The following is a 251696-nucleotide window of genomic DNA, read 5'->3' as shown; positions in this document are numbered from 1 at the left end:
TCTAAATTCCGAGTTATTGGTATGCGGGCTTTGTGCGTTGATTGCCTAGAAAACCAATGATTTTAAAACAGTTTGGGAGTCGGTTAATTGAAGCCATTCAGCAACAGTTCATCTTATCTCCTATGCATGTAGAATTTCAGTACATTTTAACAGCGTTTCCAGCACAACAGCAGTGCTAAGCTCACAAGAAAACATTTCAGACTGAAGAAGTGAGCAATTTGGCTGCTGTCACAGGAGAAATTATTTTGTTTAAATCTATTTTTTCTAGTTCACCTAAGTGAGGAGGCTGAAAACTCAAGATAGATTAACACACTGAGCTGAAGGAGCGTCATCAGTTAGCGCTTCAGGCAGTCGACATGCTTCTCGTGGGTTAAAGCAAAAAATATAACGATCTGGGTAGTCAAAACTCTTCACTGGGGCATGAATCAGCCACTCCATGGATACTGCGAGTCATGGAATGAAACACTGCAGCAATGTTGGGCTGTGTTGGAATTTCTTGCACTGGAGGTAAGTCAAAACAAAAAGAGTGGATATATATATATATATATATATATATATATATATATATATATATATATATATATATATATATATATATATATATATATATATATATATATATATATATATAATAATAATATTCTAAAGTAATCTTCAAAGATTGAAGTTTTGTATGTCTTCTTTTTAAAAATTGAGAACGTCAATTAGGACTGTAAACTAATCGTTCAAGTAATCTGTCAATTAGTCCACTGAATAATGAAGTAGAAGAATAAAAAACCTGATAAAGTAAAATATTAGTAAATGCTGACATAACAGCAGTATTAATATTGGATATCAATGTCAAAGACAATTTTCATATTTGTGTAGCTTAGAAAATTAATCTTACTTTTTAAGTTAGCCTGGACAAAAAATATAAAAAATCCGATATTCAATTTAATAATAGCAGCAGCCTTACAAAGACACTTCTAAAAAGGTGTGTATACTACAGGTTTTACGTTTATGTACTTGTCTTCTATTTAGCAGATTAACTCTGACCTTATCCTGCCATCTATACCTTTAATGTCCATGATAGCAGCACTTTCGTCACACAAATAAGAACTAATGACAGCTCCGTCACCCATTTATTGTCACTGGAAAGGTAAAAAATTTATTTTCTATTTCCTTTATGAAGCTACACTTACCATAAGCATACAGCAGCGTTCAGTTTATCCATTTCGCCTGTATGAATGCACCCGCCATGCACTTCGCTGCCGTTTGCTCTGAACCAGCCAACAGACAGCAGCTCCAGAAGAAAGGCTGCCATATTGCATCGCATGCATCATCACTGATGATTTCAGTGATCGTCAATCATTGAAATCAGCCCTGGATCCGTACCAAAATTGAAAATTGGACATGTTAGGCTGGTAGAACTTAGTATTAGTCAACAACTCTTTGATGGAAGTGAGAGCATTGCGTGACATTAATAATCGTCGGACTGGAACATGATGCGCTAAACAATAAAACAAAATTTAAGGAAGCTTAGAGGCAGACAATTTGCCTCGAGGAATTTTAATAATAGAGGGACTTGAATCATTTGAGGAATCATAACAACCCTAAGCAGTGTGAGTTTCTGGGTTAATTTCCAATGTTTGATGAAATTTTGGAAGTATTGATGCCTAAAACCAGCTGTTTAAGGTGTTGTTTATTTTTTGTTTTTGATTTGTTCTAACATTTTAGAGTGACATTCATAAATAAGGTGCTGCAATCAGTTTACTAAAATTTTTATTTCCAATGTTATCAAAATATAAGAAAAAAAAAGTGTTATTGTTTGGCTATAAGAAAAAAATAAAGTAAACTATTCCAACTGTGAGTCATAAAATAACTGAATTAACTTCTTTATGTGTCATACCCAGGAAGTTATAGACTTTTCAATTAAGCCCATATTTCTGTATTCAGATTTTTTTTATTATTAGTATTGGTCTGATGTATACTTACCGTAAATAGGTTTTTTGTTTTGTTTTCCTGTAAGCAGAAAACATTCATAATTAGCAATGAAGCAGGTTAATCTTCCACAAAAAGTACAGTGTGATGATGAATAAGAATAGGAAAATAAGGTTTTCTAATTTGAGGTTTATGCTATTGAAAACTATAAGAACCTGTTGACTTTGAATGTGCTCCACTTGATTAATTCTTTTCACCGACAGAAAAATCATAACAAACAGGACATGATTACCATGTTTGCGATGTGTTTTACTGATGCATGAGGGAATAAACTTCTCCACAAGCTTATTTTATCATGTAGAATGTGCATCTCAATGTACTTAAGAGGGCAAAATTTTGCTCCTTTGAATCCAGTAAATCCATTGAAATAAAAATTTGTTTGAAATGTTTATTTTAGATGAGGAGAATAATAACTGCAGATGAATCCAGGCAGGGTCTTGTCTCCAGGTGAACAAATGGTAAGGTGTCCTGCCAGACTGAATTATTTAACTTCCATATCACATGTAATAATTGCACCAGTGCACAGTGCATGTTGCGATTTTTCTCTCCACTATGAAAATGATTTTGTCAGTTTCTATTATGATGGGTATCGTCACATTCTACTGAATAGGTTCCACGTGCCTGTGCCACTTAGCCCTCTGTCATGCAGCGCCTACTCTGGTATACTGCTCTCGAATTTAACCAATTGACCTTCATGGTTGCCTTACTCATAAAGTCAGTAAAAGGTAACATAATGTAGTTTGCACTCTGTGGAGATCTCACACACTATTATATATATATATATATATATATTATATATATAATATATATATATGAATAAGAATAGGAAATATATATATATATATATATATATATATATATATATATTTTTTTTTTTTTTTTTTTTTTTAAAGAATCAGATGATATAATGCAAAATGTGTTTTGTCTACATAGATTGTTGACAAATTCAATGGACAGTCTAAATTACAAATAACCTATGGACTACAAATGCAATATTTGTAGTCCATAACTTGAAATTTGTAGTCCTGACTTGAAATTTGTAGTCCTGACTTGAAATTTAAAATTTCAAGTCAGGCAAAGTCAGAGGAGTTATTCATCATGTCCTGGTCTCTTAGCAACATCCACAATGACTATAAATGAGCTGATTGGCCCACAAAATATGGGCATGGACAGGCAGTACAGACGAACAGTACTAATGCTTGCAACAATTTACTAAAACTTAAATGTGACCGAAGAAATATTTCTTTCCTGTTTTCCTCTTTCATTTTGAAAGTTAAATGAAAACAAAAAGTCAACATCTTTCTTTGGTCTTTTCTATCTTCCTTTTGTATATTTCTTTCTTTCTTTCCTTTCTTTCTCTCTTTCTTTCTTCCTTTCTTTCTTTCTTTCTTTCTTTCTTTCTTTCTTTCTTTCTTTCTTTCTTTCTTTATTTATTTATTTATTTATTTCCTTCCTTCCTTCAATTTCTTTAAATACAAAAATATAAAGGAGGCTCCCTCAAATCTGTGTTCAATGTATTCAGTCAGTGTTCAAATATTATATAATGTTTGAACACGCTCACCATCACCAGCCATTCAAGTTTACCAGGTTTGCCTCCCCGGCCACCGCATCCAAATCACTACCAGGTGGTGATCGGTTCAGAGTGTCGAAGTCAAGGTACTCAGGTGAGGGTTTGTGAGTATCCTCACTCTCACCTGATGTCTGTGTTCCCGGGTAACTCCAGAATAGAATAGAGTCCAGACCCCATCCAAGAGTTGGGTGCCAGAGAACCACCCTGTGCACAAAGATGAGTCCAGCTATTCCTAATTGGCTGCATTATGATCCCTTTTTCATCTAAAAAAAGTGATTCAGGTTTGTGTTTACTTATTTACTTGTCAAAATACATAAAGGACTTGTGCTCGAAGTAAGCATTTGTTTTGTTCTGGAGAACAGAGTTGTTTTCCCTGAGAGCAAATTCAGTCAGCTTTTCCCATAATTTTTAAAATCTGAGCTGCTGTTAAAATGCCCTTGTGTTCCCTTGTCTTCTATGTTGTTTTCTATATAAATCGATGTCTTGCATGATAAACTAGACTTGATCAACAAAGCAGCGGTGTGCTTGTTTGTCTGAATATTTCTTTTCCTCTGAAAAGGAAAATGTATTCATACAGCTGGCTTATAATAATTTGTTCTGGCTCATGTTTGATTAATACCACTTTTTTTTCTAGGTAGGTCTCATGTTTATGCGACACCATTATTTATGTAACGCCTTTCTGTATTTGTAACTAGCTCCAATTTTCACCCTGATGAAGCTTTTTGTTTTGTGCTGATTGACAAATCACATTTTTGGAGCAAATAGCAAAAACAATGCTTCCTTCACAGTTCACTGTTTTGCACAATTTTTGCACAATTATGTGAAAAATATTGATATTAATGTTGATTTAATCAGTTTTGGATAAAATGCTATGACTGTTTATTGCCAAAATTATGGTTTTTGGTTAAATCGTACTAAATTTGCAATAAAATTCCTCAAAATGTATTTCTTTACACAAAGCTTTGAACTATGTGTACACCCCTTTTATGTGATGACCTGCATTTACAATTGAAGGCCTGCAGGTGTAGGTATTAAATACAGGGGGGGGGAAATATGGAAACTATGCCAAATTTGTTGCCCTAACATAAATTGAAACCCAAGAAAGGGGTCAGGACTCCAGTAAAACTAAACAGATATCTGCAACCGGGTTCTGCAAAGTGTTTGTGTAACTACTCCGCTTTAGTAGCAGCCCGTGATTTCAAGAGTGCTCTCTTCATCACCCTCTTTCCATCAGGCTATTCATGGTAAATGCAGCGTTTGAACATTTTCAGAAACTGCATTTCATAGAAAATCATTAAAAAATACACATTCTCCTCCTCGCTCTCGTTTCTCCGTCTCATTCTCAATCTTGCTCTCTTTTCTCTTTTTTACTCACTCTCTCTTCTGCTCCTCTCTTTTTGTAGTGCAGTATGACATAGTCCATTATCTGCTCTTAGTACTAATTGGTGTATTAACGCTGTGCTGTGGATGACACAGTGAGACATAGGAAGAGAGAGCATGTTTGAGAGATCGAAAAAGAGTGAGAAAGGCAGACAGAGCATGAATATGGATGAGCCACAGGCAGGGCGGGAGAGCGGCTCTCAGGGAGGAAGGCAAAGAGTGAGAGAGAATGGAAGGCCAAGGTAAATCTTTTCAGCTACACAAGTGGTTTAGAGCAGCATGGCAAAATGACGAGTGAAGGGGGGAAAAAAAGGATCCATCCTGTAATGGCTTGTTTTATTTATTTTTTTTTAGCTGGCCTTTTCTGTATCCCTTTCTATTCTGCTCTCACAGTCACCACTTTCAACCCAATTATCCACTCTGCCTGGCGCCACTGGCAGCATATGGAAATGTAAATTACGGCAGAGATTTTTTTTTTTTGTAAGATGTGGAAGGTAAGCAGCTCTTGAGGATTGGAAGAGTAGGAGGAAGAAATAGATATGACAAACATGTGGAACTGAGGGGATGTTTTTAATCCCAGTTGCTTGTCATTATTGCTAGTCCATCAGTTACACAAATCCACCCACAATAGGAAATTTAGTAGTCAGAGGTTGATTTTTTTAATATATATATAAAACAAAATATTCAACAGTGAGGTGTTTTATTGGAAAAAAAATCATGATTTGTGCAAAGGTCTAAAATGAAATTATTATGTCTGCTTAGCATAATTTACCTACTAAGTATAGTTCAATGCAAAGTTACAAGCTTGAAGATGCAATAGGTCATATTTAGTTGTGAGGCAATTTTGCTTTCTTTTGAACCATTGAAAAAATAGCAGATGGCATCAACAGTTCAAAGGATCATTTTTGGCTTTTCTGGTCTAAGTCTGCTCTAGAGTTACATTTTTAAGAATTTTTAAAAACTTAATCAAAAGATTTTCGCACATTTTGAAGGACATCTCAGAAGAAAATATTTGTGTATCAACGATTACTTTAAAGTGACTGTGAGTTAAATAAAGATTGAACTCAGTGCAAGATGTGTGATTATGAATCAACTATAATAGTTGACTCAATCACATTTTTTGTTGTCACTAACAAACGCAATCGTGCTGTTAATCATTGTCAAAATAAAATCTCGTTTTAATAAGCATAGCGCATAAAATAAACACTTGCATTTTGTGTGTGTCTATTACCCTATTAATGAACCGAAATTGATGACTGGCCAAGATATTTTTAGTCAAAGAAAATATCTTGAACGATATGAACGTTTACACTACAGTCACCAGAAAATAAGTGTTTTTCTGGTCAGTGCACTGCACAGACATAACATTAATATGTCGTACGTGAAAAGTTTCATTCTCAGGATCACACATGATTAGTGCCATGCTTGGATGTTTAACTTCATTATATCTTTATACCGCAGCAGTTGCATCACAGAGGTACGTATCCTCTATGCTTAAGGGGCTTTTCCAGTCCATGGCCAGGATGTATGCCCTCTGGCTGTTGAATAACAGCAGAATCTTGGGATATAGAGATCAAAGTTGCTCATCTGCTCATACACATATGACAGTGAGACACATACAGGCTGATTAGTCAGATAAGCAGCTTCTCAGGGGTGTAGGCAAAATAGAGACGAGTGTTTTGTTCATTATCATTAAGATCTGCCTTTTCCTCTGTTCACCTCTCCACTTTCCACATGCTCATATTCCACCCCTGCAGTGCTGATGAATCCAACTTCTCAAATCTGCTATTTGCTCAATTATTTTCAATTATCCCACCATTGTTGCCACTGTCAGTCCCTTTGGCTTAATTTTAAACAGAAATCACTTGTTGATTGACAGAACAGGCCAATTAGAGCCAAGAGAAAGCTTTAACCTCTATGGTAATTACTGGTGATTCCTGTCATGGAGACATTTTATATGCCCTTTCCACATAGGTGAAGAATTCATCCTGATGCATCTCTTTTCAATGTATAGCAATACTTCCTATCACAAAAAGACTGCAGGTTTAAAATGGAGTCATTGTCAGATTGATATGAATGACACAACAGTATCCTTTATGACTGTTGAAAAAACTCAATCGTCTCTGATAACTTAAAAGACATTGATACTGAGGTATTATTTTCCCTTGAGTTAAAGGCTCTTATCTGTGTGACTTCACCCCATTAATTTAATGTACTGCAGCTAAGTTTCAAGGCATTAGAAAAATGTGTTGCCAATGGGCTTGAGAGTCAATGATGAACTGCTATTGGGAATGACAAGGAGATTCTCAAATTTAATAAACGTGTTCTTTTTGCAGCTTTGGTGCCTCGGTTTGTTCAACCTTTTTGTAGTAGCACAATCCAAGGTAGTTAGGAGAATCAAGATATTTGATTTGTACATTTTTTGTTGTATGCAAAATTTCCTTTTTGAACTCGCAAGGTAATTTTCTTATCAAATACATAGTTCAAGTGTTGTTTTGACTCATTATATTTATACATTTTTGAGGAAGCCTTGAATCTCCCTTGGCATCCATTTGGGGTGTTTTACAAAGTTTTACAAAGTGTCTCACAATTGATTGCTGCTCCTGCAATGTGCGGTCTAGTTTTTCGAAGCTCCACCTTGGAGATTCAGTGCCCAGCTGAGCTTCCATCCCACAGAGCATCCCTCCCTCATGCATCCCCAACTCCATTAGCTTAGTGGCAGCAGCAGTTAGCAAACACCTGGTGGAACTTCATGTCTGCTGATCTTACGATAAGAACAGTTGCAAACAGCATCACTGTGCATGGGCAGTTTGGGCATGGAAAAGCATTGATGTGATGACATCATGAATGAGGAATGTTAGAAAGGGTATGAGGTTTTAAAGAGACATGAGCCAATTTCAAGGTGCTAGATAAGGCTATGATGTGAAGTAGAATTTCTTTTAAGTTGTTGTTGATATATACAGCATTTTCATAAGAGGTGAAGGTAATTACTTGATTGTGTTACAAAATGGCACTATGTGTCTGGAAAATATAGCTGTTGCATCCTTGTACATCACAGTTGGGATTTTGTTCTGAAGCTTGCAATCTTTCCTTTTCATTCTTTTTCAGTGATCATCATGGGAACAACCCATCAATTTCTTTTTTTTATCAGACCTTAAGACATGTTTCCAAAATTTAAGGTTTTTATCACTGAGTGCATTTGCAAACTGTCACCTGACTTATTGTGTTGCTCTTAGAGTAATGTCTTCATTCTTTGTTTAATGGCCTTTCTGTCAATGTTGTTACAGGACTTGTTTCACTGTAGATAATGAGACAGTGTTACCAGTTTCCACCAGTATCTCACAGATTTAACACCTTCTTTTCTGGGACTCTTTCTGTAGAGCAGTTTGATGACTGGGCATTCTCATGTTGTTCTTTTTTTTTCTCATGTCATTGTTTGAGCTGATGAAACATCTAGAAATTGTCTTCAAAAATGAGTCAGACTTGTGGAGGTCCGTACTTATCCTCTTTGTATCATGGCTGAACTATATGATTATTCCTTTTTGTCACACAAAAAAGTAGTTTGTTAAAATGTCCCTTAAAATTGCTCTCTATTTGCACTTCCACTCAGCTTAACATGATGACATGATAATTGGAGCCTTTTCAAGACACAGTGCATGCAAAGCTCCGAATTTAAATTTGTGTCTATGTCTGGTACGAAGATATACACATAAACACATTTTTATTAAATATACAGTGGGCATGCAGTAACTTGTACATCATGATTGGTTTGAGTGTATTTCAAAAGCCACTCTGTATTTTATCAATATATCAGTATGATTCTATTAAGTTTAACATTCTATATTAAAATTGAAATTCACCAAAAAAAAAAAGGAACTTGCAGGGTTTAGGGGCCACAGCTCCTTGCTAACATCCACTAATACTTGAGACCTCTAATAATGCTTATACCTGTTTGATTAGTTCTGACTCCACATTTACCTTAAAATGCAAAATGCATGAATACACACAGTATAAAGTGTCTTAGCATAACCTCCAAAGATAATATAAACTGTCTTTCTTATTTCGTTTCTTTGCAGCAAAGCCAATAAGCACCAAGAAAAAAAAATGGAATTCCTGGGTTGATTGCAAAAACAAACCAACAGCTTGTTATGTAACATCGTTCCTATATATTTTTAGCTTCACATGCAGAATTTTCTTATGAATATTTTTAATTATTAAAAAAAATATTTACATTAAACAGAAAAATCTGTGAAAATTGAACCACAAGTAGATGCAGGTTCACTGTACTGTTGTAGAGTTAGACTTTTTCGGTGCAAAACGTTATGGGCAGTTATGTTTTTTAGGTCACAACAAAAACCGTTTGTGCCAGTAAAAACAATGCCACAACGTGTTCTTTTGTACTTCTAAGTTCCAGGAATTATATTAGTTCTTTTTGTTTCTATTTTGTTTTGCAACTGACACCTTAACAGATTGTCACTAAATCCTCTCCTGTGAGACACCATTCATATTGCACAGAGCAACTTGCATTCCTGTTTTTGACAAGGGGGGCTGTCTATGCAAGTGGTGGTTACACAAGACTCCCCTAACAACATTACAGGCCTAATGAGTTTTAATTGGGAGAAGATCTTAACTTGAAGACCTAATTGCATCTGATTAAAGACAATATTAGTTTTAGTGCTTCCAAATTGTTTGGGGAGGGTGGTGAAAGGGGGTTTTGGTGGTATCAATGGCGTCCTTGTGGAAATATTGTGAATGTCCCTAAAAACATGTTAAGGAGATGAAGCAGACAAAGCCAGCAAAACAAATGAAGCAATAAGTGTTAAGTAGCTGCTGTAGAATGGGTTTGAAAGAAGGTGATAAAATGAGCCGAACCGACGATTTATAATTCATTGAAAGCAACACTGCTTTTGATATGTAATTGCACTGATGAAACATTGGGCAAAGAAATTCTCTCAACATAACATAAAAACAGAAAAAGTATTTAAAGTGTTTATGTAAGCTTTAGCATTTTATGCAAATTATTTTTGCTTTTTAAATGTATTACCTAACTTAGCTTTCCTCCAAATCTAACTGGCCTGGTTTTCAAAATATGATCACTTCTCCAGTGAATTACATCAAGCGGGATTTCTTCCACTGCACAAGGTTGGCCTCTTTATTGTACATCACAGAAGATAGATAATCAAAATACCAGTGGAGGCATTCAAAAAGTGTTTTATGTATTTCCTATGAAGATTTTTGAATATACGTAAATAAAGACACAAATAATATGTGTCATTAATGACAATCCTTTTAAGTTGTTTTACAATGTTTTGAGAAGTGCCTTCTCATTTTTTGACAGGATATGATCCTCTGCTAAATGTAATCAGTTTTAAATCTAAATCTGTCAGGGACGTGAAGAGTTTTTGCCTCAATTGTGTATGCATATATTTGCTCAAAATACATACTGATCCAAATAAAAATAGACAAGAACACATTCACCGATTACTCCCTCTACAGCATGCCCTGGATCAGTGGTGATTTAAAGCCTGACACAAGAGAGTCTACTAAATTATGCGTGTATGAGGCTTCATTTCCTGCTCTTCTTAAGCACTTTCTTAATTGTCGTTCTCACCTGAGCAATTGTATAATTTCCTTTATTTTTCTCCTCCTCTGCCCAGAATATGAGTCTATAATGAGCTGTGGGTGTCCCACAAAGCTAAGCCTGGCGCCTTGAAATAGGTTTCACTAATTTACCAATTAGTCATAAGATACAATTAGTGAACAAGTTTTCTAGGTCCATGAGTGCCCCCCGCCACTGGCCTCCCCACTTTGATTGTTCTATATCTGCAGTGATCATCACTCCATTACTCGGCTCATGCTCTCGTCCTGCTTTGTTTAGCTTTGCTACAAAAGCGAGGTCCCACCTGCACTTTGGATATTACTCCAGCCCTATGCACCTCGGAGGGAATTGGTGTGGGAGTGGGAGTGTGTGAATGTGTCTACGTCCGCAGCTCCGGGTTTCTGTTTAAGTGCAGCTGGGACCGGTTTCACTGACCAAGAGGATGCAAGTTAAGAAGTGGAGGGTGTAAGGAAGGGGGTTGGGGCGTCTGGAGACCAGAAAACTTATGAGAACTGAGACAAGTTACTGAAAGTTTGCTGGAGGTGCAAATCTAATTTATGAGTGGAAAGTAGTGTGCTGTTTCTCTCTGTTCGCCCGACTATTAAAACTAAACCCGAGGACAAAAGGAAACATAAAACAACAACAAATATCAACTTTGAAATGCTTGCTGGTTATTATGCTGTCCGCAGGGCTCTGGGCATACAGCAATCAATATGTGGGGGGTCATAAGTCAGTGTCTTTTTCTGCACAATGATACCTGATTATTTAATTAATGTCTACCACCTAACTGATTTGTAATTAGTTTTCTTTTTTTTTATTATTACATTATTACGGCATTTTTGCATGTACATCTGTTGGTGGGTGTATAGAAAGTAAAATAAAATTACTGTTTGCTCAAGGGAAAACAAACTCATCACATAAACTATAACACAGCAACTAAGAAATTAATTAAAATGTCACCTGATTAACAAAAACAAACAGCTGAAGATATAGCCTCAAATTGAAAATAACAAAAATATTGGTGACTTTGATTTGTATTTAACAGACACTAAAGTGGAATTAAAGCAGTTTCATTCAGTAAGAAACAAATTAAATGTGTGTAAGAATAAAGACACGACCAATTGGGCTTACAGGGATTTGCACAAGTTTCAACTAAGAAAAGATTTTTCTTTAGCACCTGCTCAGTTACCACAACATTAGACAGGAGTTTTTGTGATGATTGTTATTGGCGTGGAGGGACACTTAAAGTGTGATCACACTTTGCATGTTTGAAGTACTTTATTGAAACTGGAATAGTTTCTGTGAACGAAAATATTAAAATTTCCCTTCCCAAAAATGCATCTCTCTAATGTAATTGAGGGAAGGCAGAGCAGGAATATTTTATTAGCTTTCATGGGCACTTTATAATTAGAAGTTGCATAAATTGTAAACTAACAAATTGATGCTTTTCAGAAGACATTTGTTTTAGAAGTACCATCATTTCTGTACACGCACTGTGCATGATTTGAATGAACTTACCCTTGATGAAAGGACAAATGAAATGCTAACATGATAAATACAAAAATTAGTTTTCAATCAATTTACAATCTATAAAACTATCCAAATCAGCCTAGCCATATGTAAAAAAGTTATTTTCCCAAAATAATTCAGACACACTTGAGAGTTTTAGAGCATGAAAAGCCTATTTAAGGTCATACCCCAGACTCTCTATCAGGTTTTATTTCGGACTTTAATTAGGCTGCCTGGCCATTTTTTAAAAAAATTTTTTTAAAATTTTTTGATGATGATAAACAAGCATGTTCTCTTTACTAAGGTGACCTTTTGTGATATTACAATTTGTTTAATGAACTTAAATATTTCAGTGTAGCAAAGATGCGGAAAAATTCTGCGAGTTGACTAACTCGAGTGCTGCATTATTTCTTCATCAACATTTTTTGTGATAATTTCTGCTTCATAAAAACAGTAATGTGTTGCGTCCATCCAGCAGATCGCTGGAGACTTGTAAAATCAATGCAAAGATTTCTAGCGGGAAGACCCTACCCATTACTACCCAAGTTGTTTTTCCCCCTTTAAATTATGATGTTTGGTTCTTCCTGTAAAAACTCTTTGAGACTCTTGTAGTGATAAGTTAAATGGGAAATATCCATGCTTAAATTGAGAATACTTAACTTCATCTCTAAGTTGGTTTAAGCATCACTAACTTTATTATTTCATTAATTAATTAATTTATTGTTGTATGTGGTTGAAAATGCAACACTTACAATTTGAGTATGAATAACTCAAACTTTAAGTTTGAGTTTAATTTGTTAAACTCTCCTGCCAATTCCACTCTTGATCAACACATTTAATGTAATTCTATATGAAGCTTTCAGACACAAGAAAGTCCCAGAGCTGTCGACTTCAATTTGAACTTATCCAAGCATTTTTTACAATTTACTTAGACACAAGAAGACGGGTGGGTGATATTTGTATGGCTAGAAGAGAGTTTATAATACTCTATGCAATATCAACATGACTGTTTGGATGCGTTGTGTCGAGCACTTTTATGCACAGGAAAAAACCCAGGAGACTGAAGTTTCTCCAAGTACAGAAAAGTTCAATTGTTATTAGAAATCATAAATGTCTATGTAACAGTATATAATTAAAGCATATGATTTGGTCAATTAAGCATCAGATCGATCTGAATTTAGAAAAAGATGGAGTTATATCTCTGTTGCCTATAAAATATGCATATGCATTTATTTACTTGTCATTTGGAAAAGTGTCGTTCATTATTCTTTGCTTCAGATTTTCTCTCTCTCCTGCATTGGACCTTCCTCTCTCACTCACTTCCTCTCAGAGGTTCATTCCCCTCATGCTAATGGACAACCTCCCCCTGCTATACTCCCCCCATGTCTATCTAATCAAAAATCAATTAAAAACACCTCGCCGCCAAGTCTCCAGAGCCAAGCCTTAGTCGAGGGTGGAATAGAAACGATTCCCGAACCTCTTTCTCTCCCTCTCACAATCTCTCGTCTCTCTTACTCGCTTCCTCTCCCTCCCTCCTTCACCTATGGTCTCCCGATTTCTCCCCCTAAGCTCCGCCCTCCTGTCTACTGGAAGTTGGCAACATGATTTACGAGAACGGAGAACTTAATTTATATATTTTTTTCCTCTTGCATCCTCTCATTTATTTATTAGATTTTTCTCCCAGCCGCCTCTTCCTGTCTCTGGTGTGGAGGGGAGGAGGAGGATGGGAGAGAGGGCGGGAGGGAGGGAGAGGATAGGATTAGATGGAGAGTGGTCTCGAGGCAGACCAGTAGACTGGCAGGCCTGCAGACATGGAACAGATCTGTCCCACACTTAATGGCATTAGTGCCGTCCCTGAAAGGGGGAGGGGAGGCCAGCAGGGAGACAGGCTAACATATTAAAACTGCTTCTATACCAGACGCTTGTCTACTCCACTCAAACTCCAACTTCAACTCCGACTCTTTTTCATTCTGCGTACGTTTATACTTGTGTGTCCAGCTTTGTGTAATAGAATAGCACTTTACTGAAATTTGCTACTCGGGGTTAATTCTTTCTGAGGCACTTTACTACAGTTTATATAAATTTTCCACCGAAAGAATATCTAAACTCTAAACTCACCTGGTTAATACACAAAACAAAACAAAAGGTTCCCTTTGTGTAAAGTGCAAATAGGCTTCAGCACAAAAGCTAACACGGGCCTCAGTAAAAGCTACATCTCTGTCAATTCTTGCTGTGTGGATAAAACTCCTTCCTCTGTACTATCCCCTTAACTCATTTACACTTACCCTTTTCCCACCAGGATTTAACACATTCTTCCAATCTGTGAGACTTTAGTGTGATCAGTAAAGGATTGCTGACTGTCAGCACATCTTCAAAAGCAGAATTCAAACAATAAGATGCACTTAGAGCCTAAAATTACCCTCTCTGTCCTACTCGGGTACGACTCCCAAAAGACACACAGCTTTAGTTTCCAGGAGGAATGGGGAATTTCATACAGGTGCTGGACAAGAGTGTAAAGTAAAAGGTGACAAATTATAAAAGGTGGAAAATAGCAGTCAGCAACAAAAATAAGAGAAAATTGTGCGTCAAGATGAAGAAGAGAGCACTTTTCTTAAACATGCACATATCAATTGTTAGAGTCTGTGGTTGGGTAGGGAAGAGGAAGTTACGAGAGAATGTGAGCGGACACTGACAGACAGGTGGAGCCAACATGCTGTGTGTTTTGATGGATGGGGCACTGAGTCAGTGAATATACATGGACCCCTCCCTCCACCTCTTTCAGCTGCTTCAGCAAGGCCCAGAGTAGATGAATTTCAGGGCAATTTCCCCATCGCTTTTATGAAAGGTTAAGTCACAACAATATTGTTGTGGATCATGGAAATATCAAGAACGCTTCCCTCTGTAGAGCAAGTTTGAGTTATCCATCTCCTCCCCTCAGTTGGTTGAGGAGAAGGAAATGTGGGGACAAAAAGAGATTGGCAGACACTTGGAGCCTGGGGAGTGTTTTTCTCTTTATCTCTTTGTCACAAAGGCCACCCAAGGTACTGCAGATGTGTCTGGGAACAGCTTCAGAAAGAGCTATTGATCCTGCTGAGTACTCCAACTGTATCTAGCTGAGCTTCGCCCACATCCTTGCACCCTGAGGAAAATTATACAGGAACAGGCCATGCTAAAGGTCACCCTATGAAGGAGATTAGGGTCTACAACTGGTTATGCATACCTATTTGGTTTCTTAACAAGCTTGCAACATTATTATTTAATCAGGTGGTTAGTGTTCATATTGCTATGCAGACATGGAAGAGGAATAACAATGAACAAAACTGTATTGTATTAATGTTTATTTTAATAGTCCAAATAAATATGTGAGAATGTTGACTAGGTTACCAACAGAGTTTATAAATTGTCACTATGAAAGAAAATGTATCAACTCATTTTATTTCATACACCAAAATAAAATATATAAAATATTTTATGTCTGTATATTGACCATAATATAATATTTTACTTTACATACCAATATAAAGCATTTTTCAACCTAAGGGGATAATTAATTTTCTTAGATATATATTTTTTCAGGCTTCTAGTGTTTCGAAACCAAGTGAATCTATCACGCATTGCTCAAATTTATGTTTACTGCATAAAAAATATAAACCATGTTCAGTATATCCTTCCAGATTTTTTTACTGGCACTTGGAGAGAAAATATATTTATTTTACCTGGCTGACAACTAAGGATGTTTTCTTTATCACTCCATAAAATTACTTTAAAATGTATTGAGAAAATTGTCTGTAATCTTATTTGTCTTTCATGCTTCTGAGCCGCTACTTTTAACACCAGATCCCAAAATGGTTTATTGGATGCACGGTTATGAGCAGCTGTATGTGTTTAGCCTGCAGTTAATTCTGGATGGGAGTGAATGTCCATTAAATATAATCTAGTTTTTCAGTGCAGCGCTCAAACCGCAACTTCAGAGAATTGGCCACCGATGAAGACATCATCCATCATCCCATGTTCGCTCTGCCAGAACACTTGGAGATAAATACAGAGGCTTTCTAAGTTATACCTGTCTTAGTGAAACGACACAATCATAAACTCTCATAGAAGTTAGCATATGGAGGCTTATAATTCACATCTATTTCTGCAAATCAGAAGTATAAAAAATCATTTCACAGCTTTTCATCAACCACTGCTCTCTATGTCAGCAGAGGCTTTTATCCCGCATGATTATTTCACATCTTGACAGCTACCGCGACATGTCTTTTTGTGTGCAAGCATCACCACCCCACCTCACCTCTTCAAAGATGAAAAGAAACCCAAAATGATACACTCAGAAATTTGAGTTCTTGGTTTGATGAAGCAGTGCTTTTAGAGTTGATCTGAGTAGTCCACTAGAACACTTATCTCAGCATCAACAGTGGTGGGGGAAAAAAAAGAAACTGCCTTAATTGGATTGCTGAAGCTCTAAAAGGTTTTTTGCACATGGGCTCCTCTGCAGGCCACTGGGCTCCGGGGCCAGACTGGGCACTGAGGCTTGACTGCCAGGCGGACTGGCTGGACCGACTGATAAAGTCCAGAGACTCACTGGTGTCTTTGTTAGCTGCCATGAGTCTACGGGTAAGATGATACTAAGAGGCTTTGAATACCTGATTGAATCAGTAAATACAACACACAGACAGAAGCAGGAGCTCACAGACACTCCCACACCTTTCTTTTATTATATACAAAGGAGATACAGTATGCAGATTATGTGTTGTGTACACACCAACATGTGTACTCTGATTTGTTTTTTCTTCTTTCTTTTTTTTTTCTTCTTGACGTAGTGTACGCCTACACATAAGTCCAGGTGTTCACAAAGAGGATTCATTTATCAGTAGTTCACTGTGCCCTGAAGCAAGCAAGAGCTGCAGCAGACATTGATCAAACTGACTTCAAACATGAAGAAGTTCAAAATCACACTTTTCGAATCCCCTTACCGCCAGCAGCCTTCCACTCCTGACATCATATGAGGCACACATGCTCTCAAGCACATTCTTAACCAACTGTATGTTCACCAGAGAGGATGCAAACAGAGATGTAGAGATTGTCATGTGGGTATGCTGCAACATAAGTCTTATGTTTTTTAGCTTACACATCCAAAAAGGCACCCATTTTACACACACTCCTCTGCTAGGAAAATGACAGTTGCATCACAGTGGTAACACACAAGTATAGAAATAGGTAGTATTCTAACTGTCACGCTTGAAAACAGTTTACTTGTTTCTGTATTAATATTTCAACTGTTTGCCTGCAAGGGTCCAACCTTCTTTATTATTGAGATAATTTCAATAATCGCTCAAATAACACAAAGCTATATTTTTCATCCAAATACTCATGGTTTAGAAAACATAAAATTCAGGAAAATGCAACATATTTTTGTACAACCACTCCAGAATTATTAGCCTTTGTTCCAACTGTTTTGCATATTCAGCCTCCCTTCGAGCCCACATAGATGTTAATGCACTCCCACACAAACAGATCGGTGTGAACAGGGCAAACATATTTCCAACTTCCTCTCTCCATCTCTTTTGCTCTCTCACTTCCCCCTCTCTCAAATATAGACACATATACACAGTATCTCAGCAGTATTTCACTGTTGTCTTTCCCCAAAACTTGCTCACATCATATAGATTTCGGGACACATATGTCCACAGACAGAAAAAGTGCAGAAAATCAGTTTTTCTGTTGCTCACAGCCACTTCTCAGTGTGCTGGATCAGCTGAAATAGGATCCATCCCTTAGATCCCTCTGTACTTTTTGGACATACCGATGTAGTCTGATCTCCTGTCAGTGAGACGGCCCACTGGGACCAAGTCAGGGGCTTATAGCTCAGCCTCCAGAGACCATCTCAGCCAGATGCTCAAAGAGTTGGAAAGCAAGAAAACAACAGCCACCACAGACAGGCAGGGGTGTGATCACATGGAAGATGCTGCACTGTATATATCGGCTGCTTTAGGCGGCTTAAAATTACATCTCCACACTGCTCACATCTGGAAAGTCACTGGTGTTTTGACGTGAGGCCGATCTAGTGGAGTTGAGTGCCTTGGGACGACGGTGCCTGCTCGATAACCCGCAGGTTCAATAGACACAAATGTATTTAGTTCCCTGTGGCAAATGTGTCAAAGCAGAAGGCTGTAAATAGATTATGTATAAACACATCTTGGGTACATCGATGGCATGTTATTATAGGTGACATAGTCTATGTGCAGTTTTCAAGACTTTCTATGTGGGTTTTGTTTTATTTGATATGTTTATTTGTTTTGATTATTTTATTGTTTGTGTAATGGTTCTTATTTCTGGGGTTTTTTTGGGGGGAGGGTTGTGTTGCTTTAAATTTACCATTATATTTTCATCTCATCTGTCATCTTTCTGGTCATCTTATCAAATTGTAACTCTCATCTCTCTGGAGTTTTTATATTTCCACAGATATCCTACCTTTGTAGTGTTTTGGTTTTGCTTCATCAGATTTTCATCTGCCTACCTACTTGCACTCCACACAGAAAACATGGATACAAGAAAAAAAAAACCACAACTTTGATCATATCAACAGCTCCTACTCTCTAACTGCTACCAAACACAGCATCTTCTGCAAACAGTGAGCTCTCACACCCTGAATCTGTAATAGAAACCCTTTAAATAGAACTTTATTTTAAGAATCAAGGTGGACCAGAAAACTCACAGCACATTACAGAGTTTAGATGGATGTGTTTAATATGTCCACTGTAATACCTTCGTAAATGAAATAAGAACTTAGTCTAAAAAAAAAAGAAAGTCAAAAACATTCACAATTGCAAAAACATTTCCATTGCTGTTTTCAGTTCAATTCAGGTCAGTTGAGACCATTGAATTTTAAGCTGCACAAAACTTTGCTTCCAATTTTGACATACCAAAGCTGCAAAAACTTCATCTTTATTTAATGACTCAAGGTTTCCGAGAGCAAAGCAACAGAAAACTACTTAAATATATTATCTCTTGTTTTCCCTATTTTGGAGAGAAAAGGATCTAGGAAGCAAGAAGTTTTGGTTATTTTTTTTAAAGGTTCTGAAACAGTCTTATCAATTTGAAATGTAGTAAATAAATAAAAAATAGAGTTTGGTATTTTAGTTATTGTATACATATTGCACAAATATGATTTCTGCCTACAAGTGGCAGAAAATCTCTGTTGTGCCATTTTCGGTACACCAGAAATGTTAAAAATAAGAATGGAATTGTATTTTAGTATTTTTTTTATTAATCTAAATGACTAAGTAGAAATATTTAAAGTCTATTTGTACACAAAAAGAGAGCAAACTGATATAGCAGAATATAAGTACCTCAGAGCGAATATATTGCACATATTTCCTCCATGGATTTTGTGTTTTTTGGGGGGTTTTTTGTCCCAGGAGAGAGCTGCTCTCCTCTCAAGGGGCTTCATTTCCCTCCTTTTTTCTTCCGACTTTATTACTCCTTACATGAGAATGTGTAAATATGGAATTATTGTGAAATTGATTGTTGCTCTCTTCTGTCCAGTGTGGCCTTCCTCTCATTAATCTCTTCTGCCTGCAGAAGTAGCTTAAAAATCCATCTGGGGCCATCGCTGCAGACAATTGTCTGAAAGACCCATTCCATCCAAATTGAATTAGGATCAATGTGGAGCATACACAAGCAAGAGCATCATTAGATCAAGAGATGTAAGCAAAGAGAGGGATGGTGAAGGAGAAGGAAACAAACTGCAGCTGATTGCTCTCCTCGTTTTCAAAGGAAATCAGCCCGAGTCCTTTTTAAAATCTTTGTTAAGTATTTATTGCCACATGTGCATGTTGCTGCTTTCTACAAAGCAGGATATACAGACTCACATCAAATCGTTTTCAGCTTCTTCTTTTTTTTAACCCTCTGCTAAACCCTGCCATAAGCTTTCACAGTCTAGATGTAAGCACCACTTTCTCCTTGCAGAGAGGAGGAAAATGGTGGAACAAACTTAGAGGGAGAAGGAGGAGGAAGTGACTGTGAGTTGCATGCAAAGGCACAGCTGGTGTGACTGGGCTGCCTGAGTGAAATCAAGATGGGTGACAGAGACTGAAAGAAAGATGAAAGGAGGAAGGAAAGGTACATTATGATGAAGCTGAAAGCAGGTCAGTGACAAATGAAAGTACAAGGTGACTGGTGAGCCTGTCAGAGTGATAAAAGGTAGAGATATATATATGTGTAAGGAAAACATGCTACCGAGCTTAATAAGAAGTCAGTCGAAGATTGGCTGATGCTGATGACAGCTGGCGGACAGGAGAGAGAGAGGAAACGCTTTGGAGAGAGCAAAGCTGAAAACAACGAGGACAGGGTAGGCGGCGATTTAAGTAATTTTGAACCTGATGCAGTTTGTAGGCAGAGGAGAGTCGTGTGAGGGGGTTGAGACAGGCAGCGAGGAGATACGGTGTGAAAAAAAGAGATACAAGAGAGCAAGATATGAGAGAGGGCAAGATAGAGATAGATAGGACGGCCTGGAGTGAGACAGTTATCGGCCATGATCGATCAGGCCTGCTGATGCCAAATGGGGGGTGTAATGACGGGTAATGATATGAGCCTGCAGAGGGAGCACAGTATGTGCCTCCATGTGTGTGTGTGTGTGTATATGTGTGCTCAATCCATGACCGCACAGATTCTCACACTTTCATTAATAGATCCACTTCATTGCACCTCAAAGAGATGGTTTAATATAAGCCCCCACAACAATCCAGACATGCTGTACATGCATGGCGCAACTTCACGCTGACACACTTCAAGTTTTCTCTTTATTTGTCGTTATGATCTCCCCTTTTTTGAGTCACATGATGTGTTCATGCTCTCTCTAGCTGTGTGTTCCTTGCCACTTTTAGTGTGTGTCGCCACACCCCCGAATCATCATCTGTCACTTTCTTCTCTCTCCATCATTACTTTTTCATTTCTTTCTCACTCACCATGAATCTATGTGAATTTGTTCATCTATTTTTCAAATCAACACAAACTGCTGCTGAGTGGCATTTCAACCGATTATAGACATAGATTGCCAGGCTTCACAAATATGTACATACAGGACATACAATGGCATATTAATCAGTACACCGTTGGCAGACCTCCTGATTCAGAAACGGTTTCCCCAGCAACATCAACTGATGAATAATAATGTATTCTGTTGCGACTGGAGATCATTACCATTATTCATTTCTGTTTTAACATCAAAATAAGACAATTTCACTCGCTCCCTTTCAAAGTAGGACCAGAATCTTCTCAAGGCAAATTTAGCGGGGATGTCACTGTGATTAAAACTTGGAACATTTTCACTTGAAAAGAAGTCTCTGATGGGCAATTTGCAGAAATTCACTAACCCAATATTCATATAAATACATGGCCATTGGCTTCGTACACTGAAGCCTGTTGTCACTGCTGTAGAGACCAAATCCAATCCAATAGACATTTAGAACAAGATCACAACTTTCAGTGCTGAAAAAGAACAAAAGACATGTTAAACTGTACAGATGGTTCTTAGCAACCAATTGAAAAAACTGCTGAACAATAAATGTACTACACTTAGGAGGTCAGCATTTCTGTAGCTGTACAAGTGTATACCTTATGTTGCATCATTTGCACATTTTGAATTCATGTGTACATTAATCTTATTTCATTTCAAAAGCAGTTTTCTTCATTAAGTAAGAGGTCATGATTGCAGAGGGGACCTTCATGTCCATCACATTTGTTATGGGGTTTTGTCTACTGTTGTAAATTTTTACTCATTTCAATAATATAAAAAACAAAAGACTTTGAAAGTCTATTGTGCTTATTTGTGCATTAAGAATAATGGATGAGGTATGAAATAGACATCTTAAAGACTTTTATATTCCTTGTATTTGGAAGCATCATCCAGGTGTGTATAACAAAACTTTACTAAATACTTAAATTAGTATTTTTTTAGAAATTTATTGTTTTATACATTGCTCATATGAAGAAAACAAAAACTTATTCAGCAATACCAAAGGTCATATTATTCCACTTTTTCTGAGGTCACACCATGCATTTATTTTTGATTAATAACACCTTTTTTAAAAATGTTCTGACAAACCTTTTTGACCCATCTAACACAAAATAAAAAAGTTAAACAGTATTTTTGAAAGCTTGAAAATGAGATGCCAAGTCCCAGGGAGATTTTTTTGCATGAATAATGAAGAAATACATTCAAATATTCCTGACTTTGGTGTGCAAAAGCTGTATGTATTTACATAGGAAAATATGACCAAAAAACAATTTTATCCAATTGCAGGTTAGTAGGTTGTTTTAATAAAAAATGCACAAAGAAGTCATGGTGAGGTCAAAACAGAAACCTATCCAAAAAATTACCCTGCTTTTATTTTTATTTGCTTATCACACCTCTCCAGTGTTGCTTATTACCTTATTCAGTAAATATAGTCCCATCATTTCGGCTATACTTTGTAACTTCGTTGTCCCAGCTTGTGGTTTTATGTGTTTTCACAAAGTCACATTTCATTCTTGTCACACTCATTCTGTCTTTTTCAAGTTAATGTCTCTGGAAATCCTGCCTTGCAGCCTTGGATTTTGTTTTCAAATAAAATTATTTTACTTTGTATACTTTCCTCCTGAGGCTTGCCTGTATGTTTGTCCTTTTCTTCAAACTACATGGAGGATAACGCTCTGTCTTTGTTCTTTTTGAAATTATAGTAATTGGACAAATAACTTAATACGCGTATTGTTTCACCTTCCTTCCTTTGTCAAAAGACTTTCAAGTGACAGAGACACCAACACCCATATTTGCCAGCCTCCCACAAAAAAATTATTAAACTGTGATTTTTGAGCATTATTAAGAAAAGAAGTCAAATGTGCTATTGCAGAGTGAATGTGTTATCTAAAAGAGAAAGGATGTAATTATAAATATGTGCATGCCGTTAGTAGAGCTGTTAGCACTGTACATTTTCTATTGTGTTTGATTTTTATGTTACTTTTAACAATTTTAGATCAACAAGCTAATTTTAATATCAGGAAAAGATAACCTGAATAGATGCAAAAAGCTGTTTCAAATAGTGCTTTTATCCACAAACGGAAGAAAACTATGCAAATCAATTTGATACATGTTTTGTTTTTTTTATTTGATTTTCCACATAATAATGAGCAACATGCATAGACATTCAAGTCACACTTGAGACAGTACTTTGGAGAATAAGCTTAAACTAATACATGACAAGTCAAGAACCAAGAATAAAACAAAGCACATAGACAGAACCCACCAATTATTTCCAAAAGTACCTGGATAGAAAGTAGATAACTAAAAAATAAACAAACAGAGGTAACAGAAAGTAATAAACTATAAATTAGACAAAAAACAACTAAAATGGGGCACCTAAATGGCTTAATATAGTCTGTGCTACTAAAATTGTTATAAGACTTAATAAAGGGTATATGTCAATATAACTGATACAATATGTCAATACAACAAAATACGTGTTTGAAATAAAACTTCTTTGATAATCTGAAACAACTGAAATACATTTTTAAAAAGCACAAACAAAAGAAACCTGTCAGATGACAAAAATGTTTTATGGTGGTGTAGATCTACATAATTTGCAAACAAAATAATTGAAAGACAAAAAAGGCAAGTAAAAAGCAGCTCCAAATTTATGTAAAGTAAACAGTTACATAAAATATCAAAATGTGCCAACATGCAGAAATTGATCTGTCTTTCATCAATAGATAGATAGATAGATAGATAGATAGATAGATAGATAGATAGATAGATAGATAGATAGATAGATAGATAGATAGATAGATAGATAGATAGATAGATAGATAGATAGATAGATAGATAGATAGATAGATAGAGATAGATAGATAGATAGATAGATAGATAGATAGATAGATAGATAGATAGATAGATAGATAGATAGATAGATAGATAGATAGATAGATAGATAGATAGATAGATAGATAGATAGATAGATAGATAGATAGATAGATAGATAGATAGATAGATAGATAGATAGATAGATAGATAGATAGATAGATAGATAGATAGATAGATAGATAGATAGATAGATAGATAGATAGATAGATAGATAGATAGATAGATAGATAGATAGATAGATAGATAGATAGATAGATAGATAGATAGATAGATAGATAGATAGATAGATAGATAGATAGATAGATAGATAGATAGATAGAAAGAAAGAAAACAAAAGTTCTGCTAAATCTATATTTAAATCAACTATTTTTCACATTAGGAACAACTGAAGCCAAGTCAGAGCTCATTTATCAAATTACGTCCTAAAAACTGTTATTTTTTGTGTCATATTTTTCCTTTCGTGCCATCCATCAATTTGAACCACAGAAAAATAAATAATTTTTTTGTATTATGTAACGAAATTTTCTATATGCTTTTTTGCAGCTGATATTTCAAATGATGATGACTTTTTGATGAAAGCCTGCTGAAGAGTACAGGGATCAGACACAGAGTGTCGGCCCATTATGTTTCCTTTAACTCCACCTCAAAACTTCCCAAACTGTGACTAAAAAAAAAACCTTCATGTGGACGAGCTGGCAGCGTGTGAGGATGTGGAAAATAAATGAGAGGGAAAGTATTCTTAATGAGAAATGCTATTTTTACTGCTTTGATGTCCCCATCCACATAAGCACACAGCTCAGACAAAAACAAATTAGAGATGTTCACTGCATCCAAAAGACATTAAAAACATATTAGCACAACAACCATTTGAGACTGTGTCAATACACACACATACACACGGTGTGTGTGTGTGTATGTGTCTGCATTTCAAATTCAGGAAACGTATTGGCAGTGTGTTTCTCAGCACTTGTCCGCACTTACTAGTATTACGCTTTCTCCGTGAGCAGTCGCCTCTTATAGTTAATAGAAGACGAAATATCAACATAATGATATCAAAATGTTCGCATGACTAAATAACTCAGAGGCATCACACTGTGATTCATTTCCCCACTGGAAAGTGTATAAAACTATGTTTACATGGTGATTACCGCACCCAGAAGGATCTGAATGCACTTTTCACAACTTTTGAAAGTTATTGAGATCATCTCGCTACCTGTTTTTCTGGTAATATATTCCTTCAACATGCAATAACAGATGAGAGGGAGAGAAATGCCATCGTTCGATGATTGAAAGCAAAAAAGAAAATGTGAAAACTGACAGAAAGCAAAAGGCTTCAAGAGTCATCCAATTACGGGAAACTTACATAAACTGTAGTATCATAATGATTTCACCTCGATGCAATCCCTTTACTCCCATTTGCTTGTCGCTATACTTGAGCAGAGATGAAAAATTTACCAAACTTTGCTTGTTAAAAAGACTTGAATAAATAAGCAACCTACCAGTCTGTCTTCAAATGTGTATAACTTTGTCGCAACGAATACTTGAAGTTTGTTTTTAGTAGCAGGGGTCATGAAAAAAAAACTTAATGATTCACTCCTACACATATTCTTCTACATCTGATTAAGATGAAACTTCATCTCTCTTTAAGTTCTTTGACAACTAACGACAACATCTCCAAGTATGCCATTTTGTGGAATGAAAATATATATTTTTTCCACACAGGAAGTCTCTTCCATAATCATTTTCTCCCCTGCAGGATCAACCTTTTTGTTCCTAATTTGTTATACTACATTTTATGTTAATTATCTGTGAATTAAAACTTCTTGATGCATTATTTTATTAATCACTGTTTCCATCACTTCTTTAAAGTAACCAGATGTTTTCATGTGAATATTTGAGTTGTGGCTGTTTATAAAAGTTGAGTGTGCAAGCACTAGTTTCTGTGTAAATAGCCGATGATTCCTGCTTAAAAAGATAAAACAACAAAACCATTACTCTTTCTGTTGCTATGCAGCACTACAGCTGTGAGGAAATGTTTCATTTACACACTGCTTTATGGGCTCTTTGTGTGCTCAACACTCCATGAGTGTTTTATTAAACAATCAAAAGGCTATGATATTGACTGTTGATCATTTCACTGAAGTTCTATGTAGATATTATCACAAATTGTCTTTGCAGTATAATGTTGATATTTGGTGGTCTTTATATGTTTAAAAACCTTTATGCTTTTTAAATTTTGTAGTAATGGTCTCATTGGGAAAATCAGTCCACACACTTACCTCCTTAGTTTACATTGTTTTGCAGACAAACCTGCTTTTTAGTTACATAATTCACTAATTTCTTTACTAAACCTAACAGTGATGTTGTGAATGAGTACAGTGTGGTTTTACGGTGAGTATGGTGTGGTTTTAAAAATGTATTTTGTTCTGCGTCAGACTGGGAGGGAAGTGATGAAATGAACCCAATGTTTGCAATGTCCTTGCTACATTGTCATTGTTTCCATACATTGTTTCCATGAATCACTTCACAATATCCTCTTTGAAAACTACAGACAGTTGTGTGTGTTAACTATCAAAACTGCATGGTTGCCCAGGCATCTGTTTTCAGTCATTTTTACATGTAAAAAATGCGAGGGTAAATGGTGATTTTGGGAATGTGGCCGGCAGCAGCTTATTTGCGAAAGGAATTCAAAATAGGCGGAAATGAGCAGGTGAGATCTCATTATCTGTGAACAATGCTATCAAAACATTTAATGATTCATAAACCTTTCCTAACTTGTTCAAAGAGGCATAATAGTTCCCCTTCAACTCATTCTTGATAAAGATGAACTGGTAAAATCAGGTGCTTTTTTTTAGCTGAGAGAGATGATGTACCAGTGAACCATCATATAACCAACCAGTGTTGTTATTTTCTGTAAATAATACAAGAAGTTTATTTAAATTAATGTTTTATTTTGCTTAAGTGAGTGATAATTGATGCATAACCCACAGCAAAGACGAGAGAGTGGGAGAACAGATGTAGATGAGTGCAGGAAATCTACATCATTAAGATAATGGTGACACAAAGAACTTATTCTACATTTTATGGAAGAAAACAGGAGGTGAAAGAAATTGCTAAGTATTGGTCAAAATGAGGAAACAAAAAAGGCTGTGATTACTGACCACTGACTCTAGACCACACAAGTCAATACGTGTAAGTGGATTTTAGCGTTTCTGTGAGAGGTGAAATGCTGCAGCATGCCCACATTGTAGCCACACAAAGACACACACACACACACACACATGCACGCCCACGTATACACACAGAACAAAACAAACAAACTCAGAATTGGTTTAATTCCACCGGCTGAGTTTGAATGTGAGAATAGAAAGTGACATAATACTCACACAGTGCTACAGTTTCACACCTGCCTGCAGCTTCATTGGGTAGGTGGGGGCAGCAAGGTTGCAGGCTGCAATATTAAACCATCAATCACCCCCTAAATTAGGCATTTTACATCACACAAGCACTTACAGCTCTCTCTCTCTCCCTTCTCCCACAGGTGGGGCCTAAGCCAAGGGAAAAGAGATTACATCACAGAAGCTATGATGCTGCTGCAGGACCCATGAATACATTACACCACCACATATATGCACAGCAGGGGTAGCAACAAAATTACAACTCCTAAAGAATATTATCAAATCAAGACTTTAAACTCTCACTCTGAACTATATGCTGTAATCTTAGACACAACTTCTTTTCACTGCAAGGGAGTTTACTGATCACAGAAAATAATGTGCATGCGATGCGTTTTAGCAATTACTCGCAGTATCTAATCTCTCACCGCAATTCTTCCCAACATTAAGACACAAGCAGGAAAAAAAGTGAATTTCAATCAACTATAGTGGATGAGGCAGGATCTTGTCCACCCTGTTTTTAATGTTTTCATTATGGAAAACATCTGGAGTAACAATGAGGCGGGAAGCTATTAACAAGCATGAAGAACAAGCGGTGAGAGCAATGGAAGATAGAGTGGGGGGGGTAAGATGAGGTTAAAGCAGAAGTAAAGGAGGAGGGAGTCCATGGGAGGGGGCACAAAAAAAAACAGAGGGTGAGGGTAAATGAAGCATGGAGTTGCATTTATTCCAATTAACCACTGCTGAGGTCTCGGGTGTGAAGGTAGAAAGTGTCCACCCCCATTAACAGTGTTTGCTGACATGCCTGCTGATTACAAGCTGGGGAGAGAAAGTAATTGCATAGCTCTGCTCTCTTTGCAAACATGAAAAAGAAAAACATAGAGTCAAGCAGAGCAATAGAAAGCCATGATATTTTATGTATAACCACACCATATCTTATTCCTTCTTTCCATCTTTCTTTTGCATTGCACTGCCTGCACTGTCTCTTTCCGCCAGCACCTGCAAGTAGAAGGTAGAAATCATATGACCCATTGCAAGCCAGTTTCTTCTCTGCCTTGTTTGTCTTGCCTTGGTTTTTGGTAGAACTGGTAATAATGGTGATTATGCTGGCTCAATCTCTGTTTCACAGCACAGCAGGCATTGGCAACATGATGTGCGCTCCTGTTTGGACACAATCTCCAAAGCTGTTGAAAATCACAGTTTAAGGGCCTGCAAATGGAGAAAGCGTGGAAAAAGGTGGTGCATTTTTGAATAGACACAATAAAAACAACAGGCAGAGAGGCAATGAAAAGCCTCTGGATATTGTTCCGATGTAGTTTTCAGTCAACAGTCGCTCTGCAAATATTTCACCAAGAATGTATGTGTTACGTTGTTTCAGTGGGATTTGCAAGAATCTTGTCTCATGGCATTGCTGAGATAAGCTGTCCGTGGGCGAGCTTACTGCTGAACTTCTGACCCTGTAATACAAAACGATATAACCTATGCAACTCAGGACCGCTCTTGATACAAGGAAATAGAAAAGTAGACAATAAAGAACCCAGAGCAAATATGTGAGTTCCTTACGAAGCCAGGAAAAGCTGGGTGCCATATCTCACCCAAACCAGAAAGGCAACAGAAAAGGGTGCATTTTGTAAGGACAAAAGACCCTGAGGGGGCGAGACTAATAATAAATAACAAATCCAGGCAGAGAAAATGAAGCCTGGAAATGCAGTTACCTCTTTTGGGATTTCATAGACATTTTATCATTGTAGACATTTGTCATTAAACACTTTTACATTCTGTTGTTTTACATAGCAAATGAGTTGGGTCAAACAAGCAGAATGCACCTAAATTCTTGTTCTGGAAAAGCAGCTGTTGGAATTTGAGATAGAGGCACAGAGTCTTTATGGCTCTAGTAGTTAGTAAAGGAAACAGGCACTTCAGTCTTCAAACAAGAGCATTAGCAGTAGCAGAGGATCTAGTAGAGTTGCCCGTGCTTATTTATTCTCCTCTTCCTCTCCACCTTCTTCTGTAGGTCTGACCTTTCTCAGCCTTTCTCCATCTCTGTCAATGCCAAGCCCACACTCTAACCTATTTGAAGAGAGACACCTAGTGGTTCAGAACACGCCCGACTGTCTTTGAGCCCGAACAACATTTTCTATCCTAACTTTACTTCCTCCTATTGTCATTACAGTTTCTTCTATGTTGAGGAAACATTAATCAAAAAAAAAAAATGGCAAACTACAGGAGGGAAGCAGTTACGACAAAAACCTGAAAACAATAATAGATCAAGTGCCAGCTTTTGTAGCTGATCATTTTTGGTATATGGTAAACAGATGATTCAAATTACTATCAAGAGATGATGAAAAGCGCACTTTAGGCACACAGGGTAATTATAAATCAATTAAAGTAAGACTTCAGAAAATTATTTTGGAGATGCCTTGTAATGGCAGGGCTCAAAACTACTGGTTTTCAGATGATCCTTCAAATGCAGCTAAAAACAATAGTGTAGTTTGGGTTTTTATGTGCAAAGCAATTTCAGGTTTTTAATCACCATCCCTCAACAGAAGAAAATCACATGGATACACCTGTAATACCATTGATTTTATTGGATTATTAATAACACTGTTAAAATGTTAAAATGGGTTGCTAATTTCTTGTTTGGGGTTGCTGTTTCCATAAAAGTCGTCTGGATGTCATTCATCTTCAAATTGTACCTTTAAGATTGTTTGTCTCGACCTAAATGCGTGACATTAAATCAGTTGACATGACAATAACGTCAAAAATCAGCTGAAACGCAACGCTTTATAAAAGATGATCTGTCGTGGCTGCTCAGTGGACTTTTCTGATAAAGCCAGACAAGGTGGTATTACAATTGCAAACCCCAATCGAATGCCTGCAGTCAATCTATCACCGTGTTATCTCAGAGGAAGGGATATATTAACTGGGGCCCCGACAGCTATGGGCATGCCTGGATGTATAGGGCGGATAGCAGAGCTGGCTGTCATCCCTGTGGGCTGATTAATGAGGAGCTCGGCCTAGTGTTTAATGTGTTTAATATGGGCCTCTGACGAGGCCGTCACACTGACGGAACCCACCAGTCACGACTGATGAAGTCACATGCAGCTCTAAAATGGGAAACATTTGCAGCTAAAACTAAATATTTTTATATATACTCCACAAAAATACAGGAAAGTTTTTTGTCTAAACTTCAATCAGATTAATACGATTTTTGTTCTTTGCTGCATGCCAGAATAATCAGCGAGATACTTTTTAAAAATTATTTGTATTCCTTTCTTCATATTCAGAAGTTTTGCTACACTAAGTCATCTGTGCGATGCTCTAAGTTAATTAACAACGTTAGAGTTGAAAGGAGGAACCCTTGTGGCTGCTCACGAAGGAAGAAGCAATTTAGCCAAAACCAGCACAATAAGCAAGATTGCTTACAAATGTACCTGTAGGAATAAAGATTTGAATTTGTGGAGAGACATCCCATGGTTTGATGACTCAAAAATTCAAGTGTTTTGTTCTATTGATCAAATTTAATTTTAGATAAAAGAGGAGTACTGTTTAGACACCATCCCTTATGGCTGATGATATCATAATGTGAGATATTTTGCTGTAGGTATTTGTGGAAAGAATGTTATTTCAATGTATTGAAGCAACATCTTGTAGCGTCTAGACCCTGAACTTCCCCTATTGGCTCATCACAAGTTCAGCTGGAACTTGGACAGGAAGTGTAGGTCCAAACAGGAGACAGATGTTGGACTGTTCTGAGGAGACATAATTATTTGTGACAACACATCTCTAATGCAGTCATATACTGAAGATTACCTAATGTGACATGTCTTATTGCCTGACGGTGTCTAAAGATAATTAGAGCCACATGCAGAGTGATAACAAAAACAGGATAGGAGACATAAATATCTTGTCTGAGATGCTTATAAAAATGGCCTGCGCTCATATTTTACAAGAGATTTTTCTATTTTTGACTCTGAGATCCGTCCACACTGGTAAATGGGCCTTGTTGAAATAAAATCCTCCAGCAGTCATTTGCTTTCCTCAGCAGTTTCAATGTGACAAAAACCCCACACAATAATCTCAAGACATAAAAAAGGAAGTTAAAGATTGGCACAATTTGGACAATGATACTAAGCATACTGTTAAATTAGTTACAAAGTGGCTCGCAGACAACAATATAATCAGTGTTTTGGAGTGGCCGTCACAAAGCCCTGGTCTTAGTCCCATAAAGAATTTGTGGGCAGAATTGGAAAGGTGTGTAAATGTGTGTGTGAGCGAACGTGGCCCAAAAACCAGACTCAGTTCAGTGGCAGAAATAGACTTGCGGAAAAGGGATAGCAAGAGGATGAGAATTTTATTTTATTTTTTTTATCAGCATCCATTTAGTAATAGAGGGAAATATTCTGTTTCTCCTACCTGGTAAATAAAGACTATTTGGCATTATCATGCAAATCTAGCCTTCTCTCAGTTACAAGTTTCATGTTTTGCATTTAAAAGTTTAAGTTAAAGGCAATAACTTTACATTTTTATTTTGGGTAGATTTGATTTTCCTCAATTTGAATTCAGAGAGTAACAAAGAGACAGTAATTTGTTATCCTCAAATGTCCTCATCTTTTCTCCCCAGGCACACATAGCCTTTGTGTCCTCTCATTTAAATTCATCATGTTTTGGTTGCAGATGTGCTCTAGGCGCAGCTGAACTGCTGTAGTGCTCATGCTAAACAGTAGGTGGCGCTGGAGAAAATAATCTGAACGTGTTCAATAACTGGCAGCAGAAAAAGAGTCTGAGAAGGAAGCGAAATCTTAACTCATCTATATCTACAAAGATTAGCTTCATAAGTGTAACTTTTTAACCATTTAAAGTGAATAATTAGAGATAATTATTCACTTTATCTACATCCAACATTTGCAGTACTTTATTTACAATACTTCCAGTGCATATAAGAAAAATATTTTCTTATGTAAATTCACAAGAAGCAAACGCTCAGGTTTTAGAGTGATTGCTCAGATTCTGAACAGTGGCAGACATTTGGATGAGGCAAAACAATCAGTTCTTCGGATATTTGTTTTCTATATTCTCGAAGTGAAAATTCTCACTTCTTTCTGGGTGGAAAGATCGGAAAGCTCTTTTGCTCCGTGAAATGAAACTGCTAATATTACACTGAGCAATCAGACTTTTTTCTTGCTCTTTCCCCTCCCACTTTATGATTTGTCTATTACTTTTAACTGACCTTGCCTTTTTTTCTTCTTTTTTCAGCCTACTCCCACCTGCTAATTTCCACTTCTTCCTGCCGTTCCCCTTCCCTCACTATCTGTTGCCTTCCCACTTCTCTGCACATCTCCATCTCTTTTTTCATCTATCACCTCCTCTGCAATGTTCTCATTTAATCATCCCCTCAAGAAATACATTCACTTGTGAGCTACCAAGCTTCTATTAGATCACATATTCTGTTGTTACAACTGCTATCATAGCCAATTCAATGCTGTCAGGGAGTCCAGCAGCTGCCGAGTACACAATGGTTCCCTTTAGAAGTGCACACAAAGAGAACAGAACCGAGTGTGTTTACAACTCCATCAAAACGATCTGGTGGGTTGCATTCTGGTGTCAACTCTCTTACTTTTAATAGCCTGTCTTTCTGTGAGACGCTATGTTGAATTGAAAAGTAAAAAAAAAAAAAAAAATTGCTAAGGTCAAATTGATACTAAGAATATCTATGTATATTTATGTATAGTAACATACATAAATAAAACAAAGTAACATGTTAATTTTAATTAATTACATTTTAGCGTCATAAATTGAGCTTTCTTTTTTTGCATACAGAAGTTCCAAGCAGAGTCTGAAAACAACAATGATGGATGAGGCCAAAACACACTGGATCTTCAACAACCTTATGGTTGAATGACCTAAGTAACTGAATAGAGACAATAAATATGTTTGTCGTTAAGCTCATGTGTCTATTTATTCAGTAATTTAGCAGCAAAAGAGAGTTTCGATTTGAAAATGTTGCTTACTTTGTCGATATGTGGTTTTCTGTTAAACTTTGATTGGCTGCCATTAAATGCAGACACTGCAATGAACTCAATTTTATATACATTTAGACAGACAGACAGACAGACAGACAGACAGACAGACAGACAGACAGACAGACAGACAGACAGAGACAGATAGATAGATAGATAGAGACAGACAGATAGATAGATAGACAGAGATAGATAGATAGATAGATAGATAGATAGATAGATAGATAGATAGATAGATAGATAGATAGATAGATAGATAGATAGATAGATAGATAGATAGATAGATAGATAGATAGATAGATAGATAGATAGATAGATAGATAGATAGATATAGATAGATAGATAGATAGATAGATAGATAGATAGATAGATAGATAGATAGATAGATAGATGATAGATAGATAGATAGATAGATAGATAGATAGATAGATAGATAGATAGATAGATAGATATTTTATCTGCAGAACTAAAAGCTCAGCTCATTCAGTTCTCTCACATGCATGAGGTGAACTCAAAAAATGTTCTAGTCCATATCGGCTGGCTGCTCTCCCACAGGAGCGGGTCTGACTTTAGTTGAAGCTGGTTCAAATCTTCAAATCAAGTCGGCTCTATGAAGGTGGAGCGGTTTGAAGATGAACAGGGGTGGGAGCACATCCAGTCCTATGAAGGACATAATGAGATATCAGTTCTCTGAGAGGCTTGTTGTACCTTCAGGCCAGCTGCACGGTCCAGTTTAAGCATACAATGAAAAAAATCCTATTGGTCCCAACCTTGTGCTGGTTTTTGGTTTTGTTTTTATTCATTTTTTTAAATATATGTATTCATGTTTGGAACACTTTGTTTGCAAGAAGAAAGAAAGGCAAATCTTAACTGCTACTCCCAGTAGTTTTCCCTTCTCAAGCCATCCAAATCTCAGCTGTGCATTTATTCACACACTTTACACATAAACAACACACAAGCAGTTGAAATTGCAAGAAGGGCACACAGTCAATGTTACCACAAGAGCAAAATGACATTTATAATGAAATAAAAATCTGAGATACTTTTTGCATGAATGTGTGACATTTTCATAGCACAATAAACACAAGCCATGATATGCTTTCCCCAGATGACAAGGGGAAAAAATGCGTGAGTCAAATGCAACAACAAATTTGGATTTTTGAAAAGGTAGTTATTGTAGCATATTACATGTGACTAAAGTAAACAAACCAGTGGTTGCGCAAAGAATGTTTTTACCTCTCGGCTCCCAAATGATGTATCACAACAATAATCACTGTCAGGCCCAGAATGGAGGTGTTTCTTTCAGAGGGAAGGATGAAGGCAGAACTCTGGTAATTATGCAGCTATAATGGAGTCGGTGCCCGGTGAAAGCCTAATGAGCTTACTGAAGTCTACCATTGAGAATTGATTCTTGGGAAACGGGAAGAAAGGCAAAAGAAAAAAACTTGCTTGCTTGCAAGAGAAAGCAAGTTGAGGTGAGCTTGTCTTTATTGTTTTACACTTAATTGACAATAAAGAAAGCTGTGTTAAAAGTCTGCACCAGTAATTAAACATGAATGCCACGGAAATCTTCTTACATGGAAAACTGTGATCTAAACCTCTCACTGTACTGTTGCCTTCTGGATGAATTAGTCTGATAACATATACTGTAAACAAATACTGTGTGTTGGTGCAGTGTTGTACCTGAATGTGTAGAATACTATAATTTTGTTGCTCTAACATATCAGCAGCCTCAGAGCTCCTGGAGAAGATAATGAAAATCAGAGCGATGTAAATGAATCTGACCTCTTTTGCAGGCTTTGCAGACTCAGAACAGGCTTTGTGTTGTCTTGTGTGTGAACATACAGTATGTGGGTGTTCTGCAGGTACACACTTACGTCCGGGTTCATGTAAGGGTGTTTTCAAGCGTGAAGTGCTGTGAAAAAATATTTGCCACCTTACAGATTTCTTCCGGTTTTTATTTGTTTTATATCAGCAGAATTTTGATATCACACAAAGACACTCAGAGTAAGCAATTTTCAAATAAATTATTTCCATTTATCACTGGAAAAAGTTCTCCTTAACAAATCACATGAAAAGGTCAGTGCCCCCTAAACCTAAGTAAGTAATTACAGTACCTGGCAACAAGTCTTTAATATCGCTGTAGAGAAAGTTTGACCCTGCTCTTCTTTGCAGAATTGTTTTATCTTAGCAACATTGTTGGATTTGCAAGGATGAATTGCTTGTTTAAGGTCATGCAAATGGCACCTCAATTGGACGTGTTATTTTTGGTCAGCCACGGTTTTGGTTGTGGATGGCATAAATGAGGTCATTAAAGAACAATGTTGTCTCTCCTTGTGCTTTATGGCTCTGACTGTGGTTTATTGGATTATCAGTCAGAAATGGTAATGAAACCATTTCCACACTGATTGATGCAACAAATTACTATAGTTTCTCATCTTTTCTTGTATTTGTCCAAATTTGAGCATTGTGTATTTCCTTTTTAAAGTGTTTTGCCTACTTGGTAACGCATAGGTCTGGATGCTCTTGATTAAAGAAAAATGATGATATTTTTATAGGGCCAGGTTGGTTATAATGTCTTTTTTTATATTTGTAAATCATTAAAATGCTGGATTTTGTATGTAAGTCACTTTTCTCTATGATAGCTTGCTTTAAGATTTACAGTAGTTAAATATGATAAAAAAACTGAGAAATCTTTAAGAGCGCAAATAGGTTTCAAGTCAATGTACACATTTTTAATTACAGCGTTTCGCTTTTAGATTAAACAGTCATGCCGCTTTAGCATATGATTTGTTTTTCTGAGCTATGTTTAAAAATAATTGTTCGTTCAGTTCCAGTTACTTACAGGGCAGTTGATCAAATCTGGTACTGCAGCAGTGAAAGAAACCCATCCTCCCACTACACAAAATCCATTTTTGCATAAATGATCACGACGTGGCCTTGTTTGCCATTTCACCTTCCAACAAAAATCAGGGAGTCCATCAGAATAGTGAACAGGCTTCCTTTTAAAGCAACTGCAGTACAAAGCTTTCAGACTCAATTTTCATACATACTTCACTCACTAAGTGCTCTCTCAGCTTTTTACAGTTTTGCTTGTATTTTTTCTCTCTCTTGCTTGTCCAGTCTCATCTTGCTTCCTTGAATAATGTTTATCCAATTTACTCACAATTAGTGAAGCAAAAATGGAAATATTTATTTTAATTGAGACAACTAAGCAATGAAGGGACTGATTCTCCATGGCAGTGACCATATGGACTCTAGTAACACTATTTTGCCAAGTAGGCTGGTAACAGATGCCACAGAGGAGTTTATTTACCCTGGAAAAAAATGACTCAAAGAAAACTTGGTGGATTCTTGCACGAAATTTGTTGGTTAATCACTGACCATATTTCATTTTTGAAATCTAAAGTTAAACTCGAGATTACATTTCAACTCTCATTTATGCTCTCATGATCTTTCATGAAATTGGGGCAGCAAGGAAGAAATGTTTTTTGATCAGGAATGACTCAACAATAACTTCTTTTGATGGTTTAAAAGCATTATTTGCTATATCCACAACATACAGGTTTCTGTTACAGGTATTTAATGAGATACATATTTTGACTGTAGAATGATGAGGAATGAAGACAAGCACAGAAACAACTTTTAAAATTTGCTTTAATACTTTAACTACAATAATTGAAACGCTCTGTTCTGAAGCTCATGCAGCAAATAACACAGCACCATTTTTATTTGCCTGCTTAGCTGTGAGTGTGGTTATGTATTCCATATTTACAGACCACTTCTGTTGTGTTTCCACTCTAATTACCTCCCTTATTCATCTTACTTGTTATTATATTATGTATCTTTAATATTCGCTTTTGCTGCAGATCACTGTGAATTAAAGGAGTGGGAGCACTTTGGGGAGTGAAGTGGGTTAAATGTGTAGGAGAAATGGGTTTTCTAATGTTGCAGTTGTCAATAGATGGTATAGTTCACTTGGAATTAACTGTTTAAATCAGGCTTCCACTGCCTGAAAGGGAAAATACTTAACTAAATGCTGTATTTTCCCTCAGTTTATTTGCTAGTTAGTCTTTTCTCTAATGGTTGATGATGTAAATGCAAATTAAGGAAGAAAATGGAGACAATCAGCTCTTGCATGAGCACTTCCACCACTAAGCTAAGGTGACATCACTGTGGAAGCACCTCAGGAACAATAAAGTGGAGTGTTATTTCGCTTTAAAAAGTGTGCAAACACTTGAGGATTGAGGCCATCAGAAAGCATGCAGAGCCAAGTTTGCACGCTGAAGTGTGTAGCCACAGAAGCGTGTTGCTATAGAAGCAAGGGCAGATTTTACAAAGGGACATTACACACCTACACACTAAAGAACTGTTCACTTAATGTGCTCCTGAGGGACCTGCTCACCGCTGCACCGTCAATTCACCTCTTCTTTTTACCCCACTTTCAATCTCCATTCTTTCCTTTCTATTCCATTTTGTGCTTTTTTTAGGGAGCAGGTGCAAATTTGGGGTTCTAAAATTGCTTTTTTTAAGTTGCTGGGTAAATTGGATAGGTTGTTTTTCTTTTGTTGTATCTTTCCCACCTACATTTACGCATCCCCATTCAGACATGTGTAATGTAACACTTCCTGAGGACAAAAGGAGTCGGAGCACAGCTTTCACGATTCTTCCACCAAATCCGTTTGAGCCGCACAACAGCAGAATGACAGCGTGACCCAACCCATGTTTAATCACAGTGTTTCAAATTTAGATTAGAGTTATTTAATAGTCCGCTTACAAAACACACACCGTTGAGGCACTCTACGTGTGGGTGTGCCAGGGCTAAAAACTAATAATGGCACAAATAATTAAAAGCAGTGACACAATGAATATTAATCAGAAATGACACAGAATGGAGTAGCTCTTGCTGCTTTTTCTAGAAAGTAAAAAGCTACCAATCAGCTAAAAAGCTTTTTGAAAATGCAATTAAATATTGGCCATGACTTAATTAGGTAGCCTGTAGTTATCCGAGGATTTCATTAAGGATTTCATTGAATCTTTCCTGCCTTGAATTAGACCGTGGCCATGTGAAAATAGAAAGTTTAACCTACAGCTTAACCTTCGAGTTGCAGCACTGATCATGTGCCATTTTCATTTTTGTGTGTTTTTTTTTACATCCATGAGGTTACTACAGTCGAACCTTTGGCAGCGCAAAGTGTAGAAATGACCAGTAATCAGGAAAAGGAGGATGAATGCTGTGAAGTCAAACAGGCCAAGGAATTTAAAAACATGATCTAGAGCTGCTGTTTATAAAGTGAAACTAATCTTATACATAAATCAAATTGATTTGAAATATTGTCCAATAAACTGACTTAAAACCTTAAAAACATTATTATCAAACAAGTTCCTCTTACAGCACCAATTCACAAAAAAACACTATCAGGTCACTATTTAAAATGAACAAATCCAGTTTAGCTACAAAATTTCATTGTTTGTCCTGTAACCAAGATGAATGCAGCATTTTCTGTCTCAGTTGTTGTGTCTTTTGCCTGCAGGTGGTGGGTCCAGTGGTGTTGGTTCTGTCACATTGTGCTAGGGCAACTGCGGCTGCAATGTAGCTTACCAGCATCAGCGTGCATGAACGGGTGAATGACTAAATGTAGTGTGAAGCGCATTGAGGTCCACTGGACATGATGAAGTGCAGTAAAACCACAGGCCATTGAGACAGATTCAAATTCATTTCTGTATACTTCTGTTTAAGCCTACTTCTTAATCCTAGATCTTGGAGGGAAAAAAAAGAATCATGCAAGACTGGACGGAAATAAATCTTGTGACATTGCAGAAGTTTATCAAATAATACCACGGGGAAAGCATGTCCAAATCAAAGATAGAATGAAATATTGGATAGTGTGACTTTAATCTTATAATCCAGTCAAATTCAGTTTGCGATATTACAAAAAAGTTATCTATGGAAGAGCATAGATGGATGACCTCCATTGATTCAATGACTTTGAGTGGATGTAATGTGTCAGAAGGAGGGTTGATGACATCAAGCATTTCCATCTATAGAGCAATGAAGACATTCAGCCAAATCAAAGGCTTTTGGCTACAGAGGATATTTAACACTTTACACTTTTGGTAATAGAATTACTGCAACTGAAATTAACTGTGTGACTTAGCTCTATTTTCTTTCAGATACACAGCTCAAAGTAATTTTATCCATTTTGACTTTGGAAGAAATCCATAATGTGAGTTACATTGTTTGCACAGAGCTTAATTAAAAATAGAGTAGAACAGAAATAACTTTTATTGCCCCTCAGTGAGGAAATGCCAGTGAGCCAGCAGCAAAGCGAAAAGGAAGTTAAAGAATACACACGTAGTATTAAAGTATATACAAAGTTTTTATACAAGTATAAAAACAAAATATAAAAATAAAAGAGTGTACAGTAAGGTCAAATTTACAGCATAAGAAGGGAAAACAAATTATGTGCAGGAATCTAAAAATTGCATACTCAGATTAAAAGAAATGGGTAACTAAGGAAATTTAAAATATGTACAAAATATTTCTGCATAAAAACATCAACAGGCTATTTACAAAATATAGAAAAGCTTAGTGAAGTCTGATTTATCATCATTCAACATTTTAATGCTATTAAATCTTTGGTTTTTTGAAACGTTAACAAACATCTAATATTAATGATTGCCCTCTGCAGCTCCACTTCATCATGTTTGCCCCTCACATAGCAATTATAGTCTAGTAAGCAGGGCAAATTAACTGACAGAGTTTGCATTTCTTAATACTAATTACTTTAGTAAGTCAGATGTTAATTATTCTTATAACACCCATATGATTAGTTTTATTTCATCACAAAATGTGTTAATGTGATAATCAAATTCAGCTTGTCAACAAGGTGCAAGAACTCCTCTCACATGCCGGTAGTTAAAGATCGGCACAATTGGAAAGCCAAAATATACAAAATAAAAATACAGTTCTGATTCAATCAAATTAAATTTGACTGAAGCCACAGCAATGATTCTCCTGTGCAGCTCCTGGAGATAAAAAGAAGTCAGACAGATCCAGATAGAATTTCAGCAGAGACGGAGGTCAGTCATGTTAACTGGATCCTGGAACAGGAGAACAGATTTATACCCCACAGGCAAGCTGCAAGACCACCAGCTGCGACAACACTCGAGAAGAACAGCAAACACCATGGCAAAACAAAGCAAAAAAGAAAAAAGAAGAAGATGGCATAGCCCATGACTGCAGGCACTTCCAGAGTTAAGTCAGACAAATATGCAGTGGCAACACAACACAGAAAATGAGCAATTATACAGAAACTTTTAGATAAGCTTCTGTGAAATTATACTATATTTCATAAAATTCACTTCAAATCAGGTTTACAGAAATTATTGTATCAAATAAGTAGAAAAAGCTTTATTAAGCTTTAACCTTTAACCTTTAAATGGCTTCAGTATGAACATAATCTTACAGCTGCCATATATTTACATAATTACATAAAGGTTTCATATACATTGACCCTACATTACAATTATAGGTGTAATTTTCCCACCACACAGTACAGTTGCTCTTCTTTGTGTCATAACGCCTGCAAGTCTGTCGTGTCAAAGAAGGTAACTCCGAAACATTCATGTTAAAAATATATTTTCTATTAGTGATGAAGACATTTATGTGAGGAAGGAAACATATTTGATCTTTTAATCAGTAAAGATTCAGATTTTGAAATGACCAGCATTTTTCTGCTTTTTCTTCAAGAGAAAAAGCAACAATAGCATCAAATTGTTCATTTTTCATCTACTTCTGGAGGCAAATATAGCAATTCATAGCACATCTAACTGTGCAGTTATTTTGTAATAATTTCTCATCTGACCATAAAATAGGTTTTTCTTATTTACCAAGTAAAATTTTAAGATTAATTTACTTTATTAAATAACATTGCAGTTCGGTCCAATCTAACAAATACCCAAAGAAAGAATCTTCTGCATCCACAGGTCAAAACTTCTGACATAAGCTGAGCAGCAAATCATGAACAATAAAGAGAATGCAAATCTTTCTATTGACATTGTAAAAGAAAGTACACCTTCTGTTAACACTGCGGTTTAAAAATAAAGTGTGATCTAATTTTCATTTGATTTTAATTCCCTTTTAATTCCCTTGATTATAGATTTCATAATGCTGTCATTTAGTACACAGAAATTATGTCAAATTTGATGTTTTTGAAAATGTTTTCTTTTTGTTTTGTTTTTTATAATTTCTAAAAACTTGGCTGCAAAACTCACTTCTTCAGGCATCTGAGAGATTGGCAAACTTTTAATAGATTTCAGGCTTTAATCAGATCAGCAAATAATGCATTTGCACCATTTTCTGGTGTCCAAATAATTACATTTTAAATTTAACTGTCCAAAGAAGATGATTCGGGGAGAGCTTCTAGTTTTCTTGGCCCATGTCATCGCTTCAGTTGTGCAGCATTTACATTAAGTCTTTTCATTCTGACTCTCCTGCACCTTCAGTCTATTATAAAAAACTCTTCTGATCATAACTCTCTTCTGCTTTACTGTCCTGCGTTTAGGTTCTGTAACTTCCCCCACAACCTGGACCATAACATCCTCACTCTAAATGATTAGATGGTAGGATCAATGTGGGGGGGATGAAGTCAACCATTGGGTAAATAAAGAAGCAGTTTTATTTTGTTCAGTCTTTCATAAAAAGGTCAACATTTGAGGAGTTATGAGTACTGAGTAATATTAGATTATGTGGAACTGAATTAAATATTTAACATCATTTCAAACTGTGAGTAAAGCCAGCTTTAGTCATGGAGGGGGGAGAGATAAGAGGGATGCCACCTTAGGCTTGAGGGCTGAAGCATTGCCCCAGCTGAAATCCGGCCAAATTAAGCGGGAGATGGTGGAATAAGGATGGCTCTGAGGGGCCCTGGTACTATGCTCTGGTTCATTTCTCTAATTAATGTTATGCAGATGCCTTCACATTTCATCCAGAGAGCAGGGCAGGACATCGGGGATACAAGAGTAAAGAGCCACTGTAATTACTGAGTTTCAGAGTGAGAATAAAATATGAAAGGCATTGATCATCTGTGCTAATATGCTGAAGGAAAAAAGACACAAATACGCCAGTTTTCATTTATTTATCTTGAATTTATTAATATATCTTGTTTACTCGTGGCATCTTGTTTTCTGCAGTTGCCATATTTTAGTTATTTTTCCCAAACCAATTCTAAAAATCGGTTTACCAATGAATTTCCATGAACATAAAACTATCAGATATAAAGCATTGAGGATCCTGCTGTGTCACTGTGGCAGCGTATTCATTTTTTTCCTACGAAGCCACAGGAGTGTAAAAGTAGTTGCTTTTCCAGGGTCTAAGGTTCCTGTTAATCCCCTGCCTGTGTGGTTATGGAGGTAAAACACATTTCCGAGCTCATGCTCTGTAGCAAACTGCACTGGAGTGTAGCTTAAGCTACGAGCAACAAGGAAGGGAAGATTCAGCCATGTTTTTCCTTGGGAGCGTTTTTTTTTTCAGTGTCGTGCTGTTGGACGCGTGTATTTTGGGGATTAGTGGCTTAATCGACCTTGTAATGGGGAGATCAGGGTGGCATGCAGGCATGGAGAGAAGAGCGCACATACACACACACGCGTACATGCTGTTACACACTTAAACTGTATTCTCTTGTGCACAGTGTCATATTCAGGCAAACACACTTAAGCTTAAAAATCTTTGCATCCTTGCTTTATCAAAAACACGCAACCATAATGGCATGAGATACTTTATTTCATAGAACACTGCACCACTTGAAACCAAGTACAAGATTTTCCTTTTGAAGGAAATATATACCATACACACCCAAACTCACACACACATATTGACACTAATGACCTCATACTTCTTCCCAATAGCCACAAAATGTACACTTGCACCACATGGTACACCACGGCACATTGGATGCCTTATCACGGCTTCCACCCACTGCTCCCACTGTTAATATGCTGTGGCTGTGCGGGTACATTGTACTGCAGACCGAGGGCTCTCCGGGGGGTCTGTGTATTGTCTCGGTGAACAATGAGCACTCTGGCTAATGCTTCTGTGGACTCCAGAGGTCAGCCCTGTGAGTCATTCTTTCCGTCTCTGTATTTCCTACACTGTATGTCCATCTCTTTCTGTCTTTCCTGTTTCCCCCAGAGGGATTGCTTGCCCTCTCTCTGACTAGTGTGCTGGTTGGCGTTGAGGGTCTGGAAGGCCAGAGGTATGGGAGTAATCTGTGTGTTATCTCATATCAGCGGCAGCCGTGGAATCCAGTGCACCACAGCTGATAAGATGAACAAACAGTCGGGATCATTAGAGCGAAGGCATTGTGTAATCATCACTTTAATCTCTCTCTAATCTCGACATCTCCAACTAGCCGGGGCCTCCAAAGTACACGGGGATGAGGTGCTGTCCAACATCTAGGCCTCCGTCCCAAATAGTCAGTACACACACACGCACACACAAAACACAAAATACTTTGGTATACACAAGTGAACCTACACTGAGAGGAAACACAATCAAGCACCACAGCTAACGCACATGCGAATACACACATCAGCACACACACAAGTCAACAATTCCATTTTTTTTTTTTTTTGTTTCTGAACTAATAACGGGCTATGCGCACATGGCCAACCCAGAGGAAAAAATCAATACTCTCTCAGACAAAATCAAGATTTCTTTCATCCTCCTATTTTTTTCCTCTGTTGCCTTCTCCCATCTCTCTGTTTCCTTTCTCCCCCCCCCAACTCTCCACTTTCACAATCGACATCAGTGGCTTCTTGATCTCAGTGGAAGTCCTTGGAGCACCAGAACACTAGTGATACTCATCCTTCGAGGTTGATCGATTAAAATAATAAGATATTTTCCCAAGATGCTCATCTTGGCTCCGTGACCCACACATTTTCATTTCTTAGTTCATCTGTGTATAACAAAGGCAACCCTCGAAAAAGCAGGTCAAGAGTTTCTTCTTCCAGTACTTGAGAGGACTTCCTGGATCAGTACCAGATCTTTTATTGCCCAAGGATAAAGAATACCGCAGCAAGTGATGAGCTAGGAATGATTATCACGGAAGGTGGTAAAATACTCAGAATGCAGTGTTCAACAAATGCATTGACTGGACAGGCAAAGGGAGCAGGAGAGAGGTTTAATGAGAGAAGAAAAAAGGAAAGAGGGCAAAAAGAAAGAAGCCGGAGACAAACAGCACAGCCTGCCATCCATCCATGCTGGCATGTTCTCATCTTTAAAGGTACAAACAAATTAAATTTCTCTGTTTCAGCGATCTTGCAGATGGACATTAAAGGAAATATAACCAAGCCATTCCTAATTTCCTTTGACTGAAGAACGCTGGAGATAATTTGCGTTTTCTGCTGGCTGCTGCTGACTGCACTCTGGCAAAGGACGAGTTGGGATCCACTAAGGCTGGGAAGCAAGGAAGATAGGCAGATATAATCCCGCATGTTATTTTTCTGTTTTCCTCTAAAGCCTTGGCACAATCAGAATGCCTCAGTTATGCCAATAAAGCCTACTGGAAATTAATTTAACAGACAGAAGTAGCCAGTAACACTTAGGGAGGAGAGAGTGTCAGGGAGGTGTCAGAACAGGGAGAAGGAAGCTCATTACAGCACAGATTTTTATAATATATAGATCCCTCATTTTGTTTCTGCAGTTTGTTTTATTTATTTGAAGTTAGAGGCTTAATGAGATCCCAGTGGTACTTCAATAGCTAACCATGAGAAAAGGAGAGGGAGGACTCAGGGAAGCAAATGAAAAGGGGAAAAGAAAGGCTCTGAATTATAACATTAGCTCAGGTGTAACAAATTAAAAAGAAGACACAGAAAAGAGCAAAATAAAAATACACAATTTACTGACAGGTACATTGCTGCTCTTCAGCAACGTTCAGCACCAGTTTGGTGCTTGTGCTAATAGATGTACATCAGATTTTGGGAAAGGACCGGCAGATGCTCAGCCAGGATGTTGTATGCTCCAATGAAATGGAGCCCAATGCAGATTGCATACCTCAACTCTGGCTGAAAGAGATTGGCCACAGCGATACGGCAGCCTGCCAGCTCTTTGGGCCGAGGAAAAGAATGAAAAACAGATGCCCCATAAAATGCCCTGGCAGGAGGGCTTTGTATTGATGTACTTGTTGTATTTTCGTTCTCTAAACAATGCTGTATTACTTAGTTAAACATGCTGCATGGATGAATGAGCATAAGCTTTGGTTAAAGAGATTGAGAGAGAGTATGAGCGTATTTGGTTTGGTTGGATCTAATCTCTGCATCTAAGTGAGCCAAAGTCACAAGCAAAACAAGCTGCTGCTCAGGGTTCCTAGGCCAGCAGTGGGCACTCAAGGATGCATCATTTCTCACGTAGAACATGTTTCTCAATTCAGGTTCTTATTTACATAGAAAGAAGTTCTCTAACAACAAAAGATATCAAAAAGAAATCCCACCATAATCCAAGAAATCCAAGAACTGATTAGAAAAAAAAAATCATTAGACTCTTGGTCTTAGTCTCGTTGTTGTTTCATTTCTTTTTGAGACAATAATTGCAGATGGACTCAGTATAGCCATCCTGCTGTTGGCTGAGTAAATCTTTCAAAATTAAAATATACATCTTAACTTCTTACTCTTTTTTCTTGAAAAGGATGTGTATGTCCATTTTAAATTCTGCTGCTGGCTGGTCACACAACTGATACATCATCTTTGCATCTTTTGTCCTTCTTCATCACCTGGACAATTAGGCGTAATTGATAGATCTATGAGTTTTGCTAACAAATAGAAAATCCTGAAAGGTCAAAACCCAGCCATCACCATTTCAAGCTCAGTTTAATTACGTGGAAGGAAAATTATGCACACCAGCAAGACCATCTCTAAATAGATCAATAAACAAATTCATAGATTAAAGTTTTGGAGTGGTCCAGTTACATGTTTGACCTAAATTTGACCAAAATTCAGGGGCATGACCTCTAATAACCTCTTTGCATGTAAAAGTTATTGTCATTAAGGTTTTGCTTAAAACTGCCAGTTGTATTTATTTGATTCGATTTGTCTAATATTATCATTGCTTTATTAATCTGAAACATAAAAGTGTGATAAAAAAAAAACAGAAATCAAGCTCCAGGTAAAACCTCATAAAAACAATCTGCTCGCTTTGTTCCTTATTGTTGCCTGTAAACCAGAGCCATTCTAATCTTAAATTAATGTGTTTTGTTTATGTTACATCCAATATTAATGCTTAAACCTCCAGTAGATTATGCTGCACTCTGTTCACACAGCATATTTTTCATTCTGTTAGGCATCAACGCCACTCATAGATGTTTTCATAAATATCAAGTTCTAACTTTTCTATAGGCTTTTTCCTCGATTCCTCCTACCCAACTCAGTTAACAAGTCACAACTTTTATTTCTTTTTTCTTTTGGCAGGGCAGGTAGGGGCAGGAGGGGTAATGAAAAAGGTAAGTGTGACGAATTGAGGGAAAGGTTGAGGAGGCAAGCTGTGCGTCGATGAAGAGAACAGAGGAGATGAGGGCACAGCAGAGGGGGGACACTGTGTAAAAAAATGCAGAGTTGAAGGGTTGGGAAGAGCAGAATCAGCACTTATGCAAACACTCTGAGGAACGTGTCACACACACTAATATACACACAAACGCTTGTACACAGCCATCCAAGGAGTTTCACTGTAATGCTGTTATGAATACCTTCCATATCGGGATGTCATACTGGGCAGAGCTGGCTCTTGGAACAGCGACTCCCTGTTGCGCTGTGAGGCTATTACATGGTCTACCGGAGCTTGACTAATAACATGGACCGGATCAGCCACTTCCCACTTCCTCTTCAGATCATCACGTATCACAGGAGTCGGGGCATTTTACCACCCACTCATGCCAGAGACCTTTCTCAACCCTAATCCCACAGATAGAAACACACACATCCACATAAAAGGCCTGGTTATTTTGGTGAAGACCTCTTAACCTTCTCCTGTGACGCAGTCCGTCAAGTATGAATCAACTGTTGCCACTGGTCAGCTGGCGATCTTCCACTGTAAGGGTTTTTCTGTGCTTTGTTTTGCTGTTTGTTTTTGTTAATCTATTTGAATAGCTGCAGAGGGCTTTCCAAAAGCACCTCCCGCTGAATTTACTGTCTTGGTGGCTGAGCACACATCTGTCTCTTACTCAAACAGAATTTACACCCAAATTCATGGTCCAGATCGTCTGTGCCTAAACACCTTCATACCCCAATTCCTAAGTCTTTGTTTAGTAAATGTGCAGGCGTGCATGTTTGTGTGACGCAGGGTGTGAGATGTTTGCTGCTGTCAGAGAGAAATGTGTTTGCCACTGAATGGGTGATTTATTTCGCTGTTTGTGTTTTTGACTTTGCTGTGGATTGGAACGGTTCTATTGACTGATCTAAGTGATTAAGAATGATGACACACAACAATAATTTTTAACCCTAAGGTATTTTTGAGTCTCACTAGTTTACCATTCACTCACACTAGAAAATTTGTTCTATTAGGTAATATTTGTAACAGAGTTACCCTTGTGGTATTTTAAACATCGCTATATCAATGTGTAAAATATTGTAATCACAATTAAAATCCTTGAATGCAATGATACGTAAGTTGCTACAGTTTTATGGACACCAAAGTGATGGAGAAGAAGTGATCATTGAGGAGAAAAAGGTTGCAATTAAATTTTTTCCTCATTATAAGTCTAAAGTTGCTGCCTCAATCAAGACCATTTTAAATGATTGGTATCAGGCACTTCATGGATATCAAATGATGGTTGTAATTTTGGCCCAGCAAGAACATTATGGACAGTCAAGTCCAAAGGACTTATGGTTATATGAAACCCTACAATAAGTGTGTCAAAATACAAGCTGTATTTTGACTTGTTGGAAAAAAATCTATTGTTTTTTTTCCAACAAGATCATAGTGACTTGGCATCTTTCTGCTGCAGGACACCCCTTGTTTAAACAAACATGAAACACAAGAAATTTTTGATAAGACACATTTTCAAAAAGTTCATTTCAGTGCCAGACAATGAAAATAGCCTCAGGTAAATTGAAAATAAATTCACTGTATATATGGAAAGAGAGCCTAAAAAAAAAACTGTAATGGCATACTATTCAAGATGTGACAAGCATCAAGCTGCATGGCGTTACTGCAAGTGGTGGAGCTCTTACTGAGTAATGCATTTCATTGGGGCAGAGTATTTTACATGAAACACACTTGTCGGCATTATGTCTGTCACTCTGCCTGCCTGCCTGTCTGTCTTCCTGCTTGTCTGCCTGCCTGCCTGTCTGCCTGCCTGCTTGTCTGCCTGCCTGCCTGTCTGCCTGCCTGCTTGTCTGCCTGCCTGACTGTCTGTCTGTCTGTCTGTCTTTTTTCCCATCTCACATGGCAAGACGTCTCTGCATTTTCACCAGGCCCCTCCCTTACCTCAACTTCCATTTTTTTCCCTCCATCAATTCGGTGACACCCAGCAGTGGGCCGTGACATTACAGAAAAACAGAGGGAGGGAGAGGGCAGGAAAAAGAAAGCTGGACGGAAGGAAGGAAATATAGTGAAGAACATTGCAGAAAAAGAGAAATAGAGATTTTAAAGGCAAGAGAGAAAATTTCAAAGCCAGGGTTAGGAGGGCAGGCTCTTAGGAAAAGAAATTGAGAAGGAACAAGCGGTGGAGCCATTGAAATGTAAGTGAGGGACTTGTGAATGATTTCCTCAATGTCATGAGGCAACATGGTGGCTGCTGCAGCCTCGGGTGAAGGAGCGGTGAAGCAAACATGATGGCCTACAAATCTGATGAGGGGAACTGGTCCCCTTGAAAGAAAGAGTTCAATAATTCAAAGAAGGTGGAAAAGGAGAAAGTACATGAGAAGAAGGTGACAGAAGCAGAGCTGCTTGCAGACAGGTATTTAGAACATTTAAGTTCATGAGTTTGGGAGGGTGATTGTTGCTTGTTGTTGGAGAAATTGTGATATTATTAATCAAATATTTGTTATTCTCATGTATCTTTATATCTTTCTTTTATTCTTTTGTTGGTTAATATCATTATAGAATTAAGAATGTTTCTATATTGTTGATTTACTCTGATTCCTTTCTCAGAAGGCCTCACTGACGGAAAGCAGAGACAGTGTTTTTCTCAGCAAGAAGCTCTGCTTCGTTGAGTTGCGGGACGGCAATAAAACTGTTAATGTGAAGATTCACAACGTATTCTGTTAAACTTTGTGCCTGAAACGAGATTATTTAGTGCAGGTGTCTTAGTTAGTGAATGACATTTAGCGCTGTAGCTATGTGATGAGTTGTTTTCCCCTCCCCTTCAGAGCGGAAAACACAGCGTCCTTGTGATTAGGGATCCTGAAAACAATAAAAAGAGAGGAGCAGGCAAATGTGTTTTCAGAGCGGTAGGAGATTGTAACTGAAAGCACATCTCTGTCTGTTCTCCTCACGAGTAAGAAAGAATCTAACTCTCTTGTCTTTCCTGTGTTTGTTTAATAGGTGTTAAACCTGACATATTTTTGGTCCCTTGAGTCGGATGTCAACATGCCTGACACTTGTCTATTCTCCTCAGAATCCCACGTGTGAGTTTTCATGTCAATGTCAAATGTCTGTCTATACCATGATGGTGTGCCAGCAACTGAGGTTCAGAGGTAGAAATTTTGGAACAATTACCGTCCAGTGAAATCCACCAGGCTTTGTTGCCAGGTACACTTTCTGTCCAGAACATCATTTTGGAACAATTCATTCAGACTGGCAGCGACGCTGCAAGGCCACAATCAAAGCTGCCGCCAGCCTGCAGTGCAGACACAAGCAAAGGAATTATGCCCTTAAAATGACCATGTGGGGGCCATTCAAAGTCCCAACATTCAAAGCACATCTCTATTCTGTACACAAAACACTGGATAATTTTACTCAACTGGCACAGACTTCAAAATTAAAGTGAAGAAAATGTGCTCCAGGTTGAACATAGTGTACTTCTGTTTGGCCTGTAAGAGGTAATAAACCTAGAACTTGCACAGCATGTAATGAGAGTGACACAGTAAGAGAAGGGAATGAAAGAACATTAATTCAGAGGTTTTGCTCTTAGCTAAATTAATGTTGAGTAGGACGACAATTAAAAAGAGGTCACAGTGAGTGGGCTGTGACAAGAGGACATCATTTACTATCTTTCTATATGGTGTATCTTTAAAATTATTTCTAGGGGCCAACTTCTATTCTCACTGCATTGAAAAGTTTTAGAAATCAGGAATTGTTTCTAAGTTGGATGATAATGGCAAGCTAATTAGAAGCTGGCTTCAATTAAGTATTAAGAAACCAGATAATCTCCAGCCATTTCTCCAGCCGCTAATTTGAGAGCAGACATTCATTTATGTGAAAAATGGTATTAATTTTCCCACATACACAAATGCTCATCTCAGGGCCAGGGTAATGATGCTTTTCAGCTTGATAGTTTCTCTTTTTTTCCTGACATTGAAGCTGGTTATGATGGGGCTGCAGTGCATCCTGCTGGTTGAGCAAAAGCACAACAAGACTGACATCTTAAGGTAAAAAACATTTGCTTCATGGATAAATGAATCATCCATTTGTAATTCATAATTGTATACAGACAAATGCTCAGAGTTTCCACACAGAAGTTGGAAATGCAGAAAGCATAAGCTTAGAAACAAATCTTCAAGTCTCAATGCATGTGGAAAATGTGGAAAATGCTAACTCAGACAGTTTGCAAATAAATCCAACTGAGGTCTGGGATTTAGGAGTGCATGCGGTATCTGCTTGCTAAATTTTAAACTCTGCAGAAATATAGAAATTTTATAAGATATTTTGAAATAATATGAAGGAATATATATATATATAATATATATATATATATATATATATATATATATATATATATATATATATATATATATATATATATATATATATATATATATATATATATATATATATATATATATATATATATATATATATATATATATATATATTATATATATATATATATATATATATATATATATATATTATATATATATATATATATATATATATATATATATATATATATACTTTTTTGTACTGAATGAAAAAAGGAGTTCAAAAACTAGGTCATGCATAATGGGAGAGATTCCTGTTTTCTCATAGACTTTTAGCCTACTTTTACTTAGTTTCTGACTCAACTGTATTTGAAGCTTACTTCAGTTTTCTTTGCGTAAGCAGAAATATTTAGCCTGAGTGCTTATGTCGATCTTAACACTTTTGCATTTATGACTCCTAAATGTCCTGTGGGTGCAGCTCTTCCTATGATGTCTGTGGGGGGTAGAGGATAGTAAGGTAAACACAAGTGAAGACAGCTTGTGCAGTAATCCTGATGTTTTTGCATTATTGCATACAATATCACCTACAAACAGAAGCTTTCTTGATTTTATTCTCTTCACAGACCAAAATTGCATGTCAATTGGACGTAATAATTTGCTTTAATTTTAATATTTTTCTTCTTTATTGCTTTTATTTTTGTCTGCTCAAAATAAATTAATAAAATACAAAAATAAATAAATAAGCAAAACACTGATAGATAAAGTTGCTAATATTGTGTCAGGTTTTGTGAACTAACTCAACGATTATAGGAATGTAATGTAATAAAAAAGTCTTGAGTAAAACAGATTTTTCTGCTTTTAAACGTATGTTATGATGTTTAATTTTTATATTGAAGCAGAACACAAATCAAAAATAGCTTATTACATGACTAAAATCTGAAAAATGCAAAAAAAAAGATGGTACAACCTGTATTTTATTGTTCCAGTATTACCACATTAATGTGTTATGACAACACATGTGTTAAATATTTCTTTTTGTTTTTACTGCTTTTAAAATTCTTAAAACCTGGACGGTCTCTATAAATGACTTTCAAAACATCTTTACGATAGACATCCACAAAATGAGAAAGATTCCTGTGAAACATTTTTCAATAAATAAAATGTTTCTTTTTGCTTTAGTTTGAATGTGAATGTTGTAAATTATTAGTAAATAATTTATCTGAAACATCACCGTTTTTTTTTTTCTAACATTATATCTATAATTATGTTTTACCTATCAGTGGGTTGCATTCAAAGCCGATACTAAGGCATCTTGCAGTGTAAGTATTTTGCTGCTAACATGAAACATATATGATCACCAAACCCTCTGGGTTTGGCAGTGTACATAAACAAGCAAAAGGCCACTTGAAGGCTTATATCAGCATCTTTAGAAGTTTCCTTGAAACTTACCGAAGTTGCAGAGTAAGTGGTTCTGCTTTAAATTTCTAAACCAATAACATGAGGTAAATTCTTGTTCTATATTGCATCTGATCCAATTCAACAGACAGACAGACAAATGGGCGGACGGACGGACGGACGGACGGACGGACGGACGGACGGACGGATGGATGGATGGATAGATAGATAGATAGATAGATAGATAGATAGATAGATAGATAGATAGATAGATAGATAGATAGATAGATAGATAGATAGATAGATAGATAGATAGATAGATAGATAGATAGATAGATAGATAGATAGATAGATAGATAGATAGATAGATAGATAGATAGATAGATAGATAGATAGATGTAATACTGTTATTGTCCACTAGGTCATGCAATTTTCCATGATAAAACTTTCTGCAAACACAATTTGTATTTCATTTCAACCCAAGTAAAATCTTCACTTTATTTTACACTATAAATCCTCCACATAAAATCGCTCTTTAAATAACGACTGCAAACCCAAGTTGATTGATCCAGTGGAGAAAACCCAAATTTACAAGTTATCATCCAGAACATGTGAAAAAATATGCTGATTTCAACATACTTTAACTAAAAGTGATTTAAGTTTTGTCAAGTATATTTGTATATATCTTGTAACTGATGTAATCAACTTTCTCAAACTCATTAAATGTTTTCTTTCAACCAAAGCTTAAAAAAAACAGAGGAATTGTGGTCAGCTAGCTGAAACTTCCTTCCGTTTCATTGAATTTTGCTTAAAAAAATTGCTCAAAATATGCAATAAAAGACATTAATCATACAGATGTAACAAAGATTACATCTGTATGATGTATAAATGTCATTAGGCAACAAAAAAATATTTTTCCACTGTGGTCTCAGCAGAAGATCTGATCTTGAAAGTTAGAAGAACTATAAGCCACATGAGTGCACTTCCTGTGTAGTCATGACAGCTATTTTCTGACAGCTATATAAAGGAAAGGTCTTGGTACACACACAGCATGATGAATGTCTAAAGTAGTAAGCTGTAAAGGAGATTTTTGGTGCCTTATCTTTTTACATGTTTCAAAAGAAATGCACATTTAATTGTGATTAATCAGTGCTAGATATTTTTTAACTTATTAACAGTACTATTTTTTTTCTTATGTCACTTCTTTTGTGTTGTTATATTATCTTTTAAGAGATGTCAGTTTCATTTCAAGCTCAAAAGCAACTTCTGTTTGGATATAAATGATATTAACTCTAACTCTATGGAGCTATGAATATTTTCAGGCCTAACTGTATGAGGGCTTTACTTTTTATTCATCTCTCTCCTCACAAATCCAAAAAGCATCAGCACACATGGTCACTGAGCTCTTACAGCTTTGTCAGCAATATCCCTCTGTTGCTTGTGAACTAAAAACCCAGTAGTTTTGTTAACCACAAGCCAACTCCTGTACAGGGAATGATTCACATATGGTGTGAATAGCCAGAACTTTCCGACAACATAATAGTTTCTATTGAAACACATTTCCAGAGGTCCTTTCAAATGTATGAGTTAATAATATTGCTGAAAAATTATTCCAACTGAATTTGCTTATTTAAGAGTCTTTTTTTTTTCTATGCAGTCATAATAATCCCCAGCTCTGCGGATGTACACTGAACGGCCTCGTGGCAGGAAACAGAGTTGCAATAACTGAGTTTATTCATCTATGAGCAAACCAATACACAACAGTCAGACCAAAAGATGTCTTGACCTTTTTGTTTTGGATGTGACAGGAAGTTGTTGAGACAGAATGGCTGCATGGATGTCCCCCCGTATTGTTTGAGATTTCTGAGAGAATCTGTAAAATGAAAATAGCCAGGGGCAACGCACGTCTGTGCACACTATCTGGTTTGATCTAGACGAAAGCTGTGAGATAACAGGAAGAGTCATGGGGCCTGTTATGATCCGCTTACAAGTCACTTTTTTGAGAAGTGAACTGTAGCGAGGCAATAAACCTAGCTAAAAGTGCAAAGAGTATCTAATTATTTATGTTTAGGGTCTCGCTTTGCAGAAAGTTTAATATATGATCCTGGAAGAGTATAAAATATTCAGAAAATCTTTAACAACTAAACTGAAAACAATTCTCAGAATTTAAAAGTAGGCAGAAAAAAAAGTTCAAGGCAAAAAGAAAAAAAAGCCTTACAAAATATTGACTAATTAATATTTTTAGTCTTCCTTCCCACCTAAAACAACTAAGTAAACTTAATTAACTAATTAGTTTTCCAAATATAAAATATGTAGGCCTTGCACAGTATCTGAAAGGATTAAGGAAGATGTAATGAATCCCAAAAATAATCATACTTTGGGATAGCAAAAGGCAGTAAAAGAGGAAGTAGACTGAAATGTGTTGAGATCTCATGAGTGAGGTGAGTAACATGGTGGAATGTGTTGTGAAAAACCATCATGTATTCTAAACCCGATAGACCAAAAACGTGCAAGCGCACGAGCAGCAAATCAGCCAACACAAAGCAATCAGTTACTAAACAAACTTAGTGCAGCTCAGACAAACAAGCCAAGAAGCCAAGAAACCCAAATCAAAAGCTTAAAAAGATTCAGATTGGTCACCATAAGGTCATATCTTCAGAGAAAACCACCTAGCATGGGAAAACCTGCACAGCCTGCAGAACTATGGTGAAATTAGAACGGCTTTTCAAGTCTAATAAAGCCAATCACACACTTAGTATACCATCTTAATATATCTTTTTCAAAGAGCAAACAAAGGCAAATGAAAATGCAGAAATGCAGAGATGGGACATATTTTTCAAAAGTTTTTAAAGTTTTTTTTTTCATTCAACCAAGGAGTTTATTCCTGACTGCAAAAGTGTTTTTTTATATGAACCATAATGCACAGTTAACAGTTTCTGCAGGAAAGTCTGAGGTAAGAGATTTATTCTTCTTTATTTTGGGATTTCTTTCTCACCTCTGACTGCCATCAGAGAACAGGATACAGAAATCAGTACCAGTTTAGCTTCGTTCACATTGTCCAGTGAGTCTTTATGTTCCTGTGAGAAACTCTCCTGGGTAAACTAGAGTTCCTTTTTTTGTTTTGCTGAGTGAAAAGAAACATTTTTTTAAAGCGGTTACTGCTGTCCTCTGTGACAAAGTATGATATATTGTTCTACTCAGAGCCACTTTTATTAAACAGCTACATTTCATTTGATTTTAATTTCTGAATGTGCATGAAATAGTTTGTCCTCTGACCAATGGCTGACAACTACTTATCGTACCACCTTTATAATACAGTTCCTTTATATATATTAAAATGAAATAAAACATTGAGCACATTCACTGTTACCCATATTCATTTAATGTTTGCTGTTTAAGCTCTGCTTACTCATGAAATGTGTTTATTTTGCGCTGTCCTTGTGTAAGTGGGTTTTAGCGTTCTCTCTGTTGGTGTGTTCACCACACATCCCCATGGGCCCTCTATCTGTCATCTCCATTTTTCTAAAGTCACAAAGCACAAACTCCACCTCATTGTTTTTAAAGTGTGAAATATTGTTGCAAGCACCCTTATATCAGTGAGCTTTGCGGAGTGAGTTCACCCAGAGGGTAACCATTTATTTTGGGTTTGTGCAACTACACTTGAAGATTCATGAAACCATCCGCCTGTAGAAGTGGTGGCAGCTTGTGATGCTAGCAAAGTCAACTCTCTTTTGCATGGATTCAATATTTTACAATGCTTCAGGAACTACCTCTGTGAACTTTATATTTTGCTCTCACAGCCTTCAAGAGTAGAACTAAACCAACAACACTGGCTTTTATTTATTTGTTTATAAGAATGCCTTGGGCAAGTCACCTTCATTTTGCTTAATTTCGTTTTTCCAGCCAGATGTCAAAACAATATTCACTCATCACACCTAAACTAAAGAGAGTGACTGTTGAACCCCTTTTGAAATCTTACTTTTATGTTCTGTTCTTGTATAATCTTTGTTTCATTTGAAGTTAATTTCTGTAATATTTTAACTGCAGTGCAAGATAGAAAGGAATTTAAATAAATGTTAAAGAAATCGAATCAATTCTATATCATTTAACTACGTTGTTACTTTTAACACACAAAACTGGTATCTGTCTACGAATGGCAACAAATTAGAAAGACAATCATCAAACAGTTAGAACTACAAAGACGAAACCAGAAACTGAATCAATGTAACTTGTATTGATAATTCTGTAACATAGTAGGATGAGGCATGTAAAACTGTGTAGCAGTCTAACTATTAGGCTTCTTGTAACTTAGTATGATGTACAAAATATTTGATGGGTTATTTGTTAAAAGGCGTACGATTTTATTTTTGTCCTCCACAGCCATGCTCTTTAAATAACTCTAGCAGTTCTGCACTTTAATCATTTGCATAAATATTTATGTTTCGGGACTTTTCGTGGCTTACAGTAACTACCAGTAACTATCTGGCTTACAGTGTTGTCACTTCATTGACTTTTGATCTAAAACTTTAGCACCTGTTCACACGTTTAACAAGTGTGATGTACCGGAATTTTACATGCCCTGACATTGCCCCTGATAGATAAAGTTGTGACAAAATTAACTAGATGGTGAACAGATAGTGGAAATTTCCACACTGTGCTGCACAAAAAGGGGGCGTGTGAGGGTGTGTAGTGAGAGGGAGTTTGATCACGAAGAAGGTGATTAAATATTTTTGACTGGAAAAGGAAGATAGCTCTATGTAATCTTTCAAATATTGATGATCTTTTCAGGACACTCAGCATGTTGAGTCACAGAGGACGACGCTGCAGGTAAGCTACATCACTTCAACAGAGAATGAAGCCGCTTTAGACAAAAATCTCAATGAAATAGGACTTACATCGACTCTCAAGGATTCTTTATGAAACTTTAAATTGCTTGATCATTCTCTAATGACCAAAGTAGCTCTTAAATGTAGTATAGAAACAGTTTGTAAATTAAGAAAAAAAAAATCTTTTCACATATTTGTAGAAACTGTTACTATATCTTGACAGTATGATTTTTAAAAAATCCAAAACTGCCCAAATAGTTGGGATGTTAATTTTACTATATTTTCGATGCGAGATTAAATGCAGTTATTGTGTGTAGCTTAGTGGTGCAAATCACACTTTTTTATGACTGGTGTCCTAAAGGAGTGTTTTACACATTTTTCAAGAGCAGTATTTGTGCCATTCAGTCACAGCCAAAAAGAAAGAAGTAACAAATAGTTCTTATACCCACTTTTATTATTATTTCAACAGTACCACGAAATAGAGAGATAAAACTTTAAGTCTATGTCACAATCTCTTGTGGCTCAAGTTCACTTGCAAGACCAAAAGAAAAAGACTTTAAAAAAGAAATTAATTTTTAAAAATTTCAGTAACTTTAAAGTATTTATTTGTCTATGTATTCACTTTTTTCTGTTCACAGGTTCAAAATTAATTCCTATTTGTTCAACAAGGTTGTGACAAACAAAAGAGAAAATATTCTCAGGTTGTTTTAACTACGTAAATGCTGATCAGAAAAAGCCTCTTCACCATGACAGCCAAGAGGAATATCCTGTTGTTGGGTAAGATCAGCTCCTGATTTAAAACCAGTAAGATACAGAACATCATCCCAGTTCTAGAGTCTGTACACTGGCTTCCAGTAGCTCAGAGAATACATTTTAAAAAACTCGATAGTTCATAAATCACTTAGCGGTTCAGCACCGCAAAACATTAATGATTTGCTGTTGTATCAACCTTCCACACTACTGATGTCTTCTGGTTCTGGTCTGCTCTGCATCACCAGAACCAGAACCAAACATGGAGAAGCAGCATTCAGCTTCAAAGCACCAGAAATCTGGGACAAGCTTACAGAAAATAATATGAAACACAGAATTCCTTTAAATCTAGACTAGAAATCCATCCTGTAGAGTTACCTTTCAGCCATAATAAAAGAAACATTGACCAACATGCTTCACTTTCCTCAGTTGTTGACTGAGAAAAGTGAAATTTGTGTTTTTATGATACAAGACACTTTGAGATGTCTTGTTGCAAAATTTGTGAGACAAATTAACTTGATAACTATTATGATTGCTAGCTATCAATCATAATTCTCAAAACTCTCTTTGACTCCAATAATTACATTTAGTGTAATAATTATAAATACCTGCTGTCATTTGATGATTGTTGTAATCAGTGGTAGTACATTAGATGGTCAAAGTGTGATAGGCTCCAGTAATGACTGACACTTTATGCTTGTTTTTCAGCTTTGATCCTTTCTTGTCACTGAACAAACACAAGCGTCCTGCCTCCGGGGTTCAGTACCTTGTGTTGTGTTGGTATGTAAAAAACGTAACTTTCTTCAAAGACACATATATGCAACACATGTGCAGGTCCCTATTTAAAATTACTTTGTTCTTTACCATGCCTCATCATTTTGAGATTTTTTCTTTGTTTATTAAAATTATTGTTGTTTTTATCATTCTTGTTCTTTCTTCACATCAGTATCAATTTCAGTATTAAGAAAAACATGCTGTAATAACCTTTCACATTTCTCTTTCCTCAACAAAGATGACAATGAATGTGACATCCCTGAATTCTGTGGAGACAATGCAAACTGTTTCAACACAAATGGCAGCTACTACTGCCAGTGCAAGGAGGGTTACAGGTCAAAATCTGTGAATTTTATTGCTATAGACACCAACTGTAAAGGTAAAAAGTCTTGAACTAGAAATGACAACAATGAGATTTCCATTCTGTTTTTATTCTTATAATTGTTATATTCTTATTTGTTTCAAAAAAGATATCAATGAATGTTGGGAAAGCAAAGATATCTGTGGACCTAATGCCTCTTGTCAAAACACACCTTCCAACTACACCTGCAGATGTAAAAGTGGATTTGTCTCGTCTACTGGAGTGAAAATATTTCATGGCCGTAACAACGTGACATGCAGAGGTAACACAGTGACTTCCTGCACAGTTGTGTTAGTTTGCTTTTCTTTGCACTTCACATGATTCCTCCAATCAATTACATATTTCTCTCAAGTATTTTCACATTATGTCTCTCTGCTCATACAGACACAGATGAATGTAAGGTTGAAAAGGTTTGTGGTCTGAATGCGTCATGTATAAATACACAAGGAAGTTATAACTGCGTCTGCAACGCTGGCTACGCACTGAAATCTGGAAACTCTAGCTTTTCTGGGCAGGGGCAGCAATGCAAAGATGATGAATATGGAATAATGTGACAAGATTTGCACATTTAATTTTTTTTTTATATATTTTAGCTGAATCAACTATTCAAATTATTTTTTTCATGTTGATTTGTTTCCATTTCAGACATATGTAAGATTGATGAGACAATTTGTGGAAATGGGTCCTGCCTCCATGACTCCAGTGGCCATTATTGTGCATGCTCTGCAGGGTTTACTAACTACGGCAACAAAACGGGTCGTTGTACTGGTAAGAATAGATTTGAGTTTTTTTAAAAGACCAATACAAACAGGTTTAGGGTTTATACTAAAACAAACTCTTTCAAAATAATTTTCTGACAGTAAACTATTGTTTTATTGTCTTAGTGCTTCACTGTGATGTTTTCAAGGATGTGAACAATCTTATGGAGGTAAAATCATACCATGAATAATTCAAGCTTCCTCAAAGTCTGTTATCAATAACTGTTTGAACATATATTTTTTTCTCTTCTTTTAGAAATTTTTTATTGTTCAAGATAATATAAAGCAACTGAGTGAAAGTTGTCTGAAGCTCTCAGGAAGTGAACATTCAAAGGAGCTCAATGAAGAAGTCTTACTAACGGTACAAATGTTTTTAGAAGCAGCCTTTTAGAGGAAACCCATCATGTCAGATGGTGTACAGCTATCTATACAGCTTTATGTTTAACCTTTAAAACATGTTTATTTTTTTTCAATCTCTCCTCCTTTGACTCTAGACTCTGCTCTCTATGACAGACCAGCTACTTTTTGCTGGATCTCTCAATGACAACATGAAAGTCTCCGCATTTTTTGACATGGTGGAACAAGCTCTAGGGTTCATTGGACCTTTGATTAAAACACCAGGAACTAAAATATCCACCAATCAAACAGGTGAGCCAGCAATTAATATGACTGCTTTCTAAATTAAATAAAAACTCCCTCTCTTTTCCTTTTTTTACATTAGTCTTTGTTGAAGTCTATATTTCAACCAGCTGGCAGTTTTAACTTTAGTGCAAGTAATTTGTGTTCAATACGAATTTTCCACTAGAACTGGAGCTGCTGGTACATACTGGGTCGGCTATACCTCAAGGAATAAAGACTCTGTCGACTAAACAGGCTAAAGTGGATATCAAGATGGAAGAAGCTGCAGGAGACCCTTCATCTTATCCGGGTAACAACATGTCTATAAATAACACATTTAAAACACATTCATTTCAAACATTAAACCTGTGTTATCTGTCATTGAAGGATTCACAACAGTTTCGTTGCTGAGCTATTCAAACCTGGAGGAATCTGCAGAAGGTTTCTTTAGTGGGGTGAAAAATAATGAGAGCCAGAAATTTAAGATAAACTCCAAAGTGGTGACTGTCAGTGTTAGCAATGCAGACACAAAACACCTGAATGAACCAGTCAACATAACTTTACATCACCTTGATCAGGTAAGAGAAAGCCTCATTGTGTTTATTTTCTACATCATTCACCTTTTAAGATAATTGTTATGCATTTGTCACTCAATCTATCAAGTTTAATGTTGTATTGCACATTTCAGCAATAAAGCAGTTCAAAGTGCTGTGCATCACAAAAACACAAAAATACAAAGTTATAGAACACACTACACAGTCAACAATCAGTAAACATTTAATTTTGTCAAGTGCCAAAATTACACACAAAACTGTTGGTTAGTGTTTCATTTATTATGGTTCAAAAACAGCTCTTTAAACAGCTGGGTTTTAAGTCTAGATTTAAGGGAAATCAGTGTTTCTGGAAGTTTGCTGAATGCTGCTTTCTCTATTTTCCAGTCAAATCAAACCTCCCACACCTGTGTGTTCTGGGATTCCTCTAAGGATGGAGGTGCCTGGTCCGATCGCGGCTGCAGCGTGAAGGAGTCCAACCCAAAATACACTGTGTGTTCCTGTAACCACTTTGGCAGTTTTTCTGTGCTCATGGCTCTCTATGACATAGAGGTTCTGCTTTCTTAACTACATAGTGATTCAAAATATGAAGTTTCTTATTTTTAACTTGAGTCTTTAAATGCTTAAATAATTCTGTCTCCATATAGAGTCATTTTGAGTTGCAGCTGATCTCCAGGATAGGCCTATCCCTTTCATTAATTTGCCTGTTCTTCTGCATCCTGACCTTCTCAATGATCCGGTCTATCAAAAGCACCAGAACAACCATCCACCTGCACCTCTGCATCAGCCTCTTTATTGCAACTCTTGTCTTTCTTGCAGGCATCTCTCAGACACAGAACAAGGTTAATGCTCTAACAGCTTGTTGTCTTGATAAAAAGTGTTTTGAAAATGTTTGCCTGTTCTGTTAGAACATATTACCCCTGCAATCAGCTCCTTCCTATATCTTGAACTTGTCTTGAAGTCATGCTTCATTTCAACTCCCATTAGGTTGGATGTGCAGTAGTTGCAGGGATGCTGCACTTCTTCTACCTGGCTGCATTCTGCTGGATGTGTCTGGAGGGAATCCAGCTCTTCAGGATGGTGGTCCTGGTCTTCAACACCAACTTTAAAACCAGCTACATGATGGCAGGGGGCTACGGAGTTCCTGCTGCAATTGTTACTATTTCTGCATTGATCAATGCTAATGGATATGGTGATAAAAAAATGTAAGTTTCTGGTATTATGTTTAATGACATTTACCCATGTACAGTAAATCATTTTTCTGTAGCTCAGAAAATGTGCAGTTTGCTGAATAAACTCTTGGGTGTGTTCTAGATGCTGGTTGAACCAGGATTACATTTGGAGTTTCATTGGTCCCATCTTTGTCTTTATTACTGTAAGAATTTACTTTAAAAAGTATTTACGTCAGTATTATTCTGGAAAAAAACCAACAAATTTTTGTTTAAAACTCTGTTGTCTTCCAGGTAAGCATGTTCCTTTTTCTTGTCACTGTGTTGACATTGGCTCAGAAGTTTTCAAGTTTAAAGCCAGACCTGGACAGCTTGAAAAAAATAAAGTAAGTTTCAATTGACCCAACAACTTTTAAAAAGATGGGTTTTTTTAGGACCAATAAACATTACCTCTTTTTCTTCTCCAAGTATGTAACTTAGTGCTTGTACACAGTGCATCATTTGCTTTTTGCAGAGCTTTTGCTGTTACCGCAGTGGCACAGCTGTGTATACTCCGCACCATGTGGATAATCAACAGTTTCCAGCTGAAAAGAGACGGTGCCTCCATGTACTATCTGTTCACCATTTTCAGTCTTCAGGGTGTTTTGCTCTTTATTATGCATTGTCTGTTTTCAAAACAGGTTGGTAATGTGCCACTCTCACAAATATTCTCTGATATTTCTTCAACTAATTTGGATTTTCATTTCAGGTGAGGGACGAGTATAGAGGCTTTTTTTCTCGATGTTCAGCTTGGAAAAGGAATCAAACCCATGTAGGCAGTAATTTTAAATTCACTGTAATTCTTCTTTGCTCATTATTAGAGAAAGGTTAAGCAGTAATTGTATTGTGGCTTTGAACAGCACTGTTTTTATGTGAACTAAAAAGAAAGTGTGTATACACGTAATTTTGGAACAGAATCTGAGAATCACTGAAAAGTCACATTCATATATTCAGGGTTTTAAGTCACTGAGTAATAATAAGAGCTGTTAAGTGAAAAAAAGGATCTTTTTACTAACATTGTGGGGTAGGGTTTATTATTAATTTTGACTCTTGTTTTTCATTCCCAGGCATCCAGACAAAGCCTGGACACAGGAGAGCCTAACATTAGGACAACTACCCATAATCTGTAACTAAAATTCAGAAGACTGATAGTTCTATCAATTAACATTGGTTTTGTTCTTTATCATACAGTAAACAGGCAGATATATTTTGGCATACTGACAATAAGTCTAATTTTTGGGGCGTGCTGTAGTGGTGCAGGGGGTTAGCATGCCCCACGTTTGGAGGCCTCGACGCGGCTGTCGCGGGTTTCGACTTCTGATCCTGGCGATCTTTGCCGCATGTCTTCCTTGCTCTCCTTCTTGTCTGCCTACTGTCAAAAAATACGAGCCACTAGTGCCGCAAAAACTCTTCAAAGAAAAAAATTATATAAAAAAAAGAAAGTCGAATTTCTTCATAGTCATTTTCAATTGTCTCAGTCATTCTCTTTGGCAACGCCTTATTTGCCTACGTCTGGTCGTTCAACTCAAACATGACCTATGTTATAACGCCTTTTCTCAAAAAAAGAGGAAACGTGGAAAGGGTGGAAAAAACAGAAGTTTGAGGCCCAAAGCGCTATCTACATCAGATATGAAAGTATCTGACAGAATTAGAAAGACATGTCTTTAAAAAAAGCCCGATATGTATGCACCATCCTTTAGCTGATCAGTCGACAAATTGTGTTATATTTGGTATTTGTTTAATGATTCCGTTCATAAAAGAGAACAAGTTGCACCGTTATTATTAGCTGTTAATACCAAACAACCTAAAGATATAATTTTAGGTTGTTTAAGAAGTTGGTTACCCAGTTCTCCATATTCTATTTCAAGAGTGTTTCATCCATCAGATTCAGGTTTTCAGTGGCTGGTCATACAGACTTAAAATGGTACTGAGCAGAAACGGAGTGAAGAAGAAACCCAACCAAATTAGATATTTTTGAATACTTTTGTTTAGCGCAATACATTAGCCATTACAATTTGTGTTTTAAGGAGTTATGTATGCTATATGTTCTTTTGTTCTTTTTTGTTACAAAAATCTGTATTAATGTATCAGTTACATTTTTTCTGAGATTTTGATATTCTGTTTATGGTTCATGTTTTGCTTTGCTTATGTCACTGCCGCTTGTATATATTAACAAACTTAATAAAAATGATTTTAAATTGTGTCAACGGTGTCAGTATAATTTTTCTTAAGCAGCGACAAAAAGACCTGAATAGTGTGTAAGGGAAGTATCAGTACTGGGCCTTATCTGAGATGGGTGTCAAGGCAGCACAACAAACAAAACAAGATAAAGTTCACAAGTATTAATGGAGTCTGACTGTCTCTTGAAAATCTTCATACTGTTTCACTGCGACCACATTCAATCAATATTCATCACAGAGTGTTTCTTATTCTCTTCAGTTTGTATGGGTTCAACTGAATGGGTTCTTTTCGCAATACAACATATATATCACACCAGCTGTCTTCTCTTTTCAAACTTTATCAAATCAACATTTTCACTTCAGCTAATCCACAAGATCAGTTTGCAAAGATCGCTCAGGCTTTTAAAAAAAACCTTATTAACCACAGTGAGGTATGAAAACATGCAGCTGACATGCAACATCTTGTGATTAGATGAGTGATTGGCATGTTATACATTTTTTTTCTGTAAGAAATGGAGAATTGACTAAAAGTGCATCTTTTGCTTTTTGTTTTTTGTGTGAGTGTGTGTAGCTTATTTGCACCAGCATTGTCTGAATCAGAAGCAATCTTAGGCTGAAGCCATATATGTGTCATCATCATAGTCAGGAGGCCATGTGCCTTTGGGAGGGTGAGTCAGACAGCGCGACTCCACAGAACAATGAACTGTGTGAAAGTCTCAATCTTTTTTAACCCTGTGTGTCCCCCAATCAGAGTCCAACACGGCAGCCAGCGATGAGAGTTGGTTAAAAGAGAGAGAAATTATCGGTGAAAACGCTTTTAGGTGATGTCTTTATGCCGTGCATTCAAATGTTAGTACGCTGTCATAACTACATCCTGTTTCTGCCTCCACACCCTAACACGTACATCAGTTCCTGAAAAGTTGTACAAACCTCAGAGTTGGTGGCATGATGCGAAGAGAGAGAGAGAAAGAGATTGAGTGAGAAAGAAAGAGATCCTGTTTTAAAGTTTTACTCGTTCCCTGGCAGCTCACCACAAGAGAGAGATCAGTCTGAGAGTAGGAGAGAAAGCAGAGGCAAGATCAAGCGGGGAAGCCAAGAAAAGATGCAGTTTTATACAAAGAGGCATTGATAATCTGACAGAAGTGGGAGTGACATGGAAAGTAGCCACTTTGCTTTTTTCATCGACAGTAACTTATGCAGTTAGAGCTATTTTTTTCAATTTCAAGTTTATAAGGCTTGAAAATTATTTAAGTTGGAGCAAAGAAGAGAGCATCAGACGACCTGAATGTGGAAATATTCTCCAGCTATTGTGACTTTTTAAACACTCATCTGGACATTGCTTTTCTCTTCACCATGAGAGCCACGTGGACTGTTTTGATACTGGGTGAGTCACATGTGGCACTAATTTGGACATGAATGGATTATCTGTTTCAAGGGTGTAAAAAATATTATATTCTATTATCATTTGCCAAAAGAAACACTACAGATAGACCAGTGCTCTAACTTTTGTGATTACTTACTTAATTAAACATGAATTTATTAATCATGTAATAAGGATCTAATCTTCAAATAAGCTTGATTATACTTATTTTATATTTATTCAGCTCTCACTGGAAAATGTCAACTATAAATTTAAATTGGTAACTTTACTTTAGATGTAGCACAATTACGTAACAGTTTTAGTCTCAAAAAGACATTTCAGAACAATCCTTAAGTTGTTCATTTGACTAAAAGTGAATTAAACACTATGACCTCATCTGCCAGAACCCATATTATTTCTTACCACAGTAACCACAACTGCCAGTGAGCTGACATCAGTGGAAGAACTCTATTTTTATGCCAGTAGCAACAGGAAGCAACACTGACATATTCTAATTTTCAAAAACCCCAAAATGTTTTTATTAGAACCAGGATTATTGAACAGTCATCTAAGATTTAATCTTCTCTGGAAAAATCCCAACATTTTATGTTGTAGAGCGCAGTGTTGTCATTTGCTCTATGCAAATCTGAAAGCCAAATTGTATGTAGTACAGTTCCTTAATTACAAACTGTAATTTCTTTTAACATTTGTATTTTATTATTAACCAGGCAGTTATTTTTATTAACTATCCACTTAGATTGGAAACACTATTGAGAGAAATCTCCTTCAGAAAATATGTTCTGAACAATGAACTAATAACGCAACCAGACATCATCATAAATAATAAACTGATTTAAAATATATTTAACATTTAATTTTAAGGATTATCACTGGCAAAGCCTGTGAACTGACCAGGATAAACATTCTCCCTTCCTGTTTTAAATACTCTGTATCAAACCCACATAGTCATTCAGGAAACTACAAAGAACTGACAATGCAGTCAGAACATTGTAGACTGCATTATTATTCACAAGGTAAAGTACAGTTTTCAAACTGCAGTGCTCCAGATAGTTGTGTGAAAATTATCCTGAGATATCTTATAGAATGAGGCAAGAACCAGTGAGAAAATCAAACCAAAAGATTTTGTTTTTTCAGCGTGTCCTTCTCAAAATTCATCATATCTCTAGCTCTAATGTTTTGACTTACTGAATCATGAAACCTTTCTAAAACACCCTGTATCTTTAAATAATTGTCGTTATCAGTAGTAATAGGTGAAATAGTCAAAGTGTGATAGGCTCCAGTAATGACTGACACTTTATTCTTGTTTTTCAGCTTTGATCCTTCCTCTTGTCATTGTCCAAACACAAACATCCTGCCCTTTGGGGTTCAGTACGGTTGACCAAAGTTGTGTTGGTATGTAAAAAATGTAACTTTCTTCAAAGACACATATATGCAACACATGTGCAGGTCCCTATTTAAAATTACTTTGTTCTTTACCATGCCTCATCATTTTGGGATTTTTTTCTTTGTTTACTAAAATTATTGTTGTTTTTATCATTCTTGTTCTTTCTTCACATCAGTATCAATTTCAGTATTATGTCAAACATCAGTTCATGCTGTAATAACTTTTCACATTTCTCTTTCATCAACAAAGATGACAACGAATGTGGCATCCCTGAATTCTGTGGAGAAAATGCAAACTGTTTCAACACAAATGGCAGCTACTACTGCCAGTGCAAGGAGGGTTACAGGTCAAAATCTGTGAATTTTACTGTTATGGACTCCAATTGTAAAGGTAAATAGTCTTGAACTAGAAATGACAACAATGAGATTTCCATTCTGTTTTTATTCTTATAATTGTTATATTCTTATTTGTTTCAAAAAAGATATCAATGAATGTTGGGAAAGCAAAGATATCTGTGGACCTAATGCCTCTTGTCAAAACACACCTTCCAACTACACCTGCAGATGTAAAAATGGATTTGTCTCGTCTACTGGAGTGAAAATATTTCATGGCCGTGACAACGTGACATGCAGAGGTAACACAGTGACTTCCTGCACAGTTGTGTTAGTTTGCTTTTCTTTGCACTTCACATGATTCCTCCAATCAATTACATATTTCTCCCAAGTATTTTCACATTTCTTCCCTCTGCTCATATAGACACAGATGAATGTAAGGATGAAAAGGTTTGTGGTCTGAATGCATCATGTATAAATACACAAGGAAGTTATCACTGTGTCTGCAACGCTGGCTACGCACTGAAATCTGGAAACTCTAGCTTTTCTGGGCAGGGGCAGCAATGCGAAGGTGATGAATATGGAATAATGTGACAAGATTTGCACATTTAAATTCTTTTAATATATCTTAACATGTATCAGCTGAACCAACTTTTCAAATTATTTTTTTTCATCCTTGATTTGTTTCCATTTCAGACATATGTAAGATTGATGAGACAATTTGTGGACATGGGTCCTGCCTCCATGACTCCAGTGGCCATTACTGTGCATGCTCTGCAGGGTTTACTAACTACGGCAACAAAACGGGTCGTTGTACTGGTAAGAATAGATTTGAGTTTTTTTAAAGACCAATACAAACAGGTTTAGGGTTTATACTAAAACAAACTCTTTCAAAATAATTTTCAGACAGTAAACTATTGTTTTATTGTCTTAGTGCTTCACTGTGATGTTTTCAAGGATGTGAACAATTCAAGAATGGAGGTGAAATCACATCATAAATCTTTTTTTTTTTATGTGATTTTCCTCTTATGTCTGTTATCAATTACCTTTCGAAAGTGATTTTTTTTTTTTTTGCATTTTTTTAGGAATTTGACACGGTTCGAGATGATATGAAGCAACTGAGTGAAAATTGTCTGAAGCTCTCAGGAAGTGAACATTCAAAGGAGCTCAATGGAGAATTCTTACTAACGGTACAAATGTTTTTTAGAAGCAGCCTTTTAGAGGAAACCCATCATTTCAGATGGTGTACAGCTATCTATACAGCTTTATGTTTAACCTTTAAAACATGTTTATTTTTTCAATCTCTCTCCTCCCTTGACTCTAGACCCTGCTCTCTATTATCGACAAGCTACTGACTGCTGGATCTTTTAAAGACAACAAGAAAGTCTCCACATTTCTAGACATAGTGGAACAAGCTCTAGGGTTCATTGGACCTTTGATTAAAACACCAAGAACTAAAAAATCCACCCGTCACACAGGTTAGTCAGCAATTAATATGACTGCTTTCCAAACTAAATAAAAATATAACCACCCCTTCCCTTTTGTTTTATGCTACATCAATCTGCCTCTCTAAAGTGCATATTTCACACAATTCTTAGTTTTATTATATGCTGCAATTAATTCAGTACCAATTTTCCACCAGAACTGGAGCTGCTGTTACATATTGGGTCGGCTATACCTCAAGGAATAAAGACTCTGTCGACTAAACAGGCTAAAGTGGATATCAAGATGGAAGAAGCTGCAGGAGACCCTTCATCTTATCCGGGTAACAACATGTCTATAAATAACACATTTGAAAACACATTCATTTCAAATATTAGACCTGTGTTGTCTGTCATTGAAGGATTTACAACGGCTTCGTTGCTGAGCTATTCAAACCTGGAGGAATCTGCAGAAGGTTTCTTTAGTGGGGTGAAAAATAATGAGAGCCAGAAATTTAAGATAAACTCCAAAGTGGTGACTGTCAGTGTTAGCAATGCAGACACAAATCACCTGAACGAACCAGTCAACATAACTTTACATCACCTTGATCAGGTAAGAGAAGGCCTACTTGTTTCTTTCTTACATGACATTCACTTTTTTATGATAAATGTGAAAATAATGTGTTTTTCTGTTTCACAGTCAAATCAAACCTCCCACACCTGTGTGTTCTGGGATTCCTCTAAGGATGGAGGTGCCTGGTCCGATCGCGGCTGCAGCGTAGCGGAGTCCAACCCAAAATACACTGTGTGTTCCTGTAACCACCTGAGCAGTTTTGCTGTGCTCATGGCTCTCTATGACATAGAGGTTCTGCTTTCTTAACTACATAGTGATTCAAAATATGAAGTTTCTTATTTTTAACTTGAGTCTTTAAATGCTTAAATAATTCTGTCTCCATATAGAGTCATTTTGAGTTGCAGCTGATCTCCAGGAGGCCTATCCCTTTCATTAATTTGCCTGTTCTTCTGCATCCTGACCTTCTCAATGATCCGGTCTATCAAAAGCACCAGAACAACCATCCACCTGCACCTCTGCATCAGCCTCTTTATTGCAACTCTTGTCTTTCTCGCAGGCATCTCTCAGACACAGAACAAGGTTAATGCTCTAACAGCTTGTTGTCTTGATAAAAGTGTTTTGAAAATGTTTGCCTGTTCTGTTAGAACATATTACCCTGCAATCAGCTCCTTCCTATATCTTGAACTTGTCTTGAAGTCATGCTTCATTTCAACTCCCATTAGGTTGGATGTGCAGTAGTTGCAGGGATGCTGCACTTCTTCTACCTGGCTGCATTCTGCTGGATGTGTCTGGAGGGAATCCAGCTCTTCAGGATGGTGGTCCTGGTCTTCAACACCAACTTTAAAACCAGCTACATGATGGCAGGGGGCTACGGAGTTCCTGCTGCAATTGTTACTATTTCTGCATTGGTCAATCGAGACGGATACGGGACTAAGAAATAGTGAGCTTTTAATATTTCATCAACTAATATGAATCTCATATTTATTTTTGTCTCATTTTGTAAACATTTTCAAATTCAGAAAATGTTAACCTGTTTTCAGTCTGTTCAATAAAATGTCTACTTACCTTCCAGTTGCTGGCTAAACTTGAACTTGATTTGGAGTTTCTATGGCCCTGTCTGTGTCATTATTACTGTAAGTTTTTACCAAAAATTTATTAACAGTTCACTTTAAAAATGACATCGGAACCAACTCTATTTCCACTTTTTTTTCTCTCATCATCCAGGTAAATGTTTTGTTCTTCCTTGTCACTGTGTGGAAGTTGGCACAGAAGTTTTCAAGTTTAAACCCTGACCTGGACAGCTTGCATAAAATCAAGTAAGTTATCACTGTTGCACATGTCCACCTGAAACTATCAAAAAGCTGAAAACTACTATGACGCATGAAAGACACATTTTCTTCTGAACAAGAACCTGTTTAACTTCCTTACTCGTAAAATTGAAAAAAGTGAGTGCAACATTCTCTTTGTCGAAAAAAAATTTAAGTTCCTCATTTTTACCTATGTGCAATTGTTGCCTCCTGCAGGGCATTCACCGTTACTGCAGTGGCTCAGCTCTGTATACTCGGCATCATGTGGATCTTTGGGTGTTTCCAGTTTGAGAAGAACACAATAGCAATGTCCTATCTGTTCACCATTTTTGGCAGCCTTCAAGGTGTCATGCTCTTTGTCATGCACTGTCTATTTTCCAAACAGGTGAGTCATGCCCTTTGCTAAAGTAAACAAACATCACGCTTCAAGTTTTCTACCGCATCAGGGATCAAAGCTCAATCTGTTTTCTGATTTTAGGTGAGGGATGAGTATGAAAACATTCTTTCTCAACTACGTGCTCCTCGGAAGAGAACATACTCTGAGTTCAACTTCTCAAGCAAAGCTACTGTAAGCGGAGATTTAAAATTTTATTCAATAGACGGAATGTAGTTACTGCTCATGAATGCACTGAGACTGAAGTTGAACAATGTCTTTTAAATTTGTTCAACACACAGTTAAAACAAATACAAATATTTACATACAGTGTATTAAAATTTTTTTTTTACTCTTTATTCTCACTTCTTTAAATTAAATCAAATACAGAATTTATAATTATAATTTTCTGTTGCTTTAAGCCCAGAATTGTTCATTTTGGTTTAAAATAAGATGTGAAATGAAGCTTAGTGTTTGTTGTTGTTGTTTCTGAGACAGCAAAGCTTTCCTTGTAAATGTATTATGTTACACTTGTTTGCATTTTCATCTTCAGGCATCCAGAAGTACTCAGGACACAGGAGAGTCTCACAATTAACTGAGCGATATCTCTGGGAGAATTCAGAATGTCCATTTTTAAAAATTAGCTCTCTGAGACATTTTGTTTTCTGCCTCCTGAAGCTCTTCTGCGCTGATTTAGCCTAACAATTCAATGTTATGCTGACAATGTGCCTTTCTCATTTGGAAACGGTGCAGATTTGTCCAAAGTACAGCCCCATTTATTCCTAATCAGGTATTGGTTCTCAAAATAATTTCCTGCTTCTTAACAGTGACGAGACAGATTTAATGAGCGATATCATTGGACATTTATCAGACATGTTCCTCGGTAGGTTTTTAAAGCTAAATTTAAAAAAAATCACTTGTTCACTTTTTCATTTGGTCACATGTAATTTCATTTTATACTTATTGTTTTTGCTGCTTTTCTTGGTATTGTATTGTTTTTTTTAACTCTTTGTGATTGTTCAGCACTTTGAATGACTTTATAAATAAAGTTATTATTATTGCTATTAATAGCTTTGAATTAAAGTCCAGTTAAAATATGGATATTAAAGCTTTGAGCAAAGCTTGTTTTGTCCATAATATGCTTTAATTTCATGACAATACTTTTTTAACAGTATTTTTGTAACTTGATAAATTATGTATTTTATTTAGGAAATGTACATATAAAAACAGTATTTTTATATGAAAGATTATGTTCTTTTGCTCAAAATTACACGTTTGTAGAATTTAATCAGGCACGTCTACTGATGTAATTTGTTTCATTCAGGTACTTAATTCAATCAGCAAGAACAATCCAAAATATACTTATGTTGCAAGCTCTTCTTTTAAATTGTTGAGCTCAAGAAAAACAAAGGAAATCCAAAACACAAACACAGATTTATTATTTGAATTTTTGCCTGTATGTAAGTCACTGGGAAATTTAGCCTGTATTAGTGTATAGCTCCAAGGCTGCTGCTTGTATTGCACCTGGATACATCAAAAAGAGTTGTTTATTCAGTGAGTTCATATGCTATTTGTCTTGAAACTGATCTCAGATAAGTTCAATTATTATGGTCCTCTGAAATGGTAGCACCGCTGTAACACATGGTTTTAGCGCACATCACATATTTTAAACTGATGCTGTTTATTTCTTGTTTACATTGCTTTCTTTGTGAGAATTCTTAAAACATGTATTTTAAATGTCATTATTTGCAAAAATAAATGTAATCATATATATATATAACAATGCTGATGATTTCGCAGGCATTTCTTGATGTGGGTTGAAAAGTATACAGGAAATGGGAGACTTTCTCTTATTCCTTCCTGTTTGTGAAAGATCAGAGACATGATGGTTCCTAGAAAAACACAAAGGTTTAGACAAACGAGCAATTAAATCACACAGAATTACTGCATTGTATTAAAGGTCAGAGCTGAATCTGGTTTCTATTGATCTTATTATTTTACAAAGACAATGATCGGGCTGCATTGTATCATTGTATTATATGAAGTTTTATTGATGACATGTATACTACATACTTTCAGGAATGAAAAAAAAATCTTATTGTAACAGAGCAAAAGAATGTAAGCAATATCTGCTTCTTACTACGAGTGTTGAACCATTTAGCAAGCAGTTAATCAATCAGAAAATAACTGAGAGCGAGTTGAGATCCACTCTGCTCCACAAGATCATCAGAAGAGATCGATAGATGGAAGGAATGCTTTTAGCAGATAAGGAGGATGGAAAATGCAGATCTAGAAGGATGTGATAAACAGCTCTCTCCAGAGAGAGAGAGAGAGTAGGAACAGGCAAAAGAGAAGCTGTTGGAGAGAAAAGGGAGGAGACAAGAGAAAATGAGAGGGAAGTAGTGATAACTCACTTAGCAAACAAGGCAACGTTGTTGATAAGAGACATATTCATCTGTCTCCACCATAAACAACCCAGCATTCATCCGTTGCTATCTCTGGGTAAGTTTTGTTCATATTTTATTCCTTTTCTTACTTGTAAATAACATATTTATAAATAACATTCCTGTTTTCATAGATAGCAGTAAAGACAGTTATGAAGCAAAAGTACAAGGAAATAACAGGTTTCTGCATGTCTCTAAAGGTAACGCAGGGAAAGCTGCCCCACCACTATGAATATATGACACCAGAAACTGGGCAGAAATTCAAAATTCTTGGTTAAGTTGATGTGTAAACATTTCAGATTTTAAAAGATTCCCATATGCTATAACAGAGCATTCTGTATTTTTGCTTCAAAACTGTATCTATAATAACTTATGGATTATTTAGTACTGCATTAAAAATTATAACATTGATTTAGGAAAGATGTATTTAATATCCACTGTTTATGTAAGCAATTTCTAAAGAATATTTTTATATCAGTGAGCAAATTGTGTCTATAACTGTCCTTGACTTCCATTTCATTTAAAGCTTAGTTACATACTAAAATGCCTTTATTTAGGCAACAGTTGACAAATGTGAAATTATAAAAAAAATCATAATAGTCAGCCAATGGGATGTTTTTAAGTAATTTAAGGCAAACTAGAATCCTTGAGGAACAAAATCCTTAGTTATATTACTGTTAACATCTAGGTGAGGTTTTTTTTTATTATTTTTATAACAATTCCAATTACTTTTGTATTTTTCTGTAGATCACACTGACGATGACGACACCAAGTGTACCAATACATGTATCTTTTCCTAATGTGTCCGCTACCAACACCACTTCCACTTCTATCCCTAAAACTTATGGTTTGGGGATGTCTTTATTCACCATGCTATTTGGTGCCATCTCTAACCTCACTGCTCTGGGAATACTGGTTCGGTCCCGTGCCCAATTCAGCCGGCAATCAAAAAAATCATTTCTGCTACTAACAGTGGCTTTACTTGTGGCTGACCTGTTGGGTCATGTGATTTTGGGTGCATTCGCACTGCATGTGCATTTGAACCAGGGGGTCTTACAGACTGGAGAGCCCTTCTGTAATGTCTTTGGAGCAAGTATGGTGTTTTTCGGTTTGTGTTCTTTGTTTTTTGGTTTTGCAATGGCGGTGGAACGCTGTGTGGCAATCACGCAGCCATTTTTTCATGTTTCTGTGGTTACAGCTGCTCATGCAAAGTCGGTGGTGCTATTTTTGTCAAGTTTTGCACTAGTGCTGGCTCTGTCACCTTTTTTCTCAGCAGGAAGATACATTCTCCAATCTCCCAAAACATGGTGCTTCTTGCCAATTCATGGGTCTGCTGACACAACCCTAGTTTTGGTTTTCTCTTCTCTGGGTCTCTTTGCTCTGTTTTTTTCCCTGTTCTGCAATATTGTCAGTGGACTGGCACTGCTGCATGCAAGAATAAAATCAAGAAATGGAAATACGACACCTTCAGGTAGCAGTGGTCGTCGTGCATCAACAGTATCGTCCACCTCCTTGTTTTGCACTCTGGATGTGGAAATGATGGTGCAACTCGCAGCAGTCACTGTGGTGTCTTGTGTCTGCTGGGGCCCCTTTCTGGTGTGTATATCTCTTTCTTTTACTCCTGAGATATTTGCAGTAAAGAGTTACACACATTTCAGTTGTTAGGACAGAGTCAAGTAGAAAATTGCTTAAATCTTTCTGTCTTTATGTTTCTTCTGTCTTATAGATCCACATTTTCATGAAGCAGTTTAAGATGCATACTGAACCAGATCTGTTTGTTTTAATTGGCTTGCGCATGGCTGCCTGGAATCAGATTTTAGACCCCTGGGTTTATATCTTACTTCGAAGGAAAATGCTGACAAGACTTTGCTGTGATCGCTACTATCAAGGCCTACCAACATCCAGCAACTCCCTGTTAGAGAGTCGCCGAAATACAATTAATCTTCAATGACCCTCATCCCCTGACCTCTTTCATTTTGGCCTGGCATCTTAAGTCATTTGCTTTGCTTTTCACCCTGATTCAGATTTTCGTTTGTTTTTTTTTTTTCTTTCTTTTCTGCAAGTTAATATATCAACGTTATTGTTATTTTTCAGCATAGCTTAACACTTCATAGTTTGCATGCCAAGGGCCTGCGCAGCGTGGAGTGAATAAGTGATGAGAGACAACCCAAGCGACATTTCACAACATTTTAGTTAGTAGTCTGGACCGGTGTTCTCATGATTTGTCCTACATTCAGTCGCAGCCTCCTGCAAATCTGGTGGTCGGGGCAGATTTTGTCCAATCAGAATAGAGAAATGTTTGACAGGCTCCGGGTTTAGACAATCGGTGAGCTGCTGACAAAAATCACACCCCCTAGTGGGCGGTGCTTAAATGGCAGCAGCTCTCTCCAATATGGAGTACAGAAAATAGCCTGATTCACTCCACATCTTATACTTTTCTCTTGGGTCTTTATTATCTCAGGGTTTATTATTATTATTATTATTTATAGCTTATTCGCAGATGCCAGCCCGCTATAATCTCTTACCCTTTATTTTGAGCTGTAGCCTGAACTTAGCAAACTCCTCAGTAATTGACAGCTGCCGCGCTAACAACGATAAAGCGCTACAAACACTTCAAAAGTCCCGATTTCCACCGCAACACAGCGTTGTGAACTGTCGCTCTTAACGGCGGCAGGACAAAGTCTGAAAGCTTCCGTCAGAGCAACAAAGTGAGCCGAGTTACTGGGTGAAAGGTGACGTCGCGGCAGAATATTTGACTCATAGGTAAGTGGTGGACAAATTTGAAGTTGTTTCCATTGAGTGTTTTTTGTGTCTGGCGTGGCTCCATGTGTCTGTTGCCACTTAAGTACAACTTGGATACTTCTGTTGTTGTCACTATTGTGTTAATCCAAAACAAGCCATAACGTTTAGTTAGCTATTTTTGTTTAATAATGAGTAAAACAAGGTTTTCTGGGTGTATTTATCTGTACCAGCCTGCGCTGCAGTACTTCAGCCCTTTAAGAGGAAGCCATCAGTTTAAGCCACGTATTGTGTAAATCCCATCTTTCTTTGTTTCTTTTTTTTTTCTTTCTCTCCGTGACAAGAATGCACAATGCAGCGAGTGTGTCAGCCTCTCTGGGTTCTTTGGGACTGCTGCGTCTGGTTGGGGTGTCCTGGTCCTGGAGTCTGGCAGCAGGCCTAGGAGTGTATCTGGGCACCAAAAGCTGGAAATACTTCTACATTGCAGCACGTACTGCAAAGAGAGACATCAAGTAAGTCAGGTGCATCCAAATTAATTTGTGATGTTTCTGGAAGTGCACTCAAATATTCCCTCTTCTTCTTCTCTCATTTGAATCAGTGGCCTCTACGTGCTGCTGAGGGTGAAGCTGGCGTTGTGGCACCACATGCGCAGTGGAAGCAATATTCTTTCCATCTTTGCTCAGACCGTGAAACAACACCCAAATAAACCGGCACTGATCTATGAAGCCACAGGGGAAACATGGACCTTCACCCAGCTGGATGAGATCTCTAACGCTGTAGCTCATTGGGCAAGAGGTCAAGGATGGGTTTCTGGGGATGTGGTGGCCCTCTTCTTGGAAAGCAGGCCATTACATGTGGCGTTGTGGCTTGGCTTGGCAAAAATTGGGGTAGAAGCTGCTCTTATTAACTTCAGCCTCCGCTGTGATCCTCTTCTGCACTGCATTGGGGTATCAGGGTCACGGGCCATAGTGTTCGGAGCCGAGCTGGCTGATGGTAAGTATGATTAATCTCACCATCTGTATAATCTGTATTACTCTGAAGAATTTCATTAATCTTGGAATAGCACATTTCTTGAAGTAGGTGTGAAAATAACAGTTTTCAAGAGTACTATGCCTAAATAATTCATTTTCTTTCAAATAGCTATAAAACAAAAGCTTAAATGTTATCAGTGTCATTTTAAAGAGCAAGTTAAAAACTTGTTAAAAGCTGGGACTCCCAAAACACACCAAAATGGATGAACTATTTTTCAAAAGTATTCTTTGATATTATTGCCTTTTGTGTTTTTCATATGTTAAAACAAAATTTAGGTAAATTATCTGTCATTTTCGCAGGTCAATAAAACAATTATATTTCTATTTATGAAAAAAAAGAGATATTAATAATGACAACGGTTGATTTTAAAATTCATTAAGACAAACTATGCTTGTTGCCTGTTGGACAGTGTGTGCAGAGGCATTATATGAAGAGAGAAAAGTTTTAAACCTAAACTTAAAGGACATAATTTTTTTCTTGTATTCAAATGTATACACATAAACAGCTGTGCACAGGTTATATCAATAAGTTGCTGGTATTTTTACTTGTTTACTTCCTGGTGTTTTACAATATTCAAGGTCAATACATACTCTGCACGAACAGAGAAATTAGTTATTTTGTTAAAATTCGGCAAGAACAAAGTTTTTGTCAGTAATAACATTGTTTACTTCACAACTTGTGTAATGGACTCCCTCAAAGTCTTCATGAGTCTCTTCCAGAGCCACTTTATGTTTCTCTGACTCGACACAAGAAAACAGTTTTGCCCAAAATGTAAACAGGCTGAAAGAATGACCAAATTGGGGTTTGGGGAGCAAAATTATGTAATTTCATTCTTACAACTCTGGGAGAGACAACACCTTTCTCTACACTTAGAGAAAATGAATTGTCTTTTATGTGAATGGTGTTTAAATATCAACATTTGAAAGTGAAGATTAGTTGTTAATGTTTATTTTAATTGGTTCTTTCAGCTTGTATAAAAGAGATTCTGTTGTAGAAACTGGACTGTTAACTTGAGCTAAATTGTAATAATTATTGTTCAGTACAGAAAATATAAATATTTATATGTATTGTCCCTTTTTTGCAGCTCCAGTTGCAATAATCATCATAATCAGCCTAAGGGTGATATTGGCTACAGGTTGAAATTATGTAGTAAATCAGATAAAAAATCATTGAAATAAAACCAGAGTTTACCCATTTAATTACTTACCAGTAAGATTGTAGTTTAATGCTGTGATTAAGACCTATTTTGGGGTTTGATTAAAGATAGAATTTTTGTAGACCATTAAAGCATATGCTCATGGATGAAATTAGTAATTTTTGGAATGCATGTAAAAAAAATACTCCCTTTCATATAATGCAAACATTGTTCTTAACCCTCAACAATGAGTCATGAGTACATTGTTTATAATAAATGCATATCAAATAATGTTTATGTATATTTCACATAATCATATCAAGTTCTCAAAACTGCAGCCAAAGGGTAAATGAAAAGCTATAGGTGGGAGGATGTCAAGTGATCATTTAAATGTGTATTTTCCAAATTGTATCAAAAGGAGAACACACAGGCTCAATGACAGTTGGTACATATACACTGGGTGGTTACAGATTTAATTTTATACAGTTTTAAAACCTGTCAGGTGATTCTTTTGTATACAGTTAGAATGTACAAGTATGAAGATGACTTGTCTGAACCTGCCGTGCGTGTTAACATTGCCTTGAGAATTCCATTTATGCATTCTTAAGTTAGATTGCATGCCTTTTGTTTGCTCTGCAAAATTTCTATCTTTGTTTTAATTTAGCTGTAGAAAAACAACCATTGAAATCAGTTTTGGAGCAGTTTCAGACTTGAACTAAAAATTAACCCTACAGTTCCTAGCTTGACCTACCTGGATTTCACACATTATTTGTATAATTTATGATGGGTTTCTATGGTAATGTGTTTATTATATTATTATTCCAACTTATGTAAGCCTGAAAAAAAAAAACATAAAATCACCAAAAGCGTTTGTAAGAATTTTTTTATTTTTTATTTTCCAGAATATATTAATCTTGTAACTGAACAGTCCTGACAACATGGCAGTGTTTGTTTGTTTGATTTACTTGGTCATATCTTATAATGCGTAATCCTCTCGAGGGTCTTCGTCTGATTCAATGTCAATAGATTCAGATGTCTTTTGCACTGGTACCACACACTTTCCCCATCCTCAGGCTCAGGTTGAACATAGATCCCATGATGCCATACGGTTCATCTGCACAGCATCTCTAGAGTCAGTGCTACCCAGACCTGCAGCCTTGATCTTTTGCAGCTTGTTTGTCGCCTGAAGTGTAGAAACAAGTTTGAGGTGGAGAGAGCGGCTGTGGGATGGAGAGAGCGGCTGTGGGATGGAGTCCTTTGAAATGAGGAGGGTGTATGGTGTCTAGAAACTGAAAAGTATGAAGTTCTGAGCATATAAACAGACAGATGTCTCTGCGGGTGGAGGTGAGAGATCAGGGATTGGTGGGTGACTGACCAGACTTGTTAAAGAACTGGTTCTGGTCGTTCACCTACCCTATGTCTCATACGGCCTGGGGCTTTGGTTTGTGGCCAATGTCATCATTTTTTCATTCCAAGAGGCACAGCTGTGAGTTGCCTTAAATGTGGGCCTGTTTTCCCGTATCCTGCAGAGGGAAGAGGTTCAATTACACTGAAGCTTGCAATAACATGTTTCTTCCTGGTTAGCACTAGTTTTGCTTCCCTGTTCAGAGTTATACATTAATGAATGTGTTATTATTGTGTCAACAGTTGGACAATATATATTATCTAAAACTGAACAAGCTGATGAACTATAAAATGTCAAACACCTCTCATATATTTGTTATATGGAAACTATTTCCAAAAAGGTTCGGCAGCCATCTTGGACTCTTAAATAAAACGTGCACAGGGCATCTGTAATTCTTGAATCCTCCACTAGAGTTCAGAAGACAAGTACAATATATCATTCAAAAGAGCAGGGTTTTTTTTTCAAGGAGTGAATTAACTTTGTTACAGAGATCTCTGAAATGTGTATCAAATATGATTCATATAGCATTAGATTTCCTGCATGTTCTCATACAGTTGAGATGTCTTCTGTTGATTCTGTTGCCTTCTCGCATCTTTTCCTTTATGATCAGCCATGTTGGAGATCAATTCATCCATCAGCCAGTCCATGGTGCGCTTTTGTACAGGGGACCTCAGCGCAGAACATCTGTCAGCTCTGAAAGCTCAACCTCTGGACCCAGTTTTAGCCACTGCACCAAGACACCCTCCTTCTCCTTGTGTTCCCCCAAAAGGCATGAATGGTTAGTAGAGATCAACCCAAGTCATTTCTGTTTTAATGGCCAACATTACCAATTTCTCTAGAGTAAAAATTTTTCTCAGTAAACTTTCTTGGTGAAAGAATCAAAATACTCTTTGGTTAATCAATTAGATCTTTTCCAGTGGGGTCATGTTGGTAACACTGTTGTATGGACATGTGAAAACATTGGCATTGTGCAAAATCTCTTGCCAGCTTTAACCAGCATCTTTTGCTTTTGATCTCGGGTCAATGCCCTCATTTTACACCAGAATACATTAATCTCTGGGATACAAAAGCTGTGTGCTTCCTGAACTATATAACTACTGCACATGTCTGTACAAACTTTACAAAGTACAAACTTTCTGTTTGTACTTTTTTATGATAAAATCATTTTATCATTTCATCTAAAATGATAAAACAAAAGTACAAACACTTTTTGTTTTGACACCAACAGGCATCTGGAGTTTGTATACCTAGATGGAGACCCCTAATACTCTTTTAGAATGCTTTTAGAATGTGTTTCCCCCTGGTTTTAACTGTAGATGCATCTGCACGTATATTATGTCTGATTACATAAGCATAGAATGTCTGCAGGTTTCTTCTTTCAGCCATGTGAACTCCTCCTGTATGACTGAAGCGTCTATGTGGAAAAAAAAACCTGAAGTTAAATGTTGAGTCCACTTTTAAATAAAAACATGCAATTGAAGAATTTTTTTCAATGTAATACAATAGCTTTTTTTCTGAAAATAAAATTAAAAAAAGATAATAAAAAAAAAAACATACAACACTATACATTAGGAGGTGAGAGGTTGTCCTAAGCAGCCTTTTAACCATATATAGAAAGGACTTTCTGCACTGCATGCAGATCGAGAGTAAAATAAGATGTGTAGATCTCCTTTGGGTCATGCCTTATTTGTTTGAGCTCTGAAAATGTAACTGCTAATGGACCAATTATATTTTTACCTGATCAAATCTATTTTGTTCACTTGTTTTTTGCTGGCTTGTTCTTTCTTATTTTAGGTCTGAGTTTCCAGCATTTATTAAAAGTCAATGAAACAACTTAATTATCATACTTCTGCCTGTTGACATTTCAACATTGTTTCAGTTCAGGTTTTGTGTATGCAGTTTTCAACTGTTTTTGTAAACAAAAAGTGGATACTGTATCTAATTTTCACTCTCTTCTTTGATATTAAATTTAAAAGCGTAAAAAATCTCTTAGAATACCAGCATGCAAGTGTATTTTGTTGTCTTTTTTAGTCTTTACTATGGATTAAATTGGATAGAAAAGCAAGAGGAGACCAAAAGAAAAAAAACAAATGCAAAGAAATAATGTTCACTAACTTGGACATTGATAAGCTCATGTTTGAAAAATCTTTCTTTTGTGTTTGCTTTACAGTCAAATGCCTATATGTAATTTCCCTCAGATGTTAAAGAAATTATATTGTCGTTTAAAATAGAAATAAATGTCATAAATTGGTTTGTAACTTTGAAATAATATCTTACAATGTCGCATTATTTTCTCCAGACCGCCTGTTTTATATTTACACCTCTGGAACCACAGGACTTCCCAAAGCTGCCATTGTGGTCCACAGTCGGTATGTTTTAATGACCTAAGAGTTTGTGTTTTTTTTGTGTGTGTTTTTTTTACTGTTCCTGTACTGTGAATGAGAACATCTGAAAATCCATTTTGTCTGTATTTATTTTTCTATCACAGCTACTACAGAATAGCTGCCTTTAGTTACTTTGCCTTTCGCATGCGTCCTGATGATGTCATCTATGACTGCCTGCCCCTGTATCACTCTGCAGGTAAGTGCTGCTTACCTTCTGTATTCAATTAATCCACATTCAGATCAATTGTTGAATTTTGTTGCTTAAAGACTTTCTGTCGGTGTCAGGTAACATCATCGGTGTTGGTCAGTGTCTTATCCATGGTCTCACTGTGGTAGTGAAAAGGAAATTCTCAGCCAGTCGCTTCTGGGAAGATTGCATTAAGTACAACTGCACTGTAAGAGCTACGGTTTGATCAATATTCAAACGTACAACATTTTAATGGGCAATTAACTTAAGTAAGAGAACTTTCTATGATTTCGCTTCACAGGTGGTACAGTATATTGGGGAAATCTGCCGGTACCTCCTGTCACAGCCAGTACGGCCATCGGAGAAGGGCCACAGAGTTCGCTTGGCAGTGGGGAATGGACTGCGCCCCAGTGTGTGGGAAGCCTTCAAAGAGCGATTTGGGGTGAATCAGATCGGGGAGTTTTATGGAGCAACTGAGTGCAACTGCAGCATTGCCAACATGGATGGCAAGGTTGGCACTCACTATGTTGTCTCTTTCCACATAAAATTTGAATTGGATATGGGTTGGATACTTTAGCTGAGTATGTTCTGCCAGGTGGGAGCCTGTGGATTTAACAGTCGCATTCTGCCCAACGTGTACCCCATCCAACTGGTGAAGGTTAATGAGGAAACCATGGAGCTTATTCGGGACAGCCGTGGTCTCTGTGTCCCTTGCAGCCCTGGTAATAAAATGCTTTAATGTTATCACAAGTGTGTCTAATACAGTTTGAGTCTTTTGTTCTGTACTGACTGTACACAATTAAAAATCCTCCATGCTTTACAGGGGAACCGGGGCTTCTGGTAGGTCGTATAAACCAGGAGGACCCATTACGGCGCTTTGACGGCTATGCCAACCAGGATGCTACAAAGAAGAAGATTGTTCAAAATGTCTTCAGGAAAAATGATTCTGCATATTTATCTGGTTAGCACTTTATGTCGTCTAAAAACAAAACTTCTTGTTTTTGTCAGTACACAGTGTGATGTGACCAGTTAAGCTCGTCACGACTGTTTTATGTCGTGATTTTAGTTGCAGCTAATTAGCTTTTCACTTACTCCAGGAGACGTACTGATGATGGATGAACTGGGTTACATGTATTTCCGTGACCGGAGTGGGGACACCTTCCGCTGGCGAGGAGAAAATGTTTCCACCACTGAGGTGGAGGGCATACTCAGCAATGTTCTGGATCAAACCGATGTGGCTGTGTACGGCGTAGCAGTGCCAGGTGAACTGAAGTATTCTTTCGTATTGCAACCGCTTCCTGGTCTTTCCCCATTAGTCTTATTGCTGTCAGTTTTGTGTTAGGTGTGGAAGGTAAAGCAGGCATGGCTGCCATCGCAGATGCTACAGGGAAGTTTGACTGCGATAGTTTCTTGCAGAAGATTCAACGATCACTTCCTACTTATGCCCGCCCAGTGTTCTTGCGAGTCTCCCCACAGGTAGACACCACAGGTAAAGTAACCCAGCATTTTCTCTCCGTAAAAAAAAAAATTATATCACTGATAATTCCTTGTTAATGAAATATTATATATCCAAACATGCATTTATAGGTACATTTAAAATCCAAAAGACCAGACTCCAGAAGGAGGGATTTGACCCAAGGCTGACAACTGACCAGATCTACTTTTTGAACGGTCGAGCTGCCCGTTATGTTCCAGTGGACGAGGAGCTTTACAACTCCATAGTGGGGGGAAGAATGTCTCTATGACGTGTGTGGCCATAGCAGTGCTGTCCAAGTTCCTCAGTCAGATAGGTTAATCAGGTCCCAGTGGGAAATGCATTGAGGAATGCATGCAGCAATGTCTGGATCATTCAGTTTTGGTGCAACACAGTTTTGGCTGTTCATTTTTCTGGAAACTGAGTTAAGAGAACTATTTACATCGAGTACTGTTACACATGAGTTTAAACACTGTATAAGTAACACACTATGAAATAATGTGGGGGTATTTGTTCTTTAACAGATCCTTTTTGATCACAAAATGAACATTTCAAATCGCCTTTGAAGAGCGTCGTACATAGAATAGATTTCTTTCTCAGCTAATTTGAAGGGCGATACATTACATTAATGGTGTTAGAATATAACTTGTAGTATTAAGTGAAACTTTGTTATTGGGTATTTGCCCATCTAGGAAATGCTAAATGCTGCTAGGTTTACTGTGTAGGTTTACCTATGTTACTCAGGCTTGTTTTAATGAGGTTGAAAACCTGATTTTAACAGGCATTATGAATGCCTACAAGTTCAAAACCATACTAATCTTAATATAACCATAACACTATCATGATTTTTTTTAAATGCAATGAATTATTCAACCTGCTTGTCAGATGTATACCTCTGAACAAAACTGTTGAACCACCGAACAACACAGACCTTTTATTATAGAATGTGCCTTTTATTAAACTTTAGATCTATTTCACATTTTATGCTTTTAACGAAAAGGATTTTAAATAAACTGTCAGCAGAGAAGCTAAGCCTCACATTTTGACTGTTTTATGTAACAAATCTGGGTAACATTACATAAGTGCTGAGGTTTGTGAGGTGCAACTCAAAATTCTTTGTTTTGCTGTAATGCTAATAAACTATTTCAAAGTGTTTGCTTCATTCAATTTAATCTATTAAGAATTTATTTTATAACCATATTTGAAAAAAGAAAAGAGAATCTTTACATTTCTTTCAGCTCTGTTAACGCTCTGTTGACAAAGTTATCCTTTCCGGTAGAATTTTCAGTGGATGCTCTTTACAAGCGGTACAAAAATAAGGAAAGGCTTTTGGTGTGATGATATTTGTGAAAGTGTAGAGGGGTTGTCTCTCCTTTGGGTCATAAAATGTCACCTTTCCTCTGTCCATGTCCAAAACCATTCTTATCACGTCTGGCTTCTTAGACATGTTGAGTGGCTCCCAGGGCGCGGTGCAGGCTTTGTGCTCTCCGTTCCGATATCTTATAGTCCAGAATCCCTCTGCAGGTGTCAGCACGTGTTTGCCCTTCCTATTGATCGACTCGCTGGCTATTCCTAAAACCCAGTAGGTGTTGTCGTTCACCTCCACGTCCCAGCTGTGGCGTCCAGTGAAGTAGCCCTCAGCAGCAAGCATCTCTGCACTAATATCGAAGCGTTCTGGGTTGTCTGGAAGCTTGAAGATCTGACTTGAATTCTGCACAACTGTGAGATCCTCAGAGAGGATGAAACAGTTTGCTGCGGTATTGGGATCCAGAATCACTGGAGCTTGAATGAAAAAGTAGAGTTACTGATGTAATGCCTGAAAGCCTGTTGAATTTCATGCAAAAATCTGCATTGAACTTACTATATTTGACAATTTTTTTCATTTTCTCCCACACTTTATATTTTAGAGAGCCCAAGTGCTTCGCCACATCAATTAGGGCTCCAGACAACATGTGTGGACCAGGAGACTTTTTCCAGGTTCTGAAAAGAGATTGCAAAAGTAAACATTTGGGAGTTATTATTGTGAAGTTATTTTTAAAAATGCATACTTTTAAAAACTTACCTTTTGATTGTCTCCTTGTAATTCTGTGAAAAAAATACGATATATATTTAAGTTTCTGATCGACATGCACAAGAATGCACATTCATGTCTGACCTTCAGAAATGGGATATCTTGACTTTTCATTTCCTGTTCTGCTGTTCTGATAATGTTTGAGAGCGATGCAACTTCATTGCTCATCTCCTCAATCTTTTCATTGATCATGAGATTCTTCTGATCCTCCTCAGCCTTTAAATCCAAAAGTCTAGCGGCCTCCTGCTCCTTAAGAAACTTGTGAAGAGCCTCGAATTCCTCTTTGATCTGTGCTTCAGTGTGTTTCGCTTGGTTCTGCAAGGGGACATGCTCAAATGGTTATTTCGAACATCTTCTGAAAGCATCCCTGAAGCTGACCATACCTTCACGTGTTCAGCCATTTCCTCGCATGCTACTGTCGCATTCTTGTACAGCTGTAGCTTCTCTTTCAAGGGCAGAAGTGCGCTCTTCAGCTCCTCCTGAAATGTCAGTGACAGGGCATCAACTCTTTTACAAGGTCAGTCTGGCAGGTGGCCAAGCTGTCAACACAGTGTGCAGCTTTCAGCTGCCACATACCTTTCCCTAGCACCATTCCATCTAAATGGAAAGCTTAACAATACAGTAGCATCAAAGACAAAGAACTGTGGAAGATCCATTGAACGGTTCTCGTCAGCAAAACTTAGGTCACACAGTCTAAAGATGTTTTATTTTTTGGATTAGAAAAAAAAACATATTTAGTGAGTTGGACGTTTAGTTGCCTTCAGGGAAAAAGGCAAGGACAGGATATGAATGAATGTAGTGTCACTTAAACCTGGTGGGAGTCAAGTTTCAGATCCTTCTGGACCTGAATAGCAACAGGATACCAAATATATAATTCTATTATTAGAATAGCAATATACTTTATTATACTTTTCTAAAAGAAAAGTTGGAAAATGAATTATGTGCAACACATTGTCCCAGCAATCTAGTCTTCACTAAATAAAATTAAAACTAAGATATTTCAACGTGTGTATTCATTGATACCTTGTGCTTAACACCTGTGTCTTTTCCTATGATATGCCTTGGCTCCATTTAATATTCAAATACTAAGAAAAATTTTCTCATTTATCTTAGCTGCAATAACTGGCATAAAACTGGTTAATAGGTTATACTTAGACACAACATGTTATGTGAAGGATGTGCTGCTGTCTGCTCTTGTGAAGCAATGCTTTGACCAGCCTTGTGACATTAATATGCCTACCTTACAGTCATGGGCGCCTTCTGCAATGGGATAGAGTCTGTGCCCCCTGTGTGCAGCTGCTTTGCCACAAAGACCACAGATTGGTTCCAGATCCTCCAAGCAGAAGAGTGTGAGGTTTTCCCCGTGCTCTTTACAAGTTTTTGGGTCATTCCTACTTCTGTCGTCTTTGAAGGACTCACAGGCCCTCTCTAGCACAGTGTTTACCACAATTTGATCCATTGAAGAGCGACGCCAGCACAGAGGGCAGCAGTGCGAGTCCTTACGGTCTTGTGTGTCCCAGCTGTCTTGCAGACAGGCCTTACAAAATCTGTGTCTGCAGGTGAGGACCACCGGCTTACGCAGAATATGTCCACAAATTGGACAGGAAAGGTCATCTTCAGAACGAGCATGTCTGGTGGCCATTCTTTCCCCCAGCACTTTGTAACGCAGGCTCCAGTGCCCCTCCCACATCAAGCTACCTCATCTTAACCTCAGAAATAACTGTTAATACTTCAGATCTCAAATACATGTCCAGTGAAATGCTACACGGAGCACTGCCCTTTCTCAAATAAACACCTCCCTAAAGTAAAAACACTTCTCTTTACGTTTAAATAATTGTACTAACTGATAACTGCAAATCTTATGAAGTGGAGCACCACAGAAATAAATATATATATATGGTGCTGGAATATTTGCACACACTGTAGTTCTTGAATTGGACTCATGCTACGTTGACCCTTTGGTTATTTAGAAGGTTGTTAAGTGAACCAGTGTTGTAATGAAAGAAGCAAAACAATCAAATCCAGAGTATGGAGGAGGATATAAATAGCAAAGAGAAGCTGTATCTGGAAGATTTTATTCCTGGCCATTTCAATTTGGGATATTCTTACTTAGTTGTGGATGGGGTATTGATTTAAACTGTCAAAAGTTTAATCTGTGAAAAACTTTATTAATTAAAAGGTAAAAGACACAGCAACATAGTCATCCTAAAATTTAATTTGTTAATCTCAAAAGCATTTAACAGGAACCTGACCTTCTGTGCCTTGTAACCCAGTATTTGGTTGGCCAAATTAGCTTACTGGAATGCTGCACAAAAATAGGTTGTGCCGATGGTGTGAACGCCCAGGGAACACTCTCCTGCCATAAGAAAACACTGTTAAGATGTTTTCTTATTCATGGGTTAAACATGATGGTTTAACCCAAACAATTCAGTCTGAGATGCCTGACGTGGGGCAAATTGAAAAAAAGTGTGTTTTAAAGACCTGATTTTAAATTAATACATTTGGGAATCCAACAAATTACAAAGGTAAGGACTGAGACAATTCAATTATGTGTAAATCTAAACGTAACACTTTATAGAAAAAAAATATTCACCTACCTTGTGGTTGTTGAAGGCCTCCCTTATAGGAAACACTGTATGGTTCATATGCTGGCCAGATCTGCTGCAAACACAGCAGACCGGCTCCAAATCAGCAACACAGAATAGTAGCATCCTCTCTCCGTGTGTCTTGCATGATTTATGTGGAAGTCCAAGACTATCTTTAAAGCAGAGGGGACATTCTTTTACACAAAGCTGTGTCCAAAACTGTTCCAAACAAAAATGACAAAAACTACCACCACAGCCAATGCAGCTCAGAACCACAGGAGCCAGGAAGGTTTCTCCACACACCGCACAGCAAGACTCATCCACAACCTGACAAGCCGTGTCAGCCTCCATCTGTGAAGGTTGCTGCAGCAGTCATGGATCTCTAATAAAGCAGGAAGATCTATTTTCTTTTTAGCTTGTACTTCAGTGTTCAATTTAGTCTTGCTCCAGAGAAGAGGGGGAGAGTGAGTCAACCACTCTGGTTTCACTATAAATTACCATTGACATGTACGGAAATATTTTAGTAGCAAATCTACCATCGGCTCAGAACAAGTTGGAAAAATGACAGAGACATCAAATTAATCATTTTGCAGTTTTAAATGAGCTAAAAACTATTTTTATGACTACACAGTGCATATTATGGGTTAACTCGGTCCATAGTGAAAGTTAGAGGTCACCAGGTCACTTAGCCAGGGATCATAGTATCCATACTTCTCCCTCGATTGGCTTTGACATGTGATCTGTGATCAATAGCTAAAATTGAAAAGTGCCACTTTTTCCATCTATAAACAATCAGTATGTTTTTTACATGTTCATATTTTGTATTTTAAATAAAACTCAAAAGTTCAGCGACACAACTTGTGTAATAAATGGGGATAATCTTTTAAACATTTTATTTTTTGTTGGACTTGAAGTAACTATATCAGGGACCCTGCAGCACGTTTGCTCTTGTGTATTGAAGGTCTGTCACATTTAATTGTGAGTAATCATTGTAAGAATAAAGCCAAGTTTTCTATATTTTGTGTAGCGTTTTTATTTATTTTTTTCCAAATGAGATTAGATCTGAATAATTTTGCAACCAGGTTATTTACGTATTAAAACATATAGTTGACAGACAATGTGTCATCATACCTGTGAACTGCATGTACTAATGTGCAATAATCAAATAGTTGGCGAGAAAGGCAGACGCAATTCTTTATGCTGCAACGTCAGTTCTAGAGCATGATGGTTATTTTTATCTAAAATATAATTTTAAAATATATTTTATTTTGAAATAAAATATATTTTAGATAAAAAATAACCTAAATAAAAAATATCGTAAAGCAGTTTTACCTCTAAAATCTGGGTGACATTTTTAGCTTAATGTGCAATTGTCTCCTGACAGTGATATGATAAAAGGGGAGAAAAATTACATGTATTATTTTACTATAGGGAACTTTGCTTTAGTTCTCAAAGATGTCTACCACTAGAGAACTGAAACATACACCACTGAAAACTATACGTAAATCACATGGTCCACTTTATTTTCAAACAGAATGACTGCAGTGAAACATCACAAAAGAAATGGAAGATCATTACATACAAAATAGTTGTTCAATAAAAGTAAAAGTTCTGCAATGTAAAAACTCCTAATGTGTAACAACACACATATAGTATGTCTGTTCCGAGTCATGTACCGAGTTAAACCTCACCTGATCTGAGCCAATGACCAACATGTGATATTCCTGTTTCTGGCAGACATGATTAAGGCAACTTGAACACATGCTTCTGCACAATAGGATAAAAACACGACTAACATGCAGATTTAATCACAAGCTTTTTGTTATATGTTGTTATATGCAGGAGGTTTAGTTTGGACTTTGCATGGTGGAATGCATACGTTTCCAGTTTTTCTAATGTTACACATAAAGATAAGGAATGCCAAAATACACAGCTGATCTGACAGTGCATATCCAGTGCTTCTTCAACAAATAATTTTATACACATTTTGGCTTTAATAATTATTATTTCTTTCAGTATATTATTTCTGTATTACATATACTCTGTCTTCAATAATCATAAGTTTCACACATCACATTAGCTTCCTGTCATGGTGATCGGATGCACGTGCAGAGCGCTGGTGTCGGACCTCCAGGTGTTTGCTCTGCACTCGGTCAAAATGCTGCAGCAGCTCGTTGTAATCCACCTGAGTGTGAGAGGAGCGCTTGCAGGCCGCTTGTTTTTTAGAGTCCATGTACTTGGATTCGTCCACAGTTCTCATAAGCTCTGGATTGGGCACACACTTCAGCCGATGCGAGAGCAGCTGGAAAGCCTGACTCTGAGGCAGCAGCATCAGCAGACCATACAACGCCTTAATCAGGTATGGGTTGTTCTCCACATCCAGGAGCTGCAGACGCAGGTAGGTAAAAATGGGGCTTTCTATGAGCTGCACCAGCTTGTCAACCTCCATTAGGAAGTCCACAGTCACTTCCAGATTGCCAAACTTCTGGATGAGATCATACGCATGCTTGTAGTTCTGTGTGAGGAAACAAAGGGACACAGTGGCCACCGGGTTGTGGCACCAGGACCGATACAGGCAGCAGAACAAAGCACAGCTTTCCTGAGTGTGCAGATCTTTTAGCTGGTTGCGTAGCTGGAAGAGCTCAGCAGAGGTGAGAAGGATGGTGTTGAGGGTCTGAACCATGGTAGAGGCGAATTTAAGGTCCTCCTCCTTCAGCAAGATGTCAGCCATCGAGTGGAAGATGTTCTCTGCATGAAGCAATAGGCAAAGCTGCCTGATGATGAAAGCTCCTCTGTTCTCCAGGAGTTTCCTGTCCAGACTGAAACGCTTCAGTAAATTGATCATGAACTTATAAAAGTAAGAGTTCATACTAGGAGTAGAGGGGGAGGAGTCCACAGCTTTGGAGGCCGTGCTGGACTGCTGTCCTGTTTTGGGCCCGTCTGGCACCTTGAGCACCAGTTTGTTGTCAGCCATATCGCAAGAGGAGGCCAGGTCAGTTTGGCCAGCAGGAGAGGATGCTATCTCAGCCAACACCTCCAGATCCTTCAGGATGACTTCATCAGAGTCATCAGACAACGTTTTAAGCAGAATGGGGAAAAGGTTGTCTGTGTGGCGAAACATTTTGCGTGGTGTTTTGATGTACAGGTGATAAAGCCATTTGAGGACAGCTATGCGGGTCATCATGCCAGTGGAGGAGTCATGGAGGTGGCGGTTCAACACCTGAACAATCCCGTCGAGGTCCAGAGTTACGTGAGGCTTGTCAGAACTTGCTGGAGTAAAGAAGCTGATGTTGCTCAAACCGACGGATTCTTGGGATGCATTCAACATGTCATTGCCGTCTCCTTCCATTTTGGGTTGGCCTTCTCCAGCAGAAGACGATCCCGTGCTTCCGTTTCTTTCTTCCTCCGTGTCCTCATCATCTTCAGGAGTCACCAGTTTCATCAGACTGTTATTACAGGCACTGGCCGCTTCTTTGGTGTTTTTCTTTCTGTCATCATAGGAAAGGCATGGGAGCACTGCAGTGAGAATCCCAGAAGAATAAGGGAGCACCACTCTGCCTGCGAGCTGGATGAACTCCCTCATCCAGGTCATAGCTGTCAGCTGGATCAGATCATTCGTGAGTTTGGTTTCATCTGCAACCTGGCAGTGAATGACAAGAATGTTGGCCATCTCAGCAAATTTCACACTTGAGGGGGTCTTCTTAATCTCCTTCAGAAACTCCCCAAGCACCACCTCACACGTCCTGCGGATCTCCTTGCTGTTGTCACCCAGGATCTGAAAGAGTCCGTCCAGGATCTCGGGGAGATAGTCTAACAGGTGGATGTCTGGCACTGACTCCAGCACATGAATCCAAGAAATGATAAACTGCCTGGCATACTGATTATTCGAGTAGATCCTCTCCCTCAGCAGGGGGACGAATGACACCAGGTCAAAAGTGTTGCTCTCTGTTACTATGTCTTTCAGTAATCTGTCCAGGAGCTCAGATCCACTTTTCACATTCGGGTCTGGATCTGCTGCGAGCTTGCTGAGACCATCAAAAAGCAGATTGAAGTGAGGCAGCACTGCCCCTCTGGCCACCTTCACTATGTTATACAGAGCCTCGCAGGCGTAATAGCGCAAGCGGCTGTCTGAGTCATTGAAACACGTGAGTACTGGCTCAATGAGCTCCTTCAGATACAGACCTGAGTCCTTCCCCAGGGCGATGGAGCAAGCCGCCAGTCCGATCAGACCCCCCTTGCGGCTGTGCGGGTGTTGAGAGAGCGCAAACTCCGATGCCAGGATCTGGATCACATGTCTGATTTGAGTTGAGTTGTTCTGGGCCACGAACTCTCGCACCAGCTTCTCTATTTCCAGAGCCGCGACTTTCCTCTTCTCATACAGCTTATCATTGAGAGCCCTCACAATGTTGGGCGTCAGGGGCGAAAAGTCTTTCTCCGTGTTCATGCTGGCGGCTGCTCTCCCGAATCCCCGTCTGCGTAAGTAGGCGAGAAAGCGGCTCGCATTTAGATTAAACTATATCAGAAAACAAACAATTCTACCCTGAGAGGTTTCATTCGTATCAAGGAAGCGCTCTAACACAAAGCAGCTGACCAGTTACATCCGCCGGAAATGCGTCACTGTTGCAGCTTTTATTTGGGTCCCGCTTCGTGCGCAGCGGCAACTCTGATTAGCGCCATTGGCGACACACGCCGCAAATAGTTGTTTTGTTTTAATGTTGCATGTTTTCCAGTTGGCACGTGAATATTAGTTTTATTTTATTTTTTTAAATATTGCTAGAAAGCCTTTGTACTTCTGACGTCTGCCATGGCGAGCCGCGTCTCCATTCACTCCCAGCTCTCCTCCATCATGGAGACGATGGCGAAGTCTGCGTTCAGCCAGGTCTGCAAGCTGGTGGACCAGGACTCAGCCGAGCTGCGGTCGGAGCTGTCCCGGCTTCTGTGTGCCAACTCAGCCCTGACAGAGAAAGTGAACAGTCTGGAGTGTGAGCTGACAAGTGTGGTCAGAGACACGCCCAAGAGAAGTAGAAGTTATTGCAGCGTAGGTGTGCAAACTGTCTGCAGCAGAGACGAGAAGCATCATGATGGTATTGGGAGTATCGCAAACTAAAGTAGCAGGTCATTGTGAGCGAACGCATTGATTTATCCAGCTTGTCCTTCGTTTCTTTTCTGTTTCTCAGTGACCTGCCCTCCCACGATAGAGGGGATCTTTGGAAAAGACTGGTGTATAAATCTGTGGAAGGACAGAGATCCATTCAGTCCCCAGAGATGCACAGACTCACCTGGGCCTCCTGATGATGAGGTGAGGAGGGATCGCTCCAGGGCATCCTGCCTATTATTATGGACACAGAAATGATTACAAATCAGCGTAATAACAGTTTCCCATGATCATCAAGGCACATTGTCCTGCGTGTTTAAAGTTTCTTTGCTTCAGCCAATATGATTTTAATGGAAGGCTGATTAAAAGGCATTATGTCATGTTTTATTTAAATATACAATAAGCGTAAAATATCACAAGATGTTTGTTTTGCTTATTTTAGAGATTTTTTTTCAAACTTTGTCAATAATTCATGTCCCTCAATTTACATTAACCTGTGAATGGTTATAATGTCATAAAATGTTCAACAAGTAGTCCTGTATGAATCCTGTACTATTTCAAAGATTAAAATAGATCTTGGTTATTAAATTGAAATAGTCCATCCATTCAGCCAAAGGGTATCATTTGTTACTGCAAATTATTTTAACCAATAAAAAGTGAAAGGGTACATTGTGCATGAAAACAAAAATTAATTTTGCTTATATTAATGTTTAACACAATCTCTTTTTGTAAAGTATGGTGAACTGATCAGTTTTTACTTCATCAACATGTTTTGCTGTAATTTCACTTTTTCAACTGCCTGCCGTGGTGGAATGTTGTGAATTTACCAAAATCAAATGTTTTTTAAAAAATTATGTTCTGTACTTTGCTAAGTTAATGTTTGGCTCTTGATCAAATAAATAATTAGATTCTAATAACTGAAGTTAAAAAACTTTTTCCATTTCAAATTACAGCTTGTAATCCAGAGTTTTTGAAAATGTGTTCTTTTGAATTTGAGATTAAAATAAGTCTTTGCCTTTAACAGCCTGCAGCAGTTCAATCGGACCAAGTCACACTTGCCAAGCTCAAAACAGAGGAGTTGATGCCAAATGCTGCCACTAACTCAGATGAGGAAGCAATTTCCAATGAAGGTAAGAAATGTGAAGAATCGAGAGTGGAATGGGCAAATATAGCAATGTTTTTCCTGCTTTCTGAGTTTAAACAGCTGCTTTTGTACATCAGAACATGAAGAAAGCATGGCTGAGGAATCGGATAAGAAGTCAGTGGATTACTCTGTCGATGGCAGTACTTGCGGCTTTCCACTTGATCAGGATGGACAGCAGGATTCGTTATTAGAAAGTATCGAAGAACCACTTGTGCAGTTTATCAGTATCAATGGCACAACGGAAGAGGACTTTAGCACCCATATCATACCAATTGAAGTGGAGGACGAGGAGGAGGAGGATGATGATGTCCAGTTTGTCCAAGCAAGTCACAATGAAGCAGAATCGAGCCCTGCAGTCGGGCCCAGTCACAACGAACAGCAGGCATTACCAACAAACAGCACTGACAACTGTATCACTAATATTAAGGACTTCCCTAATAACTTGAACGTGGTCAGTGTGAAAATGACCAGAGCTCCAAAAAGCAACACGTTCACATGTCATGTATGTAGCAGGACGTTCTTTCACAAGGGCACACTGACACACCACATGAAGTCACATAAGACAAACTTCTGCAGCATCTGCAAGCAGCATTTCCCTCAAAAGAAGCTGAACTCCCACAGATGTGTGCCTCCTGTTTCACACCAGAGAATCAGCAAGTCGTGCGAGTTATGCGGCAAGGTCTTTGCCAACCAATCAGCTCTGAGGATTCACTATGTTGTCCATACAGGTGAGAAACCCTACAGGTGCAGCCTGTGCGGCAAAAGGTTTACTCAAAAAGGCAATTTAAAATGTCATCTACGCATCCATACTGGTGACAGACCTTTCCTGTGTGTTAAGTGTGGAAAGACCTTCACGCAGAAGGTGAACCTCAATCATCATCTAATGGCACACTTAAATCGTGAGGTTGTTGGAGGAGGGTCAGTGAGTCAGAAACAACCCAAACCTAGCAACATATAGCAGCAGAAACTAGGGGTGCAGCGATAAATTGATCGGACGATAAATTTGCTCCGATTTCCTCCATTTTGGGAAATTGGTGATCAGCTGTTACTTCCATGTGAAGCCAATCTTATCTACTCATCTTATCTACCTCGGCAAGGGTCCAAAAATCAACCAATGTCTTCTTTTGCTCTGTGTTGATAGACTGGTCCAATTACAGCCTGTGTCTGAACACTTATAATTAACAGTAGTCACCCCACTGTTGCCAAATCTGTGACTTATATTCAGTAATTTAAGACAAAAAAATTCAGATTGGCATGTCAGGCTTTTTAAATATCAGTAATCGGCGATTTGAAAATTGCAATCCATGCATCCTTAACAGAAACATGTCACTAACTGGATATAATGTATTGTTTATTAGCTACATTTATGAAATTCATCATGCCACTGTTTACACTAGTGTAAATGTTGTTAATGTCTTGATGGTAACGTTTTATTTGTCTTTAGTATTGTGGAAGGTGTGTTGAAAACAAATGCTTTTGTACTTTAGTTGACATTTTTCATGTTTTTTTTCTCTATTAAAACAAAATCATAAGTACAAATATGTTCATTTGTTTTATTTCATAAAACTCAATTTCAGTTATATGCTAGTAAAATCGATGCTGCTAGAACCTTCTCTAAACAGACTCAGCTCAGGCAAGCTTTACATTCAAAAAAAGCAATTTCTATTAGGCATAGGAATGAAATAAGACTACATGAAATCAGATTTACAGAATCTTGACAATTTCTCTTCAATTCGAAATCTCAGTAGAACCATAAAATAACTATTCAAACAGTAACAATATTATCAATTACACCGTGTAATTGATAGGGTGTGGAGCTTCTTCAAATATATGCCCAAGAGATCATTTAATTTTAGTTATATTTCAGAAAAAATGTCTTCAGTTTCATTTTAATGCCAAAGAATTCAATATGGTGTTGAACAAATAAAGAACTGGTCAAAGGAACAATCTTGGTTCAGGTTTTTGTTCCAAGGAGGTAGTTTTAGAGGTTGGCCAGGAACATTTTCCCAAAGTCAATAATTTGGTATTTCTTGGGACAGTCCTTCTGTGGCCTCATATATTGGGAACAAACACATGCAACAATGAAATGAAGTTAAAATGTTTTTCATTTCTTGCTGGCTAATCAAACTCAGACCCGTGAGAATAAATATTCTATTATAAAGGACCAATAAGCTCCACTATTGGTTAGCCACTGCTACGTTAGTCTCTCCACTCTAGCTAAAAAATATGACTAACAGTAGCACAGGTCATAATAGATAATACAATCCAGCTCTCTTTGCTCCACATCAGTATTTTTCCTCCATGTTGGATGTTAGTAAAGAAATACTGCCGCATGTTGAGTCACTCTGAGCAGTGCTGAGAGGACCTGTGTCAAATACCTCTGGTTTGACCATCCAGTTGAAACACTGATGGTGATTTAAACCATATTTATACGCGTAGCATTTGCCACATCCCACGCAGCTATAAGGCTTTTCACCCGTGTGCGTTCGAAGATGTATGTTTAAAGAGCTTTTCTGGGAGAAACTTTTGCCACAGTCTGGACAGCTGTAAGGCTTTTCACCAGAGTGCACTCGCTGGTGCAGCTTCAGGTACGTTTTCTGAGCAAATCGTTTTCCGCACACAGAGCAGCTGAAAGGCTTTTCGCCCGAGTGCCGCCTAATGTGCACTTTTAAGCTGCTTAAATAGTTAAAGATTTTTCCGCAGAATAAACAGTCAAACCGCTTTGGTGCCTTAACAAGTTTGGGTTGAAAGGGGAGTTCTTTGGTTGTGTTTGTTTGGAGACAGTTTGTGTAATCTGAGGAATCCACTGAGGCTGGAGGAGGATTTGTGTTTTGCACAAGGCTGCCCATTGCTGCATCCTCTATTAATCTGTCCGCGATGGTCGGCTGTGCCCGCTGTAGCATTTGTCCGTCCGACATCATGGGGAAATTATTCAATTCCCCTGTCTGAAGCTGCAGTTCATCGACGGATCTGTGAAGCATGCCGTCATCTTCAAACATCCCAACAACTGTGAAATGAAAATGCATCCAGTTAAATCATAGGCAGTTAGCAATCTGTGTTGTTTTATTTCACTCCACTCTTACTTTTCCTGTTGTCAGCACGACTCATCTGCTGACCAATAGGGTGATCGTCATACGTCTCTTCTTTGACAAAAATAAGATCAGGTTCTCTCCCCATCATGTCAGCTGCCTACCAACAGCATAAAGGAAACGGCTAAAAATACATCCCTCATTATTCAGACCATCATATGACTGAATTGCAAAAATAAGACACACAGCTGACCTCTGCTCCTATGTTTGTCATAGCAGCCTCCATTGGCAGTCTTCTCTGAGGGTGAAGCTTGTCTTCTCTCCACAGATCCATGCACCAATCCTTCCCAAATACTCCTTCAATGGCTGGAGAAGGCTGGTGCTGATCTAGAAAGGAAAAATATAGAGCTTATACTGAGATATGATGCAGACGGTTATCTTTCTATAAATGCAGTTCAACAAAAATAGGCAGAGAGCAAACAGTAACTCCAAGTAACAATAATATTAACCAGAATACAAGCCGATAGGGTGCATTGTGCAGCATAAAAAAAGGGGGGGAAAACCCCACAGAGTGTCAGACTTGATTCAAGCGTCTGACCTGAAAGTTGCCTGACGCTGGTGTTGACATGTGCTGGGTAGGTCTGTCCCTCTCTGGCTGCTCTCAGTTGGACCTCCAGAGAGTAGCACCTCTTCTTCAGCGCCTCGTTCTCCGTCTTATGCAGAGATATCTCAGTGTGAAGGACGGAGGAGCACTCGTCAGCCAGGCTGCTGATCTCAGCCAAAGCCGCCTTTGTTAGCCTGTCCAGGATGACGGCCAGCTGTGTCCGAAAACTCCTGTTAGCGCCGTCGCACATCATCTCGCCAAAGTCGCTGAGTATTTCTAATTTCGGCAAGATTAACCCCCACGAAGCAGCGTCGCTCCTATAATCAAATATGTGATACAGCTGTAGCGCAAAGGATTATGGGAAATCTATAGGCGAAAGCACCACAACGTATACTGTATGTAAAGGCAACAGCGTGTTCCTGCCTCAGCTCGATTCATGAGGCTTTTTGTTGGACATATATGGATAGAAAATGTCACAGGACGGAGAAGAAAAGTATGATAAAACATGTCTCAAAACATTAATGAATAAAAAAATACTTTGATGCATAATTATTGCATAACAAAGATATTTGTTCTGTAAAGGCCAAGCTTGCAAAATCAGCACGTTACATTATTTTGTCGTTATCTTTCAAATATAGTTGGAACTTCTCCTGTTTCACATCTTCACACGTTTTTTTATATTACTTATTCACCCACGCACAATAAAAGCGATGCAAAGCTTCTTTATCGATAAAATTTAAATATATATAAACGGAGTTGAGCTACTGCAAAATATTTTTAAATGAAGAGAGGCGAATAATATAATATGTATGATATTTACGTTACTGGATCTTTACTCAGACTTAAAACTAGACATTATTTGAAATTGTTGCCATCTAGTGGTGATTATATGTAATAGCCACATAAATTATTTTCAGATCCAACCAACCATGTTTTCGGGATACAAAAAAAAGGCAATGAATGATCAATGAAACACCTTTAGTGTAACATATTAAGTTCAACCGAAAAGCAAACGAAAAGCTTGAAATGCTGTGTGTATTAAATCGAGGTTACCTATGGCTTTCCTTTTTTAAATCTCAATAAGTAAAACTTCTTGTTTATGTTCTTATTTATTGAGATGCCTCTGTACAGACTGTACAATGACCCACAGAGATGATAGGACTACTAATAAATTCACACCTTTTAATGCTTGATCTAATTAATCTATTATAGCACACTAAAACAATATAGAGTATGATCAATATTAAGTAAACAAAATCCTCTAACCCTTCAAACCTTTAATGTGTTTTTTTAGCCAAACACATTTTAATGATCTGTTGATAACCATTAATGCTACTTAATGGCATTAATGGTTATCAAGAATTAATACATTTGTAAGTTCTCAGGAGGAATTGGCTTTACCAGACGATTAAAAAAAATTTTGCTTGTTGAAACATCAGTTTTGATATTTTACACAGAAAACCTTTCAGTGATGTGTTCAAAATATGCACTGCTTGACACATTCATATCTTAAGCAAAGTAAACTTTATTTTTCAGTAGCTGTTTAAAATCAGAATGAAGAAATAAATGTTAGCCATTGTCAGTTTATGTGGTTCCCTGTATAATTGTTCCACTGAATGACTCGCCTCCATAGGCGTTTAGGCCAGGATCTAGATGCAGAGTCAGATGTTTCTTCAGATTACACTTCTTTGTGAAACCCTTGCCACAGCTGACACAAACAAAAGGTTTTTCACCTGTGTGTGTGCGCTGATGCATATCAAGGGTGCACTTCTGAATAAAACCCTTTTCACAAATAGTGCATCGATAGGGCTTTTCCCCAGTGTGTGTGCGCTGATGTGTGTACAGGTGGCCTTTCTGGGCATATCGCTTTCCGCACAGCGTGCACCTGAATGGCTTCTCGCCTGTGTGACTTCGCTGGTGAATTTCAAGCTGGCTGAAGCATCTGAAACCCTTGCCACACTGCATGCAGCCAAACCTCTTTGTCGATGAGTTCCTAAAACCATGGAGCTTCACATTCCTGGATGCACTGATGTTTTGTGAGGCAACATTTTGAACCACTTGTTTCCCTTCCTGCAGTGTAGCGTGAGCCGGTGTTAGTTGTGGATTCCACTGCATATCCTGTCTGCTGGAGTCAGCATGAGGCTGCTGGCTGCTTGAACTCATAAAGCTATTGATGAACATAGGTTGCTGGTGTCCTCCACTTGGTTTAGGATGCTGCATCACATTTGGAGCCTTTTGGGTATCCAGAGCTCCATCCTTTCCTGTTAACAGCAGATGAAAATGGAAAAACTCCCTAAAACCAACATAATGTAGCAAAAGCCAAACAAAAACAATCTAAAAACTCACTTGCTTCATTTGTTCTGTCTTGTTCAGTGTTCTTGTTTTCCACATCTGATGGCTCTTCTTTTATCACTATCAGCTCAGACAAGTCATTTGGTGGGTTTGCAACCTAAATTGCACAATTGTAAAAAAAATAATTGAATTTGATTCTATTTTAAAATTGTACACAGTTCTGCTAAAATACCAGGTTTTTATGAGAAAAAAACAAACAAACAGACCCTCATAACTCATTTGAAAACTTTTTCCACATATGTTGTGATGTTTATCCTGTGCAGCTTAACTGAAAACCAAACAAACCAGCGATAGTTTTGGACTTTGGCTCGGCCATTACCCTTGATTATGACGCAACCTCCACCACATTTCACTGTGGATATACACAGTGAAATTGGGTGAAACGGTCTGTCCAAAACAAACTATCCTGAAAGGTTTTGGTAAAATATCACCAAGTTTGGATAAGCCATTTAGAAGAAATGTCCAGTCTTCATAATGGCCCCATGCTCTCTCTCTCTCTCTCTCTCTCTCTCTCTCTCTCTCTCTCTCTCTCTCTCTCTATATATATATATATATATATATATATATATATATATATATATATATATATATATATATATATATAATTTTATTTTTTATTTTTTTTTTCCATTTATAAGAGACTGCCTTCCCTTTCTTAAGGTGTAGCGTACATATAATGCCACGGAAATAATAACTTTGTACCATGAGATTCTTTTGATCATTAGTCTTTTCTCTTTTTTTGCAAACTGTGGCTTTAGCTAAAGCGGTGGTATCCAAAGTCAACCCTCAAAGTCCAGTATCCATGATTTATGTTTTATGTTCGGAACTCGGAAATTCTGACTGGGAAGTCGGGGAAAAAAATCAACTGGAACATCCTGTGAAGTCAGATTTCCCTCTAGTCACGACTCATAAGTGGTGCTTGCTTTTGGGAAGTAAAAGCTGAAAGTGATGTTCTGCAAACTACATCTAAATTTTATATATTTAGTACCTAATACATTTATTTTTTCAGCTGAAAATGTGCCGGACATTTGTCAGAGTATATGTGGGAAACATTTTGAAATGATCGCTTAAATTCAAACAGGTTTAAAACAGACTGCATTTGATTCAGTTTGGATACTTACTTCAGGTGAAGTATGCTCGTCACTTTGGTGCAAACTGTCCATCTCTGTTGAGGTTCCTATGTTTTCCCACGTGGTTCCACTACTGTGCAGTGCACTTAAATACAAAACATTAGCGGTCAAAGGAAACAGTCGAGATCAAGAGCTTTGGGTAGAATTAAACACTATACATACTTTGAATTGTCTGAAGCCAAAAAGCCTTTATTTTCTGGAGACCCCCTCATCTCTGAGCATGCTGCTGCTGCTGCTGCTGCGTCCTGCCTGCGCTCCTGAGCCATGAACAGCAACTTCTCCATCAGCTGCAGCTTCTCTGTGAGAGAAGCGATTTCATTTCGCCCCCTTGTTATTTCTATTTTCAACATCTTGGACTCGATCTCCACCAGTTTGCTTATTTCCATCACAGCTGTTTTGGACAGCGCATCCATGATGGAGACGAGCTGCGTCTGGAAGGAGAAGGCTGTGGACATGTTTCTCGTTGGTCTCCCGCGACACGCAAAATTCACGCAGGCGAGTTGCCACAGTCAGGATTCCGTCGTGATGACTACAACAACATGTAGTTACACTGTCTGGTGCGAGAAGAACAGTACAGGCATGCATAAGGGTGAAACTCGAGTTGTTCGAATGGAAACTTTGGTTCCATCTACCGGTGAGGCGGAAGCATAGCAATTATACAAAAGTACTGTAATATTGACTTGAAATAATGGCATATGTTGCTTAGTTTACCAAAACGTTGGTTAATATTGGTGAATATTAACTAGGCGTCAACTTTGCATTCTGATTGGAGCATTTTGGACGCTGCTTTCTGGAGAACTGCAGCGACCAGAAAGCAGTGCGGTGTTGCAAGACGTGTGATTGGCTGATGAAACGTCAGTTCAGGAAGTAGTGCATGGAATTAAACTTACTCATTTGCCGACTGAAAATTCACATGACCATTTGCTGTTTCGAATTTTCTCTGCAAGGTAGTAAAAGTAATTTGTTTCATTGTTTAAAAATAATTACATTTTAGGCTTGTAGTTGTTTCTACGTACTAAGAGACGCGCTTGTACTAATATGCTGACTATTGGTTCTCCTGTACTTGAAGTAGGCTGCAAGTAAATTCCCACGCAGCCTGACATGTCTAGTAAACCACATTCAATACAAGTTTTTATTATAAAAATATTTGTTGAAGTTTACAAAAGCCTTGCTTCGTGCATTTTTCACACGGTTGCAAAACTACTTTGCAGCTGACTTCCTTTTATTTTGCAACCTTTCTCTCTTCTTGCAGTGCTGTGATGGCTGGAAGAAGAGTTGTGGTCTTTCCTTCCTCAGCAGAGCTCGGTCCAGTCTTGGCTCATTTGGTGATCTCTCGGGCCGAGAAGGCCATAGCCTCTCATGGCAGGTTCACCCTGGGTCTCTCAGGAGGAAGCCTTGTGTCCATGCTCAGCAAAGAGCTGCTGGCTCTGCCCCAGCCAGACTGCAGCAAGTGGGTGATTGGCTTCTGTGATGAGCGCCTGGTTTCTTTCGATGATCCGGAAAGCACATTTGGGCTTTACAAGGTAAAATTTCCTGTTACTGAGTTAATATATATGGCTCATAATGCATTGTGCACCAAATGGCATTTAAATTAAATGCCAGACTTCTCTTCTGTTTTAGAGTCAGTTGTTTCCCAAGATCAACGTCCCTGAAAGTGGAATCTTAACCATAGACTCCTCTTTGCCAGTGGCAGAGTGTGCAGAGGATTATGCCTGTAAACTGAAACAGGTCCAAATTAATCCCAAGCTTTTATGTTTTGCTACTTGGTTGGTTCTTTGAATTTAATTGAATTCTTAAATTCGAAATAACAGGTGTTCCCAGGTGAAGAGTTTCCTGTGTTTGACCTGTTGCTGCTGGGAATGGGACCAGACGGACACACATGTTCTCTTTTTCCAGGTCATCCCCTTCTGGAGGTAACTGACATTTATAACTCCAGTCTGTTCAGTGTTCAATCCAGAACCACTTCTGTGAACAAATCTCAAATTAAGTCTCCCTTTTTTATTTGGCTTTCAAGAAGTCGGACTGCCTCAGATTTTTCCATAAGAGTTTAACGTTGCCTACATTTGTATTTATATTTTCCTGAATAATTCTCTGTCACGTCCGATGCAGAAGAAATGAAATAGATTTTTCAAGAATAGTAGTGTGAATAAAAAATGATGCTTCTCTCATGTCCTGTCTTGGTGTCATGAAAGACCTTTGAGACCTTTGAGCTGAACTTTAATTAGTGATGTTTACACTATACTTTATGTATGGCTTAAATATACGTTCAAAGTGTTTGTCAGTCATCGGCATCTTCTGCACAGATGTGCTGTTGATGCTAAATGTAGAACTTGTCCCATACATTTCCCCCACAGAGAATAATTAAATGTTGTGCCACCAGCAGCTAAAGTCTGCTGTTCCCATCTTCCAGCTGATGTCAGGGTTAGAGCTGAATTGGAGCAATTACACTTTTCAACTCAGCCGACTCTCTCATAAAAGCCATCCCCAACCCTCTCAGAATTCAACTACTAATTAGTGCAGATCATCCATCATGCTGTGTGCATCAAGCTGAGAGATGATAGTTCCCACTCTGGCAAAAAGTAAAATGCTTTACATGAAATTTCTTATTCAGTAAGACCGGAAGCAATGCATCAATAACTGGATAACCCCCACTGACTCTAATGTATTTTGCTTGCGTAATATGAAGTGTAAAAAGCTTTGTCTGTGTCCCACACGCAGGAAACAGAGAAAATTGTGGCTCCGATCAGTGATTCTCCCAAACCGCCTCCACAACGCGTCACTATGACTTTCCCAGTGGTGAACGCAGCACGCTGTGTGACCTTTGTCTCAACAGGTGGAAGCAAAGCCGCTGTTTTGAAGGTGATGGTTAGACAAATATGATTTATACATAACCTTTCATTTTTTTATATGATATATAATGTCTCTACTTATTATCAGATGCAATGAAGATTTCACATGTGTGTAAATTTTGTGCTCGGAAAGCATGTCTGGATGTAAATCCTTCAATTTTCACAGTCACAATAAACATACTATTTGTAGAAAAATTAATTAAATTAACCAAAACCTTTTGGGGGGTTTTATATGCAAGTGACTAAAAACAATGTAGTAATAAAAACATCAACCATTTTGACACACTAACCAAAACAGAAGAACTTAATCTGCTTATTTGTGCAATTTTGCTCGATTGCAACTCAGAACTCATCTTTTTTTTTTTTTTTTTTTTTTTTTTTTTTTTTTTGCAGGAGGTTTTGGAGAATGGAAAAGCTTCGCCTTATCCAGCCGCTCGTGTTGCACCAATCAGCGGTGAACTGTTTTGGCTCATTGATGACCCTGCAGCTGCCACCTTGACTATCCAGGTTGAAAGGCCAGGTGCGGGAGCCAAGCTTTAAAACTCTCAGTCTGATGATGAATCAGCACATCAACAGGAAATACAAAATGGGACATTCCTGCATTAGTAAAATTGTACTTAAGAATACAATAACATACCTTAACACTTTCTGGATAATTACATTTGTGTTTTGCTGCTGTATGAATGTAATGTGTTTTGGAACATTTGTTGGATGTCTTAAGAACAAAGTAATTACTGTACTGTTATTCTTTCAATGCATTACCACTTTTTAATGTTAAGGCTGGTAAGTTATAAAAATACCCGAGTGTGATTAAAGTCTCAGTGTACCTGTAGAAATGTTTCCTTGGTGTAATTTATTTTTATTTTTGAGATTACATTTTCCTCTTTCTTTGAATACGACTGGGGGAAAAAAACACATTTTCATTCTGTTTTCCTTTAAAGGAGTGAATTGAGTTTATCTTTTGGTTTGACCGCCTGGAAATGCTTTTAACGTTTCTGAAATACGAAATGAAGAACACGTTTGATTTAAGAAAAAAAAAATCACATTTTGTGTCTGGTTGAGGTTTCCCCTTTAAGACGAGACTACACCCCTCCCCTTTAAGGCTCAACTTCGCACTACAACATCAGGGCACTCTGCACAGATTGCTTGTTTTGTGATGGGTGCGAAATGCAAAGCTACTATTCATTTTAATTTAAAACGAGTGCAATAGGATAATAACATAAAACACAGATAGTTGCCGCAATGCACGGGCTCGCCGTCCTCCCCGCCGTGCTGCTCCTGCTGCTCCTCCGCTGCTGCTCGCCTGTCCGGGGATACTTCGCGGAGGAGCGCTGGAGCCCCGAGTCTCCGCTTCTGGCTCCCCGGGTTCTCCTCGCCCTCATCTGCAGAAACTCCGAACACTCTTTGCCGTACTTTCTGGGAACTATAGAGCGACTCAAGTATCCGAAGGACCGCATGGCTCTATGGTAAGTTCCTGTCGGTAAGACTATACTGGAATAAGGACAAATGCCTGCGCATTTGGGAACGTCTCTTTTTAAATAAGACAATATAATGTTAAGGGGGAATAAAAGCGTTAGAAGTGATTTTGGACGCATGGCCAAATTATGTCACGCAATAGATTAAACGCTCAGTTTGGCGTTGAAAACGCATAATCAGTTGAGTAAACAAGGACGCAGTCGATCAAGTTTTATGTCCAAAACTTTGTTCTGTAAACGTGGAGGGGAGGGGACTTGGCCACGAGGGGAGCTGTGAGATTCAGTATTCAAAATAACATTTAATTTCAGCCAAACACTTTCATATGTCTCCATGTCTGAAACCAAACCTGATGGAGAAAATTATTAGCCTTGTAATTAATTAAAAATATAAAACTGTGCGATCAGCGAGCGCATAGTTTCATTGCAATATTGAAACAGTTTTATTGGACAGTCTGATTTTGAGCTAAATTAGCAAGTGCAAAAATAAATATTTAGCTGTGTCAAATCATTTTGTGACCTTACCCAATGGTGAAATTACTATGTGACATTAAATGGGATTTTAGGGCCATTTTAAAGCATCTGTTAATCTACACCACCTCAGTTATTTGGGGCAAGCCTTATTCCAAAGCAAATGTAGATTGTGCAAACTCATATTTAGGGTAATTTAGACATCTGTGGAAATAAGGGAGGGGTTTCTCACATAAAAAGTAAGCAAATGACATGCTCCAACAGCCCACCCAGGCTTAGATGCTCATCTTTTTCTTCATCATCTCTTTGCAGCATAACCTCAGGACTCAAGTGGTGCGCTCCTTACTCACAGTCTACATGTATTCACCTTTTTTTTGTTGTTGTTGTTGAGAAAAGCTTGGCAGATGTTTAAATCTGCTGTAAATAGGTTTTGAAATTTTAGTTTTACAGGCTCCTCAAGTCACAAACCGTTTGAGATGCTGTAAGCACTTCTTGTTCTTTGTACTTGGCCCTCACAGCTGTTTGTAATGGTGCCAAAAACCTCCGAATCATAACCCACAACACTGTCATTTAAATCCTGGGTGCATACAATTAGTTCTGCAGAGTGACAACAGTAAAAATAGACCAGATATAAGAGGTGCAACTTGTGTGATTATGTTTTTAGAGTAGGAGGGTTTATAGATAATTAGTATAAATTTTTTTTCTCAAGTAGTTTAATCTGTTTATGAGTAAGAAAAAGTTCAGATTTAAGTATGAGTAAAGGGTGAATGGCCCAAATAAATTTGGGAAGATGACTCAAGTTTCTCAGAAAAGAAATCTCTCCGGAACATCCATTATGACTTTCATCCAAAGAAATATCAAAAAAAGAAATCAAACTGTCAGATGGAATGTGTGTTGAGAGCAAAGACTGTTGTTTCACTTGACCAAAAATTTGGTTGTTACGTTATTTATCTTTTTTTGACAGTATATATACAGATGTATCCAGCAGAGTTACAGTAGATATATTTAATTACCGTAACTATGTTCATTCACCGAAATGGCATTAGATGTTCATTTTTTTTAATTTGTTCACTAATATGCATTTGTAGACTTAAATTGTGATACATTGACATCTGAAGGCAATGGTTTGCTTTGCATTTTATTTATTCAAATTCAGGTCAAACTTTTTCAGATTTTTGTTAGTAAAAACGTGTGATATTTTCCTTATTGCTTTTAGTCTGCTAAATGAAATTCCAATAAAATACCTTCATGTTTGTAGTTGTAAAAAAAAACACATGCAGTGTTTGTGTTTCCATGCACAGCAAAAGCACTGCATGATAATTTGATTATATGTGTTGTAAGTGCTGAAACAATATCTGTGGTATGTTTTCATTCATTCGCAGAGTTGTGTCAAATTTCCCCGCTAACACAGGCTCATTTTCCTCACAGTTCAAATCTTTTCCTTCTATTTTAAGGTTTAACAGACAAAAGGTTTCACTTCTTGATTGTGTCTTTTGTAGCCTTTGTGTGGTTTTTTTTTTGGACCGACTGCTAACCTAAAAAAATGTCATCTCAGCTCACAGTTTTTGTTGTGTGATGTTGGGATTATTAACACTCGATTCAGTTCCCACAGCTGCATACAATGACTTTACAAAAAGTGAACAGAGGACTATTGTTATTTGAGTCGGGGTTTGTCCTTTCAACCCAGTCTGATTAAACCCAATCCGGCAACAGTTCTGCACTAAATCATTGTGAGCCTGTTTTTGGTCAAACCTACTAATTTTATATGTTTTATTTCAATTTGTTGCACTTTTACAGGGTAGCAACTGATCACAATGAGGACAACACCACAGTAATTCTGCGTGACTGGCTTTTAAAGGTGGAGAACGTTTACCATTATGTGGAGTGGAGGCCAAAAGAAGAACCCAGGTTTGTTGCATTGAGCTTCCAATGAATTTAGGTGCTGCTAAATGAAATCACAGAATCAATAAATGAGCAAATTCCAATGAAGAACTCTTAAGATGTATTTCTCAGTCGTTACGAGGATGAAGATGGTCCAAAACATTGGACAGATCTCCGCTATGAGCATGTTATGAAACTTCGGCAAGGAGCGCTGGAGTCGGCTCGTGAAATGTGGGCCGATTACTTGATGGTAGGTCAATACACTGTTCTATCAATACAAATGCACAACACTAGGTGTTTCCATTTCTTAGCACTGAGCCAGTTGTTGAACTATTTTTATCCTGTAGTTGATGCCAATGGATAAGTGTAAAATCAAGGCCCAATCAAATGCACTGTTATAATTTACAAAGAGCACAGGGTGTCCATTTCGCACTGCTCCTGGTCCAATGCTTTGAACTGTAAGCACAATACTGTGCGGATTTCTATTTGCTTTCTCCTGTTGCACTAGTGTATAATCTTGAGGTTTCGTAGATCTACAATTGCAATAGTTTTGTCTACTTTGAATTGCTTCTCCACGTTCTCTCTTGAGAGACGGAGAAAAAAAAGTGAAATTGAGGGTTTTGTTTTAACTAGACAGTTACAGCTAATTAGTAGAGTCCCATTCTTGTTTCACATTCGCTTTTTTAAGACACTGCTCTGCACATATATTCACCAGACGTAAAAAGTTTATATGAGCCTTAATAGTCACGACAAAACTAAGTGCACCTTTGCTGTTTGCATAGAATTTGAGGAGGAATAGAGAAGGAATAGAGTAGTTAAACGAATCCGCCCTAACCCTATTACCAGCAGGTGTGACCAACTGTATAAAAGTGGGAGTGTTTGTAGTTTGCTCTGTTGAAAGAGATTGTCATCCTTGGCACTGGATTGTGGAAGGGTGATGGTTTCACATCGGTTTGCAACCACAAGACCTGGGTTACTGTGGCTATAAATTTACCAAATTACTCATGAGTCAAATCTGTGCCGATTTGGTAGTCAGCTTAAACTTAGCTTCAAATAAGGATCTCAAACCAATCTGCACATCTACAAAGGAATGACTGAAAACACCCCAGTAAAGTCCAGACCTCAGTCTGTTTGAAATGCCAAAGAACAACCTCAAGAGAAAATAAATACTTACAATTCTTAGTGACTTGAGGTAATTCTGTGGTAGAGTTGCAAATTGTTCCTCTGTAGTGAAAAAAGAAACCGATAAGCTCACGATGAACATTTCTCCCATCATTTCTACTTTCTTCTGTGCAGTTGGTGGACTGTGATAACCTTCTCACTGATCGAGACGTACTCTGGAAGTTAATGAAAGAAAATAAAACAATAATAGCTCCAATGCTTGAATCCCGTGGTGCCTATTCAAACTTCTGGTGTGGAATGACTTCTCAGGTAGTGTCATAATAATTTGGTTTACCTGATCTGATTTATGTAACAAACCTGCTAACAAACCTCCCCTCATTAGGGTTACTACAGACGGACACCTGCCTACCTCCCTATCAGGAAGCAAGTCCGCAAAGGTTGTTTTGCTGTTCCGATGGTTCACTCCACATTCCTTGTAGACCTCAGGAAACAGGCCAGCAGGCAGCTAGCCTTTCACCCACCACATCCAGAATACAGTTGGGCATTTGATGACATCATTGTGTTTGCATTCTCTGCTCAGATGGCAGGTATTTGACGTGTAGCCGCTAGCTTCGAAACATAATCATGATATTTATTTGATTGTTGTACTCAGTTTAATGAATTTTTTTCTGCTTTTTCCAGATGTTCAAATGTTTGTATGCAACAGGGAAACTTATGGTTATATTCCTGTACCCCTGCGCTCCCACAATACCTTGCAAGACGAAGCGGATAGCTTCTTACACTCGCTTTTGGAGGTTAATGGTAAGTTTTCTGCATTTTGACTGTAACCAACCACTTCCTTGTTGCTGGCTTCAGCTCTTTGACTACAGCATGAAACCTTACACAGCATATCATTTTTACCATTTCTGCATCTGTCTTCTATATTACATTCCAGTGCGGAATCCTCCCCTGATGCCTTCCAAGTACATCCGTGTCCCTAGAAAAAAGCCTGACAAAATGGGCTTTGATGAAGTGAGTGAAGTGATGTGAAGATGGAAATTGCAAAAATGGACTTCTGCTCATTTGTGTTCTCTAAGACTCCCTGCTGCTGATAGAGGTTTCATTTGATTATTTTATGTGCATTTTAGGTGTTCATGATAAACTTGCCGCGACGGACTGACCGCAGGGAACGCATGCTAAGGGCACTGCATGAGCAGAAGATCGCTTGCAAGATCATTGCAGCAGTAGATGGAAAGTAAGTAATAAAACAGTCTGTAGCTGTTACAAATGAATATTTTGTTCTTTGGGCCAACTGTAACTGATCATGGGCTCTACATCCAAAATGGATCTGCTTTAGGAGAAAATTATAAACCTAATACAGAAGTTATTTTTGTATAAGGAAATGGAACTGAGAAACAGGCCCAACTTAGCATCTGGATCTCTCTCAATTTTATGTTCTTAGCTCTAATGGTGTTAACAAAATCAGAAAGTTTCTGTCAGAGAATAGTGTTTGTATCTACTAGTGGAAGTTTAAGTAGAACAAGTTTGAAATGTTTGGAGGCAGGTAAGTGTTAATTGATGGCTGCACTGTTGCATAACATGCTGTAAATTTACATTAGGATGAAGCACTGATACACCTCCACATTGGATGTGTGGCTGGATTAAATGATTGTGAATGAAAGGAAGACACCGATTTGGAGTTCAAACTTATTTTACAAACAAAATATCTACTGCAGCTTTTCCCAAATGTCTCAGCTTTTTATTTGGTACAAATTATTCTTAAAGCATGCCATTTTTATCTTGGTGAACTTCTTCTCTTCTTTAGAATGGCTTACATGTGCTATAAAAATAAACTCCCCATGCCTTCATTTCAGAGCGATGAATGTCAGTGAAATTCATGCCCTGGGTATCCATATGCTCCCTGGATACCAGGACCCTTACCATGGTCGACCACTGACAAAGGGAGAACTAGGCTGCTTTCTTTCCCACTACAACATCTGGAAGGAGGTGAACTTCAAAATCAGAACATTTAAACTGTTTTAAAATTGATAAATACTGACATGTCATTATTTGTCTGTAGATTGTAGATCGCCGTCTGAAAACTTCCCTCGTGATTGAAGACGACCTGCGTTTTGAGGTCTTCTTCAAACGTCGCTTGATGAACTTGATGAGTGAGGTTGAGGATGAAGGTCTGGACTGGGACCTTATGTAAGTTTGTTCATCTTAATATCAGTAGTTTGTTCATCATTATATCAGTAGTTTTTCTCACCAAACCTTTTGGTTTCTTCCTTTCTTGCAGATATATTGGTCGGAAAAGAATGCAAGTGGATCACAAGGAGAAAGCAGTGCCAAATATTCATAACTTAGTAGAAGCAGATTATTCATATTGGACTCTAGGTTATATGATTTCCCTGCAGGGTGCTGAGAAGCTTTTGGAAGCAGAACCACTAAAAAGGATTTTACCCGTCGATGAATTTCTTCCTATTATGTACAACAAACACCCTGTGTAAGTTTTAACCCCTGCAAGCAAAAGTGCACACAGTTACAGAAACCTCTTGGCAAACTTCTTATTTTCCTCTCTTTGCTTTCTCCTTCACAGCTCTGATTATATGGAGCAGTTTGAAAACAGGGACCTGAAGGCCTTTTCTGCAGAGCCGCTCCTGGTGTTTCCGACTCACTATACGGGCGACCCCGGTTACATCAGCGACACGGAGACCTCCACTGTGTGGGACAATGATAAGGTCCGTACAGACTGGGACAGAGAAGCCCGCTCCGGAAAAACACAAGAACAGGCCGAGATCAGCCGCGAGGCCCAAAACACAGACGTGCTCCACTCCCCTTTGGACAGTACAGCTCGAGACGAGCTTTAAAAGAAATTGAGAGAGAGTGAGTGAGCTTAAAATTGAAAGATTCCGTTACTAAGACATCTGAAAATTTTTATACTTTTTTAACCAAAATGTTTTTGATTTACTTTCACAGCAGGGATGTGATATTGAAGTTTAAAGAATTGGATTTTTCAGACGTGACAATTTCAAAAGGGATCATGGCTGACTTTTATTTTGTATTCTTTTGTTTTATTAAAATTGGGCACTAGACTTGTCATTATCAATGGCATTTGCAGTACTCGCTTTCTGTCTGTCATACAGAAATCAACAGATGCATATAAAATTAGATTGTTACATTTCAGCCATTTTAGGTCAACTAATTTTATGTTACACAGCAAAATGTTTATTTTCCAAACATCTGAACAGTTGCAGATGAATAAACAAAACTCAGGACTTGTGAACATGTTTGGTTGCAAATTAAAAAAAGAAAAAAATAGTTATTTTGTAATTTTCTTTTTTTTAGTAAACCATTTCATCTGAGGCGTTTGGAAATATGTTCCACATGCTATAAAAATGATTCACCCTTTTACTGTGGAAAGATATGTGTGTGGTTTATTGTATGAAGATGAAATTAAAGGTTTCATTTTTAAAAGTACATTTTGGGAATTTTATTTTGACAATAATATGCAATTGTACATAATGTTAGCAGAGTCATTCTGTATGTGTCCCATGTGGGCTTAGATTTTAAGTTAGTCAACATTTAAATGTATTTTTATACAAGATGCAACAACTGCTTTACCTCTTAAGTGTGACCTCATTAGCTGTTCTTGAGTTCACTCTGCACAACTTAATTTTCCACCAGATACAACAGACATAAATAAAGTGCTAGATGACATTTCACCACATTATGTTATTTGCTTAATTTAAAAACTGGCCTTTCGTAAGTCAGCAATCCTAAATAAGACAACACAAACTTAACACAGTGGCACCTTCTCACTATATTTGGTGTCATAATGTGGGTGGGTCCTACTGTGACACAGAGTTACACTTCCTCTTCCCCTCATGGTGAAAACATTAGCCAACCTCCACTCTAGCAGAGGAAGATCTTTTGAGAGATTTAATGGTCGCAAGGTCAGAGCTGTAGCTGGTCATTTTCTGCTACTGTACTCCGCATACAAGGTCTGGATCATTTTTTCAGCCGTTGCAGCGGCTCTTTTTGTTTTTTAAGTGATATATTGTTGAATCAATGCAGGTGCAAAGATGTGTGAGTGTATCTAGGGTCTAGCTGGTACGTGGAAAGTGAGGAGAAATGGAAGAAGGAGTGTTAAACAAGGATTCTTCTCAAACTGCAGGTGAGAATTCAACCTTTGGGGGGATGTTTGTGTAAGTGATCGCTTACTTTTTTATGTTACTTTTTTTTTAAGGTTCTTATTAAATCCATTATCTTTTTATCCATTTGTTTAAGATTTATAGTGCATTCATCACTGTAGTGAATTACCTTACACTTGCAAATTTGGTTTTGTTTGCTGACAATGCAGTGGCGCCATAATGGGAAAGACTGCGTGTGGGTGCATGCACATGTTGCATGCACAGTGAGCCTAAATGTGTCTGCTCGGGTGTTAGTGGTGCTTTGAGGCATCCTGCGTGTCATTGAAGGGTTTGTAAACTTCCTGAACGCTTCCTTCGTTTTTGACACATTCTAGTTTTGTCTTTTTTTTTTTTCAGCTGAACTTTGACTTATAATAGAACAGGATCTATTTATAATCATTTTAGAATCCAAAATGATTTATACTGATGGACCAGTTTGCCTATCTGCACAAATATAAAAAATTCAGATCAGAAATCTTGCCATAATATGCTCCAAATGTATTGATGCCAACATTGTATAAGCCTTTTTTTTTTTTTTTTAATCTTGCGCATAATCAACAAACAAACTCAGTCAGGTTTTGACAGTTAGATTTTTGAACTTTGCAGAATGACACTACTGGTGTGAAAAACAGGGACTCATTGCATTATGGGACGTGACACAAATTGTGAGCAGGATGTGGTTGACCAAGATGGAGGCGCCTCAGAGGGAGGGAAATTTCTTTCACTTATTTGCTGCATTTGTTGTAATTTGTTGGGGTAAAACCTAGAAGATGAGACAGCAGTTGAATAGCATATGCACAAAGGTTTGAGCGTTTGTTTGCAAAAGGCACAGATTTTATATGCACAATGTATTTAGCTCACATTTGATCAAAGGATCTTTTGCTCTGAAATGTCCAGGAAATGCTGTCAGACGGTCTAAAAGAGGATCTTGGTTTGATCCTTTTTTTAATTCAGTAAATATTCTTGTGCTGTTTGTCCTCATGTAGGATTCCTTGTGTTTGTCAACCATTCTTCCTACTTTTATAGATAAATAAAAGAAGGTTATTTGGGCTAAACACTGCAAGATGTATGATTTTTGTAATCTAATTTGATCTAACTTCTGCATTCATTATGACATGCAAACATGTCTTCAGAAAAATGTTATTTGATTTTCTGTGACATAAAAAGGAAGACTGTTTCAACACATCTTAGGTTGTTTTTTATTTCCTATTTCAGAGTTGAGGAAGGTGCCTCATAAGTCTGAAACCAAGCGATACAGTGAGATCTTCAGGGATTTTGATAATCTTGATCTCTCCTTAATCTCCTCGTAAGTAATAGATATTTTACTGTTGAACCGGCTATTTTGTGGTTAATAGGAAAAGATCTAATAGAAATAAACTGAATATAACAGGACAGTGGCCAATTTTAAAGAGCACAGTTTGACACCTGTGCTCTTTCAAATGTCACTAAATTTCCTTTGACCGATAAAGATGCTAACACTATCTATTTCTAATATTCTAAATTAGAATTAGAAATATTAAATAACAAGAATACTTACAAAGTAGAGTAAGGTATTCAGTTTTACTTGTATTTTGAAATAAAAACAGCTCATATTCCTTGACAAACCCTGCAGTTTTGAGGTATTTGTATTTAATTCTTTTGAATTACATTTTCTGCTGTGTTCAGAGAAGATCTGCTAATAGACAGCGACGTCTCCTTCATTTCTGAATCCATCTCTGGAGAAGGTGCAGAGATCACAGAGCAAAATGATGAACATGTAAGATTTTTTATCCCCTACAACTAATGAAAACCGTGAATCTCTATCATATGATGTTACGGTTCAGTTCTTGATCTGTTAATAAATTTGCTGATTTTGTTAACTTGATAACATTAATATATTTTATAATCGATGTAACACAGTGCCATCGGTGCTGGCTGTAGATGTACTTTGACAGAGTAAGCTTCTCCTTCTTCTGTGGTGTAAGTTTGTTTTTTACTTTTACTTTACAGATTGGTGCCGAGGCAGGTGAAGGCGATGGATGTGTAAGAGGTATGATGTCTTCCCAAAAGAGGGCTAGTGAACAAAAAAATTTACCCTGTTCTGTGTGTCAGCTTCAGGTTTGGCTTTCATAAACCGTGATGAGCAGGTTTCCTGTACAACATGTATCAGAACATGGTTACAGGGTGAAAGGTCGCCAGCTTAATCACCGCTTCACCTTAACATACACCATCATGTCACTGATTTCTGTCATCCTGTCAATCTCTTGAGGAGAAACTTCAGCTGCTGCTAGCAACACATATTCTATTTTAGTGTTGGTTACATCCTTACTCCTAGCTGTAAGTTACAGTTAACCTGTTGTAACGAGATTAGGATAAAGCGAGAGGATTTAAGCAGGGCACAGATGCTCCAAATTTATTACACACGAGAAGGCGGGTTAGACTATATAAGGGCAAGTTGTCAGTTATGTGGCTTGAGTGAAAGAAATACTAACTAAGTAAATAGAGACCGTCCCTTTCAATGGATGCTTCCATAATTAATCTAATGAAAAGATTTTATCACACCAGAAACAAGACTATTCAAATTAGAAGACGGTTTGTAGATGACGTAAGTAATTTGCAGTTGCATCCAAAAGTATTTCTAGCTCTGACAGATTCAGATTTACCGACATGTTTCTTCTGTCTGGATGTAGTTTTAACATGTTGGATAGGACCAATAAAGTCATGAATCTAAGAGAATCTGTGACAGGAAGTAAAGATCAGGGTGATAGCAAAGAGGCCTTCCAAATATAAGGACTTGGAGCTAAAAAAAAAACTAAATAAATCTTCAATATATCCATGGAAAAATGTCAAAAAGCTGATCAGCAGGGTTTGATTGCTGTAATACCAGAAAACAAATCCACTGATTATTGGAAAAAGTATTTGCTTTTTTGCCATTAAAATGCAAACAAAAACAAATTAATGTTTTTCAGCTACATTTAAATGTAAGTCTGCCTTGGGTATGAGTAACTCTGGGCTGAACTGCCCAGAGACAAAAAAGAAAAAAGTTGAACTTAATCTTGTTACTTCAACAGCTCCTCCCCCACCCTGTCTTATCCCACAAGCTCAATCAACACTCCAGGAGGTAAATCTTACTCAGTGCGACTGTAAGGTCTTTCACTCAGAAATCTGGACTAACCAGGATAATCCTCGATCTAAGCGCCAGAGGCTGTAGTCATTTAGCAGCACAGAATTACACATGGACTGACTTCTTAAAAGGAGCATTTTCTATTTGCAAAAAACATTTCAATATTGTCAATTTTATCACATCACCTGGCTAAAATTTTTTCATCACTTTGGATTACTTTGGACTCTGCTGGAGAACAGGACAGGAAAAAAAATCCCCTAGGTGGATTTTTTTTTTTTTTCGCATGCTACAATTGGATTTGGTGTCCACGTCAAAACACAGGATAATGAAATCTACATGTCTGAGTGAGGAACCCCTGAGATAAGTTACGGCACTTCATCTGAGGACTTTGGATAACAGCAATTCTGTAATGGGATAAATTGTTGGAGGAATTGCAGGTTTTAAGTTAGAAAGTCAAAACGCTTGATTTTCATTGTGCTGAGTTTGAATGCTGAGAAAAGGGAGAGACTGGACGCTTTTGGTGGAGAGCTTTTTGGAGAGCATGTGATTGTCACACATACATCACCCAGTCAGAGACGAAATGAGTCAGAGAGGAAGAAGTCACAGAGGTTGGCAAACAAACAGCATGTCAGCCAGACCACAGTAGAGTTGAGACATGATAGTGTCGCTTAGTGCCTACCAGCTCTGTCATCCTGTTCTGCTCTCACCCAGCGGCTCAGAGCTCAAAAGCTGACCATCAGTGAACAGGTATAAGGGGGAGGGTCCCTGCAGAGAGAGGAACAGAGGAGAGGAGGGAAGTTATTTAGCTAGAGCTGTTCGCTTGTGGTTGATGTAAGCCCTCCCCTATGACATACATCCCTATTTTCTTTACCAGCTACCTAAACGATACAGGAACTGTGTTGGCATGTGTGCTGAAAATACCTGAAGCGACAACTTATCTTGAGGAACAGGAATGACTTTCCAGATGCAATCGATTTTTCCTGTACTTGGTTTGTGTTGCTTTTTAAAGCTTTGTGTGGTTTTCCATTAGTTTTGTCTTGTCTGATTTGGAGTGGAGTCTTTGGGCTGACAGAGTAGGCTAGGTTGATGCTTCTCTGCGGTTGGTGGTAGATTAGATCCTCCAGGACGGAGAAGTTTTGGGTGTAACCCAGCGGACCCAGTATTATCTCTGGATTCATCCCCAAGTGTACAAGCCTTACAGTGATGCTGATGTACTCCCTCACAGCCCAGGAAGCAGACTTGGCCCTCTTTCGCAGTGAGGATGGAGTGGAGACGGCACTGCAGTATGCCAAGATGTGGTGCCGCTATGCCAAGGACCTTCTTGCCTGGATGGAGAAGAGAATCAGCTTGGGTAAGTTCATAAAAAACCTATAACAAGGAAGCAGCAGAATAACATGCAAATAATTTCACTATCCTGTGGTGTATTTAAATCTAACAGGTAAGAAAAGTCTGAAATGCAACAGTTGTTTACAAAATGCAAATTGAAACACCAAACAGGAAGTAGCTTGGGAAAATGACAGTTGCTTTTGGGGGTTTAGGTTTAGTGAATTTGACTTGTTTGGTGAATTTCTGTGTTTCACAAGCAAAGCACAACTTTGATCGCTACGTAATACGTACATTGTGGCACATGCAGTATTTCAGCAGGAAAAAAGATACTATTTTGCAACAATGTACCTCCTCAGCCTTCCTGATCATTTGCCGTCTCCCTCGTGAACAACGTACACAGAGAAAGGATTAAAGATTAGCAAGTAAGAGGAGGGTATGAAAGAAGAGGGGGCTCATTCAGAGCACACAGACACTGATTACCCTCAGACCAGCCTGAACAGGTGCAGTGTCCAGAAAGGGATATAAAGATTACAAGTCTAGAGGAAGTGATCAAAAAACATGGTTGCCCACAAAAGCTGTCTGAAGTAGTGCAACTGCATGTAATGCTGGGTGGAGCTCAAAGAAAACAACTGCTTACACAGTATGTAGTAACACTCTGAGATATGTTTCCCAACAATAATAGTATTTTAAAATAAGGACTTAGTTACAAATAAAACTAATAAGGACCAAAAAAATGAACAAATTGCTAGTTATTACATGACAATGATGTCTTGTACATGATTTTGTAATATGTATAAGTTGTGGGTTTCATTTTGAGTCATTAGTTGGCCACTGACATTTTATGTAACAAGATCTTAGTAATTTCCTAAAGTTTCTGTTCCCTCAGTGTGCAGCAATGGCTTGCATGTCAGACTAATAGATGAACAGATTATGCAGTCTTCACAGCACTTTATATAAGTATATTGTTTGTGGAGTTTTATTCAGTTCTTCAACCGAATGTTCTCAAATAAATTAGTTCAAAAGTGCAAAGCTTGGATGGGAGCATCTCACCATGTGCATGGGTGTTGGAGTTCTTCAGAAACTGATCAGAGGCTGAGAACAGGGTGATCAAATCTTAGCTACTGTAATCTTGAGCACAGGTGCGCCACAAAACTGTATTTTCACTCCTTACCTTAACTCTAAATTCACACTTCACCCCTCACTCATTCGTACCACAAACACCTTTATAAAGTTTGTTCATTGTGCTGCCATTTTGGGACCGATTCATGATAACAAAAAGACAGCTTAGAGGGAACGGATAAAGAACAGTTCTGGTACAGCAGCATTCCCATAACGACTTGGACCTGAACACTGAAATAATTCAGATAAGATCAGAACATACTGAGAACCTTCATTTCTTTGCAGGGTATTATTAGCTAATTGTAAATATTGTATTTCATAGTTCATTGCTTTATAAAAGAATCTGTTTTATTTTCCTACATTATATTTATTTAGTCAATATCACCTGGCCATTTTTGTTGACAGAGCAAGAATTTGCAAAAAATGTGATGAAGGCAGCAGAAGGAGCAAAGGACAGCGTGACACAACAGGTACGTATGGCTTTGCTAACTAATAAAACCAAGGTTCTTTTTATGACCATAATGTTCTAGAATTTAATAATGTTCCTCAAATTTAAGCTTGTATCATTTGACCTTTTTGCAATAGCCTATCACCTGCAGTAAAAACCATATTAACGCTCTTTTTGCTTGTTTGTTTTCACTGTGCAGGAAATGATGCCACTACAGTATATCTACAAAATGACTTTGGAACAGGATATAAAGAATAGTTTGACCTCCAGAAGGACTTCAGAACTCGTGCAAAACCGGTGTTACCAGGTAGAGTAAACTGTAACAAAAAGTGTGAGTTTCAATGAACCATCTTTAGATTTTAGAAAGCATTTGATGTGAACTTTGTTTTTGTCATAAAGGCTTTGTCTGATAAGAGAACTGAGATCGATAAGTGGCGGAGAGAATTTAAAGATCAGTGGGCAAGGGCGCAAAGGAAGATGGTGAGTAAAATGCGCTGTATATTCATAGCTGTGGTTGCGTTTTGCTTATGTCGCACACATTTTGTCAAACTCAAAACATTGTTACTAAAGAGGTGTCTAGATATGACCTGGTTGGCACACTACATTTGTGCACAATAAAGTGATAATTATATTTGTGGAGTCTCTATATTTTTCTATTCAGTAGATGTTCAATAATCCCCATATTCTGAGTGCACATCAATATGTCCCAGGCAGATTATAATCTGCCTGATTATAAATCTGGCAGAAGATTGTAATTCAATTTGTGTTGTGCATTGCTTCCCAGGGCAGTAGCTAAAATGTAAATCTGTTTTTCTTCTACTGATTCTGCTGTGCATCTCTGTTTCTTGTTTTCAGAGTGATACAGTCACGGCTCTCAAAAAGGCCAAGCATCAATACTTCCAACGCTGTGATGATCTGGAAAAGGCAAAAGCGGTCACAGCGAAAGCGGTGGATGACACAGTTGGAGTAAAAACACTTGACAAAAGAAGGAAGTCCAAGGATGAAGCACAGTCAAAAGTGTGTTAACCTCAAGTTATTAACACAAATTTAATACACTTCTCAGAAAAAAAACATTTGTTTTGTTTATTTAAGGTTTGATAGATATTTTAATAATTACTCTGGCTTTAAGCTCAATGTAGGTAGTTTCAAATGTCTTTTTTGTATAAATGTTTGCTTCAGTTTTCCATGAAGTTCTTATATTTTTGAGGGAACAGAAAGGCTGTAATTTATTATGTTAAACCTACACAGTAACGTTTGTGAAAACACAATTGTAGCTTTAGCACAGCGTTTTGCTCTTAGAAAAAGCTTTGAGGTTAATTCTGTGATCCTTCTAGGTATTAGAGGCAGAACTTCTCTACAGACAGTGCGTGAATGACGCCAAGTTAACCCAAGATGAATTAGTGAAGTCCAAAGAAAGAATCATTACTCACATTCGCAAGCTCATCTGTCAGGGAGACAATTTGCTCAAGGAGGTTGGTGAAAAGGAAAAAAAAGTGTTTTTCTCCTTTCAGTTTGTGTCTAAATGATCTGTAAATAAAGTATTGCAGGTCTTACTGTTAATCTTGCCTCAATGTTCTCTTCTAAGAAGTATTACTATAGTGGTGATTATGGTACACAGGATACCTGCTTGAACCTCACAGCATCTCCTTGCTTCAGGTCACAGTCAATATGTTCTACTACCAGCGGCAGCAAACAGAGTCCGTGCCTCTTGGGTATCAAAACCTTGAGTTGACTTGCAGGACTGTGGAGCCTGGCGAACCCTATCTGCTTTACATCCTCAGCAGGCGTCGGCCTGAGCAATCTGTCCAAACCTTCAGCTTTCAAGACTACACTCCTCAGGGTAAAAGGTAGAGACTGAAAGTTTTTGTTTTTTTTGTGTTTTGTTGGAACTGCAGCAGAAAGACAATGTTTTACATGTATTTGTGCTCCTTTTTCTACTTTGCTCATCATCAAATTATTTTTTTGTTTTCATTTAAAAGCAACAGAAGAAAACCCAGCAACATTCTCAGCCCTCTGCAGGACTCAATACCCTCAATTGAGGATAGTCCTCATAAACGATCCATTGATGGCAGTAAGGGTTCAAAAAATATGTCATGACCATTTTTTGAAACTCTTCTTCTTAACTTATATTTTGATGCATTTTAGGGAGAACGGGGCACAGTGACAGCGAGAGTATTGGAGGCAGTTCGGAATCCCTCTCAAGCCCTGGTAAAAACAGGCCCGCTTTTGTTCTTGTCAATAAAAGTTTGCATGAAAACATGAACTTTGCTTTTTTTGTTTCCTTTTGTTGAAGCTCATAGAAGACTGCCCAAAACAGTATCTACTTTGACAGTCTCATCGGATGACCTGGAAGTGTCAGACATGGTGTCAGAATCAGGTCTGTTTCCTCACTGCACACGGTCAGATCATTTGCGTCAGCGTTGATGTTAAACTTCACAAAAGGTGTCTACTTTTTATGTCCACAGACATTCCTGATGGCCAGTCTGTGAAAACACGATTGTTTTCTCGAGCTGCACTAACGCATCGGCTCAAAAAAATGAAGAGCAAGATGGCTAAATGCAAACAGTGTGATAACTACATTGTTGTCAGTGGGATTGAATGTGAGGAGGTATGAAGTCATGTCTGAAAGATACAGACTAACATGGGTAAAAGAGGAAAGTGCTGTGAAAATGAAAATAATAATACTTGTTCTTCTCCTCCTACATGTTAGTGTGGGCTGGCTTTCCACAGAAAGTGTATGGAATTCTGTCAGCTAGAGTGTGAGCAGAAGAAGGGTACCGTATTTGGAGTGGACCTCTCTGTGATTTTACAAGACCGGTCGGATGAGGTGCCATTTGTTGTTCGATGCTGCACAAATGAGATTGAAAGTCGTGCTCTTTCTGTTCAGGTATTCATTTACCATCTTCAAAAAGGTTGACCTATGTAGCTTCTTGAATCTGAACTTTTGTCTAATAACTGCTGTCCGCCGTTGTTTCTGAGGGGGTGTATCGTGTGAGTGGATCCAAACCTCGCATTCAGAAGCTCTGCCAGACGTTTGAGACACAAAAGGACCAGGTTGACCTCTCTGATCACTCACCCCATGACATCACATCTATCCTTAAGCACTTCTTCAAGGAGGTACTTCTAGAAGTTCTAATAAAGCTTAATAAAAATATGTCTAATTTTTTGTTTGGTTTAAAAACAGAGTTTAGTTGTCTAAAAGAGCATTAATAGTCAGGATCAACTTGTTCACTCTTCTAAATAAATCATGGCATTACAATACTTTCTAGCTGCCTGAGCCTCTGTTAACCTTTGACCTGTACAATGAATTCATCGGGGTGGGAAAGACCATTCAGCACATGAGTGAAAAGGAAACCTCATCAGAGCCCAATGAGATATTGGACATTATTCACAAACTACAAAAGCTACTGAAAAAGCTTCCTCCACATTACTACTCAACTTTGCAGTACCTTATTTCTCATCTGCAAAGGTAAGCATGATACAGAAAGAAAGACTTTTAGGTTAACTTACCTAACTTCTGTTCCTTTGCCTTTCTGTGCAGCTGTTCTTACATTTGTCATTGTTTTTGCCTCCCCAGAGTTTCAGAGAACTATGACAACAAGATGTCACCTAGCAATCTCGGTATTGTGTTTGGACCGACATTATTGCGCCCTCTGGTGTCTACGGACATGTCAATGATTGCCCTTCTGGAGACGAGCTACCAGTCGATGCTTGTGGAGTTCCTCATTGCACATCACGACAGGATTTTTGGAATGGAGCAGAGCATGAACACACCCCCTCCGCCAGCACCCACAGCACCTCTCCCAGAAACCCCACCCAGAGCTTCCTGTCCCCTGGATGGAGTCGATGCAGACTTGGAACTTGACACTTCCTCCAAAGAGCGTCCACAGTCCCTTGAGGTAAGTACCTTGGTCTTAAAAGGATAAGTCACGTGTCCCTGGCATATACTTTGCACTTCTTTTACTTAGCCTTAGCACATTAACCTTTTGCTAATTTCTTTAGATTAGAAAGAAAGCTGCTCAGCTGCTGTATTTCTGCTTAAAGCTCTGCTTTGCGTGTTTTGTCAACCTTTAGTTCTTAAATGTTTCTAACTACTTAAAAATAACCACTGTGAATCCCACTTTAAACATTTAGAATGGTTCATGAAAGCAACACAAAAACTAATAGAAGATGGAGAATAATAACATTTAGAATAAGAGCTCAAAATGACTGTACCCAACGTAGCGATCGCCCCACTATCCCATCTATCCCAGACTGAGTAGAATTAGAAGCGACCAGTAAACGCTCCCAGAAATCCACGTCAACCTGTATCATTCCAACAGAGCCGAGTTATCAAGAGAGACTCGAGCGAGGGTTATATATCTGACAAGTCTTCATCCAATGAGGCAGTGGACCAGCTCGGCCCTGAAGCCAGTGAGAGAACAGGTAGGCAGATGTGGGGTTTAAGCAAATGCTCCTGAACAAACCAATAGAAACGATATACATTTTGTTGATACTGGCATTTCCTGTTGCCTATAGATGGCATGTTTTCATCAGGTTAGTCTCAAAATGCATATATCAAATCAACAAGTTGCTACTGATGGTAAAGTAAGAGTAGGTTTCTCGCCACTTGATGCTGTGGTTATAGATTGCCACAAGTTCTGTTGTTATTTCTTGTTTCAGCTCATTTCCTCTAGTTATTTTTAGGTCTAAGACTTCCCTTTGATGATAAGTGGTAAACTAAAACAGATCTACATTTACATTTCTTAATCATTTATATTAATCCACTAGTTTAATATATAATCACATTTAATCACGTAAATTACCAATGATTAGCATTAGAAATCATTTGTGAATCTTAATTTCACTTTTAAAAATAACAGCAAAATAAGGGAACTTGTCTTTTTTGCTGCACAGGAAGCTCTCACTACTCTTTGCTACTTGCTTTTCTGTTGCTTTGCTTCTTTGTGCGGTTTAATCAACAAGCCCCTTTTATATTTCAACTGCCTATGTGCATATGGCTGCATAGGCTGTAGATCTCAAATCAATAACAAATATGTTTTTTTTTTGTTTGTTTGTTTTTCAGTTTCAAATTGAGAAATAAGATAAATGTGATTCTTTCTACAATATAGTTCAGACATGGTTTTCTTAATTTGACAAACAAACATGTAAGATAAATAACCAGTAACCTCTGCTAGGACTGATGTAATTTTGCAAATTACACATTTATGTTCTTTCTTCACCCTAGTCCTGGCTATGAAAGCAACATCAAGCAATCCTCAAGGAAAATCTTCCTCAGATTCAGGCACACAGCCTCATTATCGTTTTACTAGACAGCCTGTGAAGCATCACCGGTTTCAAAACCTAGGAACTCGATTCTCTAACCCAGACTGTGCAACGAAACAGCCAGCGACTCCCAAAAGGGCAAATTATCGTAGTGCAAACAACAGCCGCAGCTCCTCTCCAGACCCTGGATTGCAGAGATTTCTGTACAACTTCGAGGGCCACTGTGATGTCATTCAGCAACCCCACCAGGTCACCACAACTGCAGAGGCTACAGTCAATGTTCCACTGAGTCCCCGAGAGGTTGTGCAGTACATGCTGGGAGTGGATTCGACGGTAACATCACCAGGAGCTGCATTATCATCCAGCACAACAGAGAGGTCCACTCAAGAAGTGGCAAGATGGAGTCAAGCTGATCACAATGTAAATTTGAACAATGAGGGACAAAACCGCATTCACCATCCGTGTCCGAGGACCAGTTCTGCTGAGCACAACCTGACCTCGCCAGCCCAGAAGATCCTGTCTAGTCTGAAGCTGAGACGCAGCCACTCAGAGAAGGAGGAGCAGCTCTTTGTTTGAGGGAAGGTGACATTTTTAAACATAACAATTTGCATACACTGAAGAACTGCAATTATTTTACACTGTGTGTAAAAATAATAAAAATAATACAAAATAAAAACAGTGACTAAAACAGTAAAAACTGACTACGTTCATGTAGTTTTATTTTTTAAATCATCTTCTACTTTATTTTATTCACTTTTAATTCCCCTTGTTAGCATGTTTGAATTGTTAAAAAAAACAAAAGCTAAGCTTTTAGAAAACTTGATGATTTCAAACTCACCTGAAATAAATCAGTGGTGATGCTTACTCTGAGACAGTATATTCTTCTTTTAACTGTCAACCTTTCAACAAAAAAAATGCAACAACTAGATAGTACAGGAACATGTTTTTATTGTTGTTTTGTTTTTTTCATTTTATGTATTCAGTATTTGAATGTAACATGCAGGTGCTTTCAATTAGAAAAAAATACAAATCAGCACAAAAGCATCATGTTCTGTGAAGATTGTAAATGTTTGGTTTTTATTTGTTTTTTATTCAGTTTTTTTTAGTCTCCAGTGTAATAATGTCCGTAACTAAACATATCCTCTGTCAATAGTGTCATATTTGTATTAATTATTATTTTTATCCCTGTTTTGGTTTACGATCAATGCACCTTTCTTCTTTAGACACAAGAGGGCGATAGCTCGGTGTAGGACAAAACCATGTTAAAAAAAATAACAGTAAGAGCAATAAAATATTTTACTAATTTCATTCCTTGGTTTCATTTTTTTTTTTTTTTTTTACATTTTTTATGATATTTTTAAAACACCAAACATATAAATGTTCATCCACTGATCCCAGACAGCTTATAGAAATTGCAAAGTAAAGCCATGTATTTTTATTATTTTTTTTCTAATATTTAGGCCAGTTATCAATACTTATTCCCCTTTACTGCTGTTGTGGTTTAACCCAGAATCAAGACGACTCAGAAGCCACAACAGATTTACTTGTCATGGCAAGAGGATATCAATATACAGTTATTGCTCAACTGTGCCCTTATAAGTATTGATCTAACCCTAAACACATATTCAAAAGATCCTCCCCGACCAAGTTATCAATAGGCTCGTATCGTTGCTCATCTTCTCTCACCATCTTCCGCACCTTCTCCCTCCCACCGTCTCTGTCCATCTCCTCCCTCCGCTCCCTTTTCACTCCACAACCCAGAGCGACGCGTCTGTCGGAGAAATCAGGAGACACAATAGACCGTATTTTGTGGGGCATCATGATGTTGGAATTTTTTTCCGTGAGCAAACAGTGAAGCGGCTCATGTGGACGATCCGTGCAGGCGCCTCCGCTCAAATCACACACGCGCTGGAAGTTTCGCTGGATTTAAATGTTGCCAACCGAGATTTCAGGAGGAGTGTGTTTCACCTCAAGGTAAAGAGTCCGAGATCCAGGAACAGGTTGTCGGACAGAGCAGCGTGGTGAGATGCAAAAGTTGCACTTGAGTCAATCTTTCTTTTTTTTTTAAAGCAAAGCGCTCTGGGTGGGAGGCTTTTCCATTGTCAATGGGCAGGATAAAATTATCATTACGCTGATTTTTTAAAATTTATTTATTTATTTATTTATTTATTTATTTTGTGTATACTGAGAATGGATGAAGTGCGAAAATGTATACTTTATTTCTTCTATCAGCTGTTTCTCATGTATTTCAAATCCTGGATTTTGTCCACATTTATGTTATGCGGTCAATCTACTGACCTACTTTTTATGATTGAGGGGAAAAAATCTAATGAATCTGTTGCATAGCTCAAATAAAATTATTATTATTATTATTATTTATTTCACTACTCAAACAATGCTTAACTTGACGATAATGTTATGTGACAGTTTCACTTAAATTGCTAAATGGGCAGAATGAAACCTACGTTTTATGGACTGGTTGGAAATAAAATAATTTTAAAAAACAGGATTTCATGCTTTCACAACCTATTGAATGGCAATCAATTCAACATTTTTATTGAAGTCACACAGTAAAAAAAAAAAAAATCCCCAATCAGATACATTTGCATACTTTCTTAGCATAGTGTGGTTATTTTGTGAAAGGACGGCCCAAATATTTATTTCCTATGTTTTAAAAGTAAATGTCTTATACCCGTTACTGGAGTTTGGATTATCATAAGAATGAATTTCAGACGGCCTGGTATTCCAGACAAAACCTAATATTTAAGTTAATCTTTTTTTTTAGTATTTGAAAAATTTGCTGAACTATTTTAAGTCATTTATGTTGTTCTGAATATGCTTTCTAAACAAATTAGATTGAAAAACAAAAATCAAAGTTGCATTTTTTTATATGCCTATCCTATATAAGCATGTCGAGACTCAATTTTGCTCAGAATGGTTGTTTGTTTTTGTTTTTTTTTACCAAAATATGTCTGGCACGAATTACAATTTTAAAAACAATAAATTTCCGATTTTTGTTGCCATTAAAAGCCTCTTTGTTGTTCAAACTGAATTTACGTTCAGTGTTTAAAGCAATACGCATGTTTTCAGTAACATTTAAAAAAGAAAAGAAGGTGAAAGAGAAATAAAAATCATGTTGTTTTTTTTTTGCATGTTCTTTTTTGTTGGTGGTTTTTCGTTTTTTCAATAAAACCTAAACACTGCAGCCTTCAAAATAAAATGAACATTTTAAAAGTGGTTCATACAGTGTAGGCGTGTCAGGGCTGAATCTGAGGCTCATGCTGAACTACTGAGATGTTGAATCGAAAGCTGACATCTGATGTTCAAGTTTGATTTGTTGACTTTTGCGAATATACATTTTTATTATTTGTGTAATTAAATTTCCATGTATTTAAAGCCTAGAACCCAGTCCAGTGTAATAGTTTTTGAAAATTCTATTTAATATTTATTTTCTATACATCAGTGACGCATGAAAGAAAAAAAAACATGGACGGATGGTTAATTTTCCATCTTCGGTATCGTGTAATTTTGTGTCTTTAGCGATCACACTGAGGGAACGAGAGAAGGAATGAAAACTGAAGAGAACCAGCAGTCCTGTTTGCAGCAGCCTCCGTCCTCTACGCCTTTTGGTGAGTTATGTGTTGCAATACTCAGATGAACGGGGTTTCAAGAGCAGCAGCTTTTTAAAATAAAAAAATAAAAATATCCACAATGAAACATTTTTTGAAAGCTTGACACATGAACATTTCTAAATATATGAAAAAGTGAGCTAAAATCACCCCGGGGGTTCACTAAATATATAAACTTTAACATTTAATTTGAAATTACATGCTGGTTTTGAGATTTGAAAAAAAAAAAGTCGCAAGCGCAGTGTGAACCACGTCATTTTAATGAAGCGAGAAGTTAAAAATTTGAATCACTTTCAACACCTTTTTGCTTTTGGAACATCAAAAGGGATATTCCCTTTTTTGTCTTATCGGGAGAAATAACAGTTGGCTTGCGCCAGATGATGGGATTAAGACTTTTTATTGATATATCAGCACCAGTTCTGGCCTTTTCGCTGTAACTGTGGCAGTGATATGCTCCCCATCAGGTCCAGATTTCAGAGGAGGAGGAGGAGAAGTGTGCGCGGGCTGCGAGTCTCCCATCGCCGACCGCTTCCTGTTGCGCGTGAACGAGCGGTCCTGGCACGAGACCTGCGTCAAGTGCGCCGTCTGTCTGAGCGCACTCACCGGGACCTGTTACTGCAGGGACCGTCTGCTGTACTGCAAGCATGACTATGAAAAGTAAGACGCATTTATCAGCAAATTAAGAAACAGATCTGTTTCCTGACTAAGTGTTCTTTTTTTTTAAATTAAATACTGTTTTCTGTTTTCTTTGGAAACGGTCCCCTTGCGAAATGTACACTCAGATTTTATTTATTTATTTATTTATTTATTTATTTATTTATTTATTTATTTAGAATTGACTTCAGGTGTGTTTTGATTTACACGTCGCCTACCGATTTCTCGTGTGATCTCTGACGTTGAGGGTCAAACCCCGGTGCAAAAGAGACAACGTGCTCACGTTCTGGTGAGCATTAAGGTGGGATTTGAGGTTAAGTAGAAGGGAGGCTTCATAGAGGCTGTGCATAATCAGTGGAAGTCGGTGCAAAGGGAGCAGGGATAGTTGCACTAGCTGTGCAGAGAAAGAAGACACAACAACATACAAATGTCACGTTATCCTGCGCTGTTGGTTTGGTTAATTGTTGCCTCGGTTTTGCTGTGTCCGAAAAATGCTTCTAGTATGTTTTGAAGCCGTAATAAGGAAAAATTACCTTTTGTTTACCGTTTTCAAAGCAAAATATATGATTATAAGAAAAAGGTCTGAACTTCCGCACTCCCACCATCTTTAGAAAATCCTGTAATTAAGCTGTAAGTCAATTATTCTAAAACAAGTGCACCAAAGGCACAGGTCAAAACTACACATGCAATACTGGAATCATTCAAGCTGTTGGGAAATTTTACCCTTCACTTAAATTAAAACAGAAACTGATAACTATCAGAGTGTATATGTGGGATATACATAGGGATTTAAATGCATGTAATAATTAGATGCATTCAAACCTTTACCCAGTTTAAAGATCATAGCCTTTTGTGAAGAATTTTTTTTTTCAATTCAAGCAGAATCAATGCTGTTCATATCTGAACCTTGCGAATGCAACAATTTGCCTATCCAAATCAAATTTCTGCTCAATGTATCAAATAAAAATTTCCTAAATATACGCAACCTTATTTCCATCGACAACCTTTTTGAATGAAGGACAATATTATAGCAAAGTGTGAGATAGTTTAAAAAACAGCAGCCAATGAAATGGACGATATATGGCTGTTTGATGTTTCAGTGTTAGCAGTACTTTCATGGTCATTTCCTTTTGTTTTTTTGCTCCATGCTAGTCAGTGTGTGTCTGCAGAGGAAGCTCCTGCTTGGACAGCTTAAAGAAAAGCCTGGAGCTTGTTATCATTGTTTTGAAATGTGTTAGACGGCATCCAGCAGCATAGACTCTCCCACTGTACCTGGCATCTGAAGGAGAGAGGGTGAGAAAGAAGAAGATCAAAGCCCCATTGTGTGACGTTCATCTGTAAAAATGAGTGGGAAAGTACAGGCAAAACAACATATGAGTCATGATTATCAGTGATGGAATGAAAAAGGCAATTTGATTTCCTTGCGTAATGAATATAATTGCAGATTCATATCAACAGTAAGTGCTTAATTCGTCACAGCGTTGTTGTAGTTGTCCATGCATATGCTGTGTTGCCTTGTTGTGTGAGGTGGTGCCAGACTTGGCACACAGTAATGTCTGTGACCTTCAGCAGATCAGCAACAATGTCTCCTTGTTTTCCCTGCAGACTGTCCATCAGCGCCTTACGCTACACACTCCCCCATCTAAAGCAGATGTGTGTATTCCAAAAGAGAAGGTTGTCCAGGAATTTGGATCATGCATAAGAACTTTAGAGGAATTCACACAATTATTAGCACATTACTCTTTTCCCCTTTCGGCTTTTTACATGAGACTCGGTTCCAGTAGTGCTCCATCTGCTGCAGGAAAGATCATTTACTCAATGTTGATACAAAGTTATAAATGCATGTTTGGAATTACATAAGTAATATTCAGATTGTTTATCTTAATTTAACATTCATATTAAATCAGCATCTTGGAAATTTTACAAGATTTTTATGCTCATATCTGTCTTGATTACATCATTGAGCACAAAGACATGCAAAAGCTCCGGCTCCTTTGCAGTATACTGTCCACCATGAAGGACATCCTCACATACTCTTTTCCTCATAATCCATGAGGAAGACATTATTTTCTTCAGAACTCAACTAAATGTAAAACTTCCTTGTGGAAGGATGAAAGTAGTAGACCGGATTTAGAATTACTGGGTTGGGATGAAGAAGTAAGCATGTGAGGAAACAACAATTCACATTAGAAAACCAATCTTACATTGAAATATGAGCCCATCTCCCACACAATGCATCTCAGCGTAACTGCCTGAAGGCGAAACCTAATTCAGCATTTGCATATTTAATATTTTTGAAGGACTCCCTCTCTAATTATTCTAAGATAGTTGCTTTAAAGCTCCAAATGTGAATCTAAGGCTTCAGCACAACAGTAGAAATATTTAGATGAAATTAATAATCAGGTTTAACAAATCAAGCACAGCACTGAAGTGTGAAAATTGTTTCTATTCCATATTGTATTCAAGGTTTTGTTTATTTTATTTTCAGAGGAAAATAAACATACACGTTTTTCTATTTATTTTTGTGGTAGACAGAATAAAAATACTTTCAAATTGATTGCATTGTTAATATTTGGTTTGGAAAACTATAGTAAATAACGTCAATAGATCAAATTAAGGCCAGATGATTGGAAACAATGTACTTTGACCTTAAGATGTAGCGATTTTGTCATATTAAGACTGCTGTCCGGCAATGCAGAACCAGGAAAACTCTTCCATAAAACCATAAAAGCAGCTTCAGCCAAGTGGGAAACAGGTGCAGATACTAACTAATGCCATGCAATGTGGGTTGGAAGGCACAGAGAAGTTTAAATGTTTAATATTGTCTGTTATTTAAAACATATGTAATTATATACTCCACATAACTATACTATGAACAATCTAAACAGAGTTCTGCTGAGTGTGTTTTTTGTGAACTCCTGAGTCTGAATCCAGGGATAGAAAATATATTTCATCTTCCTTCTATACCTCCACCTTATCAGCCATCCCTCTCCCTGTCTCTAGATCCATTACCTCATTCATCACTGTCTCCTTTGTAATAATATTTCTGTATACCAAACCTCATTTCCTTCTTGTTGAGATTGATAGCAGTGATGACACCAAACAGTTTATCTCCCCATTTATCCCTTGTTTTCTCTTAATCGCCCCACCACCCGCACCACACTCGCTGCCTTGTGTCTCAGGAGGCGAAAGGGAAGAAATTGTAGTGAGACTGATTGGGTTCTGTGCTAATTATTGAAATCTCCGGCTGTCCGGATGACAGATCTGACTGTGTGTTGCTGTGAAATACTAACGCAAAATTATGTAATATGTCAAACAGATCACAGTTTTATTTCTGTTGGCCTCCACAATAATTATTAAACAAAAATCTGATGCTTTTAAATTATTTTTAAATGTGGTTAGACACAAACATTGAACTTAAAACACTTTTATTTGTTATTTCCTGCAGCCCATAATTATAATTCATTTTAAAAAATTTAAAAAATTAAGCAGTTTTAATGTTGGAATTAAAAAACAAATATGTTTAAATACATACATCATCCAATTATTCAAAACTAAATCTCTTATTTATCAATTAACTAAAAGATAGTGAGACAAATAGAACTGATTTATAAGCAAGAAACAAAAAAAAAAAGTTAATGTTTTTATTCAATGTGATTGAATGGGTAAATAATGCTTTTGATATATCAGAATTGCAATGTTTCCAGATGTGGATAAATGTATTATTATCGCTAATAAAGACGGTTAAAGATGCCTGAAAAAAGTTGGGATGGGTCGTTAAAAAAACTATTGTAAAAAAACCATTTTTTTGCAACAAAAAAAAACTTGGTAACTTCAGCAATTCCTTAAAATAAATGTTAAATTATATGACTTGTACTTTCCTTAAGCTGACCAGTTTAAAATATCTTTCTCTTTCCTTGGGCTGCAAATATGGCATGATATATGGAGACATCCAATTCTGTCAGCCAATGGTCATACAGCTGGACAAAGATGCATATTTATCTTTCCATGCACTGTGATTCACTGGGAAGTAAAACCACGAAAAACAGTACAGATATCTTAAGGGTCACCAAGACTCCATAACAAGTTTTAGACATTAGCTGCATGACAAGAACTTTTTGAAAGGCATGTCAGGAAAGGACCCTTCTCTCTCATCAACATAAACAATAAACATGTATTGGAACTGTGAGCTCTGGTTAGATAAAACCCCAATTGAGATTTTCAGCATTTGGTCTGACACAAATGGTAAATTTCTATGTATAGTGAAGCACCTATGATACTGTGGATCTGTTTCTTCAAAGACACTGAAAACCTTGTTAATCTTACATGGCTTTTCCCTGCCAATAAGCCAAAAACGGGTTATTTGGCCAACACATATCCCCTCATAAACACAAAAAAGTTAAAAAAATAAACCCTCGTTCATCATCATCTCAGTTCCCAGATGTAAATCCAAAGAAAACATGTAGATTAAGTAAAATAGAAGAAATCATAAGAGAAGAACCATGGTTTTATTCAATCTAGGAACTGTGTGTAATAAAGAATGATTAAAGATTCCTTTCTCTAAATTTTGCAGACTTGTGAAATGAAGGGGAAGACAAAGTTCTGTCTTGTCGGCAAAGGGGGTTAATGCAAAGTTTCAACAGCAGAGTTGGCATACTTGTGCCACTTAAATTTAGCTGAAGGTAAATATTTCTCCCTGATCAAATAAATGTGCTAAAATTAAAAGGTGGTGTTTTCTAAACTTTATAGTAAGAGAAAGTTACTGCAAAAGTAAAAAGAAAAAAAGTGCTTTGCGCAGACTTTTACCTTATATTTTTTTCAAAAAATCTGTTCACATTTACATAAACTCATGTCAAGGGATCAAAATATTACCTGGATAGACATTCTGCAGTTTTCAAGCATCACAAAGCTTTTTCCTGAGCAAAATTAGCAGTTCAACAGACGATGGTTGGATGTTTGCCAGAAGAAAACAAAATGGGGATGAGCGAGTTTGATGTCTTTTTGGATGATGTGCTTTTGACTAATATCAGTTCTGATAAAATGAATAAAATAACATATCACAAAACTTCAAGTGATCGCGAACAGGTTCAAAATGGGACAAACAGAGAAAAGAGAAAATATCTGAGAGAGAAAGGACATACTGATGGGCTGATTTTTATCTGGTATATTGTGTGTTTGTGTGTGTGTCTGTGGGAGGGGTGGTGAGTTTGGTATTGCCACTGTTTTTGCATAATGTGAGATGAGACCCCATCATCTTTCCTCCCCCACAACAATTTTATAACAGACAGCTAATAAATGTTTCATGGCAGAACAAGCTGCTCGCTTCAGCTTTATTAAATCTGAGATAATAAAAGCAGAGAGGGAGAAGGAAAAAAGAGTGAGAATAGGGGGTTGCATCAGAGAGAGGGAGAGATAGAGAGATTGGCATAGACTTTTCTCTAACCAGTCTGCTGTATCTTCTGTTTCTGAGGTAACGGACCCCACTGTCCCCCACCAGCCCCTCCCTGCTGCTTCCCGCTCCGCCAGAGTCAGACAGGAAATGAGAAACGGGCAGACAGGATATTGCGTTCTGGTGGCCTGGGGATTAACTGTTTTATCTAAACTAACACACACCCTATCACTCACGCTCACAAACACACATCTACATCCTGACACATAGCATTCATTCTTGATCAAAGACACACAAACCTACATCGAAACACATTTCACACAAACCATGCATGTCATAGAGGCTTTTGGCTACTTTTTTAATATTTTGAAAATCAGTTCTGCTCTCTAATACACTTGCAGTTTTACGATTGTAAATTATTTTTAATGAGACTATATAACTATATGTGAGGTTTTGGTTTTACTCATTAACAAACTACTGACATTAAAGGTTGACGTGTTGAGCAAATGACAGCATCTGTCACTGTTTTACTGTGTTTTACCTTTGCACTCATTCACCTTATCTGCGTTTACACTGTTTACACCACGCTTATCTCTGTATTTAAGTTCATGCTTGAGTGCATGAAGTGGTTATCTATCTATCTATCTATCTGTCTATCTATCTATCTATATATGGATAGATATATAGCTATATATAGAATATATATTAATATATGTGTGTGTTTGTGCGTGTGTGTAGGTGTATGTGTGCATAGAGGGTGAGATAGCAGATATATCCACATATTTATTGACATAGAGATATATAGATATATCGCTATACCCATACGCACACACTCATGTACACACACACACACACACCCACGCACACACACACAAAACCGTATGTGTGAGAGTGGTGGCTGGGTAGCAAGTATCGTGGGGAATGCTGGGAGATTTTAATAACACAGAAGCAGCGCAGGGAGATTTAATAAAAGGAGATGATGTGATTACTGAACCCTGGCTCTGAGCCATTTTGCTCCACAGAGCAATATCCGCCAAAAGTGTGCACGCATATGTGCACACACACACATACACACATGCACACACACATGCGCACACACCTAAGGAATCAAAACAAAATGCAACTTAAAAGTAAGATTGATGCATATGATTTGTTATTTTTTTCTGTATCTCCCCAATCCTTTTGTTATACCTTAATTTTCAGGGAGCGCCAGTTATGTGTCACATGTTGCTGTCAATAAGTTTGCAGGAATCAAAATGTAGCACATCAAGACCTAAGTGTATCATATTCTGGGAGTAAATAACAGCCCAGGTGTTTGAAATGAATGACAACCTCTCTTTTCAAGGCATTTAAGTACCACTGCACCGAAACCAAGAATAATTTAAATACAGTGTAACCAATACTTGTATAAATATTAATCATGACAACACAGGGATGAGCTTAACTGTAACAGCTCTGAGACGCATACATATTTATGAAATGAGTGTATTTCAGTCCAGACAGTGTTAAACTTGTCAGAGCTCACAGGCTAAACAATGCCACATGACACAGCTTAAGGGAGATGGCAAAGATTCTGGTTGTATGCCTTGGATCTAGAGAAATACAAAGAGGAAACACGTGATAATATCAGAACTCTACAAATGCAGCACTTCTCTGTCTTTCAGAATTTGATCTTTTAATCTTTGAGCTCTAACCTTCTAACCCTCAATTGTCTCAAAAATCCATTGCATTGCACATGAAATTCTCTTTTTTGAATCTCGAACAAAACAAAGTCTTGACTGACATACACTTGTATTCCTTTCTGTATGCATTGACATGCAGTAAAGTACAAGCTGACGTGTTTTCCCACAAAATAGCTTACAGTTTAATAGGCATTATTAATCATTACTTCAAATTCTCAAATAGATCAATTATAAATGCTGAGAAAATTGTAACATGTTTCCATAAATATGGTGAAGCTAAATTTAGGCTGCCTCAAGTGCATGGTTGCCCTCTCTCGTGTTTATTGTGATTTTGGTAAGCTGCCCCCCAAACATGACCATGTGCGAATGATACTTCTATTAGAGGGATTAGACTGATCTACTTACAGACCCCCCTCTGCGGCAGTTACCCCAAGTTGCCTTCATGTGCCATGTTGAGTAAATTCCTATCGTGCTGTGTACACATTGATTAGGGAGTGTGGGAGTTAACCACACACATCATCCGTCTTATGTCAAGCAGCCCTGACAATTCTGTTCTGTTGAGCATTGTCCGCAGTGAAAGAAACTATTTAAGATACTGAAGTCCCTATTCAGATGGAGAATGAGCCGGCGCAAAAACCACACTGATGGGTTATTCTTTGCAGAATATGCTTGGATACCACTGACCACCACAGCATGTTTGCCAATTTACAGATGAATTGTCTGTCTGGAGTGCATTGCATCGTTTAATTCGAAAGTAGTTTTGAAAACAGCAAAACATAAGACACACAATTAGGCTATTGGGTTGACAACAGGTTGCCTACTTTTGTTTTTGGTATCAAGTTTGAGACACTGTCATTTGGGGAATTTGAGGAGAGCGTTTGGCAGATGGATTGAGAAAGATTAGCTGCAGCAGCTGCGTTTGGGACAGAATCACAGATTAGAAGCTCTAATGTGCAGACCTGGCTCTGTCTTTGCACTCCAGATTTGGGCAACAACACCTTACTCTCACTCATTCTGGGAAGGTCATTACTCAGCCTTCATCTCCTCCTCACTTCATTCCCTCCCTTTTCATTCTCTCTCCCTTCCCAACAAGTTCTGTGTTTTGTTATGATGCTATTTCGGTATCCACGAGTCTTGACTGATTCTAGAGCTCTTCTACTCCTGAGTTCCTCATTCTTCAGAAGTGATACTGATGCTCTTGTGCATTAAAACTATAACCTTGCTGAAGTTATTTTAAACCAACAGCATGATACTAGGTGTTACATTTGAGTAAGTAAATAAGTAAATAAGTAAGGCAGCTATTGCATGACCTAATGTCGGTTTGCATGCATGCATGTGTATGTGTGGGCTAGTGTGGCCTGTGTTTGTGTGTGTGTGTTTTGTGTGCATAAGTGAGAGGAGAGAGATTAACCCCATGCTATCACCAATCCCTGGTTATGAGTTTACAGCGTCTGTCTGGCCATCTCACTGTTTAAACAACAATCTAATTAATCCTGTCTTTATTAGTTTCAGTGAACTGGGGAGGCAGGCTTGGAGGGCATGAGGGAAAACTGGGAATGCTGGCAGAAAAGGCTGAAGGAGGGGGAGGAAACCAAGTGCAAGAACAGGGATTTGGGAGGAATTTGAAGTCAGAGACTTGGGCCCTGTGAATGTAAATAGGCACTGGAAGTAATTGTGAAGCATGAGAGCAATTGAAAGGTTATAACACCACAGAGGGGGAGAAATAGAGGAAAAAAAGAAAAATAGGAAAATAAATGAATCCAACAAAGAGTATTTTAGGCCTAATTTGCAGAGTAGCCTATATATTTTTTAAGATTATGGTTTGTAAAAGGTTACATGGAATGTAACAAGTTCTCAATATTTAAGGCTTGTGCTGGAAAATGCAGTAGATCATCAACTAACTACTGCCACCTACTGTCATTAGGGAAAAACCAAAACACAAAACTGTTGGAAACAATTGTTACTCATCTTAACAGATGTTCACCTTGTTGCTCAGTGAATTGAGTAATGCCTGTACAGTCTTTAATTAAGACTGTACTGGCACTCAGCTACATGTTAATTGCAGTCAAGGGTAAATGTATTAAGAGATCCTTGTTTGTATCTTCAAATTTAATTGCCTTAACTGCCTTTCTGCTTTCAGCATAAACCAATCTGAACACATAAGGGCATGTTTCTCTGCTTCTTTCTACTTTCAGGCTCTTTATAAGGAAGTGCAGCGCTTGCCTGCAGGTCATTGGACGCTCTGAGCTGATAATGCGTGTGCTGGGCCAGGTATACCACCTGGGCTGCTTCAGCTGCTGCGAGTGTGAACGCCGACTGCAGAGAGGTGATGAGTTTGTGTTGAAAGAAGGCCAGCTGCTCTGCCGTATGGACTATGAAAAGGAGAGGGAAATGCTTGCTGCTATTAGTCCTGCTCCAACTGAATCAGGTGCAGTGTTTGATGGAATACAGCTTAACTTGTGCCACATCTAATAGAAGTCACAAAAGAACGCATTTCTTTGGAAAATTCTGATAACTCTCCTTTGTAAACACATAGGATAATCACATTTGATCAAATAACCAAGTAATCTGATGGGGAAAATAAGATTTCAAGCTTGTGTCGGGTCACTAATACAAGTAATTGTGAAGAGATTGTCCAAATAGTGATACACCACAAAACTCCCTTGCTGAAAGTTATTGCACCGGGGTTTAAGTTTGAGCTTTGTCTACACTTTGTCTTATTCAGTGAAAAGTGAGGATGAAGATGGTGGGGGAGGATCTGGCAGTGGGAAAGGTGGTGATGAGGGCAAAGAGCACAAGCGTTCAAAACGACCACGCACCATCTTGACCACACAGCAGCGGCGAGCTTTCAAGGCCTCTTTTGAAGTATCGGCCAAGCCATGCCGAAAGGTGGGTGAATCAGCCACTCATCAGTGAAAAAGCATGCCAAAAAGACCTCGACTTTCCCGTCAGAGTTCATTGTTTTTTCCTTGGTTGTCTGATAAAGCAATAAAAAACTCTAACCTGTAGGTGAGGGAAACGCTAGCTGCAGAGACTGGCCTGACAGTGCGAGTTGTACAGGTGTGGTTTCAAAACCAGAGAGCAAAGGTCAGACTATCTCTTTCCTGAAGATATGTTCAATCACTTTATATGTTAACACCCTTATTAAATTCTTACGGTATCTTATTTTGCACCCTAGATGAAAAAGATAGCTCGCAGACAGCAGCAACAGCAGCAGCAGCAGCAGGAACAAGAACAACTGGGAGGGACCAGGAGAGGGCCGAGCAGAGGTGGCCGTCAAAGCAATGATGACAGTGAGGGTATGAGAAAGATTTAGAAAAAGGCAGACAAAAAAATTAAGTATTTAAAATGAACCTCTACTTTTCCAGATGGTTCTAGTACTCATGGAATGGATAGCATGCTAGGATATCCGTCTTTGCCACGTCAGCAACTGCTTTCTCTGGACCCCAACATTTACGGTGGAGAGCCATTTCGACATGGTCTGACGCCTCCTCAACTAAACAGTGAGCAGATCCACTCCTATGGTAAGACGCAGCGATAAAGCCTCAAGTTTGATTTACATTTTGATTCTTCAGTCACTTCTGACATGCTTCCTTTTTAGTGTAACTGAAAAAGAGAAATGTTGACCACTTCTATTTGGATTCCCTTTCTTTTCGCTGCAGACTCAGAGACAGTCTTCCATGACTTGGACAGCGATGGAAGCCTCAGCCACCTGGGTGACTGTCTCTTGGCAACAGGAGAGGCCGGTCTCCTGGCAGGACGAGTAGGAAACCCCATCGACCGTCTGTACTCCATGCAGAACTTGTACTTCACCTCCTGACCCTTAAAAACTCTCATCTTTACCCCACCGGTTCCACCTTTCACCCCTGAGAAGCAACCTGCCTATGGAACTATCTTTAATTAAACTGGCTACAGCCAATCATACTCCTGAGCTTTTAATGCTGGAAAACATCTTCACAAGCCAGACGGTCATAACATCACTCTGCTGATTAGCATAATGTCCTCTTGTGCTTTCCTGAATAAGAATCATATGCTGGATCTAGGCACTGTAAATTTCCATGATAATAGCCTTCTATTTTTTTTTCCATCATATTTATGCCATACTCAGTGAGAATATTTCACTTCGCTTTCAAACAGAAAAACAATAACCACACATTGATCATTCCATATAAATAATTTTAATGAATCAAGTCAAGTTAAATGTATGTAGGAGTTGTGGTAGTTTTAAACATTTGGGGTTCTAAATACTATTAGTACATTGGTGAACTTTCTTTGTTCTGTCTGGATTGATTTTATCGGTGTGTGTGGTTGGCTGCAACGTATACAAGAGTATATGTATGGGAATACAGTTTTGCTCTCAGGTTAGTGTGTATGTTTGTGAGACCTGAGAGTCATCTCAGGAAATTGTGCTGGACAGAATGACATCTTGAAATCCCATAATATTTCTAATTTTATGCTTTTTGACAAATGACAGCTAAAAAAAAAAAGTGGACCAAAAATAAATTACTTTTGCATTTAGAAAATAGATGACCTTCCAGTGTCATTTGAAAAGCCTTAAGTGGAAACAGGGTTGTATAAATGCTCATTACTTTAGTTTACGCTTTTATATCATCAGTAAAATTTTAGTGTAGTAAATTACAACCAAAAGGTCTACAATGCCCAAATCTTAGGTCTTTAAGTCCACAATGATGAATTCCAATTGTATATGTGAATACAACTATGTCACACATAATTGTTGCAATCAGTTTCTGTAATAATTTCCTTTGTCAAAAATATCCTAATAGATACTGTTGGGTAGACATTTTGTACCTTCTGTGATAATCAGCAAATATTTAAACTATAGCATGATATTTGTGTGCCACAAAGTAGATCTATAGAAATAGAATCCAATTTTATTTTGGATAGCAGGTGCTGCTGAAAGGATCGGCGCAGACTCATCCTGTGGATTCCTGTAGCACAAAAAAGAATGAAGGTGATACCCATCTCATTTAAATGTCAGTGGTCTGACAAAGCCTGGGGTACTCTTAAGAAATTGTTTGATTCTAATAATACATGGCGTTTTTACTGTGATATTAATGTGAATGTAACTTATTTGTGTGGTACTAGATGACATTTTATCTATTTCGTTCGGTGACAGCAAGGTGATGTGCTTTGAATTTAATGTTCATGTATCTTTCAACACAATCTGCGGTTTTACCTTTAAAGTAAAACTGCCTTATTTGTCCTTAATACAATAAATAATGAAAGACTTACCAATTGCTCATGTGGCATGAACTAATAATTCACCTAAAAATAAAGCAATCTATTTCTCCTCCATGACTCACACCAAAACCTTTAATAATTGAACCAGAAAATGTCTGTTCTGCTGAATGGTCACAAGGTTCATAACTCAACTTCCTCCCTCTGTCTGTCTCAGTAGTCCTGCTGATTAGAGGTGAATAACCTCCTCTTTTTTACCCTATCTTCCCAAACTCCCTATTGCTCAGTGACCGAATAGTCAGGTTTGTGTGGGAGCAATGCATTCCAGTTTAATATTTGACTATGACCTGGAAAAGGCATCGGCAGCAAAGGCATAAATAATCACCATAAAACAACACAGGATTATGACACCAAATGAACAATGAAAATCTAATATTAATTAAGTAAAACTGCGATATACAAGACATTGCAAACCTGACTTATTTATTCAAACGCAAGTATAAGTGATATTCAAATGGCGTAAAGTACAGTGCTAGAGTATTCCTATTTTTTTTTACATTTGAAATCAGTCACAATAGGTCACAGTTAAGACGAACAGATATTAAACACTCAGCATATATATATATATATATATATATATATATATATATATATATATATATATATATATATATATAACTATATATAACTTCAAATAAACACAGTTGACACATTCACATCCAGCTTGTGTAGACGTTTGGTCTGATGATAGAAGTTGCTGAATCCTATGATGTGTCAGAACTTGAATCTGAACCTAGGAATAAAAGAGCAGAGATTGGAATAATTGTTAAAAATGTGGAATTTGATTCCATTTTCCAACACTGTAATTGTACATGGTTAACCCCCTTAGTACTACGCAGTTGGGGTTATAACCTTAAACAGTCAAACCAAAGTAATACTGAATAATGACCTAAATTTGGAGTTGACTTGCATTTTCAAAATTTTAAATCATAAAAATATAAATTCATGTGACATACAGTATATGTAGAGACATTTCTCATCATTAGAGGGTTAATGGAGTTTTGTCAAAGAAACATTTTACAGCACAGTTTGCACAAATATGTCTAAAACATTTCATAATCCAGTGTTTATGTGTGACCTTTGCGACCTAAAAATGCAATTTCGTAAAGTCTTACCCACGCTGCTGAGGTCAACGGAGTCTGCACAGCCTAGAAAGCGGGTCACGTGTGGTGAACAAGAGGTAGGTGAGGTCAGGTTTTCTTTGAGACATTGCTCAAATTTCTCAAATTCTGTGGAGCAGTCTTCCCTGATCTTCTGGATCACTGGACTGTGAACATTAAGTGGTCAGGCACAAGGGAAAATGCACAGGTATATAGGACAGATCCATTGACTTACTGTGATGATGTACATTGTGAAACCTTGAGTTTTAGGTCATGGCACTTGTGTTGCCAAGACGTTGGATTTGAGGCAACGCAGGACCCATATGTCTCCAGTTCTTTATAACAGTACTTTGCTGATATTTCCATAGCTGCTTGCCTGGAAGGAAATACAAACAGTGGCAAGTGGCTGGTCAATCTTATCTATCAATTTGACAACGTGCTAAAGCAGCAGAACTCTAAACGGAGCATTGTGGTGTAAATATATAATGTATTACTGATATAATCTGTTATTTCAATTCTTACATGTTGGTGTTTGAAGCTGTGTCGAGTCGACTACAGAAGCGTTATAATCAAGGTTAAATAATCACCACTTCAGCGTGTGGAAACGAAGTCTTTGCGATTAAGAGCTACAGCACGCATACCCGCATTTGATTGGAAGGAAAAGCCACATCCTGATGATGTTCTTCAATTTTGTTGGGGCAGATCTGTGTCTGTCATGCATGTAGGCAACGCCCAGAGAGTGACGTTTTTATTTAAAGGGGCAGTAATTTCATGGCACGAAGAACTACTTTGTAATTTTGAATTTAAATTGTTTTGACTTCACTCTAGATGTCATGTAACAGAGAAGATGCATGCTTATTTTAGCTTGTGAAGCGCCACCCGATTAATACCGCTGGAAATCAGGGAGCAACCCATATACGTTTTAAATTTGTGTTTTAATTATATCAGAAAGCACAGTTTAATACGTTTCTTTTAATTTCTTAACGTACTATAATTTACGATTCTCCAACTTCTTTGATTTATTTCCTTTTTACGTTTTCCTGTGTTTATTAATTTTATTAACTCCATCTTATATTGAAATATATTTGCAGAAAACAACCTGAAATATTACTAATTTGGAAAACTCAGTAGTGTAAAGGCGTTTTGAGAAAGAAAAATAAAAAGCTAGTTGGAGGTAAACTGACGCTCTTTAAATATGACGTGTCTTTGCGTATTTGCGTATGCGGAAGAAGCAGTCGGGAAACAGTCAACTCAAAAGACGGGCTCTCAAAGCTGGATAACACACCGCTTCCTGGGTAGAATCGTATTTTTAACGGCTCTAGCGAGACGGCGTGGTGGTGAATGGTAGAGGGGGCCCAAGGAGGGATTCGGATACAATGAACGACGCCAAGAAAGACGAGAGAATGGCTGCAGACGGAATCCGAGGACCGAGCGAGCTACAAATGGCCCCCTCTGTTAACCACAACCAGAATGACAGCGGCGCCGGTGATGAGCTCGTAAGATCGGTGACGCTGTACAGACGGAGGCCCCGACTGCTACACGGCACAGTCCTCCCGTTTCTGGCTGTCCTTTACCCTGGCTGGGTGTACGTGTGGTTAGGAGTGTACGGTGCCTCAGAGTATCCAGAGGCAGGCCTCCTTGCGTTAGCCGCTATCGGGATCGCGCACGTCCTCACAGCGCTCTCTGGATACTGGTCCGTGCACGTGCATTGTTGGCTCACTTGTTCCAAGGTAAATACAAGTTTTGACAAATTATATGCACTTTTACAGCGGATAGTACAAAAAAATAAAATAAAAATTATCTTAGAACATGTCAAGTAGCACCTGTATTTAAAATGGTTGTATTTAAAATTTTCTAATTTATAATGTGTTATAAATTTTTATTGACTTTATGTATATATTAGCTATAAATAGTACTTAACCAAAACCTTCTCCTTTAGAGTGTTGTCTTTTAGATATCCACAGAGTTTATACTGATTAGTAAACATTTGCTTGGTGATAACCAATGAAAATGAAAGAAACAGTTCAGTTCATTGAAAACTTAAATTTGTTATGAATCAAATAGTCAGAAAGTAATAGATCTTTTAAACTACCTAACATTGAACAATTCCAGATCTCATCAAAACTTGCTGTAAGGCTTGTTGATTTGAAAAGCTCATCATCCTCTTTATTTCTCTGTTTAGGGAAAGTTTAGCTTTTTTTCTCTGTGTATCAGCGGGTTGTGATCTGTATATCCTTAGGGTGCTCCAAAAATAAAAGTGCTGTCCCAACAGCATGTGAATATATCATCTGTTTTATTTCTTTAAATAAATACAGGAGCCAGATCCCAAGCTGGCTACACTCGCAAAGGTCATTCCAACCCCGAACAATGGTTCTGCTGAGCTTGTCACACTCCAGAGGGATGAGGTTTGTTCACATATTTAAAGACTGATTTCCCTATGTTGTCATATTTGGAATTATGTTAAGTTTTACTTCCCTAAAATGCTCAAAGATAGTGTGACAAGGTTTGTGAAAGCCACACATGTCATTACTTGTTATCAAAGATCTACGTGCTTAGATATGTGGCTTTATTTATCTGGAAATTTAGATATTGGCTTTGAATTTGATCTATTACTTGAATATATTTTCATTTTTTTATTTGACACTACAATATATTTTTTAAACATATGTTCTCTGTTTGGATCAACAGGATGAGAATGGGGAAAAGATCTTATCTTTTGAGTTTCAAAAGATCCGTTACATTTTTGACTACAAAGAGAAGAAATGTTTCCTTCCAGTTGCATTCCCCATTAACCACCCAATGGGCCACTTCCAGTCATGGCGTGGATACCAGGAAGAAACTGAGCTCAAGGTTGCAGAAAAGCGATATGGCACCAATCGTGCAGAGATGGTTGTGCCAGACTTCCTGGAGCTGTTTAAGGAGAGAGCAACAGCTCCTTTTTTTGTCTTCCAGGTACATGTGTATCTTTTTCTTGTAATTGGTCTGGGTTCATTAGTCAGGAAGAGAACATGTAAATACTTTGCATCAGTTTGATGTTATCTGTCCTGTGTTCATCAGGTTTTCTGTGTGGGGCTGTGGTGTCTGGATGAATACTGGTATTACAGCGTTTTTACTCTGTTCATGTTGGTTGCATTTGAGGCATCCCTAGTCCAACAGCAAATGAGGAATATGTCAGAAATACGTCGCATGGGAAATAAGCCCTATATGATCCAGGTAAGCTTGATCAAGTTTGAAATGCATTCTGTTGCTAATTTAGTCATAAAAACTTTATAGTGATATGATCAAGTTCACTTCTGCAATCAACAGAGTTTGACAAAGAATAAAAAGTCGCACATGTATGCAAATTGAATTGGAAAATAAAATTAACATTAGGCCATTTAATAGTGCTTAGGGACTTTTCCATTGGCTTCATGAAGAGAGATGAGGCCTTTTAAAACATATTTTACCCAAACTTTAGAGCTCAGTCTGTTTTCCATAAATAATGTGATATACCTAGCATATCAAAATAAGTGTATGTACGTCTTTGATAGGTGTATCGCAACAGGAAATGGAGACCTATTTCTAGTGATGAACTAGTTCCTGGAGACATTGTCTCCATAGGTGAGTGTGCAATCCTAAATGTTATGACTCCTTACTGCAAACCCTACATTCATTTTCTGTGTTGAAATGTGTGTTTTCTATTCTATAGGACGCTCACCCCAGGACAACCTGGTACCCTGTGATGTGCTGCTACTCAGAGGACGTTGCATTGTGGATGAAGCCATGCTGACTGGAGAGTCGGTTCCACAGATGAAGGTTAGTAAATAATATAGTCATGTGGCAAACTATTTGCTTCAATACAAATGTTTACTGTTTTTGCTGTGTCTAAATATTTCAGAGCAACAAACAATGTCATAATTAGACAGACAAATTCAGTAAAAAAATATAAGATGGTGTTTGCAAATGTTAGCTGCCTTTTAAATCATAAATTAAATTTATAAGCCCCACATTTAGAAAGTTGAGTTCAGTTTCACTTGTACACTAGTTTAATAGTGTGATTGCTTCCATACCACACTATTTCTCAAATGGAAAATTCTGATACAATGGGGTGAAGGCAACAAATTATGCTAAGGAATTTCAAGAATAGATGATAAATTTATTTCTAAGGTTTTGGAACTCGAGCAAACCACAATGAAATACATTTTTTTTCTGAAATAGTGAACACAATGAACTTTTTTTTAATCTACCAAGATAACGCTTAAAGGTGTCTCAATGCATATCCTGGAGGTCACAAAGGACGTCACTTGTCTCTGTTGAAGTCAGTTTTCATAAACCCCCACCCACTTCCAACAAAAACAAGCCTGTCTGGCTCATGTGTATGCTTGGGAATATTCGTGGCTGCTCCAACCCCACGGCACCCAGAGAAGTCTTACCTGTTCCACCAGTAACATTTGGGAGTAGACTAGTAAAAATTTAGACTCAAATCTAATTGAGATGCTTCTGCATGCCCTAAGACCTACATTGCCTGAAAACCAATGTAGCTGAATTAAAACTGAATTGTTTTCATTAGCTGAATTGGAAAATGGGCAAAACATTGTTTCACATCAATGTAAAAGATCATCTCTAGTTATTGCAAATGCTTAAGGGCAGTTGTTGCCTCCAAGAGTGACACCACCAGATATTAGATTTAGAAGGCAATTACTTTTCCTGTTGAATCTGGTTGGACCGGACAGCCAGTTTGACTGAAATAGATCATATTTTGAAAACTAAATTATGGATTTACTCAGATTATTTTTGTCTGATATTATTTGTTTGAACATCTGAAGATCTTAGTTGTGACAAGAAAAGACAAACCAGAAATCTGCAAGTGGTGGAAATACTTTTTCATTGTGTTTTAATTTCAATAAGATTGCGTAATTCAAGCCTTGTTTTACTGTTGTGTGCAGGAGCCAGTAGAAGACTTGGATCCAGGGCGAATTTTGGACCTTCAGACAGACTCTCGCCTGCATATCATTTCTGGTGGAACCAAAGTGGTTCAGCATACTCCTCCTTTAAAGACCAGTGCTGGACTCAAGCGTAAGTGCTAGTTCGCCTGTCTTTTATTTGTCAACAGGAATATCTACTAGCATTGAACAATATAATTATTTGTACTATTTTTCATTGTTTGCAGCTGTAGACAATGGCTGTGTGGCCTATGTACTGAGAACAGGATTCTATACGTCTCAGGTAAGGAATTGGGATAACTGTTAAAAAAAGGATTTTTTTTTTTTTTTTTACTCTGTTATTAAAACTTTTATTGTCCATTACTAAACAGTGTGTGTGGTGACATTGTTCTACAGGGTAAACTGCTAAGGACCATTCTCTTTGGTGTAAAGAGAGTGACGGCAAACAATCTGGAGACTTTTATCTTTATTCTCTTCCTCCTTGTGTTTGCCATTGCTGCTGCTGCATATGTGTGGGTTGAAGGTGAGGTGACAACAATTAGCTCATTAAAATGTATTACAAATTGTTTGAAAGCCAATAAAACTTGCATCCAAGTTTGTACTTATAGTATATACTTATGAACGGTGAAGTTGATTCTGAAGCATGTCTTTTTTAAATTATTATTTGTATCCCTTCCTAGGAACAAAGGATCTCACACGAAATCGCTACAAGTTGTTTTTGGAGTGCACACTTATTCTCACTTCAGTGGTCCCACCGGAACTTCCGATAGAGCTTTCTTTAGCAGTTAACACATCACTCATTGCCTTGGCTAAACTTTGTAAGTTTGTTTCTTTTTCTGCTGGGATCGTAGAATATCTACTGCAGCAAATTCACTCAGGGGTACCGAATATGACGCTTGTTACTTTTTCTGCTTTAGATGTTTTCTGCACAGAACCCTTCAGGATACCATTTGCGGGGAAAGTAGAGATTTGCTGTTTTGACAAAACAGGAACTCTGACCAGTGACAGCTTGGTGGTTCGAGGGGTAGCAGGCCTCAGGTAAACCCTGTCAACCAATTTTCTGTTTGGCAGCTTAAAATTGAGAAGCAACCACATGTTATACTTGTAATTTACAATTATCAGATTGTAATTTAGACTACAATCTAAATTGTAATTTAATTACAATTTAATTTGTAATCTAAATTGTAATCTAATTACAATTTAGATTGTAATTATTTCAGATTATTTGCCATTTATTGTATCAATCCTATTTTCACTGACAGAGAGGGAAAAGAGGTAATGCCTGTCTCTGAGATCCCAGTTGAGACACACAGGGTTGTGGCTACTTGTCACTCATTGGTCACTCTGGATGATGGGCAACTAGTGGGAGATCCATTAGAGAAGGCCATGCTAACTGCTGCCGACTGGACGCTTACCAAAGGTACCTTCTGTATCTATAATGGAATCATGAGTGTGCTAGGACTGTATGGTTAATATTATTGGACTAGTACATTTTAAATAGTAGAATGGTTACTTACATTGTTTTTTTTTCTGTTTAAACCAGATGAAAAAGTGTTCCCACGAGGCATCAAAACACAAGGTCTGAAAATCCACCAGCGTTTCCATTTTGCCAGCGCTCTGAAAAGGATGTCTGTCTTGGCCTCGTACGAGAAACTTGGATCCACCGAACTTTGCTATATTTCAACTGTCAAGGGTGCCCCAGAGACACTTAGAGAAATGGTAAATTATAGCTCCATATTTTTCATAGACTCTTCACTTTATTATCTAAAATAAGTGTCTGACATACTGCTGTCTGTAGTTTACAGTTTGCCCAGGAAATTATGACGAAGTCCACAGAGAAATGTCCCGGGAAGGGGCACGAGTTCTGGCCTTGGGTTACAAAGAAATTGGACACCTCAGTCATCAACAGGTTTGTTTAACTTTTTTCTTTTAACCAAAACCTTCGGAAGCTTATTGATTTTTCTATAGTGTCTATAAACAGACCTGATAGAAACTAACTAAAATCTTTTTGGGTTATGCAGTGCCGTGAGATCAGTCGTGATGTGTTGGAGTGTGATCTACAATTTGCTGGTTTCATGGTTGTTTCCTGTCCACTCAAGAATGACAGCAAGGCAGTGATAAAAGAGATCCAAGAAGCATCTCACCATGTAAAAAAACAAAACAGTGGTGAAAATTTTCAGTTCATACTCAAGTAAGAACTTGAGTATAATGGCTGACTCTTCATCTCTTCTTTCAGGTGGTCATGATCACAGGAGACAACCCCCTAACTGCATGCCATGTTGCAAAAGAACTCCACTTTATCCAGAAAGATCACACACTTATTTTGCAGCCGAGCCTCAATCAGGGTACACATTAGTTTCATCACTTAATTATGTGAGTGTTTTGACATCTGGCTTGAATAACGAGAAGTTTTATGTATAAATGCTGCTTTTGCAGGTCAGTGGCACTGGGAATCCATTGATGGCACTGTATCTGTTGCACTGCCCCCTCCTTCAGTTTCTTCGTTTGTGCAACAATTTGACTTGTGTGTAACAGGAGAAGGGCTGGCCCGGTTGGGCTGTGATCCCCACCTTCTCCACACACTGTTACCACATATACGAGTATTTGCTCGAGTCAGTCCAAAACAAAAGGTAGGTCCTGAAGCAGAGGTCTTTAAGTTATAGTTTGTGCACTCTCTTCCTACTTCAACAAAAGTGTTTGCAACAAAAGTTTGATTTTATGTGTTTTAGGAATTTGTAATCACCAGTCTAAAGGGACTTGGTTATGTGACCTTGATGTGCGGTGATGGCACAAATGATGTCGGAGCACTTAAACATGCTCAGATAGGTAAGTTATTTTTATACAACTCATAGTACTGAAACAAGTTTGCCAAGAATCACCTCCAGTTGTGAACAATGAACATGTTGTTTTCTCACAGGGGTGGCCCTTTTAGCCAATGCTCCAGAGCGCATGCCTGAGAAAAAGAAGCGGGGTAGAGATAAGGAGTCGGCAACATCAGACTTCAGGCCTGTACCACCTGCCAGTACTGGTGTCAAGCTGAGCTCCAGAGCAGCCAGACAGCGGGCTATGGCCCAGAGAGAGGAGCAGCTTGCAGCACAAAAGGTGTTCTACTCTTAACATTTAACAAAAATTTTTACATCTTCTTTTGGAAACATAATGTAATCATAGAGGCAATTAATTAATTACAATGGGTATTTTGCTCTAATTTGTCACAATCTCTCTAGTTGCAACTATCCAACAAATATAAAAAATCTCTTTGTTTTATGTTTAAATTAGAGCCTTTAGAGAAGTACTGAGATGTCTTAGATTGCAAGAACAGGGAGCAAGGCCTAGTTTTTGGTTAAAGATAAAACTAAATAAGACTTAGAATATATTTAAGATTTATTATTAAAGAGGTCAGAATAGAAGGGATTAGAAATATCCTTTAATGTCCCACAGTGAGGAAATTCAGGTGTAAAAGCAACAAATTTGTAAATGTAAGTTTGCATTGAGATAAAAAAAAAGAATTATTTTCTGTTCTGTCTCATCATTCAACGTCATCATATCCATTTGACATCGGTTACTCAACAAAATATACTTTGAGTATTTTTTCAATACTCAAAAAAAAGCTTACTTTTGTTAACCATATTTTGTGCCTACCATAACATGAAGAAACATACACTACTCTAACCATCAGGTTTTCTCTGTAATAGGAAAAAATCAACCAGGTTCTACGAGAACTTGAAGAGGATCAGGTACAAGTCGTCAAGCTGGGTGACGCTTCCATTGCTGCCCCCTTCACGTCAAAACTCTCCTCCATTCAGTGCAGTGAGTCACATGTTTCAATGCTTATTTCTGTAATTAAAACTGATTATTAACTCTCAGACTCAATTTGTTTTTGTTTTTTCTTTATTCCACCAGTTTGCCATGTAATAAAACAAGGTCGCTGCACTCTGGTTACAACACTGCAGATGTTCAAGATTCTAGCTCTCAATGCACTTGTGCTGGCCTACAGCCAGTCTGTCCTCTACCTCGAAGGAGTCAAATTCAGTGATTTCCAGGCAACTCTGCAAGGCTTGCTTTTGGCTGGGTGCTTTCTCTTTATATCTAGGTCAAAGGTTAGAATTTGACTTATTTATTGTAAAGTTAACATGTTTTTGGTGCTTACCCTAAAGGTAAATTTTGAAATTCCACCATAGTTTTGTTTTATTTAAAAAAACAGACAAATTAGGATTTCTTTTCTCCTCTATTCACAGCCTCTGAAAACGTTGTCTCGAGAGCGGCCTTTACCAAACATCTTCAATCTGTACACAGTGTTGACTGTGCTGCTGCAGTTTGCAGTTCACTTTTGTAGTCTTGTGTATCTTTATAAAGAGGCACAAACCAGAAGTCCACCAAGGTAAGCAAAAGTACAACGAGGTAAGACCAAAGACCTCTTGAAAACCATGCATCACAGTAATAGCATGGGAAATGTGTGCTTTTAACTAAATGGGCATTTCTTTGTTCAAATAAAACATAAATAATTGCTCACCAGTATTAGTTATTTTAAATTATTTAACAACTTTTTGTCTATGATGTTTTTGGATTGATAATTTCTTAGAATGTATCTTTTGAAGATGGGACATCCAAACTGCTGATGAGCAAACACTTGTTTTATTTCACATAAAATGTATACAATGTTTTCTGTCTTTCCTATCAGTGATACTTTGTGTATACTTTATCATTTTTATGTTTCTTTTTTTTGCAGAGAGGAGCAGTTTGTAGATCTGTATAAAGAATTCGAACCCAGCCTAATTAACAGCACTGTGTACATAATGTCAATGGCCATGCAGATGGCCACCTTTGCCATAAACTACAAGGTATCTTTTCACATTTGTGACCATGTATTGGTTATTTAAAACCATATCTAAATAACCGGTATTTATTTACATAATGGATTCCTCTTTGTGTCTTACAGGGTCACCCATTCATGGAGTCTCTCAGTGAAAATCGACCACTACTGTGGAGTATCGTACTTTCAGGGTTAGCAATTGTCGGGCTTCTTACTGGCTCCTCTCCAGAATTCAATGAACAGTTTGCTCTTGTAGAAATTCCAACTGAGGTGAGTTAACATTATTTTACCATTTCTTGTTTTCATAGCCTTGTAATTACACAAACCCTTATGAGATTGTGTAACATGCTTTGTATGCTTTCTTGCAGTTCAAATTAGTAATTGCCCAGGTTCTGGTGGTGGACTTTGTTGTTGCTCTGCTCGTGGACCGTGTCCTGCAGTTCTTCTTGGGCAAAGGAACTCTCAGGCTGCCTTCTTGATCTCAGTGCCAACAGCAAATGCTGCCCTTATAACCAAACTGTAAAGGGACAGAAGACTTTGAAAGAGGAAGAAAAGTACAGCTGTTGTTCCAAACACAAGACAGCTGAAATGGTCATGGCATGTAGGACTGTTCACTCTGTGTATCCCTTTTTTGTCCCTCCTGAACTCTGTACATTTGTTTTTCTTTTCCCATTTGCTCAGTCTCCATTCTAATGGTTTTTATAACAGTCCATTTTTCTACATCTTTCCTTTGTTTTTCACTCCCCACTCTTATGAAAGGCCATGAAGACAGCAGTATTGAGTGGAGTTTCAGATTGTGCTAACCAGAGTGAAAACTACAGGCACAAAAAAGGGCATTCTCCAAGAGAATTGCAATAGTGTTTTGGATTTTTTTTCCTCCCTTGTTTTTGTAAAAAGTGAAAAAGAAATTTAACAGACTTATAAAGATTTAAAATTATGACATATTCATTTTGTCTTTTTTTGTGTATTTTTATTGTATTGAGAGAATGCAAGTAGCAATCATTAATTTTTGCTGGTAAGTTTGGCATTACTAAGATATGAGAATACAATATAAACCAACATGGAAACAAGATTGTTTATCAAAGTGTGTGTCATGGGATGCATCATGCTGACCAAAAACGAAAGTACTGTTTTGTTAAAATCTCCAATACTAAAATTTTTTTATTTTTTTAAAATGCAATAAAATTTTGTTTTGATGACATAACTATCACAGCTAAAAGATATGCAAGTTGTTAAGTTTAACTTATTCTGATTAAGATGGAAATAACTCAAATGTCCAATTTAAACTGGAAATTTAAATTGGACATTTTTGAACATACGCAATTATTAGATCAAGTAAAGGCACCTTGCAACTTCAGAGATGAATGCAGAATATAACTTTTACTTTTTCAAGTTTATAAACTGGCTAATAAGTTTTAAAAAAAATCTATTTTCTAACTTGAAGCAGAGTAATTTCAAGCAGATTCCAAGAAATTTCTAAGTGCTCCACCAACAAAAACTAATGATAATGAAAGAAATGGAGAATGGTAAAAATCTCTCAAAGAGTAGAATAGTCTGAAGAAACTAAGCTGGACGTTTTGGACAAAACAGAAAAATAAAACGGCAGTAAATCATGGTGTGGACAGAATCGTGCTTTTGGGATTACTTTTCTTCACATGGATCTGGTGTTTTTATGAGAGATGAAATTATCAACAGTTTCAAATGTCAGTTTTTATTCAAAACCTTTATCTGCTGTAAAGATAAAGATGGATTTTATGTTTTAGCATCACTTTGAATTCACACAAGCCAATCAAAAAAATTACTTCAGACGAAAAACAAAACTTTTTTGTCCAGAATAAAATTACCTTTGGTAGGTAAAGGGTGGAGATGCAGAGTGACAAGTCCTTGCTACCAAAGAAGGCTGAATGCTGAAACTTTATTCCAAATTCAACTCACTGATATTAGTTTTGTCAAAAATTTTTGTATTTTTAAAAAATACATGTCATGACTTAAGCGCAAAAAGTTTTTAAGTGTTTTGTCATGGTTTTACTGTTTAAGAAGAGGTACAAAACAAAAGCATTTGAACATTTTAACTTTGGAGAGCCTCTGTAAACTTGTCTTTCTTTATTTCTCTATTTTTGCAAGTCCTTTAAATATTGTTCAGAGAACACAGTGCCAAAACTTTATCCAAAGGGATCACAATAAATATCACCTTTGCTAAAATGCCTCTATTCAACTTTTCATATAAGCATTTCTAAATGTATCTATGTATTTTGTATAAATGTAGAAATTAATCTAAGGTGCAACAAATTTAGTTTTAAGCCTTGACCCTTGCATTGTTTGACTACATTTCCCATGAGCCTTAGAGCCGTGAAAGGGTGGGTTTGATCTTTGGGCGCGCGCTATAAGGACACCTATTTGAAATTAAAATGGCGGAAAAGAAGGCTGAAGTTGAGCACGGGTATGTTTTGTTTTAAGCTCGTAATACAACTGATTTAAATCAAACAAATCAATTACCTTGCTACTGTAAATACTTTTAAACGAACTGTATTGTTGTCATGTTTTGGTGGCGTTTTGTTCTGATCTGAGGTAAACATTAAAGCGACTTTTTCGTCTGTTTCCCACTTTAGTGTTGAGGCAGACAAACCCTCAGTAGAGGTGAGAAATAAAACCCTTTCTGTAGTTTATAGAAGATGATTTGCTGAATGGAGAGTTAGTGGCTTTGTTGTTTATGCCAAGGTCCAGTCTGCGATCCAGACTTCTAAAAGATGCTCCTCTCCAGTCCCGGAGTCGGAACCTCCTCTCAAGTGTCACCGGACCGACTCGACACTTTCTACCACACAGACGACAGATCCTGGAGCCGAACAGTCAGAGATGACGAAACAAGAAATGGAGACACTCACAATAAATCCCTGTGAACAGAATAAATCCTGGAGGAGAAACACCATAACCCGACGCTCCCTCCCTGCCCTTCCCAACCCATATGAGAGTGAGACCACAATAAAACATTAATGTTTCCTTTTGTTCAAGACAAATAATAATCTAAATGAATCTGTTCTAGGTTTGTGCAGAAGCATAAGTCCATCCTTACCACAACAAGAGAGACTTGAAAAACTGCTGGAGGCTTCAATGGAGGTATGTTAAGTGAAGCTATAGAAACCAAATGCATTGGACCATTATAATAAGTTTCTCCTGAACTCGAAGAAGGTCCAAAATAGCTCATTTGTTTTTCTTTGTCTGTTTCAACACTTAAAAGAATAAATGCAGATGTTATGAAATATAGTCAATATCAGTTTTATGTTCATATTTTGCTAAATGGATATTGTTTGCTCAAGATTAGAAGAATGACTAGATATTTACTTAATACGAGCCACAAAATTACACAACAAAACGTGAGTAAACAAAAAAAAAATTTCTTGTAAATAAACATTTCAAAATCGATTTTGTGTCCCTCTCAGTATACCGTCTGTAAGCTGTTAGAATATTTTTTGTTTATTCACACATATTTGCTTTGCAGATGGCACTAGAAAGAACTCAAAATTCACTTGAGTCATTTCCAAAAGCTTCACTGGACTCCTTCAAAAAACAAGGTTGGTAGTTTTTTTTTTTTTTTTTTGGGAGCTCAGTATTTTAAATTATTGAAACAAAAATTTTATGTTCTCTGTTCTTTGCGTTTTGTGTAGTTGAAAACATCAAGATGGAGTGGAGCTGCTTAACCAAAAATACAAGCAATGAACCAGATAAACTATCTTCAAGTCAACCAAAGTATGCATACATTTTAAAATTTCACTGCACTTTTGGTTTTAATCATGATGACTGTCTTCTTTACATTTGTCTTTTATTGCTTTGAAGTTGCAGTCAGCCTGCTGTGCAAAGAGCCATGGAAAATGTCCAGAAAGCAATCAGCAGGCATGTTGTTCTGTCTACTCTCATGTCCGATGCTTATTTTAGAATAATTATAAATATAAAATGGCCTCATATATGATCTTTTCATTTTGTTTTTTCTTAGGCTCAAGGCTGAAAGTGAGTCTTGGGAGGCACTTTTGAACAAACACAAGAAAAAAGCAGAGGAACTGGAAAAGTAAACATTTGTATTTGTATTGTCATTAAGCATTCACATGACAGTGTTATCCACGACTTTCTTTGAATTTGTACCAATCACGTTATTGATTTTCCACTGCAGGAAGGTGAAGATGGGACAGGAGACGGGCATACCTCTAAACTCTACATTAATAGTCCAGTCCTCGCAGAACTCTGTCATACAGAGTAAACCCAACTACCACAATGTCCTCTGTAGGCAGCGACCCATGATGCATACTATGGCCATGATTGTATGTTGGACTTTTTTTTTTTTTTGTCCTCAAAACAATTTAAAAAGTTATTGTATTTTCAAGCTTTATGTTCTAAGCTCTAACATGAATGTCAAGATAAGAGTGGGCTTGCAGTAGTGTATTTGAAATGTTGCTTCCTTGGGCAGAATGACTATGACATGCACACCCACACCACACACTTCAGTATATTGGGTGGAGGGTGAAGAGAAATAGCCATAAGAACTGAGATTTTTCACAGGCATACTTGGAAATGAATGGAACACAAATACATTTACAAATACAAGCCTTTTCAATGTTCATGAAACCACTATAATGTCAGAATTTAACTGTTTCTATGTGCAGTGCTTAGAATTATTGCTAACTTTTGTTGACGGACAAAGAAAAGAGCAGACTCAACATTTCTCCATTCAACATATTTCAGCTTTTTAACATGCATGTATGTAACTGAATACAGATTGATTATCAAGTAAGTTTCAAGATTAGTATTCTGTATTGTCTATTTTGGAACAGTTTTGTTCCGGTATATTTTTGTTTGTGTTATCTCACAGATATTATTTACAATAGATATTTCCTTCCATAACAAGCATAGGGATGAGAAGGTTGCAACTCAATCACTGGGAAACGCAGACAGAGGACACACAGCAACTTAGACCGACCAGTTTTCAGATAGAAAACAAAGCTTTACAATTTTTCAAAGCAATGTTAATGCAACGTTGTCATCATTTTATTTTGTAACATAGATTATTTTTTCTTGCCTGTAGATGGAGACTCAGTGTAAAATGATACAGCAGCTACATACCATCAAGGAGCAGTCACAGCTGTTAGTCAAAAAGACCAGTGTCCAATTAGGTAACGACTTTTCTTGAACAATACATCTTCTTTTTGTGATATTTTGACATTTTCTGTGATGGTCTAGTGAAAGAAACTTTCACACTAATTATTTTTATTTCTATGCTGTCTCCAGCTGAGGAGGCCGGATTCCAGGAGCTTTCATCGAACCTTCTTAAGAATCTGATGTCGGCACCTTTGCAAAAGGCAACTACATAAACAATATGTCCCAAATAGATGATGCTTCTGTAGAGCTGAATCCAACGACTGTTAAAAATGTACATATATTCTTGTGCTTTTATATCATTTTCCAAATTTGTTGATTTTCCTGTCCTGTTTTATTAAACAAAGAGAAAATAACATTTTATGTTATGCTCCAACATAGCTACTTTAATGGCAGTGGCAAATTATACATGGATTTGACCAGCAGGTGGCAGTGGTGAGCTATTTACAAAATCGTATTGAAGGTGGTGAATTGCCTGAGTAGATTATTCTTTTGGCCTTAATTAAGTGCATTTTCATATGTAAATCCTGAAAACTGTTTAGACCCATTAGCAAATGTTTCCACCATCCAGCAAAGTATGGTCCCTGTTTTTGGTGTTATCAAATTAAACTACAATAATAATAAATAAAACAGCCACCTCGTCTTAAAAGTGATTACCAAAGTATGTTGATAACTATGGCAATTAATGTTGCGGCAATAAAGAATTCATAGTTTTGACAGTAGGATATATTTTATATATTTGATGCTATAGTTAACTTGAATAATAATAAAACCCCCAAAAAATCAAAGGTAAATTCCTGAAAGCACCAATGTGATGACAATGTTAGTTCAAAAAGCAATGACGTAGCATAAATTGTGAAACATTTTTGATTATATTCTTGTTAAACTATTCAAGTAAAAATGAAAAGGAAAACTTTTCTTCTTACTTTACACACATTCTTGCAAACCCTAGAGGCTCACCCCCTGTCACACTTGCTCCTGTTTGGTGCTGCATCTATTGCACTTCATCAGTGTCCCCTGACCATACAGAAGGAGGCCCCTCCCCCACAGTGACTCACCCCCATCCCTTGCTTGGCTTGGTCACTGATGCAGAACGAAGCCTTGACATTGTACCAGTCAGGCAAAGCTTCATTTGCTATCTCTCAAATCTCTTGGACCAATTCATTAATTAACACGTATGCTTTAATTTGTGCCTCTCTTGATTGCAGCAATAAAAGCCCTTATTTTTTTCCCCCACACAACACAAGTCTATAACTTTGCACTGGAGTTACGATCCCCAGTGTGGTTTCTGGAGGATTTTCTTGTGGCTTTATTCAGAGGAGTGATTGCAGAGCATATGGAAGCAAGGAGGAAAATGTAGGGCTTTGACCATGAGAGTTGCTAGTAAGGGAAGATGGTGCACAGCAGGATAGATCGATTCTTATTTAGATGAAAATGAGGCTTGATGCTTGTGGGGTGAGAGGAGGGCAGCGTTAGCATCCAAATGAGTAAAGGTTTCACAGAAATTGTTCTTAAGTGAATCACCAACAATAATTTAAAAAAAACTTGACAAAGTCAGTGACAATGGTTTTGCTTTCAAAGAAAAACAATCTTGACAGTGACAAAAAGCAAATACTTAAATATCAGACTTGGTAAAAATTACATTATAAAGTTACTTTAGATTTTTAAAGGTTCACATGTAAAATGCATGCAATTGGGAAAACTACAAGATAGTTTACATGTTAAGCTTCTCGTTTAACTTGATTTTGACTTCTTAAAAGCCCATGCATAGAGCAAGAACTGTTTACTGGATTTGCTGTTTTTGTTGTCTCTAACTTTAGATTGATTAGTTACAGATTGTAGTAGATGGATAGCAGGAGAGTCAGCATAAATAGTCAGTTTGGTCATACTCCCTCATGCACACCCATCATCTCCTCTCAGTCTAACAGAGCTGGCTGCTGCTCTCCTCCACATCCATTCAGTCTGCCATTCGTCTCGGAAAGCTGTCTCTGTGATCTGAGTGATAAACAACATCAGAATTGCCCAGTTTGCAAAAAGCAAGGACACTTGTTTTCAATCTGCTGTCAACGTTTTTCATACTGAAAACTGATGGGATGTTTCATTCATCAGGGGTATGGGACAGTATCCTGAACTGTTTTGCTCTGGGACTGAGCACTTCTGGAAATTGGCACAGTTTGCACACGCATATGCACGTCAGTGACTTTGCATAACTTATAATGTTAGTTGCATAGTTAGCAAGTCTATACAGGTACAGCAGGATTTTCCTGCTATTTTTACACGTAGTCGCCAAGGTTTTGGTTAGTCAAAAGCTGAGGTTTTGTTTGGACTATAAAAGTTAATGTAACATTCTTTACAAAATATGAATTCATCTGTGTAAAACCAAGCTACCATTTTATTTGGGCAGCATTCAAATCACAGTTTTTGGTTTACTAGTAGATTTTGCAGCGTAGTATAATCGTAAATTAGATCTAATATTTGCATATGCGGTGGGAAATGTTTCGAGATATATTTTTTTTCTATCTACAGATGCTCTCGATTTTATAGTTTATCATTTACCCACCCACAAAATCGCGCTCTGTGGTGCTGTGAGTTTTAATGGTCAAAGCGACGTACACCATTCCGCCGAAGAACATCCCACACACTCATCAACAACAATGGCAAACCCTAGTCTGTTTTGGTAACACTTTTTTTTATAGGAGCAACAAGGTTGGAAACTGTGTGTTCACACCTGATATAACTCCTAAATTACCGCGCTGTTTTTAAAGACGCGTATGCTCGTTTGTGGCTACGTTTTCGTTCTACATTTTTCCTGAAAATGTGCGAGGCGCTCACACAGGCTGTGCATGTGTGTCCCTGCTGCCTTTCTGCTGGGCTACTGCTGCTAACCTAGCTGCTTCTTTTTTACACGGTGGTTAGCCTCCGTTAGCCTGGCCGCGTTTATCAACTAGTAGAAGAAACAAAAGATACAGACGAATGTAAAGCCTGTTCGTGCTGTTTGATTTGCAAAAACAGCCCCGAACTAATCACCTATTGTCGCTGTCGGGTAAGGGAATAAGTGTTGTATGATTTATCGTGGAAAACACTTTGCTGGCTAGCTAATAGGCTAGCTATTTGATTGTGTTCGTCGACTGAGGAAAACGGCGAGTTTTCTTTGAAAGTATGGATGATCAGACTAGGATGCTGACGGGTCTCACCGGACTCGGTGGACTATCACAGCCCGATGTCGGTGATCCGGACTCGGTCCGGAAACAACAGTCCCTCGGTCAGCCGCAACAAGACATTGGAGATATTCTACAGCAAATAATGGCCATCACCGACGAAAGCCTGGACGAAGCACAGGCCAGGTAAGACTTGTGAAGAGCCATTTTCCACTCATGATAGCTAAGCTAAAGTCAGTTTTTTTTTCTTGCGTGATTTGAAATTAAGATAGTTTGTTATTGAGGGATTAATGTAACGTTACACTGCGACGTTAATTTGCACCAAAGTATGAAAGTGAATGTACATTTTGTGCCTGCAAATACTGAACATATTCGGAGTCCACTGGAGAGTGTGGGTATTTGTAAAACAAGAGAAATAAAATACAATCTTGTTGCTGCAAATTACATCTCCTTGAATATGTAAACATACTGGCTTGGTAATAGTAGACGATCATCTGTACTAATTGGTTTGCCATTAAAATATTAAATCGGGGGGGAATAAAAAGTCTGTGATTAGTATTACATTTTGGAGGGTGCTGGGAAAAGAAAATGCATCCAAAACTAAAATTTGTTACTTTTTATTTAGTGTTAATTTACCTATGTATGAAGAAAATACAAATTTTAAAGTTTTTAAAACTTTTCATCAAATCTAAACTATTGTGAAGTAGCAGCTTTGTAAACATTATGAAAAATTAGTATATCAAAAGGACCTTAATAAAATTAAAATCGGTTATATTATTGAAATAATTTTTTCACAGCTTGTTTAGCTGAAAATTGCTTTTTATGTACAGTCCAAAATAGTAGGAAGGGTTAGGGTTAGGAATCAAACTGTAAAGTGGGGGGAAATCCCACATAAAGTTAAGATCACCCAGTCCTGCATGTCTGTGGTGGTTGTGATGTGTCAGCTCTTTATTAATGTAATGTTTGCATTAGAAGTATTTTACCTACACTTATTGACAGCATGTACCTCACTGAGTGACTGACTCACACTCATTTGCCATGTGGCTCAAAGAGCATAAGGTCAGTTTCAAATGAAGCGTCAGTATTTCAACAATAGACAACCGTCCACTGCAAGACTGTGGCCACAGTGTGATGTGTCATTAGCTAGTGATTTTCCACCCAACATTTGACCACCTGGTTCTCTTAATTAATTCACTCCTTTCACTCCCTCCCTCGCTGGTGTTCATCCTTTTCATTGTGTGCTGGGTGCAATCAATTCTCCTATAATGTGTACGCGAGTGCAGCTGTCCGCAAATCGAGTTTCTATTAATGAGATGGTGGTGAGGGGGAGGAATGATGCTATACTGGCAGCCTATGAATGTTGAGATATTACATTTTCTTGACTACTACTTTGGAGAGTTCATCACACCTCATGGCACAATTAATTTTGCGTTAAAATAGTTCTTGCTGATGTTTCAGTTTCATCTGTTGTATTTCAAGTTTGTGCTGACAATAGGCAACGGCGGAACTGTTGTGAACTTATTTAGCTAAATTATTCATATTTATAAGTACAAAAAAATCAGTTGCACTGTAGAACATACTACGTTGGCACTTATTTATGAACTATTGTAGAAGTTACTGTACACACACACCTCCACCGTACTATATATGTTCTCTATCATCATACCTGGAAAAATAAATGACAGAAGTGCCTTTGTGACAATGTGCCTTTTTACTGACTTTTTACTAATTTACTTGTTTTTTTGAGAAAATTCCAAAACATGAGCAACTTCAACACCAAACGGTGAATGTTGTTACAGATGAAGGTCCTAATAAAGACTAAATGACTTGCATTTTATTGTCTTTTTTTTCACTGTATGCCAATATGTCAATCATTTCCTAGGTCAGGATGATCTACATTTTAATGTGTAAAGTCGTTCTTACAGTTGCATGACATCCCTGTCATGTAACGTGGCAGTATAGGGTAGGGAGTGGTCAGGTTAGCACAAGAAGTTGGTGTTGCAGAGTACCCTTCCTGCGCACCATCCACCCTCATCCTCTCACCGTGTCACCATATGCTCAGATCCTGGCCAGAGGAATCGCCAGCGCATTGGGGTGGATCAGACGACCCCACAGAGGGAGGGAGAGCAGGGGGGGGCATGGCAGGGGGTGGCCTGCCACTCAACTTCCAGCACAGGTCAGTACTGGACCGCATGCACACCTTCTTCTCCCCCCCTCCTGCTCATACCCTCCATGGTGAAGACAGCCCTCCCCCATCTCAAATTGAGCAGTGACAGATTTTGTGGAGGAACTTGACATTTAGTTCTAGACACATAATTTAATTTTTATAATAAAAATAATTTTTTCCCCCTCAAAACTCTGGCAGAGAGGCATTCCTTTGGACTGGGTCTTGTAGGTGCCACTTCCCTCTTTTAAAACTGCAGAGGATGTTTACAACAGAAATGGGAGTTGTGGTTAGACCAGGTGTAGCTAGTTCATATTCATCACTGGCTGTTATATGTTGGCTCTCTGTGCTTCATGCTGTTTCAACAAGAAATTGTTTATTTTTTTAAATGTTTCTTTTTTGCATGTCTTTTTTTTCGTAACAGGCATGAAACGTATACTTATGTTTTTCCTAACCGCATATCAATGTTGTCACCTAAAAAATATTTGTGTTTCCTGCTTAAAAGCAGCAAGACTAAACAATACAAAAACAGACAATAGGTAGGTTTTCATTCAAAGGGACCAAATCCCAAAGGACTTGGCTGCAGACCTCGCTGCTCAAGCACCTTTCTGTCACCTCACTTTTCAGGCCCCTCACTTGCTCTCCTTCCTCAGAACTGTAAACCAATCCAAATATAGAACATATATATCTGATTAAGTAAACTTAAGTGACAGTTGTATCGCAGAGGGCTTCAATTTTTTGTCATATTATGTAAAATAAATTCATATTGTCTCACATGCAGATATTGACTTAGTTGTGTGTTTTACATAATTGGAAGTACATTAGGGGATTTGTCTTTGAAAGGTAGACTGAAATTTTAAACTCTTCATTCTAAATTCATCATCAGTTAAAATGAAATAAGTCATTTACAGACATCCTTAAAAAAATTATTGTGGTAGACTTGTATTGTCTTGACTATATGTAATGGTTAGCTTTTCCAGAGATTACAGCTGTTTTGAACATTTTATCTCATGGCAATAGATATAGATAACGTTAGGCTCATATCTATTGCCATAGACTATTTCCTGATATTTTTATTTTTTTTGGAGGAATAGTCTTCTACCTTGAACTTGGATGACCACATGTAAGACATTTGAAAGTTTACATCTATAGTAGAAAGCTGTAATCCATACAGCAGATGCAGTACTCTTGTGTCTAAATTTGAGTGTTAGACTCAGAGGGAAGGAGTATAGCAGGGCTGGACAATAAATCAATTACAGCAATATATATTGTTATGTAGACATGGTCAATAGTTCAGTCTCGCGCGGCATTCTGGGGAATGTAGGCAGAGCAAAGGGTTTAACTTCTCAATCTCTCTTGGCGAGCTAAACTAGATTGGTGGAATCACTCATTGGTAAGCTCACACTAACCTGCTGAGTAACTTGTGCAGCAGCAGACCATAACGTCTTAAAAAATAAAAAAATGACTGAGTGAAAGGAAAAAATGAATACAATAGCTTGCGAGGAAATTTTTCATAAAACATTAATGATTACATTATTAGTTTGGCAGTGTTATGGATTTTTGATTTATAATTTGTGTTAATTAATGGTTAATAAGAGCTGTATGCAGTTTATAAGCTCACCTGATACATTAGCCATGTTGCAAAAGCTAACTAGTGGCTCCATATTAAGTAATGCTTCTTTATTTCATACAAGTGTTCCCAATATTTTTGGAGTCGAAAAGACATGTTATGAAGCAATATCTAATTAATTGTTCTTAGATTTTTCTCAGAGCTCAAACATGTTATCTAATGGTTATGGTAGATGGTTATTTTCACAACTGAATTTGAAATATTGTGACAACCTATTTCACCAGAGGATGGGATTTGAGGCTCTTCTGCTTATGGTTGTAATTAGAGCTGCACATTATCAGAAAGATGCATATTTGCAATAGTGCTGCTGAAAATTGCGACAATATTGATTATGATTAATCTGTGTTTTCTTGTTCTTTTTTTTTTTCTTTAGTATTTTCTTTACTGTGAGCTTCAGCATATATTCACATTTTCTTTACTGTGAATATATATATTCAGTGAATATTTTATATATATTCACTGAATATATATAAACATATATTCGGTGCATAAGGGCAGTTAGAGTTCCTTCTAGTGGCCAACTATATTATTGATATGCAGAGTGGGAATGGATGTCACTTAAATTTAAGACTGCACAACATATTGCGGATATATCCGCACTGCAATATCAGCCTGTGCAATATTCATACTGCAAAAGACTGTTTGGAGTGGAAAAAATATTTATTCTAAGTGTATGAGTTTTCATTTTTTATGCTATTGTAATATTTATCCACTTGGACAATTTCACAGCAGCAGATATTCTGGTTTGACACAAACAATACTGCTCAAAATGCTAAAGTTTACAGAGTGAAAGAAAAGAGAAAAACTCTCATCATAAGTTAGCAACTGGTATTGTCATCACAATATTTACCAATATCGTCATTGCAAATCCTGCTTGAAATATAGTGTCTTGTCAAATATTTTCAGTCCTTGCTTGCGAATGAGATGTTGCATTCTATTGGGATTCCATTCTTTGTGGAACTAAAATAGAAATCGCTGTCCTCAATAAATCAAAAAACAAACCGAAAAGCTATTTTAGTCTTTTTTTTTTCTTTATTTTTTTCTGTTACAAATAATTTTATAATAAAGTTGTATTTTATTCATTTGGCGTTCAACAAAAGTGTAACGTGTTACAATTTAGGATATTCTACATTTACACACGAATTGACTATAAATATGCATATGAATGCACCCTTCAAAGCCTGGGGTATGTAAGTGTTAAAAGTTTATTCAGTGATGAATACTGTTTGAGTAGTATTCAAATATGGTACTGTGAAAGGCGAAAGTGTTTTGCAAGCATTATTTCCATACAAATGGCTTTTGAAATCAATTGTCGGCGCTTCAAAAATATTTCAATGTGGTGATTTTCCTTGCCGACTTGAAGATTTATGAGTTCATAAAAGTTATTTATTAAAATGACTATAAAATTACAACATTTAAAATATGATTAATCAGTTTCGGTTGTAAAATCAGACTGATGTGAGTGCAGTTCATAACCATACTGCTCAATAAGTAGCTTTTTAACTGTTAACCTTCATATGTTTCCAACAGTCTCCTTCACAGCTTCAATAACTTCAACTTTTTTTTCCCGTTTTATCAATAATTGTATCAATTATAAGAATTATAAGCCATGGTTTTATTCCATTGATAACGTCAGAGCTGCCTGGTATTGTTAAGTATGAGCTTTTTATTCACTGCTGTCTCACCTGCGGAGCAGCAGAATGGATCTGAACTACCTGCCTCAGCAATTTTATATGCAACCCCAGTCGAAGTCGGAACACATGGGTATTTTATTTTTTGTCATGGATAACTTTGCTTTTCTGAAGTGATTATGAGTTAATGGATTGACATAACTGCATTTGTATGAATTTAAAGGGTACCTTTTCTACTTGAAGCAAGAGTTTATTTTTGCTGTATGTATTCTAGTTTGAATATGATGTAAATGAAGGGGCTATATACATAACCCATGTCGTGCATTGCTAAGGTTTTATTAAATTTGATTATAGTGCTGCGTCATCATTTATCTTAGACACTTAGGCATGTAATTTTGGGGTACTTTGAGGTCTATTGAATTAGAAATGTACAAGACAGAATACTGCTTTTGCGCCTGTCTCAGTGTTATTTATACACCATAATGAACATTTTACCTCAAGACAAATAAATATTGAGTGCTCTGCACACTGCTTGTACTGAGCAAAGACTGAAATCAAACCTGCCACAGCATTAAATTATGTTGTTAAATGGAATTTGTTAACCGGATAAGCTGAGGTGATCTCGTTTCTGTAAACTGTAGAGCTTTTATACAGTTTGTTTGGTGATAAAGGTAATTTCTGATCATATTAAAATTGCATCCTAATCCAAATGGGCTCCGTCAACTCCCCATCTAGTTTCATGGATTGAGTACGTCTTCAGCAGGTAGAAATTAGATTACTGCGTATTAACCCTGAAATCAGGTTCTCAGTAATGATGACCTTGAGGTTTGGCATCATTACCTGTTCTTCAGTGCAAAGCGTACTAATGACAATGTTACTCTTGCTAGTTTGGATTGATGCTCCAAGGATGTGTCGATGCTTATAAAGGCATAAAAGAGTTCTGTGCGCATAATGCAGACAGCTGCTCTACTACTTTTTATGAAATAGAAACTTGAAATGACTTGAAATGGAGTTCTGTTTACCCTAATCCCACCTCTCTCCTTCTTTGTTTTATTCCCTCTTCTGTCTTGCAGGAAGCATGCCCTGAACTGTCACAGAATGAAACCAGCACTCTTCAGCGTTCTTTGTGAGATCAAAGAAAAGACAGGTGAGTCTCTACTTCACTCAGCATCTTCCAGTGGGCTCTAGTTGTGTGCACTGAGTAGTGAGATAAAAAGTGCTTTTTGCCCCAGGTCCTTCAGAGGCTTTGTCTTTTTATGCATTTCCTCTCTTAGGACTATGTTGACTAAAGATCATATTTAATCTTTGTGGATGTGTTAATGCTGCATCATTACTATTATGCACCAGGTTAAAATCACAGATTTATGAAACTTCTTTCTTTCCTGGAAACAATCCAAACTTTTCAGCTGAAACTAATCACATGCTGGATTCCAGTTTCCACAAAAATGAAACTTGGAGTTGGGAATGACGTCACACCCAAGTTAACTCTGGTTAACGTAGCCGTAGAAGTTGGGATTCGATTATGGCAGCACCCAAACACCCATTGCTCATTGAACCTCTTTTGAACATCGTCTAAGCTTTACTTTCCACATTTTGTTCAATGTAGAATTGAACTTTGATTTTTAGTCTTATTCTTACAAGTGCATCTTGTAAAATAAACATGTTGCCTCAACAGTTCACCAGTGCCATATCGGATCTCAGTGTCAGCTTTTTAAAAGTTCTTTGACGTTTGGGTAGAAGGGCATTTCTGTTGATTTTTTTTTTTTCCAACTCTGTAGAACATTTGAGTTCTGACGACAAATGGAGTGCAGAATTAGTCAGTATCTTTTTAAATACGAGTAAGATGCCAAAACTTAACATCTCAGACTCCACTAGCTAATACTTCAGTTTAGATTTACATTTTAACCTGGAACAGAAAGGTGCAGAATAGTTTTACCTTTTTGATAGTTGGTAGATATTGGCTTACATATCGTAATGGTGATATTGCTAAAAATTATAACTCTGGCAATAAATGCACATTTTTGCCACTCCTTTGCATCTATTCAACTCTCTTTCAGCTGTAGTTTATTTAACATTGCATCTATCTACTGCATTCAACAGGCTGGGTCTATATTTGGCATGCAAAGCATTGGAATATAATGACCAACAAATACTCCACTCCCAATAGCTTTTTGCAATATTCATGTTGCACAGTCGGTGTGAAAACAGTTTTATGTGATATAACATGTATGCCTGTCGGCAGTTTCACTTTATGAAGAGAGTGGACACGATCCAGATCTATAAACTGTTGTCTTAACATCAGGTGGACAAGACATACGCTTGCATTGTTAACATATTCTTACGGTTGAGAAATGCATATCTCGACTTCTGTTAAACCCTGTACATTGGGAAATCTAGCCAATTATAAGCAATGCAGTAGCGCCTCTGTTGGCAATTCAAGTGGGGGAATTCAAGTCGGCTTTTGGTATAGATTGTTTTGGTGCGGCTGGATATGAATGGCAGATTGATGGTTATGGTTGTGTAAATGGGTTGGGTTTGCAAAACCCTCCAGCTCCTCTATGCTCTTGTGCTGTATGCTTTCTTCTCTCACTGTCCTTGGATAACTGTAAGTCTCTCTTGTTCAAACACAATTTGAAAACACTGCACTGCTGTCTGTTGTGGCCCTCTGTCAATAATGTATTATTGCTCTCTGGTGATTGGAGGGAAGTAAAGGCTAGGCCTGAGAGATTGGGGCTGGGTACACTGTTTCCCAGGCAACCAGTGGTCTTATTTACCCTAATGCCATTCACTTTGATTTTCACATTTGGTCTCCCAGCAAACTAGACAGTAGAACCTGTGAGTACTTGTACTGTGAGCACAAGAGAATAGCTCACTAAGAATACAGTTGGGTAAATACTGGAGCCGAACTTAAAGTATTCCAGTCACGAAACGCAAAGACTTTGGCTTTGCTTGTACTCTGTTGGCCATCTGCCAACAGAGTAACTAACTGCACTGTGTACCTGCTTTGGTATTTCACGGCCACATAGACCCCTCTCCCCCTCTCTTTAGGCCCCATTGTCTATTTGAGGAATGTAAAATGACTTTTCACTGGATCCTTCAGAAACCCCAATCAATAATCCTTTTGGTAGCCATTAGGTATTTTTTATTTTTGCCCCCCTCTCCCTGACTAATAAACAAAAGATGTGTTGGCACAACCATGTACACAATATGTCTGGAGCACACTGATGCATACGCACCAAACAGGGATAAAAGCAAACTCTGTCTTGGTTCTACTCCTACTGCTTCGGTCTTGTCCTCTCCCCCTCCCTCTCGCTGCCTCGCTCCCATTCTTGAAAGAGAAGAGTTACTCTGAACTCGGGGCTTTGATATGGTAATGTAATGGTTGGGGTTGGAGGAGGGGAGGTGGGGCATGGGGGAGGGGAGGTGAATTCCTATGAGTACTGCAGTTGGTTAGATTGTTTTCATTGTAAAGGAAATGTTCTGCGCAAATGTCAGTACCCACCCTCCCCCTCTGCCACCACCCCAAAACACCCCCATTTTACAACAGTTCCAGTGCTGTTCTAAGCTCCCACATGAAACATGACCTCTGTCTGTGTGAACTATAACTTTTGTGAACGCTTTATTGAAGATGCACTACAAGGAGGACATGAAATTACTTGAAGGGACTCTGCGAATGATCAAAGAAGAGTCTGTGGTTTTGCTTCAACTCGGTTCTTTTACTCTCTTGTTCCCATGGGTATTTGTTGTAAAAAATAGCTCATGGTGCAGTGGGACAACTAATACCAGCTCCTCAGATAAGCCCCTGCAGTTCATTAGTTGTCCTTTAGTTTTGGGCATGTGTTTCCTTACTTTTATTTCCTTTGATGCTAACATGCCAATAGTGAGTCTGTCACTCACTCTCCTCTTCCACGTTTATCAAGTCCATCTTTCCAAGCTTGAATATTTACAGCTGTTTATTTTTGGAAATGTTTTAAATGGTTGCAAAAATAGTATTGCAATAGTTATTATTTCTTTGCTTTTTTTACCCTTTTAAGGTGTTCAGTATTATTTCAGGCCTATTCCCTACCCCGTCACAAGGACAAGTTCACAATCATCAACTTTGTACATCTAGAGGAGAGTCTGACAAACGTCTCTATCAATCTACTAGTTGTATGGATGTAGTGGAAAGCTATCTTGTCTAAAACTGAAAAGATCAGAAAGATCAGCTTTATTTTGCATTAGTATCTTAGTTTAATCTACTGATTTTGGACATGTGTGTATAAATCTGAATGTCAGCGCTCCTCAGAAATACAAAATTGCCTGCAACAAATAAGAATCTCATGAACATGTGACATCAACTATTTTGTTGGACTTTGGTTGCTGTTTGCCCCACACACAATAAGGCCTCTTTATTCTATGTAGGGTCTTGAGAAGAAGACATAAATTCATACAGTCATTACATTTTTAGTTTATTAAAACAACTGAAGTTATTTCGGACAAAACTGTATTTAATTTTGTTTTCATATATTTTATTACAACAGGAAAAGTATCACACATTCTTTCTGCTAAACTAAATGCGCTTAAATATAGGGTTTGAAAAGCTGATATGAAAAAAGTAAATTTTCTTGTTTATTTCTTTCATTGGTAAAAGTATTTTTTTATGCCTGGTTAATTTCTTCCAAGAAATAAGCATGTTGGTTGAATAAGAACATTTTAACATCCAGAACTGCCAAAAAAAAAAATTATTTTATGGTTTATGTGTGCATACTTCTTTTCTCTGCCAAAATGTGGAATATGGCGGCATTGTTTCTATGGCTATTGTACATGATGCTTGGATGACTGTTGAAAATTCATCATTAGATGAAGTAAATAGTTTGAGATGCTGAGTGAAATAACTAGTCCTTAAACTAAAAGTTCATTCAGAGAAATGTTTGTTCAGACAAAAATGATTAACTTTGATTTTTTTTTTAAATTATCATTTAGTATCCATCCATCCACAGTCATCTTGGCCTTTTGTTATGCATGTTTCCACTGTGGGGTCAAAAGCTGGAGCTATTATGTGGATCACATCCGGTGCCAATAAGAGTCCTTCTCTTCGAGACTGTTGCTGCAGATCTTGGCCACTGCAGAAAGTAAAATGCTTTTAAAACGGAAAAATCAGACCAATTCAGTATTAATATCAGATTGTGTCATAGCAGGCATAGTTTAAAAGCTAAGAACTGTCACTCCAAACTTTGTGGAAATGTCTGTGTTGATCCAGACTCTTGAGTGTGTGTATGTCAGAGAGAGGAAAGGAGTTCCAGTCGGAAAAAAAAAATATGTACCAATAAAACTGCAAAAATTGGCTCACAGAGAGTTACTCCAGACCTTCTGGAGATATGTAACTGCATCATGTTGTAACTTGATATTTCTGATGCAGTCTTATGTGTTTGCTTTTTTAGAAATGGGATGAAATAGAACTCTGGTCAAAATTACAAACTGTGATTTTGAAAACACAATTTATAATCATATCATTGTGATTAAAATCTGAAACTGAATTACGGTCTCTTCTCGTTCAAAGAAATTTAATAATTAAAGGCTTTGAGTTGTGTCCCAGAGGAACAATAACAACATGCAGGCATGCAGCTCTGGCAGTGTTTCTCTTCCATTTAAACTTAAAATTTATTCATAATCCACAATCCTTAGCAGTTGTGATTGTGTTATTTTGTATCATGGAAGGAAAATGCAGTAAAATATTGTAAAATTACTGGATTAAATTCTTAAAATCCCTGCTCTGACCTTGGAAACGCACCTAAAACCCTAAAGTACAATAGGCATTTAGTCTGTGGGCAGTTGAAGATCAAGCCAGACAGCTTCCTGCTGTGAGGTGACTGGTTTAAAGAGCACTGGGAAGCCTGCTGAACTGGTTAATGCTAAGGAATTTGGTGAGCCAGTTGTAGTTTGAGATTTATGCTGTTTTGTTCTTTGTTTTAAACCTGACTCTTTTTAATTTTAGTTATGGCACTTTTTTAAAAAAAAAAATCCCAGTGTATTAGCGCATTGTTTTCCATTTTGTGTACATTATCAATGGACTACATTTTCAGGACAGTAATGAACTCCATCATATTAATTGTGTTGCTGTAACAAAAATCTAATTACCGGTGCTAAGAGGACCCGATATTTGTCAAAAATGTCTTTGTGAGCCCCATAAGCACTCCCTCTCCCTTCGTTTTTCTTTTTAATTGCAGTAAACTCGAACAACAAACATACTGAAACATATTTGAAATGTTACTGGTGTTTCAACAGAGACAGTTTATTAATTTTGGGAATCTGAATTTTTCAAAAATGTATAGAAATGTTCCATTAAATTGCTGAAATTAAATGAACTGTCATGTTACATTGAGGTGAAGTAGCATCAGTCAACCTTCACTAAATAGTGTGACCTTTTCTTTTACAATAATTTTTTTCTACCTCAAGGGAAATGTCGGACATCATGCCAAATTTAGAACATTTTTATTAACATCTTTTGAATGCGAGTCAAAAACCAAACTAGTGATACTCTATTCGGGAAACTTTGTTTTCTTTTCCACAAAAACATCACATGCACCAGTGTAGTTGGATATTTTTGTTCTACATATTCTGGCTGAGATCACTTGATGAAGTCATGTGAATCACTTGCCTCATTAAAACGGCCTAATCATTATTAGTTTTCAAGCAGCCTAACTTGGAATAGAGCCATAAAATTTTATGAGTTGTTAAGAACCTGAGGGAAGTATTTCATTATGTTTTATGTGGAAAAATGTTAAATCTATTTTAAGCTAAAAATGTTTATAGGATGAAAATAGCTGCCCAAAGAACAACCATATTAACTATCTCTAGGGTTTTTAAGTTAAATGTGCTTTCTATTGTTGCTCAATTAACACTTCTCTCTTAAATACATCCTTGGGATTAGTGTGACGCTTCTTTTGTTTTTTTTCTTTTATTATTTAAAAATCCAATGAATTTGTGTGTATAGTGACATCCAGCCATTCATTTTTCCCCTACTGCTTTCAAGAAGAGGATGAAAAAAGACAATGTGTTAAAGGGGGTGCAGGAGTGATACAGAGATTGATGAGGCAGTAAGAGCAAGAGTAATTACTTGGTGTCCATTCCCCAAGCCAGATTGGCAGACGGCTAATATCACACAGACCCCTGGCCCTGACAGACACCCCCACACGCACAGACACACAACCCGACTCAAACTGGGGATCAAGAGCACCCCAGACCTAAAGGCGTGTGGGCCAGTTGATTTTCCCATGTGGCATTATTCCTGAAGGAACCAGACTTTTCTGTATCAGGATGTTTTGCCAACAATATTCATTGGGTTGTCTGTTAATGCTGCATTTGTACGAATCGAGATTTCTAAATGAACCACCGTATCGGGACGCAATCATTTCAGGACTTTTTGTTGTGGGATCGCATTTAGATGCTGGAGAGCAGTTTTCAGCGTATTTGTTTCACATTGTTTATCCTATTGTTTTATGGTGAAAAATGAGATGCATTAATAAAAAGAAAAAGACAAACGTGTAAAATAAAATTACAGGCTGGAGCGTTTTTGGTCTAACTGGGATATTCAGCTGAAAACATCACAGATTGGCACATGTTCAGTGTGCCAATCTATAACTTTTTCCCTTTCTGATATGTCTGTGCTATTCAAACTACTTCTGTGTGCTGTTCTTAAAGGAAGTCAGCATATCACTAATTAAAGATATGTAAATTAAGTCTCAGCTGGATTGTGCTAGTTTGGTGGTAGTGGGATGGGAGCGACTCTGAGCCCAGCTCCTAATCCTGACTAATTAAGGATTAATTACAATTGATGGGTGTCTTCCACCCCTTAGCTGTTGTGCACATAGCTGTCCCAGACAATATGTTTGTCTATTTCACACCATGTCATTAATGTTAGGAAGAAATAGAAACATCAGGCTGGCAGAGGGAGGGGTGTAAACACAAATACTAAGACGCTGTACATAGTAATGCAGTAAATCAGCATAGCTGTATGGTTGGTTGGTGCTGTTTGTGCAGATTCATGTTAAGTCACTTTTAAGTCTTGGTTACAGATGCTTTTTGGGGAGCTGCGTCACTTTGTTTTCAATCTTTTGATGCTTTAAGCAGATCTGTGCATGCTGTGTGTTTGTTACATAAATCCAGAGGTCATGCTAGTCAAAACCCCAGGATTTTTGCCCAGTGATTCATGCTGATAGCAAATTTGTTTTATTCAGAACTGAGGTGGTACATTTGAACCGGGCAGACTAACCATGTCGCCCCAGTTCTCTCTGGCACCATCTGACTGTGTCATAATGCTTGTTCACTTGTTATAAATGGGCACCTCTCCTCTGATCTATGGCTTAATTGCCACTAAATTTGCATAACAGTGCAAATTAACGACCTCTCAAATGAGCATTCATTTTTCACAAAGTCTTTAGGAGCTCCTTAAGAGTCTGTGCTAATGAGCACAGGAGGCAGCTGGCCTGATGAGAGTTGACTGGGGGAAGATCCTTGCAGTGCTGTAACAAGCCTCCTGCTTAGGTGCTCTTCATCATCCTCCTCATCCTCCTGTGACATTTTCAATTCTTTCTTCTTGTCTTTGCTTTTCTCTCTGTCTTGAAATGTACTTCGCTGATAACGTCATGTTAGTAGTCCACAACAGCACTCAAAATTTACTTTTTTGTTTCAGTACTGCTTTTGATGACAATAATTATTTTTTACATGATATTAGTCATTATTTTATCTTCAAACATAACCTGATAGATAATGAATTTCTATTATTAAGTAACAAAATCCTTAACATTTTAGTTGTACAGACATCTGGAGTTAAGTTGGTATGACTAACTACAATTTTCTAGTGTTGAGGAAATTGGAACCATTTGAATCTGTGATCTTCCTTACATTTACCTGAAGTTTTATATTGTGTTTAATTGAAGCTAACACAGTGCTGTTCTTGATGATGTCCTTTGAACATAATTACTAGTGTTTACTGCTTGTGAAATTGATTATTTTTTATTTTTAAATGTCTAGTTTTTATTATGAATTACAAAGAAGAATACTAAGTGTTTTTAAGGGGAAGAAAATGTAGCTGTAGTCAGGAAGATGTAATAATTCCTAAAAAAAAATGCAACTGGAATGTTTGTTGGCTTATTTCAGTATATTTAAAAGAATTGGTAAAATATTTTCTCTTTGTATATTTGTTGGTGTTGTTATAATTTATGCCTAAGTGCCCCCTGCCCATTTTGGTTAATTAATGGCTGACTAATGATGTGCTGGATTGAAGTGTTGTGTTTGCCTAAGGTGTGACTTCGCCCATTTACACTTTAGTCAGACCACACTGTGTTTACTCTCAATCTGTATCTCTATCGCTCTTTCTCTCTCATCATGTGTTTGTTTGTGTGTGTGTGTGTGTTTGTGTGTGTGTCTCAGAGTGGGGGGCTGTGTGCAACAGGACTCTGGTGAACTACCCAAACAGATGCTGATTAGTGTGAGCTGCTTAAAGTAGGAATGAGCATATGGATTGGGCTCATGAAGTTGACAGTACTTTACAAAAATACTGCCTTTCAGGAAAAAAGGGTACATCCTAGTGCTGTTGAAGTTTAGCCCGAAATTTACTTTGGAATAATTTTTACCTACTAACTTTTTTTCATCTCTAATTATGTTTTCATGTGTTTGCTTACATGTAATTTTTATTTCCTGTATATGGTGAAATTGATCTAAGATTTACCAAACTTCTAATCTAAGAGAATTGAGTAGGAGATTAAAGTGTCTGAACAAACAACAAGATGACTGAAAGTTTGCCTCTTTAAGAAAAACAAAATGAGCCAACTTGGAGCTGCTTCTGGCTATGCATAAATCTCAAGTGGAAATGGAAATATTCCACACAGCTGTGAGCTTTCAGAGATGAAGCCTAACATGCAAGCCAAGAGGAGTTGCTAGATGGCATTAATGCTATTACTACACATAAAATTTGAGCTTAAAGTTGCATATTGTTCCTTTCAAAACAATAAAAGTGGGTGAATCTAGCCTAGCGATCCTATTCTTTGCTTCAATCGTAAGATTTTGAAGCCTTGTAGTTGTCTGATCGCACAAACCATACGCCATCATTATGTCACTCCTCCAGGCTATGACTGCCCTTGATGAGTCAGGGGTGGGTAGACTTCAACCCCCTCTTTGCATCAATTCTTTCATAAAACACATGGAAAGAAATGGTACCTTAATCAGCATTAAAGTATTTTTTTATGAAAAGGGTTGTTGCCTTAGACCACTAGTTGGAGGTTACATGCACTCTTTCTGTATATTATTTAATCATGACTCTGTAGTTCTTACATTTTATTTTATTTTCTGTAGTCCATTTTTTGTGGCGATGCATTCATTGATGCAATAATAAGTGTTTATGTTATGCTTGAGTACTTTTTGGAAACAAAAAATTTAAAGTCTGAAACGAGTTAGAAAAGTTGAGGATGTATTTTTGTGAAACGCTGTACTTATTCCAAAAGTTAAATGTACTTGTATATGGAAATTTAAGACTTGTATCTGGAGTTTTGTTAGATAAATCTGTGCTGCATATTATTTTTCAAAGCGAAAGCATTTCTATTTTAAGTTGTCCTCATATCTGGATTGTTTGTAACGTCTGGGACAACCTGAGGTATTCACAATGTTTTCTTTCTCCCTGGCTCTTCTGCTCTCTGGCGCATCTGTACTCCAGATTCAGTGTAGTTCTGTTGCCCCTCTTTCTCAGTCCCTTTCTTCCTTGCACACATATCTTCTTCTGTGACTCCTTTTTTCAATTCTCCTTGGTTCTCCTTCTACCCTCTCTCTCTTTCTCTCTCCTTACCTTTCCCCCCCTCTCTCTTTTTTTTTCCTTCTCTCTCGATCCCTTGCTCTCTCCCAGTGAAAGGCTGAGAATACCCAAGGGAGCTGATGCAATTAAAATGCTAATCCTGTCTGTCTACAGAGAGAGGGAAAGGGGGGGCTGACAGCATGAGGGATTGCGGCTCACATGGAGAACTCGACTGAAATGGAGAACAGGGGGTGGGGATGGGGGGGCACAGGAGGAGAGTGTGTGTGTGTGTGTGTGCATGTGTCGTAAGGGTGCGTTGAAAGGGAGAGGGGGGAGGGGCGGTGTGTTGGGGGAGACAGAGTGAAAAAGGGGATGCTAGCGAGGGAAAAGACAGACAAGGATAAAGCTTGTGCTCTGAGCTGAGCAATGATATACTGACGGCGTTTAAGCTTTATCTATGCCTATGTAAGGAAAGCATTGCAGTTAATGTACAGCACTACACTGTTGGCTGAGTTGTTCACCTTTACCTGCACCACTTTTTATTTTGTCTTTTGTATCTGCACAGCACAATGTTTCTACTTTGGCTGTGCAGAAATGAGAATGATTATGTATGCAGAGAGAGCCCAGCTGGATACCCTGAATATTTCATAGTATGTGTTGCTCGCTTAGTCTTCCAATGCCACACCGCCCAGCTAGGCTTGTAACATATGCATAATGGTGATTTCTAAAAGCTATAAACATTGGCTGTGAGCCTGTCTTATTGTCTTTAAAAATATTAGTGTTTAGCAGTTGCAGCTCTTTTTTTGAGTTTTTTAGGATTCCTAATGGAGACCTAGATAATTTACGTGGGGAAAAAAAGTAACTGGCCATAATTAAACGACTGCACCAAAGTATGCAGTTATGATATTTTCAGCTTTCAGAAACTGATAATTTAGCTTTTTGCTGTGTTTTATTGTAGTTTTTTTTCTCCATATGTGATACAGTCCTTTCTTTAACATTATCTTTAACTCATCTCAACAGCTGCTGTAATATCAGTAGGCCACTAGATTGTGCATGGGTGCAATTCTGGGTAATCACAGCTTAATTGGAGTAATTAGGGAATGTTGGGGCATTAGGCTACAGCTGGGGGCCATAATGAGTCACAGTAAAAAAAGAGAGGGGGGGTGGTTAGGTGAGATGCTCCAAAAGTAGCAGTTGTAGCAGTTGCCCTCTTGTCTGTAGGTCATCGTATGTCTCACTGGCAGCAAAAGTAAGAAATAATACTTCTTGAATTAAAAACCCACAAATCTTCACCACCTTAATCATTTTCCTTGAAGCTTCAGTCAGAAAACTCTCAAAAAAAAGTTTTGGTAAACAAGTTAATTTGATAATTGGCGGCGCATTTTTAAGAAGCTGTTGGCTATCTGACTAAAAAGTGCAGAGATCGTTTGTGTTTTCAGAAGGGGGGAAGAAAGTGAAAAGGAGGGAAAGAGATGGGCGAATCAGGGTCATTAGTTCAGGCAACTGGGTCTGCTGCATTCCTAAGCCCTGAGATGGGGGAGCAACACAGCAGGAATGTGCCTTTGGTGGAGAAGAAGCATAACGGAAAGGAGAGAAAAAGGCAAGCAGAAACAATAAGAAAAGTTAGCAAAGAAGCAAAGGTAGATTTGATAATGTGGTGGAAAAACTTAGCAAAGAAAATGAAAATTGTCTTCAGATTTCTTTTTCACACCAGTGAGTAGCCCTTGATTGCTTCAAACATAAAATCACAATTTTATTGTAAATAATATTTTTTTTAAAATTAACTAAGTGAAAAGAGAATCACATAAATTTGGAACAAAAAACTTATTTGACGTAAAAGTGAAGCTTGAACAAGTTCTAAAAAATGTTGCACTTTGACAAAAATCATTTAATTAGCTAACACCATGCAGTCATTGCAGGGATTATTTATGCCCGTCATTTAAAACTAACTGCTATGACTTTCATAATATGCATCTGAATCTGTTGTCCCCTTAAAATAAGCTACACCTGTGAATAGAGGTTGGACCAAATTTACATTGTGATGCAAATTTATTCATCTGAACTTAAACATTATCCATTAGTAATTATAATTGTTCAGTATTTCTTATTGTTTCTGTATGAGTCTTGCATACAAATAACTTACTTTAATGAGATTTAAACATACAATGAAGAATTTTTCTACAAGTCTTTAACTCTCCTTACTAAAGTGAAGACACTGAATTGTTCAAGAAGCTTCCATGCTTACTTTCTGAAGTTGAATGATTGAAACGCAATGAGGGCAAGAAGAAATTTAGTTAAGTGTTAAAAGCTGCAGGCCCTGAGAAAAGATTATTGTCTGAAGTTAAAACTTTGGTAACAGAGTGGTGTCTGTAAGGGCGAGTGTGTATGTGTCTGGAAATGTAAGTGTGAACGAGAGAGAGATGAGAGCAAGGCTGTAGGCTGACAGAGGTCCTGGTATAATACAGTGGTGGAGAGCAGCGACTGATAACTATACTTATGGCCACTGGGGCTCATAGTGACAGCACATGCACTTCTATTACTGGTCTCATGCCTCATGCCCTTATCTCTGGCAGGCTGCCATCGAGAGACCACACTGCCCTCTGCTGTTTGTTTAGAGCAACTCCATGCTTAACATTAACGATCATTCCTAAGTTTTTACAGAGCAGCTCCTCATTTTTTACACATCTGGTTGTTTGTTCATAATGACTCTTAGTTGTAGTTGCTGGGCCTAGTTGTCTGATTTTTATTTATTTATTTATTTATTTTTTCATGTGTTTTCTTTTCTCTCTAGTTCTGAGTATACGAGGTGTACAGGAAGAAGACCCCCCAGACCCCCAAATCATGCGGTTGGACAACATGTTGCTTGCAGAGGGCGTGTCGGGACCAGAGAAAGGCGGGGGATCGGCTGCAGCCGCTGCAGCCGCAGCCGCAGCAGGGGGCTCACCCACCGACAGCAGCATTGAACACTCTGACTACAGAGCCAAACTTGCCCAGATCCGTCAGATATATCATTCTGAGCTGGAGAAATATGAACAGGTTTGTTCTGAGCAGACTGAGACCTTTGAACTTGACCAAAGCCTCCCTTGAGTTCATTTTATTTGGCTTTACAAAAGTAATGTATGAATAGATAAACGGATATAAAATGAGAACTGAAACAATTAATCAATACCCCTTTATTTATTTTAGCACTTAGATAGTTATTGCAGTCTAAAATGGCTGAAACTATTGTTAGAGAGGCTCTAATCAATCAATCAGTCCGACATTAGACTTGGCCAGTGTTTTTTGATCAATAACTGGCAGATCACATTGCTGAAAAATATCAGATTTTGTGTACTTTGAAGTAAAAAAAAAATTTTATATAAAGTTGAGGGATTAGTGTTATTGAGGTTATTTTTTAGCTACAATAGGAGATGCTGTTTTATCCCTATTAATACTTTTTCATCTGAAGTTAATATGATCAGTGCAGGACTCGTCCCAATCTGTACCTTTCAGTAACACATGTACTTCATCCCATCTTTTAACAATAGCACTTAACTCCTTTCTGTCTTTTTTTTCCCAGGCCTGCAGTGAATTCACCAACCATGTAATGAACCTGCTGAGGGAGCAGTCTCGCACACGGCCCATCTCTCCCAAGGAGATTGAACGCATGGTGGCCATAATCCACCGTAAATTTAGCTCCATCCAGATGCAGCTCAAACAGAGCACCTGCGAGGCAGTCATGATTTTGCGCTCACGCTTCCTTGATGCCAGGTCTGTCTTCGTGTTTTGTTTGTATCACACAACACCAGTGTTGTACTTCGAATGCCCAACCTGTTGTTCATGATCTCTTTTGTGTCAGGCGTAAGAGGCGCAACTTCAACAAGCAAGCTACAGAAGTACTGAACGAGTATTTCTACTCCCACTTGTCTAACCCCTACCCCAGCGAGGAAGCAAAGGAGGAACTGGCCAAAAAGTGTGGGATCACTGTGTCTCAGGTGAATAGCTTATTCAGCTGATATCCAAAATAGTTGCAGGTTAAGCGAATTGAAGGTCACCATCTGTTAAATCCCGACAGCTTTGAAATATTACATTTTCTGGTAAAAAGACATTTTATTTACGAGCAAACAGGTTTGTTGCCATTTTTAGCTAAAACTAGGGATGCACCACACAAAATACAGACTTTATGGATTTTTAAAAGACCTGGAGTGCACACTTAACAACTGTGTATACTGAGGGTTAGGAGGCTACAGGATTTGTCAAACCAAATTAACCCAATCTAGTTTAGAACGGCTCCCCTCACATACAGAGTCTCATCTTTACCTCTTATTCATTAAACAATTTTCTTCCCACAATTTTCATTGACTGTCCCCAATTAGAGGTAGAATCATGGCTGCCTATTTGCAGCTAAACAAATGTTTATTCACTGCTTTATAATATGAAATCCATGTGTTCTTCAGGTCTCTAATTGGTTTGGCAACAAGAGAATACGCTACAAGAAGAACATCGGTAAGTTCCAGGAAGAAGCTAATCTGTACGCGGTTAAAACGGCGGTGGATGCTGCGAATGTGTCAGCGCAAGCCAGTCAGGCTAACTCTCCAGCAACACCCAACTCAGGTATTGCCACAATCCCACCTCATTTCATAGTTCTGCTTAAATAGTGTGTCCAAAGTGTAAAACATATGATCAAATCTCACCTGTTTTCAAGTCGAGTAATCTTCCTGTTCCTGGTTTTTATTGGTGAAGAGTTTTTGTTTCTGAGCTTTTGCTGCTTTTTTTGGTTTCTGGGCTACACCCAGACCTTTTTCTGGCATTTTTTGTTTTTAAAAGCCTTCGTATTATAAAACATTTGGGGAATTTCTTTTGCATTATCTCACAGTAAGTATTGATGTATTTACTAGTCAAGTCATGCAGCATCTTGAATCCTGAAAGTCTTTCTGTAACAACGCTAAGGTTTTTTTTTTAAAGACTTTGACATGTATTTTATCTCATTTGTGAAATATCTGAAGTTGTATATCTTGTCATGAATTGTCCTTCGAGATCTATCCAGGGATTTTGGTGACTTACTGTTTTGATTTTTGATATTTCACAGACATCTTGTTCTGTTTTAATGTTTCTATCACCAACACTCAAAGGAGGAACATGAAAGTTTCCGTCAAAGACTAAAATGGTTATTACGGTCAGGCATGCAGTTAGTTTGCACTATGAGCCACAGTTGTTTCCTACGAGACCTTCTTGTTGTTGAAATTGAACTAGTAAAATCTACATGCAGCGCAAGTATAAATGACAGTAATTGTATGACTAATTTGGCCAAATGTAACACAAATACTTGAAACGGTTAAAAATTTAGTTTTGTGCATGTGATCATTTGCAAACTGTAACTTGCCTTTTTGTGTTGCTTCTGGAGTAATGACCTCTTCCTCTCATTGACCTTTCAGATGATGGAAGTCTCATTTTAGTATTGTTAAGGGCAATCACTTAACTTGCTTCAGCCAGCACCATCGCAAGTTCTTTTTTTTTTTCTTGCGTTCATACACACATATTACAAAAACACTTTTCTTCCAGTATAAAGACAGCGTTGTTTAAAGTCACTTTAATGTTAATTAATTCAAACTTCTGAACTACTAATGTAAAGAAAGTAAAGAAAATAAATAAAAAAAAAATAAATTTTTGTAACATATAAATAGTCCTAACTGACCTAAAACAGAAAACATTTAGTTAGATTTAAAATTTTCAGTACAATGTGTTAAATGATCTGGTTTTCAACGTCATATGAAGGTATAGAGGAGGTCAACCTAACTAAATACATTAAAAAAAACATGCACACATGCTTTCTTAAGGGTCAAACAGCTTTTCTCATGCAGGTGATACCTACCTTGGCCAACGTTCCCTCAATGGTGAGGGTCTCAACTTTACCCCCTCTCTACAGCTGCAGGTATGCAAAGAGGACAGCTGCAGAGTTGATGGAGTTGATCCCCCTGGTGTAAACCATCCGCAGAGCATCCCTGTATATTTTCCCTTAGACTGACTCCTTCTGACCCCTCGTCGGATCCTGTCCTGACTGAACCTTTGATATTACCACTAGATTCCCACACAGTGCAAACTGACCATTCTTTCTTTAGAGAATTGGGATATTGGAAGTGCTGGATTTTCTATCTTGCGTACATATGTCAAAACCCATTAAAGGCTGTATCAGAGCTCTTAATCAAGGCTGTTCAACTCAAAGCATGCAGCTGAAACAAACCCATGTATAAAAGATGGCATTCAAACCAATAATCTCTTTGATTAATGGTCAGTTTCTTTGCCTCTTGGCAATCCTGTTCCTCCTACAGCATCACAGCTTCCTGTCGATGCCAGTTCTTGTTTTTCCATGCATATCCAAACATTCTGTATTACTCCTTTATCCGTGTAGTTTTAATTGTGTTCAGTGGTTATTTGTTGAAAGTGGTGTTTTGCCGTTGGTTAAAAATCCACAGATTTCTGTTGTAATGCTTTATACAGGGCTTGTAAGTCCAAAACTTATCTTTTGGTTTCACTTTCTCTTACTGGTATGACTAATTTCTTAGGTAATGTTTAAGCTTGAACTGGGTGGAACGGCAACAGCAAGGCACTTGAAGTGTAACCTGAGAAATTTAGAAAAAACCTTCCAGCTGGCTGGAGCCAAGAGATGCCCAACACTAGGAGAGTGGCCAAGTGTTGGGGATGAAAAGGGCTGAACGGGTCTGTAGTCAGAACAAAAGACGCACTTTTACCAACTTATTAACTTTGATGCTACATTTATACTTAAGGACTGCTCTGTCCTGAAGTATGCCGGTAGTCAAAGCAGAGGAGACTCGCTCGGATTCCACTCCGTAACTACATTGCAAATAAATCACTCATTTGTAAAGCTGTCGCCGTTGACCACACTTGCTATTCAACTCCTGGCTGTGTGTCCTGGTGAGATGCTCGCCCCATTTTAAACCCAAATGGGGCGAGTGATGAAAAGTTGTACTATTTTAAACAAATAAAAGAATTCAACTGTTTGACAAAAGGGGCCATCACAAATGACAAAAATTGATGCAATGTCATGGTCAACTTAAACCACCCTGTTCCATATTGGGACCTTTCAATCTACAAATGTTCCAGAACATTTGTAGATTGTAGATTGAACGTGACCTAAAAGGGGCTTGAGTAATTATGTAGAAGTTTGTGGATACCAGCTGTACTTCGTTGACCTGTTCGACAAATTTTCTGTTTTGTCTTTAAAAATGTTAATATTTACATGTTTTTTCACAGGTGGATACCCTGCACCGTGCTACACACCTGACGGGCGGCTATGAGGAGTTGTCAAGCAGTGGCCTCTTCACCCCTCATCGCCTGGATGTAAGTAGCTTCAAGTCTGTGCTGTTATAGTTTCCGTAGCCGAGTTAGCAATCACTGCTGTATTTTCATGTCATCAGAAATTAAAGGATGGAAAAATTACATCCGTCCAGTTGGACAATGAAGCTTAACATATGAAAGAAATGCATATTTTAAAATATGGCACCAACTTTCAAGATATTATATAGACTGATTACATTTCATTACTGTTTTAAATATTATGATTTCCAGAAATTAAGTCATTAGCAACTTGCAGTCAACTTGTCTTAAGATGTGGCCAACATTTCAAGGTATTACAGTAGATATGGTTGTCTTAAATTTGTCCATTCGTTGCATCATCCTGCAACATTTTCTGTTTTCTTTGTAGCTCTAGTGGAAGAATTTAATCATACAAAATGATCCTGGGTAGCAAAAAAAAAAGAAGCATTAATCTGGTTACTTTTCACAGTTTATTTGGGTCATAAGTTTAAATCATGGCTTTAAATGTAAACTTCCTGACGCTTGCAGAAATATTTCAATTGCATGTGAATTGTGCTCAGTTGTTTGACCAGGATTTTCCTCAGCAAGGACATCGGTAGCATATTTTAACCAATTAAGGTAAGAAATTGGTCATCAGTCTTCATCTCTGTGCCGCTTCCCTCCTTGTCTGACTGCAGGCTAACAGCTGGCAGGACACCACCAACCCACCCTCGGTTACGTCCCCTCCTGGTCCTCCTGGCAGCGTCCACTCTGACACTTCCAACTGATCTGGTGGCTTTACCTGCCTTCTCTTTATTCCCACTGTGGTCTGCTGTTAAAATCATCTTGTATTCCGATTTTTTTTCTTTTTTTTTCCATTTCTCCCCTGTGAACAGGCCACATGAAGTTGTATACACATTTCATTCACACTTGCTGTTCTGGACCACAGGACAGCTGTACAGTAGCTGGGAGGAAATGCTCCTTTCACCTTCATTCCAGTTCTCCGCTCTTTAAAAGTTAAAAAGGGGAATGGAGCTCAGAGACATAAAGAAAAACATCCTTATTGTCAAGGACTTTGGGGAAAAAAAAAAACAAAAACACATCCAGCTGTGTAGATGATCATGATGTCTGTACATTATGTGTATATGCACGTTAACTTTACACAGTACTCCCACGGCTTGTTCATGTGCTGTTTGACCTTTACACTCAACTCTTTGCTTTGGGAAACTGTGTGTAATTGCCCGTATCTGCTGAAGCCTTGGCATCTGACAGCCAAACTGTGGTTACAGACCACCAGGGAGCTCTGCTCACCTTGCTTGTACCAAAGTGCTGCCCCAGTGTTCCTCTGAGATTACCCTCTGCCTACTCAACACAAGACACTGTTGCATCAATGTATCCTTCTGTTAGGATTTTAAGGTGAGCAACTGTCCCCAAAACGTACGGCTCACAACTTGTCAGCTGTTCTCATTATGAGCCGACATAAACGATGTGTCAAGCACAGATTTTAGCATCCTTGCTATGGGTTTCTACCTTTCTAGAAAGGTGAGGGGGATCACTGCTCTGAACCAGGCAGGACAAGAGATGGTAGGGCTGGTGTGAAGAGAATAGGAGAACATCTTTGGTTGAGCATATGTAACCAATAGCTCTTTCCACTGCTAACCCATAGAGGGTGTTAGTAGATGGCTTGTAGACTTTACTTCTTTCTTTCTGTCCACTAGTTTATTTGATTGTAGACTATTATCTAATGCTGTTTCACCAAGAATGCACCAGCCACCACCAAAAATTAGCTCAATACGACATCTTTATGACAAACGGAAGGGTGGAAAGATCGCAAGGCATCGATGTATTACTGGAACAAATGTGACATGAACTTAGAAATGTGACTGTCTTCCATGCATGTAGGACTTCTAGGTGTTATACTGTTTTTCATTTCCGTTTTTAGCTTAATTTGTATTAACGAGAAAAAAAAAATTAATACATAAAGGTAAAACTATTACAGTCAGACCAAAACCAAAAAAAAGTGCATCACATGTTGATGTGTCTGTGTGGACGTGTAAAAGGTTCCTGGGATATATCTTAGTCAAAACTGGCTGGTGCTCCTTCGAACTTTGTAAGCATTATGTAGACTGGGTGCTTCCACCAGCTGACGACACGCAAAGTGGGGTTCAAATTAGATTTCTTCCCCATCTTGAAACTTAAGCTTGTGAGCCTGAGGCAACATGTTAACAACCTGATGTTGTACCAAAACCAAATATACAAAGTTCAGCAATGTAATAATGCTACTTTTTTTAAACATTGGTGCACAGTCGCCTTTTACATTTGAGGAGAGGAGGGAATTCTGTTTGTACCTGTGTCTCTTTGTGGTGTTGTCATGCCTCAAGTTGGTTTCTTTTTGTTTGTTTTTGTTTTAAATGGGGCTTCATAAATGATGGGTGAAGTGAACACTCATCACTCCTGTGATTTGATTGAGCATAAAATAAATGCTCTGCCTTTTCTTTATTCTTTAATACCATCTCGTAAAAAAAACCCATCTTTTTATGTTCCATGGCCGATTGGGCAAGGGCTTCTCTCTCTCCTCTGTTACCAAAAAAAAAGAGGCAGCACTGGGTGTAGTAAAACTCTTAATTTGTGTGTAGGACAAAACCTGCCACATTTTGCCGATTTCCATTCGTTAAAGCTGTTTTATACGTTAAAGATTACGTGAATAACAAAGCGTTTTGATAGTAAGGTAAAGCCTTATTAAGATTTGTCATGAAAGAGTTTGTTTGAACCATGTCACAAAAACAGAAGCTGAGCTTGAAAGCCGGTCACATGTTATCTTTCACATTTCATTTCCTGTTGTCTCACGCAGCAGCTTGTTATTGCTGCGTCTCGAGTAATGGCGTCGTCACACCAAATTATCATGCCGCCCCTTTTTTTTTTCTACTTGTTGTAATGGATGTCACTGTACAGTTTGTGTAATGTTTCAGTACATTTTCTTTTTCTTTTATAAAACTTTGTTTGGTTGAGATATCTACTGTTTCACAGGATTCACGCTAACTCTTTATTGGCTTTGAATATTATTTAGATCTTTTGTTACATAACCAAGTTGCAGTGTAGGATGAACAAATGTAATGCGGTGCTGTGGAACTATTTATTTTTTTTATTTTCCTATAACCATTTTGTCCCCCTTTTTAATTTTCCACATTGGGTTTGCTTTTACTTCTTGAACGCTTCAACGACAAGTTTCCCTCGTTTGTTGCCTCGGTGATTTGCCACTATTGCCATTCACCTCAATTTATTACAGCAGAAACATCAATGCCTAAATACTTGATGTCAATATATACACTTTGTGAGCTCATGCATTTTGCAGCAGCGTTGTAAACTCAATAAAAATAATCTTATTGTAAACTAACAAGTATTTTGATCATTCGACTGGTTTAGTTCCACAGCACCAAATGTCTTTGTAAACCTTCATTTGTTTGTTTTTATTAGTATATTTGTATCTCCCTCTTTCCCTTGTATTTACCCCTCTCTCTACCTCTGTCTTTCCATTTCTCTTGTATATAACCCCACTGTTTTCAGACTTGTGAGTCTGTATGAACTCCTTTTATACCTCAACTTTAGAATTGATCTAGAAAGAGTAAAACAAAACGGAAGAATATGACAAAATTGTAGTGTTCTTATTAGAAAATTAATAAAAAAAAACAATTTAGTGTGATTATTTTTTTTCGGTATTTCATTTTAGGAGTGTTTCATTTTATAAGTTGTCACAAATGCTCTTGTGATAGTCAAATGTAATAAAAGGAGAGATTGCACCATCTGTTGATTTTTAGGTGAATTTGTTAGCTGCACAAAGATGAAAAACTTTTCGAATGCGAACTGTAAGGATTTTTTCTTTTTTTCCCTTTAATTGGTTCAAAATTTTAAACGTCAACACAAGATTTACAAATCTATACACTGAGGTTACAATATGTCTGATTTTATCATTGTCACAGAGTCTGTCCACTTATCTTTACTGTTTATGTCTGAATTCTTCCACAAGACTGGATCTTCTAACTTGTAGCTAAGCGTTTTCTGTAGACAAGAACAAAAGTTTTTGTTTTAGAATTTCAGAAAAAGTCACACAATTACTTAAAAAAAAAAAAGATGAATCATTAGACAAGACATTGGCTTGACAAGATAACTGCTGACAAGTACAAACAAGCAAATTATTCAGAAATCTGCTCTAAGAAGTGAAACTGGAATGACATGCAGATGAGATGATAGGATGTCAGAGAAAAAAACAAAAAACTGAAGAGCTGCCACCAAAGTGAAACCTATAACCTGAGGTGCTTTGAGTGTGTATTGACTCTAGAGATCACTTTTTTGATGAGTTACCTCTTTCAATGGAGAGTCCATTTCTGTTGACAGAGTCTCCTTCGGCTGACAGCCCCCATGTCGACAAAAACAGCAAAGGATCCACTTGAACGTTTTCCGCATCTCGGCGTCACGTAAGGAGTAAATGATCGGATTGACCAGAGAGTTGCACTCTGCTATCACCAAGCAGTATTTCTCATATTTGTTGGCGTTGCCCTCTGTACCCTGCAGCCCGTCCAAGAGGAGAACGATGAGGCCAGGTGTCCAGCAGATCACAAAGGCACCTGCAGAGATGTGGATTGTTTATAGGGACAGAGATGAGTAAACGACACATGCACATTTTTTCACTGGTGCGGGACGATGCCTGCCAAGCTATGGCACAACTGTAAGGTCACATTTCTCCGTGGTTGCATAATAATCATGCAGAACATAATCACAGACAGGAAATGAGTCACCCAAGTAGTAGAAAGATAGATCATAAGATGGAAAAATTCTAATAAAGTTAGAACTTAAACCACCTAAAAAACTAAGATGAGGGAAGACGGAGAAAAGACAAAACTGCTTCGCAGACAAATGCAAGATAAGTAATCTTGACAAGCCTATACTTTGTGAAACATTTGTTTGCTCTGAGTCAGTTGTTTACATTCCTGAAAAATCTGTATTTGCCCTTACCCAGAACCATAGAAATGGTTTTCATCAGGTTGATGACGGTCTGCTGTCGTGCCTCTGAGGCGTGCTGAGAAGTGTGGCGACTCTGCCGTTTCACGTGAAAGAATATGTGAGAGTACATGCCCACCATAATGAAAAAGGTGAGCAGGTTGAGAAGTGCCCAGAAAATCAAGAAGCGGCAGCTGTAGAAGGGAGCGACAGTGGAGCAGTCCGCAAGGTCGCACTCGCAGTTCCAAAACAGCGATGGCACCAGACCCATGATGATGGCTACGGCCCAGATGGAGATGATGAGCAGCACCACGCGCCTCTTGGTCATGGTGCTGTGCAGCTGCATGGTGATGATGGTCTGGTGGCGTTCCACAGCCACAGCCAGGAGGTTGGCGACAGAGGCCGTCAGGCTGATGTCAATCAAAGCCCCACGGATGTACCACTGCTTCTTACTGAGCGCTGCTGTCCAGGGTCCCGTGTTGAATATCAGGTTGGTGTAGGCCAAACCTGCAAACAAGTCTGCTGCTGCCATGTTTCCCAGCAGGTAGTAAATGGGGAAGTGGAAGCGACGGTTCATGAGGATTGCTGCCATCACCAACAGGTTGGCCAACACCACTATTAAAGATAAAGGCAAGCCTAGTCCTAGGACCAGGTAGTCCCGTGTAGTCCAGTTCCCTCCGATCGTTTTATTCACATTTTGGTAAAAGAAGGTGACGCTTTGGTTGCTGTAGCAGCCGTTCGACGTATCATTGTCACTGGCCATAACTGCAAAGAAAAAGAAAAAGGGCAGAAAATGTTAAAGGGAGAACAACATGCAACTACTAAAACCACATCTTTAAATTTACAAACATTTAGACATTGGAACTCAAAAATGATTTAATCTTTACCAGTTACTATAATTTTACCCTGAGTATTGTGAACCGCAGAGCAGGTTCTGCATTTCATTGAGGAAACAAAAAAAAGAAAATGGAGAAGCAGCTAGTAAGAAAGGTTCACGCTTCAATAGGACTTAGAAAAAGACATGTCAATCCATAACAAGCGTTGGTGTTCATTAATCTGAAAAGGATTAAACAATTTCCAAATAATATTAACTCAAATCTTCAGGTTATTTACAACTGGAAAATATTTGAGTGCTGACCTTTTCTAATTTCGCCCAGCATTAGAAAAAAACAAAACAAAGAAAAAAGCATGAGTTGAGTCTCTGCAGGGATTACATGGTATGTTAAATCCAATTAGAAAGAAACCAAACCTGTATGGCCTGTTTGAAAGAACATACAAACAGAAAATTTTGCAAAGTTGTATTTCAAAAAAACCCACAAAACTTCTGAAGCAATGTCATTTGGAGAAGCAAATGTATTTGGCAACAACCAAAAACTACATCACCACAAACACCTCGGAAAAAAAAAAACTCACAGAAACTGTCAAGCATTTCAGTGGAGGTATAAAAATTCAACCAAGTATTCTAAGAACTCAATGAGTAAAAACTAAAGAAGAGTAGTGGACCAACATTTCTGGACAAAAGCAACTACCTTACAGGATGTCCTTATCATTTAAACTCAATGTTTCATTCTGGTTTTACTTTTAAAAAACTAAATAAATAGTCACTGTGTTAAAACATTTTCTAATTTGGTAAAAACAACAACAAAAAAGTCTAGAACGTCACCTGCAGCTTTTAAAGCTAAATTTGATGTACATATAAGACTTACTTGCAGCAGGCATTTTCCAAAATATGTAGCAGCTGGTTTCCAAAGTTGGAGTTTAGAAATGTACATTTATTTGTTTTCTGGAGATTAAGCTAGAATAATAATAGTAATAAAAAAGGAATGTTCATAGAGTGCAAACAAAGAAAGATTCTTCCCATATTGTAGTGTCAATATGGGACACTACAATTGTGTGTCCCGTAATAATATTGGATGACATGATTGCACATCATCCCGCCATCATCCCTGATTACTGCATATCAGAAATGACAGATAACTGAAAACTATGTGAGACATTGCACTTTGCACCAAAGAGGAAATCCACTTTACATGGTTGTTTCAAAAACACAGTGACCCCATGCACAAAAGAGACAGGCATATTGATCCAAGGCCAACAATGCTACTGATATAGGGTGACTTCTCCAATACTTTAAAAAGAAATTGCAGAGTGACGTCAAAAAACGCTAAGCATTGTGGAAATCAGTCCTGGGCTAGAATACCTGTCTCAGACCCCAGAAGTTGGTCATCTGTGCAACACAGATCTGAAAAAGTTCTCAGAATCAAAAGTTTATGTAGGTAAAGTTTGAGTATGTAAAGAAAAATCTAGTCTTCAATCTAATATTCAACATCTGCAGTGATAACACATTCAGAATATTGTCTTTGTGTTTTGCTCTGCGATAGAACATTATTCCCAATGTATTGTATGTATTGACATCAACTGTGAGATTTAGAGATTCACTTCTTTCAAACGCACCGCTGTTATTTAGAACACAGCTGTTTTCTCAATCCCTCCAAAAATATACATGTGGTTCCCAGGTAAAAGGCCACTAAATAAATGAACAAATTCCACCAAAAGGCCAAAATTCACTCACCAATCAGTTTTAATGTTATCTATGTTGAAGCAGATCATTTTTATATAATATCAAGTCCTATTTTGCTCCTCCTTTATTTGTTGATTTTGTTGATATTTGCACTAATTTGACCTTATCTTTAATAAAAGATGGCTGCTGCTCCGTTTCTCTAAGCAATAAAAGATGTGTGTGGTGCTGATTTGGCTCAATATCTAATCTACCAGATAAAGAAATGACTTGAGTTCTTGTGTGAGTCACCTGCATTCCGAGCTCAGTTACAGTTAAAAACGAGGCACAAGCGACGGTCAGAGTTCAAAAATCATGTCAACATTGGCCAAAAACTGCCTTGTTTTTCAACAATTAAGTGCTTACGTCTCACTTACAATATTTACCAATAAGTATTTTTTTTTAATTATTATTATTATTCTTTCCCCAACTTTGTGAAATGGTTTCATACACTTTCTCAAATTATCCAAAGAACACAAACCTACCTTTCACTTTAGACTCTCCTCCTTCCGGACATTTCCTTTATGAATCAGGCGACTAGACTCTACGTGAAAACAAGGAGAAAGTCTTATTTTGTCGGCACTGACAGTACATGTGCCCGAGCTGCGCGTCTCTGAATCATTCTCACTCGAAACAGCTGAACCTGAACCACAGGTAAACGACGTTGCCTTCAAGTACCGCTAAAAAAAAACCGGACAAACGATATTTCCTGCCTCACATAGAGCTTCCGAACACATTGTTCACACAGTCTTGAGACTTCTATTCAGTGTTTGAATAAGTTTCCAAATTACTTTAATGGCAAAAAAATAGTAATAATAATAATAATATCAATAAATTAATAAATAAATGACACCAAAGAGGATGAAGTTTTACCGCTGTCGTTTTCACAACGGGCAGTAAACATTGGCAATTATAAAAAGTCGTAAACCACGTCCTTCCTGTAAATATTAGTCTTATTTTACCTTTGCGGTATCTTTGCGACGGAAGCAAGTAACCACACAAGCAGCTACAGAATGAATATACTGTTTTTAAGTAGTTTCTGTGATAAGAATATGTCGCATTTTGATTTCAGCTTGTGTTACAGCGTTTTAAATTCAAATAGACACTCAAAAGCAAGTCAGCAACCGAGTCACTTCAGATAAATGCTTGGGTAAAACAAAGGTTATTCAAAAACTGGAAACACAGACCCTGGTCGTTGGTGGTGTAGTGTATCAATGTGACCACAAGAGGGCAACGTAGTGGCAGTTCAGTGTAAAGTCAGAGTCAACCTCGCTGCAGACTCACTTCTGGTAACTACTTGTAAAATAAGACAACCAATAAAATCCTAATCTTGCTACTTTAATTTTTATGTTTAGCTTTCAAAATAACGTTATTCTTTATGTGCATAAAAGTAAAATACGAGTTATTGTGTCTAATGCTAATTTATTTTGTATGACAATCGAAAATTAACACTTAAAATTGTTTGCAAGCAACCATCGCTAAATCAGTAAGTGAGAAATATGGGCAAAATACTTTTGGTGTAGTTTCCGATAATGGCCACTAGATGTCAGCATTTGAAAGTCATTTTCAAACGTAAAGCGTATGGGAATTACTATACAGTACTATTTCCGGTACGTACCGTCAAAATAAAATAAGCTCACGAAACTTATTTGGTTATTAACTTGCTGAAAACGCCGCCATTATGGTCGTTAATAAAATAGCCTTGCCTGCAGAAGAAACTGGATGTTTAGTAAATTATGCTTTACTCAGACTTTATAAAATAAGCCATTCTTTACATAACTGTATATTTGTAAAACAAATGCAATAAATAAATAAATCAGAAAAAAGAGGTACAAGTTGCAGAGATATGATCAGTTTTCAGATCATTGTTTTTAAATGACAATGATCTGAAAACTGAGTGTCTGCTTATGAGATAAATATGAGAAACTAATACAAAGTAGTGAAAGACTCAAACGAAGAGGAAATGAGGTGCAGTTGACTTTTTTGTGACAAAATTATAAAAAATGTGGATTAATACATTGCGGAATAATTGTTAAGCACAGCATAATCCTGCAACGTTTCACCAAAAAGATGATTTTTTTTCAATGACAAAATATGATGTATTGCGTATTAATTTGACAAAATGCTGCTTTTTGGCTTAAACTTATTTGTAGAAAGAGCCAACTTACAATTGACCAGCTCTACAGCTGAGAAGCAACATCTCTCTTCACCTACAAATCAAGAGTGAGTCGCAACATTAAAACAGACACTTTCTCCGTTTTATTTTCTATAAAACAGATGAGTTTATTCAATGATCATTACATACGTATTCAGAGACCTCAAGAGACCACTCACATACCAAAACAAAACTGAGGAAAATGTTATAATAACCCCCCAAAACAGAACAAATGCAACACAAAAATAAGATACCTGAATAAAGCAAATTCTGGGCTGAGCTGCATTTCAGCACATTCTCTGTAGAACTCATGGCACATTATGTCCAACAGTTATCATGGAAAACAAAAGGATAAAATGGAATGAAAGTATTTTTCTTAACACTTTTGAAACAGGTCTAATAATAACATTATATATTCATACATGGTGGCCTTGAAATAAAAATTTAAAAAAAGAAGTGAATTAAGCACTAAACCTTTTCAGCTCATCTTTTTAGTCTTCATCAACAGAACGTTTATCTACATATCTGGGAACATGCCTCTCTGCATCACACAGTGGGGGAAAAAAAAAAAAAAAACCTCACACATTCACGCAGTCGCCCAAATTTACACAATCAAACTTACAGACCAGACTGAAAAAGCTAATGTGGAAACGCTGAAACACATCGAGCTAAAATCTGCCGAGAGAACAAAATGAGAAAGTAGTTGTCAGATGTTTACACTTAAAAGATGCCCAGCTAAAACTAAATTTTAAAACCAGAATATTGACAACGGGTAAAATATAAAATGCTGTCTTTACCTTTTTTTTTCTCTCTTTTTTTTTTTAAAACACAAACTCTCCAAAAAAATCTCCCTCCCGTTTTAAATATTAAACCTCCCACTCCTGATGTGCCACTTTCTAAGTCCCCTCAAAGTGTAATATAAGCCAACAAAAATTGCAATACAATACAGGCACTGGAGAAAAGAAAATACACTTTAAGAGACAAATAGAGAGGACAACATATGTTCAGGTTTTAGCCCAGCTCCAAAATGTCTCCAGGAACAGAATTAGAACTTACATCCACTATTATCAAACAAGAACAAAGATAGAAATCCAAACCATTTTCAACTCTTTTTTTTCTTGTTTTGACATTTCTGGTTGATGTTTTTTTTTTTCTTTTTTTAAACGCTGTTAAGAGTGCCTGTTGTGAATTGGAAGATGATTGAAAGCGGGAGCTTTGTCTGGTCCCATTAACTGTGTTTTACTAACTTGTTTTAACTGTTAGCTACAAAAGATGAAGTCGTTTCTTCTTCCTTAATTGAATCTTTCTAATGTTAAGCACTGATTTTAGTCACAACAGAATCCTCAAAGGCAACACAAGAGGCTTATCCAATCCAGTAGTGACTGTTGTGAACAGCCGAACATTAATATCTGATAGTGAAACAAATATAACGACACTTGCAGTGAAACCCAACTAAAGCTCAGAAACAACTGGCTCTTTAACTCTTCTGGTAGCTAGTTTTTGAAATTTTTAAATGACAAATACAAGATGAAAACTGATCTTTTCTTTGATAAATACTCACTGGAGCTATGATAATGCATATATTCAGTTTTTTGCCCGCTATCTATCTATAATGCTTAAGAGAAGTTATTTAGCATAAAAGATATTGAGTTGTTTGGCATAGGTGGTGGAGTGTGTTGGTGCAAGGAGAACTGAGGTGGAAAAGCAGACAGATCCAAAATAAACAGTTTTTGAAGTATAAGAAAATATTTTTTTACAGTAGATCCTAGATGATGAAAAAAAAAAAAGTCTGCACAGCTTCTGGTTTTTGTCTGTAAGTGATATTGGTTTGTCCATGTGTGCAGGCCATACAACATACTTATCTATTTAGGAAAGAGATGTAAGGCAAACTGTACCTTCTCTGCTGAGAAATATACATGATTTACAGTATGGAAGTTGCTCCCACCCTTCCCCACCAAATATAAAAAAAAAAAAAAAAAAAAAAAGAAAAAAAAACAGTTCACTAATGACAAAATGAACAACAAAAAAGACACATTTCTTCACGATTTTAGACATCTGGCAGTTTCAAAATACTTCTGCGCAGTCTGTCAGTAATTCAGAGCATTTTCATCATCTCCAGGATCGGGATGTCTTTACTCCTGCAGTATTGTTGTGCCAACACACAGTGAGAGAATCAAGTCTGACAAAGGCAACTGTGCCAAAAAACACAAAGGGGGTCCTTTTTTTTCTCTGCAACTAGAGATCAGGCAAGCAATGCTGGATTCCAAGAAAATGACATCCAAAACAATAAGAGTCCCCTCCATGTGTGCAGCCAATTGGGCCAAAGTGAGCCGTAACCACTTGTCCAGCCAGCGTTTGTTTTCAGTCTCGACAGGGCTGGCTGTGTATGCATAAAGTCTGTGGAGCGGTCTGCGCTGCATTGTTGCCATGATTTCATTCAAGAGGATGCTTGCGGCATTCATTCGCTTTTTTACTTCTTCTTCTTTTGCAGTTCATTCTGCTGTCCTCTTTTTCTCAAAACAAGTTCTCCTCAAAGATAGCCATTAAGTCACTTTGAAAATTCATATCAATAGTTGCTGCCATCTGTAGAAAGGAAAGAAGATTTCAAATCATTTCAAATCAGCATTATTTTTTTTTTTCTTTCGCATGGGATGTAGAGAGTAAACAAGCGTTGGCTTACCACCTCCCTCCTCCGCCTCTCCTGTTCCCTTCGGCGCGCGAGTTCCCTCTGTTGATCGAGCGAGTTCTGTGTGGAGGGCTGAGGCGGAGTAGCGGGTTGAGGAGACTGCTGGATGGCAGCCGGCTGGGATTCCTGCTGCACCTGCACCTGCTGCGGTTGCGGTTGTTGCTGAGAAGGGGCTTGGATGTGCTGCGGCTCGAGGCGGCCTCGAGACTCCTCATGCACTCTTCTGGGAGGAGGCTCGATGACGTCCTCTTCATCCCGCCCTCTGTAAGGCGTTCAAACAAGGAATTTGCAATCAACAGATGCATAAAAGATGAAGAACTGGTGCCCTTAAACGCACATCTTGTGTGAAGTTTCATGTCTTGTGGGGGGAAAAAAAACTGATCCACATCTTTTAAAAGAAGTTTTTTTTAAGCTTTTTAAATAATAATAATAATAATAAATATTGAAGCACAAATATTAGTGTTGCTGCATCAAAGCAGAATGTCTACAATAATACCACAGCATCAGAATAAACATTTATTTTCCTCTAGAAGTCTGGATCATTTGTGTCATTTTAGATCATAAGATAAAGATAAATTCAATCTCACAAAAAAATTTCCTTCACATGAACATTTTTAATAAGCTGTCAGTAGATTTTTTATTGTTTTAAGTAATAAAGTATCATAAATCTCCTCTAAAACATTTCAACAGCAACTTTTGTGTGCAATAACAATCTTGCTGATCGTAAATAAGAAATGTTCAGTTTTAGGGTGTTTGCACACCTGATGGTCCTGTTGTCTCCAGGACCAAAATTGCAACATTTGTTACGTCTTCGATTGGTACAGTTCACCTCCACAATGCCACGTGTCAAACAAACTAAACCCTTTGAAAAATGTGTTCACCTCCTCGCCTGTGGTGGCGTTGTACCAGGAACCACTGAAGGAAACTACATGAAAACCTCTGATTTCCTTCTTCACAGAGTGAAATGGCGTCACATGAAATGCTAGCGGTTATAGGATTTCTCTTTTGTTTTTCTGTAAAAGTCCATGAGCCATTTCTCTAGACATGCATATTTGTTTTGGTTCCATTTTCCCAGAATGCTCTGTGCTATAGTCTCCTTAAAGCTTTTGGAACGGTCTTTGGTTCACATATGCATTTGAACCGCGCCAGAGTCCACTTTAACCTAGTCGACATTTGGTGTTTATGTGAACCTGAGTTTGCTTTATTTTAGTCTGTATCAGAGTTTGATTGCACATTCACACTTCCCCAAATGAATCAAACTTTTTAGGCATTAAAACGGACTTTACAGGGTTGGTGTGTATTTCTACGAGAGCTGCTGCTAAGAAGAAAATCAAAGTTATGTCACTTCAATATATAAGGAGGCACTACTTATAGCAATATTTCAAAATTGAAGAGTTTGTTCTCTTATTAAAGTTGCTGGTCTTTATGGGCTCAATCTGTTTTGCTATTTTATAAACTTTTTGAGCGTAATTTACAGATTAGTATCCACATCCACCCAGCAGGTGATTGCAGCTATCTGCCTTGCGTGTGTTTTTGTTTTACCGTTGTTTGTCCTGCTCTTTACGTAGCCGGTCTTTCTCCGCCTCTGCCTGGGCCTTCAGGGCCTTCTCCCTCTCCTCTTTCTCCCGGGCCGCACGGCGGAACTGCTCGAAGCTGTCACTCGATGACTTCACAGCAGATTGTGTTGTAGACGTTGACTTTTGTGCCAGGCTTGCCCATGAGCCCATGTTTTTGAATTTCACATCCTGAGAACGTAAACATGGAAATTTATTAGCAGTGCTGCTCAAGACAAATATTCAGATTTACAAGTCCAGAAATGGATCCTCTTACCCACCTGTACCTTTTTGGGAGCTACAGGGGTCTTGGGCTCCTGCTTGAATTTCTCCTTTTCCTGCAGGGTGGGAGGTGGCCCGCTGGGCTCAGAGGAACGAATGACGGGCCGTGAACTATCCACAGATTTTAAATCTGCCCAAAACATTCAGACAAGCTTTGTCAGCATCTCAGGCCGTGCATTATTTCAAGTATTTTTCATACAGAGTAAAATAAAAAGTGTGGAGTTCTCACTTTGTTGACTCTGGCCGGTCTGACTGGGCTTGATTTCTGGATGTTTGTGATGCTCTGCTCTCATCGCAGAGTTAAACTGCTCTCCTCTCATCACTGGTGACGGAGGAAGTTTTTCTTCTTTAACCACAACTTGGCTTCCAGAGGCCCTCTGCTGCATGACCAAAGAATGCTTCAAGGTCAGTGCTCCTGGCGTTTGCACCCATTTATAGAAAGATTTTGTCTGGTCTCTGTAAACGTCTTACCTTTTTGGGTTGCATGTTGTGAGGTGGGGATGGGTGAGAGACGGGAGGAAACTGGGGGATTTGTGGGGAATGCATCATGAGAGGAGATGGATTATCTCTTATGTGGCCTGTCAAGGAAGCAACAGATGAGATAACCAAGCAGTTTTGGCATTTAGAAACAGCTAATAATGGTTTTTTTGCATCGTTTTCTCACACCTACCAGTATTGTATGGGTCAGGTTTGGATGGCCGAGGGGAAGGCTGCTCCTGCTGCTGGATGATTTGCTGTGCTTTGTTGGAAGGCATTGAGATGTTGTGTTGCGACGCCTGGGACTGACCAGCAAGTCCTGGACCCTGCTGGTAGTTCAGTTGATGCTGCTGCGCTTGCTGCTGTTGGTGTTGCGCGTTTTGCAGGTGGCGGGCCTGGTGTAGGGTAATCTGAGGGGGTGGAGCCTGATGTGATGCAGTGGGCTGGGCTTGAGAGGGAACAGAAAGCTGTGGAGGAGGCAGGGAAGTCTGTGTGGAGAGCTGTGACTGTCCCTGCATAGTCGCTGTCTGCAGGAGAGAAGTCTGTCCCAGCTGCTGCAGCTGCTGCAGCTGCTGCGGCGGCGGCTGCTGCTGCTGCCGAACCGGCGCCTGGTGCGACTGCATGGACTGCTGCGGCTGACGGGCTGGCTGGAACTGCTGTAGGAATAACTGCACTTGGTTCATAGGTGTAGTTGACCCCGGCTCTTCGTCGTCTTCCAGCAGCATCTGGGGAGGCTGGGAAGATAGCAAACCTTGAGGGGTGAGAGTGGGGGGTGACATGGGCCTTTGGTGCAGGGGTTGGTGAGTGTGGAGGATCTGAGGGGCGAGCTGATGCTGTGGTGGGGGGGCCGGCTGAAGCTGCGGCTGCTGCTGTAGAGCTGGCTGCTGCTGCTGAGGTGGGGCTGGCTGCTGCTGTTGCTGCTGGGGCGGTTTTGGGTGAAGAGGCGCTGCTTTGTGACTCGGCCGTGACGGCTGCTGAGGCATCGAACTGTGTAGAGCTGGGGTTGAACAAAAGATTCATATAGTTTAACAAGAAGCCCAAAAAAAAAACTGAATCAATTGTTCAAACATCACAGTAAATCAGTTATCCATGAAAAATTCACTTTAATGCGATTCTGATTTAAGATTATGCTTATCAAAGTGTTTTTAATGTTTTTGTTTCTATCGTCACATTTTACTAATTATTAAAACAATTTTAATATCAGTCAAAGATAACCTGGGTAAATACAAAAAAGTGTTGTCAAATCATGTTTTCATTCGTCAGGGAAAAATAAAATATCCAAATAAACCTGGTTCTCTGAAAAGGTTATTGCCTCCCTTTTTGAAGTCATAAATTAATTGCAATAAAATTACATTTTTCAGAAAGAAAGCCAATAATAATCATGGAAAAGTTTGAAAGGTCTGAAAAGGGTTACAAACTTTGGCCAGCAAACTAAACTGAGGCAAAACTGGAGAGAACATGTAGGAATGGAAGAGACCGATCAACCAAAGTTACTCCAAGAGCAACCAAGACCAAAAACAACCCAGAGCAACATCTAAGGCTGGAGCTTCATATTCACAGATGCAAAAAAATTAAACATACAAAGAAAAGAACACTGTAGCCATGGTGAAACAAGGAATTGACAGTTAAAGAAATAATTTGATTGCCTCAATGATATTTAAAACATTGACATACATATTCATCTTCACTATTTATCCAGGAATGCACTGCACATATATTCTTATGGGAATAAGAGAAATGCTGGAGATGGCACTCTCACACTTGTAATAACAAAAAAAAAAATAAAAATAAAGATTTAAATTCAAGTACCTACATGCATTCTCACCTGGAGAAGGGAGGACCGGATGCTGGTTGAGGAATGGGTGCGTTTCAGGGGACACTGATCCAGCAGAATGAGCATTTATATGCGGAGGTGGAGGGGAAGAGTTGCCAGTGTGGTGGGGCATATGCATGATTGGCTGGCTGAACGGAGGCAGAGGCTCGTAGCTTTCTAGCAAGTGGGACGACTCCAGAGCAGCAACCGGGGGAGGAGGCATAAAGCCTGCAGGAGACGGTTGGTGCTGCTGCTGCTTCATCTGACTGCTGGCCTGAGAGACAACAGCTTGGGACTGAAACCCAGTCTGAGCAGTCTGGACATGGGGATGCATCTTCTTCCCCTCTTTCACAGATTGATTCTTCTTTTTCGGCTGTTTTATCATTCCTGGGGGGAAAAAAGAAGTTTAATCTCTTTTTCTGTTTGATCTGTTTTAGTACCGTGCAGGACTTTGGTTAAACACACATTATTTTAAACGTGCTTAGTGGAAAAAAACAGGGATTTTCTACAGAAAGGTGTGGTATCGTGGGAACTTGAAAAGGCAATTGAGCAGAACCCACCTGATCCCTCAGCTTCACTGTCTGAGCTTGAGCCGCTGCTTTCAGAAGAAGATATTGTCTTTTTGGAGGGAGCCACAGACTCAACGGTTTTCTCAGCTACAAAAAACAACTTTGTGTTAATTACTTTTGTGGATGCAACACCAAAATATAAATCTATTCACACACAGCATCTTACGTGGAACCCGTTTCTTTTTCTTGAGGCAGGATGACACATATCTCTCCAGTTCACGTAGAGTTGAAGGCTTCAGTGTCTCAAAGTCAATCTCAATCTCATCAGGATTGGAGTTTTTGAGTGAGGGTTCCCTCGACTGAATGATATGTACTACACGGCCAAGCTTGTCACCAGGAAGCTTGTTAATGTCCAGGCTTAGCTGCCTCTTCTCTTCGTAAGTCATGGGCTTGCATTTCTCCCCTGGGACCGGTGGTCCAGTTGTTCCAAGATCGTCCTCCAGATTGGGAACATGCTGCAGACTGGATGGGTGACTATTTTTCAATACCTCCTTTTTGCTATGGGGGAAACAAAAAATACGAGTTGTACTTTTCACTAACCGAAAAGTGCTTATATATATATATATATTTTGCTGTTAAAAACAAGCAATGCTTGTTTACTATGTTAAAAACATAAGAAAATGCTGTATAAATTCACACCGATGCATCAAGAGGTAGTGTTGGACAAACTGAAATTTTGTATAAAACATGACGAAGCACCGTGACCTAAGCTGCTTGAAGGACCATCCAGGTAATTCATACACAGAAAACAGTAAGTTGAATAAAATACAATCAGCATCAGTATGTTTTGAGTTTTAATGTGGGTCTACAATGCATAAATATACAGCTCTGGAAAAAAAAATTTGTGTCCACTGCATTGAACCCATTGAAAACGTCATGGTTATTCCACTAAATATTGATTTCTGAATCATAACTCATAACACTGATGAGTTAAAATATTAGATTTATTCTAAATGAATATGAACTTGTTTTATTTGCATTATTTAAGGTCTGAAAGCTCTGCATCTTTGTTGTTATTTTGACCATTTCTGCAAATTAATACTAAAGTTTTGCTTGGAATTTCGGAAACTTGTTTTCAGTAGTTCATAGAATAAAAGAACAATGTTAACTTTACTCAAACATACCTATAAAAAGTAAAATCAGAGAAACGGATCATTTTAAGTGGTCTCCTAATTTTTTCCAGAACTGTATATATAAGATAATAATAAAAACATGATGAGATTTATGAGAGAAGGCAAGAGAAGAAAGAAAAATCAAAGTGGACAAAAGTGATTTTGGTCTTAAAAATTGATAAACCTACCTGGGTTTCTTCTTAGTAACCACATCTTTGTTATTGTTTGTGGTCTTAGTTTTCTTGGGCAACTGTGGAACAGGTGGGGGGTCCTGGATCTCGTCTACATGGCTTGGAATGCTGCCTTTCTTCTTATGCTTATCTTTTTTCTTCTCTTTCTTCTCCTTCTCTTTTCTCTTTGGTTTGCTGGGTTGTGGTTGCGACAGGGCAGCCAGCTGCTCGTGGACAGCCTTCAGCTGTTTGTGGAAAAATGGAAACATTTTTAAACAAAGTTTTACAAGAGCTGAGTAAAAGCTCTGCCTTTGTCTGGAGTTTCCTTTGATCACTGACCTGCTCCTGGAGCTCTGCTAACCGCTGAGCTCTTTCCTCTTCAGAGTCATCAGTGGAAGACTCAGACTCAGAGGATGAGTCACTGGAGCTGTCTGAAGATGTGTGAACATGTGCCAAATGGGGTTGAGGCTTCACCGGGGCAGGATGGTGAAGTGTAGGAGTTTGGGCAGAAACCACTGGCTTGCTCTCAGGTTCATCTGGCATCTTGGCAAAGCGCATCTCAAACACGTCCTACAAAGTCAAATGAATCATATAGAAAATAACCAAGGAGCTTGCATACTAAAAAAAAAACAACAGAAATGATCAAATGAATCAAGAATGTGTTAAAATTATATCATTCCTCCATTCGACAAACACTGATGACCTTTATGTACCTGCAGCTTTCGTGCCATGGATACTACTTCGTGGTCTGGTGGGTTATATTTGTAGCAGTTGGAAAACATTAACCTTACATCAGCAGCAAACTCTTGGGGATCTCTGTATTGCTTTGTTTCCAATTTGGCCTAGAAAATGTATCAAGGATTTTACTTGGCATGTCACAAAATGCACTCTTCAGATTTTGAGGATTTTCTTTTTTATAGTCATGCATTTAACAAACCTTGATAGTGCTGAGGTCCATTGGATGCTTGATGATGTCGTGATAGTCATGTAGTCCCAGTGCATCCACATCAACGGGTTTATAAAACGGCCAGGCGTAAGCAGCGTGTTTCTTGGATAGCATATCCCTAACCAGACCAGCGCAGTAACCTAGCTGATCCTGTGGTTTGGGGCTAAGACCTCCACTTGGTCCACTAAGACCGGTTACCATGCCTATGTGATGCTGAGAGTCCGGAGCTTCCTTCTTTAACAGTTTCGGTGGACGGCTACTCTCTCTTCTGGGTAACGTCTTCCCAGATTTAGATTCTGCAGGTGAAGACTCACTCAGCTGGTCATTTGCTGTTGGTGTTGTAGTGTCCGCTTTCCTTTTTTGGCTCTTTTTTTGCTGATGTGGAAAAACAAAAAAAGAGAGAGAAAATCAAATACTTACTTCAAAACCAAATATTTATAGCACTCTCGAAACAAACATTTGTCACGAATGTGCTAAGCAAAGCAAATGTATTTCTCTTCATTCATCAAACTTACTTTGGTCATAGTTATAGGGCTCGGCAGCACAGGGGCAGTGTTCTGAATCGGTACTGGGGGAAGAGAGGTCTGAGTGGGGAGAGGCACAGAAGTCATGATGGGGACTTGAGGAACACAGTCTGGCTGAACCATGGTGTATGGCGCTCCGAGCTGTGGTGCAAGGCTGGGTAACGTCTGGGGCACAAGGGAGGGCAGAGCCTGGATTGAAGGATGTGGAGGTAGCACAGATGGGGCCTGCATTGGTCCTAGAGACTGAGGAGCTGGTGGAAGGTTTGACAGGCCACGCGTATGCGGAGTCGGGGATGACGAATCAATGATGGTGCCTGGTTTCAAGTTTAAACCTGGGTGACAGAACAAGGCACTTGAATTGTTATTCTGTTTCTTAGAAGATTGCGCAATAGGAACAAGGTATAAGCAAGCAAATCACATACCACCTTCTCTCCGGCCTCGGCCACGCCCCTTTCCTGTCATGACCGTGATCTCTATTTCTTCTTGAGGCATCTCTGCAACTTTTTGAAGGAAAGCCTTCTCTAGCGCTTCAGCCATTAAAACTATGTCATCGCCAGGCTGTTGAACAGGAAAAACATCCTCAGCAAAAGTGGAAAGACGTCAGAAATATTTGTATTGGCTCTTGTGTGCAACTCTGTTACCTTGTTGTATATATAACAGTTGGTAAACATCGTGTTGAAGTCCTGAATACATTCTTGGGCATTCCAGTAGTAGTTATTCTCAAGTCTTTTTTTGATTGTTCCCATGTCCATAGGTGTTTTAATTATGGAGTAGTAATCCTAGAAAACATTTTGAAAAATGTTAGAACAACAATTTCTTGAGGTGCAACATTATGTAATTGATATGCTAAGGCTATTATAACATTTCCACCAAAACTTGTAGGACCTACATGTTACAAACTAAATTGATTTAATTTAGAATTAATTTACAAATTACTGATTCAACTTATTTTGAATTTTTACACCTGATCTAGGGGTGTATATATAAGTTATTTCAACATAAATTTCCCAAACAAAGCGCTGACCAAAACCAGTCCTGAACTCGGTAACACTAAGCAGCATTAGAATTTTCTATATTTATGAGTGAAGATGATTAGCTCATGACCAGATTCATCCTGAAAGGTGATGGTAACCTCTGAAATAAACAAATGACACATTGCATAATCAACAAACATGGTTTGAATTGGATATGAACCTAACCTGTTTGTCTTTTTAAATGCCTTGAGATTACTTGCTGTGAATTGGGATCATATTCCTTTAAAGTCTTAAGGAAGATTAACATTTCAAATAATAGTATTTTATATTAGTAATTATATAATTTTACTACACAGATGTTCTTTAATTGGATGATAAAAGCACTAGCTAATTCTCTTAAGTTGCACGAATAAAATGCATTTTTTCTGACATAAATCTTGCTAATAATCCCCTACTGGAAAATTTTAAGCAACCTGATGATGAAGATATAAGGTACTTAAAGATGCGCTTTAACAGCTGTGTCTGCACTCGTTATGGTTACAGAACAAAAAGGGGCAGGTTGTACTCACAGGCAGGTTAAGTTTAATGGCATCCACTGGTGAATGAAAAGGCCAGGCATACTGGTGCTTCCATAGGGATTTTACCACAACTTTTAGTAGGTACTGCAGCTGGTTGGTCTGACGCTTCGGCCTGTTAGGACTGAAGAACTCTGGGGGTGGGGGATTGCCCGTTTGCTGAGCCTGCCCCTGGCTGCTGCCCGACATCTGCGCAGTATCCAGGCCGTCTCCCATTCTGACAGGGTTAGGCGTGGGCTCAGGTCCCAGAACGGGAGCTGGAGCGAGAGTAGGGGCAGGGGTAGTGGAGCTGGCAGAACACCAGTTCAGTCTTGGCCCCGGCACAGACTCCACTGACAGAGTACCACTGATCCCATTGCACTCCTCACTGGAATCTCTGGAAAAAAATAAAGCATTGAACTGTCATTAATATGTTACAGCCATCAAAATACTCAAAGATATAGCACAGACTTCAGTAAATATTTTTTTCCTAACGTAAACAAAGAACAACTGATACAATTGAAACAAAGAGGTTTTACACTGCCAGCAACAGCGTTATAAGAGACAGTCAATAACAGATTTGTACCTAAAGGTCTGTCAAATATACAGGCCACAACTCTTGCCTAAAACTTTGATTAATTCAGTAAAGTGAGTAAAGCAAAATTTTTTATTATTTTATCCAAGTAAAAGCTCAGTTAACTTTTCACTAAAAACCAAATTGATAAAAATAAGAACAGATAAATTCCTGTTTTCACCAAAAGTCTTTAGCACAACTTGATGAAATTATAGATATCAGGAAATTTGGATCAATACAAACACTGGCTATCATCTTTAAGAAACTGTCTTTGTTCCTGTTATCTTGGGAAGCACTGATGAGCTGCTTTACGACTTGTTGGTCTTTTTCTCTTCCCCCCCCCAACTGAACCAGCCCACAACCTGCATTGTGTGGTTAATTAATAAAAACCAGAAAATCTCTACAGGTCATTTTTCTTGATCTTCAACACTGTGCACATTTAGTTAAATGGCAACTTTCAATCAGCTTATCAGGTTGGTGTCACACACATGTACACACCAACCTGATATGTGGGTGTGTACATGTGTGTGAGTGGGTTGAAACCACAGAGCACATAAGATGTAATGGTAAGATGGGATTACAGAACAAATGTGGCTTACGGATATGACACAAAGTTAAGAAAGCCGCATCAACAAGCAACTGCAATCAAATCAGTGCAAGCAAATTTAATTAAAATCTCAAATTTGAATTGTAGTTATCAAGAAATTCCCTTCACTTGACCAATTAATAAGATAAATCAAATATGTACATTCAAACTACAACAGCTAACCCACTGGCAAAGTGTAACAACACAACTAAAACTGATCAGTGAAGAGGTTCACTTCCACATGTTTCCAGTCTTATGTTTTTCTCAAACCTAAAAAAAAGCTGTTGACCTTTGACCGGGCCATAGATCACTATTGAATACTGTGGAATGTTTTCTGAGGAGACAGGAAGGTGGCTTGGGTATTAGGGTGGGGGTGAAGACCTCACACTGGGAAATCTGGTTTTACGTGTCTTCAGAATACATGCCTAACTTGAAAGGAGGCAAAGACTGTCATCTGTAAAAACAAACCATTAATTGACCATGTAAAGATATAAGGTTTAAATTTAGGCAAAACTGTAGATCTGCAGATTTCACTAGAAGTCAGCACTAAGAATCACAATGATGGCCTGTGTTTTATCTAAAAGCAGAAATATAAATAATTAATTGGGCCATGGTAACAATACACCACTCTGCTTATTCACGCTGATATCCACACTTTTTGTCAGTTAACAAGCTATTGATTTTACTGAGGCTTTCAGTCCTTGCTTTATTTGCACTGGAATATATTTTTGGTCTATAGAATAGAGACCAAAAGTGAAACTCAAAATTAGCTATCTTTTTCTCAGAAAAACAGCAGAAATGCAGAATATATCTGCAACAACATTAGTATTGGCTAATGTTAGTAATTTTTTCACATACTGGTATTGGTCCAATAACTAAAACTGGACTGATTTTAACAAACAACATTTAGTTAAATTAAATCTAAATCTCTAACAATTCAATTAGTGATACAGTGCAGGATTGCAGGGAATTAAACTAAGGCAGAGAAACGTCATCAATTGTGTGGTTGTTTTTTTTCACTGTGCCTAAAGGGTAGGAAAATATATACAACATCAGTAAATATTATCAGTCAAAACAGCAAAAATATTGGATACTGCTAACAAACAAAATTTTAATATTGGTGCAGCCCTAAAAAGATATAATTTGGAAGATCAATGGCAGAAGTGTTCAAAATACACCATAAGATGTAGAGATAAGAATCCTAGGGCATTTCAAGTCAGAAGGCTAATGTGATCATAAACTGATTACTGATTTACCATGTTGGTCCCTAAGACACACATTTAAGTCTGCTCCACACTCAAACAATCTCTAAACTTCCGAAAAGAGCCAGATACTTACTTCAACAAATAACAGGGAAATAAATGTCGTAAAAACATAAGATAACAGAATACATAAAAAAATCTGCACCACCAGCTCTGAAAACAAAAATGGTTATGAACCTATAACAATCTGGAGTAATGAACAACCAACTTTATTTACAAGTAGACATTGAGCTGGAGGTCTTTTCTTTAATCTTTAACAGAAAAAAACTAATGAAAATCACAAAAGTCCTTTTTGGAGATCTGTATTTTCTTGCTAAATACATTAATAATTGATTATATTGATTGATAAAAGTAATAAAACAAATTGATATATCCTTCCTCTTTATAGGATTATTTGTTTATTTTAACCAGATCTGTGCTAAAAATTTGAACAACCACAAAACAGAAATGCAAAACATACACTTTTCATTAATGTGCACCTTTAAGGTTCTTTAAACGGCAAAAAAAAAAAAAAAAAAAAAAAAAAAAAAACTTGTCTGAGGTGAAACTGTGGTTTCTCTATCTCACAACTGTTTTAAAGTGCAAAATGTATGAAAAATCTCTGGTTCCTTTCTCTGACACAGAACTTCTAGACATTTTTTCTAGATGCATCAAGAGGGTTCAATGAATTTTAATATCTTTGAGCTTCTGCTTCTTAACCAAGATTATTTATGTGTCTCTAAAATCACATCAGACGTCTGCAGGTTACTACTGGGTATACAGGGGCATTTGGTTTGGACAGACTTTAGGCACTACTCAGGAATTAGTTCTTATTCAAAATAAATTATGACTCATGTTTTCTCTATGATCATTTCAAGGAATTTGTGGGCACATGCTGTTCTAAAACAAGGTTAACAGTTGGAAACAATATAATAAATAATAATGAGACATTGCCATTAATGAGTCTATTTTATGTTTTAAAGCAATGATATATAAATCATAGTTTCTCAAAATATGACCTTAGAGATGTAGCGCAAATCTGTAAATCTCTCCCAACTTTTTCCAAATGAGATACAACCTGTAAAATGCTATAAACACTCAGGGTTTCAAACACTACAACAAGAAAAAGCATAAAGCATAACCTGAACATGAATAAAACAAGAATCTAAGGGATAGGCACAGAATCAATGAGAAAGAAATGTGATGTTAGTCAAGCCAACTGATGACCATCTTTTTTATTCAAAACCATAAAAGGAAAGCGTGGTAAAAAAAAAAAAAAGAAAATGTATTATAAAGAAATAACTCATCTACATTATTACGAACTAGGGATGCAAACAGTGAATTAACTGTTGCTTAATGGTTTATTAGATTAAAATGGGCTGGCAATGACAGAAAAAAATAGTGGGTGACGGCATAAAGCAGAAAACATTTTAACATGATGGCAAAAGTCGTAGTGCCAATAAGCATGATTGAATTTGAGGGTTAATGTACTTCATGGAACAAAGTTTTAAAACTCCTTCAAAAACCACCGTAACCACCTGCTTAAAGGAGCTAAAATAAAAAGGTTCAGCATAGTATGAAAAATGATCCCTTATCAATCAAACGATTGATCTTATCGATCGACTAACAACTCTAGGTCAACTGAATCGATAACTTGCATCCCTATTACCAACTCATTATTTTTCACAAACAATTACACTTTGGCTTTATCTGACATTCAATACACAATGTACTAGAGACCTGGCCATGTCAAAAAATATGCAGTGGAACTCAAATAGACCGCTTTTATTTTTAGACGCAATGCCACTGGTGTGGTTAAAAAATTCATAGCTGCACTACAAAGAAGAAAAGAGCACAAGACGTTTATTAGGCAAACAGTTTTTTTCCCCCCAATATTATTTTGACCAGTCAAGGACACCTAATTTTTTGTTCTTTAAAATAATTTTCAAGAGGGCCTGGAGGAAAATAAGTGTTGCTCATGTTTTGACTAATACTCCAAAAAACTTAGGTTGGTGTACTGTTACTTAATATGAGTAATATATCATCAAATCAGAGCTGCACAGTGGCACAATTGGTAGCACTGTTGTCTTGCAAGAAGGTGCTGAGTCCAAGTCCCAGTCTGGGGTCTTTTTGCATGGAGTCCATGCGTAGGTTCTCTCTGGGCATTCTGGCTTCTTCCCACAGTCCAAAAACATGACTATTAGGTTAATTTGACTCTCTAAATTCTCCTTGCTTGTCCTGTTTGTCTCTATGTTGTCTTATGATGAACTGGTGACATGCCTGTCGCTATATCCCCTACCCGCTCTCACCCATTGACTGCTGGAGATAGGCACCAGCCCCCTAGATAATGAATTTAGGGCATCATCAAATCCACTAGTGATTGACATTGATTGATTTCCTATGTATCTGATGCTGATGGAGGACTGGCTGGTCAAAAAGATAAAAAAAATCTAATCCTAATCCAATCAGTGAATGCAGCACACAATGATTGCTACCAGGTCACACTGACAGTGATACTCTGCAGCAGAGGTTACTCTGGTGTTCAGAGTGGAGACCTCCCATTGTTATTCCCCTAAGCCTGTTAATCACCTATTTTAAGTAAATGGCTAAAGAGCTAAATAGACAGAACTTAAAGTGCTTTTCCAATCATCTAGACCACTCAAACCGATTTACACAAGAGTCACATTCAATGCGCACACATTTATACACCACTACGCAAATCAATAGGCAACTTGGGGTTAAGTACCTTGTCCGGGCACATCAACTTGTGACAGGAAGAAGTTGAAATCAACCATACAACTTTCCAATCACAAGGCAACTACTCTACCTACAGAGCCCAATTTGTCTCTATTATTAGAGCCTCCTCTGTTTATCCCTGCTTTTTGTAACCACCTCAGGGATACTCCAAGACAGGACAAGCAATTAGATTGACAATGGACTGCAAATGTTTATTGGTCCAGCCTTCATTAAATGAACAAAGGCCAGACCTTACAAGCTCCAAATAACAGCTCATCCACCACAGTGGACTGGCGGGCATGGCGTCTGCTGTTGAATATGGAGGAATGCAATCATTGGCAACGTCAGAAACAGACAAGTTAACTTTTGAAGCAGAATGACTGCGATTTTGCAGCCCTGCAAGCAAGCACATCCCTTGGAAGAACTGATACAAAATAAAGAAGCAAGAAACAGTGCAGGACTGGTCAGTGTTTTGTCAAAGCTATAGTTTTTCACTGGCTGATGTAAAACACCAGAACAACCTTACAGGAGTTTGCCTATGTGCAAGTTATTATCTGACTCCGCATTGCTTTTCAATAAAGTCTGTGTATATATTATTTGCCTGCATAACCTAAGTCCAAAGATTGCACATGTTGAAAAAATTAAGCACCACAATGTGAATAGATCTGTACATATAGCAAACTAATCAATTAATCGCAACGTTTTCAGTAAGTTTCAGTCAGCAAAAAATTTCTAGAGGACAAAGTGAAATATCAAGGTTTATTTGAGTAAGCCTTGATAAAATCCAGATGGAGGATGGAGATGTAACATCATTTTAAGCTTTATTTTAACATGTCGACACTGTTTATCTTTAAGACAAAACGAATATCTGGCTTTGTTTGAGCCCATCTAAACCACAACCTCAAGTTAGTGACCGGAAATTAGCCACAAAATATTTTTTTCGATGTGCCTTTACTAGTATGATTCCAAAAAAGTTCTGGTTGCAAATTGATACCTTTATGTCATGATCAGACTGCGCATGAATGCAATTATTTTCCTCTATGCCACGTTTCACACAAATATGATTTTATCTAACATTAGGTTTTTATTAAAGTTGCAAACTTAAAAGAAATTCCCCTTGTGATGGCTACAAGCATTAACTAAATGCGTCAATCCATGAGGTCACACACCAACTCAAATATGCAACCCATGAGTCATGAAACTAACAGGAAGAAACAAGAATCCTGCTCACTTTTTATAGTTAAACTTCCAGCTGTTTAGGATAAGCAAGTCGGGATATTTCTAATACTAATATGCACAAGGCCACGCTTTAAACCCACACCACCACCACCCAGGTTTTTAGCTTTTGGTTTAAAGTTTTTCCCAACACAACACTGTTGCTGATCTCAATTTGAAAATCTACTTCACATTGGACCAGTTTTTTTTAAATACATTAAAACAACCAAAAAAATACCCTGTACAAACTCTACATTTTATCTTCTCTTGTTATTCAATTGTTTGATTAGTAAATAAATGATGACTATTACATATCTTAAAGGTTTGTTGATGAGTGTTACCAAAAAACATTACCTTTTTACAGAGACTGAATGTGCAATTTTTTCCAGAAGGGCATCCAATTGTTGAAAATCCAGCAAATCATTCGACTTGGAGTGCATCTTGTAATCCATTTATCAATTCAACCAAACAGAAACAGAAACCAAAGAGGCCACAGATAAACTGGAAAGAAGTTACTTTTTCTGTTTGGTTATTCCAAAACCATTCATTCCTCTGGCTCAGTTATGTGTTCAAAAATCCCACAAGACATGGTGAGTAATCCTGAATGTAGACCAGGAAGAGTTTGAGAGTGGTTGTTCCAGGAAAGAAGCCAGTCTGGAAAGAGTATGTCCAGGCAGGAAGGAGAGGCTGTTGGAAACCTACAGCCAGCAGCAGGCTCTGTTAGCTGTGTGAACCGGTCCTCTCTCTACCCCATCCCCCTCTCAGCAGCACAACAGCCCAGTTGCCACAGGCTCTTCGCTCCATTGTGTGTCCTCTCTGGGGCCTCCCCAAAAAAGTGAAAACAAGCAACAAGCAAGAGGTGTACAAAGACGATAGGACCAGAAAGAGAGTTCTAATAAGATCCTGGGTTCGCACTTTATTCCTTTACCTCTTGTTCACCCTCTCTCGCACTGCTCGACCAGCATGCAGTTACTCAACAGTAAAAATGGCTCTACCGCTTCCTCATTCAGCAAGCCTCTGCCCACACAGCCCTCCCTCTCTCCTACGCTCTTGCTCATTCCACCCCTCCCCTCTGTCCCCATCAATAGCTTGAGTTTCTTCCTCTCTCTCATTCTGTGAGTTACACCTTCAACACCCCACCCCTTTCTAGTTTTTTCCTCTGGCCATTTCATTAGGCCCCACCCCCAGACACACTTCGCTTTAAATTATATTGTTTATAACTTCCACTTCCAAATTAAGGACGCCCTTTTCTGCACTCCAACCTTTCGATATCAGCCATTCATATTATGTTTGAGTATTTGCTAATGCAAAGTAACAATTTATAATAACTAGAGAAAACAAAGTTCAATCTGTAATAATCATTAGTGATGAGGTATGCTGTACAGTTATAGGTCCCAATTTCACATCTGCAAAATAATGTGCAACCAGATAGATTAATTTTTTAAAAGCACTTTGAACCACTGTGAAAAGTAGAAAAACAAAAAAACAAAACACAATTAAGACCTATGCTCTTTTATAGATTTTTTTATTTAAGAGAGCAATCAATGTCAGCTCTTACATTATTTTATATCCATTCTCAGCTCCTATATACAAGATTTGTAATTTCATTAGTTGTGTCATATTCGAGTCTATTACATTATTAATAGCTCCTGCTGACATAAAATATGTAGCATATGTTTTTCTTCCAACAATTAATATCACTTTTGGAGCAAACAAAAGGGTATACTATTTATTACACAAATCAAGTAGCCAATGCTTCAAATCAAACAGTGTTCCTGAGTGGCTTTGACCATTGATTGACATGTAAAAACGATGAAAAAAAAACACATTTTATTTTCCATTGATCAAAACTAAAATCATTTTTATTTAAGCACAAGGCAAACTGCACGTTCTCAGATACACGTTGCTTTTTATAAAAGCAATGTGGTAAGAACCCCCTTAAAAATGAGATGCTACATCTCAAGGGGTTGTCATTGAAGTAAATTAACAAAAATATAAATAAAATAACAGATGGAGGGGAAAAATTACAGGATTTGTGGAGTTTATTTGAACATACTGCTTTGCATCATGGGAAAAACTGTGCATCTTTTCTGTATTTCCTGCAGCACAGCAATTTCTGATTAACTGTGATTTCTCATGTCAATGTGGATCAATGATTCTCTTGTATAAGCTCAAAAACAAAATGAGCGCACCTGCAATGTAGAATTGGGCAAACTCATAAAAATACTGCTTTCCAAACTCAAGTATCAATTCAATTTTGTGGCTTGAGCATTTGATGTTGCAATGAAAAACTGTAATGAGACAGCCATGGGATTAAGGATGAAAACACACTTACCACTCTTTATGCATTCAAATATTCCAGCAGTACTCTGCTTTCTAAATTTTTGACTTATGTGGTGAAGCATGATGAGTTTATTAAGGGACAGTAAAAATATATTCTCTATAACATAATAAGTGAATATAGTCTTTAATGAAAATTACAGGAATACTAATCCCTGGACATTTTGACCACTGTAATCACTAAAAACAGACAATTTACATATTCTTTGGTAATTACTGGCCCCAGTACTATCATTTTTAAACTCTAAAATGAAAGTGAACAAATTTACGTAAATAAGCCACACTACCACCCAAACACAGAGAGATAATTGTTTAAATATTACCAATAGTTTTGTGCATATTTTTAAATTTCCTGTCAACTTTTAGCACTTTTAAACAAAAACAAAAACAAAAACAAAAAAAAAAGTGGTACATTGGTGTACTACCTCTACCACCACACTTAGGTTTTCTGGGGTAAACCCTGGACTGTATAAAGATTTAATGTAGAACTGGCAGATGTACTAGTCAGAGAGCTGAACTCATTAACTTGTTTAGTTAAAATGCACAGAACACTAAAACCTCTCTTTGCCCAGAGATTTTGCAAAGGATTTCATTTTTCTGGAGTATTTAATCTGTTTTTGTCAAACTAACAGGTGGGGATTGATGTTACTTCAGTGATAGCCATCTTCCTGGTGATTGAATCAAATACCGAATTAACAAAAAGCTACAAACGTAAGAGCGAAGCTAAAAAAAAAGTAGTGGAGTATCAGTCAGCATTCTGGAGTAGAGGAAGATTCTCTATTGAGTGGAGGCATTTCTACAATTATTGAACTTTATGAACTTCATGTAAGATATGGTAGATATTTCAAAAGCTTTATATTAAAACTAGTTTTTTTATGTAGTCCCTGATCATCATGCTATTTTGAAAATCTGGACCTGAGCTCACTTGTCCTGACACACAAGTAGTAATAATGGAAAAGGAGGTTAAAACATAATCAAAGAGGTTGAACAAAAGAGAAGAATGCATACGAGAGGACACAGGAATCTGAGCAATCAGGAGTTAGTGGAGAAAAAATGGTGAAAGACACCTCCTACGTGCATATCGCAATGCTGTAGAACATGATAGAGGTATCTGTTGGCAAACGATGGAAAATAAGGGGTGCCAATAATCTTAAATAAAAAATAAATCTTAATGTGTGATATTTTCCACTCATTGATAAACCGTGCTTGAGCAAATTAATGTCTTTTCCTTAACGTTTATAGTGAAATTATCATGCTGCAATAAAAGATGGCCTTATTGAACCTTCTAAGGCTTTTTCACATCTTTACAATTGGTGAACTTGACAGCAGAAAGTACAGTAAAGATTTCAAAAGATATGAAGAAATTGAAATCAAAATTGGGATAGGGACTGAATTTGAATAGTATATAGCCACAGAGATACACAATTACTGCAAGAACTGTAGTGGACAATGGAACCTTTTTCGGATTTTAAACACAAAATCTGCATACATTAAGAAAAACTGATATTGTGATAAATTCTGTGATGACAATATTTTTGTCACCATTTTCCTTCATCATGTCTTACCATTTCTGGTGTGCTTTAACATCATGGCAACTAAAAATATACATTGAGTGTGTGCATCGAGTGCATTGACAGTTTCTCTACCAGCCGGGAAACATTATTGGCAGGCAAAAAAATATGTAACACTTGAAAATATGACATGTTTTCAGCAATCACAATAAAAATAGTCTTTTGCAATTGCGATATTGCAGACATTGATGTTGCTGACAATGCAATCTCAAAATTAATTTACATTTAGATTCAAACCTCTGTGATAAACGGTCTATTCTATCGACAATAATGGTTAGCATGAGGCTTGCAAATACTATCAGCAGCAGAGTTAAAAAGAAAAAATAAAGGACAAGGGATTGTATACTGTGTATAAACAATACAGTTCAATAGAGAAGCTAAATAACATTTTATGTAATAAACTAATATCATTCAGTCATTAATTTTGAGTGTTAATAAAAATAACACAGCCAAGTATTATGTCACGGTAACAAATAAATGAAATAAGAGGCTACAAATACAGGGCTTGAAAAAAACAACAGTTGATTAAAACAAAAGCAAAAGCTTCTTGACATTTTACCAATTTGGTTTTTTGTGCAATTAATTGAGTTTGTGTTTACAGTTCTAAAATGTGTTTGCCAAGAAAAATCTAATGCGGTTAATGTGACTAATAACCGGCTTATTAGTCATATTAGTAATGTGACTAGGAAATGATTTCTTGCAAAACTTGAGTCTAAGCTGATTGCTGAGAAACTGCTGTCTTAATTCATTAATTTTATTAACAGACAAGATGTACTGAGTAACACCGTCCATACCTGATTGATAACTTCATGATTCAACTATGGGTTTACAACATTCAAATGGCAATACAAGCCTCAGTACCACATAATACAAAAAAGTAAAGTTTACAGTAAGCATAATGACAGAGACTTAACTTCTGTAGTTTGTACCTTCAGGCAAGAAATGAGCTTTGTACTGGCATGTGATTGTAGGTGGGCTACTGGCTATAATAAAATCGTATACTTACACATTTTGGTATGTCAACTGTACCATCCATTATCTTTACAAAAACAGAAACACTCGTTTCAGGTTAGAAAATCATGTAGATCTCCTGCGGGAGGAAAACGAAAGCTATAACTGGCCACAACAAGACCAGTCTAAAAGCCAATGAGGAAAACCTAATTCCGATTCCTTTGTGTTTCTCTCAGTAATCTTAATAAAATGACCAAAATCACAGGTTTTTGAGATGTTGGAAATCATTAGATTGAGTCAAATCTTGATATTATAAGGTCATAACTGCTACCAAGCGACCACCGTCGAAGAGCCAGGTCCCAAATGTTAGGCCATAGGGCATAGACTACTGCTCGGGTTTCGTAATAGAAATGCCATCCATAGTAAAACAGAAAAACAACGATAGCATCCGCGTTTAATACATTGGCGTTCAACATTTCAGACAAATAAGTAGCGTCTTAGCTAACTGAACAATTTGATGTATTCTTAGCCAACGGGTTCGTCTGAGTGTGCGCCACCATCACCGTGACGGCGTCACCGTCTCCCATAACACAAGACAGTCGATGGGAAAACAAGCGTTAGGCTGCTCTACACAGTACTCGCATAGACATTCCTTGGGCGAATTGAAGAGTAATTGTCACTATCCGTGGGCGAAACAGGCAATAGGTGTCAGGCAGATGAACGTTTTAGGTGCGGTTATTGTGTCTTTTGACACACAACTGCAAAACTAGCTTTAGCTAGCAAGCTAGCTACTCAGAACAGGCCGCCGAGCAAGAGAACGGTATCTGTGGGCGCCGGGCATCTTTACTACCGGCGAGGCATTGACATCACTTTTACCCCATCTTTTGCCCTCTATTAGCTCGGATTCCTGAAGCATAACGCCTGGCAAAACAGTGTTGTAAACAACGGCATTTACCTGTGTTTCTCAGGTTGCCAGGGCGCGCGGGATCTTTCTCTCCGAGGATCCTGAACACCTCTCGTTATGGATGACGTCACGCGTAAAAGTCCTTGCTTGAGGACGTAAAGACTGTGCTGCACATTACAAATAAACTTTGCTGTTAATGTTTTTCTACAAAAAAAATGGGCATGAATACCATTTTGGAGATTATCTATACCCTTAAAACATCATGATGATTATATTTTTGTTTACTTTTTTCCTGTCTTTACTATGATATTCACCGATGAGTTGTCTTGACAAATATGTTATTTTCTAGAGATTACCAAATGCTCAAAATGTTTTTTTTTATTATTTTTTTATTTATTTTTTACCCCAGCTTTTTTCATTTTGTTAGCATGAAAAACAAAATTCTGCTCCATATGTCATAAAAGCCATTGCGATGTGAACTGTTTATTTTTTTTAAAGATGGGCAAGACATGTCAAAGATAAAGATGTTAGTTTTCAACATGAACATGGAGGGCAATAAAACAACATTACAATAAACACAAATCAGTGGTTTATTTACAGTATCGGGAATTTGAATGATATTTCTGTCTATGAGTAATAAAAACGAACGATATTCTACATCATTTACATTTTTAGAGCACATAACCAGCTGTAAAAGATGTGGAAACACAATGTGGGTACAAGGGTCATCATTCCAACCATTTTATCCACTCGCATGTTGTGCACTTCGACTCCAGACAGAGGGGTGGCGGCAATACTGCAGAAAATTGAAGTGACTGAATTTAAGGAGGTAGAAGAAGAATAGGCAGCAAACACCCGGAAGTCAGTCTGAAGGTCTTGTGTTTTGCGTTTAGGTAATACGGCTGTGGATAAGAACTTGACGTGAAAATGGGCGTTAAAATAGAGATGTTCAGAGTAAGTAAAAGTATCGAAACTAACCAAAAATATTTCAGTCTGAAGTTTTACCTTTTAAGATGAAGAAACGTTTTTCTTTGTCAGTTTACGATGCAGGTAGATGATGTTTACAAGTTTACAGCATTCTCTTCTTCTGATCACTTTCTCTTGGCTAGATGATGCTCTATTTATCTTTTCCCGTGACCATGTTTTGGATCTCAAACCAGGCGGAGTACTTTGAGGAGTATATCGTTAAGAGAAAGGTCAGCCATTTCTCCTGTGTTGTTGTTTTAATGTTGCATACTAATCCTTCTGAAATTATTCTATTAATTCATGGTTCTATTTTTTATAATTAATATTTATTTTCATACTTTGATTCTTTTATAATTCCCAGAGGGAAATCTTCCCACCGGACGAAGAATCACGGGTGAGATGCACAGAGCTGATGTTTATAGGGTCTTTTACTTAGTAAAATGCAGAAAACAAGATTTTCTTTTTACATTAGATTTTGTTTTTAGAGTAATAATCAAAGAAAAAAAAAGATTTTAACTTATAAACAATACACAAATTAGGTTTTTAATTGGTAATTAAATACTTATTACATGTTATGCCATGTTTTTTGGTTCATCTTCACTTTTAGCTGTTTTTTTTTTTTTTTTTTTTTTTTAAATAATGAGGTACATCCTGTTCACATTTTGTCTCTATGAACTTCTGAATACCACAATAATTCTACTATCATTTGTGTTACATTTTTTGTTGATTTTTTTTTTCAGAGAAAGGAGTTGGAAGACTTTAAAGAGCGGATGCGCGTTCGAAGGGAGCAACAGATATTAAAAAAAATGTCTGAAAACTGAAGATTTTGTGTTCAGGAAATTTTTTTTCGAATGTTCAGTGTAAAAACAAATTTCTGGCAATATTTGCTTGAGGAAAAGAGATTGCTTTTATCTGGCATGAGACAACAGAACGACCTGCAAGACTAATGCAATCTGAAGGTGTGCATGGCAGTTGTCAAGGATTTGCCTGATGTTAAATTTATTAATGACATATTTTATACAAGATTTCTTTATGTTTTAATTGTTCTTTTTTCTTTGGGTACATACTATGTTATACATAGTTTTCTGGAGCTGCTTTTTTTATGTGTGATGCAGATTAAACAAATACTCTTAATGTATTTTACCAACTTTGTTATTTTATTTTTGCCTGGTTTGATCAAGGATCATTTTAAAAGGAAGAAAAAACAAACAGAATTTGTAGGATGATTTATTATTAAATCAGTTGACATTCTTGAAGTGCCGTGGTTTTCTGCATCACTTTTTCAAGTTGCAGTTCACAAAAAGACTGCAGCGTATGTGTTTTTTAAATTTATGGCTACAATGTTATTATCCAAAGATTTAGGAATCTTTCCAGAGATGCTTGTACTCTTTTATAATTCAAGTGTGTATATTCAGTTGATTTTATTGTCTTGTGAATTTGGTTTACAAAGATTTAACTTAAGAAGGACTGAAAAAATTAAATCAAAAGGTGTAAACCAATATATACCATATATTGCCAAATGATTAGATCAGCAAAGTTTGGATAAATCAGTATTTAAAATAGCTAAAGAAGAAACAGTCTAAGATTGTTTGAGCTATTGAGAACTCTCTTTCTATTTTTGTTTGTTTCACTCATCAGTTTTAAAACTCATATATGTCACAACTAAACTTTTCACCCTGCAACATTTTTACTTGATGATTGATGTGTTGCACTCTTATTGGTTACAACTTGTTTTAAGAAGTACTTTAAGGAGCTTTCGAGTTTTGGCATGCTTTGAAATGACACCATGAGCCAGCTTCCATCCATCAATTTTCTGCACATCCTTGTCCTAGTGGGATGAGGAGGAGTGCTGGTGTCTAGCTCCAGCAAACGTTTTGGGCGAGAAGTGGGGTACACCCTGGTCAGATCGCTAGTATGTCGCAGGGCATGAGCCAACTTACAGTAGCTCAATAAGCTCTCCAGGATGAATACACTAGAGATAATTGCGATTCCTTTTCAAGACAGTCTTACATTTTGGATGTGTTCTCACAGCTATAAACAGCTGAAGATCTTATGGTGAAAAGGTGTTGACATGTGTTTCCCAAAGCCCATTGGATGATTGCCTTGACACATTTGGCAGATAGAAGTATCCAGAAATATATCTCAGTTTGTAAACTTATTTTGTGCACCTGTTCATTTTTTTTTTTATTTTGTTTTGCTCTAATACATTTTGAAAATGAGACTTACTTGCATGATGGTATTATAATATAAAAGGCAGATCACCATTAAATATATTGTTTAGCTTTCTTTTTATTTTTATTTTTATATATTTTCCTTTTAAATGTTAGTTTATGAGAAACTGACATTTGATACTTGCTCATGAAACAGCCTGATTTTGTTGCACCATCATATTGTAATAATAGTAACCGACATTAGGTGGCAATGTTGAGCTTTCTACAGCAAAGCTCTTAACATGAGGAAGTGACTGACTTTAAAGTACACTCCTTGTCAAGATGGCACCGAGTGGATTGAAAGCGGTAGTTGGAGACAGTAAGTAAAATATCGGTCATAACTTATGAAGTTTGAGCTTTGTTAAAGTTGGTACAGGTAGTTTAGGTCGTTTGTTTGTTGTTGTTGTTTTGTAGCATATTCAAGACTTGCATAATAGAACTGTTTTCAGACTGTTGTTGTACCAGCCGCCTCTTCCTGTTTTGCTCCAATTAAAACCCTTCTGCTGAAGAAGGAAATAATATTAAGACGTGGGTAAAAGGTGCTATCGTGACTCAGGTAGTTAACACCTTTTTTTTTGTTTGTTTGTTTTCTGTTACTGTTGATATCTTTGAAAAATAAAAACTGCGACAGCAGAAGTCGCCAAGCTAACACCTGCTAGCTTATGTAAAAGGAAGTTCGCCAACTTTGAAATGAATTTAATCATAAGAGATATTTTAGGCGTCAACCTAGTACATGTTAACAAGAACACACGTTTTTAAGCATATTTTCCAGGGTATGCCAATCTTAAGTTAACAGCAAAATTACTACTTTCACTAACGTTGGTAGGTGGAAATTATTTTGTGTTGTGTTTCAATAATCCCAATGTTTTATTTACTGCATGGTTATATTCTACAAGCAGAAATGTTTATGCACTAAATTCTGCTAATTCTATAAGTCACTTAAAACTAGTCTTCGTTTTGAAGTTATCCTTAAAAATAGCTGAAATTTAACGTAGACATTTTGCTTCTTTAATTTGTCATTTTAAGTAGTATAGTGATAAAATTTTTTGACGAACACATAGTTCGCACCCCTTTCTAAGATAAAAATATAAGCTTAATTCAGTGGTAGAGATTCAAACACCGCTCTGAGATGAGTCTCTCTCTCTGTCTCTCTCTCTCTCTCTCTCTCTCTCCTTCTCTTTCTCTCTCGCTCTCTGATTTATCGATAAAAACACTTGCTGACAGCTGTATGCAGTGTTTCACAGTTCCCTGCATGGCGAATTGTACGATTATGATGATGATAAAGAGTTGTATTTTTAGTAATCATCATTGAAGAGAACTGATGTTTGCTTTAGTAATACATTTTTGGACCTCACTGATCGTGTTATTTACATCAGCAATTTAACTGATGGAAAACTTGTACTATTTATCACTAAACAGAAATTCATTATGCATTGTTTCTTAATGATACACAATGTTATGATACCTGTGTGATGGGTATTGGGACAAATCCTCCAATTTACTCTTCCATGCATCAAAAAGCAGTTACAAAATTGAGGTACAACAGAAAAACTCACTAGGTGGAAAAATTCTTATCACAGACATATTACTTTAAATATTTAACTTTATTTACTTGTTTAGGATGATGCAACAATTTTTGGTAATTTATGGATGTTTTGTCAGTTCTTTGATATTAGGTTAAATTTGTGCTATGTATATCTTTTTAATAGTTGTTTTTCTTCTGCAGAAATTCTCACTGGGGTCATCAAGAGCGTAAAGAAAGAAGGCGAATGGAAGGTAATAAGAATTCAGAGATACATTGTTTTCATACCCGTTTTGTGATACTGACCTGTTCTATTTCCATCCAAAGGTCTTAATTGTGGATCACATGACCATGAGAATTCTGTCTTCATGCTGCAAGATGTCGGACATTTTGGCTGAGGGTGTGACTAGTACGTTTGCAGACTTGTGTCTTATAGTGCTATCTTAATGCTTTGTACCATTGTACCAACCCACTGACCAGGGCATCTAATCGATTCACAGACTTTTCTGAATCACTATTGAATTGGAAAAAAAAAATATATTACAATGCATTGATGACCTCCCCTCCCCCAGTGGCATGTAATTATTTTCCTTTCTGATTTTCAGTTGTGGAAGATATCAACAAACGCAGGGAGCCAATTGCAAGTTTGGAGGCCATCTATTTGATTACACCAGTGGAGAAGGTAACTTTTTTTTTTTGTTGGAAGTTTTTATGAAATTACTTGTCTTGCTCAAAAATCTTTAAAATATTCTATTTTTTTTTCCAATTGCAGTCAGTTGATGCCCTAATCAATGATTTTAAAGATGCAGCATTTACTTACAAAGCAGCACACATTTTCTTCACTGACAGTAAGATGCAAGCATTTGAATACTGGACACTTATTATTCTGAGATGTATTACAGTAATACCTGACATAACAATAAATATGGAGTTTAAAATAACCTCTTTTGTTAACATTTCCTGTTTCTCATAGCCTGTCCTGACAATCTTTTTGCTAAGATTGGGAAATCCAGAGTTGCCAAGTTTGCCAAGACTTTAAAAGAGATCAATGTTGCATTCCTGCCCAATGAGTCTCAGGTCAGCACTTAAAAAAAACAAAACTTAATTATTGTACACATTTTTTTATTTTGTTACCGATGTAACTAATTCTTATTGATTTACAGCATGTTTAAGTTTCTTTGAAAAGTCATTTTCTTTTATTTATTAAATGCTGTTCTGTTCCTCTTAGTCTTTGTGTTTGGTGTTAGACAACAACCATATTTTCTGGTTTTTATGTTTTTATAGCTTCAAATGAAGTTAATTGTGTATTTAAAAAAAAAAAGAAAAAGGAAAATTAATTGACTAGCAGACCATACACTTGAGATATAACTTTTAAAGTTGATTGTATTTTTAAGCATGGGTGATAAATAGCCATACTTATTAACTGACTTACAATATAATGCAAATTAATCCTGCAACTGCAACTAATTTTTTATGTAAATGGTTTACTTGTCCATTTAATGCAAACAAATTTACATAAATATAAATCTGTTTAATCCCTGCAGGTATTCTCCCTGGACGATCCAACTTCTTTGTCCTCATTCTACAGCAAAGAGAAAAGCAGTGATATAAACAAAATGATGGAAAATGTTGCAGAACAGATTGCAACACTGTGTGACACACTCAACGAGTATCCTGCAATCCGATACCGCAAGTATGAAAAACATACTGCACAGAATTTTAAAACTAATTTGTCTCTTAATTTGCCTGCTGATTGAAGGTGTGTAATAATTTGCTTCTCCAGGGGACCGGAAGAAAACGCTAAACTGGCTGAAGAGATCTACCAGCGCCTTAATGCTCACAAAGCAGACAACCCAAAAATGGGGGAGGTTAGGAAATATATTCAGTAGTTTTCCATCTTCAGCCCTTGACTTTACTTTGATTTTTGTTTTTATTTTTCTGTTTGTTTGTTTTTTGTTTTTTTTTAATACAAGCTTCGCTGAATCTTTTCCCTCTTACTCTTCTATTTTCTGTCTTTCTTAGCTCACATTTCCTTTCTTTCAGGATGGGTCTTAACAGGCATGTATTACTGCTCTCTTTTCTCTTTTTGCCTCCACATATAAAGTGAATTTGATAAGCATGCCATGTAACTATCTGGTTTGCTTTCATTGATGTCAAAAGTGCATGTTTGCTTAAATATTAGCTCATGTTGAGCTGCAAAAACATTTGAAAGCATGACTTGTTTATTTATGTTTTTTAAATAAAAGGGTCCAGATAAGGCACGATCCCAACTGCTGATTGTTGATCGTGGGTTTGATCCCATCTCACCTGTTCTGCATGAGCTGACCTTCCAAGCAATGGCTTATGACTTGCTAGATATCAAACAAGACATCTATACGTATGTCAGCATTTTACTTTTTCCCCTAATAAGTGTCTTGCAAGTTACCTAAGAAAGATTGTGTGTAACTTATTTTGACGTAATCCTTTACTGTTCAGTTACCAGTCAACTGGCATTGGGAATTCAAAAGCAAGAGAAGTGCTACTGGATGAAGATGATGACCTCTGGGTTCAACTCAGGCATATGCACATTGCAGATGTAACAAAGTGAGTTTCTTATTTTCATATATTAATCCCATTATATGATATTTCCATGTGTTCTGGTCAATTGCTTTCACCGGGTTTTGATATTCTGAAATTTAGTATTGGGACATTAGATAAAATAGAAATGGAGTAAATTTTTAAGCCGCCTTCCTTAATGCTTCTGTACATAATAATAATTGCAGCAGCGAGAGACAGAAAAAATTTCACAAAACATTTAATTACAGTTTAGTGTTTAAGACTTTAGGATATTTGCGTTAATGCAAAATATTAAAGCATGATTGCACATTATTAATATTTTGATTACATATTAACCCATTATTCCAGGAAAGTGACAGAACTACTTCGCACCTTTTGCGAAAGCAAGAGAATGTCTACTGATAATGTAAGTGCATGTTGCTTCCTTATTTATTACAAATTTATATTGGAGAAAGTTGTCAATAAGAGATTGGCAATTGTATAATGAAAAGTTTATAATTGTCACTTTTTTTGTATTTCAGGCCAATATTAAAGACCTTTCTCAGATGTTAAAGAAGATGCCACAGTATCAGAAGGAACTCAGCATGGTGAGAAGTTTTAAACTTTTTTTTTAGTATCTTTATAAAGTTAGGAGAATTTGTAGCTAGTAAATAAATAAAAATGAAGAATGCTGATCATAGTTTGTGCTTGTTTTCTTCATCTTCAGGAATGACAATCTCATTCAACAAGCTGCTTCTTTGCTTTGTCATATTTTTATGTTGATCAGTTGCAAATACAATGGCAGTTGATCAAGTGTTGGTATTTCTGAAACACTGCTTAGTTGAGCTATTTCAGGATGCTTTTCTGTCATGGTAAAATTAAATGTTGCTTGGGTCATTAAATATATTCTACATTTCTTTAATCAAGTTATTTTTTTTACCCCATTTCTTTCACAGTACTCTACTCATTTGCACCTAGCTGAAGCCTGCATGACCAAATTCAAATCATCTCTTGATAAACTCTGTGAAGTGGAGCAGGTCAGTATGGAGTGTTCAGTAGATACTGAGCATTTTTAACTGTCTTCAACATTATTATAGCCATTGTTGCTATTGTATGTATTTTCAATGTAAACACAAATGTTATTGGAGTTAGTTCTAAAGGTTAATCTCAGTCTGAATCTTTTGGCTACAGAGACTGGCTACGGCTTCTTAGTTACACTGACAATAACTGAGAGTCAATTAGACTATTCTGTACAATATTTGACTTCAGCTTGTCACTGTTTCCTTTTTTTTCTTTTTTTCCCCCACTTTAGCTTTCCTAGATATTGTCAAATGTGATTGTTACTGGCCGGTGATGTTTAGTAGTAAATTATGATCCGAGCATTGCATAAAAAGTGTGGGAGCAGCAATAGACATCCATCTATCTACAGAAATGTTGATAGGAATTTAGTACACATGTAATACGTTCTGCTATATTCATTTGCCAGCCAGTTGTAGCACTAGGGGAAGCCACAGTCCACACAAGTGTTGAGCTCATTGTGTTTTGTTTTGTGCCAGACCTACTTCCAGAAGGGATGTGCCCTGCAACATTTAGTACTATGTCAGATGAATCTCAAGCACACAGGAAATGAAGATCAAGGCATGCTTGTAGTATTATGGGATACAAGTGTTAATGGGTGCTTTTGTATGAGCACATCACTCATCTGCACTCTAATGGATTGTCAGCATCTCTGAAAGCTGTCTCTTTAATCCTGTGGGCATGTTTTGGCTCTGAGATGGTTTGTGTGGTCCAAACACCAGTAGTTCTTTCAGCTGTCATTTGTTTAAAGTGTTAGGCGACCATAATTAAATGTCTAATGCAATGTTGCTGATCATTATTTAATACATCGTGTGCACATTATTATGCAAGGGTGTATTTTGATCATATCTTTTTTTAGGCATTTGTTCTAACTTTAAGCTAGACTTGAATGCTTATTGGAGTTAAGCATGGTAGAAGATGTGTGTCTATATCAAGATGTGCTTATATATTAGGCAGCTTCATTTCTTTAGGCAGAATGGGTTAAAAAAGAGATTTGACTAGAATGACCAAAGGTTTCTGAGGGATAGAGTACTCTTAAAATTGCTGAGATATTGAGGCTTGATCACAGGACCATCAAATGTCTTATTGCAAACAGTCAACAGGATCACAAAAAATGTATTGAGAAAAAAGAAGAGGAGCAGGCTGTTATGTCAGCTGCTTTTCTGTTCACTGTCAGCTAACTTGAGTTAATGATTCATATTTTTCAGTTGCAGTCAGTAGCTAACTAAGACTGTTTTCCCCAGGACCTGGTAATGGGAGAAAATGCAGAGGGGGAAGCTCTAAAAGATGCCATGAAGAGCATTGTTCCTGTTCTGCTCGACAATGAAATTGGGGCTTATGACAAAATCCGCATCATTCTGCTGTTCATTTTCCACAAGAAAAAAGGTATGTCATATTATGTTTTAAATTATGCAATCATTTTGAATGGACACTACTTAACTCTTAATGTGCTAACTGGTGTCTGCTATATATTTTTTCCTTGAAGAATAATATATAGTATATAAAATGCTAAAAACGTTTTAACTACATTCACAACTGAGTCAATATCTTTAGGCATTGGGCAGGAGATCCTTACCAAGCTCATCCAGCATGCCAACATAACACCAGAAGACAGCAAAGTTATCTACAACATACAAAACCTTGGCTGTAACATTATAACCGGGGTAAATTTCTTAATGTAATTGAGCTGTTATGTTCAAGTTTTCATACTACTGTTACTGATATTGTACGCCCTCTTTATTTGTTTAACATAAATTTTTTTCTGCCAGGGCCGCAATGCTGGCAACATGCTGCCAGAGCGGAAGGAACGAAAAGAGAGTACCTACCAACTTTCTAGATGGGCACCCACCATCAAGGACATCATGGAGGTATTAATGATTAAGTTCCATTTTAGATTTTGTCGACCTAAATTGATTTCTGCACTTGACACACTTTGTGCTTCTGTATTTGCAGAATGCTATAGAAGACAAACTGGATAAGAAACAGTGGCCCTTCATCTCTAATCCAGCACCAATCAACACGACTCAGACTGCGGTCAGGTAGATCCAACACAAACATTTTAAAGTATACAAGACAGAATTTGCATGGGCATAACAAAAAATGACTGACATGTTTTAAATTAAAGCATATATCGGGTAATGTCCAATGAAAGCTTTTATCCCTGTAACTAAATTGGAGCCAAGCTTCTGACAGATTAAGTTGAAGTTAAAAAGCCGAAAATAGGTCGGCTTTACTTTGAACGCACTGCAATCCCCTAGGGAATTCCCATTATGATGAGGCTTCGTCTGCAAACGATCGTCTGTGTTTTGTTCATAATCTGTCTAATGCACAATGTTTTCTTGCTTCCTTTTAAGCAAAGTGCAACATTAAATATAAGTAACTCCATCTTATAGTGGTTGTGCAAAACCAGACAAGATGGGTTGAATTTTTGAGTGGAGGACCATTATGAAAAAGATTATCATAATGCATAAATAATCATTATGCAACATGTTTAAGCCCAACAGAAAAAAAAAAAAACTGAGGGTGTGCCTGTCAAAAAAACATGACACTCTCATAAACATGGAATCTTTATGAATGTCTATGACCGGTACCATGAAGTGTCATTTGGTAAATAATAACACTTTTAATGCAAAGTTGCTCTCAAAAGTTGTATTGAAAGTCCATTAAAAGTGCTAACTTTGCATTATTTTGTAAGTAATGACACTAGTGTCATGTCTCCTACAGCAGTGCACGTTTTGGAAACTGGCACAAAAATAAGACTCCAACAGAATATCGCTCCGGTCCTCGTTTGATTGTTTTTGTGGTTGGAGGGGTGTCGCACTCAGAGATGCGTTCTGCTTATGAAGTCACTCGAAGCACTGATGGAAAATGGGAAGTGCTTATCGGTGAGAGAAGTTTTTTGTTTTTCAGTTGTAATTCTCAAAGCTCTTTCCGGAATAAAGTTCCCAGTTTTTTCTAATTATCAATGTTTACATTTTTTTGTCTTGATAGGATCCTCTCACATCTTGACTCCAACCACCTTCCTTAATGACTTGAAGGGTCTGGAATAAATTTCCAATTCATTTTTTAGGCCCCAAGTAGGTAAAAGCACAAGATATAAAGGAAAGGTTTTTCATTTAACTGGTTTCTGGTGTGCTGTCTTTGATATTGTATTAACTTAATTTGAATATGAAGAGAACCTATGGATGTAACTGTGGAAGGAAATGGCTTATTCTTTAACTTACTCTTATTTTATTTTGGATGTATTTTTGCCTGGATTAAACGCTTTTGTTCTAGCGACTAGATGTGTAAGAAATATTTATATAGATGCATGTATTTTGATTAACCTATTATCAACCAAAAATCTTGTTCGGTTTGCCAAGATGGTTACTTGTATATCAGATGATGCAATTAGTGAAATTGTGATTTTCTGGGATGACAGTTAAAGTAATGAATGAAAAAGACTGAAGGCTGCTAGGGTTGTTTTCATATGTAGGTAATTGTATCTTAGAATCTCAACTGCTGTAATAAAATATTTTTGAAGTATTGCATGACTAAATTAATATATTGCTGGAAACGTGTAGAGTGGGTATTTTGTGTCTCTATTCAATAAAAATAAAACTTTCAAATGTTGTTTTTTTTTCTTTTAATTCCTGGACATTTTAGATGATCTGATGTTAGCCAAAATCCTTTGAGTAATATTTTCAGTCTTTGACCATATGAGTAAAATATAATTTCTATATTTAATTTGCCTGTTTGATACTTTGTTTTTGTAACATAGTTTCCCTCATGTTTTCTTCTAATATTAAGATCTGCTTGCAATTTGGGAAATAAAACCTGCAAAAATGGACAAAAGGACAAGAGGTGTTGTGTATACTTCACGTCAGTTTTATTGGTTTGACATGCAAGTATCATAATAGTGACTTTAATTGCTTCAAATAGAGCAAACATCAAGTTTAAGTAAAATGGCGGATCAAAATGAAGAATGTGTACATCTCTAATGAAAAGAGATCATCCTGCTCTATGGTCAGGATTATGTTTTTATCCAGGATTATAAATGGTGATATTAAGAAAGGAGGGCTGGCTTGACTCTTAATGACGGGTTAATACTCAGGACTCAGAACCACTTTACCATGTCATGTTCAGCAAGCATTTGGAGGAGCATCAGTTGGAATCTTCTTTTTGAATAGCAGTTTATTTTATTCATATCTTTCCTCGCAATCACATTTTTTTCGCCTTTTAATTTTTACAAGATGACATCTGCTGGAATTAAGTTCAAATCAGAAGCTACTGATACTGAGGTAAGACATCTGTGGCAATCCAAGTATAATTGTGCGTTAGCAGTATTTTTTTTATTTGACTCTTTCTGCAAAGTTCTTGCTTAAGGTACTCTTTTACTTCTACACAGAGTACTCTGTAAAACCGTAACTGAAGTTTACAGTTCAAACCTTATTTATTTTAATTGTGTTGCCATTTAATGTCTATCTTCAACATTCTTTTTGGAGCTGGACTGACTAATAACGGGGATAATAACTTAAATCCTTGTTAGTTTTTGAATTGAGTATCTTTTCTTCTGGCTTTCCCCAAACCATTTTTATCCATACATTAGATGGTAGACAAAAAATATTTTACTTACAGCTCTCATTGTTTGTTTAACTACCAGGACATAGACTAGAACATAGAAAGAGTTGAATATGTGGACCTGCTTGTTTTGAGTTAATTACTGACTACTACTAAAATTGTTTCTTGTTTTTCTAGGCATCAGATAGTAAAAATGACCTTGGTGCAAACCCTTTGATCTCTGTGACACAGAGTACTCCAGTTATCGACAAAAAGCGTCAAGTGGCTCCTGTAAATCAGTTACAAGTTCCTTCTCAGCGTCAACGCTCCAATTCTTTAAGGGTCTGTTCTAAGAAATGATTGGTGTAAAATATATGAAATTTCTACTATTCTTTAGTGTTGCATAATTAAATGTTCATATTGACCTTTCCCCCCAATCTTTTCACATAAATAAAAAAGGAAGAATCACCAGAAGAACAGCAAAAGTTTCTCAGTATGATCACTCATGGCCAGCGTGGACGTATAGAGGACCAGAGCTGCGTTTTGAGTCCTAACGCAGGTACTCCCTGTCGACCCAAACTTTCAAACCTTCCTCAAATTCATAAACCAATACTGAAAAAGAGCACAAACTTTCAATATTAATACAGTTTTTTTTTATTTATGTAAGGTAGTGTTTAGAAAAACTTACATATGTTGAATTTTATCATCAGATCGGGATTTTTTTTTTAACATTTTGACACGAGCTCAAAGTGGACGGCTAGATGACCAGCGAGTATCACTTTCATCATTATCAGCATCACAGAATGAAATTGGTTACAATAAAGGAGATTCAAGCTGCTTGTTTCAGATGGTCTCAAAAGCCCAGGTCAGTAAATTTTCACAATGGTGAAAATATTTTCACCATTGTTATTAAAAAAAAAAACAAAAAAAAACACCACCACATGTTCTCTATCAAACATATTACCCAATATGTTTAATAATGTATTTGTTTATTTTCTAAAGGAAAATCTGTTTTTATTGTGGCTATGAAACCTAAAATTCTGCCGGATAATTTTTAAAAAATAATTCCTGCTCTAACTTCAGGGTTCCAGGATGGATGACCAAAAGTGTTGCCTGCCTCAGCATCAAGGTCCACAGGCCCATATTTATGAAAATAATTCAAAATTATCACCTGCTTCGGGTACAGCGCGCTCAGCCTCCTTCAGCATAAACTCAGATGTAAATCCAAAAAATAAAGAGAAACAACGAAGTGCGTTAAATGATGATCCTCAAGGGTTGCACAGTTCCAAACTCACTCGAAGCACAACGCCACAAGGTTAGAGGCATAATTCTTCTTTGACTTAAAAACCACTTTTGATCAGATATGTTGATGTAATCTAGTACATATTTGATGTTAAAATCTGGGTTTAATTTTTTTCTTTACTAGATGATGAGAAACTCTTCAGTTTGGTCGCAAACTCCCAGGGCAGACGACTTGATGACCAGCGTATGTTTCTTCCATCATTACCAGGAATACAGAACAGAGGCACCATATCAAGAGTAACTCCTGCTGAAATGGATGAAAGATATTTATGCTATTTAGTTTCAAGAGTCCAGGTTGGCACCGCATGTTTGATCAATTGAAGTTATGTATTTCACACATATGTATATTTGCCTTTTTATTGGCAAGTAATGTGTAGTATAGTCTAAATTTAACATTTATTTTTAATATATTTTTCTATTATAGGGCTCAAGGATGGAGGAACAAAGATGCTCTGCACCACAAATCCTAAAAAATTTGAACAACCCATCGACTGAGCACAGAAATCTCATAAATGATGCATCTGATAAACCTCCTGAGAGTACAGCTGTCTTTAATGCTCCTCAACATTGGCAGGTAAGGGAACTTTTTGTAAAATATGCTGCTTATAATTTTAGGAATAAATCCATATTTTGTTCTGAAGCAATGTCAAAAATAGATCAGATCTCTGATCTGTTGACAGCAACAGATCAGAGGTCAGATAAGATGCCTATGCTTTTTCTTATCTTTTCCTAATGTAGGATTTATCTGCAGCTGAGCAGGAGCCTTTTTTTGATATGATAACACATTCTCAAAACGGTCGAATGGAAGACCAACGATGCTATTTACAACCTTGCCGAAGTACAGCCGCCACTCAAGTGCACAATGGCGGCCCTTTGAATAATGGGCTCATGGGTAAGAAAAACACACAGGACAAAATATTTCAAATTTAATTCTGTCTTTGAGATGTCAGAAATAACTTAAATATTCTCAATAGGGTCAAAACCTATCGCATTCGTCAACAGTAAGAACTCCAGTCAAGCAGTCAGGCTACAAGATCAACATTCTCCAGGAACAAGTCGAATATCTGAAGCAAAGAAAAACGTGAGTATAAATGATCGGATAGGTAACAAACTGAAAATTGGCAAAGGCTGCTAATTGAAACTTGCGGTTTATTTGTTTTTGTTTCGCAAAATTTAATAGCTCAGCTTTTATAGCTATACATTTAGAATTTACAGATTTCTTTGGATATAAAAAATTTGTATTCCATCAATTTTTAATGTAAAGAAACATATTGACCTATTATGTTAAAAAAAACTGTATTTAGCAGTGTCTATAAACTAATGCTCTAATGGTACAGTATACGACTAGACATTTATGAAATGTATTTCTTTCTCTAGGCATCACCAACATATATTATTGTGAATGAAGGAACACCTGCTACATCAAGGAAGTCCTTTCGCAGAAGTTCCTCTCAGCCCCAAATTTTTGATGCAGATTCAAGCTCTACCTTGGCCTTACCAAAGTCTGCTTCATTTACCCCTGAGACTGAATTCAGGATGAATCAAAACTCTCAAGCACAGGTAGAAACAAAACTGGAGATACAACTTCATTATAATTTCTCTAGAAGTATAGAGTGATAGACATTTATCATATAAACTAGTCCAAATTCCTATGGAATTTCTGATATACTCCCATCTGGGGGAATACAGCTCTGAGTATTTTCAATGAAGTACATTCACATGTGGAATCCTTGAAGGGATGCGGCGAATGAGTTCATGGCAGAATGAATTTCACCTAATTATTTTTGTGTTGATGTTTTTGCTTTCTCCAATAGATGACATTGAAAGTATCACTGAGTGTGACACCACCACAGCCAGTAAGTGCTATCACAGACCATGAATGTTTTGAGTTTGCACAAATTGTTTTAAAAAAAATCCTGAAGCATTTCTTTGTCTTTTTTTCTGTTTCAGGGAATGAAGAATGACTATCAAGTACCAGAAGTCTTTCTTACTCTTGGTGCTCCAGGAGAGAATGTTGTGATTCCTCTTAGTCCAGTATTTGGCAGACCACTATCTTTGGACTTAAACCTTGTCCCCAAAAAAGATGTTAAATCTAGGCATAACTCTCCAAGAACGGGAAGTCCAAGGAAAGTGAACTCACGGCCATCATCTCCCTACCGGGAACAAGGACATCCTGTAACTATAGGCCCAAATCAGAAAGATAAACTTTTGACCTGTTCTGTCAGCCCAAATAAAGAATGCTTCTTTATGAAAAAGAATATAAACCCTGCCCAGATGCACACAGGGACAGATTTAGGACGAGAGAAATGTCAAGGGATTCATAAAAAAGGAAGAGAGAGAGTAGAGCAGGGAAAGGGAGTTGGAAAGAAAGATAATAAATAAGTCTCATTGTATATTATCTGTACATAAACATAATAGTTAAATATAAAATGTCAGAAAAAAGTTAGACTTAGAATTTAGGTTGTTTTTTTTTTCAAAGTTTTGTTGACATTAGTGGCCTTTATTTGAAAATAGTTCAACAGGAAAGACGGTAATGAGAGAGAGGAAATACATGCGGCAAATGTCGCCAGTCTGGGAATCCAGCCTGCGACTACTGCCACGAGGATTAAGGCCTCCACGTGGGTCATGCTTTGCCCCTTGTGCCACCACAGCATCACTAGAATGTTTTTTTTGTTTGCTTTGTCTTGAAATAGTCAAATAATTTATAAGCCTCTGTTGATTAAATTGAATTATTGATTTTAGGGGTGCTGTGATGGCGCAGGGGTTAAGCACAACCTACATATGGGGGCCTTGGTTCTCGGCATGACTGTTTCAAGTCCGATTCCCGGCCTGGTGTCCTTTGCCACATGTCTTCCCCTTTCTCTCATTACCTACTGTACTGTCAATTTACTATCAAATAAAAGTCACTAGAACCATTAAAATCTTTCTCATTTTTTTTTAAATACAGATTTTAATAAAAATATTTGGAATTAAAGATTTATATAAAGTATATAGGTCTATATGTTTGCTTTAGCTTGTCTTTTGAGGTATAGTGTAGAAATCAGTTTTTCTGCCATATTTGCACTGTAAAAAGTAAATTTTCCTTTTCTGTATACTAAAGGAATAAAAACAGTTGTGACATGTTGAACCATTTGTTGAAAGTTAAATACCTAAATGAAATAAAATAAATGAAAACTTCTGTGATGAAAATAAGCTTGGTATATTTTGGTTGGCTGAAATAAGTGAACAATTTGTCACAGTTGTGCAAAATAAGTGATTTGTGATTATATTTCAGTGAAAATAATGATGATATTATAGTGAATTTTACTTGCATTATAATTTTGATGGACCAAATTTTGAATGTACTAATCTGTACTTGACTAGGGCTTTATCAAATTCAGAAGTTCACAAAGCACTTAGTAACTACATTTAGAGTTAAACTTTCCAGATAATTTACAGGTGCTGCCACTTTTCCTCCTGACTTATCCCTTCATGTTCTTTTTAAATGAAATAAACCAAATTTAACTACAAAATGCTGAAAATACTACTTTTCTGAGTAACATTTTCTGAGAAGTCGTTGCTTTGTGGTGGGGGCAAAGTTTCTCAGAAAGAGTTTCCAAAAATTGAGCTAAAAATAGTTGATGGGATTCTTTCCACCCTTTGCGTATACCTCCACAGCATCGGTTTCACATTATATATCTGTAATGGTTGGTGAAAGTAAAGAGGGCCTAATGACAAAAGTGTGAAAATAGATATGTTGTGATGTTTAAGGATCTGTGTGTTTTATAATTTATTTGAATTACACAAGATCACTCATTAAGCTGAGTAATCTCAATGTTGAATGTTTTTAATGTCTCTTGCTTTTTAGCAAGACTAGCAAGTTTATTCAGTCTGGAATAACATCTACATCTACAAATATGTAAAATTTTCACTTGTAGTTTGCTAGTTGTTGCCTGTTTATGTTAAAAGTTCACATATGTCAGATGGTCTTTGCAGTGTGTGTTTTAAGATAATTTATTCAGTGGCTTAGAAAAAAAATAGCCAAGACATATAATTTTTCAAAAGTGAAAAAAGTTATATTAATATAAATTCACACTTATTGTAATATAATCTCTGAGAATGCATTTATTCAAGAGAAAATAAGGGTACGAGTCATGTTCTTTCCTGTTATCCCAGTGACAAATCGTTCATTGTTTTAGGCCTTCATGGTTTTCTGAAAGAAGTTTTCCAGCACTAGTTTTCTTTGCATACTCTATTTTCCTCTCTATCCAAAAACATCCGCATAAGGTTAAGTAGAGACTCCATTAACCTTAAGTATGGAAGTGTGTATTGATAGATTTGTGCCTTCTGTGATACTATTTTGACCTGTCACCCGATGACAGTTGCTATGGGCGCACCCGCCCTGTGACTGTGACAGGACAAAGCAGGTCTGGAAAATGGATGAATGGATTTAGGATGTTTCATTAACACACTGTCACCTAAATGTCTCAATCAGAAGTCTGTCTGGCTTAATCCTCTTCAGTGAGGATAAATAGCTAATTTAATGTACCACTGTCCAGGTTGAGATTTTAGGGGACCATTCAAATGTCACGGCTATACAGTTGCAGTGGATGTAAATCTTTCAGCTGTCTGAAATGAAATAGGCCTGCAACCCATTCCATACAAGTTGAGGAAGGATAATGTATCATCTCGGAATGGAGAGGAAGAACAGTTGCCTTCTAGGTTGGGCTGACACCCAAAATAAGAGTTGTGCCAGTACACAAGATTTTTAAGATGCTGCAGTTGTAACAGTATCATGAATGATGACTGAATGCAAAGATAGGACAGTAAAAACCAATTAAAAATAACTCCAAAAAATAAGCCACTCTTTTATGCTTACTTTAATGTGCATTTAGGATAGACTGAACTAAAGTTGTCTTTTGTGATATAGTATTTTACCTAAAAATCAGAAAATATCATCAGTGCCATTTCAATACATAACTGGACAATGATAGAAATGGATCTGCCATAACAAAAAAATAATAAATCGTTTTTATGTATCAAAAAATATATGTTCCATATGATATTTAATAAAATATTTGCCAAAAATTTAAAAATAGGTGGTTAGTTTTTTTTTTTTCCGAGTCTTATATCCTTGACTTAAATTAATATAATTTGAATAATTCTCTTAGTTAGCATGTCATAATGCAGGTGAAGACACAAGCATTTGTTCTTTAAAGTGCAGATGGGAATAAACAGATGGTTCTGAGTAACTTTTTCACATGATATTTTTAAGAATGACCTTGTGCACCAAGGTGTTAAACTGCAATAAAATATCAGAAACATGTCTTCTGAAGAGGAGCCAGGGAAGAAAGTGTTAAATTTCACTTTGACAGGAACACTGAGAACCTGAGGAAACCTCTTTTAGACCTGACAAATTCCTAGCCTGCAGCTCGTTGCTATATTAAAGCAAAAATATTTTTCACTTTACCATAATCTTATCTGTAGTTTTTTTTTTTTTTTTGCATTTTTTTTTACAATATGCAGTGCATGTTATAGGATTGAATATAGTTTTATGATGTCAGAAATTGCATTGCTTTCATAAATTGAACTATCCAGAGATATACTGCTAATATTTCTCATAGCCTTTGCTGTTATGCAGAACTTAGCAAAGTAATTCAATTAGGGTTATATTGAATGTGCCCAGAATGGTGTTCTGGAAGAAAGGGCAACCACTGTTACATGATACTGGCTAAGGCTGAAATTGCCTGTAATCCAAATGCTTTGATGGTCTCTCTTCAACAGTTGTGTTTAAGAGTGCTTAAGCCAATGCCTAAAATATCTTGGCAAACTGATCCATGACTTCTTCGTTTGAAGTGTTTATCTAAATGAGTCCAGCAACTGACTACCGCTGTGCTTCTTGCAGTGCCATGAACATGTTCTGGAAATTGAAACAAGTCTTCATTGACAGCAGGGATAATTATTGCCATCTTAAATTTTGTCAAGCGCCTTTTAATGCATTCTTCAAAATGCTTAAGTCATAGGAGTGGTTTTATGTTGAAAGAAAAAAACCAATCAATTACTTAAAAAGAAGAGCTCTAAAGATGGAGCAAAAGTTCCTCATTCGGCCCAAATTTAGCATAGGTTTGTTTTAAAAACAAAAAACAAAAGCAAGGTGAATAAAATACTTTATTTTGCAAACGTTACAACAGAATTTTCATATTTTATGAGTCTATTGAGAGGTCCTTCAGATATTTTTTCTTACTCAGCAGCATCAGACTGAAAGGAGAAAAGAAAAAAGAATGATGTTTAACTGACAATATTCATATCAGTTTACAACACTTGGGCCATGACTTGTATGTGGCTGACATGACCTTTGATGTGGGCCAGGCTGCTTTTCAAATAAACCAGTCAACACTGTATGAATGGGCTCTGTTGGCAACAAGATCTGGTCGTAAATTTAGAGCACAGTTGGGATTCCCATTGAATTATTGTGACTTCCACATTGCTTAACTCTCAGAGCACTTAAGCCATCAAGCAGCCAGAAGTCCAGTAGCTGAAGTCCTACAATGACTATTGGATTATGATAAGCCAATTGTCATTCCAGAACAGTGTCTCACTTTTCCAGGCATTCACTGACTCAATAAGCAATACCATAAAATAAAACATTAGCATGGCAGAGGCTTCAGTTAGTTTAGATGATTTTATTGCCTGTAGAACATGCTGATATGTAGGACAATACTTTATAATAAAAATATGGGAAAAAAAAGAAAAAATATAAATATAAAATATAAATTATTGCCATTTATATTGTCCTGAGAAAAGTCATATTGAGCTATATTGTCCTGTTAGCCAAATTCCACTCACTGTGTTATAATGACATATTGTCAATTATTAAAATGGTTCTAATGTGTAATTAACTGAGAGTATTGTCCAACAGCAAATCAAAATAAAATAAAATCAAGATTTACTTGTATTTCACCTTTGGGCAACAGAAGGTTTCAAAGTGCTTGATATCATAAATACACAGAGACACATGCACACACAACAGCATTGTTCAGGACATACTCTGCAACAATTCCTTGAGCCAATTATTTGCTCTATTATTATTAATTTTTTATTCATTATTTTTAACAGATACATTAATATTTTGCACTAAATTTGAAATTTAGTGAATGACAATTGATAATTTATGTTCTACAAAGTACAAGTAAACTGAGTTGTACTCATCTTTCATTTAGTACTATAATGTTCTAAACTTTATGCTGCAATTATGCAGCATAAAGTTTTGCTTAATTACAGTCCTGTTATATTGACTCCCGAGTGACCAAAAATATTTTTTGAACATGTTACTCCTGAGAAAAAAACCTTTTTAGTTTTCATTTGCTGTTGTTTTTTATGTCAAGAAATACACTCCAATACATAACATGATAGTGCTTAGTTTTTATTTAAGTATTACAATGGAAAAAGAATTCAACAGTTGGTTCATATTTTATGAACTCTGTTGAAAAACTTCATGAAGGTCTGGTCTCTCATTCAGCAGAATCGCTCTGAAAAACAAGGAAGGAAAAGGAAAATGGACATTAAATGGCTGAAGAGCTGATGGAGGTCATAAAGAAAACATGAAGTTTCACTACATCCTGACACATATTGATTGTCATGCAAAGTTTAACACATACAATTTGATTTTATGTAGAAGATTTTTTTTTAATTCTACATTGCATTAGGTTTTGTAGTATATTAAGAAGGGAAATGGGAAGGAATATGCTACCTTTCCAGCATCACGGCTCTTGGCTCTGAGCTTGTTGACCTGAGACTCAGCGATGTCAGCACGCTCCTGAGCTTCCTCCATCTCATGCTGGACCTTCCTGAGCCTGGACATGTGGGTGTTGGCCTGCTCCTCCTGAGAGTTTTGAGATGACAGTCATTTAGTTCACATAAATGTAAAATGAATGCTTTGCAATGTTCTACCTTAAAGGAGACATTATTTGTTGGATGACAGATGACCACTTACCGCCTCCTCAGCCTGTCTCTTGTAAGCCTTCACTTTGAGCTGCAGCTTGTCCACCAGGTCCTGAAGTCGAGTCAGATTCTTTTTGTCCTCCTCAGTCTGTAGGGATGAACCAAATGATTGCAAAGACTTATTGTAAACAAGACAAATAATATACAGGACAATAGTAATGTTATTTGGTATTAAAGGTACTTAGTAAGTGTTTAGAAAACACAGAATAGAATATTCACCTGGTAAGTCAGCTCCTTAACTCTCCTCTCATATTTGCGGACTCCTTTAACAGCATCGGCTCCACGTCTCTGCTCACCTTCAACTTCAGATTCCAGTTCACGAACCTGTTTAAAGATGTTGAATAAGGAAACAATTTAATATTACTAGGCATTATTGACACCATGTGAACTTACAGCAAAAAAATTTTCATACCCTCTGCTCCAGTTTCTGGAGCTGCTTCTTGCCACCCTTCATGGCGAGGTTCTCAGCCTCATCCAGGCGGTGCTGCAGGTCCTTGACTGTGACCTCAAGGTTCTTCTTCATCCTCTCCAGGTGAGCACTGGTGTCCTGCTCCTTCTTCAGCTCTTCGCCATCATGGCAGCCTGAAAAAGTGGGTGGTAAAGAAACAGCAATGTAAAAAAAGGAGTTAACACTGAAAAATTAAACTTGTGTTTTTGATATATATACTGACATCAGTGATAGCCTTTTTGGCCTTGTCCTCAGCATTTCTGGCTTCCTGAACAGCATCGTCCACCTCACCCTGAACCTGGACCAGATCAGATTCCAGCTTCTTCTTGGTGTTCAGAAGGCTAGTGTTCTGAAAGTGAATCAGAATGATACATTGTAGATGTGGGGATCTCAGGACATGGAAAGCGCTGCTTTCCTGTGAATAACTAAAATCCAACCTGAGAGTGCAGCAGTCCAACACGCTCACTGGCATCAACCAACTCCTGCTCAGCCACTTTACGTGATCTTTCTGTCTGTTCCAGAGCAGCTCTCAGCTCCTCAATCTCAGCTACCATCAGACCGTTCCTGCGCTCCACCATGGCCACCTGCTCCTTCATGTCCTCCTGTCCTCTGACAGCATCATCAAGGTGCAGTTGGGCATCCTAACAACAAAAGCAAATGTCGGAGTCAAATATTTGACCTGACTTAAACTCTTGAGTGTAAATTGTGTTTTACCACCAAACTCACCTTGAGTTGTCCCTGGACATTCCTCAGTTGTTTCTGGGCCTCGGCAGCCTGCCTGTTGGCGTGGCTCAGCTGGATCTCCATCTCGTTCAGGTCTCCCTCCATCTTCTTCTTGACTCTCAGGGCATCATTCCTGCTCCTGACCTCAGCATCCAGAGTGCTCTGCATGGAGTCAATCACCCTCTGGCTGTTTCTCTTGATCTGCTCCATTTCTTCATCCTTTTCTGCCAGCTTCCTGTCAATCTCGCTCTTGACCTGGTTGAGCTCCAGCTGGACGCGGAGAATCTTAGACTCTTCATGTTCCAGAGTGCCCTTGAAAGGTCAAGCATATAATAAGGTTAGATGGTGGAAAAGTAAAGACAGGAGAGTATGCTTAGGGCTCATGTATGATATAAATTGCTGTTCACTTCTGGAGAAATATTTTACCTCGGCTTCTTCCAGTGCAGCCTGAATTTCAGACTTCTCGGTCTCCACAGACTTTTTAGCCTTCTCCAGCTCATGGATGCTCTTACCAGTCTCACCGATCTGTTCAGTCAGATCTGAGATCTCCTCTGCAGTGAAAAGTTAATAAATGAATGAAGCTATAATAGAAATTTCAGAATTCCAAATTCTTTCGCCTTTTATTGAGGCTGAAGAAATAAAACGATCTGTCTCAGTAATTTTGGAGTTGCTTAACTCTTTGAATAATTAGGGAATACATACGCTGCAGGTTCTTGTTCTCTCTCTTCATGGTCTCCAATTGGTCCAGAGCCTCTTCATAGGAGTTCTTCATCTTGAACAGCTCAGTGCTCAGGGAGCGGGCCTCCTTTTGGGCTCCTTCCAGCTCAGCCTGACTCTCCTCATACTTCTGCTTCCATTCTGCCAGGACCTAGAAATGTGAGGATTAATTAAATATGTGTTTTTTTCTGTATTAATCAGTCTTTTTCTTCTTGAAAAATGTCTGTACCTTGTCAAAGTTCCTCTGCTTCTTGTCAAGGTTAGCAGCCAGAGAATTAGCTCTCTCCACATCTGTCATGAGGTCTTCCACCTCACCTTGGAGCCTCTGCTTGGTCTTCTCCAAAGAGGCACACTTGGAGTTCACAGCTTCAATGGATTCCTCAGCCTCCTGCAAGCGCTGGGCAAGCTTTTTCCTGGAGTACATAGATGTTTCGATTGGTAGAAATGCATAATCAAAAGTACACATAATTAAATTGAGATATTCATTATGACTCACTTGGCCTCCTCCAGCTCCTCAGTACGTTGGATGGCATCAGTCTCATATTTGGACCTCCACTGAGCCACCTCACTGTTGGCCTTAGACATGCCTCTCTGCAGCTCAGCCTTGGCCTCCTGCTCCTCCTCAAACTGCTCTCTGAGCAGATCACAGTCATGGCGGGCTGACTGAACTGCATGGGCCAGGGCATTCTTGGCCTGGAAAGCACAACGTTGATAGTAGAATGATTTGTCTACTGACCTCATCATTCATAGCAAAAGAAAATATAGACAGTCATACCTTCACTTCCTCCTCAATGTGTCTCTTGAGCTCCTCAATCTGCTGAGTGAAAGCCTGCTTGCCTCTTGTCAGCTGTGAAACAAGACCTTCTTTCTCCTCAAGTTGGCGAGCAAACTCACCTGTAAAAGTCATGAATACATTATATTTGTAAATTTTGAATCAATGTAGAACACTGGTTTAAGTTCAGGTAAATTACCATTCTCTGTCTGGAGTCTTGCTTTCTGTGCATTAACATCATTCAGCTGGCGAACATTCTCATCATTTTTAGATTTGATTTCACTAAGTTGGTCCTCAAGAGTTCTGCACATTTTCTCCAAGTTGCCCTGAAACCATAAGTAATATATGTAAAACATACTTATGAACCACAATTTGTATTTGATTGTTGTAAAACATGTACTATCCACTCACCTTGGCTTTGGCAACAGCCTCCATGTTGCTGGACAGGTCATCAATCTCCATCTTGTACTCACTCTTCTCCTTCTCCAGCTTCTGCTTGACGCGCTGCAGGTTGTCGATCTGCTCTCCCAGCTCAGCAACGCTGTCGGCCTGCTTCTTGCGGAGAGCTGCTGCGGTAGCTTCATGCTGCAGCGTGGACTCTTCAAGGTCACGACGCAGCTTCTGGAACTCAGCCTCACGCTTCTTGTTCATCTCAATCTGAGCAGCTGTGGCTCCACCAGCCTCCTCAAGCCTCTCACTGATCTCCTCCAGCTCCCTGGAGAGGTCAGCTCTCTGCTTCTCTACCTTAGCCCTAGCAGCCCTCTCAGCCTCAATCTCCTCTTCCAGCTCCTCAATGCGAGCCTAGAAATCAAATGCATTGAAGCTGTCACTCAAGATCACTCTGCAAATCAGTATAAAAAAATTCTGCCAAGGGCATTATTACCTGAAGTTCCTTGATCTTCTTTGAAGCTGAGCTCCAAGGGACTGTTCATCCTCAATCTTGCTGAGAAGCTGGCTGATTTCAAAGTCCTTCCTGGATTTCAAAATGCAGTGTTGAGCTCAATTATCTGACTTGACACAAACACATGTTGGAAAACAAAAGATAGTCTGCACTCACTTCTTGATTTTCTCCTCAGATTGCTGCTTGTCATTCTCCAGATCCATGATGGACTCCTGGGCCAGTTTCAGATCTCCTTCAAGCTTTCTCTTGGCTCTCTCAAGGTCCATACGGAGCTTCTTCTCTTGCTCCAATGAGCCCTCAAGCTGTTGCAGATACATTCAATCACAGTAATCAATGGAAGGACTGTATCATGAGATTTATGCCTCATGAGGAAGCCGAATAAACCGTTTTCTTACATCATCCACTTGTTGTTCCAACTTTGTCTTGGCCTTGGTCAGAGTGTTGACTTTGTCTTCCTCTGCCTGGAGATCATCCAGTGTTTGCTGATGGGCCTCTTGGAGGGCTTTCTTCTCCTTGGTCAGCTTGGCAATGGCCTCATCCTGAGTTGCCATTTCCTCTGTCAGGTTTTTCACCTGTCGGTGTTGAAATACCCAATTTTAACTGAAGTATAAGCATGTAGATGTCATAAATTCTGTGGATTGATGTATTAAATTCTGATAATGGTGTCTCAGTGATGTGAACCTTGTTTTCAGTGGCATGTTTCTCCTTCTCCACTTTAGCCAAGGTGAGCTCTAAGTCATCGATGTCCTTCTTCAGCTCGGAGCATTCATCCTCCAGCTTCCTCTTCTTGGCGGTCAGCTCAGCATTGATTTCCTCTTCATCCTCCAGTCTCTCGGTTGTCTCCTTGAGTCTGGCCTCAAGCTGGATCTTGCTCTTAATCAGCCCTTCACACCTTTCCTCAGCATCTGAGAGATTCTCAACTTCCTATGATAGAAGACGTGTAAATATGTATTGATGGATTATTTCTATACAAGCAGTTCTTTAACAATGTCAACATCCATCAGTTGAAATCAAATGGCTGACATTAACACAAACTTATTGTTCATCACATGTATAACTCCACTCTTAATGTCAGTTAAATTTGTAGCTTAAAACAGCCTCTATATGATTAATTACTCAAATATGAACATGAATAAATCACTTTTAAGATATCTGCCTACGTACAGCAGCCACTTGGAGCTGTAAGTCATTCTTCTCCTGGAGAAGGGAGACCATTTTCTCCTCCAGCTCCTTCTTCTTGGCCAAAGCAGCAGCCAGGTCTGTCTTCATCTTTTCATAGTTCTCCTTCATATTCTGCAACTCTTTCTCAGTCTCAGCACTCTTCAGAAGAGGCTTGATCTTGAAATACAGGTTCATCCATGGCCAGTTCTTCACATTCATGAAGGAACGGACATTGTATTGAATTGTATAGATGGCATCTCTGAAAACAGAGTTATTTTGTCAACACAAAATATACATGTTCCAATACAAACATGTTGCAATAAGAACTCTGATTCAAAAGTTTGAGCTTTTTGAGCAACAGGTTGTGTGAACTGTTGTGTTTTCCAGTGGAATACGGAGGAATGTATTTATATTTTCATCGTTTGTATTCTATTATACCTCCTCTCCGTCATTTTCACAAACTCCTTCCTCATGACATATCCTCTGCAGAGAGCCTGAGTCATGGTAACAAGTGAAGCCAGTTTCTCATCTCTCATCTCCTCAAGAGTACCCAGAAGACCAGCTTTGAAGAACACCTACAATAGCAAAACGTTTGGAAGTCAGAACACAAATGAAACAAATGAATTGTTCCCAGCAATGTCATGAATGTCTTTTTCCAACATACCTTTGTGTGTCCAAACTTGTACTGAGTGTGGTCCACATCAATGGAGCCCAGCAGCTTCTCTGAAGCCTTTTTGTTGTCAATAAACTGTCCGTCAGGGATAACACTGGCATTCAGGACTTTGTATCTATGAGAGAAAATTTGGATATTGCCCTTTTATATTTTCACATCATAAAATATTTGAAAATGTCTTTGTACATCCGGAAAGACAGCAGCATCCACCTCTGCTTGAAGTCACCGTAGAGGATTCTGCTGGGGAAGCCCTTTCTGCAGATTCTGATGCCCTCCAGCACACCGTTACACCTCAGCTGGTGGATGACCAAGAAGTTCTCCATAAGACCTGAGGGTTGGAAATATATTTAGTGAAAAACAAGTCAACAGTGTCTCCTAACAATATCATGTAAAATTTCTTGATGTAAATTTGTAAGACTGAGCTACTTACCAGGAGTCTTTGACTCATTGGGAATCAAGCAACGCACAAAGTGAGGATGAGTGCTCCTCAAGTTGGTCATCAGTTTGCCCAAGTTCTCCTGAAGATCAGCATAGTAAAATTATTCCATAGATGATTTTAAATCATTAACCTTCGATAGTTCTTGAAAAAATGCCCATACCCTGAAAAGAGCAGATACAGTCTGGAAGGAACCACCCTTCTTCTTGCCACCCTTCTTGCCACCACCACCAGCCTCAGCTGAAATTATGACAGTGAAAACAATGATATTAAATCATTACTGACGTCAGACTCCCTTTACCTGAACAGTACAGTTTAATCACATATACTAGATATGTATGAAAGTCGTCTTAGTGGTAGAATTTTTGTTCTGTGACACAAAAGGAACTCTTAAAAAGTGAGTCTTCAAATTTTTGTTTCTTTGGCACTGATGTAAAGTTTTAGAACATCTCACACTGTGTGTATAATATTAATATATATTTGATTTAGGGTTATCTGTTCATTTTGTTGTTTCTCACCCTCAGCTGAAGCATGAGCTGCATACAGTAAGCACAGCAACTTGTTCCCAGACTTCTGGTAGAGCTGAACCACTGACTCGTTCAATGGGTCCTTGTTCTTGTCCAGCCAGCCAGTGATGTTGTAGTCCACTGTACCAGCATAGTGAACCAGGGAGAAGTGAGCCTCAGCTTTGCCCTTTCCAGGTTTGGGTTTCTCAAAGGCCCTGTTCTTGCCAAGATGCTGATCAATCAGCTTGTTCTTGAAAGTTGTATCAGAGGCTTTTGGGAACATGCACTCCTCTTCAAGGATGGAGAAGATGCCCAATGGCTGTGAACAAATATGAGATCAATTTGATGCAGGTTCAATGCAAGTTAAAAGAAAGGAAAATCAGTATTTGAACATAAAAGTTTTTAAAACAGCTACTCACCTTCTCAATAAGCTCAATGCAAGCAGCCAAGTCCATACCGAAGTCAATGAACTCCCAATCAATGCCTTCCTTCTTGTACTCCTCTTGCTCCAGGACAAACATAGTGTGGTTGAAAAACTGTTGCAGTTTCTCATTGGTGAAGTTGATGCAGAGCTGCTCCAAGCTGTTGAACTGTTAAATAACATTGAGAGTTGTTTAACATAATTGAAAATCAACACTGTTTTGTAAGGTTTGGAGTTTTTCTTTACTCACATCAAAGATCTCAAAGCCAGCAATGTCCAAGACTCCAATGAAGAAGGCTCTCGCCTGCTTTGTGTCCAGCATCTCATTGATACGGATGACCATCCACAAGAACATTTTCTCATAGACAGACTTACACAGAGCACTGACAGAGTTGTTCACCTAGAAGAAGAAATTAAGTTTTTGTAATTAACCACCCTGCATATTCCCAACACTTAAGAAATGTTTTTGGTTGACTAAAAACAACTATTACACAATTTACCTGTGGGACGGTCTGACCTTTGGTGACCATCTCGTTTCCGACTTTGACTCTTGGGTAGCACAGAGCCTTCAGCATATCAGCTGAGTTCAGACCCAGGAGGTAGGCGATTTTATCAGCCACTTTTGGAAAGAAACATAAGATATTTTAACCTACTCTATATAATTTTTGTGTCTCTACAGAATGAGATTGGTGAAATTTTCCAAATTACCCTCAGTGCCATCTGGTTCAGCCTGCTCCTCACGCTGCTTCTGCTTGAACTTCATGTTGCCATGATGCATCACAGCACCAGTGAGCTTGTAGATGTTAAACTTCTCATCAGCATTGAAGCCCAAGATATCAATAGCAGTCTATGTAGACAAAAAAAAAGGTTTAAGTAAACTACACATGTTTTAAGAAAATGATTTAAAATACTCAAATATTCTTTTACATCTGTGGCAATGAACTCCTCCACATCATTGATACTCTTGACTGTGATTTCACCTTGGCTGATCATTGGGAAGTCATAGGGGTTGGTGGTGATCAGCAGAGCATCTGAAACAATTGAAACAAATCATTGTAACTTCTTTGTCTTAAAAGTTGCTCTTTTCTACATTTAATTTTCAAGTATTTGATCATTTACCAATGAGCTCAGGCTTGTGGCCTGTCATGAGCTGATAGAAGATATGGTAGCTCCTCTCAGCAGACAGCTGGAAGGTGACACGGGACTTCTCCAGCAGATCTAAGAATCACAAGTATATAAGTAAGCACTTCGATAAGTAAATCATGGTACAGATTATAAATTAATATTCGATAATATTGATTACATCATGTTTATGTTTTCCTTACATGTCTCAATGTCAGCTGAGGCCAGCTTTCCACTTGTACCAAAGTGGATCCTGATGAATTTACCCTAAGCAAAATTAATATTATGTGTTACACTCTATAGTGAATCAAGCATTAACTATTAATGGACATTTAAACGTTGTCTTAACTTACAAAACGGGAAGAGTTGTCATTCCTCACAGTCTTGGCATTACCATAAGCCTCTAGCAGAGGGTTAGCAGCAACAATTTGGTCCTCAAGAGATCCCTGCACAATGACAGTTGTGAATATTTTTGCACTATGCACCTAAGTATACGCTGTGGAAACCTGTTTTTTCTTAAAAATCCAGGCATGGATTTTTAACCTGGATTTTTCCAGTAGCTTGTGGCGCTGCGTCCTTTTTGCTACTAAGAGCTGCAATTGTTGCAAAGTACTGGATGACACGCTTGGTGTTGACAGTCTTGCCAGCACCGGATTCTCCACTGAGGTACAAGAGACACATTTTGACTTATAAACTCCATTTTTATACATTTTGTAAAACATGTACCAATTGAATTTGTGCAACACTCACGTAATCAGGACAGACTGGTTCTCACGATCTGCAATATACATCATAATACTTTTATAGCTGCACAAAGTTCATGACAATGTTTCTTTCCATGCGTTTTGGGAAAACACTAATCTTTGATCTTACCTGTGAGCATGAACTGATAGGCATTGTCAGAGATGGAGAAGATGTGAGGTGGAGCCTCAATCCTCTTCTTGCCTCTGTATCCTGCTACAACAATAGCATCATACACAGGAAGCCACTTGTAGGGATTCACGACCACACAGAACAACCCGGAGTAGGTCTGTTGTAGTAGAAGATGCAAACAATTTTTCACCAAGCATTGGAGAGAGATATTTTAATGTTATCATTACGCTTGGTACAAAAACAAACTCACGTAGATCATCCAGGATGCAAAACGATCTTTGAGATTATACAACACACAAGGCTCGTTGAGGTGGGTCATCATGGCCATGTCCTCAATTTTGTCGAACTTTGGAGGATTCCTGGGATGGATATCGTCCTCTTTGACTGTTACAGTCTACAATAAAAATAGTATTGTTTTGCATGAATCTTAGAAGAAGGTGGCAACAAATGTTAAATTAAAATAATCTCTAATGAAACAAAACTCCTCACCTTTCCTCCGTCAGTCTCGACTGTGGCTTTGCCACCCTCCTTCTTGATGAGTTTACACTTGACATACAGGTCAGCTTCATCTACCACAAAATAGGCAGATTTGGCATCAAAAGGAGTAGTCTGGGCTTCAATCCTCTCCTTTTCTGACTTCCGGAGGTAAATGGCCGCCGGCCCATACTGCTCCATTTCAGCGTCCGTGCTCATGGTGGCACTTGGTGGAACCTGAAAAGTTTACAAAGTTCTTTCAATAGTTTCTTTTAATCTTTTTGTTAACATTGTGTTTGGGTTTGATTTTGAACAGATTTTTTTTTTAAGAATCCCTCTTTTGAAGGGATCCACTTACCTTACCACAGGATCCTGACTGAAACTACAGATGTCTTGTATGAACTCAAAGATCCTATAAATATGGAAAACAAACCAAATTAAAAAGTTTTATACTGGCTGAAATGTACGTTCTTTACATTATTAAACATTACTCTCGTGTTTTCCAATATATTTCACTGAAACTTTGTAAACCTGAAAAAAATGCAAATATACATCATGTATAATTGACTGTTCTCACCTGAGTCAGATGCCTGCCAGTTGGCTCAGGCATCCAAAGTGGCTGCTTATATATGCTCAAGTGTGTCTACTCAGCACAAGGGGCTTGCTCAGTTTGGTAAAGCGCAAAATACTCAACACCTCTCTGTTTGGCAGTGATGCCCCTATTTTGTTTGAAGGGATAGTCTTCATGTGCAATGGTTTAATGTTTTTTATTGGTACAAAAATAAAAAAATACAAAAATATTTTATTTTATTTATATAAAGATAAATATTAGTAAATTCAATTAAATTAATCATGTGTAAAGCATTCACACTAACACTTAAAGGCATCTCTACATATTTAGGTTTTCATTCATAGCTTAAGAAACAAGTCCCAGTTTACAGAAGCTTAAAAACAAAAGGACCACTAGAATTTATATGCAAAACTTTGTAAAAATTTCCAAATTGTAAACATTGGGTCTGTAATTGTATCATAAATATTTATAAGGTCTTTTATGTTCACAGTATTTACAATGCAACATAGCAAGAGTGCACTGCATGGTTTGTAAAGTGTTTTGCCCATTAAATGCCATGATTTATTTTGGCTCAGATTTCAGTTCACACACTTTATGATGTGCACTTGTCTCCATTTGATTTTAATATCATAGCCAGTGCTGAGTCTCAAGTAGTCAATGTGTCCCCGGTGTACGGTTGCAGGGTCCACATGCCTCAGATATCTGGTACTAATTTCACACACAGCTATTTCCATTAGTGGTCAGGGAGACCTGGAAGAGAAACTTGAGAAGAAATGCTGACTCAGTTATTGACATGAATAACAAGCAATGGAAAGAAATGCTTCAACATAGCTGTAGGTTTTTCTTTTTTGCATTGAAAAAGTGTGACACCTGAGGGAAAATCATAATGATATATCCAAAGAGGGTAGTAAACAAATCTTTTATGAGCTATTGACTATTTGAATTAGATTTTAAGTGGCATGAAATTTACCATTTCAAATTGAGATCACAAGATATTATTGTAAATGATAGCAATAACCAGGCATTTGACTGTACTTGCCAAAAGTGAAAAACTATGTTACTTGATTTGAGTTTTATTATTATTTTAACATCTTGCTCTTAATTCCTCTGACCACATTGCATCAGGTTGTTAAAACACATTCAGAGAGAAACACTATCCAGAAAAGATGCAACTGACAAACTTGTAATTTGTCAGTTGCCAGGAGAATTGTAGGTGAGAATTCTTGCATCATAGCATCCATTTGTTATGGTTTTCACTTGGTTTTTGTACAGTACAGATTCTTTAGATTAGTAACTTATTTTTATGGCAGTTAATGTTTAATGAAACCTTTTAAAATTGGCAGAGCTTTTTAATTTGTTGATTTAGCATTTTCCCCAAGAGGGCAGGACTACATGGACTAAAGTGGAAAGGCATGCAAAAGCCAAGATCACATGTCAGAGTGAATTCAGTTTGGAGCCTCCGGAAGTCTGTGACGTAGCCTCCAATGAGATGCCTCGTGTAACTCTTGTTGTTCAGATCAAAATGCTCAATTCCTCATAAGCTTGTATCATTTTTTAATTTTTGTTTTGTTCCAGAAACTAAATTGTGCTCTTAACAGAAATGTCTTGAGATGTAAAT

General features: G+C 37.6%; 22 protein-coding genes and 1 pseudogene across 34 annotated transcripts; 15 read left to right on the top strand and 8 right to left on the bottom strand.

Annotated features, from left to right (window-relative positions):
* Positions 1–58172: 58172 nt before the first annotated feature.
* LOC129363451 (adhesion G protein-coupled receptor E1-like) lies at positions 58173–64614 on the top strand. The gene is made up of 17 exons (XM_055035585.1): positions 58173–58203; positions 59189–59329; positions 59421–59573; positions 59957–60079; positions 60196–60239; positions 60326–60430; positions 60564–60717; positions 60875–60997; positions 61075–61265; positions 61626–61790; positions 61886–62080; positions 62226–62443; positions 62553–62613; positions 62702–62793; positions 62922–63087; positions 63156–63218; positions 63514–64614. The coding sequence occupies exons 1-17, from the start codon at positions 58173–58175 to the stop codon at positions 63574–63576; spliced, it is 2088 nt and encodes a 695-aa protein (XP_054891560.1). The 3' UTR covers positions 63577–64614.
* Positions 64615–65556: 942 nt separating this feature from the next.
* Positions 65557–73384, top strand: LOC129363882 (adhesion G protein-coupled receptor E1). The gene is given in 20 exon segments (XM_055036210.1): positions 65557–66010; positions 67319–67399; positions 67641–67781; positions 67873–68025; positions 68148–68294; positions 68420–68542; positions 68658–68704; positions 68809–68913; positions 69048–69201; positions 69366–69488; positions 69567–69757; positions 69845–70009; positions 70105–70133; positions 70135–70297; positions 70441–70658; positions 70791–70851; positions 70943–71034; positions 71242–71410; positions 71504–71593; positions 71952–73384. Coding segments are annotated over 20 exon segments (2325 nt in total). The 5' UTR covers positions 65557–65979; the 3' UTR covers positions 71994–73384.
* Positions 73385–73803: 419 nt separating this feature from the next.
* On the top strand, positions 73804–75800 carry ptger1c (prostaglandin E receptor 1c (subtype EP1)). The gene is made up of 3 exons (XM_055035716.1): positions 73804–73900; positions 74590–75438; positions 75569–75800. Exons 2-3 carry the CDS (start codon positions 74602–74604, stop codon positions 75791–75793), a joined length of 1062 nt encoding a protein of 353 aa, XP_054891691.1. The 5' UTR covers positions 73804–73900; positions 74590–74601; the 3' UTR covers positions 75794–75800.
* A 124-nt stretch (positions 75801–75924) lies between these two features.
* slc27a1a (solute carrier family 27 member 1a) lies at positions 75925–85351 on the top strand. 2 transcript variants are annotated; one of them, XM_055035712.1, is made up of 13 exons: positions 75925–76605; positions 76926–77093; positions 77180–77574; positions 80764–80931; positions 82453–82522; positions 82642–82733; positions 82823–82932; positions 83026–83235; positions 83320–83446; positions 83548–83685; positions 83822–83986; positions 84067–84213; positions 84312–85351. In XM_055035712.1, the coding sequence occupies exons 2-13, from the start codon at positions 76927–76929 to the stop codon at positions 84467–84469; spliced, it is 1947 nt and encodes a 648-aa protein (XP_054891687.1). In that variant the 5' UTR covers positions 75925–76605; position 76926; the 3' UTR covers positions 84470–85351. The 2 variants fall into 2 exon arrangements, with proteins under 2 accessions (XP_054891687.1, XP_054891688.1); XM_055035713.1 differs by having other exon boundaries at positions 84141–84213; positions 84312–84427.
* Positions 85352–85360: 9 nt separating this feature from the next.
* On the bottom strand, positions 85361–89249 carry trim35-13 (tripartite motif containing 35-13). Of its 2 annotated transcripts, none has more exons than XM_055035715.1 (6): positions 88867–89249; positions 86653–86748; positions 86354–86584; positions 86261–86283; positions 86060–86178; positions 85361–85980 (listed from the first exon to the last, which is right to left on the bottom strand). In XM_055035715.1, the coding sequence occupies exons 1-6, from the start codon at positions 89203–89205 to the stop codon at positions 85442–85444; spliced, it is 1347 nt and encodes a 448-aa protein (XP_054891690.1). In that variant the 5' UTR covers positions 89206–89249; the 3' UTR covers positions 85361–85441. The 2 variants fall into 2 exon arrangements, with proteins under 2 accessions (XP_054891690.1, XP_054891689.1); XM_055035714.1 differs by lacking the exon at positions 88867–89249 and adding an exon at positions 87510–88851.
* Positions 89250–90356: 1107 nt separating this feature from the next.
* vac14 (vac14 homolog (S. cerevisiae)) lies at positions 90357–93443 on the bottom strand. Its single transcript, XM_055035761.1, has one exon. It carries the CDS (start codon positions 93296–93298, stop codon positions 90926–90928), a length of 2373 nt encoding a protein of 790 aa, XP_054891736.1. The 5' UTR covers positions 93299–93443; the 3' UTR covers positions 90357–90925.
* A 37-nt stretch (positions 93444–93480) lies between these two features.
* Positions 93481–96632, top strand: LOC129363579 (GDNF-inducible zinc finger protein 1-like). The gene is made up of 4 exons (XM_055035763.1): positions 93481–93938; positions 94032–94153; positions 94974–95079; positions 95171–96632. Exons 1-4 carry the CDS (start codon positions 93659–93661, stop codon positions 96049–96051), a joined length of 1389 nt encoding a protein of 462 aa, XP_054891738.1. The 5' UTR covers positions 93481–93658; the 3' UTR covers positions 96052–96632.
* LOC129363450 (zinc finger protein 26-like) lies at positions 96633–99051 on the bottom strand. Its single transcript, XM_055035583.1, has 4 exons — positions 98721–99051; positions 98376–98509; positions 98177–98282; positions 96633–98100 (listed from the first exon to the last, which is right to left on the bottom strand). Exons 1-4 carry the CDS (start codon positions 98977–98979, stop codon positions 97379–97381), a joined length of 1221 nt encoding a protein of 406 aa, XP_054891558.1. The 5' UTR covers positions 98980–99051; the 3' UTR covers positions 96633–97378.
* A 1182-nt stretch (positions 99052–100233) lies between these two features.
* LOC129363580 (zinc finger protein 382-like) lies at positions 100234–102801 on the bottom strand. The gene is made up of 4 exons (XM_055035764.1): positions 102371–102801; positions 102200–102293; positions 101073–101175; positions 100234–100987 (listed from the first exon to the last, which is right to left on the bottom strand). Exons 1-4 carry the CDS (start codon positions 102661–102663, stop codon positions 100311–100313), a joined length of 1167 nt encoding a protein of 388 aa, XP_054891739.1. The 5' UTR covers positions 102664–102801; the 3' UTR covers positions 100234–100310.
* Positions 102802–103067: 266 nt separating this feature from the next.
* pgls (6-phosphogluconolactonase) lies at positions 103068–105881 on the top strand. Its single transcript, XM_055035859.1, has 6 exons — positions 103068–103155; positions 103461–103731; positions 103829–103936; positions 104020–104121; positions 104927–105067; positions 105451–105881. The coding sequence occupies exons 2-6, from the start codon at positions 103468–103470 to the stop codon at positions 105595–105597; spliced, it is 762 nt and encodes a 253-aa protein (XP_054891834.1). The 5' UTR covers positions 103068–103155; positions 103461–103467; the 3' UTR covers positions 105598–105881.
* Positions 105882–106175: 294 nt separating this feature from the next.
* colgalt1a (collagen beta(1-O)galactosyltransferase 1a) lies at positions 106176–113462 on the top strand. The gene is made up of 12 exons (XM_055035407.1): positions 106176–106523; positions 108798–108908; positions 109014–109131; positions 110178–110312; positions 110386–110590; positions 110685–110804; positions 110938–111014; positions 111131–111237; positions 111857–111989; positions 112063–112190; positions 112282–112488; positions 112582–113462. Exons 1-12 carry the CDS (start codon positions 106300–106302, stop codon positions 112850–112852), a joined length of 1836 nt encoding a protein of 611 aa, XP_054891382.1. The 5' UTR covers positions 106176–106299; the 3' UTR covers positions 112853–113462.
* Positions 113463–113896: 434 nt separating this feature from the next.
* Positions 113897–126744, top strand: gmip (GEM interacting protein). Of its 2 annotated transcripts, XM_055035405.1 has the most exons (21): positions 113897–114159; positions 115391–115481; positions 115841–115931; positions 116165–116204; positions 118504–118629; positions 120129–120193; positions 120371–120478; positions 120571–120651; positions 121027–121188; positions 121506–121643; positions 121828–122018; positions 122151–122242; positions 122317–122379; positions 122465–122548; positions 122637–122779; positions 122882–123058; positions 123151–123288; positions 123441–123640; positions 123749–124070; positions 124494–124596; positions 125399–126744. In XM_055035405.1, the coding sequence occupies exons 1-21, from the start codon at positions 114117–114119 to the stop codon at positions 126010–126012; spliced, it is 3072 nt and encodes a 1023-aa protein (XP_054891380.1). In that variant the 5' UTR covers positions 113897–114116; the 3' UTR covers positions 126013–126744. The 2 variants fall into 2 exon arrangements, with proteins under 2 accessions (XP_054891380.1, XP_054891381.1); XM_055035406.1 differs by lacking the exons at positions 113897–114159; positions 115391–115481; positions 115841–115931; positions 116165–116204 and adding an exon at positions 117231–118267.
* An 83-nt stretch (positions 126745–126827) lies between these two features.
* Positions 126828–142109, top strand: lmx1al (LIM homeobox transcription factor 1, alpha-like). 3 transcript variants are annotated; one of them, XM_055035410.1, is made up of 9 exons: positions 126828–127410; positions 128977–129065; positions 129530–129722; positions 138986–139218; positions 139516–139679; positions 139800–139877; positions 139969–140089; positions 140159–140314; positions 140453–142109. In XM_055035410.1, the coding sequence occupies exons 1-9, from the start codon at positions 127367–127369 to the stop codon at positions 140608–140610; spliced, it is 1236 nt and encodes a 411-aa protein (XP_054891385.1). In that variant the 5' UTR covers positions 126828–127366; the 3' UTR covers positions 140611–142109. The 3 variants fall into 3 exon arrangements, with proteins under 3 accessions (XP_054891385.1, XP_054891384.1, XP_054891383.1); XM_055035409.1 differs by having other exon boundaries at positions 126828–127457; positions 138986–139116; XM_055035408.1 differs by having other exon boundaries at positions 126828–127457.
* A 549-nt stretch (positions 142110–142658) lies between these two features.
* On the bottom strand, positions 142659–143794 carry LOC129363704 (coiled-coil-helix-coiled-coil-helix domain-containing protein 5). The gene is made up of 4 exons (XM_055035958.1): positions 143672–143794; positions 143385–143525; positions 143165–143316; positions 142659–142782 (listed from the first exon to the last, which is right to left on the bottom strand). Coding segments are annotated over exons 1-4 (324 nt in total). The 5' UTR covers positions 143674–143794; the 3' UTR covers positions 142659–142753.
* Positions 143795–144378: 584 nt separating this feature from the next.
* atp13a1 (ATPase 13A1) lies at positions 144379–153818 on the top strand. The gene is made up of 25 exons (XM_055036120.1): positions 144379–144879; positions 145465–145554; positions 145838–146101; positions 146207–146362; positions 146680–146749; positions 146838–146944; positions 148075–148204; positions 148299–148354; positions 148468–148594; positions 148752–148889; positions 148989–149109; positions 149334–149491; positions 149615–149790; positions 149870–149980; positions 150093–150218; positions 150308–150416; positions 150508–150701; positions 150801–150897; positions 150989–151173; positions 151764–151878; positions 151972–152168; positions 152307–152449; positions 152798–152909; positions 153008–153151; positions 153250–153818. The coding sequence occupies exons 1-25, from the start codon at positions 144526–144528 to the stop codon at positions 153358–153360; spliced, it is 3591 nt and encodes a 1196-aa protein (XP_054892095.1). The 5' UTR covers positions 144379–144525; the 3' UTR covers positions 153361–153818.
* Positions 153819–155289: 1471 nt separating this feature from the next.
* Positions 155290–158969, top strand: LOC129363658 (uncharacterized). The gene is made up of 11 exons (XM_055035887.1): positions 155290–155321; positions 155491–155518; positions 155600–155849; positions 155922–155995; positions 156378–156450; positions 156544–156625; positions 156713–156769; positions 156870–156941; positions 157044–157191; positions 157953–158040; positions 158156–158969. Exons 1-11 carry the CDS (start codon positions 155290–155292, stop codon positions 158236–158238), a joined length of 987 nt encoding a protein of 328 aa, XP_054891862.1. The 3' UTR covers positions 158239–158969.
* A 1650-nt stretch (positions 158970–160619) lies between these two features.
* On the top strand, positions 160620–188466 carry pbx4 (pre-B-cell leukemia transcription factor 4). 4 transcript variants are annotated; one of them, XM_055035019.1, is made up of 10 exons: positions 160620–161367; positions 163244–163357; positions 167680–167753; positions 180163–180407; positions 180931–181121; positions 181210–181345; positions 181808–181964; positions 183212–183282; positions 184623–184709; positions 185363–188466. In XM_055035019.1, exons 1-10 carry the CDS (start codon positions 161183–161185, stop codon positions 185450–185452), a joined length of 1350 nt encoding a protein of 449 aa, XP_054890994.1. In that variant the 5' UTR covers positions 160620–161182; the 3' UTR covers positions 185453–188466. The 4 variants fall into 4 exon arrangements, with proteins under 4 accessions (XP_054890994.1, XP_054890995.1, XP_054890997.1 ...); XM_055035020.1 differs by lacking the exon at positions 163244–163357 and having other exon boundaries at positions 160621–161367; XM_055035022.1 differs by lacking the exon at positions 183212–183282 and having other exon boundaries at positions 160621–161367; positions 185363–185477.
* Positions 188467–188532: 66 nt separating this feature from the next.
* Positions 188533–192850, bottom strand: lpar2a (lysophosphatidic acid receptor 2a). The gene is made up of 4 exons (XM_055035024.1): positions 192702–192850; positions 189675–190424; positions 189024–189286; positions 188533–188720 (listed from the first exon to the last, which is right to left on the bottom strand). Exons 2-4 carry the CDS (start codon positions 190420–190422, stop codon positions 188610–188612), a joined length of 1122 nt encoding a protein of 373 aa, XP_054890999.1. The 5' UTR covers positions 190423–190424; positions 192702–192850; the 3' UTR covers positions 188533–188609.
* Positions 192851–194452: 1602 nt separating this feature from the next.
* brd4 (bromodomain containing 4) lies at positions 194453–213687 on the bottom strand. 4 transcript variants are annotated; one of them, XM_055035017.1, is made up of 19 exons: positions 212738–213687; positions 206047–206428; positions 205145–205282; positions 204926–205061; positions 204495–204835; positions 203971–204354; positions 203747–203875; positions 203373–203603; positions 203052–203278; positions 201918–202249; positions 201743–201838; positions 201183–201569; positions 199563–200366; positions 199364–199470; positions 199122–199272; positions 198898–199022; positions 198600–198802; positions 197052–197319; positions 194453–196954 (listed from the first exon to the last, which is right to left on the bottom strand). In XM_055035017.1, the coding sequence occupies exons 1-19, from the start codon at positions 212833–212835 to the stop codon at positions 196886–196888; spliced, it is 4608 nt and encodes a 1535-aa protein (XP_054890992.1). In that variant the 5' UTR covers positions 212836–213687; the 3' UTR covers positions 194453–196885. The 4 variants fall into 4 exon arrangements, with proteins under 4 accessions (XP_054890992.1, XP_054890990.1, XP_054890991.1 ...); XM_055035015.1 differs by having other exon boundaries at positions 198892–199022; positions 212738–213686; XM_055035016.1 differs by having other exon boundaries at positions 198892–199022; positions 204929–205061; positions 212738–213686.
* A 5284-nt stretch (positions 213688–218971) lies between these two features.
* On the top strand, positions 218972–220256 carry LOC129363241 (protein PET100 homolog, mitochondrial). The gene is made up of 4 exons (XM_055035214.1): positions 218972–219103; positions 219259–219345; positions 219477–219509; positions 219856–220256. Exons 1-4 carry the CDS (start codon positions 219077–219079, stop codon positions 219934–219936), a joined length of 228 nt encoding a protein of 75 aa, XP_054891189.1. The 5' UTR covers positions 218972–219076; the 3' UTR covers positions 219937–220256.
* A 1298-nt stretch (positions 220257–221554) lies between these two features.
* stxbp2 (syntaxin binding protein 2) lies at positions 221555–230067 on the top strand. Of its 2 annotated transcripts, none has more exons than XM_055035213.1 (19): positions 221555–221644; positions 223052–223101; positions 223175–223256; positions 223453–223529; positions 223620–223695; positions 223821–223924; positions 224392–224540; positions 224631–224715; positions 225094–225224; positions 225323–225430; positions 225752–225809; positions 225925–225990; positions 226339–226419; positions 227704–227845; positions 228014–228123; positions 228229–228327; positions 228413–228498; positions 229187–229344; positions 229451–230067. In XM_055035213.1, the coding sequence occupies exons 1-19, from the start codon at positions 221608–221610 to the stop codon at positions 229507–229509; spliced, it is 1758 nt and encodes a 585-aa protein (XP_054891188.1). In that variant the 5' UTR covers positions 221555–221607; the 3' UTR covers positions 229510–230067. The 2 variants fall into 2 exon arrangements, with proteins under 2 accessions (XP_054891188.1, XP_054891186.1); XM_055035211.1 differs by having other exon boundaries at positions 221557–221644; positions 229184–229344.
* Positions 230068–230553: 486 nt separating this feature from the next.
* On the top strand, positions 230554–235478 carry LOC129363236 (uncharacterized). Its single transcript, XM_055035207.1, has 12 exons — positions 230554–230739; positions 231197–231340; positions 231458–231557; positions 231709–231863; positions 232082–232313; positions 232425–232594; positions 232725–232874; positions 233039–233192; positions 233275–233381; positions 233678–233860; positions 234115–234156; positions 234251–235478. The coding sequence occupies exons 1-12, from the start codon at positions 230692–230694 to the stop codon at positions 234680–234682; spliced, it is 1917 nt and encodes a 638-aa protein (XP_054891182.1). The 5' UTR covers positions 230554–230691; the 3' UTR covers positions 234683–235478.
* A 4208-nt stretch (positions 235479–239686) lies between these two features.
* On the bottom strand, positions 239687–249919 carry LOC129363230 (myosin heavy chain, fast skeletal muscle-like; annotated as a pseudogene).
* Positions 249920–251696: the final 1777 nt, after the last annotated feature.

This window comes from Poeciliopsis prolifica, unplaced genomic scaffold (genome assembly GCF_027474105.1).
Source record: "Poeciliopsis prolifica strain line A6 unplaced genomic scaffold, Auburn_PproV2 SCAFFOLD010, whole genome shotgun sequence".
Taxonomy (NCBI): Eukaryota; Metazoa; Chordata; class Actinopteri; order Cyprinodontiformes; family Poeciliidae; genus Poeciliopsis; species Poeciliopsis prolifica.
Note: the sequence above shows the minus strand (reverse complement) of the source record. Positions and strands in the feature narration are given on the sequence as shown.

What these genes read in the sequence shown, in the direction of transcription:
- LOC129363580 (XM_055035764.1), bottom strand. Translation starts at nt 102,663, where the DNA reads ATGTCCACAGCCTTCTCCTTCCAGACGCAGCTCGTCTCCATCATGGAT. An exon ending in ACGAGCATACTTCACCTGAA is followed by an intron (nt 101,176 to 102,199) that starts GTAAGTATCCAA and finishes TGTGCAATTTAG; the next exon opens with GTTGCAAACCCACCAAATGA. An exon ending in AGACAGAACAAATGAAGCAA is followed by an intron (nt 100,988 to 101,072) that starts GTGAGTTTTTAG and finishes TGCTGTTAACAG; the next exon opens with GAAAGGATGGAGCTCTGGAT.
- lmx1al (XM_055035408.1), top strand. Translation starts at nt 127,300, where the DNA reads ATGTGGACGATCCGTGCAGGCGCCTCCGCTCAAATCACACACGCGCTG. An exon ending in TCCGTCCTCTACGCCTTTTG is followed by an intron (nt 129,066 to 129,529) that starts GTGAGTTATGTG and finishes GCTCCCCATCAG; the next exon opens with GTCCAGATTTCAGAGGAGGA. An exon ending in CGGCCAAGCCATGCCGAAAG is followed by an intron (nt 139,680 to 139,799) that starts GTGGGTGAATCA and finishes TCTAACCTGTAG; the next exon opens with GTGAGGGAAACGCTAGCTGC.
- LOC129363451 (XM_055035585.1), top strand. Translation starts at nt 58,173, where the DNA reads ATGACAGCCAAGAGGAATATCCTGTTGTTGG. An exon ending in TAACAACGTGACATGCAGAG is followed by an intron (nt 59,574 to 59,956) that starts GTAACACAGTGA and finishes TTTCCATTTCAG; the next exon opens with ACATATGTAAGATTGATGAG. An exon ending in ATGAAGAAGTCTTACTAACG is followed by an intron (nt 60,431 to 60,563) that starts GTACAAATGTTT and finishes CTTTGACTCTAG; the next exon opens with ACTCTGCTCTCTATGACAGA.
- gmip (XM_055035405.1), top strand. Translation starts at nt 114,117, where the DNA reads ATGGAAGAAGGAGTGTTAAACAAGGATTCTTCTCAAACTGCAG. An exon ending in AGGATGAAGCACAGTCAAAA is followed by an intron (nt 121,189 to 121,505) that starts GTGTGTTAACCT and finishes TGATCCTTCTAG; the next exon opens with GTATTAGAGGCAGAACTTCT. An exon ending in AGACATGGTGTCAGAATCAG is followed by an intron (nt 122,549 to 122,636) that starts GTCTGTTTCCTC and finishes TTATGTCCACAG; the next exon opens with ACATTCCTGATGGCCAGTCT.
- stxbp2 (XM_055035211.1), top strand. Translation starts at nt 221,608, where the DNA reads ATGGCACCGAGTGGATTGAAAGCGGTAGTTGGAGACA. An exon ending in AGAAAGAAGGCGAATGGAAG is followed by an intron (nt 223,102 to 223,174) that starts GTAATAAGAATT and finishes TTCCATCCAAAG; the next exon opens with GTCTTAATTGTGGATCACAT. An exon ending in CATTTTCCACAAGAAAAAAG is followed by an intron (nt 227,846 to 228,013) that starts GTATGTCATATT and finishes CAATATCTTTAG; the next exon opens with GCATTGGGCAGGAGATCCTT.
- brd4 (XM_055035015.1), bottom strand. Translation starts at nt 212,835, where the DNA reads ATGGATTACAAGATGCACTCCAAGTCGAATGATTTGCTGGATTTTCAA. An exon ending in GAAAAAGAAACGGGTTCCAC is followed by an intron (nt 201,839 to 201,917) that starts GTAAGATGCTGT and finishes TGTTTTTTGTAG; the next exon opens with CTGAGAAAACCGTTGAGTCT. An exon ending in GACCGGCCAGAGTCAACAAA is followed by an intron (nt 199,023 to 199,121) that starts GTGAGAACTCCA and finishes TGTTTTGGGCAG; the next exon opens with ATTTAAAATCTGTGGATAGT.
- ptger1c (XM_055035716.1), top strand. Translation starts at nt 74,602, where the DNA reads ATGACGACACCAAGTGTACCAATACATGTATCTTTTCCTAATGTGTCC. An exon ending in TCTGCTGGGGCCCCTTTCTG is followed by an intron (nt 75,439 to 75,568) that starts GTGTGTATATCT and finishes TCTGTCTTATAG; the next exon opens with ATCCACATTTTCATGAAGCA.
- lpar2a (XM_055035024.1), bottom strand. Translation starts at nt 190,422, where the DNA reads ATGGCCAGTGACAATGATACGTCGAACGGCTGCTACAGCAACCAAAGC. An exon ending in AACCATTTCTATGGTTCTGG is followed by an intron (nt 189,287 to 189,674) that starts GTAAGGGCAAAT and finishes ACATCTCTGCAG; the next exon opens with GTGCCTTTGTGATCTGCTGG. An exon ending in TGGACTCTCCATTGAAAGAG is followed by an intron (nt 188,721 to 189,023) that starts GTAACTCATCAA and finishes TCTTGTCTACAG; the next exon opens with AAAACGCTTAGCTACAAGTT.
- LOC129363658 (XM_055035887.1), top strand. Translation starts at nt 155,290, where the DNA reads ATGGCGGAAAAGAAGGCTGAAGTTGAGCACGG. An exon ending in GGACTCCTTCAAAAAACAAG is followed by an intron (nt 156,451 to 156,543) that starts GTTGGTAGTTTT and finishes CGTTTTGTGTAG; the next exon opens with TTGAAAACATCAAGATGGAG. An exon ending in AAAGACCAGTGTCCAATTAG is followed by an intron (nt 158,041 to 158,155) that starts GTAACGACTTTT and finishes TGCTGTCTCCAG; the next exon opens with CTGAGGAGGCCGGATTCCAG.
- vac14 (XM_055035761.1), bottom strand. Translation starts at nt 93,298, where the DNA reads ATGAACACGGAGAAAGACTTTTCGCCCCTGACGCCCAACATTGTGAGG.
- trim35-13 (XM_055035714.1), bottom strand. Translation starts at nt 87,959, where the DNA reads ATGTGGGAGGGGCACTGGAGCCTGCGTTACAAAGTGCTGGGGGAAAGA. An exon ending in AAATGGCTGAACACGTGAAG is followed by an intron (nt 86,585 to 86,652) that starts GTATGGTCAGCT and finishes GTCCCCTTGCAG; the next exon opens with AACCAAGCGAAACACACTGA. An exon ending in AAGATATCCCATTTCTGAAG is followed by an intron (nt 86,284 to 86,353) that starts GTCAGACATGAA and finishes TTTTTTTCACAG; the next exon opens with AATTACAAGGAGACAATCAA.
- LOC129363236 (XM_055035207.1), top strand. Translation starts at nt 230,692, where the DNA reads ATGACATCTGCTGGAATTAAGTTCAAATCAGAAGCTACTGATACTGAG. An exon ending in ATTTAGTTTCAAGAGTCCAG is followed by an intron (nt 232,595 to 232,724) that starts GTTGGCACCGCA and finishes TTTCTATTATAG; the next exon opens with GGCTCAAGGATGGAGGAACA. An exon ending in ATGCTCCTCAACATTGGCAG is followed by an intron (nt 232,875 to 233,038) that starts GTAAGGGAACTT and finishes TTCCTAATGTAG; the next exon opens with GATTTATCTGCAGCTGAGCA.
- pgls (XM_055035859.1), top strand. Translation starts at nt 103,468, where the DNA reads ATGGCTGGAAGAAGAGTTGTGGTCTTTCCTTCCTCAGCAGAGCTCGGT. An exon ending in GCACATTTGGGCTTTACAAG is followed by an intron (nt 103,732 to 103,828) that starts GTAAAATTTCCT and finishes CTTCTGTTTTAG; the next exon opens with AGTCAGTTGTTTCCCAAGAT. An exon ending in CAGGTCATCCCCTTCTGGAG is followed by an intron (nt 104,122 to 104,926) that starts GTAACTGACATT and finishes TCCCACACGCAG; the next exon opens with GAAACAGAGAAAATTGTGGC.
- LOC129363450 (XM_055035583.1), bottom strand. Translation starts at nt 98,979, where the DNA reads ATGATGTGCGACGGCGCTAACAGGAGTTTTCGGACACAGCTGGCCGTC. An exon ending in TGACAAACATAGGAGCAGAG is followed by an intron (nt 98,283 to 98,375) that starts GTCAGCTGTGTG and finishes TGCTGTTGGTAG; the next exon opens with GCAGCTGACATGATGGGGAG. An exon ending in TCGTGCTGACAACAGGAAAA is followed by an intron (nt 98,101 to 98,176) that starts GTAAGAGTGGAG and finishes TTCATTTCACAG; the next exon opens with TTGTTGGGATGTTTGAAGAT.
- pbx4 (XM_055035019.1), top strand. Translation starts at nt 161,183, where the DNA reads ATGGATGATCAGACTAGGATGCTGACGGGTCTCACCGGACTCGGTGGA. An exon ending in TGAGATCAAAGAAAAGACAG is followed by an intron (nt 167,754 to 180,162) that starts GTGAGTCTCTAC and finishes TTTTCTCTCTAG; the next exon opens with TTCTGAGTATACGAGGTGTA. An exon ending in CCCCCTCTCTACAGCTGCAG is followed by an intron (nt 183,283 to 184,622) that starts GTATGCAAAGAG and finishes GTTTTTTCACAG; the next exon opens with GTGGATACCCTGCACCGTGC.
- colgalt1a (XM_055035407.1), top strand. Translation starts at nt 106,300, where the DNA reads ATGCACGGGCTCGCCGTCCTCCCCGCCGTGCTGCTCCTGCTGCTCCTC. An exon ending in AAGGACCGCATGGCTCTATG is followed by an intron (nt 106,524 to 108,797) that starts GTAAGTTCCTGT and finishes GCACTTTTACAG; the next exon opens with GGTAGCAACTGATCACAATG. An exon ending in ACTACAACATCTGGAAGGAG is followed by an intron (nt 111,990 to 112,062) that starts GTGAACTTCAAA and finishes ATTTGTCTGTAG; the next exon opens with ATTGTAGATCGCCGTCTGAA.
- slc27a1a (XM_055035712.1), top strand. Translation starts at nt 76,927, where the DNA reads ATGCACAATGCAGCGAGTGTGTCAGCCTCTCTGGGTTCTTTGGGACTG. An exon ending in TTGCCAACATGGATGGCAAG is followed by an intron (nt 83,236 to 83,319) that starts GTTGGCACTCAC and finishes ATGTTCTGCCAG; the next exon opens with GTGGGAGCCTGTGGATTTAA. An exon ending in CCCACAGGTAGACACCACAG is followed by an intron (nt 84,214 to 84,311) that starts GTAAAGTAACCC and finishes ATGCATTTATAG; the next exon opens with GTACATTTAAAATCCAAAAG.
- LOC129363704 (XM_055035958.1), bottom strand. An exon ending in TCACAATGTACATCATCACA is followed by an intron (nt 143,317 to 143,384) that starts GTAAGTCAATGG and finishes TAATGTTCACAG; the next exon opens with TCCAGTGATCCAGAAGATCA. An exon ending in CGTTGACCTCAGCAGCGTGG is followed by an intron (nt 142,783 to 143,164) that starts GTAAGACTTTAC and finishes TTTTATTCCTAG; the next exon opens with GTTCAGATTCAAGTTCTGAC.
- LOC129363241 (XM_055035214.1), top strand. Translation starts at nt 219,077, where the DNA reads ATGGGCGTTAAAATAGAGATGTTCAGA. An exon ending in TTAAAATAGAGATGTTCAGA is followed by an intron (nt 219,104 to 219,258) that starts GTAAGTAAAAGT and finishes TCTCTTGGCTAG; the next exon opens with ATGATGCTCTATTTATCTTT. An exon ending in AGTATATCGTTAAGAGAAAG is followed by an intron (nt 219,346 to 219,476) that starts GTCAGCCATTTC and finishes TATAATTCCCAG; the next exon opens with AGGGAAATCTTCCCACCGGA.
- atp13a1 (XM_055036120.1), top strand. Translation starts at nt 144,526, where the DNA reads ATGAACGACGCCAAGAAAGACGAGAGAATGGCTGCAGACGGAATCCGA. An exon ending in CGAGGGGTAGCAGGCCTCAG is followed by an intron (nt 149,110 to 149,333) that starts GTAAACCCTGTC and finishes TTTCACTGACAG; the next exon opens with AGAGGGAAAAGAGGTAATGC. An exon ending in ACTTAAACATGCTCAGATAG is followed by an intron (nt 150,898 to 150,988) that starts GTAAGTTATTTT and finishes GTTTTCTCACAG; the next exon opens with GGGTGGCCCTTTTAGCCAAT.
- LOC129363579 (XM_055035763.1), top strand. Translation starts at nt 93,659, where the DNA reads ATGGCGAGCCGCGTCTCCATTCACTCCCAGCTCTCCTCCATCATGGAG. An exon ending in AGACGAGAAGCATCATGATG is followed by an intron (nt 93,939 to 94,031) that starts GTATTGGGAGTA and finishes TCTGTTTCTCAG; the next exon opens with TGACCTGCCCTCCCACGATA. An exon ending in CTGGGCCTCCTGATGATGAG is followed by an intron (nt 94,154 to 94,973) that starts GTGAGGAGGGAT and finishes TGCCTTTAACAG; the next exon opens with CCTGCAGCAGTTCAATCGGA.